At 39.6% G+C, this 263,384-nt stretch overlaps 6 protein-coding genes across 28 annotated transcripts; 2 read left to right on the top strand and 4 right to left on the bottom strand.

Moving 5' to 3' along the window:
- Positions 1 to 707: 707 nt before the first annotated feature.
- On the top strand, positions 708 to 21,006 carry CPB1 (carboxypeptidase B1). The gene is made up of 11 exons (XM_054835678.1): positions 708 to 856; positions 963 to 1,038; positions 2,706 to 2,830; positions 5,193 to 5,292; positions 6,754 to 6,855; positions 7,650 to 7,751; positions 10,088 to 10,198; positions 10,286 to 10,376; positions 11,100 to 11,302; positions 19,473 to 19,557; positions 20,779 to 21,006. Exons 1-11 carry the CDS (start codon positions 786 to 788, stop codon positions 20,964 to 20,966), a joined length of 1,254 nt encoding a protein of 417 aa, XP_054691653.1. The 5' UTR covers positions 708 to 785; the 3' UTR covers positions 20,967 to 21,006.
- Positions 21,007 to 34,808: 13,802 nt separating this feature from the next.
- NCBP2 (nuclear cap binding protein subunit 2) lies at positions 34,809 to 38,593 on the bottom strand. The gene is made up of 4 exons (XM_054835681.1): positions 38,415 to 38,593; positions 38,127 to 38,308; positions 37,181 to 37,319; positions 34,809 to 36,602 (listed from the first exon to the last, which is right to left on the bottom strand). Exons 1-4 carry the CDS (start codon positions 38,493 to 38,495, stop codon positions 36,531 to 36,533), a joined length of 474 nt encoding a protein of 157 aa, XP_054691656.1. The 5' UTR covers positions 38,496 to 38,593; the 3' UTR covers positions 34,809 to 36,530.
- Positions 38,594 to 38,651: 58 nt separating this feature from the next.
- Positions 38,652 to 39,684, top strand: NCBP2AS2 (NCBP2 antisense 2 (head to head)). Its single transcript, XM_054835682.1, has one exon. It carries the CDS (start codon positions 38,693 to 38,695, stop codon positions 38,972 to 38,974), a length of 282 nt encoding a protein of 93 aa, XP_054691657.1. The 5' UTR covers positions 38,652 to 38,692; the 3' UTR covers positions 38,975 to 39,684.
- Positions 39,685 to 41,263: 1,579 nt separating this feature from the next.
- Positions 41,264 to 44,390, bottom strand: PIGZ (phosphatidylinositol glycan anchor biosynthesis class Z). 2 transcript variants are annotated; one of them, XM_054835676.1, is made up of 2 exons: positions 44,267 to 44,390; positions 41,264 to 43,618 (listed from the first exon to the last, which is right to left on the bottom strand). In XM_054835676.1, exons 1-2 carry the CDS (start codon positions 44,382 to 44,384, stop codon positions 42,057 to 42,059), a joined length of 1,680 nt encoding a protein of 559 aa, XP_054691651.1. In that variant the 5' UTR covers positions 44,385 to 44,390; the 3' UTR covers positions 41,264 to 42,056. The 2 variants fall into 2 exon arrangements, with proteins under 2 accessions (XP_054691651.1, XP_054691652.1); XM_054835677.1 differs by having other exon boundaries at positions 41,264 to 43,408; positions 44,267 to 44,295.
- A 990-nt stretch (positions 44,391 to 45,380) lies between these two features.
- Positions 45,381 to 66,090, bottom strand: MELTF (melanotransferrin). Of its 2 annotated transcripts, XM_054835941.1 has the most exons (16): positions 65,801 to 66,087; positions 63,104 to 63,258; positions 59,470 to 59,569; positions 57,846 to 58,028; positions 57,370 to 57,526; positions 56,417 to 56,484; positions 55,486 to 55,673; positions 55,121 to 55,301; positions 54,021 to 54,172; positions 53,506 to 53,602; positions 52,439 to 52,633; positions 50,669 to 50,825; positions 47,926 to 47,993; positions 47,633 to 47,820; positions 46,619 to 46,817; positions 45,381 to 45,558 (listed from the first exon to the last, which is right to left on the bottom strand). In XM_054835941.1, the coding sequence occupies exons 1-16, from the start codon at positions 65,844 to 65,846 to the stop codon at positions 45,488 to 45,490; spliced, it is 2,205 nt and encodes a 734-aa protein (XP_054691916.1). In that variant the 5' UTR covers positions 65,847 to 66,087; the 3' UTR covers positions 45,381 to 45,487. The 2 variants fall into 2 exon arrangements, with proteins under 2 accessions (XP_054691916.1, XP_054691915.1); XM_054835940.1 differs by having other exon boundaries at positions 45,381 to 46,817; positions 65,801 to 66,090.
- A 1,495-nt stretch (positions 66,091 to 67,585) lies between these two features.
- DLG1 (discs large MAGUK scaffold protein 1) lies at positions 67,586 to 226,539 on the bottom strand. Of its 21 annotated transcripts, XM_054835172.1 has the most exons (26): positions 226,107 to 226,539; positions 225,661 to 225,792; positions 211,456 to 211,622; positions 169,682 to 169,846; positions 133,874 to 133,972; positions 129,787 to 129,840; positions 126,192 to 126,242; positions 125,073 to 125,197; positions 123,518 to 123,687; positions 122,726 to 122,862; positions 122,221 to 122,365; positions 115,395 to 115,521; positions 113,092 to 113,248; positions 111,874 to 111,976; positions 99,963 to 100,077; positions 92,906 to 93,082; positions 92,053 to 92,122; positions 86,766 to 86,865; positions 83,331 to 83,372; positions 81,761 to 81,796; positions 80,163 to 80,213; positions 77,809 to 77,910; positions 77,385 to 77,557; positions 73,756 to 73,865; positions 73,288 to 73,379; positions 67,588 to 70,491 (listed from the first exon to the last, which is right to left on the bottom strand). In XM_054835172.1, exons 1-26 carry the CDS (start codon positions 226,123 to 226,125, stop codon positions 70,385 to 70,387), a joined length of 2,826 nt encoding a protein of 941 aa, XP_054691147.1. In that variant the 5' UTR covers positions 226,126 to 226,539; the 3' UTR covers positions 67,588 to 70,384. The 21 variants fall into 21 exon arrangements, with proteins under 21 accessions (XP_054691149.1, XP_054691141.1, XP_054691150.1 ...); XM_054835173.1 differs by lacking the exons at positions 86,766 to 86,865; positions 133,874 to 133,972 and adding an exon at positions 86,013 to 86,046; XM_054835155.1 differs by lacking the exon at positions 81,761 to 81,796 and having other exon boundaries at positions 86,766 to 86,862; positions 226,107 to 226,533.
- Between the last annotated feature and the right edge of the window lie 36,845 nt (positions 226,540 to 263,384).

Genomic DNA, 263,384 nt, shown 5'->3' on the forward strand with positions numbered 1-263,384 from the left:
CTTTTGTATAACTGCATTTCATTTGATCTTCTTGGTCTACATGTAATGCCCACAGTAGTGCTTAACTTAAAAGATATTTTCCTCTGATCCTTACATGATTAAATGAGAGAATATGTAAGAATCGTGAATATATTATGTGGAGTATATGTACAACTTCAATGCAACTAGAGATTTCTACATCCTCAGTTCTGCAGACATCTGACTTAGAAGTTTCGGTGAAGTGACTGAGCAAAGAACAAGTTCAGCACTTTTCTTCTCTGTTGGGAAAAAAAAAAAAAAAAGATAATTGGTACGTCCCAACTGTGTTTCCTCTTCCTTTGTCAGAGCCAGCCCCATATTATCCAGGAAGAAGGACTATGCTCTGTGATTAAGACCAGTCACACTGCAGCAACATCTGATAGACATCTACCATTACATAAAGTAACAATAAAGTATTATAAAGTCTGTAATCCAGCAACCAAATAACTTTAAAAAAAAACAATCAAAATTCACCTACAACAGAAAAAAACAAAGTAAATGAAATTCACTTTCTGATATCAAGAGTTTAGCCAGCTCGAGCAGCAAGACTCTTTAGCCAGCCCCTCCTTGAGATTTTCAGCTGTTTTCACAGGTGCAGAGTAAAACACACATTATAGATAGTATGCAAATAAAACAAGGCCAAGGGAATAATCTATCAGTTGATCAGTGGGTTGTTCTGGTGTATAATTGATACACAGCAGGACAAAACAGGTTATAAAAGCAGCATAGAACTGAAAAACTGAGGGGTTTTTTCTTTAAAAAAAAAAATGTGGGCGCTCTTGGTTCTCATAGGTGCCGCAGCTGTTTCTGCTCACCTGCAGGATCTTGCCTTTGATGGGTAAGAACAGACATCAGGTTTCATACTTGCACAATTTCTTCTGTATGAACAAAAGCCTTTGAATTGACTTACCTGTTTCAAATCCAATCTTTTTCTCCCCTTTCAGGCAGAAGGTGTTTCGTGTGATTCCACAGAATGATGAGCAGGTGGAAATCATCAAGTCCCTTGCCAGCAACATGCAGGTAAAGGACCTGGGGAAGGGGCTATATTGCATTTTAAAGGAACATTTCTCCTTTTTTTCAACTAACATATATCTTTAAAAAACAAAACAAACAAACAAACATGCTACTGAATTAAAGACCTAATCTTGATTGCATTCAAGTCAGCTGGAGTATTTCTTCAGAAGGGACAGGACAAGGTGATAAAGCTAGAGCTGTACAAATACATTTCAATACCTTCCTAGAAAATCTGGTTAACCCAGTCTGAATATCAAAGTGCCCACCAGAATTTATTAATACGATAAATTAATCTGAAATGCTGTATTCAGTATGGGGTGCTTTCAAGAATGTATTAGATAAAACATGGAAGTTCCAACGAGCAGAACTCTTACCTTTATAGGCAAAACACTTTGCTCATGTAAATAATCTAAAATTCTATACTCCCAACAAACTGAACTTTTCTTTGGCCTCTAGTCTCTCATGTCATCTTCTCTGATTTTCCTTTAAAGCTTCCTTTCTCTCCAGCCAAGCTGCGTGTTTCTTACTGACCTTGATGTAGATATATGATGACACAATGACATGAGAAAAAACAATAAAGACAGCAAATGTGTTTTCAATATTTCTCTTCAGCTTTGATGTTGCAAAATAGCTGTTGGTGAAAAAGACACCATTATCTGTAGGATGAAAGGATGGTATTTTTAATGAAGTACAGATGTGGAGAACTATAATGAACAGGCTAGTATAGCATGCTGAACCAGTATTCCGTAGAAGAATATGCTGTTGGTATGGTGCTGCCAGTATTAAAAAAATTAATATACTATGCTTCCTTTTAAGTGTGTACTATAAAGGGATTGTTTGTTTTCTTTTAAGCAAAGAAAAAATCCCTGAACTACCATTGTTATACAACACAATCAATCAGGATTGATGAAGTAGTATATATATCCTGGAATAGTCATCTCACTTGAAGACACATAGTTGTCGGCTATGCCCACCAGCCCCGATTTCCTTACACTCATGAGATGAAAGGTTGAAATGGCATTAGGTTGGCAAACCAGCTTTGCTTTCACTGGCGCCTCTAACAGGGCGCTAAATCCAGAGGTCTGGAAGCTGACTGCAACAAAAACACGCGAAATAGTAATAGCACTATTGTTTGCCCATTCTGAACTAAACATCTTTTGAAGGCACAGGTTCCTCATACCAACTTTAGTGAACTGAGTCTTAAAAGCGCTCATACAGATAACAGTCTTTCCTAGCTGATTTATGTAAAGTATTCATGTAGCATCCCTCTGCTACCAAGTCAGGAGTCCTTTTCTGTCTAACACTTATAGGCAAAAACCTCCAGTGACGTGTGTGCAAAGAACGAAAGAAGTTGTAAACATAGTTATAATACTCACAAGTCTGTATGCACTCAGATGGCGTAGAATACCGGGCATTTGTGAAACTGTCCCCGCCATCTCCTGAATTCTGCCATGTGAATTGCAGGGCCTAATAAAATCTTCTTACTCAATTTTCAGTTAAAATTTAGGTTGATACTTCTCACAAGCAAGGTTGGGTCAGTGTAATAGGATAGGAATGAAATTCAGTATATTAATCACAATCAATATCATGATCATGCATACACTCACCCAAAAATCAGAGCCATATGCGTGTATTTATTTATTTATTTATTCATTCATTTGACCCTCTTTCAGGTTGACTTTTGGCAGCCAGACTCTGTCACACTGGTAAGGCCAAAAATGCAAGTTGATTTCCGAGTTGAAGCTGACAAGTCTTTTGAGGTTGAAGATCTTTTGAAAGAAAGTGGAGTGAAGTATAGGTAAGTTTGTTCTCACTACTGTATTTTGAATAGAAAGAGATTAAATATCAGGGAAAATATGTTTGATCTTTTCACATTGGTCAACTGGTCTTCCTGTCACAAACTTCATCCCTGCTGTGGATGCCTCTACCGGGCTCAGCTTTCCTACGGTAGTCCAAATGGACTGCAGCTGCTCTGCCTTACAGGGGCAAGGTGAAGTGTTGATAGAGGTAAGAGACAGGAAGCAAAGACTTACTAACAGGACCTTCTCAGAGGACAAAGCTCACTGCAGTACACAAAGGTGGAGTACAGAGGGGACAAGAAAGATTTCCCACTAAAGACAAAATGCAGCAAAGATCTAGAAAGAGCCAAAAAGTACACCAGACGGGTTTGCATGATTGTATCAGGGAACTGAAACCAGAAAATGGTGAGCCCCAAGGGCCACCATGAGGGGCTCCCCACTGAGTTCTCTAAGCTGCAGAACGATAGCCAGAGGGGCATAAACCCCCAACTGGTGACAAAGAGAAGACAGTTGCCAGGTGAAGGGACAAGGGAGTGGGGAGAACAGATTCCCAGGACAGTCTTGGGCTTACTCGAGTCACACAGCAGCTCCATTGCAAGGATTTCTCCAAAGAGAGAGCTCTTCATTGGCTTAAATATTTTGTATATTACCCAGAAGTAAAAAAGCCCTGAGTTTCCATGACTGAACACAACTGCAGCATAAGTGGAAGGAATAGACCACACTGCCACATTATGCATCCCTGAGAACAGAAGCACTGTAGTGAGTAGCACTAATGGGAGGGTAAGGAGGAAAGAGCAGGACCAGGCAACTGCTTATACTTCATATCTTCCAATCACTATGCAAGCATTAATCCAGGATGAGAAGTTGACTTTGGGCTGGAATGGAGTGGGGCTGTCTCTCTTCATTACTCCTTTAGCTCCACCTGAGCTTTGCAAATTGGCTCGGCCCAGCTTGATTGGACTTCTTTGATGTGTAATGGATATTTTGTCAACATTATGTACTCAGACACTGAAAGTGAGTGTTACTTGATCAAATTCTCATGACTTCATTTGGCTGAGTGGAGAGTTTTTGTCTCTCGGCCCCATTGTTGTTGCCACCAAAGTCCTGCATTGGACACCACACAGTTCTCATCAACTTTTATGATCTGCTAAATCCAAAGATAATCCATCCCTAACCTTACTGGCTTCATGTTAACCATGTCTGGTTTGGATGCCACTGGGGGAACAGAATCTAAAAAACATTCTAAAAGAAATAATTTTCAATAATGCCACAGCCCACATCGAGCACAGGAATCCAATTTCAGTGGAATTTCCTCTGTGGCAAAAGAAGAGTTATTCTATATATGTTAGTTTTTCCTATAATATTCATGCTCCCTCAGGTCCATGCACAAATCTTTTGATTTCAACAAAGGCCATAATGTCTGGAAGGCGTCCCTGACAAACTTGAGTGGAGTGTCCTTGTGACAACTCAAGCCGTTACAATTCTTTTGAAGTGCAGCTGCAAGTGCCATGACATCATGTCAATGTAGTTATTTACACCGTTCTGAAGGCTGATGCTGCCTCACAAACTGGCCTCCTGCTCTTCTATCCAAATCACAAATGATCAAGGACATATCCTGGATGTGTAAGATTTTTAAGAATGTTAAGACAAGCACTGGAAAAACAAGACGACTTCATTTTTTGATAGCCAAGGTTGAAATATAAGCAAAAGGTCCTCAACGATGAGCTGTGCCTTTGTGTCAGCCCCAGGGAAAGATGGACAGGAGACATCACACCAATCCAGACAGGATGCTGGGGTTTTCTTGCCATTGTGCGTTCTACTTTCATAGCCCACCTCACATGTAGCTTGGAGGATGGATAATGCCCCTGCAAAACCACACCCAAATTTTGGAAGCTTGGTTTGACACATAATTTCATCAGGCAAACATCTCTGCTGCATGTGAGTGTCCTCCAGTGCCTTAAATTCAAGAGCGCGCCCTTTTCCTGTTGAGGCAGAGGCGATCTGGCAACATGAGGTCAGCCCAGGGCTCATTTTCTACACAGACTCTGTCTCAGCACTGCCATTCTTCTAAAGCAAACTGTTGCCACCCTGCAGGTTTGTTAGGATGGGAGTAAGTAGGCAGGTGCTAATTAGGAGGAAGCTATTGCTCCCTGATCATTCTGGCAGCAAGGTTGAGGCAGGAAGTTGAAACTGGAACCTAACCTATGTTGTTTTCAAATTCATAAAGCAACCCCCCAAATTTCACTTCACGATCCATGTGGCTTTAATTCCAGGAAGATCCCGAAATGTCTACCTGGTGCTTACTTTCCTGCCACCAAATTGTATGTTTCTCTTTACACTTTTCATGGTGCCTTATTGCAGAGTTCTGATTGACAATCTGCAGGCTGCACTGGATGCCCAGTTTGACAGCAAAGTTCGCACAGCCGGACACAGCTATGAAAAGTACAACAACTGGGAAACGGTAAAGTCTAGAAATTTGCCACATTATCAGCTCTGTACCTTTGCTTCTATAGTCAAAATGGCTTCTGACATGCTTTCAGCCTTCTTCCCTTTTCCTCTTCTGTTCCACCCACTAATATAACTCCTCCAAACTCTCCTTCCTCTTCTCCTTCATTGCTCATTACTGAGTTAATCTTTATAACTCATCGCCCTACACCTATTTCTTCTACTTCTGCTCCCGGTGCTGCAAAGAAACTCTGGCATAAATCCAACGACCAGGCTGACATGCTTCACTACTAGCTTGCTCTTTCCTTTACACTCCTTCTCCCATCTCCTCTGCTAAAAACCTGCTTCTATTCCCTGCCCCAACTCTAGCTCTTCATCTTCCACCATAACGTCTCCCCTCCTCCCTCCTTTTTTCACAGCTATGCTCATTTTTCCTAACAGGTAATCTTGACCACGTCACTCTTCCTTTGCAGTGGTTCCTTACCATCCATTGCATCACAGTCCTCGTACTCAAATCTCCCTTTCATGTCTTTCCTTGCAAAAATCTTTCTTTTTTGTGCCAATCATTGCCTACTAAGCACCTGTTAAATCTTCAAGTAAGAAAAATTGTATATTTCCTCTCCAGGTGGTATCTATAAGCATTTATACAGAACTAATAAATTTTCTTCCACCAGAACTCTCCTAAAAAAAAAAAAAAGTCTCCTTTTACAAGGCTATTTAAAAATAAGCACAAAAGCTCCTCTGACTTTCATGCAAAACCCGCCAATATCCCTAATGTCAACCATTATGTCTAGTATTTCCTTGCCAGTTTGTCTAGATCTGTCTGCTGCCTCCTGTCTTTTTCTTAGTTCATAGTTATTTGGGCATGAAATGCTTTTCTGAGTGGATGTGACAAGTTTTTTGTGAGCTTCTGAAGGCACTTGTTACAAAGGGAATCTGCTTCAATATTAAGATGATAAAGGCTGTTATTACTTCCCTTAAATAATAAATACATTGACAGAGATTTTCTTTCTTTTGTATCTGGCATTGGTGGACTGTTCCTACAAGTCCCTGTCCAGCACTACTGTCTGTAATTCAAGAATGATGATGAATAAAAGAGCCATGAAACTGAAAAACTTTAGATGTAGAAGATTTAAGGCATTCAATCTACTTAGCTTAACAAGTAAAGCAGTTTTCTTTTGTTAAGAGAATTTAAGGGTTGACAAGGTCATAACTAGATAGAGTTAGCATTCAAAGGGTTTTGTAATCCACCAGCCATACTCGGATGATGGGTTTAGATAAATTCATACTAGAAAATCTTAATTCAGACATATAGCTCTAGTGTAAGTAGGAAATAATTCTTGGAAATCTACAAACTGTATTAAATATTAGGTCAAGTTAGATGCTCAGAAGGACCATTCTGGCTTGAAGTCTGTGAATTAATTACTCGGGACCTGAGGACAGAGACATCGGTAAATGTAACCTCCTTATTAAACAGATAGCTGCTTGGACTGCTGATATTGCTGCTCAGAACCCAGACCTGGTCTCTCGCAGTGTAATTGGGGAAACATATGAAGGACGGCCAATGTACCTTCTCAAAGTAAGTGCTTTGATTTCTTTGTGCCAGACTGTTTTCCTCTATTAACCTCCACAAGATTATGACGTCTATTAAACCACCAATGATGCCAAGATAGTAATATACATTTTGCAGAAAACCTAATACATTTTGTTCACTACTACTATGATTTTTTTCACCTTTTATGTTTGTGGTTTTCTTTTTTTTTAAAAAAAAGGGGCATAATGAATTATTAGAAGTTCAGACATACAAATTCAACCACACTCCTGAGAGCTATTTGAATGATCATCTACCTTTATGTTCTCTCCATCTGTTGTTTGTAAACCCATTTACTCTAAAAGGATCTATAAATGTCAGTGCCTCTATCAATAGACAACCAATTTGTTTGTATTTTCATCATATATAATTTTTTGGCATAACACTTATGAATAAATAAGATATGATGACTTAAATAAAGGTGAAAGGATAAAGATTACTTGCCCAAAATTGCATAAGCATTTACAATAATATATCATTCAAGGAAACAAGATCAACTGTTAGAGACACTACAAGAAATAAATCAACAGTGCAGAATAAACAAATAATTGGGGTGGAGGGAAGCTTATCTACATTAATAAAAATTAAATTATTAAGAGTCTATTGTTTTAGCTTGAATATCATGCTCAGCTACAGCTGAGAGCATTCCATAGATTTCCATTTAATCAAGGAATGCTATATTTGTATAAAGTTTGACTTTTTAGGTCAGCAAGCTGACTTGTTCTGCATACAAATTATTTTGTTCAAGACGTCAGTTTTTTGTTGTTTTTTTTTTTTCCTAGATGGGAAAAAGTGGTCCAAATAAGAAGGCCATCTTTATCGATTGCGGTTTCCATGCAAGAGAATGGATCTCCCCTGCTTTCTGCCAGTGGTTTGTGAAAGAAGTCAGTAAGCTTAATGATGAAAAAATATTTTACAAAATGCAACTATATATAAAAAATTCTTAAGTGACCAGCAAGAGCTGAGGCCACTGCAGATTGCCTTTTTACCTCTAAAAAACCTGTCTGCACAGCCCTTCTCTCACCTCAGATAGTTAGGGTGTACCTTAAACCAGATCTTAATGGTTGGACCTGTAATCTTTCAGCAGCTTAAGCCTACCTAAAAGTATGTGTAAAAGGTACTGACAACTACGAGGGTTACTTACACAGTCTATAAATTGCTTTTTGCACCTGTAGTCAGAGAAAGATGAGAGACAAGCAAATAGGTCTAGTAACACTATAAACACAGTCAAGTTCTTTACATAGTCATAAGAAGTAGGAACAAGGGAATTCAAGGGCATGTCGGAACAGCTGCCTTCCTACAGCCTCAGGTGCTGTATTCCCTGCAACCAGCTTTACTCAGTAAGGCAACAGAGAGGGTGGAAACCTACCCTCAGCTAAGCACAGACTGCACTGAGGAAATGTACCCAAGAGAGGAGGAAGACTACAGACGAAGCTCCCTAAACTCCCCTCAGGAAGAGGGAAATGCATATACATCGCTTTGAGCTGCCATTTAAAGTTGTACAGAATGGTTTCTAAAACACGAAACCATATTCAGGAAAGAGCTGCACAGGTGAAATTAGCTTCAGTTCAGGCTGGGATACTTCAGACCTTGAATTAAACAATTTTGTCTCCTTTGTCTTTTCCTTCTCCTCACCACCAATACAAAGCAGGTGGGAGTTATAAATGCTGCACAGTCTTCTCTACAGAGAAGAGGTCTATTGTGGGTTAGTGGGGGGGGGAGATCGATCAATTTAGCAGAACAACTCACTGACTGAATCTCAAATTTTGTAAGAATTCCTGCTTGAAGATCTAAAAAACAAACCAACCAACCAACCAAAAACCAAACAAAAAAACCCCACGACAAACCCAGAAGCAGCAGCTGGGATTTAAAACCCAGGTAAAAGAAAGCCAAAGTATGTGAGTGAGCCATGCTGGCAGAAACATTGGTGGCAAGTATAATCTCAATCTCATCAGCCAGCCATGCGGTTTTGTGTAGAGAACAGTGGAAATTGAAAGTGACATCTCAGTGGAGTCAATGGGAACGTGATTTCATTATATCCTAATAAGACTGCAGACAGTACGCGCTACCATTTTTCTCTTAGCAATTCACGTCACTACAGCTGTCATTTTCACTGTCTGGCCACTTAATTCATGGGTGTAGCTGACACCAGCAGTGGCTCTGCTCAGTGGATCCAAGCATGGATAGGCAGAAGTGCTTTAAAAGTGCAGTCCTCTAAGCGTCATCAGCGGTTCCCTTGAGATTGCTTCTAGACATAAAGAACCAAAAAACAACCTAGAGAAAAACATGAGCAAGGTGCATTTTTATATGTATCTCAAAAAAAAAAAAAAAAAGAGAAAAAAAAGCATTAAAACCCAACAAAACAGGAAAAAGTAAGTTCTAGTAATCCAAAACTGCTTGTCTAGATTCTACAACCAACCTTCCCACTAGCTAGTTACAGGACAATATATGCCTTTCTCCATTGCATTGCTCCCTGTGTGGTTCTTTAGGTCTGTGTAAAGGAAACATGGGTGCAACATAATTCTTAGAGCAAATTTCCGTGATCATTGCATGCTCTCTCAACACTGATACAAATCTGTGAACAAGCACACAAAGTGCCAGGCCATGAACAATCAGAACATACATGTTTATGGCAGAAGCTCTTATGTTTGTTATTCAATGTATGTGTCTGGAAAAGTGCAGGAGAAAATCTGCCTCCCTATGAATATGTGCATCCACAGCATTATGACTGAAAATGTGTAAGGATGTTCTTTGGAAATATTCTCTATAATTTTGGTTATTGATGAAATTTCTCTGCACAACAGATATAAAAATAGGAATAATAACTTTTCCTTCTCACATAAATTAAACTCAAACCCTTAAGGTCACAGGATGTAGGGAGAATATATGGACAGGAACTTTGATCTGTCTTTGAGCAAGAAACTATTAGATGGAAATCTCTTTCCAGTGATTTATTATCCTGTTCAAAATCAACATTTCTTTACCATATAATTTATCTACCAGAATGAGATGGCTTTCTAACAGCAACATGGTTTGAGTCAGTGAAAATCCTCTAAGTATATGTAAAATCACAGAGCTGCCACCTCACGTGGTGGAATGACCTGGATGACTTTGTCCACCACATTCATTAATTCCTGATCCAGAGCCAGGCCTTTAAATAGACGCAGGAGATACAGATCTATGAAGGCATCATCAGCTTTTTCTACTTTACTCCAACTAGGCTGTTGAGACCTATGGAAAAGATACTGTCATGACCACACTTCTCAACAGCTTGGACTTCTACGTTTTGCCTGTTCTTAATATTGATGGTTACGTTTACACTTGGACAAATGTAAGTACTCAAGAAGAGTGTTGGTGGAAAAGCCAACTGTTAGCACTTTCTCTTAGTTTTGATCTATGCGTCACCATTCTATTTCAGGACCGCATGTGGAGAAAAACACGCTCTAAAAATGCTGGTAGCCGTTGCATTGGTACAGATCCCAACAGGAATTTTGATGCTGGCTGGTGCAGTAAGTGTCTCCTAACAATAGCTGCAAGCAATCATACAGAGGTGCAATAGCCCAGATGCCAAATTATGGATTTTCCCTACCTGATGGTTGGTCCAGCTCAAGCTTGAATGAAGACCACCATTATAGCATTGTAAGGTAGCTTGTGTTCAATTTTGGGAGCAGTTTAGGGCAAAAAACAGACTTAGGCTACAAGCGTCAGCAGTATGGCTACTTCTATGAACATATATACACAAACAGATGTGTGCATATGTATACACACACACATACACACTTACACACATGTATACATATATACACACACAGCCTTCTGTGAGTTCAGAACAGAAACCGAAATAATTTATTTTGGTTGGTTTCCCTCAGTGGAGAGGAGTCTCTTTTGAGTGGCTTCCACCTGGCTGTTTCCTGGAAGCATCCTAGAAATGGGGGAGATATGCAAGGAGAGGGCTGTTCGCACTGAAGCAAATCAATATCCCAAATCACATAATGCAGGGCTTTACATCAATGCTCATGTTCTTCCAACCTTGCACACTGTACAGGGCATATTTATTTAATGCTATGTCATGTTGCCCAGTGTCTTAACTATGCAATATCATAGTCTCTCCTCTGGTATGGCACGTGTGTCAGTAGGATTTCCAAGGCTTATCTACAAAAGCGGTGTAACATGACTCTCCTAACAACCAACTTTTTTCAGTAAATACTCATTAAATTCACCTTTCTTCCCAGCTCTTGGGGCCTCAAAATCCCCCTGTGATTCCACGTACTGTGGCTCTGCACCCGAGTCTGAGAAGGAGACCAAGGCTTTGGCTGACTTTATTCGTGAACATCTTTCTACAATCAAGGCATACTTGACGATTCACTCCTATTCCCAGCTGCTGCTGTTTCCTTATTCGTATGCTTACAAATTACCATCGAATTACGAGGAACTGGTAAGTCTCTTTGTCATTTTGGCATAATGAAAAGAATCAGTAAAAGTCATCGCTTGCTGTTGAGGTCCATTTAACTTCAAGCAGTTTCTTTAACATCTGGAAAGAATCTGTACTGCCAGTTTTTGAAAATACTTCACTCTCATAGCAAGAACAAGGGAAACCATGATGGTTTCAAGATAGTTCAAGCACAGCATAAACTCAAGAGCCTTATTTAATTTCCACATACACAATGAATTTGCCACAAGGTCAGGTTTGTCTTCCAGTCATGCTATACAGAAATCTGTATAGCTGTGCAGCGCCACTTCGCCCTGACTCAAGAGGTTGCTGTGTATGGAGCTTTAACACACTACATAGAAACATTACGCCCCGTAAGTCAAGCTAACAGCTTGATAGATTGTAATAACTATGAAATGACTGAACTGGTGTCAGCACCAGACAAGGATCTCTGTCTGCCACTTCCTACCGACCCGTAGTTCTCCCTGAATAAAACGCTGAAACCCCTGTTGATACAGGTTCAGGACAACGAGGCAGTTTTTGTCAAAGGTATAATTAAAAGCAGTTAGCTATAAAACAGGTAAAAAGTTTCGGTTCTGAGGCCTTTCTAAACAGGCCTGGATTCCAACACACCTTTTATTTGGAAGAGGAGAGAATGAATGTGGTGTTTTAAAGGACAATGCCTCTTTTATTCATCCTAGAGAAAGGCCACACCCTAACACCATTTAAGTACGATAACAACAGTCTGGAACAGATATTTTTTTTTTTTAATCCTTAAAAACAGAGAGAGAGGTTAAATCTATTAAATGTGTATAAAATTTGTAAATGTTTTATAAGGCCAAAAATCAACTATCATGAATAACAAAATTACTTCAGTTCTCAGGCATATTAGCAATTAGAAGCTGTTGGCAGGGAAAACAACATAGAAAAACAAAACAAACCAATCTTGATTCCCCCTCTTTCCTGGATGCTGCCAAAAGTCCAAGGCAACAACAATGTGTGTTGCTCTGCTGTGAAGGTTTGACAGATTTATGAGTGCTCCCAAATAGATGTCATGATTCTGAAGCACAAATACAAACTGGGGCCAACAGTGAAGTTTCTTGTTAGGTTTTTTTATAGCTTAAAAAAGAGGATGAAATTTAGATGAAGATTTTGTTTTCCTAATTTGTATTCCAGAAATTTTAAATTGTAATTATTCCAGGAAACTGTAGTAATTTCTTGTCTTCAGTTTTCACAAAAGCTCCACATTTCACACACTGCAGTTCAGTCTAAAGTAATAACACAAAACCCTTGAAGCTGCTTTGTTGTCGAGATCACAAAGTTCCCATGTGTTAAAAGTTTGCATGACATTCTGCCCAATTTTTTGAATCAATAGCAAATGTGATGAAACATAACTAAAGTACAGCATGTTTCTCACAGTATTAAATAGAAAAAAATTTACATTGACAGCTCATTATTAAAACAGTCCTTAACAATAAGAAGAACCTATATGCTTTTCTAGGTTTTTTAATTCTTTTATTAAATTAAAAATTTATATTAGCAGAGTTCTATTCTAATACACAGTAAAATTTAATGAAGTGCCCATACTAAGGTTCTACAATTTTTATGAATAAAAACTCTTCTTTCCTGCCATAGAGGACAATTCTGCCATTACCATTCAGCATAAAAAATATTTAGCTCAGGAATGCAGGCTACATATTTCTCTTCAACCATTTGATTTCGCTTTGTAAGTTAGTCTTTCCAACATCACTTTATCCTATATTTTAAATCGGGCACACTGATCCCAGAGGGAGTTCCATTATTTTCCACTACAAAGCAATCACAAATCTCACCACCATGACAAGGTGACCTTATGAATGTTTTTCACGTCTTAATTAGGGGAAAATATTTCCTCTATTGGTGATCCCAACAAAAAGACAGCAGGATTCCAGAGGTGTTCAACTTGTGCAGGATCTGATTTTAACAAGGGAAGACTTCTTGCCAAAAATCCTTCTTTTGGAGAATGAGATCAGAGTATCACCCAATCAACATTGCCTCTAGTTGGGATAATTAAACAGAAAGGGCTTAATTCACTCCAATGTCAGTGAATTAAATAGAAAAACTGGTTTCAACAGGCTCTTGATCAGGTTCCAAAGTGCAGCTTTTCAGGTTACTTCAAATAACTAAAACACTGTGACTAAAGAAAATTTAAGATTTTCAATCAACAATTGTACTTACTTGAAATGAGGCAGCTACCAAAAGAGGTATTATTTTGTATGCCAATTGTGTTTCATGTCTAAAAGTTCTGTCTAGATTTAGAATTTAGAGAAATGCTGAAGAATAAGAATCTCGACTTTTAATAGAAATTGTTTAGGCAAATAAAAGGATCATAAATCATTTTGCAAATGAAGCAGCAAAATTTATAGTGCCATTATCTTATCTTAGATGTTATTTTTACTCTGACAGATTTAATAAATTAAAGGAAATATAGTTGCAATTTCTTATCTCTTTCAGTGAGCAACTGGACATGTGCTTAAACAAAACCTCACATGTCTGCTTGTCATTAACAGCATTTTTTTCTGTTGTATTTAATTAAAGGTAGCATAATACCATGGGGTTTATGCTGCATTCCAGTGTCTGAGATATAGGAGGACACAAAAATTGCATAATTTGAGATTGAAGACACTAAGCCTGCAGAAGAGAAAGATCTAGAGAACACTTGTACCTTCCTTTCCTGGAAGCGTACTGAACAGCGTGTCCTTGGGACTCAAAAGACCTTTTCTGTTCACAGCCTCAAGAAATCACCAGAAGGCATAAAACTGTTCTGGTTTTGGTTTCTCAGGTAGAACAGGGCACTCTGAGAATCCCAGACATCGTTTATGCTCCACTGCATTACTATAGCAAATCAGAACAACCTCAAAGTTACTGTAACTTACTTTGAGTCGGGGATTAGAACTATCCCTCAACCACCCTTTGTCCTGGGGTGTAAAACACGATGAAAGTCACGTATGTCCCTTCCCACAACTTCCCACTCTTCTCCTTAGATGCAAGAGGATCTCAACCCTACAGCTCACAAGGATTTTCCCAAAACTTTTCTCCCTTCATTCAGGGTTGTTGTTTTGTTCTCCCCCCTGCCCCCAGGGTGTTGCACAAAACTTTCACTGTAATCCAAACAATACTTGAACAACAAAAATAAAAACACCCAAGACAGGAAAATCTAGGTCAGGAATTTCTCAGAAGTTACACAATATTCTTGCGATGACACCCTGAAAGAAATATGTACTCCTTTTGGTGAATCACATTTTGCCTGCTTCATAATCCTCTCTTGACTCATTCTTCACAATACCCTGGAGTGTTCCCCTGCACACAGAACACACACTTGAATCCATCTCCTACAGAGAATAGGAGCATTAGCTTTTCACAATTAAAAAATGTGTTTGGCAAGATCAGTATCTCCCCACACCCCAAAAAGATTCTTTTCATCTTTATTTTACTATTCACATTTTTGTCCTCTTGCAATAAAGAATTCTGTATTTAATCACATTTTTCATAAATAGTTCAGCCTATATTTTTTAATCAGTTCATATTTTGGCCCATGCTTTCCTCATTTTCAGCAGACAAATCTAGCTTTATCAATTCTTGTTTGTAATTGAATTGGCTCTGAACTATGATTTGATAGAGCAGAGGAATGTGCATCATGCCCTTCCTTCCTTCCCAGATTCAATTCCATCTCTCACTTAAACAACAAACTCAGCGCCAAATACATGTCTGCAGCCAGCTCATACTCATCGTCAGATTACAGTTTGGCAGGCCGCAGTATACAATATTAATTTACAATCCAAGATAATTTTCTAGACACAGGATTTCAGTTCGTATTACTTGAAGGCATACTGGCCACATTGGTTATTGTTTAAGCTCACGGAAATTCACCTTGCATATTGGGTTGGTCTAGCATTTCATTTCCTCTTGAGTGCTGAAAATAGGATATAGTAGAAAGTGGAGATATGCCCAGAGTCTGTGCAGCTGCAAAAAGAGTGAATTTCAAATATATAGCATGACTTTGTGAATATCAGTCTGATTATTTAACCTGATGTCTGGGAGTGAAGTCTTTTCACTCCTGACTTTATTCCTGAAGGTTTTTAAGATATATGAAGACAAGAATTTTTGAACAGCAAAAATCCTATCATCTAAGAGACTTGGACATTGTTGTTGTATCCATGCTCTTGCAAATTCCTGTGATTGTACTACTTGTTACTACTTGTAAATATTGATAAAGTCAACTGGGAAGCACAACAAACAGGAAAGTGGGCAGAAAAGCAATATTTGGAATTGGCTTAACACTTCCTCTACCAAGTTTGCCACAACAGATGTCCCACAACAGAACTGCTCTGTACTGAGTCTTATAATTGTGAAAAGGATGGTTTTCATAGCAGCATCTTCACGATGAAGCTCCTGTATGAATCTGACTCAGAGTCTCCCACAGGTGTAGGGCACATTCACCTCAACCCAGTCACACTGGAAACCCTCTCACCAGGGATCGGTTTCTTAAATGCTCTGTGAGACTGCCACAGAGGAATAGGCTTGCAAAGAAAAAAAGAACCATCATACTAACATCCTCCACTTGGCTGGATTCCCTGGACTCTTGGGGGAGATTCTTAACTATGAGCAACAACTGAATAGTGAACTAAATTACACATCAGTCATGGACTCTTCTGAGGGGAGTCTGTTTTTATTGGCAAAACAAGAAGCCTCAGAAGTTTAGCTTCACTTGGCTAAAGCTAACTTTGCAAATACCACGTTTTCAGACTTTCATTACAAAGGAAGTTGAGGGTCACTTAAGTAGCACATGAGACCAAGGTGAAGTGAAAAATACAGTTTTCAGCCTTGGGCAAATCAGTTTGCAGTCCAGTGAGGGAAGAGAGCAAGAGGTCCAGTCAAAAGGCTTCTCCAGATCATTGTCAGACTGTGATGGCAAAGGGAGTTGTCCACATGCAGCAGCTGCATAATCATCATCCCTGAAGTGTTTCTAAACAGCCGCAATTGCTGGCAAATCTAGCTTGATGATACAAGAGTAAAATGAGGGAGATGCTCCCCAAAAAATTACCTATTAAGACACAGAAGATGCTTAGCCAGATAATTCATCTTGTTAGTTTAAACCTCCAGATGTGATGAGAATGAGAGGCCAGTAACATATCTTTCATTAAAAGCTAATAACTGAAAAAAATATGTTTAGAGGTTGTGAATTATGTAAGATAATGGCAACTGAGAACACAAGTCTGCTGCCTCACTGGCCCACGCACTCTATACACAAGATCAAGCAAAATATTAGTAATTGCTGTGTAAACACAGATGGGTGATCAGCACAGGGAATACTGCCTTCTGCTGAAATGACCAGCTCTGCGAGTTCAGCTGCAAGTCAGAAGCTCCTGGTTACAAGGTATTAATTTGGAGTTATTACTAGGACTTTAGGACACCAGTTGTTTCTCTGCTACTATAACTCTCAGCAAAATTTTCCTTGCAAGAGAGGGATTCTTAACACTAGGAAAAAACCAAGCAACCAACCAACCAACCTCCAAACAAACCACAACTGTTCAGGTGAGATAGTTGTGCAAAGGTATCTAGAAAACCACTCAACAGTAAAGAGTATCCTCAAAAATCAAAAAGATAGTGATGTTTCTCCTTGCAGCTGTATTCCAAATAACATACAGGCTTGAAAATCCAAACCACTTTTCAAAAGCTAAATATCACTTTCCCTTTTGGCAAATGTTGGGCATTGTTGATATACCTCTGCACAAATCTCCATGTTATTTCCTTTTTAAGGATGGTTTTGAGTAATTGTGCTATTTAAAATCCTCATATTTTGTATTTATACTTACAAGTATTTACTTAATTTTTATTATTCCTGCTGGTTTATATTACAATATTAAGAGGTGACTTTATAGGAACTAAAGTTGAATATATTTTTTTTACCTTTAGGTTTTGGACTATAAATCTATTAGGAAAGGAAATGGTAGAGAGTCCCTTAAAAGAAAAAAAATCAGATATAAAAACTTCTGATAAAGTTTCATTTCATAATGAAGTCATAAATGCTCATTCATGTTTTTGACTTAGAGAGGGTCATTTAAAATACTACCATGATCTCCAACCTGGAGAGCTTGAGGAAGTTGTTTATTTGGATTCCAGGCTCTTAACAGCTGGAAATCTCAACTGCTCTTTCTACAGATCTCTCTTTTTACAACTTCCTGGTCAATAATAAAAAAAAATCCCTCAGGTAAAAAGATTTCCTGACATACTTTTCCTGGTATCTGTTCTGGTATGATTTAAAGCCATCATTTGGCAGCTGAGTGAAAGGAATGCCCTATGCTTCCCAAAGAGCAGCTGGGCTGTTCTATTGTCCCTACCATGCAGTTTACTAAAGAGAGACCAAATACTAGCTACCAACAAGTCCACACATAGTATCAGACTATCTTTACAAATTTAATTTCCACATATTTGAAAAGAGGAAGAATCAGTTTACATTTAAAAATTTATTTACTATTACGAGAAGACTGACAGCTGCTCATTAAATTAATCTCAGCTGCTGATTAAAGGTATATATTATAAACAAAACATGACTGAAGAAACAAAGTATCACTTGCAGATTACAGTAGTCTCCAACCTCTACAATTCCCTCTACATGTGTTTAAAATTATTATGGATTTTAGAAAAATCAGCTTGTTAAGGGATTAAAAATCCAACCAAACAACAACAAAAAGACCCAACACTGGAGAGAGCACAGCTCCCCTAGTTGCTCTGAATCCGAGACTGTGAAATGCAAAGCAACAACATGCTCCCTACAATTGCTTGTGTTTGGACAATAGAGAGGCTGGAAACCAGACCCCATATTCAGGTACAGCCAATGTTTTAGGTGGAAGGACAAGCTTCAAATACTTTTTGCTCTGCCTTGTTTAACTAAACATGCTAAACGACCAAAAATTCCTACAGCAAACTCCCATAATTTTAGGATGTTCAAAATCCAGCATTTGGGAACGAGGAAACACTTGCAATTCTGCAATAAAGTAGGCTGCCAGTACTAATGCAAATGTATTTTGATGTTGTTTTGTAGACGTTTCTGAGAAAGCTCTCTCGCTTAACTAAGAGCTTCTAAACACATTGTCCAATATGCCTTTTCAAGTAATTCACAGGAACACTCGAAGCATAAGGATGACAGAGAATATTTTACAATATATTTTTCCACTGGGAAGTAAGCCAGAGTATAACCTACAGAGAAAGAAGGGGCTTGAGGAAATTCCTGGAATAGTACGGCATTCAGCTGCAAGCTGTAAAGAAAGATATGGCAACCCATTGCTTATCCTTATACTGAACATCTGCTTTCAAAAATCATTCATATTTATCATCTGTTAGTAATAGTTTCCATGGTTTATTACCAAGATGCTGTATAATGAAGAACTGGAAAAGCCACACGTTCCAGAGAAAAGTCTGTAATTTTCCTTAATGCAAACATACAAAGCTTCATAGTACTATCGATGGGCCTGATCCAGCCCTCGCTGAAATCAGTGGGAGTTGAATGAGTCCTTCTGTGCACAGGAAATGAATTGAAATTAATGAGACTACATATGGTTCCAAGGTAATTTATGCCTTTTTCTGGCTGTTAATATTTATAAGACTTTAATCTGCTTCCACTTGTATCAGTGTTCGACTCCACTGACTAAGCTGACTCTACTCTGAATTTATAGCTGCATGAATAGAAGGAAAAGAAAGCCTATTGTATGTTTGCAATTTACTGTACCAAGTTATTACTATTCTCTAAGATTCTCTTATCTCTAAATAAGATTCCTTATTTAGTTTTAATCTTGTACAAGTTTCTTCTAAGTACAGAAAATCCTGTTACCTATTGTCCCCTTACCTATCCAAACTGTACTGGACTATACAGCAGGCTGTACATCAACAGAGCAATACACGGACTGGACTATACTCCATTAAAGCTTAGAGAACGAGCTCTTTACTGATAAGCTCTTTTCACAACAACAGGACAAGCTGTGCCTGGTCAGCTACTGACATCTAGTCAGAGTGGTGAACAACAGTTTTCAAATAAAAACTTCTCAAGCATGGCTTTTCAGTTTGTTCAACAATGTATTTGCCTAGATTCATTCCGAAAGTTTCGGTAAATCTGCATTTATCATTCCTCTTCCTACAGAATTCCATTGCTCGTGCTGCATCCGAACAGCTGGCTAGCTTGTACAATACTGAATATACATACGGCCCAGGAGCTACAACAATCTGTAAGTACTGGCCTAAATATACTAGCCACCTATATTACGTGATACTAAGCCTATCAAATGCAGTTTTCTAGTAATTCTTGTTCCGCTTGCTAAGTAGTCCCCTTCTTTCTTCACATGCATATACTCAGAGGTATATATATGGAATCTATCATTTCTGAAATATGGGATGATATATTCCTTAAGGATCCTAGGGAGTGTGTGACCCCCTGGAAGGTAGAGTGATATGGTAAAGTGTTTAGGAATTCATGTGCATAGCATGAATTCCTAAATCACACAGCTTAGATTTAAACATAAAAATCCTGACCTGAGATTTTCTGCATTTCCAGTGTCTCCAAGTCAAAGTGAAAAGATGATGTGAATCCTAAAGAATGGCTTCAACCACAGCTTAGCAACACAGATAATTATTTCTATTACTTAGCATTACAGTCTGAGAAATGTACTAATTACAATTCCATCCTTCTACCCTTCTTGGGAACTCAGCTGTCAGGTTATGGCCTTTCCAGTGTCAAATGCTGAGCTGAGGTTGCCAAATCTAGATTTCTAGAACTTTAATATCTCCTATATTTAAGGCTTCTTAATTTACTTAAATATGGAACCTAATCTTTTTTTCCTCTCTTTCCTTAAATAATTAAAAAAAACCCTTTAAAAAACAGTTTCTCCCAATTTTTAGAATATTTATGGAGATTTTTCCTTTAAAAATGTTTTGGTAATGCTTAGCAATTCTGGAGGCTCTCCCTTTAGCTAAAGACTGCCTTCATTGTACCAAAGTACTGGAAAGGGAGGGTACTGTTTGTCAGGAAGACAAAGATGGAGCTGATATCTCAGATCTGCAGTTCTTTCAGATCTACACAAATCTCAAAAAGCTAGCCAGTGAGAGGGTATTGCTTCTGATATCAAATCTTTCTAAACAACGCCACGCAAGCATGCCATTCTCCTGTTCTTTAGACATTCCTCCCATGGTCTCCCTGCAATATTGACAAGGAGGGAGCGTTTTAGCTTGTTTACATTTGCTTGCACGCATCGGCTGGAACAAAACTCACAAATGGCCTAAAATGACAGAAGCTTTTCCATGAGCAGGGTAAATCAATCAATTCACTGAGTATGCCTTTTTATCTGTTCTTTCTACATTTCTGGCTATGTGACTTGACTCCAAAGTATATCACATTTCAATGTGCAGCCACACTTTTCCAGTTAACCTTTATTTTATTACTTTATCAACAGATCCTGCTGCAGGGGGCTCTGATGACTGGGCTTACGATGAAGGCATCAAATACTCTTTCACTTTTGAGCTCCGAGACACTGGTAGATATGGTTTCCTTCTTCCTGAATCTCAGATAAAGCCAACCTGTGAAGAGACTCTACTTGCTGTTAAATATATTGCAAATTATGTCCTTGAGCACTTGTATTAGAATGGAGTTCTAAAAACTATTAAAGAAGGCTTTATTCAAAGATGCCTTCCTTTTTATTCTTCCCTAAAAATAAGGGTTTATTTCTCTTAATGTTTTTAGTCATATCCTTAGTCCTTAGGTTAATAGAACTACAATTTGTCAACAGAAATTAAATCTTTTATTAAGGCAACTGATATAGTCAGGGGAGTCTAAAAAGAAAGAGCACAAGAAGCTAAATCATCTTAAGGTAAAGGTTGCCTTAATGATTAAAATTATCTTTACAGATAGCACATGGACAGAGCATTAGAACTTATACAGCCTGAATGTTAAACAGAATGAAAACAGCTAGGTGATTCATATAAATGCACTTTCATCCAACCATTCATTGCCTTAATGGCAACAGTAGCAAGGAAAAGTTCGCATCCCGTACTTTTAAAATGACGTTAGCTGTGATATGCTCTTGTGAATTTTCTCAAAACCCACCCTGGATCTGCCCCATCACTGACAACTAGTTTGGATCTGAGGTCACGGCTAGTCCAGTCTGGACTTGGTGCTGAAGCTTATAATTACTACTAGTTTTAATGATCAAGACTTGATACAAATCATGCTATGAACTACCCTGCATTTAAGGCTCTCACGCTCACTACAGTAGCATTTCTCAAAATATTCTCCAAGTCCTGGTACTTCCTGGGGCCCCACGTGTTCCTACTGTCATGAGCGGAAGAGTCGTAAACAGCCATCAAGACTAAGTCTGGTGATAAATGATTAACTGTTTCTTTCATGAGAAGCTGTAAAGAATTATCCCCTCCCGATCAATTTTCTGTACAGGTAATGTGGGTCTGATTGGGTCAGAGTGAATAAGAGTGATAAATAGCCACTCTGGGTAGCTTTCTCACACAGCAGCAGAAAATGTGTTTGGCATTTATTAATGCTGATTAGAGCTTGGCTAATATGGGACACACTCTGCAGAAAGATGGGGAAAAACCTTATGTCAACACAGAACCTGGCTGATCTCCCTGCCATTGCTGGAAGCTCTGAACAGAGACTTCTGCTGTCCGTTGATGCTCCTGGAATTAGCACTGTTTCTGGCAGGTCCCTGGCTGATGCACTCAAAACAGCCCATGAAATGCTTCTTACAGAGAAAACAGTTCTCCCAAGAAAATCACCAAATTCAGACCTGTCAAAAATGATGTGTTCTCCTTTTTTGCCTCTTCTCCGAGGAGGGAAACAGAAAGACAAGGTCCCATTTAAAATGACACACTCATTCACGTGCATAAGAAAAAGGAAGAAACACATCCACTAGTTCACTCCAATTAGCCCAGCAGCACTCAGATTAAACTAATCCTCACACACGACTGATCCATCTGGTTTTAATCACTGCTGAAACTGAAACCATGTGTGAAAGTAGCACGTACCAGTAAAAAGACATGTCATTCTGTTTTGCAACAGAAGTGGGGAGAAGGATAATCGACATTACTAAAAATAGCACAGGATGCAAGCAGAACATACCGGCCAGAGCCAAACATGTCACAAAGGGCAGGAAAATAAATTTCTCAGAATAGAAAATACTTCGGCTAATTTTAACTAAGTATTAACAACCACCCAGGGACTATCCTGACCATGAGTGTACTATTTGGGAAGATACCACAGGCCTTACACCGACAGCAAGGTGAATTGTTGATAGTCAGCACCATTCATTAGGTCTTTGTAGGACTGCGGGCAACCAAACGCAGAGTTACAAACACAGTTGAGGGGTAGGTCACAGCACCCAGCAGCTCCAGCACCATCAGGGTTACCCCAGTTAACTTAAAACTGCGACTCCGAGGCAGAATACAGCACACATTTGGTAGCTCTGACATTCACAAAGTCAAATCACAGCAAGGCAGTGATACACAGTTTTTCTGTGCCTTCTCCACATAAGGCACAGCAAATTACATTGATGCAAAGAAGAGCAATTAAACGTGCTATATCATCCATGCAACTTGGAACATAAACCAAAGAATATACAGGAGTAATTTAAGCAGGGAAGGACATTCTGCTAGCAGGTAAGCTGTTTGGGCAGAGACACTGAAAGAAAACAAGGAGAAGCAGCAAAGGTTCTTCAGCAACAAGTCACAATGCTTCAAATTTCAGCACTGCTTTCAAAAAAACATAGAAAATCCACATGCAAAACTGACTGATAACATATTTTCAAAGTTGCCATCATAGTTATTTGGAACCAATTCCTCAGTTATGAAATAGTTCTTACAGAGAACTGAGAAAGACACAGAAAAGAAATAAAAACATACTATATGGGTGATGGAGGTACACTTTGATATTTATAAAAGATGTGCTTTTTCAACAATTCTAAAGAAAAATTTCCAGTGTTTTCTTGCTTTCTAAAACCAAATAAATCCATAACAGAACTGTAAATATTTTACCAATGTTAAAATATAAATAGAATTCACCTCACAATCAATCTGTGGTTTTTTCTTTAATTGCACAGTTTAAGCTGAGCATTTACTGTGAACACCATAAGCCTACACTGCAGTTTTGTAGCATGTAAGAAAATTTTTAACCATAATCATGTTTATGGAGAAAAAAAAAAAGCCGTGGAAAAAACCCAAAGGAATAACTCTGCAGCCCTGACATCCCTGGGAATTTCGTCAAGAACAGAAGGTTCTATCAAAGAAATATCAGCAACGCGCGCTCAGAGCAAGGAAGGCCGGCGGTGTCCTGGGCTGCAGAGCAGTGCCAGCGCATCAAGGGAGGTGAGTGATCCTTCCTCTCCACTCAGCCCTGGTGAGGCCAGATCTGGAGTGCTGGGTCCAGTGCTGGGCTGCCCAGTGCAAGAGACAGGGACACACTTGAGTGAGTTCAATGAAGGGCCATAAAGATGATTGAGGGATTGGAGCATCTGTCATAGAAGGAGAGGCTGAGAGAGCTGGGACTGTTCACCCTGGAGAACTGAAGGCTCAGGGGGATCTTATCTATGTGTATAAATACCTGATGTAAGGGTGTAAAGAAGACAGAGTCAGACTCTCCTCAGTAGCGCTCAGTGACAGGACAAGAGGTAATGAGCACAAATTAAAGCACATGAAACTCCCTGTGAACACAAGAAAAGACTTTTTTATGTGCGGGTGCGCAAACACTGGAACAGGTTGCCCAGAGACGTTGTGGAGTCTCCACCCTTGGAGATGTTCAAAACTTGACTGGAAATGGCCCTGGGCAACCTGCTTTAGGTGACCCTGCTTTGAGCAGGGAGTTGAACTGGATGGTCCTGAGTTGTCCCATCTAACCTCAACTGTTCTGTGAAATTAATCTCTGCCTGATGCAGGTCAACCAAGGACTGAGATGAACAATTTCAGCTTTTCCTATTTGATTTATACTGCTCCTTCAATTAGATAAATAGAAAAGGAGCATTCTGTTTTCTTGGTTAAGAATCACATCAAAAAGCTGCCATCTTTCTCATATTAAGCTATTGTTTAGCTAAATACATTCAAACAGTCAATTCATTTCAGTGCTCCAAAACTCAAAAGGGATTAAGAACTGATGAAGTGTTTTAAAGACAATGTACTGTCCACGTGCCAGGCCTCACAGGAGTGATATTGGAGATACCAGGTCACTCACAGAGGAAATGTCCCTTCAGTACAGATCACAGTTGCAAAGAGCCAAAAAAAAGCAGCACTTACAAATTCTTGATTCTTTAACATATAAAGCAGGTAACACACACAAAAATGAAGTACAGTAAGTCCCGACAGTTGTGTGAGAGTTAAACGTGGGCTTCTGGGGAAGATATTTCCAAGTTTGCTCAAAGTTCTCAAGCAGCTGCTGACACATAGTGGTAATTCGGAGAAGGAAACTTTTGTTCTTAATGATCCAGACTCAACTGCCTCAAAAACTGTGCTAGAAATTAAACCTATGCCTGCAATGCAGCCTGTTCTGAACTCAGCTTTGCTGACATATGGCCTCAGCATGCTTCCTGTCACTTTGAATTTTTTCCAAGGACAGATGTGGGCTGTGCATTGAAGCAGGTTGCCTCTGTGCTCCCCACTGCACTCCGAACAGCTGCATTACAGCTGCATACAGTCTTTTACCACAAGAGGAGAGGAAACAGCCGAATGCCGCTTTCGAGAATGGGAGTGCCTCCGTCTCCTTTACAGGAAGGATGCTAGGCTACTTTCAGTAAACTTCATAGTCACAGAAAACAGGGAATTTGCTATCAATAAGTGAATATATACAGCTTAGCCAAGAAATAGGTAAAAATTGCAAAACATCTACATCTTTTCCTTCACATCATTTTAAACAAAGCACCTCAGTTTCTTGGCAAACATTGAAGTGCTTTCTTTCCGCATTTAACAGAAGACCTAAGATGCTTAACTCCGGAGTTTTGCAAGAAAAGTATGAATCACATTGATTTAATATAAAATCACCTCCTGATTTCCTGGCTTCATGACGAAAACCCAAATATTCATGTTTCTCTTTAATACATTGATACATTAGGCCGTAAGAACCAGCATAAAGACTGTAATGAATTAAAAAGGAAAACAGTTCAGGAGTAATGGTTGTCATCCCTGCAGATCCCTGTGCTGCTGCTGACATGAAAGATTAAGGCCACAGAGTACAGCCCAGTGCCACAACGATCAACCAGTTCATGCCCCGAAGCAACACAGCTCAGAGCGTCTCTGTTCCTACCAGAGTTAGTCCATAATCTGATCAACCTGCTACAAAAATCAAGAGATGCTAGTAAATTTTTAAAATGACAAACAGAACTCACAAGACAAATATGCTGTCATGCAGCACTGACATCATTGTTGGTATGTATGTTGCATCGTCATCATCACAGTCCCTTTTCCACCATTGCAAATGTGCAACATTCTCAGATTATGAAAATGTCAATACAGCAGTAGATGAAAAAGGCCTGCTTTTCACTGATATTTTCATGTCCCTGTTCATCATAGGATGTGCGTGCATAAAGATAACCACCTCATATAAGTAAAGTTTTAGAAGTTCAAGTGTTCCACACACTTAGCAGAAATATTCTAATGTCCAGGTTTATAGTACATTCAAATCCAGAAACCGAGATCCTTTGCTCTTAAAAAAATATCCCTCACATACAACAGCAGACACTCTGTTCACCCGTTCCCTTCCTAGGTCTATGCACAGTAATGTCACCAAGGTCTGTGAATTCACTCTTCACCCACCCTGGAGTAAATGAAAGGAAAAGCAGGTCCTCCTTGTGGTATATTCAACTAATGAGTTCAGGCCTATTGAAATCAACAGTTATTTCACTCAAAAACTAAACTGTGAATACTGAAAAAAACATTGGAATTTCACTGAGGGTTTTTTATGTTCTTTTTTCACATAGCTTGTATTAATTCTCCAATGATTTTTTCAATGTGCCCAGAAATTGAATGAAAAAAGAGTTCAAAAGGGAATGTTCATTTTATACAGGCTTTCAGAAAACTATTCTTACATTTTTGTCCACAAATGGAAATGCTGTTCATGACCCAAAGGCTTTCTTTAAGGATCATAAATAGAACATTTCCTATTCGAATTGAACTAGAATTCCTGACACAATGACGTTTTGTACTTTCCCTCTTTCGATATGTATCTTTGAATCACGTCTGAAAAGCAACAATATAATCCTTATAAACGTGGAATACCTTTCCTCCATTTAAAAGGAAGGCTGAATAGAAAATGATGCTTTATTTCTAGCTTTTGTCACCACCATTCCTTTGCAGTTTCAATCGTTCACACCTCTACTGTAAGTTACACCGTCACTGACAGCAGTTATGGCAACAACACATCTGGCAATAAAAAATGTTTAGAAATGTTTAGAATTATTTTAAAAGGTTCTTAACACAAAATGAATTTGTATTATACACTTTCTAAATTAAAAAATCTATTACACTTCAGAGCTGAAAAAATAAATTAAAACTTGCTTTCAAAAAAAGCCCTATTACACTATACTTACACTGCACTTTGTTCAGGTATCTGTGTATTTTGGAAATCACAAATTTCCTAGGATTGTAATGATATGCAGCTAAGAGAGGAGAACTTCATTGTTAAATTGCATAGCCCAGTATAAACTTCTGGCTAACAGTGAAAAAGTAATTGTTGAGAGGCAATTCTGCATTTTATATGCACTAAAATACTCACTTCAAATTTATTAAAACTTAAACTATCAAAAACTGAAATAAAGATTCCAATACCCTCGCATTAACTTCAGCCCAGACTAAATTGTGTGTGGTTGTATCTGTATACCCATAGAACATATTAAATTCCCCTAGACTTAACAGCTGTAATGAAACTCTCTTCCTGAACAGAGCAGGCACTCGCCATAACCATTAAAAAAGGAAAATCATGAGCTTTGTTACAGTGCCATGTGTGCAGGGAAAAGCGCCCTGGTCCTCTACACAGAAGGCAGTCACACTACAGCTGTCTGTATGCTCCAAAGCCTTTACCAGATGTAACACTGATCCTCCTTCCGTGGGTGGGATAGACACATCCTTCTGCAAATATCCAGTGAAAATATGCTCTCTCCAGTGCTGCCCATCAAACTCTACAGACTGAGAGTCCATCGCAATCCTGAACACCTTTAAAGCTTTGGTACTTCAGGCATACAGCTTTGTACGATATGTTTTCTCTCTTCTCAGGACAGCTCTGGGTCTGGGAATAGTTAATTACCTTCAGATTTGTCTGAAGTTGGACCCCTGGCTCATTCTTTCCTAGAAAGAAATTAAACTTATTTAGTTGTCAGTTCTATTCATCTCCATATTGACAACAACAAATGTGCTGTGCCTGCTGAGGCGTGCACCGCTCTCAGAGTACTCCAGCCTGTGAAGTTCTTGGCTCAACCGGGAAGACAATTCACAGAGCACAACGAGAAACAGCACCACTCGTTCATGTACATCAAAGTGATTTTGTTTTCTAATAGGGAATGAATCAATCATAAAACTGGCGTGAGACTGAGTTTGTTAGTTCAATAAAATATCTTTAGGGGAAAATACATGATCAAACACAGAATCAACACCGTATCTGGGGACTGTTGATGGACAATATGTATTTCTTTGGGCTATTGGGCCTCTTTTAATGTTTTATTAACTTTGCCTTGGTGACCATTTTGTGCCTAGAATCTGAATTACCGGATTAGTACAAATCAGTTGGAATCTTCCCTCGCTTCTCACATCCTGTCAGCCTTCTGCTCTCTCCTCTCTGACAAACTCTGTAGACCAAGTAATATTTGTTGGCCCTCATGGGCTTGGATTCTGAGAAAAATACTGTCCTGCAACTGATTTTGGACACTTACCCTGAGGGATTTTGAATCTCTCCTACCAAAAAGCTGTGGTTACTTTTTGTGACGCTGTTTTGCCCAGCTGCCCTGACTCACTTTGAGATACAACTCAGGAGTCAATACTGCTCCCACATGACCTTTCAAGAATTCTCCTGGCATGTTTCATAGTTAGTTTATGGAGAAATAAGTTCAATGAAGTTCATTTAAAGCACATTCAGTACGTTAGCACTTTGCACACAGACCTTACTGAACTCACGGAAGACAAAACTAAGTTCCTGACAAGACTGCACTCTATAAAACAATTCACCAAGAAGTCCACCATGACTCAAGGTTTGTGTGTGAGATCTGAGTAACTTACAACTGTCTTCCGAGTTTCCCTCCGGCAAGCTTAGACAACACCAAACGTCTTCTCCTCACAGTTGTGCAGGATGGAACATTACAAGGTTGCTGCTTGAAGGCTATTTCAAGCTCATACGTAGATTTCAAAGAGGAAATTCAGCTGGGAATTTAAAAGCATAAGCAAAAGTGCAGAGACTATGTGACATTCCTGGATTTAATGGGAAAAAGTCCTTTCTAGTTCCTGGAAACATTTCTCCTCTTACTGGAGTAAATTCAGAGGGGAAAAAAAAAAAAAGCCTACAAAAAACAAACCACAAACCAGTCCTTTGCCAGTGAGCACCATCCTGGTTACTACATACAGAACCTTTCAGTTCTACAGTGCTTGGTGTTACGAGGCATGCTACATCTCAGAAACCTTAAGGCACTTCTACCTCTGCTGCTTCAGGGTATGTTAGAAGATAGTTTAATCAGTCGCTAGTCACTTTTGTTTCAAGCAGAATCCTAATATCAAAGAGTTTCTTCAAGAAATTGAGACACTGCATTAGCTGCATGGTGAAATGAGATGCTTTCAGAACACAGCGTTCCACAACAACCACTTGACTTAGCTGACTGGGAGGACTTGCAAAGCACACTCATCGTGAACTGAGACACGGCTTCTCATGACATCTTGTGGCAGCGTGACAAGCTGACGGGGGCTTTGTTTTCACAAAAAGTAATTTAAGATGTTGCAAAACAGTGGTATTACCGAAAACCAAACACACAACAAAAAGCACCAACTTACAATCAAATTAAGCTGAACAGACTAGCAATACTTTTTAAAGTCAGAAAAATTCCCCATAAAAATATTTAAAGACACAAAGTATAAAATAGTAAGACCATTATTTTAAAGTAATAGAGTCAGAAAATTGTAACAAAAAGTTCAGTTTGAAGCAATTCAAACTGCATGTGAGCTACAGATCTAAAGACAAATATCTATTATTAATACTTAATATATTCTTACCTAACTAGAAAACCAGAATCTCCTTTTCAAATTGTGACTTGCAGGGAGAGACTGGCACAGAAGAGAAAAACTTCACTGTCCAGAAACTTAATTACAAGCTGAATGAATTAGGATAATATACACTGATATTTATGTTGCATGTAACTGGAAAAATATCAAAATAGCAAATTATATTTCCCCTTTTTTTTCTTCAGAACACAATTTGAAAACAAATGTCTTTTAACTATATCTGAAATAACACAAATTGTGGTTCAATACTGACCTAATTGAAAAAATCAGTCCCAGAGGAATCAATAAATGGCCCACCTTGAAAACGAAATCAGAGGTAGCTCTCATTAAATAAAATTAACACCAACAAAGTTACTTAAGATATAATCTTATTTTCAAAAACATATTCATCCTCAAGGCACTCAAGAAAGATGTTTTCCCAGTAATGCTTAATTCACACTATTTTTTGATGGAAGGTATTTCAGTTTCTCTCTATGCAACTTGGTGTCTGAAATCCTGACTCAGCCCTCACACAGCTTCTGGGACAGTGGTAGATTTTCCTGTCAGGGCAGAAGCAACTGGCTTTGTCTGGACTTTGTTGGAGGATAACAGAACAAAATACAAGCAGGTTTTACATAGCCAGAGACGAGCACTGGAGAACAGAGAAAGCTTCTGGGAGGAACACTCAACCAGAACTGCTGCTCTTGCTGAACACTCAAGAAAAGAGATTCAAAAGCAAGTGTCTGTTGTAGCACCTTCAAATCAATAAAATCTTACACCAGGAATAACTCATATTTGGCCTTCAAATGTGAAAAAAAAAAAATCTACATTTCATTCAGGTCATGCACTCTTAGATTACTGTTTCTGCCCAACTTAGCCACAGCACAAAGATGCAATGAACACCAAGACCCTCCATCCTGCTGAGGGATTCACACAAAAAGCCATGCAGTCTGTTCCCATTGAGAAGCACCCTCTAGAAATCCACACGAAGGTGCTTCTAGGAAGGCAATGAAAGAGTAAAGTTTTAAATACAGTCTTTACTCAACTGTTTCCTAGCTGTAAAATGGTACAGCAGTACTATCCAACTAGTGGAAGACAAGCAAAGATGCCTGTAACTGCTTTGGAAGGTATTAATATGAAGCAAGTAACGTCAGTCCTGCATGGAAAGGATTCATTCCACTTTGTTCTTAAGATATTTATGATTATTTTGTAAAAATGGATTAAAAGATCTGATCTATATCCAGCAAGTACTGCTGACCTTTTCCAAACCATGTGTGAGAGGTGTACTTGTGTGTCTTCCTTACACTCACGTTACTGTGTCATGAAATACCTTAGCACAGGTAGGAAAGACAGTCTTGTCAGAGCTAGGATTGAGGAGACCGAGAGGCTCAAATCCTTATCCACCACAGGCTTGTCACACACAGCATAAGCCCCCTATGCCTCAGATCAAAAATCTGTAAGATAAAAAAGGGCACTTTCCCACAGAGATACTCTGAAGCAGTAGATGTTAAAGCCTGCAAAGTGCCTGAAGGATAACTCCGCATAAACAAATTAGACATTTAAGACCCTGTCTACTGTCTTGTCAAGCTGCCCACATTTACTTTGTGTGTAATACAGAACTTTATTTCATATCCTGCTCATGACTGAAAAACAGATTTTTGGCACAAGGGGATTTGCTGGCACAGTTACACAAAATAAAATTAATGGGAGGTTGTGACGCATGGATTGAGCATCCAAGAGTCAAGCCCTCCTTCAATATCACAGGTGTACTTTTGGCAAAATCCAAAAAGAGTTGCTGGGGGCTGGGAGAGAAGCCACCACAGACAGCATATTGCAATATCCAGTATATAAGACAACTAAGCTGTTGCTAAACAGAGAAACAGCGATAAGCTACAAACCCACAAATCCTGATCTCTAGTTGCCTCCACTCTGAAAAATGGTCTACAGCTGAAAATTAGTTCTTTGTCCATTTTTACAACACAAACCAAAGCAAAATCTTGAGACAGTACAACATGCAGCATGCTGCACAAACCAGCTTTCAGCAACCATCTTCACTATGTCAGAATATAAGTTTACTAATTTTGTAGTCACTAGAGGGAGCCATCCGTCATTTTACTTGTACTGCTCCTCAGATGTTTGAAACTCAAATTTCACAGCTCTGCTAGAGGAAAAGATTATTTGTGTCAGATCTAAACATACTATTTAGTAAGCATTGCAAAGAAGAGTTTGGATACTTACTTCTCTTTTTTTTTCCCCCCTGTAAGAAACTCTAACAGACACTCAAATAATCTTCAAGTAGAAGCTAAAATAATCTTGGAGAATATTACCTCACTGAAGTAAAGTACATCTTTGTCTTGAAGAGCGGGTTGGGAAGCAGAATGGCAGGAAGGTAATCTTCATAAAATGTGGCACCCTGACACAAGAATGGATTTCTCCTGCTTTCAGAAAGCAGTTTCTGAAGGCCAGCAAACTTTCTTCTTCATGTAACTCTGTCTTCAACTGACAGGGCCGTAATATACCCTTTCTACCTTTGTGGTGCAGATATTGGGTGAAGTTATACGGCCTTAACATACAAATACTGTATTTTTATGGATTCTCCAGACCTAGATCATTTGCCCAGAAATTAGAATGGAACATAGAAGAGACTGCTCAATCCTGATCCACAGTGTGCTACAGAAAAAAAAATGTAACTGCGAAGCATTAAGAAAGTAGGACCTGGAAAAGAGCTCTCTGGGCCAAGCTTAGAGTAAATTATATATGCTGGTGATAATGTAAGTTTTTTGTGATCTATTATTCTCTCAAATTCTGTTTTCTACAATTGATCATGACTAGTTATAATGGGACACCATACTGGGAACTTCAGATGCCCGAAGTCCACAGTCCTAACTGTGCATGTACATACCTCTTATGGGCTGTACAAGGCTCTGGAATAGACAAGATGACAACCAATTTCCTCAATTTAAACTTCTGTGCTCTCCTCATGCAGTGCTGATGGCTGTCTGGATGTGGAAGAAAGAAGTAAGCTCTCTTATTCTCCAAAGTTCAATCAGTTTAAGGTCTGAAAATGAACCTTGAAGGAGTTTTATGCTAGAAGCCTTTTACTTCAGCATACAATTCATAAATTAATTCTTAAAAATTGAATAGATGACCCCCCAAAAAAACCTGTCCCTTTCCTTTACCGTGGCTTCCCATCCAGTCTGGATAGAGCACATTTCAGAGAAAGGAGCAAGGCCTGTTTTCAGTTTGCACCATTACTGAAACCTCGGGATACAAACACAGCCAACCTCGAATAACCTTCCTCTGTCTACGTGGGACAGAAAAAGAGATGAAGCAGTAATGGAGATAACATCTGCCAGTCACAAGCTGGGACTCAACACTGGTCAACAACAAGGGCAGAGAGGCTCCCCCATGCTATGAGAAACATTTATACCATCTAGTTATCCCAAAAGGGAGAGCAGAAGAGTTGTGTGCATTACTACAGAGCAGCTCCGAGTACATCCAATCCCTTGAGCAAAAGCTTGTTTAGATAGGAACAGGCAGGAGGCATATGAAAGATGATAGTTGATAAATTAGCCATTACTTCCCAAACATGGTAAGACGTTTTGAAGCCCAGGATGCTTCTCTCTGTGTCTTCACCAATTTTTTGGTACTTCACCTGTAGTCATATCATACTTACCTGAAAGTACCAAATACACTCAACTACGAGCAGAAATCCCAGAGACTGCAAAGAAAGTGCCCACTCTAATTCCCCTTCATTTATACGCTGTAGCGTAAGGTGCAATTTGTGCTTTAGAAACTCGAATAGACAAGTTTATTACATGTTCAGTCCCTGTGGACTTTCCTGTGACTAGTATTGTTTTTGACAAGTCATGTTGATTTTAGTAGAGTTCTTCATCAATTTTTACCTTCACAAGAAGCCTAATCAGACAAGATATGGAAGATGGATATTAGCTTAAATACTTCAATCATTTTGTCTTTCAGAATCATTTGTGCAGAAAGAACCATTACACTAATACCAGTGGTGGTTGCACTGGCACCAACCCAAGCAGGAACTTGGTTGCTGTACAGGGTAGTGAGTAACCTAATCAATATAAAAACCACCTTGAAACTCACCTGCAGGGGTACATTGGTAACAGGGATTATTTTGTCAGTCCTTGAAAATTAAGGCCATTAATGCTCCAATTTACACTTTACTGATTTTACACTGTAATACAAAGACTCAAATGCTGTGAATACAAGTCTTATTTGCGGATATTGGTGCCAAAGAGAGGGATGTAAATCAACCCACCATGAGCCTGCACGAGAGTCAGAGAGAGACTGAAGCTCTTGCTGCCTTAATTTGTAACAGCCGGTCTTCCATCAAGGCATATCTAACCTTCCACTCAGCTGCTGTATTCCTTTATGGATACTATTCCATAAAAGTACCTAATTATGAAGAACAAGTGTTTAGAAGAGCTAACATAGAACTTAAACTTCTGTGAAAGTGCATATAATCATAATGAACTGTCATGTCAAAAAAAATCGCAAGAGAACCTATACTTCCAAGAGAACCAAATCACAATGAACTGGCATGTTAAGAAAGTTAAAGACAATCTACAGTGAAGTTTTAAAGACTTAATTCATTTACTTTAGTTAAGCAATAGCTTCAGCAGAGCCACGCCTGATTTCAATTAGGGAAGGCAAAAATCAAACCATGTTCAAGCAATTTCTTCTGCGCTTTCGAGATACTAAGACTTCACGTGATATATCATGTGCTTTTAAATCCCATTTCGATGGAAACCTCTCTCAAAATGGAAAATCTCACTTTAAAACAGAAACTTTCCATACACATTGGACATATGCAGCAAAAGACAGTGATGTGTATGGCTGGTTTTGAGGTAAAAGCTTCCTATCACCGCCATTGCATTTGAGAATGATTGTCTTGCAGCACTTACAACGAAAAATAATTTTAAACCTGATTTTTATAAGGAAGCATACCTTGAAAACTACTTGTTACGCACCAAGGACTTTCACGTCCACTTCAATATCACTAAATAATTTAATTTCTCTTCTGCAATCCAAGAAGTACCTGAATGAAGTGCATTAATCAAACATCTTTCAGCATCCAGTTAGGAATGGAACAAGACTGAAAACCCAGTCAAAGGGAAGGAATATTCACTCTCTGCATCTTAAAAGATACTAGAATAAAGGATGTGGGCAAGAGTCTGAATATAGCTCCTTTCTCTCACTCATTCTGTTAAAAAAAATAAAAAACAATCCATTTTAATTTTGCAGCTTTATTTGAAAGTGACTTAAGAGTTTTGGTAACAGTTTTTTATACAAAATTAATACAATGGAAAATAAACTTCAGAGATTTCCTAGAGCAGATTACTGGCTGTAAACTCATAATCAAACGCACTATATAGAAAAAGGTAACTTTGTTCAAAGTCTTGTTTGCAAACCAGCACCAAGTGATCCTGAAAAATCTAGTTTCAGTCTACGTGCCAAAAAACCCCAAAGCTCACCCAAAACCTCACTTCCTAATTAAGCAGTGTCTCATTGCAGTTGTTCTACCTCACTGTATTTCCAATTTACAGTATCAGTTGTGACTAACTGTACACAAGAAACACATCAAGATTTCCAACAATATCTTCAGTGAGTAAAGATCAACTTTTACATACCTGGTATTTTAAAGGTTTTTAAGGAGTCATGTACAACAAGGTATTTGGAAAAAACTATGAATTACCATTTCCAAAGTACGCAGAAGTCCATTAAAAAAAAAATCCAAAGCCCTGCAACAGTTCCTTTTAAACTCTTTCATTTGAGCAGGTCAATTTCACAGATGTTGGGATCACTAATTAATTTCATTTCTATATCTGCAGTACATAGACATCCCATCATATAAACTAGCATTATTAATAAGATCCAGAGCAGGGGGGGGGGGGGGGAATAAATCTATACAGTCCTGCAATTGTTTTATCATTCTTACCCCATGCTCAGTAGAAAGTAAGGCTCCTCCCAAAACTCATCTTTTTTTATTTTTACCTTTGAAATAGTTTCTCAAAATCTATCTTGAGAACAAACTTTCTCATACACACAGTTCCTCAAACGTCCCATTTTTGGGGGTAACTGTACAACTTGGCTTCATGCCGCCCTTACAGGCACAGGAAAGATACTGTACCTCAAATATTAAGGCTGTAGAGAGCTACCAGACAGGACCAAAATACTACTACTCCAACCGTGAAAATAACCACTACTGCAATTCCTACACTTGCTGTTCTCTGTATCCCACAAAGCAAAACAGTTCTGAATCACGCAATGTTGTGCAATCAAATTATACTTTGTAGAAAACAAGAGTCTGTTTTCAGCTCTCTGCTAGGCTTGCTTCTCACTTTATGATTCCTGGGCTCACCAATCTGACTTGTTTTACTGTGGCAGTTCATGTAGGTGTGCTAGGAACAGCATCAGTGCAAAAGGATGCTAATCCAGTAACTCCAGAAAATCTGCAACTTTAAGTCTTCCCTAGAAATTGGAAAAGTTCCCTAGAAATTCCACTTCCTTTTCAGGCTCTCCGCTTTTCTTTCATCTCTGAAACACACATCAGTCCTCCTTTATTGCTGCTCTCCACCCTGTGATACCAATGTAAACAAAACCCAGTGATAGAATAATCAAGTTTTGCCAGTGAAAAAAGCACCACACCGTTAAGTTAAACCTTTGTTCCTTTTAGTAGAGTTACAGCAGCATTTAGAGACAAAAGCCTCACACATGCTATTGCTTAAAACCTTGCTCCCAGATCCTCTGTATTAATGTACTCTGCAATGCTTTGGATCCTGGTATTAAAACGAAAGAGATATTGAACATACTATGTCATCACAGGAACGTGGATAGTAGTTTCTGTGAATTTCTAACTACATAAATTTGTGTGCAACGGACCTACTTTGTGCCTGGTGACATTTACAATGCAAATTTAGTTCTCCTGTGAGGCTGATGAGTCATTCACTAATCACTGACATTGGACAGTTTTGCCATAGCCACCTCTTCCAGCATCATAGTCTTGCCGATATTCATCTCGGACCTTATGAAGGAGGGAAAAAAGGAAAGTCCAGTAAAGACAAAGCAAAACAGTTTCTCAAAACCTATTACACCATCAGAATACAGTCAAATTGAGTTCACATCATCTAAGTGGCCACAAGGAGCTGACTGGCAAAACAGAAGACAAAGTGCATCATGGAGAAGCCCAGAACACAGCATAAACTAACTTCCTTTTTAATAATGTCCAGGGACTCTCTCTAATCAAGGCAGGCACAGTGAGGATGCCTAGCTTCATGCTTCAGCAGTAAAAGCATCTGCTACCTGCTCAACTTTAGGTAAGCTAAGTGCTGTCCTTTGTGTTCTTGACCGCCTTACGTTCCCTGGGCTTATTTATAAGCATTATCTCCCCAAGTATTTTCTAGAAGTACTTTCAGTGAAATACATGAAAAAGTTATTCATTCTTAGTGAATCACTGATGTCTTACAGACTAATATATACAGCTATCTTAAACAATAATTCCTAAGTTGCTATTTCTGAAGTTGTTCTGAGTGTGTTCATTCAAAAAGCAATGATTTCGCAAAGCCACCAGTCCCTTAAAAACTAGGCAGTACAATAACCTACCTGGCCCCCTGATCTTCCACGACCATACTGTCTACCCTCCTTAAATCCTGCATCCCAGTCTGTCCTTATGATCCTATCATCAAGTCTAGTTCCATTGATGTATCGCATTGCGTTTTCAGCATCTCCTCTTGCATAATACCTTAGGTATAAGTTAACGAAAAAAAATGGGCTTTATTTTCAACACATGGAAAAAAGAACAACATGAAATAGGCTACAAAACCACATATTTGGTTGAATCAGGTTCCTGCTCAGTTACTTTTAAAAGCAACTGCTTTTATGAAGCTACATGGGCTGAGAAAACTGCTAGTGAAACACAGCAATGTGCAGGGATTCAAGCATATTAAAAATGCATATATTGAATCAAGTTCTTTAACCACGCTCACCCTTAAAAGCATAAGGCTCTATTACTAAAGAAAGAATGAGAAGCCCCATACACGCTCTGTTCATGCTGCAAACTTTCACCATTTCGGTGAATTCGCTGGAACTGGTAACAGAATGATCTTCAAAGAGACTTGCAGGTAATAAAGTCAACACATGACAGGGATGCAAGATACCAACAGAAACGTTATGCATATGCTTATATGAAAAGAAAGACCTCTTTACTCAGGCACTGAGGATACACTTTTACTGCAGAAGCCAACTACCTAGAAAGTATCTGGCTTAAAGTATCACAGTGCAAGCAACCTAATAACTCCCACTCGACGTGCAGTTATGCTTGCCCTCTCTCGCCCAGGACTCCCACAGACGCTGTAGCAACCTAACAACTGCGTCCTCGGCTAATTTTCCCGTGACTCAGAGCCTGCATTTCAGTTCACCCCCGCCCGGGCCGCTCCTGCCCACCGCCACGGCGGCCTGCGGGCGGCACCACCAGCCACCGTCCCAGCGCGGGGCCTCGTCCCCCTGCCCGCGGCCGCGGGGCAGCAGGGCCGGGCCCGCAGAAGGATACTCCACGAAGCAGAAGCCGCAGGCGGTTTTCTTCACTTTGTCCAGCCCCATGATGACCTTCTTGATGTCTCCGCTCTTGCCGAAGAGCTCGTGGATCTGCTCCTCCGTGGTGTAGAAGGAGAGGTTCCCCACGTACAGCGTGCAGCTCTTCCTCAGCAGCCGCTCCTGGTCGTACCGCGTCCCCTGAGCCGCAACGACAGCGTTACCCCACGGTGGGCCCGCAATCGGGCCCGGCCCAGGCGGACCGCGCGGCCCCCGCCCCCGGCAGCAGCGGTGGCGCCCCGCTCACCCGGAAGTGCTGGTCCCGGTACTGGCTGAGATCAGCGTAAGAGTCGCTGCGCAGGATGCTCAGCGTCCCCCCGGAGCACATGGCGGCACCGCCGCCCCCCAGCGGCACCGCCACCGCCCCTCAGCGCCTTCCCGCCCCGCGGCCCCCGCGCACGCGACCTGCGGCAGCCAGGCGGCCAGCCAATGGCGAGGCGAGCCCCGGCCCTCGCGAGAGCGGGCGGGGCGCCGTAGCGACGTCTCGCGAGAGCGGCGGGGCGGTTCTCGCGAGAGCGGCGCAGGATGGTGCTGCGGCGGGTGCTGTTCGCGCTCCTCAGCAACCCGCGGCTGATCGAGAAGCTCTCCGAGTCGCGGCCCATCCGCGCCGCCGCCCGCCTCACCGCCGCCGCCATCACCCGCGGGCAGCTCGGTGCCCGCCAGGCGGCGCGGGGCCTGGGCCCTCGCCTGTTCCGCCTGCGCGACGCCTTCCTCGGGGAGCTCAAGGACGGCGCTCGGGCGCGGGGCTGGCCGTGGCCCCCCGGGCGCGGGCCTGGCCGAGGCGGTCGCCCCGGAGCAGCGCCCTGACCGCCGCGCCGAGGGGGAAGGCAGCTGCGGAGCCGCGGCCGGTGCAGCATCCCGCCGGGGAGGAGAAGGAAACCGTGACCGCTTCCCCGCGCCAAGCGCAGGAGCACGAGTGCGTTAGAGCCGGCGGGTGAACGGGCCCCCGCGCCTCGGTGACGGCTCCTGGTGAGAGCCGGGGCCCAGCAGCCTCTCCTGAACCGGGCACGGCACACTGGCGTGCGGCGCCAGCCACGGAGGACCCCAGCGTTACCCCGGCCTGCGTGACGCGGAGCGCGAGGTGCGGACTGATGCCGCTTTTCCATAGCGTATAGCCATGAGCGGTTCCTGAGTCCAGGCATGAAAACGTGAAGCATGCTGCTTATTGGTACGATGGATTTTCATTTCAAAGTCAGTTTACACTTTCCACAGTACTCAGTAACAGGCAGAAGGCAGACTCACATTAAACATCATCCAGAATACTGTGAAGATTGTCACTTTAAATGCTTGATAAGAAACTTGAAATAAAAACATTTCTCACTGGAGTCCATTTAACGATTTCTGTCTATACAGCAGTAATACTCTACATTTATATTGCAACCTCAGTACAAAAAGACCTCTAACTGTCGATGGGGATGGATAGGATAATTGCCTATTTTACAGGTAGGTAAAAGATTCAGTTGCTATCCTAAAAGCACACCTCGAGCCTATGGTAGCAAGAAGGGTTTAGGGGGGGGGGGAAATGACCAATAGAGCCATCCTAACTATAAATATGGAAAAATATATCCAGCATATGCAATGCACTGGGCTGGTTTACTTAAGTTGCTGTATCTAACAACATACAAGACTGAAGCAGTTACCCTTCATAGTATGTTTCACTATTTAGTCCAGCTGACTAGATGCTTAGTTACCTGGGGAGGATGATTTCCATTCTGTGTATCACCCCAGGTGAAAAGAACCATGCAAATTATCTGAGATACACAGTTTCCAGCATTGCTGGTAAAATTAAACCTCCCACCAACAAAGACTTAGGTGTGCATAGATGGAAAAACTGAATCTATGGTGTAAATTATAAAGGTCTAGCTGGTGAGACAAACGCAGTGTATTTTCAGTCTGAATTAGTATTTGTAGTCCAGGTTCTCTTCCTGGCTCTATCACAGGTTACCTGTGCAGCAGTAGAGAAGTCATCGTGCCATGGGAATGGTGCTTCATCACATCCCTGAAGAGCTTCAAGATTGCCAAAGATCATAAGTTTTATGAAAATAATTTTCAAAATTTAAAAGAAGCTATTTAAGAAAGCTGAAAATAGTAAGCAGGACACGGAATACCGGCTGTGGCACACGGCTGTCATCACAATGTAAGAGAGCAAAAAGGAAATTAACTTGGAAAATACATTTGGTGTCATGATGCTTTCATAACTACTTCGTGAGTCATCAGTACAAACGTACATGCACCCCCTCTCCCCCTACCTCCCCCCAAAACATGCACCTTTGTTTACAGGCCTGTCAATAATGAGGGATGAAGGATGTGGGATGAACATGTAGGGGAGGCAACACAAAATGCTTTGCAAGAGAGCAAGAGCTATGTTCCTTCAAAATCTAGTTTGGAAGATAGAGGGAAATCCTTCACACAGGGATTTTTTCCCAGCTTACCTTTAGACCCTGCCATTTTTATCTCTTGCAAAGCTGGCTCATAAGACCTTAAGTGAAGCTGTGTGGATGAGGAACTGCAAAAAGCGTTACTGCTTTTGTGAGCTGGAAAAATTCAAGTGTCAGATTCATTTCATAGAGAGAGGCTTGACCTACAATGCATGTGCCAAATTAGTATCTCCCTCCATGTTGGGATGTTTTGGATCCAGAAGTTCATGCAGACAAAACGGAAAATTGTTAGTTGTGCTATACTACTAAGCATATACATCATTCTCAGCTGAAGCCTGGGTTATTTGTATCCCGCTTTAAAAACAGACTGCTCTCCAACAGAGAGCCAGGATGAGATCTGTCATTGTCACTAAGCTGATTTAATGGGGTGCTGTTACTGAAAGGGGAGGGGGCGCAGGGGATGCGGCTCCTCCCTCAGATCCTTACACACTCACCTACAACAGAACTGGTGGATCTCTCACCCCACCATAAGCTACTTCGGAGATCCATCTGGCCAAGTGCGTACAAAGGATCAAATCCCTGTAAGTTACCCATTTTCTGTCTGCGCAGCTCCTTGGACGTGCTCGCCGCAGGGCCTGCTCTGCACCATCGCCAGTGCTCGAGCCATGAGAGCCACGAAAGCCGTGAGACATGCAGCGGGAGCGTGCAAGGGAACGACTGCCCCGTTTGCACAGCTAAACAACGGACGAGCTTAATGCCATCAAAATGCAGCATTCTTAAGCTGCTGTATGTAATATGCATGTAGTGCATCCACAAGAATGGAACTGTGGCAAGAAACGCTAAACAGGCAAAATAAAGCTTGGATTTTAGGATTTAGCACAAGTACTTGGGCTGAAGTATCTTCTGTGTTCTAAATCAGATTCTGCCAGATCAACCCTGGGGATTTTTCAAGACAGCACGACCCAAGAGCCACATCTGGCAACATTACAGTGCTGGTGCCTATATTGTGACTGCAATCTGGTCTAATGACTGAGAGGAGGCTCTGAACTTTTAAGAGCATAAAAATAAAACCTTATTGAGTCAGAACAGCTTTTGTCTAGTCCTGTAACCTCTCTTCAGCAGCTGAGTTAATGCCTATTATCAGTAAAAAACACACAATCCACAAACTCTCTGTCACAGATTATAAGAACTTTGAAAAATAAATCTCACATGGAAAGAGCTCAGCTTGAATCACAGTTTTGGTGGGCTCTGATTTCATCCTCTCTCATCAGGAAAATCACACAAATTCATATGAAACACCACAGGGACTGAATAATTCAAATTTTAAGCAGGTTCTATCCAGAACTGGCTATACTGGTGAGTGTAAGAGCATGAAAGGGAATACAGAGACTCAGGGGAGCTCCCAGTGCCTCTAGTTGTGTTGAAGGTGGGGCTGTGAAGAGGAAGGTCTTGCAGCACCTTTGGGGAGCACCCAAGTGAAGTGAAAAACTAAAACATTGTTCTCCTAAAATCTAAACGCTCTGCTGATCTCTGTCTAGCTGAAGGATGTATAGTCCTAACTGACTTCTCCAATTTCCAGTGAACAGGAAGGGGATTTGTGGTGGATCTTCCATCGATAAGTGTGGAAATATCAACGTCTCATTCTTGAACGAGACGCCACATTTTGTAATTGTGGTTCTGACTGTACCAGGGATTATAACAAAAACGTGACAGTCATCGCAAATCAAATTGTTTGCTCGCTGCTTTACTGTTCGGCAGAGGGTTTCTTCTTCAGACCCAGCCATATCAATGACTTCTATATGGTTGTCTCTCTTCTTGATATTAAGCAGAGACCTAGGAGGCATGTACGTGTGAGCAAAGAGTAGAGTATAGTGTCTTGGATGGTTTGAGGACTCTGGGGAATGCGTGAGTTGCTCCAAGTGAAACAAACAAGGTATCAGTCCTCCCTGGTGTAAGCACCCAAAGAGAAAAGCCCCAAGAACATTGAAAATAATAATGATGTGTTTCCATTTCACAGCTCTATTCTGTGATGTGCTGAACAGGACTAATGGCAAGATGAGAGGAATGAGAAACCGAGGTTCTTGGTGACTGAATAGGGAGAGAAATGACAAAGGGACAAAATAAAACAGCAGTAATGTTGGACTGCCCTCAGAATGCACTAATAGCCCCGGTGAGCCATGGTAATGTGATTTGACCCATATTACTTGATGGATATATTTCTTTAACATTTTAAAACCGGCACCAATGGCCAGAATATGTAAGATCCCAAAGAGCATTATTCCATTGACTGTAAAATGCATAACTCGTGGGTGACTTCCATGCAGTGCAAGATTATGAGGATTAAGATTATAGCTGAGAAAATTGAAAGGAGTTACTATCATTTTCTCATTTAATTGACCTATTACATTAAATAGACTGCTCTTTTTAATGCTGTAGAGGTTATCTAAGCCCATGGAGGTAAAATAGAAGGTGTCGGCTGTTATGAAAACAATGGCAGTAAAACATGCACATAGGACAAGCTTCAAGAAGTGGTTTATGACAGTTTTAATGCTCTTTTGAGAGTCAACAATTAAACCTGCCCAGTAAAGCAGGGGCATTAGAGCAAATGCCAAAAAGGTTGGCCTGTTGAAAAACCCAGCAGTCGTTATAATACCTATGAGAGGGCTGCTTGTGGGCTCTGCTAAGCTGCCATCAGACTTCCTCGAGGAAACCAATACCATCAGAAGAGCAAAGAGAAGTCCTTCAAGTGTGTTGGTAAATGTTCTTGTATAAAAGACCAGAGTGACATACGATCCGGCAAGAAGTACCAGCGCTTTCCATGGATCCGCGTCCCAGAGAGGAGCTAATCGATAAATACTATAGTCTAGTATGAAAGAAAAGATTGTAAAGAGAAGGCGAGGTGATACAAGAAGGGTGTAGCTGTTGATGCAATTTGAACATATGTCCAGCTGCTGCAAAGACTTGATCACCCAGTAGGTAACTCCAGATGTCATTAATGGGAAAACAACTGTTCTGCAAGGAGAGCTGGAAAGGAACTCCCAAGGATAATAGACCTGTAGGTTTAAAATATCTCCTACAAAGGAAGAAAAAAAAGAGAAAAACCCCATACATACATACATAATATATTTTATTCAGCAATTCGGCATGAGGGATACAACTTAGAATAAGAGGATGCAGAGCATTCCCTAAACTTCTGAGACTGGTGCCAACCTCGACATTTTTAGGAGTATCCCATCATTTTTACAAAGCTCCGAGAAAAAAAAGCCGCCATGGCGGCGGTAGGGCTCGGGCCGCACGGAGCAGAATCCCAGCCCCCGGCACGGCAGATCCGCCCCTACCCTGCTCGCAGGAATCGCTTCTAACAAAACGGGAGCACGGAGCGGGCTGCTCAGCTGAGGTTGCTGCGCAAAGAGCGGACTGCAATTCCCAGCGCAGGACGAACGCCGTACCTCAGAACGGCAGCATATGACCCATACCTGCCTGTAGGCTGCGCGGCACGGCACAGCTTTACATCCCCCGCGAACCCACGCTGTAGGCTGCAAGGGGAAACGCACCCTCGGGGTCTCTCCAGCCCGGCGCACCAGGACCGGACCGGACCGGACCCTCCCTCTCGCTCCCGCCGAGGGGCGGTGGCCGGGGCCCAGCGCCCCGCCGGGTGTGTGGGCACCCCGGGGCCGGCCCACCCCAGCCCCGCCCCTCCCAGCAGCGCCCGCCGCCTTACCTGCCATCACCTCGGGCGACTGGAAGAACTCGTCGGGGTGCAGGTAGCCGGCCTGCGGCAGCAGGCACCAGCCCGCCCGCAGCGCGGCCAGCAGCGCCCACAACCCCCGGGCGCCCATGGCGGCGCCGCCTGCCACCCCCGCCCCGCCAGGGGGCGCGCGTCCGCCGGCCGAGGCGTCGCAGCGGGAACCCGGCGCGCATGCGCAGCGTCACCCGCCTCGCGGCTCTGCGGATCGCGCGGCTCCGCCGCCTCCGCCCGGCCCAGCGCAGCGTCCGACCGCGACGGTGACGGCCCCCGAAGCGTTAATCATTTCGTAACTGATCAGAACCCACGAGTGGCGCAGGGAGGAAGACATCTGCAGTCACCGACTGGGGGTGACAGGTTGCCAAGAAGAGATTTAGAACAGCGCGGGTATATCTATATCTATCCACGGAACTGCTCCGGGCTCCTAACAGGCAGTGCTACCCCTTCTTTGTTATACAGACGAGTTTGAAATAATTTGTTTGTTTGTTTTAAACTGCTTTTCTGTAGTGGTGTAGGAGGAAAATGTGAACATGAAATTATTGTGCAATTCATTCCCTGGAAGAAGAGAGGTGATGAATGCAAACATTCGCACAAGCGATGCAGAGAAGGGGAGGACGAAGGCTCCTCCAGGGGCTCTCTAAGGAATGGAGCAATGCCTGATAACAGTGGGTAACGACAACACTACAGCCTCGCAGGCTCAAAGGACGTGGAGATCTAGCCATACATCCTATTTAAAAAGCCACTCTGCAAGGTAGAAACGATCCAAACGTGGCAAAAATGCCCACAAACACGTGGAGCATGTATCTAATACATCCGCTGTGCATTGGGCAGATAAAACCTAACGCAGCACATTCAAAGGTATACAGACTGAAAGCCATGGCCAGAGGTGTCACGGATCCCTGGCTGACAGGAGCAGAGCTCAGCCCCAGGGACTTAAATCCTCTAAAATTGTGGGTCTGGGCACCAACACACTGTGTCACTACTCGCTATTGCAGACACAGCTCAAATTTAAAATGAAATAGCAGGAGGCCATATTTAATCTCTTTCCCTCTTAAACCCAGGTAGTTTAGCTATCAGGCCAAAGTCTGGATAAATTGTAATTACTTCTTCTGTTTATTTTTTTCATTTATTTACATTATTATTATAATCTAGTTTTACCAGGTTTTTTATTATGGTGAATGTCTTTTCATCCCAGGATCATGAGGTGGTAGGTGTAGTCAGGAGGATGCTGCCAGCCAGCAGCACAGCAACATTTGTTGTTATTGCAGCTATGGACAAAGATAAAAACCAAATGCTACAAGCCAGTAGATACAGAAATAGTTAATCAGAAGTGAACTACTTTGTTTCACTAACAGCAAATACAAGTTTCATGCACAGGCACTCAGTTAACCCCATCTAGAAGGACAGCCACAAGTTTCTTGATGGAGATTGCATCAAATTAAAGATGACAGGGCAGATGACATCTCTCAAGCAGCGAGCACACTGGTTGTGGAAAGTCAACAAGCTCAGTGGATGCACGCATCTGGCTTTGTTCTTTCCTCTGCCAACAGGTCATCCTTCCAAGTCCCTCTGGCCACCTTTTTCATCCAATGGCTTTGGAGATTCCCCCTATTTTCTTTTCTGCTGGAAGGTGGAGGACCTTGTCCATGGCAGAAGCTGTATTCTGGGCTGCAGGTTATCTCTGTCCACAGCCTGGCCGTCCCCTGTGCACTTACCTCTTCTGGCAGCAGAGCTCAGGAGAAAACGTTGCCCCCAGCTAGGGCAGGATGGGATTAGCAGGGATCCAAGAGTCTGAATGTAACCAGCCAGGAGGCCAGAGAGGATTCACTAGACAAGATTTTTGATACCGCCTTCCAAGATGCAGATATTCTTCTACAGGTCAGAAACCCAGTATCCATCTAGCAGCACCTGGGAATCCTCCAGCCCAGGGCAGTTCAACATCAGCAGCAATGGCAGAGATGCTCCAGTTTTGGACTGATCTTGTAAAACCATGCTGACGCTGTATTGCTGGCTTCTGCCCCCAATTCCACCCCATCCACATGGACAGGGGCAGCTTCCAGCCCCCACCCTGACACCCCCCACCCTGACACCCCCCACCCTTCCAATGAGCAAGTGCTGTTAAGCACTTGCCCAGCAAGAGGCAGGAAGAGGCACACAAACATTAGCATGACATGTTCTCCAAACAGCAGCTTATCTGAAGAGAAGGCGGTAGGGCAGAGGTGGCCTGGAAGTTGCCGTTTGGACCATGCTAGTCCAAGCCTTGTATCTGACATAAAATAAGAAGAGGAAGGACAGTAGTCATGAGTAGGTATTGTCTTATCTTATTACCTGCCCCAGAGCACTGTGGCGTTTGCATCCCTTCAAGGGACTCAATATATTCATTCCCCAGCCATTCTGCATATGTCCTCCTCTCTTCTACTGGCACAATCTCAACAGCAGAATCCTTAAAGATCAAGTTTTTTCCTTGAAAAGTTGAAGAATCGAACATTTTGAATCCATTTCCATTGCTGCTATTTCCAAAGTAGACCTGAAAACAATGCAAAATGTTCAGTATTTTGCAAGATTAAGTGCCTCATTCCTCTCATACAACATGAAAGATGATAGGAACTGTTCTGCAGATGAGAAGTTCATAATAGAGATTCTGCAATTGTGTATGAGTTTGCTTTTAGATGCTCCAGTAGATTAGATACAGAATTCTGCCATTGGCAATTACAAGAACACCACTTGTGATTTTGTTTTTGGTTTTAGTTACTATTTTCAAATTTTTAAAAAATTCTTCTGTCTAAATATTGTTGTGTAATTTAGGGTTTGGCTGCACAGGTGCTACAGAAATGACTGAAGCCTAGCGTGGAGACACCCAGTACTGCTTCTGAACTGGTAAACTTCAGTACGGACAGGAACCCAGCTGTGGCAGCCACGCACGCTCTGCCTGGATGGTTTACCATGTATGTGGCTGCAGCAGAAATAGACCCAGCAATGTTCTGTCACATTCCTAGGAAAATTCCAGGATGGGAAAAGCATTAGCATGTACTCTATTTCTTGTAGACTTCAAAGTCATGCAGTTTGGGAAAACACCTTAAGCTCCAGGAAAATTACTACTGAAACCAGTGGCTGGGCAAAAAGTTGAAATCCTTCGTGCAGCAGGGTGGTTTTACTAGGAGAATTACACAGGTTGTATTTTACCTTCTTCATCCCACTCCAACAACAGGGCTCTGCACCGTGCACATCTGCCCATCCCACGATGCAGGGGACATAATATGGCAGTGTGGTCCTGTTGTCTTTATCCTCAGTCTGCATTAGACCACACGTAACTCCCCTATAGAATAAATGGATTGTTAATACCTGGGCTTTGTCCAGCAGTCCATACAGAGCAAAACGGCTGATGTCTGGGTGAACCATAATGGCCTGAGCTGGCACCCGAGCCAGGTGACACTCAGCAAACTGGTTGACTTCAGCACGGGCACCATTTGGACACAGTAACTGGAAATCACTGGACTTCAAGTTTTGGGCCCAACTATCAGTATTCTTACCTGAAAAAAGGAAACTGGTCATTGTCACTCACTGAATGCTTTAGAGCAAAAACCTTCTCAAACAATTACTGAATTATAACAACGAGAAATGCAAAAACTCTTTACCATCTGTGTTCTCAAACACTGTCGAGTGCTTCACAAAGGCCACATCCCCAGAGTCCTGTGCCAGGCACCTTTAGGAAATGAGAGATAAAAATTCAATTCAAAGCATCTTTATGTGAACCACACTTTTTTCTAATAAACAATAGGTATTTTTCTTACATACATTCCTGCAAACAAATGCACCGGACCCTAAGATAATAAGCAAAACCAGAGAAATGAAGCATCTCGAGAGAAAACAAACATCTTTGCAAAGTATTAAAAAATATTCTGAATTAAGAATTTTAAGAGAGCAATACAGCAGAAAATTTTGATTTAATACAGTGTGAGAAACAACAGAAAAAGCCAACATTAGATGAGCAAAGAAACAGAAGATATGTTTGTGATACTCAATGCAGTATTCCCCATCTGCTAACACTTTCACTCCTTTCTAAATCATGTACAAAGTATATGTCATTAAGACTTTTTTGAATAAAATAATTTGAGCGCACAACCCAAGACTTTATCAGATTCTGCATATGTGCACACTCACTCGTATACTTTTTTCCCCCCTCTTTTCTTTCCAAGTTAGAGTGACCTTGGTGCTTGTACAGACACTGCTTTTACTGCCCTGTACACTGTCACAGGCTCTGACGGTACTGTTCCAGAACTGAGCTCAGTTTCCTCTCATTTTCTGAGTTAGAAGCAGCCCGACATGCCAAGGGCACCCTAAAATGTCCTCCTCTCCTACAACTGTGGTTTTCCATCACAGTGTTTCAGGGTGAAGGTGCAGAACAAGGCACCTTTACCAGCATTTGCTGTTTCCCATGTTATATTGTGGTGTTGTCTAGCACACAATACAACAGGCACCACAGACTGTTAGGAGATTTTTGCTAGGCCTGAAATAAAGAGTCAGCAGACAGAAGGAAAGCGTGGCACTCACTTCAGACAGCAAGGAACACATAACTAAAATCAACCTCAAAACAGTGAGCTGGGCGAGCTAGCAGAGAGATCTGACTTCCCAGGTATTTTGGGTAGTGTGTGCTGGCAGAGGATCGGTGGGTAACAGAGTTTAGTGGTGGTACCTCGTAGTTTATTCTACACGTGTTTTCAAGAAGTATTTCCAAAACCAAGATCATTAAACCCACCAATCAAGAAGACATAACGCTGTAACTAAGCATGGTTTAGGTAGTACAAAATGTGAGGGGAAATTATTATTTTTTTCAGTTACCAAAAATACACGTTTCACGTGTACCTGGTTTAACATAAGCAGTTGCAATCAAAGTTCTTGTCACCGCACAGCTGACGCTGTCATGCAGATAACAGAGGACGCGGGAGGTGCTGTTCAGTGCATTCCCCAGCAGAAAAGGCTGATCCCAATAGATTCTTCAGTACTCTGCACAGTTTGATTCACCCCAGGTAGTGGGATGTACACAAACTGAATGAGCTCTCCTACCTCTAGTCAGGTTAGTCTGAAGATATCCAGAGATGAAGGAATCTGGAAATCTGAGGCTGAACTTGAAGCTCACATCAGTCACTTTCCACAACTCATTCTTCTTTCAGAGAGGATCACCTGAGTATCACAGCCAGACCCATCCCTACCTTGCAGAAGATCGTGACTTTCAATTTTTCACCCAAATCCTAACCTTTTAATTCATCGAGTGATGTGGAAATTTTTAAGTATTTAAACATCTTCTCCATTAGAAAAAAGTGATCTCCATATAAAGTTTGGGCTGTCTGGGCAATATCAAATGCACAACCTTAGAATATCAGCAAGGCTCATACACCCTGTAACAGCATTTGTTGCTTATTCATTGGGTGACTGGTAGCTTGCTCTGATAATCTGTGAAGTACAGCAGAGGATCTGGAGTTTGCCTGCAAGGCATGTACCGCAGCAGAGCAGCTGGACACAACTAGATTTGTAAAAAGTAGTTCTCCCAATCTAGCACTTCCAATATTTACCAGGCAGCTGCTGTTGAAGCCTCCTCCCCTGAAGGAAAAAGACAGCTGACTGCCAGCTCTGTTACATGCACCATTACATCCAGAGGTGAAGGTCAGGAAAAGGAAGTGCTACTTCCAGAACTAAGAGTTTCACAGTCTCTGGGCATGGCCCTATATGTAGAAGTCTGCTGTTACACAAAGCATTTATTCCATTTTATGCTATTTTCCCTCTGTACCTTTAACACATCTTGTTTGGAAGAGGACTTGATATTTGAACATTGGCCGTAGTTGGTTGTGCTGTTCAGAAACTTGCCTTCACACACAGCCACCGATGAGTAAGGACTGTGAAGACCCACTCCTGGCTCCCCGCCACTAGCCTGTCCCTCTCGGCATGGACTTACAGCAGCCAGATTCTGGCTACTATTTGCCTGCTTCCCTGCTAAAGCTCTTTACGGATGACCTGACCACTCAGAGTGGCAGACTGTCACACTAGATGAAAGCAGGACTGGGGGGGACTGATGACAATCCACTTGGTCCTCACTAGGTGGGTGTCCATTGCTCTGTAAGCAGAGACGTGGATTTGGCTGTGGGTCATCTGGTTGGTTGCGTGCCAGGAAGCTGGCAAAAAGGCTTTGACGTGATCTAACGTAATGCCTTATGACATACCTGTATTGCTGAAGACATCTGGGGACACATCCCACTTCATTTACAGCACATGCCATCTAGCTGTACCAACAGTAACCACCGTTTGCTGACTGGGATGAAAAATAGTTCCTCCTTGCATTTTGACAAGCTGACAGACTAAGTAACAACCATATGCGTTAATTACCTGAAAGCTCCACTGTAGCTGTAATAACGTTCTTGGGTGCTTGCACTGCATTTATTGTTTCCACTATCATCTCCAATACAGAGTTGACAGAGTTTTGATGGGTAATTGTCCTGCTTAGCTGAAGGTACGCAACTGGCAGAGAAAAACTCACTCACCGCTGGGGAAAGACAGACAAACCAATGTAAGGACTGAAAAGTGTGAGCTCTTCACAAGAAAGGAGTTACACTGTCATCAAGTTAGAACCAATGCAGGTTTCAGTAGAACACTAGAAAGATGAGTTCAGCTGCCTTACTGGAATTCACAAACTACAACTTCTAAAATATTTTCAAAGCACCACTTAGCTGATTATTAATGAGACCAAAGAGCTTCCCGGGAGACAGGAAATAGGCAAACAAAATTCAAATCTGGAGTCCAATGATCATAGATTCTTTCCTTGTTGTGCTACATTGCTCCATTACTAAATACAGCTTGAATATAAATGCAATAAAATTCAGGACAGGGATGCATCATGTACTGCAATGATATCCCAGAGCTGGAAGTACTACCTAGGGGGGGATACGTCTGTATAGACAGCGTGAGTTTCCATGACTATCCTATTATTGATATCTGACTTGGGTCAATATCCTCAAGCAAGAGCCGAGACAGCAGGATTTTCAAGACCATATGTAAGCTTGAAATTGATAAAATACAAAAAGCAATGGACTCTTCAAATGCATTCCTGAAAACCAGAATAAACTTTGGCAGTTTGATACACTGGAGGCCAGGGCTGCCATTGAGATGGATCTGGACAGGCTGGAGAAACAGGCTGACAGGAACCTCAGAGTTCAAAGGCGAATGCAGAATCCTGCTTTTAGGATGGAGTAAGACCATGAAAGGCTGATGCTAGCAGGCTGAAAACCAGCTGTGGGGAAAAAAAAATAAAAAGGACCTGGGTATCCTTGTTGATCAAGAGTCAGCAGCCTACTTTTGTGCCAATGAAGGCTAATGGCTTACTGTGTTGTATTAGTGGAGCAGTCAGGGGAAGTGATTATTCTCCTCTGACATCTGTGCCAAGTTTTCAGCTCCCGGTGTTAGAAGGACATTGACATTCTAGAGCGAATACGGTGGAAGGAGAGTAGGATGCTCAGAGAGCTGGAGCACATGACATACCAGGCTGAGAGCTGGGTTTGGTCAGCCTAGAGATAAGACAACTAACAGTGTATTGCTGTCTTCATTGACATAGTGGGTTTTTCAAGACAACAGAGCCAGATCCTCCTCAGAGATGCAGAGCAAAAGGATGAGAAGCAACAGACCAAAGTTATGAGAAGGAAAATTCTAATTAGATACAAGAAAAAAAAATTCTTTATATCAAGGATGGTCAAACACTGGGACAGGGGTCCAGAGAGGTTGTGCGTAATCTCCATCCTAGGAGTTACTCAAAACCTGCGTGGACATGGCCCTGGGCAATCTGATCTAACTGGACCTATGAGCAGTTGGTTGGACCAAATGAGCTCCAAAGGTCCCTTCTAACCTAAATTAGCCAATGATTTTGTGATTAAAAAAGAGGGAAAGGAACACTTTTGTGTTAGATGTAACATTATCAGTATGACCCCTCCATTAGTCTACTCTGGTGCAAACTTAAAATTTCAAATCGTCACATTAAAAGCACAACATCCCTTCACAAACAGATAAGCTCTAATACAGAGCTATGAAATAACAAAATTACTTCCCTAATGAAAGTTTATAATTAGACTGTTACTGTATTTTTGATACATAATACTGTTGTCTTACCTTGAGGAATATTACAGTCTCTGGTCTTAATAATGCCCCTCTTAATTAGTATACCAACGGGGATATTCCACCCAGCGGTTCTCCCCAGTCCTGTGTGGCAGGACTTCTTCCCTTTCAGGTCACTGATGGTGAATGCGTTGGACGGATTTCGTTTCACTAATACCACAGCGTAGTATGCATTGCTGTTGTCATCAGCTTGCAGAAAAAACAAAACAAACAAAAAACCCCACATTGCAGCTTCCCTTAAGCATTCCCACTGCTTAACGATCATCTACAGATCTATTACACTTACATGGTGCCAACTTCAATTGCACCAACAATCGGCTAGCCAGGAAGTATGAACATACACTTAATTACTCTTCACTTCTACTACTTCACCATGTTGCATTCACTTACAGCCTGTATAGTGGTACTGCTACGCACTTGAACTGAACAATCTAGAGACAAACACGAAAGTGTTCTTGTTATCACCAGCTCTGACAAATACATCCCTCGGAAAAACAACTTTTGGGTCATTAGTGACTACGCAAAACTGCTTTAAGAAGTTATTTTCATGAGAAAACCTCAAACCTGTATTAAAATTTCCATGAGTTTTGCAGCATATTGAAATTCTGCCTTGGTGACACAGTGGACACAAGCCCTCTTTTCATCGGTGACTCTGACACAGCCACATTGACAGGAAGAATTTGTTTCTAACTACAATCTACTGTGTAATTTCTGTATTTTTGCTTCTGTTAAAAATACTTTGATTTTATGAGTACTAATTTTTTCCATTGTAAATATTTTTTTTTCAGAATTGAAAAGACACATAAAGAGGTACAAGACTCAAAATTGCCCAAGACTCAACCTGGTCCTGCAGCAGGACAGATAAAAGTTGCCACAAACTCACTGTAGGAACCCATCCCATGCTTATTTCCTCCTCTATCCATGATGTGAGGATAATAATTCTCATTTCCTTTGAAAACAGCTTTCCCAGCAGGGCTAGGGAACAGAGGCTGTGCATTGAGAGCTGTTTTCAAACAACCTGGAAAAATAAGGTCTATATTTATGTTTCCTGACCTTCTTACCAGAGTAACTTTCTCCAGCAGCTGGTACAAGGCCATATGTCTTCCCAGCTGTGTAAATATCAGCTCCACCCAGAACTACAACATCACTTTCCTTTTTCTGAAAAAATAAAATAAAATTTAGGATTTCTGTGAAAAAAACAGCAGATACCTTCTTTCTGTTACAATGATGACACCTCTAGCATCACAGCTGTTGCATCTCAAAGGGCAAGCCTGACAGTAGAAGAGCAATACACTCCTAAAAAGAACCCTCAAAACCTGCATAAAGCATTATCAGTGAAATGGGGACAGGAGATTTCAACATACAGGCTTGAGCTAGATGTGCAACAGTGCCCTCATCACAACTGAGGATCACCGGGGTTCAGGCCCGTCCATATCATGGGAGCTACAGATCACCTCCTTGAAATCCAGTATTCCTACCGGTCAGCTAAGCGTGCGTATCTCTGACCCTACCTACCCAGCAGAGCGCAGCTTGTTGTGTTAATTTGGTTTGTTGCACAAGGATTGTAGCAGCCTACCTGGATCAGCTCCATGCACTGTTCCTTTGTCTGGGCTGAAATACACTGAATTGCTGGTTTCAGATTCTTTTTCTTAAAGGCAACGGCCATTTCACCACATTTCCAAATCTCCTCGGTGGATACAACACACCAGTTCAGACTTTCTGGCAACGCTGCACAAAATTGGAGAGAAAATACTACAGTTCACTTTCTTTGTAATAGACAAGGAGGGATACACACTGCTCACTGCCACTTATGTACCATACATGTTATTAAAAATGTTTACATCTGTGCTTCTTTCCAGCTCAGACTTACACCTGATTAGGAACCACAGAGCTCTCCACATTAGCAGCATGTCCACACTGCAAATGTATCCACACCAGAGGAACAAGAACTCCTACGACTGCTGACCATTAAGTGCAGCCATAATGTGTTCGTTGAGTGCAGCAACAATCCACCCTGAACACAGGCTTCCTCATACCTGAGAGTCACTGAGCAACCCCCAGAAGAGACAAGTCTGGGAGGTGGGGGGCTCTGCCACAGCACAGAGCACGTCTGGGAGGCTCAGTTGCCATGACTATTAAGCGTCACAAGGCAGGGATTCCTACAACCTGTGTTTCTGACTTTGCCAGAATGCACATCAAGTAATTTCTACATTTTTCCAATAGTATAAAACACCATAACACTTCAATAAAGAGCAATTGAGGGTTTCTTCAGCTTCTGGAGAAAATTCTCTGCTAAGAACCCATTCATCCATTCTTTATGGACTACCTGAGGATTTACACAGCAACACATTACTATTTCCCCTTGCTAGCAGGTAAGAAATGGAGTACCAGGTAGCAGTAGCAGCTTACCACATTAATTTGTCTCACACACCAGAAAGGGTAGAAAATGCCTGCATTTTACAACACAAAGCGGGCCAGTTTGCACAGGAAAGTATTCTGCAATGTGCTACTGTTTCTAGGTCAAAAAGTGACCTTTCTCTTTCCATGCTCAAATATTAGACTCGCATCTTGCCATAACCCTCCAAGAGTCAGAAGTAAATAAAGCAGAATAAAGACGGTCTCTGTTATCAGCTATCTTTGTTCTTGGTTATGAATAGGAATCTAAAGACAACTTACTGTTGGGGTTGCAGCTCAGGGCTTCCATGGCATGAAGATACTCATCACCCAGCCATGCTTGGTAATTCTGCGCTGTGACTGCAACAAGCTCTGTGGTGGAGTCTCTGAACAGAAGATTCTGGGCATCGTAGGCTGCAGAGTCAAACATCTGAAATGTGGTGCCTACCCCATTAAATCTTTGCTGTAATGTTAAAGAAAGAAAAAAAGCACCTGTCACACATCCCTCTGCATGGGACATGTGACACCCCAAACCCGTTCAAACCCCCCAGAGTTGAAGGTGCCCAGATACCCTGTCTTCAGTTCAGCAAGACAGGTGGGAGAACCTCTCTAAAATGCAACGCACTGATGAAAAAATGGTGTCCTACTTGTCCCTGGTTCAGGAGCTGGAAGACAACTGTTCCATCTGTGTCAGGCCGCACGACCACAGCACGAGCTGGGATTCGGGCCAGGTGGCAGGTTCTCCACTCCGTCACATCAGCTGTGCTGCCGTTGCGGCACAGAAGCTGGAAGTCCTGGGAGCGAAGCTGCTGGGCCCACGAAGAAAGACTTCTTCCTGAAATCAGACAGAACATGCTTATGGAACAGACATCAGGTGGGGCTGATGCTTCTGGCTCCAAGTCCGCTCTAAGCATGACATGCGTTTGTGGAGCAGAACGCACATCTCCTGAGCATCTTTGAACTATTCCGAACTGCACAATATACCCCATGCTTCTGCTGGTCCTTTAACATCTCTGATAAAACAATAAACAGCTTAACACTCGTGATACTGCATTGAACTGTATTGGGGTCTGCAGCAGCATCAAAAGCACCCCTAAGTCTAGGATCACATGCAACATTTTTTGTTTTTTTCCCCTGTAAATGATGGTCAGACAGGCCCATGATATTAAAGGAATGTTATGCTCAAGGTACATTTCACAAAGTGCCAGACAGGGCAGGCCACGTCTTGTTAACTTTCTGCTAGTCTCTGCGGGAATCCCAGGGTAGGCAGGAGCAATGTAACAGCCCAGATCTGTATAAAACTAAGAGCTTAGTGGTGTTCAAGCTCTCCTTCCAGAAAAGGCCTAAGATTCCACCTCTAACCTTTACTATATAAAAAAACTATTTAAAAAAAAGGATCATATGGAGTCCTCTATCTCCTAGTGCACACATCTGTGGGTACATCTGTTTTTGCTATTAGATCATTTTTTGCTGACTCCTCAATTCAAAATAAATCAAACATTTGACATTGTACTGTCATTGCAGACACTGCACTACAGACCTTGCAGCCACTACTCAACAAGCCTCTGCATTACTCACCATCTGTATTTTCAGGCACTGTGTTGTGCTTCACAAAAGCGACTTCTCCAGCACTTTCAGCCAAACACCTAATAAATATAAACCCAACCACAAAGATACATTACAAAGCAGAGCTCCCATGTACTGGACAGTGCTGGCTGATGGCCAGAGGGCTGTATGCTACATTCCGTCAGCCACAGACACTGACCTATTTCCTTGTGCTGAGAGTTTTGCTCAAGGCAGAGACTAGTGGCTGTTAGAGCATGAAGTAAACTATCACTGTCGTTTGGTGAACATGGACAGCATGTTCAGTGCTGCCTGGGACAAACACGATGACATTCTTTGTCCAGGAGAGTTCTTTAAGGCAGTCGGACAATCCTTTGGGGAATACGCCGAAAGGAGCAAATGTTTCAGACGAGCAAATTCTGCCCTTGCTCAGTCAATGCTATTACTCAATGATGGGGAGCTGCAACATAGCACGCAGACAGCAAGAAGGAACATAAGGGAAAGGTTGGTGTGCAAAAATGGAGGGCAGAAGAACTCAGTAATTCAGTGCAACTGAGGTAGCATGACTGAAATAGCACAACTGAAATAGCTGAGTAGGGCGGCAGTTCAGCGCTCAGACTCCGAGGGTCATCAGGTTTTACTGGGAAGGATAGAGCCTGCCGAAACAAACAGGCTTGTCCAGCAGCTTTTGACACAAAGCAAGCAGCCATGGGATTTCCCCACCCAGTGTAAGTGCTAAATATCCATTTGGTTTTAATACTCAGGTATTAATACCTGAAATAGTGGTTTTAGAATTACTTTTGTTCAGTGTCAAGGTTTAAAGCATGGTTGTCCTAACGTAATAGCAGAATTCCTAACAAAATCAAACGGAAGTCCTCTGCCTTCAATTTCCTGTCAGTGAGGCCTGGACATGATGGCTATGGATAGAGCATAGCGATAAAAAAATCTGATAGAGCCATGATTTTTACCTGAAAGCCCCACTGTAGTCATAGTATCGCTCTTGGGAACTTTGTGCACATTTGTTCTGCCCAGCTGAGTCCCCTTTGCAGAGCTGACAGAGGGACGTTGGATAGTTTGCGCCATTTGCTCCAGGAACACAGCTTGCACTGAAATAATCACTTACAGCTAAATGTGAAATTAGAATGAGAACATTTTAGCTATGAATAAAAAAAGATCCGACAATCTCATTTTAAAAGATCTACACAGTACATCACTAAAAAACATTTAGAAGGGACAAGTCATTTTGTTCTTAAAATATAATTTCCAAGTTTAAAAAAAACCAAACAAACCCTGCAGTCTTCATCAGACCTACGTTAGGGCCATTCCATCTTACAAGGAGCAGCAAAGCCAAGGAACAAAACCACACATTTCTGTCCACGCACAGGGTCCCGAGACCAGATGGAAAGGCATTGCCAAAGAACAGATCTTTCCCCGTGACTCTTACCTTTCGGAAGGTCACATCCCATTGCTGCCAGGTGCCCGCTGTCAACTAGATAACCCACTGGCACATCCCAGCCTGCAGTTCTGTTGATGCCTGTGTGACATGAACTGACTCCCCTCAGGCTGTGGATGGTGATGTTGGAGCTCTTCCTTACCACAGCCACGGCGTAATAGGAAGTTCCAATCTCTGCAGCGTAGGAAGAAAGAGAAGCACAGTAGCCTCACAGCAGCATTACAGGGAGATACACTAACTTGTGGCCTCTTGCAGCTCCCCTACCCACAGGCGAGTTACATCGTTCACATCCTTGGTGAGAACCTGCTGACTGGGAGTGAATGTCCTCCATGACCTTTCCAGTGTGAAATGTCTCAGTTAAAGGCCACAGACAATCTGCTCTAACTTTGAAGGTCACCCTGCTTTGAAAGGGAGGTGGGATGAAAGACATCCAGAGGTTCCTTCCAAGAACGAGTTTTCTATGATTCTAAATATATTTTGATTGAATTGAAATCGATATAATTAATAGTGAAAAAAAATTATTCCCCAGTTGTCTACTATTTTCATCTTAATTTTGACACAACATAGCAAGCTGATGTTACTGGAGCAGTACAGCTGATTTCATTCTCTTTGTTTTACAGTTTGATGTAACTCCGAGTCAAGAGTTTAGTGTCTGAAGTGACCATAAGGTCATTCAATCTGACTTTACTTAGATCAGAAATAATTAAATTTAATTCACTTTTCTCTGATTTGAGCTCATAACCTGACATGACCTAGGCAGATCATGAGGCCCATTTGGTTTTGAGAAACTACAGTACAGTTCCCTCACCAGGGTCACGATGTGGTCAGCAGTGCAGGGGGCTGCTGCAGGTGACCCAGGTCCCTGGGCACTGAGCCCAATGGGCACTTCTAGGATGCCTTGGCCAGATCACACCAAGACCCAGCTGCAAACCACATCCAGCTCTGTCTCAATAGAGCAGTGGGACACCACTGCCTGCAGACTGCTTCCAGAGCTCTTCCTCCCCTTGGGTCTCTGAAGGTTGTGGGGGACATCTTCCAGCTCCGAACCACACAAACATGTTGATACTGAGCCCTTAGTCAGGATGACAAGTCACCACTAAATTACTGTCTCTCTCTTGAAAGGAACTCAAAGCTTAAGGACACCCAGATAAGGAGCAGAATCAATCACTTCCTTTCTTCCAGCACGTAATCATATACACAATTAAAAATAAAATCTATTTATCCTAATTCATGGGTTTGAGAGATAAACCTAATAACAATTTATGCTTTGCAATTCATTAATTTATCTGCAAAGTATGGAACAGAGAACAGTAAGCAATGAGACAGTAAAAAAAAAAACCCCAACAAAACAACCTAAACCAAAAAACAACCCACCAAACCTATCACAGGAATGGCTGTTCTGACCTAACTGTTTCAGGACAGACTCTGCCACAGCCCTGCATCTCCCGTTCCCCCCACACATTGTGTTATGGGTAGGACATCCAAGAGGGAACCTGACCATTACCTACTGTTTAAAGTCTTCAAGAGGCGGAGCCCAAAATAAAATGGAAACACTAAAAATGCACAAGAAAAAGCTCATATTAAGTAATCCAGAAGTTATTTAGTCAGAATATACCTTGATCATATACTTCCGCAGCCACAGGTTTCAGACCATGCTCCTTTCCAGCCTGGTAAATCAAACGACCATCCAGTGTCACTGCATCTGCCAAATCATCCTGTGTAGACACAAGGGCAGAATACAGGTCAAAGCTTAATAATCAGTATTTCTCAACAGCCAGAGGCGGAGTACCCATGAATTTAAGAGAAGAGGCCCCTTAATCTGCATTTCTTTTCTCCAAAATGTTCTTTTAAGGGCACACAAATTTCTGAAGAACAATTACCAAGAGGGATTTTAGAACTTCAAAACCACCTTACTTCAGAAATAACGCAGAAACCAGCCCTGGACCATGATGGCCTCATTAGTCTTCATAGTCCAAAGGAATCTTAGAAATGGATCCTGCAGCTCTGTGATGAATCTTAAGGCCCATCAATTTGGCGTTTCATTCACCTCTATAGCTAGCGCACCAAGGCTTGAAGATTTAAATAAATATATTTTTGAGGTCGTACACAGACAGCATGAAGTAATGTCTTCTGGGGCTGCAAAATCTGAATGCCAACATGTACTCAAAAGCAACCTTAAAGCATGCTGGCTTGTACCTCAGCAGGCTGGAATCCTGCTACAGAAGCAGGATTGTTTTGGACAGCACAGGACAGGACTTCCCACAGCAGCAAGGACCAGTGAACTCCTACGCACACTCTGATCACCTGAACCCAGCTCTCAGTGCACTGGACCTAGTGGAAGCCAGGAGAGGGCATCTCGTACAGACACAAGGTACTGTTGAGCAAATAATCAGCAGCTTGACATTTTCCATTTCTAAGCCGATTCTAAGTTTCTTATCAGTTTGCTTAACCTCTGGTTCAGCACTGGAGGGGGTAATTTAGTTTACCAATCCATTGGCAGTTTGCTGAGCATGGGTTAGGGTAGGGCTAGGACTGTGCTGCCTAGTATACCACAGCAATTTCCCACAGGCTGAGCCACATAAAAAGCTTGACAATTTTTTAAGGGATGATGTGAGAGCATAGGTAATACACTGATGTTGATACCTAAATCAGATCTGAAGTTGCCATGTAAATTGAAATATTTTATTTAGCTCAAAGGAAAAAAAAAAGATGATATTCATTAATTAGCTGAAACAATAGATGTCCTGAGAGTTGCTTCTCATGAATAAGAGCTGAACAGAGCTCCAAGGGAACCTAGAGAGTAGTTGGGGTTGGAAGATACTTGCATCTTAAAGAACAGACACAAACTTTCTGGAATAACCAGATCTGATATACCACCAGTGACAGTCAGAGCAGGGACGACAGTTTAGGAATCAACTATGTCCTATTGTTTCGAAGGGACACCTGACAGTGAGAGGAAGAAGAGAAGGTGGGAGTTAGAAGGACCTCACCCCCAGGGAGAACAAAATGAGCCTCTATAATTGGTGGCGGACAGGAAAGAGAGCAGATAAAATGGGAAGGGCCAGCCACAGAAGACAAGGACTGTACTGCATGGGCATATTTCCATGTGAGACAGCACTTTTCTGATTGAAAAGCTGAGTCTCCTATCAATAGCTTGCATGTGAATAACAGTGTGTAAATAACAGAACAAGACAGAAAAAATGCGTATTGTTTAATGTGAAGTAGCTTACAGGCTACTGACCTCTCCTTTAAATGCGTACTACCACTGCTGAGGTGGCTTATCAGCAACTGTACAGGCATTTTTTTTTCCTGTAGCAAGCATTCGCCAATACATTTAGCAAAAGCACGGAATTATTCCACATATGATTTTTTTGATAAGTACACGTACAATGGTAATACCCTGTTGTTTATTTTCAGAGGGGACTTCATTTCTGTGTGTCTCAACGTTTGAGAATTGCCTACAGAAGTGTTTGAAGTCCTGCTGAAGAATAGCTCTGGTCACATTAAATATTGCCAGGTTCCCTAGTTTAATATTCAGACATTTCTCAATTTTTAAACACCTTCAAAGAAAAAGGTTTTTTTACTTTATCCATGTGCTAACACATTCACAGGACTAAGTCCAAGTTATGTAGCGTTATAAAACAGCCTATCTCTGCCTCTTCAGCCATTGCGTCCCACTCCCGTTTTGCCCTCAAAGAGCAGAGTTCAGCGCAGATGTGGACTCAAGGGTTCCACGCAGTCCTACACAGCGTAGGCCAGCTTAAACATTTAGCAGATTGTTAGCACAAGAAAAAAAAAAGGAGGTCTCAAGGACAAAGCCTCGTCTGAAGCCTTACAGTGAGAATTCATTTTATCAGAAAGCCTCTCAAGCTATCCGCCTGCAGGTTTCTGAGTTTGGCTAATCAAGTTTTATAGGAATCCAAGGTTTTAGACAGGTGCCTGCTGCTTGCGATGGCTTACGAATGCAATTCTGTGTGCCCTGTACTTCAGAAGCAGACACTTATCAGCCCTTTTAATACCCTGCTTTGCACAGCCTCACAGGTCCCTCCGTGGAATGCAGCAATCGGCCAAATGGTTTTAGGGAGATCCGACATTACGTATCTCCTGTCTAATCCCGAGTTAAGATCCACATATGTATCGGTATCTGCTCCTAACATTCTTCACTACAGTCTTGGTTCCCTTGCTCAAGAACAGTATTTACGAAGAGGCAATGCGGTAGTTTTGGTAGTCAGACAACCCTTCTGCTTCTGTTAACAAAAAATTACAAGATACCAATTTCGGAAACTTGTTCCTTTTTTTCTGGCCACACAACCGCCTGCCTCATCTCCCTTCAAACTTCTGTGCTGGGCCTCGTTTCCTGGCTCCAAACCTCTCGGCCTTGACAGGCTGCATCTCCTCCACAAACCCCTGATTTTTGGGCATGCCCACACAGGATACATAAAGAATACTATTTATTGACACTGCCAGCCATGCTCCCTTTCCCCCACGCTCTGCCAGTGAAGACAACCATGATTACCTGCCTCCACATTTCCTCCAATATCCACTTGTTGCCTCCCACCCCCTCCTAAGGAGGGGATTATTTTCCATACATCATTTTGCAAAGCCATATGTTTACAGTCTTTAAAACCTTCCCCAGAGCTGTGCTCCTTTTGGAAACTGAACATGCTCTGGGCAGCTGAATTAACACAGCTGGGTTTGTGTGCCCTTTGCTCACCCTACTTGCTGCTTTGTCCCTCTCGTACTCCGTACTGGGAGTACACTCATCTCATCTGTATGTGCAGCAACTTCAACGATGGGACCCTGAAATGGGAGTTTGATCCAGAGTTTATCAAAATACAATCTACTTACAGGCTCAGCTGCACAGCTTTAACTACTGTCTGCATCTTACGGTTCCATCCCTTCTTAAATATCTGCTAAATAAATCTGACACAATTCCCAAATCAAAGATTAGCATTTGGGAGGAAATATTTAAGACCTTTGCTGTGTTCCTAATGACTGACCATATGTGTCTATTTGGCTAGTCAACACAGGGCCATTCTGACACTCAAGTTCGTATGTATACCTTTATGTATTTTTTTTTAAAAAAAGAAAGTATGCTTTCATTTTTCAGAGGCATGAATGCCAAGAGGCATATGGTCAGCTGCCTGGATCATCAGACACTCACCACAGAGCTGTGTGCATTGCCCCTGGATTATCATTAGGCACGTGGGCAAATTAAACCAATAACGCTGCTGTCACTCACAACTCACCTTTATCATCTGGGTACAGTTAGCAGCTGACCCCCCTTTTGTACACTCCAGAGGGGGACGGATGCCAGCCCCACCAAAGGCCTTACTCATGTCATTACACTTGGAAAGTTCTTGCTCAGAGACAGTGCACCAGCGGACACGTTCCAGGCTGAGAGCTGCAAACGCAACACCAAGAGAAAAATATTATAAAACACATTGGTGCCTTTGTAACACAGCTTACCATTTAAAGGTTTCCAAAGAGCCAACCTTTCATTCTGTTCCTCCTCCCAAACCAGAAATAAATCAGGGCTCTTTCAAAACTGAGTCTTTAGAGAGAGATGGTTCCCACTTTCATTCAGCCTAACACGAATACTGAAGGTTTCTGGACTGGGAACAGGACAGGCTCAGACACTGAAACCTGATGGCATTTGTTTGTGACATAAGAAATACGGGTACCGTGCAACAGGTCAGGGCATCCAGACTATTCTTAAAACCTTGCAGGATACATCATCTTTTGAGTCAAAAGTGTTTAAAATGATTATTTAAAATGATACGCTACAAAACCAGAGACTGTCCAAAGACAACTCTGTCTCGGGCATTGCTAGTTCGTACCTGGAGTCCTGCCCTTTTTGGTCCGAATAAAAAAAAGCAATCTTAAGTGCTCAAGAGCCTTGCCACTAGGATTATTATGAAAACTAGAAAAGTAAACTTGTCCATTCAAAACACTCTTTCATAAGAGGCCGTTTCCACAGTCAAGAAAAGGGGAGGGCGGTTCCATGAATGAAAAGACTCAAGTTTAGTAGTGGAGATTCCGTTAATCAGTGAAGAAAGGTGTCTTTCAGCAGGTCCAAACACTACCCCCTTCTAAGCGCCAAAGCTACAAACACTTTGTTGCTTTTGTAAGGATGTGTCATCATGCGCAAACGGTGCCGCCCTACATAAAATGCACAAGCAAGTATGGTTTATGGTGATCAACAGGCACAGATCATTTTTCTAAGCAGGAGGCACCACCTTCCATTGCTTTTCTACAATTTTGATTTTTAAGTTGGAGTCCATTAAGTTATTTGTCATGTGGTTTTCTAAAAACTCTGACTGGCCCTCTACTTCCCCACCACTGTCATGCAGTTGAGATACCACATCTAACTTTGCAAGGTAAAATTACTCCACTAGTGCTCGATAGCAGCCGCGCACATTTTCTGACTCGGTGGCTGCAGACTAAACAAGATCCTGGATGCCAGAAAGCTTGTTTTTCACCTGATACCGAAACAGAAGGTTTGGCTTGCTGTTCCACTGCAACTCAGAGCCAACTCTACTGCTGTCAAGAAACGTTAAGTCAGGCTTGGAAAGCTTACAGGAGGTTTTAATGGCAGCATGTGCTAGTAGAGGGAGAAACAACTGCCCACCTCTGAGTTGCAGGAATTCTGAGAACCAAGATGTTTAGCAGAAAGGCACAACAGAGTCATGGTAAAAAGGCACCTCGTGGAAACTGAACATCTGCCTCATCTGCCTGAGTGAAATTTTCACCGTTAATTTCCTGGGGTAGGAGGAAGAACCTAGGTTTTCACTAATAAAGGGGCTTGGGATTTTCTTCTGTTAAGCAAATGGAAATTAAACTGGGGTCTTGGCAACTCAGTATGTACGGCTAAGTGCCATTTTTCAGCCTCAGCAGTCTGGTTTTAGATATAAACACACAGGAGATAATGCACAAGTTGTATATAGAACTCATTAGCCGTATACACCTGAAACATGAAACAAAGCTCATTTGGCTCCGTATTTCAGCCAAAATAGTGAAACAGCATGAATCAGTTGCTTTTTTCTTCACTCATCTAAAAGAGGTAATTAATTTGTCCCTTTCCAAACTGCTGAACTTTGTTGTTACAGGAAAGCCAGATCCTGGGCAATTCCTGTTTCCTTCCTTACGAGTTAAGCCATCTGAAGCGGGCTCGAGCACAGACAAGGTCTGGAGTTACCTCTCTTCCTACTGCCAACCAAGAACATCTCAGAACAGTAGGTCAGTCTCTGAACCAAGTTTATTCGCAATTTTGGCCGTTCTGTGTATCCATAGATATACGTAAAGCATGAAATGCCAGGAGCTGGCAACTTCCATGTGAAATACACTCAAGGTCTTAAACACACACATAACAATCACTCATAAACATTCAATTAACTCCTCTGCTGAAATTAACAGTACTACATTCTGTAACATCTTATCAAATGGCTATTAATACAGCTATTAATACACTATCAAGAGCTTTCAACAGAAATAATGTAAAAACAGAATAAGCTAGGATAATTTCTTTTTGTGCTTCAGAAACACATCTGGTGAAATTAAAAGCATTTGCCATTAGAATTCAGGAGTGACAGGAGAAAGCCAACATGTCACACAGCATAATTGGAACAAGGCAATTATTTCTATTTTTGCTAAATAAGTGTCATAGAACTGTTCACACCTGTGAGAAACAGACACCATCAACCAGAAGCAGATTCAGTGCTGAGGAAATACAACATTTGACACCAATGAGTCAAGACATGTACAAGGTGTTCAATACAGCTTTTTCTACTCCTTTTCTATTTTTTCTATTCTCCCTTTCTATTTCTTTTCCTGGTCATATGACATTGGTTCTGAAATGGTTGTAGTTTCCCTCTGCGCTCTCACATCACATAGAGGTCAACCCCAAAGACACCATGCCACAGCAAAAGTTTTTGGAGGGCACTTACCAGCATGAAAGAAGAGAAGACAGAAGACATTTCTGGAGCTCTTCATGGTGAAAATTTTGGGATTTGTGCTTTTTCCAGCCTTCAGAACCTGCAGAGATCAATGCTTCTGCAAGCGTGCTTTCCCCAGCCTGCTCTTTGGTGAAAATCAGTAGCATTCAGTTGCAGGTGCACTTTGTTCAACAATTTATCTTGCTTACCTTGGCACACGTCACCTCATAGTGACTACAGGGAAAAAAGCCTACCTCTCTTCACACCGCCTCTACACTCGCAAAAAAAAAAAATCAGACTAGGAAATTGCAAAATATCTGAGGCACCAGTGAGGTTATTACTGCTTGAGCACCACCTACAGACTTGGATAAACAGCTACACACCGACTCACTGGGGTAAGGCAGGGCTGTGTAAAGAAATCCTCATTTTAGGTATGAGTTCTATGTATTCCCTATGTGTTGGGGCTCAGGAAGCAAAAGCAGATTCAAGCTAAGCACTTTATCTGACAGAGCTGATAATCACCTTTTTGCCACATTCTAAGCATTGTCATGAATTTCATAAAGCTGTGAGAAGAAACCCTGGCTTTTACAGTAGTGAGGCCTGAACACTCTACAGGTGGTACAGTGCGTGTGAAGTGAACATCTCCCAAAATTTAATAGCAAGTGCTATGAAATAGCTGAACTAGTTTGATTTTTTTTTAAGGTTTTAGAGAAGGCCCAGGAAGGCTTCTCTCTCGCAGAAAGAATAAAAACTCTGCTGGCAATAGCTCTGTTGAAAGCTGCTGTGACTTTTAGAGTAGCTTTCACAGAGCAACACTCATTTGCGCTGCCCCTCTCCATTTCTCATTAGCCAACGAACCGCAGCTGCCTGTAACACTTTGTTCAGATAAAAGCCATGTAATGCGGCTTTGCTCTGCTGCCTGCCATTTCTCAGCTCAGCACCCAGCTACCAGAAAAAGAACGGCTGTGATCCACCGTGAATCCCCATGCATGCATCTTTACCATCTTCTACGAGAGCACACACGAACAAGACACCTGTACGCATCCTTCGGACTGTCTATACATCCAGTCACGCTGCATGGATGCTTTCAGGAGGTAGTTACTTAGCTGCAATTTGGCCAGGCTGCTAGCTTTAACATCTACTAGCACCTGCAAGACAACAGCTGAGTAAGTTAATTATTATTTCAAGTTTAGAACTTAAAAAAAATAAAATAGATAATGATCCTTCCAGACCTTCTTAAACAAAACCTGATTCTTGGCTGCTTAGACCATCAGGAATGAGTTGTCCCTTTGCTGTCTAAAGTGCTTAAGAATGACCTGGCACCATTGGAGTCCTTCCAAATTTCTGGAAGGATCTGTTATTGGGATTTCTCCTCTGCCCTTCTCACTGGCCAGATTAACCTCTCAGGCCCTCAGACACAGCAAGGCTTACATACAATATATAGATGACAAGACTGATGAACAGCCCTAGCCCTAGTTGCTTAAGACTGCAAGGGCAAGATTAATAAATGAATTTGGTACCAGGCTTCTCCTGTGGTTCCTCTGATCCTCTGGAGGAAAGGTGCAGAAGGTAAAGGAGCAGCCTTTTTGTACAGGAGAATGCAACCCCCTCTAAACCATCACACAAGCACAGTTCATGATAATTTGGCTCATTTTCCTATTTTATTCATAACTCTATGAATATCTATGCTTTAAGAAGATACTAGATTTCTTAACCTATTTTTCAGCACAATTTAGCAAAAATGCCCACAAAGGAAATGATTAATATAATAACTTAAAATAGTAACAGAGAGCAGCAAATACTTCATCAAGCATGCTTCTGTATAGCAGTTACAAATAGCTGGGTTATCAGGTAGGGAAGGAAACCCATGGTGCCTTCACTGGGGCAGCAAACATAGGGTGCTAATGCATTAGTACGACACCATTTGGATTTCCTAATTACTCTAGTCATTAAATTGGAAGCCTTAAGAGAAGTACACATATTGTAAAACGCATCTTTAAAATACAAAAAAGTAAAGCATACCCAAGAATCAAAGACATATCAGTACCCAATACTGGCAAAATGAGATCCTGAAAAACACTAATTAATGCAAAATCCTAAAAATTACAAGATAAATAAGTCAACTAGGAGCATCAGGGACTGTCAGAATCTACTTTCTGCCAGGGCTCAAGGGCAACATCTGAAACAAGCAAAACCAAAACCACAAGAAGATACCCCAGAGTCCTTTGGCTTTTCTTGATCCCAGACTTGTTTTCACTCTAGCATGACAACCGTGCAAGGTGAGTACTGTGCACTTCAGTCTGAGCGTAGCATTTGGTGACACCTGGCTAGTACAGGACAAACGCCTGGGAGAAAAGTCCTGTGAAAAGTTATTCAGACACTCCAATATATGAAAGAGTAATTCCTCACATATCTACTCAGCTAATCATTTAAAAAAAAAAAAAGAGGTTAAAAAGTATGTACATTATAGAGATCTCAAATGTTATTATGGTTTGCAGATTTCATAGCTGAGATTTAGATTTTTTTTTTTAAAGTTGGTCTGTTTTAAGATGTCTCACTATACACCTCAGATAATCAATCACTTTCAAAGAGGCAGACTATCATACACTTTTAGCTCCTTTATAAATATATGACATTATTTATCAAAAGTTGCATCAATCTTACACACCTTGCACTTCCATAGACAGGAGTCTCAAAGACAGCATACCTACTTCACCAATCTATAAAACCAAAAATTACTCTGGGCCACACACCAGCAGCTTTGCAGTTACTCTAAGTCTTATAAGCATTCCACATAACACCAGCAGTAACTGTGTCCCAAGTTTAAACCTGCTTGTAAGGAAATAACTTCTTCAGCCCCAATCTGGTCACCAGTGTTCCTCTAACACATTATTTTCATTCACAGTTTGAGTCAGTTATTTTAAAATGGTACAACACCTGTATTTCTTTTGATTAAAAACACACTTGACAAATATATTGTACAATAAAGTTTATTAGCTGTTCTCCTCTTTCTAACAAATGGAATGGATAGTGTTGATAATTCTTTACAAACCAAAGCTAATTTGGTTGTGTGACTGCCATAAGTACATCCCTCTTATAAACAGTTTCAAACAAGCAATGGCAGGTACCAAAAAATACGGGAATTAGAGAATTTCATTACTGAAGGTAGTTCCATGTTTTGGTACAACGTATTTATAACATTCGGCACAGAAGTTTGTGCATTGCAAATGGAAGATCTTGTGCCTATGCAATCAGAGATGAACACATAAGAAAAATAAAATGCATTGCTGACTCTGAATTCTCCCTTTGGTTAAGACATGCATATTACAAGGGGGAGGGGAAAGGGAAGACAAACACCTGAAATTCCGTAGAAAAGAGGAGAACTTGCGTGTATTTTTTTTCTTGTAACTAATATTCCCTGGACTTTATGCCCAGCCACCATAGCCCATTTGATTTCTCATGATTAAGGAAGGTAAATTCTAATTTGTATTTTTATTCAAAACAAAAGCTAGGAGTAGGTGGTAAAAGAAAAATATATATTTTATATATATATATTTATACGTGTGCGCAACTATGTAAAGAAAATAATTCCCATAGTTACAGAGTTTAGTTAAAGAAAGTTTAATATATATATATTTATTATAACAAAATAGGCAGTTATCGTGGGTAAAATATTCATTAAAATCTGACCCCTAAGAACACACACATTTTTAGGCTACGAATCATTCTCTCATTGCCCTAATGACCATCTCTGCAGCTGTTTTCTGTATTACTGCCAATGGAAATTTGGCATTCCTCTGAAAAATACAAGGTTTCCTAGCACCTAAACATATTTTAGGCTCAAAAAGTGTGATGACCATTATCTATAAACAATTTCTGTAAGACACTATAAATAGTGTTTCACGAGGAAGATTAAAAACATTACACATCTTTGTCCCTAGCAATTTTATTGGCAAAAAAATGAAAAAATAGATTATACGAATATCCATGTGAAATTATGAAAATGAATACCCCTTGAGGAATAGTAATGGGAGTTAATGAAAATGTTAACTCAAAACTTGAAAGTTTCTCTCTAACTGCCTGGAAAGGAAAAAAAATAAAATACTGTGAGAATAGAATTTAACTCAGAAAATAAAACCTGAAATTGATTGCCCTGACCAAACCATGCTATTAAAGTTAAGCGTGCAAAGTTACTCATGATTTTCAACTTCCTTGAATACAACTTTTCTTTCAATTGTTATGAAATTTTAAAAGAATGTCTATAAAGCTTTTTTGAAAAATCTTTGAAAGTTACTTTCCCTTAAACATTAAGGAATTTTACCAAGCAATTCCCTCCCACCCCCACCCCAAACTAATAGCTGGTCAGGCCATTCCACTGTCATGTTTGAAAAATGGCAAACCAACAACACACAATAATACAAATTATTTAAACTAAGAGAGACACCAGATGTAGAGCATTATGGGAACTGCAGAATGTGAATGTTAGGGTATGAACCACGCTGGAAAGAACTAGAGGCAGGCTCCACTGGAAGGGCTTAAGAGTCGTCAGATGTAGTAGGTGATGTCAGTTAGAAAATGAAAAATAAAAATCTGTTTTCATAATTTTTCCTTTGCTGGAACCCAGATGTAAGGCCCAGACTGTTCCTCTATGATCTGTTTCACTTGGTTGTAGATTTCTTCCAGTGTGTCTCCTTGGACAATAGCTGCAAAACACAATGTGGCAATCAGCAATCGCCCTTCCTAGCTCCGTACAGAAACCAAGATGTTCCAAGCCAAGCCGTTCTTTTCTCTGAGTGGCAAGAGGATTTTAGATTGCTGAAGGAATGGACACCCACTGAGACTTCTGGTTTCTGTGCTGGAGTGAAGCACATTGTTGATGGCACTGTAGGACACACACAGCACCACCTCTCCCACTCAGAGGCTTGGGGTTAGGAAGTGGTTTTAACTTTACTACCAGTATACACATACAACTGAGGAGGTTTTTTTGCTTTTCTTAACCACGTTAAGAGTTTGCCTGAGCCAATTTGCATCCTCCAGTATTCTTTTTGGTCCAACTTTCATATGTGTTTCCAACACAAGGCAAGATAGAGTACAGGGCTGTGTCCTCATGCAGTCAGCCTGAGTCAGGCTTGGTGTAATGCAGACTGGTGAACTCCTCCGCTGGATCCTGACACTTCACAGCAAGGCTGGCTGACCTTGGGATTTCTACCTGCTAGCACTACCTTTGCTCTTGGTCAAAAAGAGGAGGAACTCATGGAGTTTGTTGCCCAGCCAACAGATTCAAGTTTTATAGAGAACAGGCTTCCTTATGAAGTTAAAAGTGCAATTTATATTCAGATGGTGTAAGTTAGATATATTTTCTCCAAGGCTAGAAAATAATTAGCAATATGGATGTGTTCTGACACATCAGAGTAAAGTATGGTCTGGTGAGAATGAAGGTCAAATTTGAGCTGTTCTTAATATGCTTCAGTCTGAAAAAGCAATCAAAGTGAGATAGCAACTTCTTTTTAATTAGGATCGCCACCTCAGAGTCGATAATCCAAGAAACAAAGTTTAGCATGAACGATAATTTTGGAGGCAGGCCAGACTCACTCTTTTGTGCATCAATACATTACTGCTGCTTCTGAGCTTTGCTTTCATGCAAATTACTTCCTTTTTATTCCTACTCCTCTTTGCCATCTCTTAGAAAACTTTCTGCCCATCTGCAGCCCATTGTCGCAGTGCCCGTGGGAGGAGGCTGTTCAATTATTCTAGGTCAAGTATAACGTTCACAGCACAACGGTGCATTAGAAAGATTTAGAAATGTCTTTGCAATGCAAATAGCCATAAGCTTCAGTATTTTATTTCTCTCCAGCTATGTTTAACCACACTTCTTTCAAAGCTCAATACCCTCAAAACAGAAGATGGACGCAGTCTTCGTGTGCTTCAGTGCAAAGTTTAAATCTGTTTAAACTTAACCTGCTCGTGAAGTTGATTTCAGTTACCCCACGCGATGTGATACTTTTTAACAGATTAAGGAATGCTCACGCATTCTGTTCTACCAGCTGACTCATATGGATGGGAGCCTCTAAATTGTAAGCATTAAGTGGGATTTGTGATGTCTTCAATTATCTCAAACAGATTCAGAGAAGCCTTTCTACCCTGAACTGGATTGTCAAGGACAGAAGTCTGACCATTGCTATCTTCCTTTGTCAACAAGCCTCATACTTCTGAGAAGAAACATGGCTCTGAGCACTAGGGCTCTTAAAAAGGCCCATAAGCTTTTGAAACATCTTGAATTATGTCCTTTAATTTCTTGAAAAAGTGCCCTATATAATGCCCTGAGACATCCTGGGGGAATACCAGCTACTAATATTTAATTAATATACATGAAAATAAACTCATTTGTTTTCTGAACAAACCTGACACATTTGCAGGTCATTTGGTAACAGACTCTATAATAGGAAGAATTTGCAATATACATTGAGAGTCCCATAACTTTCTGGGTACAGACAGCGCGCTATGGGAAGAGCGGGAAAGCTAGATGCAGCATTGGGATAAACTGACAGCTGCGAGGCTGCAGGGAGAGCAGGAGGCAACCAAAAAGGGATGGAATCGAGTTGTTCATAGTGTGGGTAGTACACAACATAGAGAACAAGTCAGCGGAAAGACTGGGGCAGGTAGTCTACTGATTCCTCTATCTTCCTCCCCTGTGAAGGCACCACCCCTTCCTGTGCCTCCGCCCAGGTGGGCCACACTGCTGCACTCACAGCTCTGCCCGTGTAAGATGTGGAAGGAGGACTGGGGCAAAGGAGTCATGTCAGAGAAAGGAGGTAAATGAGGCAGCAAACACTGAAATGCTGCAAAAGGGAACATAGTAGGAAGGAAAGGAGTGAGTGTCTATCTAGGACAGGAATAGGGAAGGCTCATTTCTGTCCTGAAAATCCTGACTTGATCAATCTCCTCCTGCAAGCCACAATGTAAACAACTAGCAGAGTGTGAGTGCTTGCTGCCCATCCCTTGCTGTTACACTTAGGTCCATGGCATATGCTAATTTGATTTGCTAAGTGCTATAATGCTGTAGTGCCCAGTTTCCAGAGGCTTAATTAATTACCAAACTTTACTGTCTGATTTAAAAAAAAGAAAGGAAATTAATCATTTTCTACAGGGAGCTTTACTGGGCAATCTCAGCTCTGCAAATTAAAAGCTTTAAGCATACAATATATCAAGAAAGCAAACATCTGCATTACGATATCTAGGAAAATGGTAGAAGTCTCACAGGTTTTAAAATCCAAATTAAGCTCCCAATAAATTTTTCTATATATTGAATTAATTTATCAAATTGAAATCAGTACTAAGCGCCATCTTAGAAGTACGAAGATGGCGCTATGCCTCAAAACAATCACCTATCAGCCGGAAAACAAAGTCCAGCCTTATCGCAGTGGTGAGGCAATTACTATTTTACAGCAAGCAATAAAATTTCAACTCTTGGCAAGGGAACAGTCCCAAGCAAAACACACCTGTGAAGTGTTCAGTAAATTCTTGCTCCAGTTTCATGGCTCTCTCAAATGTCTTCCTGGCTTGCTCTTCTGTTAGGCGTTTATTCATTTCCCTGAAATTGAAAACATTGTACATTTAAAAACTACTAGCAAATACTTGGGGTCTTTTGAAATAAGGTTTTAAACTGTTGTCTGAGTATTACCCCTAAGAAAAGGCAGTCTCCTAAACAACACACCTAAGCAAAGATTGTAGTGGGAATGAGATGTTCTTACACTATGTTGCATGGAATTTAGCACAGTGACGTTTGTTCTCAAGCACTTCAATTTGGATTAGAAACCTCATCTCAAAGTCCCTAGAAATTAAACTCAGGTAATTAAATACTGTTTAAAACAAATATTACAATTGTCTTCACATAACTTGCAACTGGCTTTTCAAATACAATGACAGTCTCAAAACAATTCAGCCGGAGGTACTTTACTTTTACTCACATGATATTTTCCACTGTTTTGGGTTTAATAAAAATGGAGATTGGGTACAGCTGGGCAATCTGCAACCTTTTGATTGCATTTCCAGAAACATCAAGAATGCAATGTTTACCCTAAAAAGTGAGAGAGAAGAGAAAATGCCACTAAGCAAAGTTTAAGTCACAGGTGTGCATAGCTAAGATTTTAGAAGAGAAAACACGTCTCCATTGACGATAACAAAATTAGAGTATATGCATCAATGATATTATGATTTCACCACTCTGGCCCAAGGTGCCACAGTGCTCCTCTGTTGGGATCATACATCAGTCGACATGCTCCTCACCCTTCTTCCCTCTTTTCTCCACCACAGGCTGCAGCCCAATCAACAGTGCACACTCATCCAGTGAACAGCCATACTTCAACCACACCTCCAAAATATTTTTTGTTGTTGTTAATAACTTGCTTAGGGAGGTGGCTGTGCCACAGCTGCAGTTTAGTAACCACCCCTGATGGCAGGGAAATATGCCACCATCAGAACCATTAGATGGAATTGAATACAAGCACTCTCCTCCTCCCAGGTATCACACACCAGAAGACCAAGTTTGACATGTTGAATACAATTTGAGCTAATTATTTTTTTGTCTCTTGAGAAACAAATATAACTTCACCATTCCTTGGGCAGCTAGAAGACAATGTGGTAGGGCTGCTTTTCTCCTCACCTCTATTTTCCCCCCTATAAACAATTCTCCAGCTCTTTGGTATATCTCATCTGAAAGGCTCTTCCTGTTCCTCAGCTCCTCTCATCTCCAATACGCTCATTTCCACCACGCGCATTTTTATTTCTTTCCTTTGAGTCGCATAGCAGTAATCTGGCATACCACCATTTTAGAAAGGGATGGGGGAGAGGAACAGAAAACCACTGTCAGGTGACCAAAATAAGAAAGGCTTTTTCTTTAGCAGGAGACCAACGTGAATGGCAAAATTCTGTGAGCCAGGATACAAAACCCACAAGCACCATAAAACCAAAGGTTACTTGAGTTACCTCCTGAACTCCTGGGAGATCATTCCCAGAGGGCACACTGAAGAACAAGAACTGACTGCAGTCTGAAATGACCGACACGTTTCTGCTTCCTGGCAGAAGAGATCGTTAGGATCTTTTACATTTGATCTGTTGCACAACACAATCACAGAATTTTATTTCAGGAATCCTTGAAGAGGATAGAAGTGTTCCTCTCACATGAACAATACGTATCAGCTTGTTGATGATAACTGTTTCCCACATCCAGTCCATGGATCTGGATGCTGAGCGGTATCATTTAAGAAAGGTGTTTGTATGTTTTAGCAGAGTATTTTACCACATGTGCGGACCTGTCCACATCTTTCAAATGGTTTCTCTTTAAACGTGGCACATGCTCTGGGAATTGAGAATTAAGAGCATTACCTGGTCCATTTCCCTTTTGTGAATAAAACATTTAGTATTTGCCGTGCTTGGCCCAACAACTTATGCCAGATGACAAAGGATTCTGGGCAAAGGGTGGAGGACTGAATTGCCAGCACAGCAGGTGTGCTGGACCTTATGGAATATAACTGTGACAGTTTATTCCAAATCGATAGTGAACATGCACTAACAGTGGCCTCAGACACAGAGATTTGCAAGCTGCTAACAATTCCAAAGAAGGTATGAAAAACTACTTTCAAGGGAAGATTTGGAAGACAAGGAAAAGAAATGCAAGCACTTCATGAAAAATTTATCATGTTTTCATCTAGGGAAGCTATTTTGCTCTTCGTATGGTGCATTTAAACAATATTTTACATATTTTTTAGTTCCTTACTTGCACTGCATCTGATTGAGAAACAGCACAGCACTCGGTGACTTTTACAAGAAATGTACAATGGCATCAGAAAGCACCTTTAGCTGTGTCCATTACAGGTAAGGAAATGAGACGGGTATCAGCTGGAAGCATGGGTGAATGAGCACAATTTAAAGTTATTGCAAGGATACTATTTCTGGTACTTTTGGGGTAGTAGCAGTCGCTTCTGTTGTGTCTGCCCCTAAATTCATCACACAAAACTTAGAACTATCATCTTTTGTACCCCAGTACTAAGACCCACTGAAGGGACTCATCTCTTAAACAAGACAAAGAGGAATACAAAGAGGGAGCAGCCCCAGATCAACCATTTTGCAGCCCCGTCACGATTCTGAATGTCAAGTTCTGAAGGACAGGCCATTGTTTCCCAGAAAAATAACATTAGCTGGAACTGAGAAATTGCTGCATCTCCCCAAAGTGCCACGGTGCCTGTGCAAGAGATTTAATACCATGGAGACATCTGGTAGTAATTTGTTCTTCATGTCAGTTTATAAAAGATTCAGAATCGGTTTGGACCTTACTAATCCACTAGATGGGCAAAAAGACAACAGCCAATTTCAGGTCTAGGATGGAACCGAAGGATTCTATCTGTGCTACCAGGTGAAGCAACTGCCGACAGGGTTATAAAGTTGAAGCTGTTCAATAAATAGTTTCATCATTTAACCACACAGGATAGTTTCACAACTTTGTTCAGTCTCCCATACAAAGCACCGTTCATTTACTTTAACAATTTTGTAATTAATTTTCTTTACTTTTCTTGCTATGTACCACAGGGCCATGTTCTATTCCACAGGGTGAGAAAGACAGCAGAAGAAAACTTCATCACATGAACCACAGAATCTCACCATGTTCTCCCTGTTTTTCACTCCAGTAAATGCCACTTGCCAGAAATAACAATACTCAGTCATTTGGCCAAAATGGTCTACGCTGTTTTCCAGAGGACTAACCACTAACTCCTGTGTCACACAGGTTACCCTCCACATGTCCACACTTTAAGTGCTCATGCTTGTGAGTTCCCACCTAGAAAATAGCTGTTTCTTCTGTCATACATATCAGATAACATTGTCTGCTGTAAATGCACCTTATGCGTAAGCAGAACACTACTCATACATTTTCACAGAATTTTCACCAAAAAAATTTTCTTTAAAACAAGCGTTGTACTCCAAGAAACACACTTCCTGCTTCCCACTTTCTCAGAGAACTCAACTAAACTTCACTTTGAATTTAGAGATATTTAGATTTTGCAAGAAATAATTAAAATCTGTTCAAGATAGAAATAGTAAAGTCAGTCTTCAAAATTTAATGGTAGTTATAGAAAATGTCTTCCTAAAATTGAGTTTATTCCACTCACTCTTTTCCCTCTGTCAGCTAAATCCATGAAGGGCACAAAGAATAACAATTTTACAAGTTTTCTTCTGCACTGGTCTATATCAAATGGATCATCATATTAATCAACTGCACCACCACTATTCTTAATTAATGATCTATGTATGTTAGCTAGGTTAATTAGCCGGTAATTCCAATTATTTCTTCTCTATTTTCTTTTTATAAGAGGGCACAAACTATGGTTGCTGTTTTCCCATAATTTAATCACGATGCTATTCATTATTCCAAATTATTATTTCCCTAAATGCATTTGTGACAATGCACTTTGTTTCTAGTTTTGTACAAATTTCTTTTAGAAGTCAGAGGGTTCCTAATGGCTTCTTGCCATTCTTCTCTTTTCCCCTGTCAGCAGAGTCAGATAATCACCTCAGTAAATGAAAGGAACTGACACTGACTTACCTTTTCTGCTACTTCTCGCACTGATTGGACACTTGTTCCATAAAGATGATTGTTGTACTGGCCAGCTTCAATGAATTTGTGATCCTGAATATCCTTCTCCATTTGCTCTCGAGAAGTGACAAAATGGTAATCACGTCCATCCACCTCATAATCTCGTTTTGGTCTAGTAGTATCTTTAAATATAAACCAGTAATTTTTAAAGCAAAATGAAAAGCAGTGACTTTTTCCCCTACAATATCCAAAAATAGTCTCCCATTTATACTGCAAAATTGTCACAAGCCAAGAAATGACTGACAACTAAGATAGCTCTATAAAGTTTAGACAATATATTAACTTTTTTTTAACTCAACATACAGAGGATGTCTATTAAGAAAATGAACACAAAAAATAATGTAGAATTGCTTTAGTATTTGCTGCAACTTACGTGGAACACATGAGCCAAATTTGTCTGGAAATTCTGAGATCAAATCATCATTTATTCTGTCTTTCATGGGTCCCAAAACAATCACGGGTCGAGTGTAACTGACTATTAAACATAAAGGAATAACATCAGTTACATTTCAGTATGATTGCTAACTTACACACTTCAGCAAAATAAGCTTTAACACATGGTAATGGTTTTAATACCTAAAAGAATATGTACTCCTGTAGAGGAGAAAAACACACTGAAGAATGCATATCAATTAACACCATAGTGATAGTTAAGATGTTAGATCTTCACTTTCAAATCCTTCTCCTGGGGAATCAAAGATGTCTTAAATGTCTTTGGAAAAAAAATAAAAAAAAAAATCTTTTCACAAAGTAACATCCTTCCTTCTAATGAAAACAGCAGAAGGAGGAAGTTTGAAAATCTTTTCACTTCATGGAGGTACCTAAGCAGTAGCAGAGTTTGTGACATTCTAGTGCTGGCTTGGGAGAAGCTGCTGCTCTTCCTCAAAGACCACAACTTAAATATTCATATAGGAAAAGACTCAACTACATATAGCTTCTGTAACTATTAACACCCTTATAAAATGAAGTATGGCATATTTTAAAAGCAGTTTAATTTTTTTATAAAGTTATAAAGTAGTTTTGGTTGTAAATTAAGCTCAAGCAGAAAATACCTGATTATACTGCAAGAACCATGAACAGAGTAATGTCTAACTATCCTAGCATTACCACATAAATTCAGATGTGTAAGTTTTAGTTCTAGGTTCAATCTGTCTTTATTGTGCAAATAAGTAAATTAAATAAAGTCTGACCTATAAAATGTATTTTAATTTGACTCTCAGAACTATTTCCTTTCAGAGGTATTAATATATTAATGAAAGGAATGTCTGGGATCCAGTAACTGTCAATCTGTTAATTTAACAATAAACATCTCTGCTTAAAGACTAAGGGTGGCCCACTAGTGTCTCAAATCCAAGCACCTTTAAATCTGTTTAGGTCACTACAGTTGCTTATTCCTCTGGGCTGCTTAAAAATAGATAAAAATACTGTGAAACTGAATTAGCAGACAAACGCAGATAACATATGTGGGGCATGTATTACTGCACCTAAGCAACTGTCTTTTTTGGTCTTCCCCATACACTATGTTAGACTCAAAGGGAATTACACTCGTATTTAAATGCCAAAGCACTTGGCTTTCTAAAATCTTTAGTTTTACAACATGGTAGTTACTAAACCATCGGCTTGTGCAAAGTCTCATTCACATCTTTTTCTCTTCAACCTTGAAACTAATTCATTTGATACTACTATCGCTCTCCCTTAAACCATTAAGTTGTCAGAATCTGGGAGGCTAATGCCAGCTAAAAAGATATTTCTCATTTTGTGAGACCCTCTGGTGTGCACACCTACAGAGCTGCTCCTTTGAAGGTAACAAACCTCCAGATCCCTCGCTTTAAGCTATGCTTACCTAGCTATTAAAAGCAACTGGGTCCTGCCTCTCAATGCATGAAACCAAAAATGAAATCTTGATACTCAAAATTCATGTAAATACATGATGTGTATTTACTTCAACTGATGCTTTATTTGCTAGGTAATAGATACCAAGTATTCCCAAAACACATCCCTTTTACAGATTAACTTACAAATGTAAGTCAACCATTAGCACCTGTGGTGGTGAATGGGAACACTAAAAATTCTTTATTGTACACAGTGAAGCAAGATCAGGACCAAGGTGAAAAAGAAATGATAGCATCCCATTGGAAATCAGTGAAAAGCATTTTATTTTAAATGCAATCATGAGAAAATATTTTCTCCTCTCAATTTCCATTTAATTCAATTTCATTTTTTTTCCTAAAAAAAATTTCTGGCAATAGCTAACCAAATTAGCCATATAAGAAGCCCGTACAGAAATGGGAGACTCCCATACAGAAATGGGAGACTGCCATGTTTTAGAGACTTTTCAATTAAAGCTTGCTAAAATAGACACATGATCTATTGGCACACTGATAGAAAAAAGGAACTGCAAGGGTAAGAATGCTAAAGCAATATGAAACAGAAGAAAATTATAATTCCTGGGCTCATGCTGATGAATCTGTTAAACATACCATATTTTCTTTATGCAATGTAAACCACACATAATAAGTTATTTTAAGTAGCACACTTTTGGATTGTACACTAAATAATTTAGCAATTACATTTAATAATTTATGCCTTCATGGTTTATTCATTTGAATAATGGTAACAAGTTCAAAACAGTGAAGAAGTTTATCATGGTGTTCAGTACAAAAGGGCACATGAAGCATTCTGATAATTCAGATGATATTTATTTTATACTGAGTGAGATCTACAAACCTTCTTGTTGATTGACTGGTTCATATGACAAGACATACTCCTCTTGGCCACCTAAAATGTAAATGCAAATACATATCTATATATTTTTTTCTAAACCAACATATTTAAATTGAGTCATTAAATGAACTATAATGATACAGACATTCCTCAATAATAAGCATTACAATGATACTGATGAAGGACATTTTTCAAGAGTGATGAATTATAAAAATCACAAAGATAAGCCAAACACAAAATTTTAAAGCATAAGACACATACAGTATAAATAATTTCCTGGTTTATGTTTGCATGTCAAACTGACATCAAGCACAAGAAGAATTTTAAAGCATTACTGAAATGCTCTTACACACATTTCCCTGAATGAAATGCATGCATGCTATCATTCACTGCTAGAGGCAATGCCACCTTCATCATGAACATTCTCCATACTTTGAAGCCAGCAATTACAATAACATTTTTCTATATTTATACAGGGCTGACAATTATGTACATCAAGGTGTACACCTCTTCCATTAACTTTATCATGAAGTGGCATTTATATAAGCACCATTAACCACTCTAATTCTACAGAATAAAAAATTATGATTGTATATACTAAATAACTATTACTTTATTAATGAATTTTTGAGGATGAACTTGAAAACAAAGAATGCTTTGTACTGTTCTCAGCTCCAGAAAGCACATCAGCAGTGAATGAAACTAAAATAACTGAATTTTGACCTTTGACAGCTGCAAGCTTTTTAAATGTTAGTGAAAGCATCTGAAATATACCTCAGTTGCCATCTCTCTAAAAGATTATTTCCAGCCTAGCAAGATGTCTCTGAGTAAGATTTCTTGCAACGGAATCACTAAAAATTAACTCCATGACAGCAGAGACTTTATAATTCTGAAGATACAAGCTCAAATTATATGACATTCCTATGAACTTAGAATAAAATACAGTCCTTCAACGACTCACTTGTGTAATTTTAGAATGTTCTTTGGAGTTCATAAGCCATACTTATAACAGGCAAAGGAACATACCAATGCTATACCACAGTTGTATAGAAACAGATGGCAGATAAAGGCTTTTATAAATTCATATATTGCTTCTATATATCTATTCTTTATTTCACAGCAAATACCATTGACCTTTTAAATCTAAAATTTACAATTTCATTAAGAGAAATATTTCTCTTATTTGCAATAAATTTGCATTCAAACTGTACTACAGCAATACATGAATGAACATTTATAAATTTTTAAGTTATTGCAAGTGAGGAATATGTTAAGACAGACACAAACCCATGCAACCTGTATATTTTAATGTCTTAAAAAGTTACTCATGCAAATGGATTTTAGAAGGACAGTATATACTTTCAGAACCCTTTTTTAGGCTTGGGAGAGGAAGAGCTATCAACTTATCTACTTATCTATGAAAGATCCAGCTCACACAATTAGATACTTTGGAGAAGTCGCATTGCTCTAAGGTCAAAAATTAATTAAGCAAACTACTAAAGAGATAACAACAAGTAAAAGCATCCCCTGACTGAGGGCAAAAAGTATATATTGTCACTGCTTTTCAATACTTTGGAAAAATGAATATTAATAGAATGAACCTTTTGAACAACCGTACTCATCTGTAATCAAGATAACTTTCATATTAGACAGCAGTAAGAAGAAATTAAAAAATAATTTTAATAAAAAGTGCTTGGAATTACACATTCAGATAAGCAAATCCACGCCATTCATAATAAAATCAGGGCTTCTCAAGTAACAACGGAGTAAAAAACTAACTAGTAGTACCAATAATGAGCTTTAAACATAAATAAAGCAAGGTCTGAAAAAAACCTTGGGGTGTAGGGGAAGAGAGGAAAGCAGCAAACTCGTGTCATTAAATTGTCATTAAAAATGGTTAATAAGTTTGTCATATATGCAAAGGCAACTTCCATACATGCTCAGTTTTGTGTTATTCTCGGGGAACACAAACGCTTCCCCCAATTGGTTTCTTTTCAATTACAGTCTACGACACTGTTAGTATTTTATATACATGTATAAATTCTCTCCTTGAGTGTAATCATCTGGAAGAAAAAAAACGTGGATCACTACCTCTGAGAAGATCTACAGCTTCTAAAGAAATATATCTGTTAATGAACCATCTTCCTTATTACCCTAACATAAATAATATCTGTTTCTGAAGTGCCCATTACACAGTTTGCAGGCAACCAGGAGCTGATGAGAGAGCCACTCAGTGTCACACTGCATAACTTTTACTGTTCCTTCTTTTTGTTTTCCTCTTCAAATCCTCAACTTTTCCATCTTCCTGCTCTGCTCTATCCTGGGTTCCAGGTCTGGACACCGCAAGCTTACTGAGGAGTTGTTCCATGGAAATGACCAGTGGGACTGAAGTTCTGGCTCTGGCTTAAGACATTTTAAAGCACTGTAGAGCAGCATATTCCCACTGTGAACAGGCAGTACTACTGTACCTTGGGTAACAGTAAATAGCACTGTAGCCTGGGCTAGTAAAAAAGCTAACTCAGTCTAGTATTTAAAGGATATTATATCTTCAGAGAGAGAACGTGCATGCGTGCCTAGCGTGCCAATTTATCATAACTGACTCCAGCACTGAACGTGTGTCGTATGCTTTTGAGACAATTCATACTAAGCACCCACACTTGACAAAATAGATAAATGAAAGCTGAAAGCCAGGGTAAATACATGTTTGCTTATCTTTACTTTCATTACAAACCTATACGTGTTAAATCTGAGTATCGGTTGTGAAAAATTGTAGATAGTTACTGCACTATTTAGTTTAGTTATGCTTCCAGTATTAAGCTCAACTACATATATTTGTCAGCATTAAATTTACATTTAGGTTTTAATAAGTCTATCTAGCTCACATAATTAAAAAGAATTGGAATTGATTAAAATTAAGCTGAACTAACAAAGTCACAGATCACAATAAAAACGTCCATAAAGGAGGTTTGCAATGATTCTCTCTAGTCAGTTTTATAAAAACAAAGACACAGCAGAATTTGCAGTACCCCACCAAATACATGAATACGGATTTCACCTGAAGGTGACTGGAAGTTCTATTTAACATGTAAATACCCAGAAAAGACAAACAAAACCAAAGAAAAAGCTACTAAACAAAGATTCTAAATAAATAAAGAACTTAAAAACACTTACGGTAACTACTTTCACTATCGCTGGCATTAGAGGTTACATGCTCTGAAATTGCAACACAATGGGAAAAAAAATAAGGAACATACACTAATGGCATGAGTCCAAAAGAAAGCAAATCGACACAAAATAATCCAGATGAAAGACAATACTGATATCAAAATGCTGAAATCAATACATACTGCATATAAAAGTTTTAAGGTACTTCTCATAGCTCTCAGGATCAAGCTTAATTTCATACGAAAGGAATGGATGTTAATAAAAGGAAAAACATTAAATAGCACATCAAAATAAGATTACGACAAGTACACTAATTCATAGTTCACATGTAACCCTGCAATGTTTAGGTTTTCACTTCAAGATGAATTTTGTTGTGCAATAACTATGGGATTACGCATTTCAACTTTTATGCAGGCAACTGATTGATAATATTCAGAGTCTAGAAGCAGAAAATACTAGACCATATTGAAGGAAATATAGTGTAGCACATTCAGTAATAGACACTTTCCTATGGTCTATTAAATAGTTTACTTGAAGTGCAATGCAGAATTAAGATTTTAATTTCCGCCCCCCCCCGTAATGCTTTAGTTTTCAAAAGCCTCTGACTTTTATTCTGAACTACCTATTTAATGCCTTTTGCATAGTAATCAAAATACTTCAGTAGCTACAAGGTGTTTATAGTTACTATTTTAGGCTATGTAACTGTGTTAAATATGTTTGTGATAAAAATCAATGCAATTGAAGAATTTCAGGTATCAATCTATTCTGTCACTTGAAAATTCTACAAATCTGTTGAACAAATATGAACTTTGATATTGCTGAACTTTATTGTACAGAATCAATTTTCATGCCACCCAATAAGTGTGTCTATTTGTAATGAAAAACACTAACATTCACAGGTTAAGACTGCATAAAGAAGTTAGTGTTTGACCTATACAAATTAAATACAATTACCTTGACATTATGTACCTAACTGTGTGCATACGATAATGCACACTGTTGTCATGAGGAGCCTTTATAATACATTAAATTCAGTGAGGTTCCTCCCCTACAAGATTAAAGAGAAGGAACCAAGGGGACTCTAGAGGTAAGAATACAGTTCTAAAGCAAGTTTGCTTCTAGTGATTAATAAACATTAAAAAAGCTGTCATTGTACACAAACTAATTAATCTTTTACAATATTTTTGGATTAAGTGAACTAATATCTTTAAACCACAAATCTCTGGCTAGACTGAACTCCCTCATTTCATTTCTGTGCAGGAAAAACAGACAAATATTTCCTCAAGTCTGCGAGTACCAGCAATTTGGATCTACTTCCATTTCGTTTTCTTGGACAAAGAATGTCCCCATTGGCGTGGAAGAGGCAAATAGTGATGTTTAAAAGCCTCGTGGTAGAACATGAAAGGGAGATACTGTCAATTGAGAATACGAGTGTTGCAGTAGTCTGATAATGGGCACAACTGGTGAAGAGGTGAAACCTAAAATGCCAGACAGAGCAGCAGTCTTGCAGAGCCCCGGTAACACAGCTTGCATTAAGTGTGGTAAGGCAGTTTCAAAAAGTCTGACTGTGCTGACTAACAGGCCAGAAGCCATTTGTTTTTTTAACAGAATCACTTAGTGCCAGTTCTGGACCATAGCACAGTTTGAACTAGGTATGATCATGAGGCCATAAAGGCTGCTTTTGATCTGCTCTAAACCATACAGCCATAATGGTTGCTGAGGTCTTCTGCTCTAGATCAAGAATTTCCTTGAAACTAGCCATTACAGAAATGGACAACTAATGTTACAGCTACTAGAATTTTTATTTCATGATTGAGGCTGAGTATAGAAGTACGCTGCTTCTTAGGTGTCATTTTGGGAACATCGTGCATAAGTTAAGCCCTGGGAAGAAAAGTTATCTTTAATGAGCTTTAGTCACTTATCGTTAGTGACTAATTCTGCTATTCCATAAACACATAACAATGTATGTGTTTAATATCTGTGATGAAAGCAAGGTCTTGACTATTTATTTGTCATTTTAGTACAGTGGTGGTGTCTGTGTACACAAACAGGTCTGTTAAGAGTACTCAGCATCTTTTGAATCTTACTGTATTCAAGTAGTTAACGTTTCTGCAGGAAATACAACAAATGCTAATGTGTCTCCTATTAGCTACCCCTCTACCTGCTCTAAAAGCATCCTAAGAGTTCAAGTCAGGCAGAAAAACTCTCATGGCATTTCTTAATCAAAGGCTTTTGTTTGTTTTAAGTAGCTGTAAACGTCAGTCACCTAGAGAGAGGATTGAAAACTGTAACTAGTTAAAGTATTATGGCAATGGTTGTACTATTGCTGTAAAAAGCCATAGGTTATTTTTGAATAAATAAAACCACAAAGACAAGATAAAAGTAACATAAAAAAATCACCAAATTTAAAAACATAGTACTATTAAGGACAAACAAGGAAGCGCTGGTAAGCTTCTGAACAACAGCAACAAAAACATCTATTGTGATAGTCACATGAATTAAAGTAACACGTTCCTGAAAGCAAAAACCTCCGAAACATTACAAACTAGAAAAAGCTTTGAAACATTTTTAGAATCAACCTCCTTATGCCAGTAGAGCACCAGTCTCAAAGAGACCTGTTAAAGAAAAAAAAAGTAGTAATTTTTCAGATGGAGGTTAAAATAACTTGGGAGTATTTTGATCACTTACTCAGGCCTTTTGATCCCATGTCGTCAGGGACCTCCTGCAGAGTAGTCCCCAGAGGGCAAGCAATAAAAAGACAATCACAAAGAAAATAATTGTCAGTAATATATAAAATTGGCGCTACGACAGGAGACAGTTCCCAGAACATCACAGGGGAAGATGAGTCTGTAAGATTTGACCTGACTGGCACATGAAGTGTAATCAGTGATGCAAATGGCAGAGAACACAGTTTTTAGCAGACCTGGTCTGAATTAGCAAACTTATGCAATTGCTTTTTGAGAAGACACTTTTTTTTTTTTTTTTTTTAGTGCTGGCAACAATGATGAAAATCAAAGCATTCATTAGGAAAATCTCTTCATTAGAAAACCCAAATTAGAATGGAATGACTTTGAAGCAACCAGTCTAAAGGGACTGATTCCAGAAGCTGGTAAGCTTTCTTGGTTGCTGTGTGCTCTCCTCCAAGTCAGAAGTGAGGAACCATCACTGACAGCGCTGGAAGGCTGGTATCTCCTCCAGTTATACACACGCTGTTACTCAACAGTATTACCCAGTTTATTCCAAACTGGGATACTCTTGGGTTAAATTTTACTTTGACAGCAAACAAACGGTTTTATTGATTGTGTAGATTGGTTTGTCATCGGCACCTCAAGCTCAATAGCCTGTTGCAGCTCATGAAACTGTCTCCATGGTAACACCCTACTGCAATCTAGCAGGCCCTTCTACGTGTGCTTCGCTCTCCATCAAATGCCACATACTTACGGTCAATATCACTGGTTTCCTGCTCACTCTGGTCCTTGTTCTTGTAGAAGGGAAATTTTCGGGAAAAGAGGTTCTTTTTACGCTTGTCATTGAATGACTGCTGAAGAAGAGAAGGAGGGGCAAAACAAAGGATGTCTAATGTCTGTGTGAACAAAGGCCCAGACCAGCAGCTTTGTGGAAGCTGACTCCTGTAACCACATTATGCAGTGCATATTTCAGTTTAACGCTATCTTCTTAGCTCATTAAAAACAGAAATCGGGATCACGGCTTTGCTCACACCCTCCGTATTTCACATGTTCACTACTGAGAGAACCGGCAGGCTGGTTCATCTTATGTGGCCCGACCTATATTTCACAACTTTAGGCTTCCTGGGAGTGTAAAAAGATGTGAAAAACTAGGCTGCTATAAGATAGCCAAACCATAATGAACTTAAAGTCAAATAAACCACTGATATTATCTAATATAGGGGTTACAGTATTTTAATGAACTGCTGAGGCTTTACACATGCTTTTGCAAACAGCTGACATCATAACAGCACACCAGAAGTATTTGCCATTGTTACCCATTTGCAAAGGCAACACTGTAAATACTTTGGTGACAACTGCTAAATATCATATCATACAGTAAAATGGAAGCTAAAAGCTGGTATTGTACAAAATGCTTATACGATAAAACTAAGAGTGAAATAGGAAAAAAGGAAAAAAGAAAAAAAGAAACGTGTCTAGCTAAAATATCCAAACAATAAAAAAATAAAACCCAAAAGCTGTATTTGTTTCAGTCTTTCACAATTGCAATTCATTGCAAGTTCACTGAAAGAAATTACTTTGCTCTAAGTAAGTCTGCATCCAAATACTAAGATTAACTTTGCAAAGATACACATTAATTTCATTTGTTTACTGTGGCAATTATGTTTTCAAGGGTGCATTTACAGAGAATTACCACAGAAAAATCCCTGTATATCCAAGGATGTTCTTCAGCAACTTTTAACATTAACTGCTTGTATTGCTGAAGAATTTCTGCATCTCAGTTGCGATGAAAATTTCTAGAGCTACCTATACAGACATATACATATCTACCACACAAACTATTATTGTGCTCATTGTCTAAGTGATGGAGAGCATCAATGTATTTTCATTCAAATATAGGTATGTCTACAGATGTAACAGAATTTGGTTAATATCTGTCACATCTTCTGCTGAAGACATTATGTGACTACAGCACCTTTAATTTACTGTTCTAAGTCAATAAAGGAACTGAATATCTAAACAAATCAGTAACATTTTTATTGCAGTTACACCCAGAACTAGAACTAATACAGCTAACTTGAAGCCAGCTGAAATTTCTTTTCATCTTTAGGCATAATTGAATCATCTAACCAGTTTTGCCAAGACGTGAAATTTGCCACGTTTTTGTCATTTGGTTTGCAGAAACTCTATTATGGGAAGGATGGCAAAACTAAGAAAATGCTCAACTTGGTTTTGAGACCCTATGCTGCAGGGGAACTGTTTATTTCTAAGCCAAGCAGAGCCCATGTGCTGCAGGAAGTAATAAAACTTCATCAGAACCAATTTTTAAAAGCTACTTTAAAAAACCCCAAAAATATTTTCAATTCATACATTAAAGACTCTATTAACAGCTATTTCTAAAATCTGGAGCATGTTAACTTTCAAGTAATCGTCTTCAGCCAGGGTGAGCTCATCTTCTTCTATGATATGCAATACAGTTGCAAAAAGGTGTATTGTCTTTTCTACCAGCATGAAGTATAGAATGAAATGTAGTCACAACTGGGGCTCAAAAGGACAAAGTTTTGGTTTGTTTGGGTTTTTGTTGGGGTTTTTTTTGTTGTTTTTGTTTTTGTTTTTTTTTTTTCTCCAAACAGTGGGCCACCTTCTTTGGTACAATTACCAAACTAACATTTGGCCTTCCTAAAGAGAATGCCTATAGTGCAACACACAAGCTGCATCCTGCTACAGTATTAACAATCCTTCTGGCCATCTGTTTTAATACAGACTTGCTTGGCAATATCAGATACTGAAACATCCAGTGATATTTTCATTACCATTGTTTTTTTTTTTAAAAAATTACTTAAAATTACCAGATATTAAAGAGGCACATGGTAGCATGGGAACACAATCAGTGACATTGAGCTCTGGAAGTAGCAATACCATGTTAAACAAGAGCTCCAGAAAACCTTTAATGGGCTGGCATCTGTGTTCAACTAAAACTGTCATTCCACTGTAGGAATTTGTAAATTATCAACCTGGCTTACGGACAAAAGAACTGGTTTCAAGCCAATCATATGCTTGCAGGAGCCATAGCTGGCACGGGCAAGGTTTTAGACTATAGTCCTCCTGACCTTCTTTATCTGAAGTCAACAAGTCATTCCAATTGATTTCTCATAACCAGAAAGATTAATGTAATCTACAGAACAAGGGCAACAAAGAAATACACCCAGAGGAGTAGATCTTTGCTGAGTATACTGAAAAATACTGTAACATGAATTTCAAAAAGTGGAAGTCTCACATCTATATAATTGTTCCATTTGAACAAGTCCCTCAGTTTGGGCAAAAGAGTAGGGAGATAAATGTAACTAAGCTAAAATGGTGCAGTTTAACTGAGGTGGTGAGACTATTTTACATAGTCAAAATAAAAGGAGTGTCTGATTTATTGTACTTCATAACACATGATCAGGTTCTTCACTTTAGTTTTGAAAATATTTCATAATAATTATTTTAACTGTACTGTAAATCTTACTGAACTAATATTAAATTTTAATATACTGCATGTATAATGGTCAGAGTCAGTTCCATTGCCAAAAAATAAGCGAAAATAAAAGTAATATTATACTGATTTTGTATAAAAGATTAGCAAAAGGATTATTTTTCAAAGATACCATGATTATAAAAAGCTAGAGAGAATTGCTTATTAGTTGAAAATGCATAGTAATTGTATTAAATTTTTCATAAGCCCACTGCAAATCATAAACAGGCATCATAAGCAAGAATATATTAAAACAGAAGCAGCACAGAGAGTGAGATAAATGTTTATATGAAAGGAACAAACAAAAAAATGTAACCATTTCTGCTCCAGATGTTTTAGCTTTCCTTAAAATGAAAGGAACATGGATTTTAATATTTGCCATCACTAGGGTTATTCTTTAAGGGTTTAATGCAGAAATTTTGAAGAATTGTACAAAGCTGGTATTTCAACCTGTCCATGGAGTATTACCGTATACAGACACAGGAAGGCACACAGTCTGTGAGGACATACATGGTGCAGACAGCTTACTGGGAAAAACATCACCATGACAAATACAGGAAGAATATTTTAAGGAGAAACCGTAATGTTAAAACGTTTACAGCTGAAGCAAAAGATTGTGAACAGTGTAAGCGTGTTTGCAAAATGAAATGTTACTAAAGAAAAAGAACTGCAGTTCTGTATCAATGGCAAGCGTAGTTGCTTTTCCACTCAGTATTCCATGCATGTCTTTGGTGCTATGCTAGTGCACAGTGACCGTGCACTAACTCTGCTATTGTCAAAATGCTACTTCAAATACATCATTAATTAACTGTTTGCAGTTTATTGGTAGACAAACTACAAAACCATGCAATTATCTGTCAAAGAACATAACATTTGAAAAATTACTTAACGTAATGAAAATCATTTAAAGTATTTAAGCCATTTTCTTTATGTGACTTCTAAAAGTGAACCCAAATTATAAAAACGATCAGGTTAAAAATTACCACATCAGTTGATAATGTTTTATTCCAATACCAAAATATGACTGTACCAAAACAGAAAACACCTGCAAATAATCCAGTGAATCCTCAAGGCAGTAGTGTAATTGTTCATCAGAAAATAACTAGAGATATTGATTTCCTTTTAAGCAAATACTTAAAGAAAGAACCAAGACTTTTTCTTCATTAATAAACTAAACTGGAAACTTTGCCATGTAGCAGAGAGATGTATGTATGGATTTGACAGTCTTGAAAGCATGAAGTCCTACACTATCAGCATAAAGTATTGAAGCTTTAATACTTCATATATGTGGTTTTTGAAGTTATAAAAACATTGTAACTGAAATAAATGACTCAAAGGAATCTTTGGGATCCAGAATAATGACTAATGTTACAGCATTAGCGCTATTAAAAAAATAACCATTATTTAAGAAATGGCTTCCACAGAAGCTTAAAGCATGTTTCAGATTTTAAAAAATGGTAATATATTATTGCTTTAGAAGGCTCTTACATCCAAAATGCATATATCTAAGTCTTGAAATTACTAGTTATATTTTATTGGTAGAAATTGCAAGGTTGTAAAATTGTTTCTCATATTTCAAAACAACCAAAACATTGCAAAAAAGCCTCACCCTCAAAATAAAACAAAATTGGCTGCTTTACCATTATGAAATAGCTATAATTTTGGCTACAAACATTCCTATTACTACTTAAGTAGCTATCCTGGTTTCTCACCACTCGTTCCCATCACGTGTACTGGGACAGAGATTGCATATGATACAGAGAACTGCACCAAGGGATTGACTAAAATTAAAACCAGGATTTCTTTTGGACTGCGTTATTTTTCATCTGCGTTTGTTATTTTATATGATTTGAGTACAGCCACATCAGTATTTGTACCAATAGAGTGTGGTGGTGAGATAAACCAGCTGTGAGATGGGGACTGATTCTGGTCAGCCATTGTGCTAGCCTCGAGTTTTTGTTGGCCTACCCCCTTGCATGAAATTCTTTAAAGCTTCTGCATCCATAATCGTAACAAAGAAGTTACTTTATGCTGTCTGCGTAACTGTGTACATCATAAAATCTCATTATATCATAGGGACCCTGCTGAGTTCTACTTCCTTGCTTTCTATATAAATTTAAAAACTTTAAAGAAAATAACATATTACGACTTTTTCTGAAAATTGGTAGTAAGCCCCTCCCCAGAAAAGGGAGTCCCGGAGCACAATCCATACTAAAGGACTAAATTGCTTTATAAACAGCACTTGCAGAGCTGTTAGAAATGGCATTGCTCAATACTTGATTAGTACCTATAATTCCTATTACATTACAGCATTAATGACAATATATATTTCTAAGCTCATTCTTCATACAACTGACAGTTTTGGCAATGGTTTACTACCAAAGTTAGCTTTGGTGCTCAGAATTATTTCTATTTGACAGAATTTAATTTTCTCACCAAAAAAACTGAAGCTGAATCTGCATAGATAAACCACTGAAAAATGCTACTATTCACAATGTCAGGTGTAATTAGTACTTCATGAACTCACCCCTTTATCTCCTCTTGCTTTGGAATTGAATTTCACTGTCTTTAAACGGGCTCGTTCTTTTTTCTCAACTCTACCACAAAAATATACACAAAAAAGTTAAATCAGCAAAATTCCAGGACTTCCAGTTAGTACTTGTTACAATGTAAGCATATAGGTGTACTTTTTGTAGTACAGATTTTTGTTGCTGATGACACCTTCAAAAAATGGCAGCCTGCTAGTGGCAGACTGTATTGGAAAAGTAGGGTATTATTTCTCAAGTGATGACCTTTGAGAGTATTGGAGTATTTTGTGATTATATATAGGTTCAGCAAAGGCGGGGGGAGGGCAAGAAAAAGCATGTCCCACTAAGTGAGCAGCCTCAATTACCAGTCAACAGCAGATATCAAGATTCAGAGCACCCAATCTCTTATTTGGGTCTCCGATATGCCAGTGAACACCCTGTTTCCGTTTACTCTGGCCACCAAAGACAGACCTTTTGGTTTCCCAGGTTTTGGGTAGAAAGAATTCACGACAGTGTCATGATTTGAACAAAATTTACTTTGCACCTTTTCATACGTAAATGGTGTAATGTTATTAAACCCGCAACTTGCTTACAGTGAGAACAGAGAAATGGACTTGGACTACCTTTATCAACTTCAGCACACAACTCCTAAGGCTAAATAGGATTTTAACAAACTTCTCACTGAGTTAGTCAGAATCCCACTGCAGATTATTTTAAAAAACCCAAACAAAACTAAGAGGCTGATGTGGTACAGAATTAACAACAAAGAGAAAAGCATATGCAATATTTGTATTAATTGTATCAGATATTTAATAGCAGACACCTCAAAGTCAATAAAATATCATGACATACCTGCGTTTGCTTGGGATAACTCCAATTTCATCGCTTTCTCCATCTGGAGTTACCTGCCGTGCTTGCCACCATTCATCATCAGAAGCATTAATGACATGGAGAATATCGCCAAATTTGAAGTTCAATCCTTGACTTGGAAGGCCACTATCTTTAGTCTTGTCATAATCAAAAAGAGCTCTATGTTGAAAAGAAAAAAAATAAACATAGAAAAAGCAATAAAAAAACAAGGGAGTATGAATAGCACAAAATATGAAGCTGCCTGTGCTGCTAACAACCAACTACATCATTCTGACAGTTGCTTAAAATAAGAACACTGATTGCATTCTTGCTCTGTCATATACACACACACACACAGAGAATATATAGTATAGTACTGTATTCACGCACACAGAAGTTTTAATGAATGAGAACTCCAGCACTTTGCAAAAGGTCCATAAAAGATGCCTCCTGCAATCCAATAAGTACTTTGCACAGAGCAAGTTACATGTCAGCCTAGGGAAGAAAAGGCAAGTATTTGAAGCATACAGCACTGTCAAAAGTTCTGTAACATACATTGTTTTATACCAAGCTACAAATTGGAATTATTTTATTAAAAATTACTGTCTTTAAAGTAAAAGTTGATATCCTGCTCACAGGGTGGCAGAAAAAAAAAAGCTTAGAAATATGAGCTGAACACAACTACGCTGCTACAGCACCTGAAGGCAAAGAACTTTATGTGCATTCTTTTGGAAAATTTCCAACCATTTCAAGAAAATCTCATCTTTTTTCTAAAGTAAGCCTGTTTTCAACAATAGGCACTAGCAATACCTGAACACCAGCTGCACGGCTACAGTTTTATTAACATTCCCTTTGCCAGCAAGGTTGGTTTATGCAAGTTCACTATTATCCAGACCCACATCCATGCCTGCTTTGTACTGATTCTGTCTCCCTTCTCACTTAGGAAAGCACAATTGTCTGGAAAGGCAGGCAGTGCACCATACTGTGGAACTGATTGGGGTTAAAATTAATTTCTTTTCACCCTGTTGGATCATTTTATATCTGGATCGCTTCCCTGAGGAACTGAAGAGACTTGCAGAATGTTTCTCCCAGCACAATCACGGGTTTAGCGAAGACATGGAAATGAATGATGACAGCAGCCTCTTACCAAACTGTAAGAGATATTCTTAAGATTATGCCTTAGAAAGGACTCAAATTTTACATTTGAAAAAAAGTGTATGAGCCTCACCTATGTACAGTGAGAAGTGCCTGCATGACACAGGACAAAAAATCCTCAACCTTGTTTCATCCGCAAGCTCATAAGTTTGTCAGTGATGCATTTTCGAAGTGACACGCTATCTTGATTTAGAGACTTGATACCAAATCCATCTCAGCCTTAGGAAAGTAGCAACAATAGATGACAACATCATGATTTAAAATGGTGTCCTTTGCCTTGTTCAAATTCAGTTAGTTTCTTCTTCCTGAACACTAGTTTTAAGTACCTTTTTCTGTGAGATTTTTAATGTCTCAGTCTTTTTAACCCATGTAAGTACCTGTAAAGTTGTAACTATTTGCTCCAAAATGTATTTTAGCTTTGTGAATTTTGCCCTTCTAAAGCACAGAGTGTATTTCTTCGGGTTTGAACTGTATGTGCTCATAACCAAATGTCAAATTGCGTACAGGGAAAAAATTCAGCATTTTCTGTCAGATCAATTCATCTTCAGCATAAGGTCTACTGCAAAATCAGAGCTGGTAAGACACCATGCCTTTTTAGGGCCATAAAAAGTATCAAAACTTTTCATAATGAGATAAAGGTTTTAATAAATATTTTCTAAAAAGTCTAGACCAAGACAGACATTTTTAAATGGCTTTGAAATATTTACTCTCATTATACACAAAAGCCTTATACTTTAACGTGCAATACTTTGCATAACATTGCTTGTGTGTAAGACTTGTACTTTAATCTCTGTTCAGAGCAAATACAAATGTTTGTTCAATTTTGCTTCTGCAAACAAGGTAATAAGTATTGGCAATAGTTGAGATATCCAGATTCTTAAAAAAAAAAAAAAAAAAAACAGAATTCTTATTTTCTTTGAAATAGTCCAAATACTGCAGATAAGGAAATGATACACATACTAGTTATTCCTCCAGATTTATTCTGCACGTGTTTGTTCAAGCAGCACTGTGGACAAACATCATTCCATGTTTCAAAATAAATTGCACATAATCCATTATGTATTTTTAATGCAGATTCAAGTTGTTTACATTTTCACTGAATTAATTAAATGCATCATGAAATTTATTTTTTGAGAATTCTTGTTTGCATTCAAGCAATGATTTCTACCAACACTACTTTTAACTTTCAAGTTTTAGTTTGCATATAAACTTATATGAGCAGTGAGCTCGGCCTAACAGCATTAATAAATATTGACTGCATGAGAAAAAAAAATACAAGAGTGAAATGGAAGCAAAAATGGATAAAAACATATATTATCAACATACGCTCTTCAAACTAGATAAATGGTTACACTGAATAGTTTTTGCACAATGAAAGGCAGTTTCATCAAATACTTTTCCTCTGGTGAGGTCACGTCAATATAAATAATTTTATTGGGGGGGGGAAGTAAAAGCTGGCAAAGACAGTTTTATAATAAGATGAACTAGGGTGTCACACAGTAGTGATAAAATTATGCAGCTAAAATTTATAGGAACACCAGGAACTGGTAACGATCAAATAAATGAGCCAAAAAGCAAACAGAATAAACAAAAATCTCTTTTGATTCCAACTGATAAACATGGCTTTTCCTGTATGCCTGGCAAGTCATCAAATGAGAACTCACTTCACAGCCAAGATGACATATTTATCTACAGACTAGTATATAAAAAATATCTCTTATTAACTCCCTGTACAGAGTCTTCTAATACAGATTAACAGTACCATGTATACATTTATTTAGTGTAAGTTATAAATGTTAACTTACTTAAAAAGAAATTTGGTATTCCTGATCAACTACTGCTCTGAATGCAGTCCCACAGTATTTACTCTAAAGTTCTACTTAAATTCACATAAGCCATAAAAATTATTTTACAGAGAAAGCATCAAGTCCTTCCTTTCATTTCACCTTGTATTGCTCAGCAACTAGCAGCACTAAAAAAGGTAACTTGGTTCCTTCACTTACAAGAAGGACATTGAGGTGCTGTAGGGCATCCAAAGAAGGGCAACAAAGCTGGTGAAGGGTCTAGAGCACAAGTTCTGTGACAAGCAGCTGAGGGAACTGGGGTTGAGAAAAGGCCTGGAGAAAAGGAGGCTGAGGGGAGATCTTCTCACTCTCTACAACTACCTGAAAGGAGGTTGTAGCAAGGGGAGGTTTAGATTGGATATTAGAAAAAAATTATTGACCAAAAGGGTTGTCAAACATTGGAACAGGCTGCCCTGCGAAGTCACCATCCCTGGAGGTATTTAAAAGCCATGTAGATGTGGTGCTCCGGGACATAGTTTAGCGGTGGACTTGGCTGTGTTAGGTTAATGGTTGGATTTGATGATCTTAAAGGTCTTTTCCAACCTAAACAATTCTATAATTCTAAGTCTACAGAAACTGAAGTTGCATGTTTCATGAGTGTTTATGCTTCGAAGCCAAAAATTTAATGGCTGTGTTAACAGTGCCAAATTTTCCAGAATGTCTTTTTACCTGGCCACACTCATTACTTGCAGTATCATAAGCTGCTGATCAAGTTTACTGAAGAATACCCTAAAAGAAGAAATGCTTGCTGAACAAAGCAATCAGGAATTCCTACAGCAAAAGCATCTCCATACATTAATCTTACCACTTCAGAATGAATGAAGGTTCTTTTTCTCCCTGAGTTTTTGGGAAAGCTGTTTGAAGTCACGTTTGAACTACCAGAATAACCTAGGGATGCCCAATCAAGCTCCTCCTGTAGGCAAGTAAACTTTTCAGGCCTGGTGCTAGTGCCAGATCTTATTTTTCAATGCATTTAGTTAAAATTTCTTAATGATTTCAAAACTGTAAAGTTTCTTCCACTTGGAGATGTAACTATTTTCTGCTCTAATCCAAGCAGGAATCAGCATTGTTGTTTGAATTTATAAATGTATCATGCTGGTCAGAAAAATACACAGAGTTAAGAGTAATTTTCAATTTTGAATTCTACAGACATTGCACAGAGTGAGATTTGGCATACAAGATAAGATAAATATGGAACAAATTTACTCCCTGTCAACATATTATCATAGAAACTTGATACCATGGAAGTATCTCACTTTTTCACATATGCTTTTTGAATCTGCAGATGAAGGAGGAGAGGGTATAAATGTAGTTCAGATGCAAAACCAAAAACACTGTATGAGAGAATCTCTCTCATCTTAGAATAAAGATCAAAAGAAATATAAAGCAAAAATAAGAGAAGGCCATTAAATCAGTACATCTTAATTAGGGGGGGGGGGCGGGGGGGGGGGGAGAGAGAGAGACAATTAGATGTGCAAAGAGTTAGCTGCTGCTGAATTGCTACATTTTTATTGCCCTCAAGGATTGTTTGTTATATTGCTATTCATCATTATTGATACACCTATGATTAAGAAGAAAAATCTGCCATTTTATCTCAAATTGTATTTTCAGGCAAACACAATTACAGGGCCACAATGATGTATCTGGTTTCATTTGCTATTTTGTTACCATGATTTTGAGAAATCACCAGTGATTATTATTTTTAGAGTATTTTTATTTGATAGATTTTCTACAATTGTGCTTGAATGCCTATAAACATTTTACTGTTGGATTTGCCATTCAATTCAGCATTACATTATATAACTGGAATCCTTTAAGGCATATCCAAAACTGAATATTACAGAAAAGAAAAAAAAAAAAAAGACGGCTTCGGTTACTAAAATTGCCTTTGAATTGGTACAATTATAAGTACAGAACGATCATACCAGAGTGGCTTATAATAAGAAATAAGCTGGATAACTAACAAGTTCTGTCAGTATCTAGCAGTATGTGGAAAAAAAAAAAATCATAAAACTTACTTCAGTGAGGTCAAAATTACATCAGAAACTAGACAGAACAGATGTGAACCCATCCTGTGTATATCAAGTTGCCTACCAGTCTTTGGCATCTCTTGGTGTGGTGACAAGAGTGGATCTCAAAAGCCCTAGCAGCACTCTCTGTTAAGAGATGTGGGTGGAAGACTACTTTTTCTGAAGAATATTTGCATTTTAGATTTTTGTTCTGACTTAGTAATAAGTTGATTCCAATAAAGGTTTTTGGGACTTGGTAAAGGAAATCACGTCTCCACAAGGCTGCTGCCAACAACCTGGAGAAGGCTGCATTTTCTGCAGCGGCTGGCAAAATCAGAAGTTCAACCTCAATCATTTACAGATAACAACTTCATGGTGGAATAAAAGCTACATAAACACAAAATGCTTGTCAGTGGCTTAAAATACCAGACCAATGTGTGAACATAAGCGGTTTAGAACCTAATCAGGCTATAGCTAACCAAGCAAAATAAAAGCATTTAGAATTGTTTAGGCTTAGTTATACGATGAGGGCTAAAGCGATAAATCTTGGGATTATGCAAAGGAAGATCTCAACACAATATCCATATGTACAGCTAGCTACCTGTGGAAATTCTCAGACATGGATAACCGTTATTCAAGCACTTATCCTTAGTATTTAAGGCATTTATCCTTAGATATTTAAAATCTGACTCCCCAAAATATTTAAGGCAGACATAGTAAAAGAAAACCCAAAAAAAGACACCCCCCCGCCCCCCAAAAAAACCCCCACAACAAAAAAACAAAACCCCAACCAAGAACAGCTCTGCAAAACCAGAATCCAGATAAAGCTACTAAAATAATAGGTCAGAACATATGGGCTACATGTTATAGTCAATCTAAACAGAAACCCTGTACAAGTAATTTGCCACGTTTGTTTCAAAGCCTTCGGAAATAGCTTGCAAAGGACAGACTTTTCTGAGCATAGATATGCAATTACTCAAGTAACTGCCTTGTTTAAGACTTGCTTTCTTTCCCATAGCTCAATAGATACAGCACCACGAACAAAACAGTATCTGCTTCGGATGGGAAAAGTCAATAGCGCCTAAGCCTTGCATTTTAGCTGGTAAGCCAGTGAGGCCCTACAACATTTTAAACCAAGTTTAAACCAAGCACCAGCACTACTGAAGTCTTACCTGCTCTACTAAAATGTTCTGGCCCTTGCCAGCCCTTATTCAGTCCAGAGATGATCTCCATCAGGGAGCTCAAAAAACAATTTATTTTTAAAAATGCAATCCTTTTACTCACATTCCATACTTGAAACTTCATGCTTTATCAGTATATGATAACTGATGTAGGAGTTAGTTGGCACATTAATGAGCTGCACCTTGCCACAGTTTCCCCGTGAAACCACCTATTTTCTTAACTGCTTCATGCTCTTTTATATTTCCATTTTCTTTTAGCCTCCTTTATGTTTAATTCCATATGCATAAATTAATGAAGAATATTCAGTTAATTTACTGTGAGGCATTTGCTCTCTTGGTTACCATGAAAAGTGTTCTATAACAAAACGCTATTGGACATAGAAATAAGATTTCTTAATGCAAGCTGAGAATACAAGTAAAGTAAGTTGAAGGAAATAAGATTGAAATCTGTCAAAGCTTAAATAAAGGGAGACTATAAATCTGAACGCAAGAACTGAACAAGGGAGAACATGAAGAATACTGTCACAAAAACCACAAACTGAATTAAGTCAAGGCTTCACATACCCTGTATGAACTTTAGACTGGTGCTATTACTTACTTTTTGTCCCGCCTGTCAGTGAGACAATAATCCTTCAGCAAAAACATGTATTTATTCTTTAAGTCAGTGTATCTCAGGGCTAGTACATCTTTTTCAGCTATATTACATTAATTCATCTAAATTAAGCTTTATTTTTAATGTATTTTGCATATAAATATCAATTTGTTAAGTTTAATAATGAGTAAATAATTGTATAAAAATGCAAATACGGAAATACTAAGTCTACAAAAAAGCAGAAAAACACACTAGAAATACCGTGAAAAAGACGATTACCTCACATATAGGGATCTCTTCTGACTGGTTCGCAAAGATCCTGATCCTGAACTAATGCTACTGTTCATCATCTGTTCCCGTAAATCATGTATTTTAGCTTCAAAACGACTGTATTCTGTAAGAAAGAGAGGCACAGCAATTAATATCCTCTGAACTTCAGTAATTACATTACTCACAAGAATGCTGAAAATCTCAGAGAATAAGCATTTGTTACAGCTTTTTTAACACAAGAAAAAAACAACTCTCATACTCAACATTTTTATTAAGCACTATGTTTTGTAATTAAAAGCTGTGTGAAGTTTTACATTTATCAATATTAACTGAAATAAAATTTAAAATAATTGTGATTAAGCAGAGCAAATAAGCAGAAACAAATATCCATATCCATACTTTAAAATTTCATGTTTTTACTCTATAGTTCGCAGTAACTATTTTTTCACTAATTAAAACAAGCATTTCTACTAACAATTATAATTTTTATAGTAATAAAGAAACTGATACAAATAAGTTTTAAACCATGACAAAAAGAAAACTTCAGAACATACATCTGATATACATATGTTTATAATCAAGCACTATGTATTTTAAATTTTAAGAAATGGGAATTAGAAGTGTCTGAAAAAACAGTATTGAACAGATACTTTAACATTACTGGACTTGAATTAGATAAACAATTTAGCACAAGGTGGAAATACACAAAACATTTTCTGAATAAGACAATGTTCCCAGGGGAGCTCAGGAAAGGGGGGAAAAAAAAAAAATCCAGAATTCTGGCATGAATCTCAATCCACTTGTAAACAGCATTAGAGATTCAAACTCCCTCTATAGAATTATGTACAATGTTAATCCTGGAAAAACGGATTGTGTTCTTAAGCAACACTGTGTACTAATAAAACTAAGCTAAATGCATTTGATTTTAGCTACAAAGGCAGGCAGTAAAATAGTAATAGCTTCTTCAAGACAAACATTTCCTGAAGTGAGGTACTTACATGCTGTCAGCATAAAACATGAACTCAAAACAAGTTTTGCCTTCAGTTGAATAGTTTAGACTTCAGGATCAACAGATCCACTTGTAAAACCTTTCAGTTAAAGGAAAGGTTCTGCAGCCACCACCTTCACCAGAAGACCACGTGATGCCAGATTAGAACAAGTCAACACTGGGAGAGCCAGGGTGTGTGCAGCAAGCAGCTGCTGAACTGGGTAATGTGTTGCTCTCCTTAGCTGCACCCTTGTTCCCCGCAGGCACCAAATTTACTCAAGAAATGCAAGACTGATAAAGAGGGCTCTAAAACGCAAAAATCTTCAGGAAATCTCTAAACTAAGGTTCCTTCAACAGTCATCTAAATACCATGAACAATTTATCATATTACATTCCGCAGCACTTTCTCCCCACACGTTCATCAGATAGTGAACATCAAGGCTTACAGACTAACCAGAGAAGAAAAAAAAAAAGTAAAATTAAGTTACAGTAAATATTCTGTGAACCAGTTTCTAGTATATCACTTCATTCATCAAGGTAACTATAAATCTCTACCAATAGCAACTATAATTAACCCTATCCAGATTATGACAATATGAACAGTCTCTTAAATAACCCTGACTTTTGTCTTTTAAAACCAAAAGCTAGTAGTTTTTAAGATAGTATCTTAGTTTTTAAAACAGCAAAGTGCCTTTTTACAACTAAAGTCCAGATCAAATAATTTATAAGCACTAAATCAGATTGATGAGGTTTGAAAAGAGAAACAAAAACATCATTTCCACCACTACCAATGCTATCACTAATAGCAAAAGAATTTTAGATGACAGGATGGTAACTTAAGAGGAACGTAATGAAAGGACATTTTTTAGAAAGCAATATCCCTTAGGGGAAGGGCCCAGATGCAGAGAAAGAATAGTCGTCTTCTGCCGTGCTACTGCTGCACTGCATGGCCTTAGGTAAGTCACCTCATTTTACTCATTTAGACTTGAGAAATGATCTTGTAAGCCTCTTACCAGTTTCTTGGGTGTTTTGGAAGAATAAAGCTCTAAACTTCAAACATACGAAAATGGCAGCCGAGACATCTCACATAAGAGATTTTTTTATGCCCCGTGTGAAAGGAAAGTAAGCATGGAAAAGACCAGACAATCCAACCATTTTCTTGTGCTACAGCCTGTTCAGTCCTGAAAATACCTGCAGTTCTTTGCAATAGCTACTGGAAAAGACTACAAATTTCTGTTAAGAAAGTATCATGTGCCATCTGTTAGCAGAATCAGATTTCCTCCTATGTAGCATGTAGTATGTAAGAGAGTTAACAGGGGAGGCTATTCTATACTATTGCTTCACTCTATCCTATATTTTATCTTTAGGTTGCTGGTCTTGCAGTTTTCTGGAGTAATTTAATTTTTCTCATCAGAACTCCTGGGAAGTGAGTGATGAATGAGTGACAGGGACATCTGTGGGAGTAAGAAGAAGAATATTTTCTACTGTGAGGCTCTTGCCATACTGATAAAGCAAAAAAGGAAACTAATGGGCTGGGACTGAGAAGGCTCTATGTTCAAAAAGAAGGGGTGCCAAGAGATGTCATATTTAGGAAAAGCTTAAATGCTCTGTGCAGATGGAATCTGGTGAGCTCCTCTGATCTAAGCTAAAAATTTGAGTTATACTCCTCTTACAGAAGGTTTAAGGAGGAACAGGATGGATGGAAATCTCAATCATCGCATTTGGAGCTGAAAAGTAGACAGGATCTTGGTTTTTAAAAAAGAAAGCTTGGTATTAGATACAGTGGTAATGAAATCTGGTGACAGAAAATAAGACAACAACAGGACTCTTGATAGCATCGGAAAAGCAGTATCAGTTTGGTACCCACAGGATCAGCACCCATCCTCTGTTGACTAATTAGGCTTGGTTCAACTTTGGCATTATAAAGCAAAGTGTGAACTCTGCTAATCTGTCTAGGAGTGATTACTTTTCTATCTCTATGATTAAGAAGAGTTGGACATCAACTGTCCTTAGCACCTTCAATCTTTTATTAAATTGAGGACTACTGATACAGTCTGGTCGTTTACAAAATGTAGAAAAGTGGTTGCAGGACAGCAGTCAGAAGACTGTCCATCACTGCTCCATCTTACGTGCTCTAAAAGAGGGGAACATCAATAGCCAACATGTGGTAGCAAGACTAGAGACTCATATCCAAAATGCATGTGTATCAAATGCAATTGATACAAAATGCAATTTTATTTGATTACAGAAAACTACCTACACACCTGTTTTTAATCAATCCCTGCAGTAATACTTTAGTACTTATGAAATGCGGAAAAAAAAAAGGCAAACAAATTAGAGAAATGGCATCACATTTACACTAATGAAAGACTTCATATAATGGGTATACCAGACATAGGTGACTTTGTAAGAAACCCCTTAGCTAAAAATAACATAAAAGCAGAAGTACTGTATAAAACTAAAACCACAATCTTAGCTTAATACTTGCACTGCTGAGATAACAAGTATTTAGGGAGGAGAACTAGGCAAGCACAGAGTGATACCTTTCCTTCAAGTATTCTCCCATCCTCCAGTATTTTCAATGTACAGAATTTCATTTTGTTTAAATTACCTTTTTCATTCAGCTTATCATCACTAAATTCTCCCAAATGCCAGAGAACTGTTTTCTTTGCAATTCCAGTCTTTCTTAGTGGGGGGTGGGTGTTTATGCATAATATTACATATAGAGTATGTGACAAAATTGATCATATTTTTTCCCCTAAATCACAGTGAACAGCACAATAAACTTCCATATGGTTGTGACAAAGCCATACAATGCACATATAAATACAAAACTTATTTTAAAAAGTTTTATTTTGCCACTTCAACATTCCAGAAATTTGGAGCTGGAAGAGGCACAGTGAACAAGACAAAAAGGACACACTGCTTTCTTGGTTAAGGGGAAATGAAGAGCTTGGCTGAGAAGGAATATGACTGATCTCTGGTCAAGTGTGATCAGGGTAACCAAACAGAAAGGACATCAGCTATTTAAATGAAAAAGCAAAACTGACTTTAATGCAAATGGAGTATGCTGGTCATAGGAACTCTATCTACAACATGCTTCCAATTTCCACAGCCATCAAAATATTGAAATTCTGAAATAGTATTTTAATAAGAACTATGGTGGCACAAGAACAGCCCCCCCACCCCCACATGAAATTAAAAACCAAAGCCAAAGCACACAATCCAAACTCTTAAACTTTTCAGGTAGGAATTTGACCAGGATCTGAAACCTGATGTATATACAATGGCAGTGAATGGGACTTAACTCAGGATCTCTTCTAATGTTTTGAAATTTAGGAAAGCTGCTGATGCTATACATCAAATAAAGGGTAATAGGCAGCATGACTAACATGAAATGCAATCAAATAAGTTCATAAGAATAATGGTATCTTTTCTTGGCTAGAATTTTCTCAAAGTTTCCAATAAGTTTAAGGGCAGTGAGGGAGTAGTACCTTGCTATCATAACACAGAGCCTGAGAAAGAGCAAGCATCTGCTGCTTCGATTCATGGCATTTATCCAACAGTACCCCACCATCACCAAAGGAAAAAAAACCCACCAAACCCAAAGCCTACTCTGGTTTACACATAATCAGTTGTTAAGAACATTGGATGGATACATCTGGGCTCAAGTTTAAACTTCAAAATTACACTGGATAAGCAGATAGTGTAAAACTAGAATAAATCTGCTCTACTGCATGTCTGCACAGATTGCACGGCAACGAACAAAAAGGAGTGGGGGCTGGCAGGGAAGATTAGGAAATCCTGAAAGATTCCTCTGCTCCTGAGCTCCTAAACTGATTTTACCTAGAAAACTGTAATGTTTGTAATGTTTTCAATCTCAATGTTTATTTTAACAGAAATCAAAACTTCAGAGAAAGGGTCTGAGCAGTGAAACTCTCCTGGACTGCCTATCTAGAGGGCAACAAGAGAACAGCGATAAACACAGATACATGGTGAATAGTCTATACAGATAGGGGAAGAGAAAAAAAAGAGGCTGCAATGAAAATTAATTTGGTCTGGAACACACGTTCTAGCAAGTGGGGCAAAAGAGCAGAAGACTATGAAAAATTCAGCAAACACGGCAGAAGGAAAAGCCACTCATGGAAGCATGGATGTGTGTACAGGGAACAGATGGCAGCACAGCACTGAGAAGCAGAGAGTCTTGCATATACTGAACCCACAAAGAGCTGAAAAAGTTCACTTTAAAAAAGTACACCCCTTGCTTCCCTCTTCCCATCTGTCTGTGGAAAGCCCTCCTTTAGCAGTACCCGTTGGATCTGTTAAAGCAGGACTCTTGTGCTGAAAATTTTATAAAACTACTGATTTATACTCTTTTCTCCACTCTCAAATTACTCAATTTTCCTTTTTATGGTGCCTCCAAACAAACAAACTGAGAAACGGAGCCTGGCAGTAAGTTCAGATGGCCACCACTACATTGATCTTCCACTGACCTTCCATTTGTTTTCAGTTTTAAGCTTGAGAAGCAGGACTGCCACAGCTGAAGTTGTATTTATAAGTTCTGGTCATGTACTACTACCATCCCTTGATTTTCTGTACTGGTATCTGATAAATTCATAGGTACCATTCATGCTTCACACATCTTTTCTTGTTACAGACTGTAGCATAAATTGCAGTTGGTGGAGGAGGCTGTGGAGTATAGCCTGTTTAGTACAACCACTCAAAAACACTAGCAAAGAGGTTACCTATTAAAATGTATGGACCAAAATAAAAACATCATAAATCATTTTTGAGGAGATATTACTTTGCTTCAATGCTTGTTGTTTTATTTTAACAGGACCTGAGAGAGACCACACGCTATTGGTGGCTCTCATGCACTCTAACGTGTAATGAGCTTGTACCTCATTAATCACTTGAAAGACTAGGCCGTGGAATTTCAAAACAGATTAGAAAAATTGCATTTGTATTTAGTTAAGAACACATCCCGCAGAGCCTGCAAAACTCTGAAAGAGACTGGGTCCAGTCATTGCTCAAGTGAATTCACCAAAAATGTTGTTGAAGGTTTACCACGCATTCACAACTTGTAAAAGGCTGAACTGTTCTCAAAGACAGACAAACAATTTTATTTATTATATTAAAGGGCAGGAGTGAGGTTTTAAAGGATTAAAACATGTGTAAGCCGCTTTATACCATCTATCAGGACTATATATAGCAGAACCCTTCTTCTAATCTTAACGGGCCTGATTTTAAAGATACTTTAATTGACTAATCTGGATTACTTGCAGATGAGTAGAACAAGGTATAAAACAAGCAGGAACAAAAATTTGGAAGATTAGAGATCACATACCCCAAAACAGGATAAACTTTTTTTGTGTGTGTAAAGAATTTTTCATCTTAAGAAATTGGGATGTACTGATCTTTTAAACTGCCTTTAAGACAATCCACGTTCTCAGCTAGAAAGCAAGGGAAAGTTCATCTTCCTGATACAAAATAAATACTAAAAACTACATTTTGCAAAAGCAGTATTGGCTTTCTGCTACTCCAGCTGGACTTCTACAAACAGAAGACTTACAATATATTTCAAGACAAATGCTCAGAAAATAGTCTTAGCTTATACACATGAAAGTGCTACTATTTCAGAGCTTAGTTATTCTGTTTCAAATTCCACTAGAAAACACTGCATAGATGAAGTGTCACAAACAGAAAAATTAGCCAAATGCTGGCCGTTGAAAGGTAAGCTCTAACAAAACTTCTACCCTCATCCTTCCCCCCCGCCCTTGACTCATTTGTTTTAAAGACAAGAGAGAATGAAAAATACAAAGTTGTCATACTTGGATCTTATTTTCAGTAGAGGAATATGTTTCTTTAAAACAAAACAAAAAAATCCATGAAAATTCATCTGAAAATCTGGCTAACAAAGTATGAGGAGTTTTGATTGAACCATACATCTTGAATACATTTTACAATGGAGAATCACTTGGTTCCTTTAATAAAGATGAAAGAAAAATGTGTGTTAACTACCTACATGAACAATGTAAGTTCAGAAGCAGAGGTTTTACAAATAATACCTTAAAAATCTTCTCTTGAGTTTTTGGCTCCACTTTCTCCTAATCTTACACTGATCCACCCAATCATCTAAGTACATGGAGCTACTCTGATCACTTAAACATCTTACTACTCTTCCAGAAAAGAAGTGGATATATAGAGATGGACTAGATCAGCTGAATTACAAAGAGAAGATTGATGCAGATTCTAAATTCTAAATAACAGGCAGCTGATAACTCATGAAAAGAGACTGCTGTGCTAGTTAAAATTATGGGGGGTTTCGTATGTCAGGTGGGTCCTTGAGAAACAAAAATAATTTAATCCACAAAATTATTTTCTATCCAATTTCAATCAAATATATTTTCATATTTTTAGTGTATTTTTTGGCTATCTTTCTTATTTTCAAACACTTAAATGCACTCAAGCTATAAAACAATTATGGTAGTCTACTGGCACCTCATACCTTTTCAAAATGGCAAAATCTCACCTTTCAGAAATTTTGAATTTTGAGGTAACACTATTATTATGTCATCCTCAATACACATAAGCATGTTTTGGATGATCTGTTAATTTGAATGGACACAACAATGGAAATATCAATGTGAAATGAGGGGAGAGCTCTCCAACAGCTGTGCACCTCTGGACAGTCCTATACTTCCCCCTTGCTGCTCCTCACTACATTCCCTTCAAGCACCAAGACTCTCACGCTCCTGTATCCCTGCTACGTAGCATGGATACAATTCCAACCACCTCCGAATCCCCACTCCCAGGAGATACATATATATCCAAATTGCCTAGAGCCTCCTCTCATTCTTCTGCACTAATACGACAATTTTTCCTTGCCACTCTACATCTGCAGAAAACCCAAAGGAGGGAGACGGCAGCGTGGCATGGAGGTGTGTCTGCAGAGTCAGGGAACAACAGGAAAATGAAATGGCTCAGAAACGTCTACAAATGAAAATGCTTTTGTGTACTGGAGCAACATCACTTTCTTTAAAACTGCTGCAGGTCATGGTACTTCATTTCCAGTGGAACTCATGGCAAAGCAAATTAATATCTCAAAAGGAGATAGAAATTTGTAGTACAGGTGGGGGAATAAGGAACAGCTTCCAAACAAAGAGGAAAACAAGAATGACATCCTGACTTCCCCACCACACTTCTACAGGATAATTCCCATTTCCCAAACTTCTGCTCTTCTCCTCCTACCATGGACCTCTCCTCTGCAGCATCCAGCCTCAGCAGGTTCAAACCCAGTGTCCTCTGTAACTAGGGAGATTTTGTATACACACGTGTCTGTGTACATACCACAAAAGTATGTACAAGTAGAGCCTGCTGAGGTGACTCAACAGGTTACAACTACATCTCCTAGATAAGTTGCAAGATAAAGCATGGAATCTACAAGGAGAAAGCAGAAGCCAATTGACTACAACTGTGGCAGTACAAAAGTGGTGCCTGATGTGCAAGTCCCTTTTGTTAACAGCAGAATACCTTCACATTTCTTATTTGGCTTTCAGTTATCTCAAAGAGCACTGGTAAGCTGCTGAAACCTGATTCAGTATAGCAGGAGAATTTTGTAAGGCATCTCTCAAATTTACTGAACATTGCTGGAAACTAAATGAATGCTCAGAAGGATATTTTTAGGAATGAGATCACATCTGTTTTCACCCAGTTTTATAACCGAGAAACATTTTGGAGATTTGGGGGGGGGGGGGAAGTCAGCAGTTATGTAATTTGAGCCTGGATATAAGAAAAGCAGTATCATATTAGTCTGCCCCGTATGTTCAGTAACTAGTGTTTGATAAACCATGTTGTCTAATGGGATTTGAAGTGACAGATACAGAAAATTCAACCCTTTCCATGATAAAGGGTTTCCAAAGATTAATTTTTTTGTACAGCCTACTCAGGCTTTTCTGTTTCTGCTTGAAAGAATCCTCTTTTCCCAGAAATCTGAGAAGACAGACAAATGGGGAATTTCTGATAGAGTTAATGTGGTAGGATGTAAAAAACATAAATTAGCATTCCCCGTCACACCTATGAACATACAAACTGTCATATACAATTACAGAGAGTGAAGTGAGCTAGTCCCAAGTGTCTTCCAAATGCTCCTATCATACCAAATCTATTTACCCAGTTATAATGAGCCCTGATGGATGTCTAGAGTCTCCTTGATCTGTCCTAGCTGTCAGCATCTTTTACAAAATCCTGCTGGATTTATAAATATAATACATATGCAATACAAGCAGTTATAACTGATGCTCTTCATCTTTATCAAGACATTTGAGAAACACCAATGATGAACAATAATTTTATGAACTCTTCATTTTAATACTGGTTAACCTTTTTTTGAATGGCATAAACGAAAAGTAGAGATAATTATATATACATATATATACACATATATATAAAAATGAAATTCGCCAGCTTAAATGAATCAAGTGAGGGGAAACCACGACCATCCACAGCTATAACAGGAAATCTGAAGATGATCAAAGAACATACGCACTTTTATCAAGTACACTCAATCACATGGATGATATTTTCTATTTGAAAAGTCAAATTTCAAACAGACTGCTTTCCTACGATAATAAACAGTAATCTTCAAGGAAATATTCTCTTTACTAATCTCTAAGATATGAACAGTGAGTATCTGATTCAACTTACCTTCCACACCAGACCTGAAAGAAGCTGACAGCTGGAGTTCTATTCAACCTCTTTTTACGAGGAGTAAGAAAAAGGCAAGCAGAGATGTGAAACAAAGTCTGACCGTAGTAACTTGAGCTTTCTGAGGTAGGTTGGCCATGTGTCAATTCATACTTTGCCTCCAAACAAGACTGGATCTCTATCTCCTAGTTAGAGTTTTTCTTCATGGCATACTTCAAAAGGGGAGAGTAAACCCTAACGTGGTTCCAACTTCTTCACTCTAAATGGAGATTTTAAGCACTATTTCTGAAAGACAGATGGTCATGCAGACCAAAATATAATACAAACCTTCCTTTGAATAATGTGTCAGATGTCTGCCCATAATCTGGGATAATTCACGTAACATCTCCTACATGCAGTCTCTCAAATGGGCCCTATAATTGTTTGAGAACCACACTCTCAATACAGCTCAACTGCATGCAGTCTTGTTCTGAATGCTTCAGTAGTCATGAAAGAATGAGTACAGCTCTAGGTTTGAAGTCTACAAGTGACAGTCGTTGAGAAATTTGTAAGAGGCAGTGTATGTTGCTCTGGGCAAATCTCTGGGCAATGACTCAAAATCCAATCAGTCAGTCAAGCACCTCCATACATGTTTCAAGAAAATAAGTTATCTACTTGGACAAGCGGTAGTGAAGAAAGCCGTTATTTCCAGTGCAGAAAGAGGAGGAACCATCCAAAATGCCTAGGAAAAGAGAGCTCCGACTTTCAGAGTATGACTGGATTCTTTTCTTTTTAAAGCCTGAATCCCAAGAAGAGAGGATTGAAAAACTGCTGCTTTTGCATGAAGTCTGGATACATTTTTTGGCAACAGGGGAGAGGGAAGAAGGAAAAAAAAAAAAAAAAAAAGCACTTCTGTTCTGGGATATATTCTCCCAGAGAAACATTTGATCTGCTACCAGCAGCCACATCGCAACATACCTTCCTGGCAAAAGAAAGAGCCATCAAGAATGCCTCTTTGAACAAAAAAGTGGCCAGATGCTCAAAGGACAACTTACGGGCAAATAAAAACACAAGTTTTATTTCTCACTAAAGTAAGGGATCCCTATGCAAGGAGCAAGAAGGTGTAACAGGCTGACCCACCTGTTACAACACTGAAGAGCTAAGCAGAGGATAGGCCAAATGTGCATCAACAGAAATATTTGACAATTCTAACACAAAGCCAAAGGAAATATTCCAGACCCAATGCTGACCTTACTCTTCTTCCTAAAAGGAATTCTCACAGTGAGCATTCCTAGAACACAAATCCTGGCACAGAGCAATCTACAGATTCAACGTGTGATCAGGATGCACACCCTCTCAAGACAATACAGGCATTGAGAACACTGGCTGGCTTCAGGGATTTGACCATGAACTAGACACAAACAAATCAATTGGCCTTATTACTGACAGAGTTCCTAGGTCAGTGGAGATACATGATGTTGATGCGAGTGGAGAGGGAGGGGAATGTGAAAGCTAGCATTTCAAAGACTTGGGGAGGACAGGATAAGAGAAAGATGATAGAAGAGAAGAAATAAATGAAGAAAAGTGTGCCACAGTCAGTTACCTAAGAAATTTCAGATGAAGGCAGCAGTCCTGCTCAATATCCAGTCTATCAAACACCTACACTTACCCTTGCCAGTACTGTTAAAGGAAAGGTTTAAGCAGACAAGTCACTGCAAGGAAGATTTAGTGATGGGCCATCCAAATTAGCAAAATCAGAGAAAGCTGTTGATCATCACAGTTCATAGTAAGAGACCAAAAATGTCTTATTATATATAAACACAATAATATATGGGTTTACAGACTGAAGGTAAGCATATAATTTTATACTATTGAATTTTTAAAATCTCAAATAGACAAAGGCATTTCAAATGTGCTGTAGAAACACAAGAGAACAAATGTGTGTCTTGTGATGATGCAGTATTATTTGGTTTCTGCAGAACACATAAGGATGGTTAATAGGCATCAGCTGCAGTCTAATCTGGACCAGAAGAAATTGCTGGATAAACAGAAATACCAGCTCAGTATAAAACAGAGAAATGAAAACCTGATGGTCTCCTTAGGTCATCTGAATCAATACAACAGAGAAGGAATTAGTCTTTTGTCCTCCTACCACTAAGGAAAATAAAACCACCAAATAAAAGGGTGAAGACAAAAGTAACAACATGGTATTTCTACCAAGTTCTGAATGTATAAGGCAACCCTTACCTTCTGGACGGTACTGAGCTACGATAGTTACTGCTTGACCTGCATTCTTCAGTGCTGCTGCTGCCTGTTCATGGGTTGCTGCTTTTAGATCTACTCCATTTACCTACAAGAGATACAAAAAAATTCTTTATCAAAATGTTTGTGCTTGTGTTTATCATCACAGAACAGTTTTGGTGCCATGTGAGTTTTCCCTGTTTCCAACATTACACACTAGTTAATACAAAGATTACTGATCCTCACTGAAATCCAAAGTCAATAAATCCTCTCTCATATATACCCCTCTGTTAAGAAATACTGTAATTGTCATAGTGTATGACTTAATGAATTTGTATTTGCTAGGTCAATTTTCCTCTTAAGATCTTTTTTTTTTTTTAAGGAGACACAGAGAATGTTACTGTCTGTGATGATTCACCTCACCTTTCTACACCAGGGCTTCAGGGACCTCCTTAGCCAAAGGATGCCTACAGACCATTATGTTTAACACCTGGTGCCAGAGCACACTCTCCATGAAATTGTCTAGCCTTGTTTTCAGTGCTTCATTTTTTTTCTGACACCATTTTAAAATCTGCAAAAACGTGTGTCACATTTTAGACCAAAAGTGGTTTTTGTAGTTTAAATTAAAATAAAGGTGCACTTCAATATCAGCATTTTAGTAATAGCCAAGCCAAAATTATTTTTCCCTCTTAAATAACTACCAAATTACAATGTAATTGTCCAAAGAAATGATTCTCCATAAATTATTTTACAAAACCACACAAAATCTTATGACCTTCAGTACTAAATAGAAAAAGCCCTTAGGCAGGTAATGAGATGAATCTGTTTAACACAACAGGAAGTTTAATACTTACTCCAGGAAGTAAAGCACCCAGTTTTAGACACTACTGCCAAGTGTCTCCATCTCATTAAAAGCTTATTTCTGAAGCCTGCATTCTTTCAATTTATACGTGCACACCTCAGCTACCAGACTACAGTAAGTTAATGTCTTCACTGAAAAAAAAATATATCTGAGACAGCAAAGCGCTATTGTAATCAGATTACAGATAAGAAACTGAGGCAAGACTGAAGTCCTCAAAGATACTTTGGAAGTATCTTGGAATCTGTTCCACTGACTCAAATTTAGTTAATGATATTCTTTGCATATAAATCATACTAGCTAGCATGAATATCCAGGGAGGGGAAAACTTTTGTTGTTTAAATAAAAGAATCAAGGAATCCTACAGAAATTATACGATCTCCTTTCCTAAGCTCTCCACTCAGGTCAGCTGGCCCTCCTGCAAGTATGAAAGAGATGAAAATTCCTTCTCCATCTTCTCCTCCAACAATGTTGAAGCCAAGACCTGTTGATCCTCGATGCAGGACGACCTTTCTAGGCTCCCTGAATGAAAGGAATATGAGATCTTGGTCACTAGTCATGAGTAAAAGTAAAATAAACAATTAGAAAACTAAGTTTTTTGAGAGAGGTAGTGTTGAAAATTTAGGTAAAGTTATGCATTTCTTAAGGCAACAATGCTGTGTGTCCTACCCTCTGCCCCCAGTCCTCCCTGCCAAAGCTTAGACTATGAAAATAATAGCTTCTATTATTTGTACGCTTTCAATTCTGCTTGTTGTTAGGTGAACTCAAAAATTCATAAGTGTGTATATACTATAAATTCCTATTATGTTACAATGTTATTCAGCACTAAATGTCATTACTTAACACTTCCCGTATTGTTCAAGAGTCTCAGTGTAGCTCACAGTCTTATTTTACCTAACAGTAATAGCAAGCAACAAAGTACTATTTTCCCTTTCTGAAACTTAAAGAACAAATTCTAATAGAAACACCAATAGTGAAAAATATGTCCTTGCTGCTTTAATTTCAGTTGGTCAAACAATAAATATAGCAAAGAACAATTTAAGAAGTATGCATAAGCGTTTTCGGGAAAAAACCCAAACCCAACAGAATTTATGGTATTCTCAAATAGACGTGCAATTTATTGACAGCAATTGAAAAAGTTAAACAAACCAAGTTGTTACATTCTTTTTACAGGATCCCCTCCTGGCTTGGATGAGGAGAGGAAAAAAGAAACACTGATCAAGTTAAGACAAGGCCAGTCTGCTTCTAATGCAAAAAACACTCTTTCCAAAAATCTACCAGTCTGCTACTTGATCCAATACAAGAAAGGCATAAATTATTTCAGAAACAGATCTTTCTAATAAAGCAGAGCAACTGTGCACTGCATTTGAAAAATCACTAGAGAGCACTAAAGAACAATTAATGGCTGTTCTTAATATTTGGAGATATTAATTATTAATTTATAGGGAAAACCTAAGTAGCTGCATTTTTCCAAAACAAACAAAAATATCTAGTCCAATCTTTAAAAATCACTCCATTTTTGCATTAGCTCTTAAATCAACTTAGTGTCAAATTCTTACATTTCATCCCCTATCAACTGTTATACCCGTCCTTTCAGAGTACTATTTTATTACAAATAAATGACATTGTGAAAATCTATGTATATTGCTGCGGCTCACACTAATGCATTAACAAAAATGCTACAGTTAGAGAATATAATACACAGTATCTTAAAATATTACTCAAAATTTCTAAACCTCTTTGAGATGGGGAGAGTGGAAAATGGGAAGGTAATTTAAAGAAAATCACCTAAAGCCTTCTCTGAATAGCCCTTGCGTTTCAGAAGAAATCCAAAAACCTCCCTTTACAGTAATTTTAAAGGAAAGCTATAAAACCGTAAGTTCAGCAATGCTATCAGCAGGACAGAATCATTTTGGCTTATATGTTCACCTAAGTTAAAAATAACCGAAAACATATCCAAGGCTCTCTTACCTTCTCATACACTAAAATAAATTCTACAATTTATTATACCACTTATGTTTCAGTCCTGGGTGGACCCTGCCTCAGAAACTGAGTGACATTATCCATATCACATGATGCTCTGACACAGAATTCAGTAACAACATTCTGAAAATGCAGTATAACATCCCCATATTTGCAGAGCAGAAGGGTAACAAAATTACAAGAGCTTTCCTTTATCAGTGATTATGAACAAAAGATTAATACAATCCACTGAATCAATGAAGGAATGAATGGTCTGTTAATGCAAAAGGATTAAGAGCTCTCTAGCCTTTCTGGATATACTAATCCATCAAAACAAACCCTTGGGGTGGGGGGGAGAGAGAAAAAAGATTGCTGGCTTCACAATAAGAAATAATCTCTAGTCCGCTCATACTACCCTCCTAAAAAGCTCTGTCAGCTCTCGGAGCACTTTGGCAGGGCATTCAGATTTTAATACTATTCCTGGGCTGATAAATGCTCTGTGTGTGTATATATATGTATGCGTGTCTGTATATATATAAAAATTTTTAGTTTTCTCCTTACATAAGTGTTCACAAGTGTTAAGAAACTAATGATTTGCTTTTATTTCTTGAAATAAAATATTCTAGTCACCAGTATTTTGCCCACAAACACATCTTATAAGCCTCCCTGTTAACTGATTTGCCATGTAGCTTTGGTTATTCATTACCTGGTAATCTCATCATCTCCAAGCATTCCCTTGGGAATTGGTGAGTATCGGCCCGGTGATGCTGGGGGCAGAGTCTGTCCCAAGTAGGCAGATGGAGTGATATGGTTATCTACTGGCTGAGAATAAGCTTCAAAGAGTGGGAAGAAAGAAAGAAAAAAAAAAGCATTAAGTCAATAACAAAAAAATAGCTGGAGAAACTGAATTTAACAAAGTACTATAAGGGGTGACCTCTTCTAAAACCGAAATATAACAGTTCAAATGATACACTGTAAATATCATAGTTCTAAAATACTGTGTCACATCTACACATTCCCCAGTTTCCTCACACTAAGTCAGTAAGCAAATTTTTCAGTTTGACTGTCTCTCAAAAAACTCTCCCTTTTTTAGAAACAGACACTGTGGATAGCTGAAGCCCATGTGGACAGTCTGGAGATTTATCTGTTTTTAAAGTTGACTTTAGAATCATAGAGTCATTGAGGTTGCAAAATACCATCACCCAGTCCAACCATTAACCTAACACAACCAAGTCCACCACTAAACCACGTCCCTAAGCACCACATCTACACAGCTTTTAAATACCTCCAGGGATGGTGCCTCAGCCACTTCCCTGGGCAGCCTGTTCCAATGACTGACAACCCTTTGGATGAAGAAATTTTTCCTAATACCCAATCTAAAGCTCCCCTGGTGCAATTTGAGGGCATATCCTCTTGTTTTATCACTTGTTACTTGGGAGAAGAGACCACACCTACCTCACTACAACCTCCTTTCAGGTAGTTGTAGAGAGCGATAAGGTCTCCCCTCAGCCTCCTTTTCTCTTGGGCTAAACAACCCCAATTCCCTCAGCCGCTCCTCATGCGACTTGTGCTCTAGACCCTTCACCAGCTTCGCTGCCCTCTTTGGATGCCCTACGCTCAATGTCCTTCTTGTAGTGAGGGGCCCAAAACTGAACACTGTACTCAAGGTGTGGCCTCATCAGTGCCAAGTAGAGGGGGATGATCCCTCCCCTAGTCCTGCTGGCCACGGTATTTCTGATACGAGCCAGGATGCTGTTGGCCGCCTTGGCACAACACAGACAAAAGGAAGCTTTCTCAAGGTAGCTTCACGAGGTCTACAGCAAGGAGAACGCTGCTTTTGTTAAAACCAAATGATCAACAACAGCATTCATATTTAAGGATTCCCTAATAATTAGGAGTTGTTCAAGACACGTGACTCTTGAAAGCATTTTTTAGAACAGCTGTAACATATACATTGCACCTTCATCCTTCTGCTCCCTGCAAGGATTCAGAGACTATAGATACCACTACTTTATTCTCTCTGTCTGCCCCATGGCACAAAATGCAGCTTCTATGCCCTGGTAACAGATTTGGACAGTTTACTGCCAATTTCAAAACTTGTCTTTTAGCCACGTAGGAGTTTTGGCAATAGATTTTCACCATTATTACCAAACCACACAGCAATATTTACATTTCAATTTAAAATAATATATGTATTTTTAATACACAAGTATATTTCCATGTCACTGTACACACTTGTTTAAAGCAAGTGATACTTTAAAAAATGACTACTGTACATAAATACAGTTATTCTGCTTTTCCTCAGAAAATTTTACAGCTAAAGCACAAAAAAATGGAATGCAGACTTTATGAGCTCTTTTCCAATTAGTGGAAAATGGTTTTGATTAAAAAAATTTCAAACAACTGTAGCTCAGTATAGCAGCTCTGTACATTCTGCTCATGCATTAAATCTTCTCATTTCACAAAATGAATTTATAATTGCTTTTAACAAGTCAGTGGTAGCAATAACGATGCATATTTTGTAGGAGGTAATTAGGTTTTCCATTACAAATTCTATGTTCATTGACTTACAGTGCTTTTCATTTGATTGTTTTTAAGGTTCCTAAAGCTTTTAACTGGATCACATTCAGAAACATACATATCATCTAATACTGTTATGTATTCTTACTCTTTAAAATTTTGTATCCTTTCACCATGTAGCTAAAACTCAGCTCTCAAAGAACATAACAGTTTATTATTGCAGACCTGTGGACTGTTCCACATCAGCACTGGCTACATCATTTATAAACTTCTATGTATGGTATGTGCTTATAAAAGTCAGGTCCTTTTTCAAGGCTGGTATTCTCTGCACTAGGGAAGCAAATCTACAAGGCATAAAAAGGCTCTCTATGGAGTTCCTGCAAAAAAACATGCCTGTGCCTTTCCTAAAACTTTTTGCTGGAGATTATACTTGAAGAATATTCATGAGGAACATGATAGAAATAAAAAGCAAGCCATCACTTTCTGAATTCTAAATCAGGTCTAAACTTCTACTTTCAAGTAAATATTACTACTGATGTAACTGATAAAGGACCTGTGTTTTGGATGAACAGAAAATTACATGCCTAAAATGAACTTGCTTTGACAGGAAAAGTCAAAGACTCCTAAGGAGAAACTCCATTTCCAAATCCACCCCCCTTAACACAGTTCTACACAAAAAGAAAATGGAAGATTTCTTATTATTTCCTTATTGTCTGCAAACTGAGGACACCAATCACAAGTACAATCTCTACAATGGGAAATGAAATTAAAACTCTATTGTAATTTACTGTTATCAACATATTCTTCTCTTCCCGTATTTATGCCATTTAAGGAACAATAAGGCATTTATATGTCTAGTGAGGAAACTGATTGTTCCCTACCTTGCAGAATTTTATTTCTCAATGCAGGGTAAAAATACGCTAGCAATGCGTGCACACACACAAAGGACAAATACTTTAAAAGTGGCTAGGAGTCAAAAATGCATCATTAATAATGTCTTCAAAAGGAGGCCTGTTTAGGAAGCAAGTCCTCTGCCTCTTAAAAACTCTGTAGATACTTTTCTGACTCTGATATTCTACAGTATGCACTGTACAGGTAGTGTTGGTGGTTTTGAATAACAAGTTCTAGACCTTCTTAGTAATATTTTAACTGACTAACTTTAAAGCTTTTATACCAACAAGTTACTGGACATTTGTTCCAGGAAACACTTAATGACCGACATTTACATATAGATTACCGAGGTAATTTACATTCCCTACTGCCATATGACCCACCACAGAAGCCTGATAGCTATGATTATTAGAGCCACAAATCAGATTAGCTGTCAACGGTGCTAGCCAGCTGGGTGGCATCAGTCCACAGGACCACCCGATCTACAGTGCTGCTGTTCCTCTGCATACAATGAGCATATGGGTTTGTGGTTTGTTTTGGGTTTTTTTTTTTTTAATTTCCATGTTTCCCACACATGGAAATTCTTGTCCTTCAGTGTCTCACACACAGGAGAACAGTACTCAAATGGCAATGTGCTCAGAAAGAACAATCTTTCATAATTGCATTCTTCTTGAGTCAGAAAATAGAGAGCACTGTAAAGTAACTGTTTAGCAATCTCCACCTCAAGGGTTAAAAGAAAAATCTCACAGAAGCCATAGAAACAGGCATAGCAATCAACTATTCCAGACTGTTGATGGCTGTGGTCAAGCTTTCATTGCTCACAGTACCAGTCTCTAGAGCTACAGCACATAACCATGAGCTATTTTTTCCACATTCATTCCCTGCTAAATGCTCTGGTCTCAGACAGGCCCAACTCTTTTTTAACAAGATTTTCAACATTAATTTCCCCTACGGGCAGCCAGAAGGTATTCACTCACTCTGATAAATATCATATGATGGAGGTCAACTTTCAGCCCCAGTTGCACAAAGAATTATGTTGGCAGGATCTGTACTCTTGTCAATAAATACTCCCATAAATCAGAATCTCAGAAACCTCTTGATCAAACGTTCCTCGATTCAAAACTCTAATCCCAAAGAAATATCAAATAGCAAATGATTTAATTATCTATATGGATGCTGCCTTACTTTGTCCCATCTTTTGCGCCATCAGACCACCTGACAAGACTGTACTATTGTGTAGCTAGTACTCTTACTACAGGAGTTTCAAAAGAAATGAGATTTTGCAGAAAACCTAGATACCAAAATTTGTGAACCTGGTTCTCATACAGTTTTTCAGTATCCTTAGCGCTGCATTTGAAATCCCCATCACCAGAGAAAGTGAGGCAGCCTTATAATTAAACTAGACCAGTTCCAGAGAAAAAGTCTTAGACAACCAAACTCTGAATTTGGTGTTTTGTGGACTTTTTAATGAACTACCATGTCCACAAGAGTTAGCATAATGAGCAACCTATGGCATGTTCTGCAGACAGTACAGATAGTAAGCTGGTAAGTACTGCATTCGGTGCTTTTAGATGTTTCTGATAAAATGTGTGTTTAAAAAAACCACACACGTTAAAAAAAAAGAACAACCAAGGGGAGATCTGGGCAGTGAGCAGTCTACATATATACTCAGGTAGTAGACAAAGTTTCTACTACCTTAAAATCATTTGTAATGGGCATGTCCATAGGAATCTCTGTGTGAATTTAAGAGAGTCAGCAGTGAAAGGAATACGTTACTCCTCCTGCGTGATGGGCCTGAACTCCTAATAACGTGTAGAAGAGGATTCTGATGGACAGAAATCCAAAGGATTGCAAATACATGTCTCAAAAGAGCTGCAGGTGAGTAGGTAAAGAAGGAAGACTAGTAACTGTTTCAACACTCACTTACAATGACTAAGTACCTGAGCCAGGTACTGCTCTGCCAAACGCAGCATCACTTTTGAAGGCCTCATCTGAGATGAGAATGAAAGTGCAAACCAACCTTGAAATGTTGGCCCTGAAAACATCAGTTTTTAAAATAGTATGTACAGGAGCCACTATTTTTTGGTATGAGTTCTATTTAATTGAGCAGCTCCTTACATAAAGTGGAGGCTTTCTAGTTGTAAGGTTATAGTACTCCTTTATAAAGGAGCGATAGCCTTCTAGGAGATTGGTATCTCCCTTTAAAAATTCCATTGTAAATGTGAAAATATTGAGGAGTCCTGAAAAAGCTTTTGTTCTGCCCTGAATTAGAAAAATAGCATCTAGCATCTTAGCCATATGCAGTTGTTTGTGGTAGGTGAAAGATTTAGGAAAAGGTTAAACTGATTTCCTTGAATTAAACACCTCAGGCAAGACCTATGGATCTTTTCTGTGTGCAAAATTCAGGCAGTAGATCCAGTGTCTCCACATCAGCTGCACTAGGGTGTGAAGCTTTGGGTAGGAAGGGCTTTCCTGTTGTAAGGAAAACAGACTCAAGTCTCATCAAAGGACTCAGCACTTTGCAGAAGAATGTTCTTTGGTTAACTGTTGACAAAAAGTCTATCAGGAACAGTGTAAAACAACACAGTAACTTCAGAAAGAGAAGTTAAAACTACAGCTAAATGAAACAAAACCCAGAAGATCTTCTCAAAAGTACAGACAGCACTTCAGCCCACATCACCATCCACAGCAGTGTAATTGCATTACTGCAACACTACCAGGAACACTACGTACAAATCAGGTTACCTCTGTTCCGGAAAATCCAAATTCAAGGTGAAACATATGTCAGTTATGATGGGGAGAAAAAAAGTAGTCTGTCTTCTAAGGAAACAGTGGGAAAGGTTGAATTATTGGACAAACTAGATACCCTAAGGAAAAATGGCTGCTCTCTAACCATATATATGAGTATATAAGTGGAGATGAATAAGTGAAGGCTGAAAATTAGTTTTATGTCAAAGAATGGAGCCTTCAAGAACACCCTTCTAGTAAGACAGTGAAGACATAAAACCTAATTAGCTCCAAACTGTAATTCAATAAGCTTACGAATAAAGATACTGTAGCTACCACCAATAAATGATGGGTTATAAGGTACTTCAATCCTTTATTGTGCTGCATTTTTGTTGATGTTCTTCACATACTGTTTCAGATTACATCAGTGGCTTTTCAGTCCAAAAGTGTTCCTTTTTTCATATGAAGTACTCTCTGATCAGTGTTACATATCAATTACTTGTATCTAACAGCAGGAAATAAAACAACCCAAAATAACTCTTCCCCCAGAACCATTTTATGCAATGAGATAAGTAAAACTGGTCATCTTGGAAAGACACAGTTATATCATTCTCATCCCTTTCTCCAAATACTAAATGGTAATAATATCTTGAAGAAACTGTACATTAATTTTTTGGGGTTTTTTTTGCATTGTAGTTCAGCCCTGAACCTTCCCGATTTGGATGTTCGATTTCAAAAAGACTCCTGTAAGTGGTACCCTTATGTCAAGAAGAAATTCTTGTAACTATTTTCAATACAGCCTTCAATTTCCACTTGCATTATCAACAATTATGTCAAAACTGAAGTCAGATTTCAAGTAAGTTAACATGAAATTTTGCAATACATTCACAGGCAGGTACCAGAAGTCAAGACCTTCCCCCTCCTCCCTGTCCAGTTTATTCAAATACGTGCAGCTCATGAAAAAGGAGGAAAACAGAAAAAAAAGACAGAACATCACTAACCTCTACCTGAAACAGTATTGTCTTTTGCTCAGTTCACAGGACACTGAACGTCTGTGCAGTGCGTTGCTGGTTACTCCTTGCAGCCTCCAGGAGAACAAGGCACATGTTCTCCTTGTACTCATCACCAAGTGATAAGAAACATCGAGTCACTAGGACTAGGCCACAGCACTGTCAGAAACACACTGAGAGCCCCATTGTGTACTGAAAAAACAGCAACAAGCTATAGGATGTTGTTCTGTTAAGCACAATTTCCCTGATTAATCAACTCTGTCATATCAGATTTTCACACTGTCTTAATTGTAAAAAGCTTGAAACTGTTAAAATACTAAAAATGGGGTATGTTAAAGCCTTAAAGGGAAAAAAAATTAAATTTCAAAGATAAGCTGAACTTACAGTTTGTGATGTCAGGAGGGGCATAACTGTCATTCATGAACATGCTGGTGGGTTTTGCAACTCTCAGATAGACAAAGTCAGATGTGTTCTTTAAGGCAGTCACTGCTTCTTCATGAGTAACTTCTTCTAAGCAAACACTGTTCACCTAAAGATAAAAAAATAAATTCTCAACACACAGAAATGCACGTTTTCACAGGACATTCACTGAAAGCTGCAATGGCATTGAGAGTCTTTACTAGGATTCATGTGCCACAAGCATAAATGGTTATATAAAAGTTACACAGGAGATGCATTGTAGTGTTGTTAAACAGATTTCAGATTTCCTCATGTGTTGAACACTGCAGATTTAATTTTCATCATTGATTTCCTGGCAATATCAATTTTTTTACCCATTTCTATGAAATAACAGTCTACCGGCAGACAGCTTAACCACAAAGTGAATCATGCCCTTACTGGGCCTAAAAGTGAAGAACCATTAAAAAAAAAAAATGCAGCTCCTACTTACAGCTAAAAGTTTGTCCCCAATCTGAAGTTTGCCATCTTTATGTGCTGCCCCGCCTTCAATGATTTTGGTTACATAGATGCTGTTGTCTCCAGGTATATGCTGATTTCCTACACCACCAGCAATACTGAAACCAAGACCTGCTTGAAGACAACATCATTACTCAAGAAACCTCTTTGCATTCATTAGATTCAAATTATTATATAAATAACAATGATATTTGTATCGCACATACACAAAAATATTAGGCTCTGGCTGAAGCAATACTGGATGCCTTTCCAAGTGAACCACATAATTTTCCAGAAAGTTCTGGAAAAGACTTAACATTTACAGAAGTTCTGAAAGTCAAAAGCTAAATCATTGTTTCATGCCTTGTGAAAGATGCACACAGCAGAGCTACTGCATAACCAATGATATTTAAAGAAACACTGTCCAACATTTATGCACACAGAAACAAAATAATACTTTCTCTGTTTTTTAGTCTCTCAAAGATCCTTTCTAGGTAATTCAATGAAATATTTTACTCTCATTCGTAATGTACTTAAAAAATACTAAATAATATTAGAAACACATTTTTATCATTTAAAACAAAAATATGCATTCTACAAGAACAGTTTCAAGACATACAGATAAAAATTCAGAAGCATTTGAGATGCCTTTATCTTATTTTTCATTAGTCTGCATTTCCTAGAACTTCATATGCAAAGTACTATTTAATTTCAAAAAATAAATGCAAAAAATCTATTGTCAACTCTATCCTTCTTGTGAAACAGAAGCTTTATACTTCCTACGTACCTTTAGGACCTTTTACAAGTTTGATTTCCACTATTTTTTCTGTAACTGGTTTTCTTCTTTTGACATACAATCGTACAATTGATCCCGCTTCTTTCAATGCTTCAACTGCTTTGCTGTGTGTCACATCACGAACATCCACCTCATTTACTCGTAGAATACAATCGTTAACCCTAGAGACAGCAACATTCATGTTCAGCTGTAGTGTTATACAGAGTACACGCATTAGGAGCCTAGTATTTTATCGACAATACACTAACATACGTGTAAACACATTAATATACACAGATTTTCCTTCAAAATTATATTGATTCAAGACAATGCTCTAAAATTCATTATTAATGCTTAAAAATAAACCAAGGATCATTAGAAAACATTTAAAGGGAGTATTTTGTTTACAGCTGAAGAGGATACCATCTTTACACGTGTTTAATTTAAACACTATTTTGAACAGAGCTTTGTACAAACTACCTTTTGTTTAGGCTGTAAGAAAGAATTAAAAAATTCAGAAACTAGGAGGCACACAATAAGAACACGCTAGTTTTAAGCCATGATGTGAACAAGTCAACCTCCATTCCTGCTTTTCACAAGCTGTTTAATCACTGGCCTTCCACTCCGTTTAACATGTTGCTGTAGTAACACCAAGCTCTCATTACACTAAGTACAATGCCTGACCCACCTGTCACCACGTTCTGCCAGATGTACCTCTGACAATGGCCAACAAGCTAAAATAAAGCTTTGAAATAAGCTTATTAGGACTAAAAACCATAACGCATCAGGCATTTGCGCCAGAAGTGATAGGGTAAGTTCTTGACAACACAAGAGAAAAAAAGCTGGTCCTACAGTCGGATGTGGGTTTTTTCCCCAAACAGTGATACAGGAGTATACTTATAGACTGTTCTGGATTAGAAAAATAATTCATTAATGCAATTTGTTATTAACTTCTAACAGTAGTCTTCAAAGTAAGTTGCAAATATCACCTGCTACCATCTAGTAATATGCCAACATTTCCTCAGTAGGAGTCAAGTAGTGGTAGCAGTCCACAATTAAATAAGAAAATAGGGTATACTGGAGGAGGAGTACTCTATTAATGTAAACAAAAAAATACGGCTTTTGAACACGAGTAGCATTTTTGAAAAATTAAAACACAGAATTATACCAAGCACAAAAGAGGGCCGCTGTTAAGCTCAACTGTCTCACAGATCAGAAAATATGCACATGGATAACCAAGAGTTACCTCTCCTACCTGTCTAAGCTTTTCCTTTGTATATTGAATTAAGGACTACAGAACATATGGCATAAGCAATTTATACCACCAAACAGAAAAGGTAAAGTTCACTTAATTTCACTTAACTGCAGATTTTATTGGGTGGGGGAAAAAATAAAATTGGTCCACTCAAACATTTCTCATTATTTACAAAATACTGTTGTAAGACAAAACTTATTTAAAATGTAATGTAGCATGATAAAACTACTGAAAGTCACAGGAAGTGTTCTATCCACTGTTTGAAAATATAATAATAAACATTTAGCAACCCAACACAGAAAGTCATCATACCGTAATCTTCCATCCTGTGCAGCTGCGCCCCCGGCTATAATTTTTGTAATGAAAATACTTGAATCATCCCCAATGTGTGGGTTGTCTGTACCACCTGCAATGCTAAAGCCAAGTCCTGAATTTCCCTAAAGGTAGAGGGGAAAAAAATTTACACATCTTTTTGGGGGTAAAAATATTCTAGTATATCTATATAGAACCAAATCTATATAATTTTCCCTGATAAAAAATATTAAAAGATACTTTAAGCAGTGTACGACATAACCATATGTGCAATATAATTATACTTATTTTCATAGAAGTAAGGAGACCATAAAGTCATTGTGTAACTGTGAGATACAGTTCCAACCCCATAGTTTTCTCATTGACGTGAGCTTCATGAACGAGATAAAAACTTCCCTCTCTAGTGGGAATCTTTGAGATTATTCAGATGAATACTTGTTCCTCATTAAATTATTAGTGACAATTTATTCTTCCCAGAGAAGCCCCCAAGTAATTTGTGTCACAGAGGTAATATATCCTCACAGATGCAGAGACTCAGACTGACATTTTCTCTTCAAAGGCTGCCTGCCCTTACTATCAACTGAAAGACCTCTTCACCCTCTCAGTAACCACCAAGAACTGCACAGGTATCAAATATAACCATTTCTGGCTTTCTTTTTGTTAACAGTGCAGCTCAAGAAAAGAGAGCCGAGACAGATCTCTACATCGCAAACCTAACAAAGCAATGCATATGACAAGGTGCCACACTTGTAATCTCAACAGGAAGCCTGATTCTAAATATAAAACTTAATGGTGTAAATAAAAGTCTATCATAAATGTCAATATAGGAAACAAAATAATAATTTGTGTTACTACTTTCTACAAGCCTAGATAATAACATAAAATGCAGTATGTCTCAGGGAGATCCTTCCCCCGTTTCACTCTTAGTGGTCAAGGATATTAATAAAAACTTCTATTCCTGCTCCAGAAACTGGGTGTATTTTTTTTTCTTTAGATTATATAATCTACCTAAGAATTGTTTTGGATTGCCATTTAGCAGTATCAAGAGATTAATTTTTCATATTAAAGTTTCATAAATCCCATCTAAAACAGAGTACAGAAAGACATTTATCGTGTTACCCTTTCAAGAGTAATTTCTTCATACTCATAATCTGCATCCGTGCCATTCACCTATAAAGAAAGCAAAGTGAGACTTAGAGGATTTTACACTTTACACGACACAGTTTGCTTGGCTGGCGGTTCATGCCCATCAAATCTCAGCTGATTCACACTGATCACTGAGCTCAGAGGGGATGTGTGATTTTCACGCTGCTCTGTATGTGAATCAGACACTCTTTTTGTTTGAGTTTAAAAGTTAAAATTTCAGAGAGCAGACTGTTCTACACAGTCCTTGGAGGCTTCTCAGGCAATACAGCAAGTTGGAACTAAAAAAAAAAAAGAAGGGGTCGTGGGGTAGAGAAGAAATTGCATAGAAGAATTGAGCAGTATTTTCAAACTGTTGTCCCTCATGGGGCAGGGCAAATCAAAACCTGATGCTTCATACCATTTGTCACTAGAAATGGGTAAGACCCTTCTAAAGCAACATTTAACAATGGTTTATATTACTACTTATCATGTTACATACATGCTAAAGATCAACAAATTAAAACAGAACCAAAACCAGAACAAGAGTTTAGAAGAAAGTTTTATAAAGCTAGATGGAAAACCCCAAATACTAGAACTAGCCCTGTCATTCTTAAGTTAGAAAGGATACCCACATTCTTTGCTGTCTACAGAACTAGGACAGAATCAAATAACAAAAGTAACATATCTAAACTAAGTGAAAACTATTAAATATCAAATTCTTAACCATATTTAATATCAAAGTAACATTTGAGGGTTTTCCCCCCCCCCCAATTACTAAGATATCTTGGAACTCAAATTCTGCCTTTCACAGATACCTACAACATGCAGCTGCAGGCAGTTCCCTATTTCAAGCCTTTTAGGATGAAATATTTAACAAGAAATAGCATTTATACTTTATCTTACAAAGCACCTTGTCTATTCTTGATATATTCTATTTCTGGTAATCTTCTGTACTCTTAACATACTATTCAAGATTTTATAAAGATACAAATATATACGTATAGAAGAAAGTATTTTAAAATCTGTACAGTTTTCTAGCAGAGAATTAAAAAAGGGACTTTAATTCACCCCAAACAAAATTAAGATCACATCTACATCATTCGTCATATGTTTATTTAACATATTTAAAAGCTCCAAAAGCTGAAGATGCCACAACTTTCACAGAGTGTCTAATATCAAGCTCATTTATCCCTCACTACAGTTTTTCCTCAATCTCTAATTATATCTCCCCTTAATACAATAGAAGCCATGTCCATTCCAGACATAAAAGATTATTATCTTCTTCATTGCACAGTACCGCAAAAATGATACGTCCTTAGTAGTTTGTTCAGTGGAAAAGATACTGTGGTTTTAACACATGATATTTCTCCATTAAAAAGGGAAGAGGTCTTGACCTTCTGAATACATGACACTGTATCTATTACTACACTAACACAACAGAAGCCACTGTGATCAAGAAGTTTTTGTGTTATCTCAGTCCTTGAGCTATTATCTACAAGAATGACAACATGTGCTAACTGAACCAGTCATCTAGTATTACAGTACCTGGGAAATGGTTCATGGTGACTGATCAGTATGTGGCTTTTTTTTTTTTTTAAAATAACCAGCACAAGAATCATTCCCCTATTCCCATTAGGCAAAGCAAAGTCAATCTTAATATACTTAAGCAATCTCTTTTTTATTTCCATGTACAAAACCACTTTAAAAATATCATCTAGATAAACAGGAACAAAAAAGAATCGCCATATTTTTTATCACAATTCCATAGTGCCCTCCCCCTTTTTTTTTATTTACCATTGCATTGATTTTATCTAACAAACCAAACATTAGCAGAGACAGGAGCAAGCATAAGTGAAATGATAAAAATCGCTGTCCTATTCTACCTTTTGCAAGTTTTGAAGTAATCTCAGATCCACTGAGCCAAGCTTTATTTGCAGGGACTTCCCCTGGATGAAGGAAGTTCTGTACAAATGCTGTAATTATGCCACAGCAATCTTCTTTGAATGTGAAAACCTATTAGTAGTTCAGCAGAATTTAGTTAGAGCCTTTTGACTGTACTGAAGTTAATTTTGTTGGTACATTGAATCTTTTCATGTGCCACCAACTTGAGCTTTGTTCTTTGCTTTTTTCTTCTTTCAACACAAAAAGCTTTAATAGGTAACATTTTTGTAGATTCATGATGCAGTTACTTCACCAGTATGATTTTACATTATTTAACAATTCTATTAGCTACTTGGGAACCTAGAAGCATATTTCTTTACTCAACCTCCTGTGCTTAAGGAGTACCTTAGATTACAGATAGTTATGGGCTTGTTTGTTTCACATTCACTGCAAACTGGTAATTTAGCTTAAAACTTTGAGCACCAATTTGTTCTGTTAATGCTATTTTCCCTTCCTGTTTCTACTACCTACTGTGCTCCATCTGCCTCTATCAGATGGGGCCTTTCTGAAACATGAATATGTATTTATTAATCACTTTTTTTCTTGGTGTGTGCACGAAGACACCCCACCTTCGGTATGCTTTTCTAAACCATATCTGCATCAAATCAATAAAAGAAGCTTTCAAGGCCAGGTTGGATGAGGCTTTGGGCAACCTGGTCTAGTGAAGGGTGTCCCTGCCCATGGCAGGGGGGTTGGAACTGGATGATCTTTGAGGTCCCTTCCAACCCAAACCATTCTATGATTCTATGAGAAGGGCCACACACACTGCATGCTACTGCTGTGATCTTTTAGTCAGATTCATCATTATTTCATGCAGGACTCATCTATGTCACTCAATTATGTCACTACACTAATCTTTTGTCTTCTGCTTAAACTTAATTCACACTTTTGTCTGCATTGAGCTATCACAGCTTCTTTCTAGAATGTTGTTAAGTTACAAATGCTTTTGACAAGGACAAGATTTACTCTTTGCTTGGTAATACCAGCACCTAGAATAAACATAACAAAGCAACTAGTACAGGCATTAACACTGCTCAGGAAAACAACAAGCAAGCGCGATCTAAGTAACTGTAGGAGGAAGATGCAGGAGGAAAACTCAGCCCTGAAACCTATGCCAGACTAACTTACATGATAAAGCCTCTGATGCCTCTATTTGCCAGTGGTATTCCTCTCACAAAAAACACAGTAACAAACACAAATTTTAGCCTCCACATAACTACACCTATTACCTTAATGTTTCAAACAGAACAAACACATTTTTATGAACTTTTGGAGCACTAACATCCTAAGTACAGCCACTGCATTACGAAGTGTTTTTATGACAAGTGCAATAATAATGGCACAATAAATACTAAAGCATCTGCCTGCACAGTTGAGGAAAGAGATTGTTCTCTGAACACTGAACCTCTGCAACCTCAACAGTGTTTTTCACTGTCACACACTGGTACTCACACAGAAGCTTCCACCTGCAATCTACGGGGTTTTTTTTTCATGAAACAGTTATTTAATCACTTCAAGTAACCATCACGACAGCTGACAAAATCAAGCCCCAGAGAGATGAAAGAGGTTTTATTAAACAGTAACAGACAAACAACTACATACATAAAACATTATCTAATGTTATAATTGAAAGCAAATGTAGGCTTACATATGTTGGAGTCTCCAAAGAATCTGTATTCACCAGCACTGGAGGGGGATTTGCCTTTAACAAAAAAATAAATTATACAGCATAAGAGAAAGCAATACTAGTGATAATTATACAACATTTAATTTGCTGTATTTCTCAAAGTTCTGTTAAAAGGTAGCTTCAGCTTGAGAATCTCAAAAATTCACCTTCTGAAACACTTGTTTCTACCCTGAACAAATTGTTTTCATTCCACGAAATCACATTCTTCCAAAACTTTGAGCTCATGTTTTATATACAAGTTCTGTCATTTATTATCTTGTTTTTCAGAAGAAAAACTGAGTCATGCTATCATTTGACATGATGTCAGTTACTCTGGTACTTGTGGTATGACATTCAGAAGTTGCTTTACCAGCCAATACCTTAAAACCAAATTTTGGTGGATTTGATTCCTCTTTCTCCCTACCAGGAACACTTCCTTCCCCCCCTTCAATTTGCAAAATGGAAACTTAGAGAAAAGCAAACTTATGAAGGATCTACAAAACTCACCGGTGAAAGCAAATCTACAGCAGACATTCATCTACTGCACAGCAGCATGTGCTTCCATCACAAAATTGCTATAGATTCACAAGCCATCAGCAGTCAGAGATTATTGCTACAGAAATATAAATTAGTATAGCATTCTTGCTAGCCAGGAACTGGGAGAATAAGCTAACACTTCTAGTCTGTGATGTTACTGAGAATTCTTCTGTGAAAAATGTGGGTTTAACTGAAAGAAAATTCATACAGACTGGTGGCATTTATCTGAAACATTTCCAAATAAACAGGTTTCCTATTTTTGCATCAATTACCTGCCTTTAAAATAGGTAGCATCTAGCGTGCTCTAAGAACAACAACAAAAAAATGGGTGCAGATGTATTCCTGACTCCAAATACTGTTGATGCATTAAGTTCAGTGGGAACTGCAAACTCAGTGGCATAAAGCAATGTTAATCTCTTCACTGCTTTAATGAAGATCAGGTTTTTTTTAAACAGGTATGAAAATCCATTATGTTTAAAATTAAGATTATTTTTTTTTTAAATCTCTTATGTGTGTGTGTGGAAATGAATTTAGGGACAGATTAACAGGCTGCAATAGAAGCTAGCATTAAACTCATTTAAAAATAAACTTAAGACCTACAAAAACATGGCAATTACATTAACCTATTCATATTCTGCATTTTAGTTCCATTGCCATGACAACAACATACTTCTGAAGAATTCATGACTTAAAAGCTCCCAAAAGCTAGGAGTAAGCGATGACTCAGAAGTTCCTTACAAAAAACTGAGATGAATAATCTACCATCACTAGACAGGAGTCATCAATTTGCTATCAGGTTGCTGTGTCAGAAATTAGGCCTGTATCATTTAAAAAGTACTAAAATCAGGTGGTATCAATGCAAGTTAACACAATAGACTATTACAAAAGGGAAACAAAAAGGATGACACTTCTGACTGTCAAGATGCCAGGAAGCACCTTTCTCACCGAGCAATTCTAGCAGTAGATGCCTAGGCAAGCTTTACACAGTACAGAAATCAAATACTAGTATCACAATAAAAATATCTGTCAGAACAATGCTATCCCTCACAACCATTTTCTGCCATTAACTTTCATTCCAACTTCTGCTTATTTAAGTGCAAGTTCTTTTAATGTAAGATTTAATTAAAAATAAGACCCTGTATTAAAAATACCAGTCAATTAAATTACGCATCACCATCCCTGTAAGAGTTTTACAATTAACATGATTTTAACAAAACAAAACATTGTATTAAAAAGAACCTGGCTGAATGTGAGGCATTAGGAGTCTAACTCTCACTAGATCTACAAAAGAACAACATACATACATTTGTTTTATATTTGTGTATCAACTATGAAAAGATTTTTTAATTTATAAATAGGAAACAAAACAAGGATTAATTTTGAAAGTTCAGTCATGTTCTTTGCATTTCACTCAATTTTGGAATTTATTTTTATTTAATGTTACGATTCTGTAATATCCAAGTATATTCAACAAAACCAGTGCCAGTGAAGCTGGTTTCCCATCAATCCTTTTCTTGACGCTGGTAAGTGTTCTTTAATGTCTTACAAGAAGAAGAGGAAGACTAGCTAAAAGCAAATTGCTATTAGTAGGTAAGGTTCCTATGTGAACAGTATGTTTGCGACAAACTAGCCAACCGATGCAAAACAGCTTCCATAAGTTAAGTGATTGCTCCTAACACTCCTGCATTTATCTGAATTCTCCATCAAGAAGCAATAATTTACCATCATTTCCAAGTGGGAAGGAGAAAAGCTTTGTGCCAGGCATTCCAAAGGTATGCCTGGACACTGCAGAGACACGGGGCAACATCCAACTCAACACATCAAATGTTTTTGGAAGGAAGATCTGGTATTTTGGTCTGTTATGCAAGAGCTCTCCACATTACCTAACACTTCCAAGCTTCTGCGCCAGGGCTTGTTCAAATATTTAAAAAACATTTGTCAAGTTTGTTTACAAGCAGACTAAGGGCTTGCCTAAAGGGTAAAGCGACTAACAAAACAGAAAGATGTATCTATTGCACAAAAAAGCATCTGTCAAATCCAAAGTTGATTATAACTTTCTATGGTATTTTCTAACTGCTTGGAATCACGTATGATGCAGAATTGTATCACTAGCTCCTGCAGACATTGATATGCGCTCAGAAGTCAGAGGCGCAGACCACTCAATTCTTACTCTTCTGCTTGTAATTCAGCATCATCAATGGACATTAACACTACCACAGCAACGGCAGTCAAAGAAAATATAAATACATATAGTGCTAATTATTTTATTTTAAATTAAGTTTAGCCTACTGGCAATTCCTGGAAAGTAAATGCTACCAGAGACTCAGTTATCTTTATCCATCAAGGCTGACAAAAAAGTCCACTGGTTGCACTAGTCTGTCTCAAGTCCTGATGTGGGCAGAATCCCTCTATAAGGAATAAATAGTTCTGAAACGAATCAGATCTCTGGACTGCCTGTTGGGAAAAGTACGGGTGACTGATTGTGTAAATACACATCCACTAGAAACTGCACTGTAAAACAGCCAACTGTAAGAATGGTTGATAATTATTGGATCATGTAAAATTTAACAATGTAGCAGAGATTAAAAAAAGATTACCACTCATTGCAAGTTTAGCAGTATAGCGTGAAAGCGGACATGAAGAAAAAAATACTGATGTGTATACTAGAAAAATATCCCAGTAATATTCCGGATAGCTGAATTCCCTTTTAAAGTTAATAAATATCTGACATCAAATGATTCCACAAAGTGACCCATCTTTTCAGAAGACATGCACCCATCTTTTGAGATTTTGCACTGAAAGTTACAGTAAAGTTACAAAAAATAAAAGCAGAATGCCATTCTATATGAAAAAAAAAAAAAAAAAAACCAACTGCTACCTATTATAAATTATTCCATAGCTTGCCATGCTGTGGTCACAAATTTCAAGTTACATGCAAGATATTAATGTTAACTCATGTTTACTGCTTTTACTTGTCTTGATGGGTTGGGTTTTGTGTGTTGGCATTATGTGACCTAAAGGATGAAGATCCAGAAGGGAAGCACAATCTATGAGTCAAATATGTTAAGAATGGAGGGGTAAAAAAAACAAACCAAAAAACTAAAATCTTTTATGTTCTAAATGCCCCCAAATACATTAATACCAACAAATGGCTGGAGAACAGAAGAAACGTCATGCAAGTGCAATCGATCAAAGACATATATTAAGTATTTGTATATGAGACAATTGTCTATAAATAAATAAAGCAATAACACTTTAGTAAGGGTGAAATGGCTCTAAAATTATTAAGTGAGAACACAAAATATCCTATTTCTTCTTTCCATTCTTTTAGGTTTTTTTTCTTTAGTTATTTTAGTTACTAATACACTTCCATATGAAAATATACATGTTTTAAATGGACTAAGAGCTGCTACAAAACAAACAAAAATTAGAATGAAACTTTAGTGTACCAAAACATGAATTTAAGCAAAACAATGAAATAAATTGAATAAATAAAAGTTGAACAAATTTAAAAAAAAAAAGGAATAAAAACCTGTGGTATGGTGGATGGGATGACAGTGGTCTCAGCAGGGACTGGTGGGACAGGGATCACAGGGACAATGGGAGAAGAGGAAGGAACAGCTTCTGTGGGCTAAAAATCACCAACAAAATGTCAAAAATAATGAAAACTAGAAAAGCATTTTAAAACAAACAAGATTCAAATCTAACAGCTTAAAAAAATTCTGAAATAGCATATGGATTTGGAGACCATAACCACCACTGAAGACAACCAACCATCTTTAACCGTGCTGTATCTGGCAGTACATCCCCAGCAACATGCTGATGTCAGAGAACCCGAAGCAGTGACTCTCATTGCTTATTCATACCAAGTTAATCACCTTCCAGTAGAGTAACAAGGCTTTGGGTCCAACAGAAAACCTGTTCACATCAGTGGACGAACTCAGGCTTTTTGTTGGCTGGTTTCACAACAGAAGCCCTTCACCATTATACAACAGTGGGCAAAAGCAGGGAAACAGTGGCTAAAATTGGTAGCACTAAACAAAGTTAACAGTCTTTTTTGGTAAAGGGGAAAAAATCAGAAGTACATTAAGGTTTCCAAACCAGCCAAAAAAATCAAAGAAAATCTTTTAGTCAAATGGGCAGGATGATCCTAAACAGATTCGATCTACCTCTCAAAGATCTTCATACAGGTTTACCATAAACCTTCAAACAGAATAATTTTGGTCCTATGAATTTTCATTAAAACACTAACCAGGAAAACTACTGACACTTCAGCTGCAAGAGAACAAGACTACAAATAGCATTTTGAGCAAAACATTGACTCAAATCATTTTGAGATGTTAACATACTAATTGTTAACAAGTTGTCAGGAACATAAACTACTAGCAGCTATCATCAAAATTACAAGCTGAACAGCAGATCAAAGCTCTTGCAACATAGTTCTTCCAAGACATTCTTGTGATCTTTTAGTATAATGAAGCATAATGGCAAAAGAAAACACTAAATCCTGAAAGTGAACCCAAAACCCAGAACATTAAAGTATTAAGCATATTTTAAAAGTTTGAGATCCTTTAAAACACAAAGCAACATAGACCAAGAGCATATACCAAATTAAGTAGTAAAAGCAAATATTAAAAAAACCCCTGAAACAGCCCTAGAGTAGCAACCCCTATTAAATGTACATATGGTATTCCTACAGGGTTTTTTCAGCTCAATCTACCCAAAATGAACAGCTCGTGAAAAAATGTTCAAGTTATTGAAAGATGTAAGAACAAGATATATTTGATATCTTGAAAGATTATTACTACTGTTATTTAAACATCCTTGCCTCTGTGGAAACGGCACAATCTTTCAAGTGTTAAAAAGGGAGGGTGGGGGAGAATTGGTCTAGAAAATGATAATACACATTTTGCAAAAGATGCAGGAAACGCTCAGTGCAACAAACCTCCAGTTACTGGAAGAACAATGCAGCCTTTAGAGGACAGATCAAATTAAACTGCTGGAGCAATCACTCAGCCCTATATATGCAAAAAAAAATAAGCCACCCCTTCCAGTCTGCCCTGTTCCAAAGTAAGCAGCTTCCCATGTGTGCACACAGTAAAAAAATTCTGTTAACCAAAGTTTCAGATATCCACATATTACATATCAAATACAACACACCATTAAGGCTGACAAGCTACCTGCTCACAGCTCAGAAAAATTCCAGCTTTACAGTTACAACACCTGCAATAAAAGGTTGAAACCAAATCAAAGTTATTCTTAGATACTGACCACACTCCCTTGCCCTTTGACTTAGCAAAATAACTGACACAATCATAGTTGATTTTCTTATGGGCCAAACAATCCGCACCCTTCTCCCTGCACCAAACGGCAGCTTGCTTTTCCTGTTTCCTTCCTTTTCTCAATTCTTAACTCCCATCTCCCTCTGGGCTTCTCGTTCCCAAATGCTTCAAGAACTCTTCCAACCTGTTGCAATTTTTATCCTTATTGTTTTAAACCTGACATGTTCAAAGTCCTTTTATTCTTTCAGGTTCCAGTCTCATAAGCTGTTAGTACTGTCATTGCATTTTCCCCTTGTGCTGTTGGTTTAGTATCCGGTGACTCTTAAAAGCCGTTCCCTGCTCCTCCTGGCAATGTTCCTTTTGGGTCTCCTCCACTACCAGGTGGGCCAGGAAAGAGGTGACACCACTGGCAACCACTTTCAAAGGATGTGCAAATCGAAATGAAGGCACAACTGTCTTCACTTAAACATTTCATGGAATACAGCATTGATGTGGGCACTAAGGCTACCACAGGCAAGAACAATACCAGAAATTAAGGATTTCGAACCAGCAGAGCAAGATGACCTGGAACATCATTATAACAGAAGAATGCTGATTTTATTTTAGTATGGCATGTAATCAGTCTGGAAATTATTATATGGTACAGGCATCTGTGAGATCAGCTCAGGGTATCGCTTTCACTGCTCTGCTTCCCAGGAATCTTCAAGAAACATTTGTAATTTTTAGGAATATTCCAAATTAAGATGCTAAAGTATTCTGAAAAACAAAAGCTTGTCCTCAAAATAGTTTTAAATAAAGGTATCTCTGACTGCATTTAATAATTTAATAGGAATGCATGACTTGAACAATAACTCACTTTAACAGAGTCTGTCAGCCTAAATAAATGTGCTAACACCTACAATGAAAAGGCATTCTGTTACAACAGTACAATAAATCTCGAGTAATTCTTTTTTAAAGTGTAAGGATTGTCTTTCTAATATTTATAAACAAAAAATGATAATTTAAGTGATATGTTTAAAAAAGCTAAGATAATAATATCTTTTAGTGATCAATTAAAAGGAGTGCCTCCAAATGTAACACTAAGTCCAGACGTTGTGAAAAGGAAGAATACATCCATTTTCTCGTCACAAATAATTCCCTTCTGTGAGGAAATACTGACTAATCTGAAATTATCATAGCACCATACACATTCCAAAGCAGGTCAACTAAATCAGCAAATTCCATAATGCTGCTATTTGTCAAGTACTAAAAGACATATTTTGGAGAACAAAAATCAAGCAAACCAGACTTTCCTCATTTTCAAGAAATTACTGTAAAAACTCTAGACTGTATACAGTGCAACAATATTAATAAGAAAACACTGAACAGAAGTATTTCTTTACCAGACCAATTTCAATTACTACTACTTTGATTTCTAGTGATTAAAATACAAAAGAAAATTAAATAACATTAAGTCTCTAGAAATAGCAGGGATAAAACTACAGAAAGACAAAGTGACATACTTTCTACAGTTTGCACCAAAAATGCACATTTATAAATACCTAGCACAATACATACCTTTTCTAAAGAACAATTAGAACACGAGCCATCAGACACCCAACCACTAGCAGCTTTTACTTTTGCTGTGCTTTTTGTAGGACTCTTTTTTACACTGTCACGTAGGTTTATAAATTTTCCTCTGTGTTTGGAGGACACCGGCAACGTGGATGAACTAAAAGATGTATGAATGCTCAGCGCCTGCTGCTGATGCTGGAAAGGCTGCTTTGGCAGCATAGGAAAATTTTGATGTATTTCCATTCTCGGGCTCCTTGCTAAATCGGTGAGCTTGAGCATTCCCATTTCACCATCATCTGTAGTACCACAGTATTTGTAGTCATGACAGTGAGCAGTCATGAAACTAGCAACACAAATAGGTTTTTTGCAAAAAATTAAAAAAAAAAAAGGGGGGGGGGAGGGGAAAATATTGCTTCCTGAGAAAGTTCAAAATATGTTTGTTTTCTAGATGATGGTCATAGGAAGAAACACTAAATGAAGTACTGCATGTTGTGCACTCTCTCACTCTATTTAAAGAGCACCATTGAACCACCACACGACAGTCAATTTGCTGGGAATAAATAATCAATACAATGCACAAACTATTGAATAGATGGCAAAAGTCATCTGACTTTATTAAAAAGAAGCTATGAAAGGTTACAGTAATTTTCTTTCTTCCATAAGCTCCTACTATCCCTAAAACAACCTCAAAACTTCTCCAAGGTTTACATCTAGAAAGTTTTAATATACCAATTCCTCTACTTTTCTGAATACTTTATAGGGGCTGAAAAATAATGAATTTAAAGGAGTTTACGATGAAGAGTATATGATTTGTGACTGGGTAGATACATTGCACAAGATTGCAACAGTAAACTTTCATCAAAGAAAACAAATTTGTTCAGACCATAACAAGAATTACTTTGTTTTAGTAATTTTAAGAGTTGCATTTCCATGAAATACAGTAGGACTGTGAGACCACAATTTTAAAGTGCAAATTATTTAAATTAAAAGCTAAAAAAAGGAAAAGAAAAAAGACATTCAAATGAACCCAAGTTCTTTATTATTTTATTCATTCAGTTTTTAATGCTATGGATGCATGATCTCTATATTACATTTTTACCCCAATTTTCAAAACAAAAAAGCTCCAAAACAACTCCTACCCCCCCAAAAAAACCCCCCCACCAACCACACAATGAGGAGCTATTTTGATTTAATCATGCTGTTGAATATTTAACTTTACTAGCCAATTCTGAATTAATCATTCTAAAAAGAGGTAAGGATCAGAAGTTAATTTCCCTCAGTCTACATGAAAATTGACATCTAAATAGACACCCCTGTAATTCCTAGCCTCACAGAAGGCAGAAGCAGGCTCAAGTCAGCCGTCATGCAGTCTTCTCGACAGCGGGGACACAACCAGCATTTGCACAGCTCTGGACCAGCCACAGCACACACCATCTACCTCTTGCCCTATGGGTCTGTTCTATGAATATGCTGTGAATCTGAATATCTGGCACTGGGTATGATAGGAATGAAGGACACCAGCCCATAGGAACCAAAGCTTGATTAGATCAGCTGTACTGGATAAAAATGGAGAGATTTCATCAGTTCATAGCACTAAAACATGGTTCTTCTCCCTCTCACTGTACACTTTACTACAGCAAATCTGAATATTTAAATAATATGAGTCAGCATAATTTTGACACGCAGAACAAAAAACTAGAAATACAGACCTAAGTACAAACATTTCCGGTTATTTATAGCATGGATATTAAGAGATAAATAGGAACTGACAGATGCTCCTCTAATCACCAAGAGCTGCCGTGTCTCATCTTCTACCCAGAATGGATGTAATCAAGAGCTGCATAACATATCATTAATGCAATATTCATAAATGCAGAGACAGAAAGGTTTCTGGCCAGTGACAGGAAGTTGGAAATGTGTTGGTCATACAAACATTTGCAGACTTGTGCATGTTTATGGTAGGTATGTCTTTTGCCTTTGAAGCACTGGGGAGCTGGAAGACTGTGTCCCACCAATACCTATGGGCAGAGGCACCCAGGTTGTCCTGTGCTAGACAACCCAAGAATCTCTAGATTTTGTTATTGAAGGGCAAAGGCAGAGAGGAAGATAAGCACGTTGTCAGTGTGCAGATAGGTAAAAAGTTCAAAACCAGCAAATCACAACTTCTCCTCTGAGAAATTTCCACAGATGTGTTAATACTGAGCAACTGAGGCACCTCAGCCTGCAGGGATTATGCAGGCAGAGGCTGGGTCTTCTGTCAAAGCCTCCCTATCAGCATCTGTATCAGCATCCTCTTTGGCAACAGTGTGCCAAATGGCTGCTTTTGTAGATCATGAACTTTTTTTTTTTCCAGAAATGTTATCAAGATTGCTTGAGGTTTAGCAGGCATTCATACCACCCATTTTACCTGCATATCAATATTCTATTTTCTACCCAGCATGCCATTGTCTAATTACTAAAATGAAGAAAGGAAGAAGCAAGGGGGTTTGGGTATAAGGCTTTTGTCTTGCGTACATAACAAATCCCAAAATAGGTGATATTCCTATGTCAGAAAGAACATCTTATTCCTGGAGGCATCAACTTTGTTGAAAACACATAGACCAAGTAGCCTCTTGATTAAAAAGAAAATCGTCTTTGAAGTGCACTAAGTGAGAAAGTGAGGACAAGGGGAGGGGATGCTGGATACCATGTTCTTGGAGACCCAGTTGTCTTGCTTCCTATATTCTCCTCCAAACAAGAAAGAGGAAGACACAAGGCAAAAGATGAGACAAAGGAATTCACATCTCTCCAGTGTACTTTCAGACATGCTGACTTCAGTGGCAAAAGAATGAAGATGATGTAGCAGATAAGTGGTAACAGCACAAGGTTTTTTTCTGGAAGCCCTCATGCCTTTGGTCCTTGAGATGGTATCAGTAAGATATCAATAATTAAAAGAAAACAAAAACTTGAAGACACTTGTATTTCCAAAAGCAACAGTCCAAGCACCAAAACACAGCCAAGGAACAGGAGGTACAAGCAGAACACCTAACTCACCCAGGGCTGCACGGTCTGTCAGGGCAATCTCCAGTAAAAAAGCTTAGGTTGCATCGAAATTTAGTGTTATGCAAGTATGGAAAGTGAATATAACATCTTGGTTAAAAATACATAGGAAGAGGAAAGGAATATATAATCAAAGCATAGTAAGGCTTATCTAGAGCAATCATGGTGTAAACAAAATGAAAACAGACAACAGCAAAAAAAAAACAAGGGAAAAAAAGTAGAGAAGGCAAGAAGAATTATATTACAAGAGATTAATCATATATTTGACAGTCATTCTGCCCAATTACACACATGTGAGGTAAGGCAGCGCCTGCCTTGCAGTTGTACTGGTAGAAAAAAAAAATCTCTGCCGAAGCAGTGGGACATATGCATAATTCAAGGCAAGAAAAAGCAGTTATGTAACTAAAGCTGAACAGGTTTGGCAGATCATCTTTTGACTGCAGAAAGCCTCAACCCACAAGTGTTCTCTGCAGACTGTATTAATTACTTGTATGAACTGCTCCACTCTAATATCAAGCACTAAGTGATTTTTTTTATAACCAGAGGGGGTTCAGGATCAGGTTGTCCTTTTGTATTACATACTAACTCTGAACAATTTGTTGCTAACACAAAGCTGAATCATCAATATTTCATTCTTTTAAATTACTACACCAAATGTACAGTGCACACTTCTTTGCAGCAATCTGTTAAAGTGCCAGTCATCTTTCACAAGTAATATTTCTTCAAGAATCATTTCTTTCCACATCCTGTAACACCCACTCAATAGCTGGATAACAACAATACCTGCGGAAAAGGAAAACAGCACTAATATTTGACCAGCAATGTCTACTGCAAAGGTCTGTTTTTAAAGCTTCAATAACCAACTTCCATGACTTCAAAAAGCAATTCTAATAGCTGGAAAAATCCTCCAGAAATAATTCTGCAGTTCACCCCTTCCATTGCCTTCAAGCAGATACCACAAAATCAGCAACTTCTGTTAATATGATTCAACTGATGAAAACAAGCCTGTATTTTATTTCGTACTTTCAAGAAGAGGTAATGCATATCTTCCAAATTGAACACAACTTTAAAAGTGGTACAAAAAACCAATTTTGATTCAATACCCAGTGACAAAGCTGAATATAAAAGCCTTGTTTTCTTTCTAGAAATACATAATTTAAGGTCTGGCAGTATAGTTTTATATCTTTTCTCTGCACTACATCTTAGAATGCCACAGGACATTTCACTAGCAAAGCTGCTATTTTAACAACTTTGCATCCATCTTTCTCAAAAATCACGAAAGTCGATACTCATCTAAACATACCTTCAGAGATTTACAGGCTGTTTGGTGGAGTCTAATGGTCATAAGCCCAAAGCACAATTGCCATCCGTCCTCATTCATAATCAATGTTCGCTGTATGCTGCCCAGAGCACCTAAACCTGAGGACACAGCTAGCTTTAACGCTGATGTACCGTGTTTGCCATATTCCTCCCTAAGTCAGTGCCAGCCTGTGGCCCAGGCAGGTCCTTAGTACCATGATGGCAGTGACTTGAGTTGTTAAGCAATAAGTTTAAGACATCCATGTTTTTCCTAAGTGTATTTCTCCAGGACTTTAAACTAAATGTAGCACCAAGGAGATTTGGAAATAAAACATACCACAAGTATTTCCCTACTGCCAAAACAGCATTTCACAGAAATGAAATAAAAAATTACCACGTTTCACAAGAGCTAAAAAGTATAGAACTATCTGAACATAAGCAATCATTTAAACATTGGCTTGAAATTCCAAACAACATTCATATATCAAAACAGCATATAACATAATCAGACACACTAACATGCTGCATGCACCTGAATTTTGAGAACTGCAAAGACACAAGACCCAATTCTACCCAGGAATGAGTACTGCCATTGCTGATAAGCTACTCTAGAGGGTAAAATATGCTGAATACAGAGGACAGGAAGCAGAACCACCAAAAAAAAAAAAGAGTACCAGTAATATAAGCATGACTCAAGATTTTCCCCTCTCTAAAGGTTTGTTATTTCTTTCCTGTGAGAACAGTTCTCTCTCATCAACAGATCATTACTTTGCTTTAAAAATGCACTTCCCACTCAATGAACTCAAACTCACTTGCCCACATTGCTCAGTGTGTTAGTACAGTAACTCTCCAGTTTTGATATGGATACCATATCTGTTTCATACACAGTGACTAAACCCCAAATTATTTAAAATACATGCACTTTTTCAGCTAACCACTCATGCTTATAAATTTATGACAGCATTTGTATCATGTGTACTTCAAGGAGGTGGGGGTAGTGTTCCGATTCTCCTATCCAAGTCAGCATACTCCATACTGGTTTTCAACAGTAACTTGATTTACCATAAACAAAACCTTAGGAGAGACTGGCTAGGGTGAATGATAAGCTTAATTATGATGGTCTCAACCCATGGGTTGTTACAATGAAGCCTGCTTATCATTCTGCACGGATGTAAGGATGAAGAACTTTTGGCTTCAGACCCTCCTACCCCTCTCAAGGGATCCCCCTGTTCCTTGCCATGATTGAGCAAAGACTATTCCCATGGTCTCACAAGAATGAAGGAATAAAACCACCTAGATCTCCACCTGGATGCTATCCAGGTGTCTCCAAGGCGAGTGTGGACAAAAAGCACAGAAACAAAGAAGCTGAGCCTGAAGCCTGTCAGGGTGTGTAGACATGAAGATGAGTGGGTCAGTACATAATGGTTTTACTAAGAGATTTTGAAGACAGGCAAGCCATCTTGGAGCTTTAACATCAATTCAGATAAGTATAAGAAAGATATGAAAGTTCTTCTGGATCCCAGTAAGGAAACGGTTTACCCACCCAGCCCTTGTAGATTAAAAAGACTAGGCTGAAAGCCTGTGACTTTACTTTAGATCTCACTTTTTTCAGAGTAAACCATTGCTCTTGAAAATCATATCTATGTGAGCACTGTATTTTAAAGACACACAGCTAATAACCCCTACAGTTTAATCATATCTAGTGCATCTGTTTGGTTGCTGGTTGCTTTTTTTTTTAACTCAGTCAACAAATTGATTCTCTAACCTAGTTTCCTCCTCAGACCCCACAGCATTTTACAATGAACTCAAATGAACTTAAAACTCTGAACTTAAAACAGAAAGAAATAGCTTTGAAGGGGAAAACCAACAAAAGCAGTATACCAGTAAAATCACAGATGGTGACTGTAACCTGAACTGATTTAAAGACAAATAAGCAATTTATTTACTGTCGATTCTTTATTGCAATCTTCCTCTACGAAAACAATTCAGTGAGGAAGAGTTTGCACCATGATTACCCAAGCAGAAGTAAAGCAGCAAAGGCAGTGGCAGAAAGACTCTCACTTGCTGAGGTCTAGTAAGCAAATTTTTAGTGCAGAAAAAAATAATAATAATAAAAAAATGCCTCAACCATAAGCAACAATATAGGACAAGACCGACTATCCAGTGGTTTGTGGGATGAAGTTCTACTGGGTAGCAAAAGTAGAGGTTTGTGTACGAGATAAATGGACACCCACAGAGCACAAATGGGGAATCTGGAACTACAAAACTCTCACCAGAGCTTTCACACAGTATCCAGTGGTTGTTTGATGAGTAGAACTTTCAAGTGCTAAGAATCTTATGCAAATAAAAACAATAGTCTCAACAGAACAATAGTTTCAGCAACCAACCTCTCCTCTGTCTGTCAGGATCTAAAAATGGACCCTCATAGAGTTGACTTAATTTCACAGGCAAGGTTTCATAGAAAGGAGTCTACCGCTGTTCACTTCTTACGTCTGGTATTCAGAAAGATGTACTTCACTCAAACTAATTTGTCCTGCCAAATATCTCCAGGACTGCTTAAATGGTTCAATCTCAGTCATATTTCAAATTCATAATATACAAAATGTGCAAAAACAGTTAACGTTAGTTCTAACAAAGGTAATTTGTGACTTCTGTTTTTCAAATACGAAGCAAATGTCTAGCACTAAACCCTATGCAGCAGGTTAGTCATCTGTATTCACCAAGCATTTCAGCACCCTAAGCTCAAAACAGAATTACGAGGCTCCTCATTTAGGTTCATAAGTGCTATTGAGAATGAATTTAATGCATTTAATTTGCAACTTAAAGCAAGGGCTAGAAAGCTCCATTTAAATAACGTCAGCCTTAAAAATAGTAGCTTTCATTATAATGCTAAAGAACCCACAAATAAGCTCAAGCAGGGTTTCAGCATCAGAAAGAGACCAGGCAGAGAAAATGTGTTTTAAGACTTTATTATAGAAAAATAATGGCAGCTCTAGGGTGTCAATATTTTAGTTTTTTAAATTCACAGTAGAAAGAGTATGCTGTGGTAGGAACCTGACCTGCAATAGACTCTGTTCACTCCTGAAAACACTATTAAATCAAAATACAACAATAAAGGCTGGTTACTGTTTACATGCTTTAATAGATATCACACTACTTATAAGCTCTCGGAACACATAATTTCTAATCATCCCTAAATTATTCAGGGAATAATTAAATCCTCCTCATGTTTATTTTGTTCTTTATAATTCAGTCAAATAGCAAAGATGAACTATATCTAGCTAGCTTCAATACTAGTACGCGGTCTCTCTCAATACTAGAAAGGCATCTGGTAACTCTCAAAACTATCCCACTACTCTGCTCCAAAGTCTTTTCTTTGTTGGGGATTTTTTTTTAATTGAGTAAATCTGTAAGAAACATTATTCATAAAATATGAAAATGATGCATATTAACCTCATCTTATCTAAAGCACAGTAAGTTTTTTTCTTTAGGATAAGAAACATTCAGGTTCGCTTACTTATAGTGCCCCACTGCCCTCGAAGTACTTAAGGATATAGTCTTAAAACAATGAGTAATGAAGTGATTTGAAGAAATTCAGTGAATCCAAACTAGAGCTTTCCATTTTAAGACAAGTACTTATTATTTTATTGACAATTGTATTATTCTGTGAGCAATCTATTATCTGTCCTAAAAATCTCTTTATAAAAATAAAGAAATTTGCCCTAAACCACTGGGCATGAGCAGAAAGTCATTTATCTCACATTAATGAACAGCAAACAGAAAACCACACAAGAAAAACCATCTACAGCAACCCATTCATTAAAATCCATTAGCTTTTTCAGGATGTAAATGTCAAAAAAATTTGGAAAATTAGTAACTTGATTTAGGCATCAAGTAGCTTTACAGTAAAGCCACTCCTTACTTCATTGACAAAAGGCTTCACACACACATTAGCATTTTGTCTTTACACATGCTGAATTCTTCCCAAACATAGACTATTACTTTCACTACAGTTCTGATAGCTTTATATTGCTATCCACATGCTTTGCCTTTTCATTGCTCAGAGCTAAGGCTAAAGTCTTCACCATGCAATTACTAGCTAGGTACCTCATCTGATTTTATTCATTCTTACACCATGGAAACACTGGAAGCTCCTCAGACTTGCTTCCATGACAACATGCAGTTATAACACAATCTCAAAATAAGTGCCATTATACAACACATCCAGGCTCTAGAATGAGTCATAGGAGCCCTGCAACATTTCAGCAAAATAGGCACCTTTTCTGTAGCGTCAAACACTCATTGGCATCAGCAAATTAAAATACTATAAAAGTTATAACAGGTTTAATGCCTAGTATTACCTGAGCAAAGGTTCACTCCACAAGTAAATAAAGACTGATATTTTTCTTACAATGCTGTTTGCTAAAAATTTCTAAAGATTCTACGACGTTTCAGTATAACTTCAGAAAGAATATAGCCTTATGCAACCTTGCAATGGGAAAGCAAACATATATGCATAATTTTAAGTTTACAGTGTTGACTAAAACCAACATGTTTTTAAAAAACAAGGTTTACAGATAAACTGACTTATGGTCTGTAATTATCCATAGGCATTTTATCTGGATTTTAGGTTAATTGCACCAGAGAAACACAGGTCGGATTTGATCAATTTATTTTTAGCAATTCTGAACATACACACACACACACACACACACACAATTACAGTGCACCCATACCTAGCCAGCGCAGAAGCTGCTTAACTGCTCAAGCAGAGCTGGAAACCTGAGCCAGTCAATCCGGGGTTCCATATAAAAACAGCCAGTCCGTCCCATGAACTGGAACTAGGATTTCTGAATTTACAATTCAGGAAAAGCAAACCAGGATTCATCAAAATTACAAGCTATTTAAAGAAAATTTTGCAGTTTCATTTTATGATTCCAACAACACTATAACACAATTCTACTAAAGATTGAACACCGAGAAACTAAGATATCAAAAAAAATCTTTGGATACTCAACAGTTTAAAGGAAAAAAGAAGGGAGGTCACAGACTGCGTTTATTTACCTCCCTTGTTTATTTACAAGTACTCAAAAAAGACTTTTGTTCATTCTTATGTTGTCAGAATGACAACATACCAAGCTAAATGTACCTCTAGCCACACTTTTGGAACAGTGGTCAGGTCCTGAGAAGGTTATTTCCTTAAAAACAACCTGAATACTGTTTCTAGTACTGTTTTGCATAAAAAAAAAATCTTTGAACAAAATGCACAAGAACAGGTGCCGTAGCCCCAGCTCTCCTCCCCTCATCAGGCTACAAACAAGCTGAAGCTATTCTTTCACTGTTGAATCCTTGCCACTACAAAAAGGCTGGCCAAGTCCATGAAAACGCATTGATTCAGGGTTATTAAACACACGAGTCATCTCAAGCTCTTGGAATCCCTAAACTGGAACAGGCAGAAGCTCTGAAAGCCCTCAGAGGAAGCATCATACCTATTTGTCCTGGGTTTATACTCTTCCCTAGCTCTCCACTCTGGCCACTGCTGGAAGGACAGCACCAGATTGACAGACATCCCAATATTTTTCTTTTCCAGCAAGCAAAAATGTAAGTAGAAAACCGTATTTTACAGTATGTTCTACTCCATCTGATTACTTTGCTGAAGTTGAAGGACAAAAATTGATAAAACTTGAGCAGTGCAACACAGGTAAAAATGAGCAGGTAAAGAAACAGGGGTGAAACAAATGAAAGATTATCACTGAAAACTATGAAAGAAGGAAGGGGACTCATGGATATGTAAAAACAAATTAGGTGGCAATGCTATAAATAGAAACTTTGCTTTAAATTTCAAGAACCAGAAAACAAAATGTGTCTTTTATGCTGGTTACTGAGGGTTAAACCCAAATTAGCAGCTGTCAAATAAATTTTCTAAGTCCTGCATTACAAGAAAGTAGGTGAAAGTAATAACGTATGGTATAGAAATTAACACCAGAAAAAAAGCAAACTGCCAACACTCCTGCCATTTCCCAATTACATTACGAGAAGATTCTATAAGATGCACAGCAATATACCTACTGTCCTTAGAAGGCGGCATAGCAAGATAACTAGAATGTTTCTAATTTAGTCATACCTAAGGACAACAGTAGGGAATTCACTTGTTACTTGTTTCCTTAATCATGTTCTCTGAAACTATGAATCTCACCACTAGTCCTTCCCAGATATGTTTCAAGATTAATTCCTGCCACTCTGATCATCTCATGACTGATACATCACTCGGGATGAATCTATCAGATGACATTTTCTTAGCAGACTTGGAGATCTCTAGGTCAGATGATCATGATCACCAAGTGACACACTGAGATTCGATTCCCTGCATATAATTTACATTATCATCAAGCTTCATAACATCCTCTAGAAATTTATCCAGGGTTTGGTTTTTTTCCTAGTGTAATTTATTCAGAGATATCAAATAACACAGTGAACTACAGACACAGAAAAATTATTCTGATAGTTCACGTCCCTCTCCACTAAAAAAAAAAATGCACTCCACACAAACAGCAAAAACTGCCATACTAGAGGAGAATCAAGGCTGAACTGGTCAAGAATCTTACTAACAGCCAAAACTGACAGATAGGCAGCTAGGCATTAGACATATGCCAAGTAATTTTCCTAGAAAACCAACCCAGAACCTGACAGTCAAGGTCTTCCTGAACCACTGTCTGTAATAGCTACCTGCCACCTGCCCTTTGCAAACCCACTTAATTCCATTTTGAAGTCATTCTCTTTTTGAACCTTTCTTCTCCACTGCATTTTGTGGCAGGGACCATCATAATTTCAGCAGAAGTTTTACAGGACAGTTGTGACAGATTTAGAATTGGAGGGCTAATATATTATTTGAATCGAGAACCTTCTTAATTTCATTCTTTATTTTAAAAGTCTCTATTGTGTTCTCCCTCAGGGATGTTTTTTGCTTATTTTTAAATTAACTGTCCCTATAGATAACTAGATTATTTCTCTTAATGCTTTAGTACTCTTTTCCTTTTTTACTTGTGCTATATCCTTTCTAAGACATGGCAAATGGAACCCCACACAAAATTCAAAATACAGATACACAAGAAATACACTCAGTGTCATGTTCTGTATTTTTCTCTACTTCTTTAGTAATATCTGACATTTCATTCACCTTTTTCACTACTGTAAAGTACTAAGGTGACATTTTCAGAGAACCATCAGTGACAAGTCCAAAATCTCTTTTGGGAATAGAAATACTTCATTTATAGCCTATCACTATATACACACACACAGGATTATCCTTCTAAGTCTGTTCCTCATTCATGACTGTACAACGCTTGTCACCAGCTATTTTTGTGCCCAGTTGGCTGTGATAGTTCACGTTCTTCATAGTAGCTAGTGTATGAGGCTAGGTTTCGGATTTGTGCTGAAAACAGTGTTGATAATACAGAGATGTTTTCATTCTTGCTGAGCAGTGTTTACACAGAGTCAAGGCCTCTTCTGCTCCTCACACCACCCCACCAGCGAGTTGGCTGGGGGTGCACAAAGAGTTGGGAGGGATATTCCATACCATATCACATCATGCTCCATATATAACCAGGGAAGCTAGCTGGGAGGCGAGATCACTGCTCCAAAACAGACTGGGCATCAGGTGGGTTTTTTTTCTCCACAGGTGGTAAGCAATTGCACTTGTGCATCACTTGGTTTTTATATAATTATATATATATATATATATATAAAAAATCTTTTTTTATCCTATTAAACTGTCTTTATCTCATCCTATGAGTGTGGGGTTGTTTTTTTTCTTTCCATTCTCCTCCCCATCCCAGTGGGGCAGGGGGAGATCAGGGGCAAGCAAGCAGCTGCATGATACTTAGTTACCTGCTGGAGCTAAACCACACCACCATTCATTCACTTTTGTCTGCTATTTTCTGCAGATAGTTTAGTTAACCTGAATATAAAAATAATTTAAAAAAAAAAATCAATCTCTGCCTCACAGCTTCCCGTACTGCACACCCTCCCCCCCCCATCCCCATCCCGCAGATCAGTCACGAATACGACCTTCAGGGAATCCAGCCCCAGTTGAAGGGATCTGTTTTAATCAATTGAAAAATCTACAGAACACCCTTCCCCTTTATCTCATGGCATCATTTACTTTAACAGCCTTTGATCCAAGAACCATTATAACAACCTTCTGATGACCACATGTTCCCACGTAGCTTTTTATCTACGTGTTTCAAAGAAGCCTGCAGAATCTGTGTGTCCTTACAAAGACAAGCTGACTTCTCTTCAGAATATCTGTTTATCCAGCCACCTGTTAATTCTTTTTTAATAATAAAGAATTTCTCAAAGTTTGTACAATAAGGAAATCAGACCTGCTCAGCTGTAGTCTCAGACAGTACAGCTTAGCTCCTTCTAAAAAGGGCATCATATTTGCCTTTTTTAAAAATTTTTATTCTAGGAATACCCAGACAGTTTAAACAAAAAGGTCACACACAACACAACAGACAGTTCAGCCATATTAAGCACAAGGTCCTTAACAAATCCTGAATAAATGTCATCTCCTATTGATCACCTATGCCTCGTACCACATTACTTTAAACTCTCTTCTATTGACACCTGAATCTTATTATTTTAAATACAGTAAAATGAGTCATAGGAACTACTCCAAGCTCAAAGGTGGGACAGCCCTCACTGTTTTTTTGCTCAATGACAGGCATCTACTTTGGCATTCCCCACTTACCTAGGAACAGAGTCGTAGGTCTGTACTATCACCATCCTGATGAGCAGTATTTCACAGTCAATTTGCATACCACTTGATTTAGCATCTAACTAAAGTACTCCTCTGTAATGAGGCTTAATGTGCTCAAATTCTAAAAAGCTGTACACAGAATTTTCCCCAATGCTGTTCATCTTTTAAAAAGAGTAACAAAAATTATAGTCAAAATAAAAATTAAAAGCAGTAGTAAAGGGATGCAATAAGACAGTTTTTAAGAAATATAAACTACTTTCCAGCATTTTACAGCTTCCAAATAGCAGTTTAAAATCATTATGTTAGACGTTGAATCAGAGATTCTGTGATGTATTTTGACATTTTCAAGTACATACTTTATTTGTCATTATGCTTTTTACAAAGGAAATACTAATTTATTACCCTGACTTGGCAGTTACATCATGTCCAACTAAGCTTTTAGAATTATTGTATTAATATTCTTCTTTAAAATTAAGTTTTCTGTATAAATTTGCCTATCTTCAGTTCCCTAACTTGCAATACAGATGCCCTTTTCTAATAAATAAACAAGCTTTGTAGTTTCCCAAATCCATCCCTATCTGCTTATAGTCTGTGATTAAATCATCTCCTGACTTTCCTTTGGTTGAACTAAGCAGAGGTTCTTAAGTTATAAACTGTTTTCTGAACACTCCTAATTTATCAGGATCCCTTTTCAGGCCAGGATTTCAGACTGGAGACCGTACATGCTACAGACAGAATCCGAACTTCCCTCTCTCCCCTTCTCCAAAGGGAAAACTGAGTCCCTTCTCACCGGCTACATCACACAGTATAGTCAGATACAGTTAGTTAGTTAAGAAAAACAACTACATTTTACTTACTAAATTAAATTTTCTTTGAAGTAGAACTGCACACAAGAAGCACAAGCAATCTTTACTCTGCTCCCCACTCTGTTATGAAAAACAAATGCTACTACCTGGGAGATACATAATACAGGCTGCTCAACTAACTTCTACAGGCATGAGTCTTAGACAAACCATTTTAAATAAGCAAACATACACACTGTGAGGAAGCACCGATAAAGAAAATGAAGGAGAAGAGGCTAGAAGACTCATCCAAAACATTGCCACAGTACAACAGTTTCCAGTAAATACCACACAAAGCTGTGGGAAGAGACAGAAGATTCCATGGTCAAAACAAAATCCTGTACTATACCTAGATCCCATACAATATCTCAAGTCATTAGAAGAATGGCACAACTACATAGATACTAGTCTCCAATAACAATAATACCAACTTCCACATGCTTTAAAAACCAATGGCAACTTAAAAAAAAAAGAGTACTCTTAACCTGACTACAAGAACATGAAATAGATGAATAAGCATTTCTATTTTACCAGTTTCCTGGTAAAATTTAAATTGTGTCCTGACCCTTTCTTCTTTTCTATGAAAAATATGGATAAGGTCATCTGGTTTTATTTAAATCATTCTGGTTTTATTTAAATCATTGCCTAGATGTATCATTTCACAAAGGAGACTGTTGCAAGGGACTAGGATATGCACTGGAAACAGTTTAATGGAGCAAAAGACTGAAAATTCATAAATGCCAAGATCAGCTTACAAGGGAGAGAAAACGAGTCATAAATGCCTGTTATCTGTCTGGAGAACACATAAGCTCAACTACATCCTAATGTGCAGCTAAATACCGCACAAAAAAAAAAAAAAAAAAAAGAAAAAAGAGCAGCAGCAAATACACAACAGAAACAAGCTGTAGAGCAAGGCTGATATGTTAGAGAAGTGGGTTACAGGCAGCGAGATGAGATTCAATACTGACAACCAAAGTCACATGCAATAGCAATAACAGCACAGAGACACCCTGAGGAATACCAAACTGGAAAACAAGCCCAGAAGTGCTTTGGTTGGTGGCAAAGACTTTTTACAATTATAAAAGATAGACACTGAAGGAAATTCTCGCTTCACATTGACTGCAGTACTTGAGTGCTTTTTTTGATATTGAGCCTTGTGTGTGCACAAAAACCTGGTACATGGAAAGGAGCCTTAAGTCTTTCAAAATGCAAGTGACAGAACTGTAGAAGTTTTGGTATTCCTGACATTTTTTTAGGGGATAAAACCACCATATGGTCATGATACACCAGAGGATCTTAAAAAAAGGCAAGAAAAGAGGATCACAGTCCACTGAAACAAGAGCCTCCTCCTACCCCACCTCCGTCTAAGTTTTCTTAAACGCATGTCAGATTTGGAACAGGTGGCTTCTACCCACCAGAAGAATCAGCCATGTTGGTCAAGTGGAAATTAGAACATTATTTTAACAACTTTAGCATCTATTCTAGCAGCAGCTACCAGTAGGTAACATTTGTAAAACATGAATGAGGTACAGAGAACATATGCTGCTCAGGAGAGTCAGGAAGCACTATTGGGCTTATTGTCTTGGAGTCCAAGCAGCTCCTGGAAGTAACTCAAGCTAATAGCAAGAGGTGACTGCTTGAAGTGGTCAGTGATGATCCCAAGTAAACAAAGGTTTAGTTTAAAAGAGACTGCAGCTTTCTATCAAAGACAGGATAATATTTTATTTCATTTTGGTCATGACAGGCTGCTTTCAGAGAGAATATTGACCCAATTAATTTTGACTGGTATAGAAATGACTGTTGCTAATGCTACCTTGGGCAAAACCAGAAAAGGCAGGTCCTTAAAAGGCACATGCAGAATTCAGGGAAGACTTGCTAGGTGGTGGTGGTGTTAACAAGAAGTCAGGTCTCAGTACTGAATTTGACCTCTGTAGTAGTTTTCTGAGCCTCCTTGATAGACGGCACAAGGTTATCAGTCTTTGATGTGAAACAGGAATGTTCCTATCCATTTTGTAAGGAAAAAAAATGGAGGGATTGAGAGTGCTGGCTTAATATGAACATAACGTCTGACAGGGTGGTTACATCTTTCTCAAAGTCTACTGATGTATTTGATACTATTGTTGTTGTTGCCCATGTCCAAGACCAGCATTGCAACTACATTGCCCTGTTAGACTTATATCTGCTAGAATTTCATTACAGCGCTTGGTTAGCAAAGGGTCTGTTGCAGCAACAGTCCCAACTGATCAGAAGGATTTCTCCTGTTTTCTAACTGGAGAAACCTTTAATGCTCCTGAAATCATATACAGAACTATGCAGTCTTCACCTAAATCAAATTTGGGAATGCACATCAGAAACAGCATTAAAGGAAGTATCCTTTCTCAAGGGAGGAAAGCATCCACTGGGACTCATCTTACAGAGCATTACATGATAAGCAAAGTGTGAATGATGTGGTTATACTAATAAACAAGGATGAGGCACTTCATTTCAATTGCACACGAGATGCCACACATGGAGAGGTGGAAGTTTTCCTGACGTTTTCATCTTTTATGGATTGCCAAAGTAATGCAAAAAAAATGAACTGCGCTGGAAATGCTTCACAATGTGCTTGAAGTTTGGCAAACAGTGGCATATCAAACATTAATTTGAACTCACTCCCAGGGAGAGTAGTGAAAGACACATTCTTCAATCAGACTGTCATGCCCTTGTGATGGCAAAAGTTGTGTGCGTAGCCCAAACAGGTAGGCTTAGGCAAAAAGAGTTCATGCCTTACAAAGGCATCTTCTATAAAGGGATCTACAGATATGCACATCTGGCATTTTCCAACAGCTCCAGAACACGTATTTGCTTCCGTGCACTGAAATACTTGGGAGGTCGACTCAGTGTAAAGGTGTAAGCAACAACAATACACAGTACTATGGAGGTCTCAAAATGTATCAGTAGAATAAAGAAAACTGGTCTCAAGAGATGGCAGAATAAGACATATGAAACAGGAATCACTGGTTATTACGTGACAATAAAAATCACACTACGAAACTCAGATGAGGCTAAGGAAGGAACAGAGAAATACAAATTACCCATCAGGGACTAGGAGTTTACTTAACACTGAGTAGTTTTTACACAGGGTAGAAACACTTCTGAGAACTAGGGAAAAAAATTCTGTCAAAAAGATAAAATTATTCAATGATTCAGAAAACTGAACTATATAACATGCTTTTCAGGAAAGAAAAAAAGATAAAAAACAGAGAGCTCAAGAGCCTTCCTGCTTCACTGAAAATTTTACGAAGTAATTGTTATTCATAAAGACAAATTCAAGTACCTCCTCTGTTTTGGAGTATTGGGGAAAACACTGGCCCCAACAGAGGTTCTAGAAAAGAGAACCACTTTCTTCTCAAAAGAGACTGCATAGCTAGTGTGCACATAAAGACTTCAGTTTCTCCTGTTTAACAAGACAACAGTTTCTCTCCTTAAGTTACTCTAAATCCCAGAAAGGCTGTGGACACAAAGTCTTCCAAGACTCTGAGCCAGGTATAAACTAAAAGTCTTAAGTTACACAACACATGATAGCATGTCAGCTCTCAAACATGGATGCAGATAATTCTAAAAGGCAAATTCATGTTTTCTAAAAACATCTGACATTTCTGTTGCATTAGCTTCTTCAAAGTAAAAGAAACATCCTGCATATCCTTAATCATAATTGAGAGAGCTCTTGATGTTGTAGACCAAAATAGAACAGGAAGAAGATGGTGTTCAGTTTACATGCAGTGGTTCTGTCACAGTCATTTACTTCATAATTGTATTAACTGAAACATATACAGCAGCTTTGGCAGCAAAACAGAAATGGTATACCACAGGAGCCATGCTAGAGCTGTTCAGTAAGCTGACAGCTGGTGAAAGACACACTGGCCTGTATTTGACTTTCAAAACACTTTGTCAATCAATACAAGCCTCAACTGAGAGGGCAACTATCACAATATAAAATAAATTAGCAAAGTTATATAACAGACCTAAAGAGTCCTACTTCTTTCACAGGCTTCCATGCACTTGGCTTCATGTGGCAAGACCCTGTTAGTCCACCCGAGTTATGAGTTGAAGACAATGGGTTAAAAGGGGATCCAGTGCCTGCCTTGCCTGAAGGTTCAGGGTCCTGGGCACAATGTAGACGGAAAGCCCCTGCAGTAGCAGTAGTACTCCAAAAGCAAAACATTCTGTGCCACCTTCTCCTTTGCTTACCTGAACTCTGACTCAGTCTGGAAAAATGTAAATTTTCTTGAAATACAATGGAACAGGAATATGAAAGAATTCTGTTACCAACTCTGAGTGAGAGAGAATAACAGCTGTGAGAGAACAGGTGAGAGAAAGCAGAACCTAACATCCCCTGGCAGCAAGCAGTACCTGCAGGTAGCCGGAGCACTGGTTCAGTTCTTATCACCAGCGCCGTGCTGCAAGTGATTAATTGAACTAACACACAGCACATGCCACCATTACAGCCACACGCATGGGTTTGGGGAGGAAGCAGCACATTTACTCATTACTCCAAAAGCCTACTGGTTGACTCTGTAAGAGTAAAGAATGCATATTAATACATTCCTCTACAGAACAAATTCATACGATTTTTATCTCTGCTATAATGCCCTCAGACTTTGGGGGAAAGAACTGCCCTGGAGAGTTATCTCTGTTGATGCAACATGCATATTTCTTGTTAGGACAGCACTTGAAGTTGCCCAGTATTTTTCAATTGCATAACCATATATTTACTAAGCTCACAGCTTAGTTATTTACCCTTCTGACAGCATCAATTTGTCATATGCTTGTTTTTATCCTTATCTTTCATTTTATGCCACAGATTTGGCTTTTATTAAAAACATTAATAAATTTGCTGACAAAAACTGAAGGACCCACTAACTGAATAACTAACTCATCACAGGGAATGCAGAAGGAAGAAACAGTAAAGGCCTCAAAAGCCTGAGAATGTTAAATTGGCTTCCCCAGACTCGTAAAGCAGACAGGTGAGGTTAGCAGGGCAGGAAGGCATTGCTACCCCTACAGCAGTTCACCTCTGCACATGGAACAGGTATTAACCCAATGGGATGTACAACTGCACTACAAACTGACTGCAGCATCTGATCACTGAACTCTTTTTAAGTAACACAAAGTCTACAAATCACTACAACCACCTCAAGTTCTATGCAGAGCACCCCGGAGACCTTGGCTAGGGCAGGACACCAGCAGAGATTCAGAATGACCACTTATCTGTTCACACCATCTGTTTCCACTGCTCACTTTTTCTGATGAGAGAAGGGTGATTTGAATTTTCTAACAACATTTAAAAGGGACAATACTAGTAAATAAGGCACCTTTAATGTTTGAAAATGGATTGCTAGTCTTCAGGGTGCTGTGGCTTTTTACAGTAGCCTTTCACTCCTGACTACTACTCCATGCCACAATGCATTTGTGCACAAATGTATTCTTTTGGGCAAAAACCTAGCGGTAACTACAACAAAAAGCAGCGCTACTGTATCCATCACCAACTTCTTCCTTGCTTCTTTAGGGTACCAGATCCCCTACTCAGAAAATACCTTACCCTGGAATGCAAAGTCCCTTCCTCGGCAAAAGTCCTCTTGCTGCCTTGCTGGGCAGGAGCCCCAGAGCAGGATATGGGCAGGCAGCCCTGCCTCCAGGAGTCATTTCCCCTTTCATTGCTAATGGGGGGAACTAAGCAAGTATCACCATTCCATGCTGTGCCATCCCACCCCATCCAAGAAAGCCAAGCAAATGAAGGGATAGCTAAACATGGGTGCTGTGTAGCAGATTCACAAGGGAAGCATGAGACCAGTACTTTAAAAACCATTTTGATTTTGTATGTCTTAAAAATCATGATGCCACTAGAATAAGACTATATAAAGCCCACCATCACAATTAGAACTTCAACAGACAAGGTTAGAGGAGTACATAACATCTAATTATTTATTTGGACTCTGGAAATGTGATTACTTTCAAGTGATGGGGCTGTATCTTAAATGAACAAATAAAAGTCATCAAGAATTTTCAGAATACTACATCACAGAGACAAAACTGAAGAGAACTGAAAAACAAAATTGCACCACAGTGAGCAATCTCTAAATGTCTTTTTCCCTCCCTGAGGCTAGAACAGTTGCAATGGGTGGATAAGGTATGAGGATAGTGCAGCATCTTTCCAGAGGAAGAGGCTTCAACAAGCTCTAATGTTTTCAGTGCATTACTAAATATGCTCATTAAAGTGGTTTTTTTTACATCCACTTGAAAATATTTGATGTTTTTTTTCCCTCCTCCTGGCCATGAACATGCATAAGCAGTTCCTTTTAACAGAAGAACTGTCACGCACTCAAAAAAAAAAAAAATTGGCAGGCTTTCACAGAGGTAAGCTATCTTTTTCATAGCAGAAAAATAGAACAAACACTGGGATATTCACAGAATCACAGCTTTGGTTTGAAGGGATCTTAGGATCTTTATCTGGTCCAATCCACACTCAAAGCAGAGGCTACTCAGTATTTTATTTATCAGCAAATTTCTAGTCCTGACTAGTCAGCCCAACTGCAAGTTTCATGCATCCCAACATTATTTGTTCAAGCATTAAACAAATAAGAGCAACCATAGTATTTATTCAAAAGGTTAATACTGTATGTTTTGACTTTTAAAAAAAATAACAGTACTTAAAAGCTATTATGTCTACCTAATGCATCACTTAGAGTTGTATAATGGTCCATTACAGAAACTACAGGATCCTGCCTCGACATTCATGTACATTTGCAACAAGGAAGTGAAACCCCCCCCCTAAGATCTCCTATTCATTGTTTACTCCAAATTCACAAGCAAAAAAAAAGGTAACAATAAGCAGACTTCAGAGGAAGTGCCAGTTTATCAACTTTGAAACAATTACCAACAGATACAAATTATCTTAATAATATTACAGTGGCTGAGGGTAACAATTTTTTTCTGGTTTTTCCAAGTTTTTGTAGTACTTCAGGTTAAATGACATCTTGACTAAAGCTGAATTTAGTTTGACAGTAAGCAAAACAAATCTCATCTCACATTTTTAAATAATGCTGACATCTCAACCTTAGATCTTTCTTTGTCCTATTATCCAAAGAGATACTCTTTTGCTAACGCAAATAAGTTTAAACTTCTCTCAATATCAACCTTAAGAACTCACCCCAAATTCACACGCTTAAAATTTGACTTGCCTCCTTTTACCTGACTTTCTATGATGATTAAGAAAAACATCACTTAGAGCAGATTGACAGTTAAGTTGAAAAAATGTCATTTTTTTAATCTTACAGACTGGACTATTAAAAGTATATTCTGTATGTGAGGAAGGCATTCCTTAATCTTATTTATGGATTATTAGCAGCCAAAAAACCCAGAAAACTGATACAGACTAAAATTTGTTGTGCTACATATAATTAAGACTTTAAATTATTTAATCCTTTAAATACAATTCCTTAACCAGGAAATACGCAGTCTTTATTTGACTTGTTATCTTACTACAGCTATGGCTTTGGCATTTCTTAACTACATTATTCTCCTCCAGAGCTAGGCAGTAGAATGCAAGCTACATTTTTCAGTATTTCACTATTTCATTAAAATGCCTCATATTTAAATTTGTTGGAGGCTCATCACTTGCAAAATAACTTAAAAATCAGACCTCATTTAGTGTTCCCATTTTCATGCTTTAATGCTAAAAATTATACAATGCTCTGTAAAATATGAAAGTGAAAGCAGACAGAAAACACCATTCATAAATCAGATATGATATGAAAGCATGCACATAGAAATAATTGCTATTTCTGACTAGCAAGCAACCAGAAAACATGCAGACACAATAATTTCAACAAGTGGCATATTACCTGGGTGGAGCTGGCAGCGACAGAAATGCAGTCAATGAAACCATGTCTCCGAGTGAAAAATGCAACTATCTGCTGCCAACGGGAAGGCTCATTCCGTAACTCATCTGTCGAGCCTTTCTTTGCCCACTGCTTGTGCTTTGGGCCTACAGAACTGTGGCTTGAGCTAGTGTTGCCTCGATTGGCGCGAGAATAGAGGAGTGTGTTATTTCCGAAAATGTAATTCATCTCTGCAGCTCTGCAGGTGGTTGCCAGGCAGTCTTACTTCCCTACCAGCTGCTGAGTGGTGAATGAGCACGGGAAAAAAAAAATGCAGATAGAATTACAGCAGCAGCATTTACCAACCAGGAAAACAAAATTCTTGATAGCTGATGCTATTTTTCTTCTGAGCTTTTCCACTCCCTACATCCCTTCTGTACCTGTGATTACAGTAATGAGCATAATCTTGAGCAATTTAAAAAAAAAAAGCAAGTAAATGTTTTCCTTATTTTTCCTTTCTCAGAACCTACAGGATCAAAAGCTTGTTTTCTCTTCCTAGCTGACAACAGCTATTTAAGAGAAACTGGGTAGCAGGTACAGTACTATGTTACAAATTTGCAGCTATGAGGATGGTGGTGCATGATAACAGCTACTGGGTGGAGAAAGCATGGATCAAAAATAACCAAGTTTCAATCACTGCCTGTAGTAAGATCCAATAGCATCTTTTCACTTCCTTGCTTGCATAAATTATAAACCTGAACCGAACAAAACAGGGAGCAGGCAGTATAATGGCACTTGTTCGCTGATTTTGTCTTTCTGAAAATGTTTCACAGAGTAAAAAGACCATAACAACATGTTCAGAAAAAATATTCAAGACAGAAGTGTTTGCTGGTTTCTTCTCCTCCCCCCCGCATAAAACAACTATAGAGGGAAGATACTGTGCCACAAAACAGTCATTTTGTGCTCGTACCAATGAGTACCTAGTGGGGCTGTGGTGTTGGGGTTTTTTTAATCAGCAAGAAGATTAGGGATATTAAGATTAAACACCAGAAGTCAACACTGTTATTCTATGATTAATGTGTCATGATCATAACATCTATTTCCAAAATTCTATGAATACTGTAAGCATAATACAAAATCAGTAAATATGAAAACATTACTTCTCCAAAGTACAAGAATTGGCAAAAAAATGAAAAATTCTTACTGAAATTCTACTGAACTTTCAATAAAATTTATTTCAATGCAAATCACAAGAGTATCACTGCTGTAAGCGTGCATTTTCTCTGCTCTCTCTACAGTAAAAAAAGGGTAAGTCACACAGTAACTAAAGATCATAAGAATTCAATTTACCTTACAGAGTTCACCATTCAAATTTTTATAGTCAGTTCTCTTACAAAAAATCCTCCAGCTCACATGTAAGAGATTACTTGGAAAATCAGTTAAGTATCAAGGCTAAGTATCAAGGCTTTCACTACAAACTTGCCTCCAAAAATCCAGCAGAGAGTTATCAAAACTGTTTGTGGTATATTTTTTTTATACAAAATGCTCTCTCAGTCACAATCATAACACTAGGGCCAAGATTTTCAAAACAAAAGGAAATTCTCAACATGATGAACAAAGGTATAAGAGTTCCTTACAAAGCTGCCACAAGTTACAATACAATGATTCTACAAATCTACTGCATGATGTGCATTTTACTGGGGATTACCAAATTCCCCCATATACTTCTTTTTGGTGCAATATACTCTTCTGCTTAAATTCTTACTGACAGCAATCCTATTCTGTGTAACAAATTTTTCCTGACAGCTTACATTACAAGCAGAAATAATAAGTACAGTAATTTAAAACTGTGGTAATAAGATCAATGCACCATTTACTTCTAGTCACTAGTACAGCTCAATAACGTATCACATACAAATATTCTGAGTACATCTTTCAGACTTTATTAATATTCATAAAATACAATGGCTTATCAGTTTAAGTTATATGAAACTCAGTCTGATTTGTGCAGTGTTCTCAAAGATCATAAGTTCAAAGATCATGTTCATAAGATAAATAATGGAGATAAGAAATGCCTGAGACATAGTAGATGCAATGATCTTTTTAACTGCACAAGCTTTTTATAATGTGAATTCTTTTCATGGGAAGACTGCAGCCCTACCTGCGCCCTGCCTTTTTCCAGACTTGAAGAAAATACCTAGTCTGAAAAATGCCTATGAATTTATTACTGGAGAAATTTCTTAATCCCTATGGCTATGATTGAAGATGTTTGGAACAAACTACAAACCACATGCTTTGAATTCTGAGTCTTTTTATAAAGAGTCAAAGTGAAAATATTTTTTACTTTTTTCTTCATACGGCCTTGTACGTCAACACTGCTGTACATTTTTAAAAGATCTGAGAGCACAAGAATATTAGTATAACTTTCAAAAAAATCTTTAAGAAATTTTTACACATATATATCTCTCTCTCTCCATATGGTCCAAACTGAGGCTCACTTAGGGGAGTATTGTTTAAAATTCTGAAAGTAAACAACGCAATACACAGATAAGCAATCCACCAAGTACCTATTTTTCTTGCTGTTATATCAATCCGTCTGAAGATGAGACAGGTTTGCTGCATTTTAAGGCAGCTTCTTTCAGGGATTATTCCCACCCAGCCAACGATCAACCGTGGCATCACGGACAAAGAGACTTTAGAAATCAGCACTTCAGGAAAGGCTCATATGGAAAAAAAAAAAATCCTGAAAGTGAAGCTACGATGATTTAATTTCAAAGGAGACAGAAATCCAAAAAGTACTTCAGGAAGAGGTTATGCAATCACGCTGGTGATACAAGACAGCAATCTGTGTCACCTACACTCCATATGGATGTCAGTGATATTGAGCAAGATTTGCTGATGCCTAAGAAGATACAGTTGCAGTTATTTGTAGAAGGAGCCTGTACTGTGGTGATGAGACAAATCCTGATTTTTACAAGTTACAAAGCAACCTGAAGATGAAGGCATAACTCTAGAGATGGTACAACATCAGCATAGTGCGATGGAGTCCAGACTAGAAGAATGGTTGCCTGTGCAGTTAGAAAAAGCAATGGGTGGGAGTAAAAACAAGGGTGAACTTAAAAATTAACATCAAATACTTGGAATAAAGTTCCTCTGACTTCGTACCTGAGACAATTCTTATTATCAGCTTGCTGGGACAAGTTAAAACATGACATACTGCCATATTTTAATCTCAAAGATAAAGTTTTCCTGGACATACCTTTACAAGCAGCACACATACCTTGAAATTAAAAATGCACAGCAACAAAAACTGTGGATGCAAACAGCAGTTATATCTCAATTACCCTTTCTAAACAATAACAACAAAACCCCTGAAGCATTTGAAAAGTCTTGTATTAGTTTTATTACCATCCTGCTAACCATAATATTGGCTAAAATAAGAACAGATCCTAAAGAAATGAACTGATATACTTAATAAAGAAAATTCAAGAACCACCTAAAACAATGGCAGGGACTTATTTTATTTTCAGTATCATTTAGGTTTTTACCAGAAAAAGAGACAAAAGAAATGCGCAGAACTCAATTTAAATACTCAAATACAAACCTTACAACTTTAACTCTCCAGGCAGGGGAACAAAAAACACCACTGAAAATGCAGATATAAATTCATGTTTACTTTTTACACTTTTCAGAATTCTGTATTTAACAAATTTTTACTGGCATAACAAATTTAACTCTTATTAACAAGCATATGCAATATTCTAAGCCAAAGCCTAGGAGTACACTAGTCAAATTGGACACTGTGGAAAAAGAAATTGTTAACCCTTTCTGCTAAGATACATTAGAAAGCCAATCTTAGCTCTTAGTTGAGAGACAGGACAGAAAGGATAGCCCTTGATCAAGCGTGATTTGCATGGTCAGTAAAAAAAAGTAGATATTTTACTGCTGAAACTACCTTATACGTAAACACCCCAGGACGATTATTCTATAATGACACATTTTAGTATAAATATTGAATATAAAAGATTATTACATTATTACTCATACTACACCTCAGACAACCTACCAATCTGAGCAGATTAAATTGCCTGGTCTTCCGTACCCTGTTCATGAATCTCCTGCCCATCTTTCTGGCACGCCAGACTGATAAAAACATCCTGTGTTTAATGCAAGTTTCTTTGGCCTTTCTTCAGTCATGAAAATGAACCCAACTGCACTGAGAGCTCAAGGAAAATCTCAGGCGAACAGAGTATAACCAGTTATTAAGAAGACTTTATGTTGATTACTGTATCTTAGGTTGTTCTAATGTTTGGATTAATCCACGGTCCATCTGTTACAGTTTTTCTTTCTTGTCTGTTGACAAGAATTTGTTGAGCAGATCCATACTGAGAAAGGGGCAGATTTGGTCAACTGCTTCTTACTATAGGACACAAACTGACACCTTTGCAGATATTTGTATATTCTTCAGTTACAGGAAGTTCAAGAGTAGTAACCTGTGAAGAACTTGGCAAGGCATTTTAATTAAAGATTATAGTGCTCCTCTCAAAAGTGACCACCAAAGTATGATGCTAGTCTAAAAATGAGTATTTCTAAGGGTATGTTCAACTTCTTCTTTATAATTTCCATTATGCTAGGTATGTTCCTAACTCCAGAGGCACTGCCTTCCTGCTGAAGATTTCATAAATCTTTAGAAAGGTCTCCATTTAGAAAAAAGTAACTTTCTTACAGTCATAACCAATCTTGCAAATTACATGTCAACTGATCTTTAATTTCTAAATGGAAATAGCATCTTCATCTTCAGGGTAATTTCACCTAACCTGAGTTGGAGGGAAAACACACCAGGAGATAAAGAGAAGGGAACCTATTAAGCTTATTACACAAGACTCAGGTTCACAGGGAAAGGAGGTTGTCCTGCATTAAAGGAAGCATGTGTCTATATGCCCATTTATACAAGCAGTTATTTCCCACACAGATTAATGGGAAGCAGTTAAATAAAGGTGCTTGCTTCCAGTTGAATAACAAGGGTAGAAGAGACAAGCAATATATGCTGTAATACCTTTATTGGCCTAGCTAAAAACCAAAAGACTATCAGTAGCTGAAAGATTATTCTAAAGTCAGAAGCTGACTGTAAATCACTATGTTTAGGGGCTATAAAACAGCTATCACCTGCTAGTTTATATTTCTGAACATAAATTTATATTTCTGAAATAACCATTCCCTAGTTATTTTCATGATTTTAGTGACTCAACCTTAGTGACTGTAGTTTTATTGATATCTCCTGACTCAGCTCTTTCCCAAATTGAGGAGCCAAACTGATTGATCTTTCATTGTACAGAGGCTGCCCCTGCCTCTGACCACTTACTCCTTCTCTTATGAACCATTTGTAGATTGATATGCTTTCTTCATCAAGATAACACTGAACAGATTTCTAGAGTGATAAAATAATGCAGTTTTATTCCCATTTGCTTCTCCAGATATTCCTCGTATTCCATTTGCCTTTTTGACTGTAACTTGACTACTGAGATGGTTATTCCATTAATCTATTATAACCCCGAACTCTCATTCCTCTGAGATGATGCAATGAGAACACAAGTTCTTCTGAGATGCTTCTGGTAACCTCCATCCATCATGATTATTGATCTTCCTTCTTATCCTTTACTTTCTTTTTGTTGGTGGTTTTTTTAAAACAATTATATCCCAAGTGGTGGGTTTTTTTTTTTCTTATTCCATGGCAGCTTAAATTTCTCTGTAAGCTTTTTTTGAGGAATTCTGTTATGTGCATCTAAGAAAACCTAGAAACCTCCATCAACAAGATGATCTTTATGCACATTTGTGCCACAGAACTTCTCTTTACAATGCTTTCATTGCTTGCTCATCTCTACTTTCTCCACATACTCATTGATTCCGCTCTTTAGAATAGTTTCACTGTGCTTTGCCAGTACAGAAATGAGAGTGAGCTCTCATTTCTCCTCTCCCTTCTGGATGCTATTTTTAAGAACAAGTACCACCTTGCTATATTTTAGTCCTGTGATACCACAGTCAGTTTAAGTAGACTGTTACACAGCATTGCAGCACTAATAGATAAGTAGTTTCATATCAGAGTTAATTTAAAACCATTCAGCTTAAATACCATTAGGTTCTGGAAATACTTTTCCAAAGATGTCTAAAAACATGAAAAAAAGCAGGCATACACTAAGTGGGCACAAGACATTTATTTCACAGAGTAAAACTACAGTGCATGTAGTCAACTGGACTGCTGTACTAGGATTACAAAACCAGTCATGTAGAAGGTTTGGGTACCACTGATACATACTTTCAGCAACTGTTTTGAAACAATGAATACACTACACTAAGTATGGGGTGTCTGGCACAGAAACAGGGACTGCTACTTCTAAGCAAAAGGAAAGGTAAGGCTGAAAGAGCTTACTTCCTACCCAACAAGCACATGATCACAGCACTAGGTCAAATAAAATGCCCACCTAACCCATTGCCTGTCTCAGTAGCTAACAGTGTATGCATAGAGTAATCCTTCCCACTACACCATCCCAAGCTCCAACAGTTCAGAGATTCATAAAGTCAAAGAAGGTAAACTCCACTTTACTGTTTTTATTTTAATAAAGGACTGCTTTCACTCTAATGCAAACTGAGCCTGAATAAGTTTAATTTCTCCCAGATCTGACTGCAGGGTAAGCACAGATAAAGCAGAGAGGTACTCACATGGGGCAAAGCTATTGGTTCAAAGGTATTCAACGTATTATGAGATTAGTTTCAAACCCAGCACCAGATGCTTCACCTGGGCAAAAAGATTCTTGTGGTTAAAATTTGGGGGTAAAACTTTCATCTTTTTTGAATGGGGAACAGTATTTCGTCTTAGTTTGAAGTACTTCACTGTTCAAAGATAGGAAAACAGTAACTAATTTGCATTTAAAGACACAGTATTATGAATTCATAGTTTTCTTCACTGAAATAAGTTTATATAACCACAAAAGACTTCACCACTGTGCTTTAAATAGGCAAGCAGCATTAATCTACATGTCTAAAACATTTTTTAAAAGATCTTTGATATAAGGAAGTAGGGATTTTTAATGCGTTATCTGAAGCCTGACCTGCTCTGTATTGTCTTTCCCCAGCACCATCTGTACAAAGTTCATCATTTCTGAACATGGGAGAACAGTAAAGTAGCCGGCTGTGTTGAATGAAATATGTTCAAGAGCCCATAATTATGTAACTCTAAGTTAAAGATTAACATACTTCCCCCCCAAGCCTGTTTCTCACAATTCCTGGATTGTTCTACTACTTCATTGATGATTGCACAAAGCTATTCTAAAGATGCCCAATATCTAACCAGTAGAATACCCATTAAATTAAAATCTTACTGTATAGCATGAATAAGCAATTTTAGATACCTTACTAGACTAATAAAGCTAGTACAATGTTCCAACCAAAACATTTGTGGTCTGCTGTTCAATGTTGGCTATGTGTGTAAGGAACAAACCAAGTGCAAGTGCTTCTCACACCTGCTGAAGATTGGTGTTATGGTGAAAATCTCCAGAGATAGATCAGCAAAAGAGATTTGGTTAATGAAAAAGAGAACTGAACAGATTTTTCTAAATCAGTAAGTCTAGCTTCCTGTTACTGCAGGCAGCCACACCATATTATTTATAAACTTATCAAATACTTGGAAAACTCTCTAAGAACAGCCTCATACAAATTTTGAATGGGAATTGTGGATATAAACGGAACTGCGGTGAATACTGTAATATTAAGAATTTATTACAGAGCAGGATAAAGATTAACATTTATCAAACTAGTCATGGTGTATCTTTCCTGTACAAGACACATTTAGTAGTTTACAAATTATTGCATGTTTTCTTTGGAGTTTCTGTATTACCAGTGAATTAATAGCCCCAAATACCAACATATAATACACAAACATAATACAGAAATATATACAAGCCCCAACTGGGATCTATACTTCAATACTGAAATGCCATGCTATATCATAAATATAGAACTATAAATATTTTTTCATGCACAGATTACTTAAATTGCAGTATTCTTCATTTAAAGATAGATTTTTTTATTATTATTATATCATGAGCCATTATTTTAAAGCCTTGTAATAATCTATTACTCAAAGCTTTTTTTCCTTGACAGAAAACTCCAACTTACACCCCATATTTTAAAAATTTGTTTGGTATCATATCTATGACAGATTTCACTTGGTTGGAGCTATTTAACAAAAACAAGTGTTACACTAAAAAAATCAATCTGAAGATACAATAGAGAAGCTAAAATCAGTTTAACAATTGAAATAAATCCTTTTGTAGCATCACCACCTAGTGGTCAATCTTGGTAGCAATGTATTGCTTCAATTACATCAAAGTCAGTTCAACTCAATCACATTTTATTTCATAACTCAAGGAACCTCACACTGTAATCACAAGTTTCTATAGGGAATCTGGAAACCTCATACTGAAGAAATGCTAGTAGTAGCTGCCCACATACCCAAAAATATTATTTAAATGTCTGGGACACAATGTTTGTGAAGGATTTGAAGTTTGACTATTTTCACAATCTGTTCATGATTCTCTACCATTCAACATTCAAAAAAGCTGTTTTACAGAATCGACAAGAGTTCCACTTCACACAGTAATAAATAGGGAACTGGGGACACAAAATCTCCCGGGTCAAGTTCACTGCTTTGATGCTTGAGATGTACAAAGTACACATTTCTTCCTAAACTGACAAAACTCCACCCTAACCAGACAAAACCTCTAAGCCCTGTCTCAAGTTTAAACTTTAAATCAGTACAGCTAGTATCAGTTATTTCACGCTAATTGCAAACATGCAATATCTCACCTCAACCTGAATCTGGGGCAGCCCACCCCTCTGTCAAGAAGGTGAACCACCTTGAGTTACTACAGTAGTTAATGTGGAACATTTGATATAGTCACATGCTCATCCTGCAAAAATTTGGGATCCACATTTTTTTTTCTGGTCACTGAAAGTGGCTCTTTGAAAACCATCCACCTGTCCAAGCAGTTGTAAAAGCTGCTTGAAGTCCTAGAAAATTTGAAAGCTTCTCAAGAACAAAAAGTAAACTAGTTAAAACCAGGCATCTCCCTTCTTCACTATCTTCTATTCATGTTCCGTATTATCGTTCTGGATTGCAGAGGGCTTGCTATAAAAGAAGGTATTCCTCAAAATCTCATTGTACTGCCCTCTGCAGCATTTCTTAAAGAGCAGCATATGATCATAAAACCACTGTTTACAGTTGTTCTTCAAACTAATAACTCTGTATTTGAAATTTCAAGTGTACTTAACATTTCTATTTTTAAAAAAACTTCTCTTATTATTTTATGTAATAAACACAACATCCTCTATTACATTTACTTTCCTTAAGTAAATGTACTACTGAACAAAGCTAATCAAGATCTTGTATATTAGCCAAGACCTGGTCCCTACACAGTGCATCAAGCCAACATACCAAATAAATTACACAAAGAGCTCTTAACTCAAAGCTGTTGTTGCTAAACTGATCTTCATCATGAGATAGGCCAAAACTATGAACATCTTGCAGATCATCAGGACAAAAGAAGAAAGGACCAGCTATGCTAATAACACAGTAGCAACCCTGGTTTTCTCCTGACATACTCAAGTTCAAGTTTCAACAGTATTTATTCCAATGTCTTTAGCAAATCATCGTCTGATTGAAAAGAAATTTTATGAGCTCAAAAGGATTTTACTCTAAAAGGTCCCATTAGGATTCCCAGGGCCTGTGAAACCAGGGATGCACCCCTCTCTCCAAATACCTAAAGACCTCAGATTCTGCTTATAAATGATTTATGCAAAGTTGTTAACTTCTTCAGGAGAGAATCAAGCCAGCGGCCAACTTAGCATCAGAATTCAAAGTTCCACAAAATGATGGTAAAAAACTGAAACCTGGAGCACCCACCCCAGTTTTCACATGAAAAAAAAAAAAATCAGAAAAATTTCAGTTCTACCATGTATTGCTTTGAAATTAATAGTCACTTGAAAACAATTAGATGTATGGTATAAATAGTAACGAATTGTATGATGATATTTCTCTTACACACATTCTTTACTATCAAATCGTGATTTCCCAGCACGTACCAATTTGTGAAAGATAATAGTAATCCTCCTCAGAGACTTAAGATACACAGTATTTTGAAAAGGCCTCACCACATTTTGTAGTTATACTTACACACTGCTTAACTCTATTTCCAGAATAGTTTAAATGAGATGTGGTTTCTTTCTTGCAGAACCATGCAGTAGAGTTTTATATTCAACACACCACAAGAAAACTAAAACTTGTTCAGCTTAGATCACATCTGAGCAGAGGAAGGCAGAGTAAAGTCATTCATATCTATTTCTGTAATGCTGTTCTGGGTTTTGCATCAGTGTCTTTACAGAAAGTCACCATAGTTGGATAAAGCTCAATTAAAACAGATAATTAGAGGTCCCATATAACACTCTAAACACGAGTCTCACTTGTTTGCAGAGACTGCCTGGCACTATCATGCAATGCCTTAACATCTACAAAGTGAATTTTACAAATAAGCAGTTCCATAAAAACACAGGAGCAGGTGTATCTCATGTATTTCTCCCCCACCCCCCCCAAATTATATCCCTAGATAGGAGATCAAAACAGTTCATTCTTATTATAACTTTAAAAATGCCTACCTTTACAGGTGAAATATGAGAATGGGAAACAAATCCATGGACATTCTCAATCTGTGACAGATTCTTCTCTGATACATGAACCAGCTCTGGACCTGTCACCTCATTTGTAATGTGTGGAGAACTGTGCTCCTGTGGAGGTGTATCTTCATCCTGGTAGCGGTATTTCTGAAGCAAACAATTATAGAAAAAGATCAGTCCACCACAGAAATGTGAAAAAGATTATCCAGAAAACCTAAGTCAGAAAAATAACTATTTCTATCTGACCTTGCTGACTTCAAGACAATAAAATCTAGAAATAAAAGTTTAATTAGTATTTTCAGTTTAAAGAGTGATGCTGTCTAAAAATGTTTCAAGACTTTTTAGTCCCATCTAGAACTACTATAAAGCTACCTAATTTTCTTTTGCCTATTTGCATACAGTAATATGTCCCCAAACTCTTTTCCAAAGAACTTTTCCCTTTACTTTTTTTTCTTACAAACACTTTTAACACTACATCATTCACTAATAGCAGAAACTCTCAATATCAACTGGATTTATCAACCTTGACCTGCCTTTAAAAACTATCAGTCTCAAAAGATTTTTTTCCATACTTCCGATTTAGCACATCTGCCAAAAGTGGGTTTTGTCAGCTACAGTGTTTCAGCTTTTATACTGGGGTATCAATATAGCAATTCACTATTGCTAGCTTCATTATGAAAAAATAAAGTGTGGCTTTGTTACTAGAGAGATTAAGCTTCCTCAGCAAATAAGTCTTCAAACAGAAACACAAGACATTATTCAGTCTTATTCATTTGTATTCCATTTAAAAAACCAGAACCTATTACTTCACCACCAGGGATGCGTTCTAGTCAGACTGTGCTGTATCCACACCTGCAGATCCCTACCAAAAGGTATTAATGAAATCAGGAGCGTACATAGTATTGATGCGTTCTCTGGACTGCAGAGTTACCTGCTCATGCAGCACCTCCAAACTCCAGAGCTAACATGGGCTCACATTACCAAAAAACTTAAATATAAGCTTCACCCCAGTTTCACCTTGGTATTCTCAGCCAGTTCTGAGGCACTTTAGGCAGTCCGTGCAGTTTATTGCTAGTTAAAACTAAAGTTGAAAGCTGAAGTCATGTAACCTTATTCCAGCAGGGTTTATTGTGTCCATAAGATGCACCTCAACATTTTATAACCACATTCACTTTCACAGACTACTACTATACTCCAGAGTACACACCTAGTTGTTACTAGTTTATATGGAAAGCATGTTATGTCATTAAAGGAACAGAAAAACCTTCTAAATATGTAATCATTTTCAACTTGGAAAAAGCTATTCCTATTATTAAAGTACACTTAGGATAGAAAACATTTATGGCGGGGCGGGGGGAGAAGGTGCATAAAGAATTCTAAGATCTACGTACTACAGTTTAAGTCAAAAATAGTCATCATCTTGGTAAGTCATTTATACTCCATAATTCAGTAGATGACTGCAAGTAACCCATTTGTCTATAAGCACAGGAACACTACACCAAGGCAGTACCTGATAAACAGTGTATGACAACTAACCCCGTTAACAGTTACATGCAAGTACAATTTCAGGCTACCACAAAGATCCCTGCCCTTCACAGAAAAGCCCTGCAATATCACAAAGTTATAAAGTTGACAGGATAAACTAGAAAGAAATTGCCTGAAATGATCCATCAGTTACCTGTAACGCTTAACCCGTTCATTTTCTGCTCACACACCACTGTGTGCCTGTCTTATATGAAGACTTATTTTTTTGTTTAAGGAACAGTGTTGGCCAAAAATACAAGTGAACATCATCAATGCATAAATAACAATCACATTGGAAATTACAAAAAATAAACATTAGAGCTACAAGAAGCACAGAAAATATCTTCTAATACAGCAGAGAAAGCAGAAATTCTGTTAGCTTAAAGGAGCCTGCTCCACTGGTGAAGGCAGTATTTGGCTGGACCTGTGATCCAAGATGTCCCTGCCAGATCTCAAGCTTCGATTTGCCTAGGAAATACAGGAAAGTGAGACCTGAAAGTGGATTAAGTTCCCAGTTCATCTCAGACAAGAATCTGTGGAAAGCTAGAAGTGGATCATTCCAGTTTGGATTTCTTTTTTTTTTTAATAATAAAATAGTCACAGGACAATCAAAATTAAACTTCCTTTACAGAACAGTCCACACCTTTAGGCAAAGCACAGAATTACCTTGATTTTTTTCCTGAAACCAGAAACATTTATTAGAAACAGGCATTTGGACGTGCCTCAGTGTAAGCAGGCTCTAGATTTCACTAAGAAACATGCATTTACATTATACAATGTATCAGCACTTATAACAACATAGTACATATGAAGTTTTAATAGATCAGTATGTCATTATAATTTAGATCAAACATTACAAATATTGCAGTAAAGGATGCTCTCTCACACAAGGCACTGATAAGGGCTACAAGCTTCTAAAAAAAAATCTTAAACGTGAAGTGCTAATTGGATTTTGATGCAATATACAAGACTGACTTTACTATTATTTGCAAAATATTTCCCAACTTGAAACAAAACAACACCCCCCCCCCCCCCCCAACAAAAACAGAATTCATGTTTAAAATACACTAACTGAAATACAGGATAACGTTTCAAACTGCAAATAGATGACAAGGACAAGTAGTGCATGAAAACAGAACATCCATAACACTTCTTATTCTGAAAGGTACCGCACTATGCTCAGAAGTAATTTCTGCAAAGGGCAAGGAAAGTGCTTCAAGTAAAGCAAATTACTGTATCTTATAACAGCCAATTCTCCATAGAAGTGGAAGTGTTTTGCAGTACTTTACTATGGATCATCACCTCTGAAATACCATGCCTCTTGACTGAGGTAGTGTATTCCAGTGATCTGGCATGGTCCAACAGCCACCATCCAAAATTACCTATTCCTTTCCTCTGCCAGGAGCTGTCATCCCTTGAACAAGGATTCAGTCAACTGTTTCAGCCACACCAAGTTAATTCTGCTGCTACATATGAAGCAAAATCCCATGCAAGTTACCCCCCATGGGAGTCTAAAGAGATACTGTTTCACAACGCAGCCTAGCTCACTCCAAGGGCAGCTACTGTCCAAAGGACCCATCCAATCCCTCTTGGTCAAGCTGTAAGCCCCTTGCTGCTAGCACACATCTGATGGTGAGCAAGCTCAGCAAGCTAATCCAGCGGAATGTTTGTTCCCTCTTCCAGCAATATTAGATTTTCTTTAATTCCCTAAAGTGGCTCACAACAAGATGAGACATGCAGCAGTGCTGGCATAATAGGGAGAAAAGCAGGTAGAGAATAGGATCAGCCCATCTCCATTTCTCTGCCTACAACCAAGAGAATCCAATCCTGCACCCAAATCCAAGCTCCAAGGAGACCCCAGATTAGAAGAGACAGCCCAGCACTGGGCAAGACAGATCAAAGACAAGAAAGAGAGGCAAGTGTGGCAAAGCAGCTCTGAACTTGCAGATGGAGTGCCTCAGCTGCACATCTCAGAAGTTTCCCAGCACTCAGGTAGTAGCCAAACAATTTAACTATTTTTACGAAGCTTTAAGGACTGCTGTATACTTTATAATCATAATTTATAGTCCAAAGCAACCAAGAGCTAACACAGACTTCTGACAGATACTACCCTGAAGGATTCAGTTGCAGGTATACAACTGATGCAACATAGTTAACAAGATTTCTTCAGGCTAGATTATACTTTCAACGAGTGTTGAACTGTCACCAAACACTATGGACTAAATTATTTACTCAAACTACTGAAAAATCCATTTACTTTAATAAACTAATGCCAGTTTACATCAGACAAGAAGATGGTCCAAAATCACCGTAGTGAAATCATTGTGTTAATTGTTCAGGCCCATGGCCTCTCTGCTCCTGTTCCCAGGCCAGGCAGAGTTCGACAAAAATAAGGATGAACAGACTATCTGCAACAATCTGCAGGACAAACAAAGATTTTCTGGACATTTTATAGCACCATTTTTCAGATTATAGATCACCTGTTCACACAAAAAGCAAAGAAAAGCTTTAGGAAACTCATCCTTAAGAAGGTTCACTTTAGTCTGCCTCTTACCTACATTTTAAAAAGAAGATATTTCAAACAGATTGATACATAATCTACCCCCTAGAGATAATTAAGTTGTGGTTTTATAGGTTTTTTTAAAGATCCTCTAATGAGAAATCTTACTGAAACAGAAGTGAAAGGAAATTATTTAAAGAACACTTAATCCCCAGCCCTAAACTGGTGACCCATATCCACAATAGCATGCAATGCTGTTATTCCAGAGTTTCAAGCCATACAGAATGCCATGTTCATGGACAGAAAATTACTCATGCAAGAATGTCCTTAACTACCAGATAATTTAACGACAAAATGCAAGGCAGCAGTAACTACAGTTCTTTTCAAAATGGGATGTGTATCAAAATCCAATTCATATCAGACATACACATCAATCAGCTGTCTCATGTGAAAAGAAATTTGAAAGCACAGTAATGTATCTTCTCTATACACAAAGAAAAAAAAAATCAGTGCTAAACCAGCTTTAATATAACAGAGTTAAAGGACACTTAAAAAACAATAGAAGTTCCTAAATTGACCTTCTCGTTTCCCTTCTCCAGATTTTAACCCTCCCAACCCACACAGCAATACTACTCCCAAGTTACTGCGCACCTCAAACAACAACAATTACAAACAAAACCCAGGAAGACACGCAGCCTGGCTTATACAGTCTGTCCCCAGATAAATTTTAATCTTCACTGTGCAAGTTTCAACCCATGTTTTGAAAGAGGTTAAGAATGAGGACTTTAGAAAGTAAATTTAATCTGAATTTGACAAATATACAGAAGCTCACAGGGTCAGACCCCCTCTGATGCGGTATGAGCAGGCAGTATGATAAAACAAAGTGGCTTTAGACCATTTGCACCTGGCTCCCCAAGTTTCAATACTTGTCCTTGTTCAGTCACTGCTCCACTTTCAGAAGATCTGAAATGACCCTTCAAGAGATAATTCCAGCAACTGAAGTTGTTGGGAAACACTGTTTGACATTCAACGCCTCCACTTGTGCATAAAAGGACTAAGATACAACACGTCAAAAGCAGATGAGTAGAAAAATCTAAATCTAAACCTCACATCTCCCCCCAAACCAACCTTCACAACTCTGACATGAAGATACCATTCAGCAGAAAATAAGCTCCAACAGCTCTAACAACAAAAGCAACAATGTAGCCAATCTTGCTAAAACAAAACTAATCCAAAATGAATAGCATACTAAGATGCTAATACATTTTGTACAAGTCTTCCCTGTTGTCTAGAAGTGCTAAACCAGAAACTAGCACTTAGGAAATTAATAGTGCCTTCCAAATGGAGGAAAAGGACACAAAAGGTATGCTCCACTATCGCAGAAGTTAATTTGAAAACTTTTCATTTGTAAGAATCAGGCAGATTACAAGAGCCAAATAAAGTCTCTTTGCAGGTGAACACCAATTCACACTGAAAAGCTCATAGCCTGTGGCTAACAAAGGAAACTTCAATCATGTAAGAAAAGAGGACATGTGTTTGTGTATTATCAGAACTTCTTCACTTACCATAGAATAGGACATAGGGTATTATTTTCAGCTTAGGCCTCAACATATGTTAAACTGAATGACTTGAAATACTAGAGCAAGTTTTTTATCTTTGGGGTTTTTAAAACACAAGCTCAGTACTCTGAGTAACTAACTGCTTCATTCTCAAAAACAGTTTTCTTTTAATAATTACAGCTAAGACAAAAACATAAGGCATTTCACCCCCCTTGGACAGTTTCAGTTTGACATTGTATCTTGAATGAAACTGCATAGAACATGTTTATTTAGGTCGCAGTGTTCCGTCAAATGTCAAAATGCCCAGCTAGTTTTAAATATAAGTATTTATGTAATGCTTCATACCATGGATATCCAGAACTGATACCACAACTTAAGATAAGTATATATAAATTCACAAAAAGACCAGAAATATTTGTAGTGAAGAAGTTCGCCTGTTCCAGAATGCCAAGGAAAAGATACCAAAGACAGAACAGTCAAATTGTGAATATTCTTTTCATATGTGGTCAAAACACAGCAGGAAAATGTAAATTTCATAGGATTACTTGTGTGAGATTGTTTCTTTATGTAAAGGACTGAAGAGGTTATCCTGAATTACTGTTTAACAGTCATTTAAATATTGACTCAGTATTCAAAGGCTATCTTCTCAGAGAACAAGAGTATTTTATTTTTAATGAAATACAATCCTCTAACTTTTCTTCAAAAAAGGGAAAGTGCCTAGTGCAAAATCTCTCTGCATTACCAGCGGGTCACAACTATTTAAACCTAAATCCTTCAGTTCATTGGGAATGTAGATAGCGTAGAGTACCCACACTGTCTTAACAGCAATACATGTTTATTTGAAGATAATTAAAGTCTGTGCATAAATAGTCCTAAGATATTTTAAAACACAACACTGCTAAATTAATTGGGCTCAAGAAACTATTGGTCTGCAAGATACACCACCGCTTAGCATGCTGCCAGATGACGTTAATAACGAATTCTGCCGACTGTGATTTGTACGAAGCGCTTGACCTCCCCTCCTCCCAGGCCCGGCCGCTCCGGCAGAGAGGCAGGTGCCGGCGGCAGAGCTCCCTGCGGCCGCGGGTCTCCCAGGCCGGGCCGCGGAGCTCCCAGTCGGCCCAGCAGCGCGCCCTCCGGCGGGCGGGCCCCGCGCCCTGCCCCGCTGCTGGCCCCCGAGAGCCACACCGCGTACGCTGCCGCCTCCGCGGGGCAGGTTGCGCCCGGGGGCCGGGGTGAGCCGAATCGGAGCAAGGTAAGGAGTCGTTAATGCGTTCCGACAGACAGAAAGAGCCGCTGACGCGCGTGTACAGGGGAAAATGCCGCCATCGCTCAGATCCGACACAAAATGCCTAAAGTGGATTCTGGATATTTGCTGGGTTTTTTTAGTTTGGTCTTAAAGCGAACAGCATCTCTCCTCTGCAGTTCAACTGGCAAAATGAAAATCAAGATAGTATTTGCGTGCCATAGCTTTCTTCCCAAGTTTATTATTTAAACATGAGAATATCTTAAAAATAAGAGGGACATGCAGTTCCACAAAAAGGAAAGAAATCTTAATTTTATAGCAAAAAGTTTCCAAATTGCATCAATAAATATATACATATTTTCAGCTGAAAAAACACTTTGGACACATGAAAGATAAGTGGATTCAAAACAAGGCAAATTCTTCCCTCCTGGAAATAAATCATTCAACTTTAAGTTTCATAATAAGTCATTCACACTACCAAAAGATCCATAAAATTCAGACTCCTCTCTCCCAACCTAGGTGACATTTATTCAACATCAACATTTTGTGATATATATCTAAAAATGCATCACACACAACACACACATATGTATGTATATGTGTACACACACACAAAACTGTTCCCAATTTATAAAATAAAATCTAATTCAAGTATTTTTTGTTAAAAACAAACACTGACCTGGAAACACCAAATATGCAAAATAAGTTTTGAAGAGAGATTTCTGAGTCTCTGTCTCACAAGTAACTTCACACCCGTATCCCTTAAAAATTAAAGGTGCTTCCCAGTACTTAGTGTTCTCATCATATCCTTCACACTGGGCATTAATTTTACTGGAAAAAACATTTGACAAGACATTGAATATATTCTGTTTACTTTTCTGAGGATTACCAAATTATATATGTTTTATTACTCTGAAACCTAAACAGTTGATGTAGTCCTAAAATGACTAAATGCCCGAGGGCACTGTTAAACCCAAACCTGCCACTAACAATTGCTTCCATCCATATGATGTCAGGAGGCATTTCCAGCCCTGCATCTCAGTGCAAGTCTCCTGTGTATTTAATTCTCTACAGCTGAAGAAAATGAAAGCCAAGTGCAATAAACTGATTACATGATGATTAATGCTGATTAATGGAGAATGATGACATTTTACATGCGGCATTCAGTAAATTCAAAATGTTGTTCAAAGGGATCTTTAAACAGTAGGCATGATAATTCATTACTTCTGTCATAATCACCAAGAGCTCTGATAATAGAGTAAGGCATGGAACAAAATACACACTATTTAATCAGAAATTTAAGGTACAGTTACATTAGACATAATGGCAATCATTCACTAAATGCAGCTTACATTTCCAGGAAAGTCCTTTTATAGACCCACCTTACATCCAAACATTAAAGATATTGTGTTGTTGGTACATGCTACTTTACAGTGGCATAGCATCGGAGAAAAACAATCCAAGTTTTTTATGCTAGGAGACATTTTTTCAGACCCTGTGCACTTCAATCGATCCGTGACTGAGATTCCAGAAAAATGCCTCTGTAAGCGCTGCTTGCTGCCTGTATTTGACATTTAATCTAGGTCCATAGTGTTCAAAAATAAACCTTTATATAAATAGCTTGAATCCTTCAGAAAAAAAAAATTTGCTTCAAGTTAGAAACCAGATTGTAAAAAAAGCAAAGAAAAAATCCTGTGTCCATTTTTAAATCTTTTGAGTCAGCTTTATATTTAATTACATTAGCGTCAGCTTGACGTGACAACTGTCTCACGGCCCCAAAGTACTTTTCGGATCCTCTCAGCCAGAACCCAGGGTTAGATCCACCAAGGCAGCTCCACCTGCTGCAGTGCGAGGTCTGCTATCTCCTCCATGAAAACAGAAGCAACTCTAGCAGAGCCACTATGCTCAGTGGATGCTGGTTGCTTAGGGGAGGGGCAAGATGTTGCAGCAAGGGACTCGTTACACGGCCGGATAGATAAACCCAACACTTCCTGCAAGGTGCTTTCGCACTGCACCAATGAGCATGTGAAAACCTGTTTTAAAATCAGCTGTGCATAATTATAAAACCAGGGAAGTTGTAAGCTTAACAGCAGGGAATTTGCTGATCTGCAGTTTACGCTAGCTTTTTCAAGGAAATGTCAGCAGACCACAAAATGAATGGCTATGCGATATTTAATCCTCATTTTCAAACATTAAAAATTCAAGGTTATTTGACACATGTAAAAAAATTTTCTTTAACTGCTGAGTACAACTCCTAATGGTCTACCAAAAGCAATAAAAAACCAGTTACAGAAATACATGAATATTCTCCAACTTCAGCACACAATGAAATCAGAAGCTGCTATTTTTTCCCCAGTTGTCTCTAGAAGTCATTTATAATCTGGACTACACATCAATTTGGTTATGCGGAGCTCTCGGTAAAGTATGTCATTTCAAGCAACTGTACATGTGAACACTTAAACAAAACCACTTGAACAAAAAAGCTTTTTTTTTCTTCCTTAGAACTGAAGTAAATACGGTCACAGCCTCCTTAAGATTTGTTAGACTTGTTAGCACACAACAAAGAACAAAACACAAAATTCTTTCTAAAATGGTTTGCTTGGAGTTTTTTTTGTTTTTAATCAAGTCCTATAAGGATTCAAACTATTTCCTTTTTTAAAAGTATAAGTGTCCCTGCAGGCTTTTAATGTATTTATATATTTTAACAAATTGCATTACAGAATTTGATCAAAAACAAATCTTCTGTGATTTCTCTGCTCTTGTACCATAAGCTAACAAACCTTTGCAAAAAGCTTCAATGAAATAATGTTAGCCATCACTTCTATTTGTAATTGTACTGAGCAGCATTGTAAAAAAGCATAAGACCTCCAGTTAGATTCCCCCCTCTTTAGGAAGTGACCGTTCACTTAAATTTACACCTGTAGCAGCCTTCTCTCATCTCTCTTTTACTTCATTTGGTTTACCTGATAAGCACCCTCTGAGACAGAAAGTTTAATGTAGTGTAAAACTGGCATCCACATAGCTCAGAAATGAATAACTTCATGAATTATACCGAGACAGTCATCTTTATATACATGTGCAGATTGATGAAACCAAAACTAAGGCAAGATGTCTGGAGAGAAATGTGTAACTCAGCCCACAGTAAGCCTCAAAATAAACTTCATTTGCATGAGGACCTCTTTCCTGGTAGAATATCCAAGGACTACAGATGACAGAATTTCCATACTAATAAGCATAGTTTTCTTTCCACCATGTGCTATGACCTACAATTTTTCACTAGATAGTCTTAGACAATTTCCCACAGTAGGTCATCTTCTGCATGCAAGTACAGGGATAGCAGCAGGACTAAAGAAAAATCTCTAACACTCTGCTTAATCATCAGGGGAAAAGAAACAGTCTATTAAAAACCCAACAAAAAAAAAATATCTTCTTTGTTTAGCCAAGTTAGGTTCATTTTTTTCTTGCAAGAATATTCAAATCCAAGGGTAGCCCTAAGTATAATAGAATGATAGAACCACCTAAAACCCCCTTTATTTTCCTTCAGCTGGCTGTGGGGGTCATAGTACACAGTCTCTTGTCTGAAGAAACAGGGCAGAGCACAACCAAACACATACTCAAACACCACACATAAAGGAAAAAAAGCGCAAGGAAAACAGTCAGAGAGTACTGTCTCTTGACAAACACAATAATGTTCCTATCCCACAAAACAACCTTTTCTATGCACCACAGATCGACAATCCATCTGACTTCTACGCCTCTAATCACACTGCAAAAATATAATTTCTCACCAAAATAATACAGCCAAATGTATGGCAATTTCATGACAACAAATAAAGTCAAAGAGCCAAAAGCAGTTCTTGAATGTTGCAGAAATAGCTTTTTGCTATGCAGAAAATATAAGCTCTAATGTGCCACGGGCATAGAAGAATCAATAAAAGGAAGGTATAGTCTACACATCTACAAAGGATTCCATCAGTAAGATACAATAAAGAAGAGAAAGCCTAAGTAACTTCAGGCAATTACATCTACATTGTTGATGAAGACTACATAAAACATCCCAATCTTTCAGCCATATATTCACAGCTGTAAACAAATAAATTGGTTACATTACAAAATTGTCTTGATCTCTATAAAAGATGAAAAAATACAATATTAAACTTGTGAAATTAAAATATATTCTTAAATATTTTACTGACTAAATCCAGAGATTTAACTGTAATGAAGGTCTCACTTGTTCAAAACAATTATTTATACTCGAGGGCTTTTTAAATACACAGTTGTGAACATAAAGCTTTCTGAAATATGAACATATAGTGTGTTATCATATAGAGAAACTTTTGGAACAGAGAATATTTGGAAATCTACTTTTGAGCTCTAAAGAGACCCAGAATCACAGAAAGGTCTGCGTTGGAAGGGACCTCAAAGATCATCCAGTTCCGACCCCCCTGCTGCGGGTAGGGACACCCTCCACTAGACCAGGTCGCCCAAAGCCCCATCCAACCTGGCCTTGAACACTTCCAGGGAGCCAGGGGCATCCACGGCTTCTCTGGGCAACCTGTTCCAGTGCCTCACCACCCTCATCATAAAAAACTTCTTCCTTATATCTAATCCAAATCTACTCTCCTTCACTTTAAAACCACTACTCCTTGTCCTATCACTATATACATATCCCCACTTATTTAACTATTGCTCTGATTCAAATTGAAGGTTGTATTAACATTTCAAATCACAAAAAAAATTTACACAATGACTAAGCCATTGATAAGAAGAATATGGCCTTAACTATCTATCGATACTCCCTCCCAATTTATGAGTTTTTATTTTGTGTTATCACATACAAGCTTGAGCTCTTACAGTCAGAGCCCACTGTTTCCATGCTGATTATACAAAAGCAACAATTTTTAAACTGGGAGACTGCAAGGTACAGTGCCAGGATTTCATCCAATGCTGACACATAGACAGTCAACAACACATCAGCATTCACTGAATACAGAAAACCAAAAACTTAAATTTTCTTCTTGCACAGGATGCTTCCACTTGACATTATATAAATATTAAAACAACAGTTTTAAACAGAACAATCTAAAGAAACCAATTCACAACTTTTAAAACCTCATATTTCTCAAAATTATTACCAGTAAAATTGATTGGTTTCATTCTTATGTAAACACTACATAAAATGAATTGCCTTTATTTCAAGTTTTGTTTAAATGTTTACTTGGCAATAACACATCTTTATGCATGATTCCCATGTGCACAATAAAAATATCAACATCATTAAGATCTTTAATTAGCGAGCAAGACTAATTTTGTTATTATCATAAAATAAGAAAGCTTCTACTTCCAAGTCTCCTCAAACAGTAGAACTTAAGATAGAGAGAAACAAGAGTTATGCGGCATCAAAAAGCCACACTACAACACTTTCAGAAACTTAATGCTTCTGTTCAGCACTTGCCAACTATTCTTGATTGAACACACAGAGTACCCATTTCATCGATCTGTGTGTTCCACCCATATCCTCAGTACAACACAGGATAGGAAACAGCCATCTCATAAACAGTAAGACCTGGAGCTTTTAATGAAATGAGTAAGTCGAGGTTTAAGTTGACAAATATACCAACTGTTCAGACTGCCAAACTGAAGGGGAAAAGGCTATACTAACCTTCACAGTTCTTCAGACAGAACACGTCCCTCAAGTATCACTGCACACACCTGTCAAGCTGGTGGGACTCCAGTTTAGGTCCCTCTTCCCCAAAGCCTGAACTGGTTTAATTCCAGGATACTTAATACAATCCAATCAGAAAAGAAAAGGGGAGGAAAAAAAAAGAAAAAAGCATTTCAGCAGAATTGTTTAAATCTAATAAACCTATTTTAACCTCTACTCAGCATAATCTTAGTCTGTGTGGTCTTGACAGAACACTTGGAATTCCAAAACTAGTCTCTGTAAAGCAGCTTGGATACTGGATTAAGATTACCTCATACTAACGGAGAGCTCTAATGTCATGGTTGTAACAATTCCTTACTCAAGGAGTAGTAATTTTATAAGCATTTTCTATAAGGTAAATGAAATTTGAACACTAGTTTCATAACAATCGATGTCTGGTGCAAACTGCATCCATCAGCACCTATAAAGGTCTCTGACTTTACAGCTCTTGCTCCCTGAAGTATCAGATGAGCATCCAAACCAATTTTGAGAAAGCAACCAAAAACATACTGCTTGTTCCTGCACGCTCCTAAGTTGCCAGAAAAATAATTTGCACAGTACTTTCAGACAAACAGGTTTATTTACTGAAAACTCTGAGCCAAAAATTCCCCTTCTAAAGGGTATCTTTAACAGGTATCCCTGCCTTAGAAGCACTTTTTTGGGAGCTTGACAGGTAAACACATCTGCAGGAGTTAAACTGGCAGCCACTGTCATACCTCCAGTTCAGAATGCTGATGTGCCCTTCTTAAGGAGCTTAATACTCTTGTATACAAAATTTGCAGTGCCCACTCAATCTGACCCATATGTCCTGAAAATAATCATCACCAAACTCAAAAATTGAGAGAATCCTTTCTATTGTTTTGACACCAACAACAGAAAGATGCTTTCTGGGACAATTAGGAGATTGTAAATACATCTGTCTGTGTCTTAAGTTTCCAAAATCTTGAAGAATACCACAGTCCCATTAACTTCAGAAGGAAGGTGAAATGTTACTTTGGAAAGGGAAACTTGATTAATAGTTGTATTTTTTTAAAACTTGTCCTGCAATGGCATTTAAGCCCAGAACATGTCCTATGAATAGAAACTTTTCAGTGGGTGTTTGTGATTTTTCTCCCAGTTTATTCCAAGTCTTAAATTGTTAAGTAGAAGACAGATCTGGGACATCACTCCGATAAGGTCCTTCCTTCATAAGCCTTGATAAGTCAAGCCAAAACCAGACAAGAATACTTTCCTTCCCAACTGAGTGACCATCGCTATGGGCATTTTTATAGACTTGCTTTTGGAGTTCTCTTCAGTCCAAAACAGAGGAGGAAAATATAATGCCATATTAGAGAAAAAACCCAGAGGTGTCTGTGTTATTATGTCCTCTATATGCAAAAATAATCGGGCTTCAAAATAAGAGCATTCAGATGCAAAACTTTAAAAAAATAAACCCAAAACCAGACCTTCCTGACAATTACCACTGGATAGAGGTCCTATGTACTTAAAGTGTGATTACAAAGATATTTAATGATATAATTCAGGTGTCAGCCCTTGTCTCTCAGTAATTCTAACACTATAGGTTATTTTCAGCTAAATTTACTGGAGGGATAGACGTGTCTGAGGGTATCAATCATTTGCAAGTTTCTTAAAAGTAGGTAGCAGGCAAAGGAATAAGTATCAAAAAATCCCCACCTAAGGAAGGGAGAGCAAGGAGGGGGGAAGGCTGCCTAAGCAACAACAGGCAGAATTTATATAAAAAGATATTAAGAATATCAAAGAGAAGGAAGTATAGTAAAATGCTATATAGTAGCTTATATTAAAATGGTAGCACACCCTGACAAGAAGTTATAGAAAGTCATGCTTTGTAAGCCATTTCATGTTCTGGAATTAAAAAGGCCCAGAGTAGAATGTCTTCCCCTTCTTCTGATGTTTTGAAAGTACTTTAGCACTAGTGGAAGACACCTTTACAGCTTTAGTGTCCACACAAGAAGTTGCTGATAATTAGTGAGAGGTTACAGAAATGGCTAGTATGACTACTATGAAATCCAAAAATCTAACATTACTTTTCACTACCTAGAAACCACCAAAATCCAAAGAACATCTTCAAAACAGCCTAGGAAAGGACTAAAAATAAATGGTTCCTGTTGCAAGTTTGGCATAATAAAGAGGATGTAAATGCAGCAGATAACAGAGGAGGTCAGGTAGGCTTCAGTTTAAATTCACTGCAGAAAATTAATTTCATTATATTGGTAACATCTGTGAGGAAAAAGAAAAGAGTGACTGTATTCTGAATAGACTGTGCTGTGATTAGAATATAACTAGGAAATCCCTAAAATCAAAGAGTACTGCATTACTTCGAACATATTTAACATGCCTAGAAACAGTCTGTGATGGGTTGACCCTGGATTGCAGGTAAGTGGCCACTCAGTCACTCGCTCACTCCCTGCCAGAGAGAGGAGGGAGAGAATCAGAAGGGCAAAAGCAAAGGGTCGAGATAGGTCAAGATAAATAAGGGGGAAAAAAAAACCCTAACCACACATACAAGTGATGCAAGCCAAATGATCACCCACCTCCCACCAACAGACCAATGGCCAACCTGAGCAACAGCTACTTTGGAAAGACTTCCCCCCAGTTTTATTGCTGAGCATGATGTTAAAAAATATGGAGTATCTTTTCGGTCAGTTTGGGTCAGATGGTCCAGCTGTGTCCCCTCACAACCTCTTGCCCACCCCCAGCTTACTTGCTGGAGCAGCAGAGTGAGAAACAGAGGAGGCCTTAACACTATGTGAGCACTATTCAGCAACAGCTAAAACATTGGAATGTTAATCAACAGTTTGTCACAATCTAAAACACAGCACCATATGGGCTGCTGTGAAGAAAATTAACTCTATCCCAGCCAAACCCAGTGCCAGTCTGACCTGAAAAGTCCTTTAAAATTAAGAACTACAAGATCCTTGCATTCAAAAACATTGCCGAAACCACTCTTAGAATAAACATAGGTAATTATTCTAAAGTTGCCTTTGATGTGTTGCTCCCATCTGTCCACTGAGGAGGAAAAAAGTATATGTATTTAACCCTAGATAGTTCCACCCAACCCTGAAAAAGATTTCTAGTGAAGGACAGACCCAAAGATAAAGCTGATAAACTATAAAAGCCCATTAAGTAACAGACCTTCTGAAAGACCCCAAAGCTTTACACCCTTGTCTCATCCCTTCCCCACACTGTCAGTGAAACTTCTACCCAGTTTGTATCTCAAGTGGATGGACTCTAAACTCAAGTGATAAAGATTATTAGCCAAACAAGGTTACACTTTAAAGGCTATTCTCAGTGGGAAAGATTGAATCCAGCAGGGTGTGATTAGTTGGGACTACTCTCCTGTCCTGGTTTCAGCTGAGAGGGTTCATTTTCTTCACAGTAGCTAGTATGGGGCTATGTTTTGGATTTGTGCTGGAAACAGCATTGATAATACAGAGATGTTTTTGTTATGTGGACCTGTTGTTGAGCAGTGCTTACACAGAGCCAAGGCCTTTTCTGCTTCTCACACCACCTTGCCAGTGGGACAGCTGGGGGTGCACAAGGAGTTGGGAGGGGACACAGACAGGACAGGTGACCCAAACTAGCCAAAGGGGGTATTCCATACCATATGACATCATGCTCAGCATAAAAGGGGGGCTAGCCGGGGAGGGGGGTAGCAGCTCCAGGACGTGTGGCTTGGGGACAGTCCGGTTTCAGGACAGGTCTGAGCGTGCGGTCTGAGTTGTACGGTCCTTGGGTGAGAAACTGCATTGTGTATTACCAGTTTCGTATACTCTGTTAAGTACTGTTTTGTTTTGTTCTGTTTTGTCTTCCCTTCTCCCTTTGCTATCCCAGTAAACTGTCCTTATACCAACCCACCAGGTCTTGCCTTTTCCTTCCCATTCTCCTCCCCATCCCACTGCGGGGGGGGGGGGGGGGGGGGGGGGGAGTGAGTGAGTGGCTGCATGGTGCTCGGCTGCTGGCTGGGGCTAAACCACGACATCTCCCCAGTACGAAGACTAGGCTGGAGCAAGTATCTAATTTATCACTTTGGATTGTTCTCTGTAGTACCCAGGCTGACTAGGCTAAGCATATCCTCCAAAACATCATTTTCCTTAAGCATCTATTGGGCTGATTTAGAAGGCTAGTTTGATTCAGACTATCATGTAGAAACTATTGGGGGGAAGGGGGGGGTGCATGTAGATGGGAGGAAAGGTAGGCAACATCTTCAAGGTTTATTCCAAAATGGATAACATACGAAGATACTTCAGCTATTGAAGGATTGCTAAGAATCTGAGTCATCCCACCCTATCTTTTTGAAAAAGCTTCTTTTGGAGCAGTAGTTTTCAATAGTGGAATACCTTTTAAACAGTCTATGCAATGTAGTCAAAAATGTAGCTCTGCTGCTGAGTAACTCTTAAAGCATTAATCAAACATCTGTGCCTCCACTGGAAAAATAAGGGCACACAGGTAAAAAACCAAGTGAAAATGAGGGAGAGGAACTATACTAATAATAAATGCCTTTTATCTGGTGAAGGCTCATACTACTCCAGATTCATTTCAATAGCCGTTCATGCTTCCTTAACACAACATCAAGAAAAGACTGCAATTTGACATGTTTCTGCTCTACTGCTTTGATGTAGCAGCAACAGAGTAGAGGCTAAGAGCCTCTCATAGCCAGTGGAAATGAAGTGCTTGCACAATACTAATAACTGTGTTTCTTTTTTCCTCTGCTGCAGACAGTGAGCTGGTTGTTCCCACAGACAAACACAAATCAGTCCTTCAGTCCCACTGCTTAAAACACAGTTGAAAACAGATCACATCTCAATTATAAAATAGTTTACCGAGAGCAGGACAGCATCTAGGCAGCAAAACTCCTCTGCTGATGCTCAAGTATCTGCCATACATTTCTGAGAACACAGAGGGCTGTCACTAGGTTCTATAAGAAACAACTGTTTTCAAAAAGACCTTTTCATACCAAGTTGGTACAATGCTTAAAAGGGAAATTCCCATCGTATATTTCTTCTGTCATTCTGAATAGATTTGACCATTTCAAAACCAGAAATGATTCCTTCCTCTAAAAGGTAAAATATCCATAATGCTACTAACTCCACTCCAACAGATAAAAGAATTTCCTAGCCTACAGTTTCAATTCATTGCAATTCCATCACTTTCTCCATCTTAAAATGCAAATCCTCTTACAGGAAAGGACTAGGATTGCCATCTCAGTCCAGATGGGAAGGATACCGGCGATTTACACTTTGCTATTACCTGAGAACAGATAAGAAAGACTGCTACTGGAGCTGAAGACAACAAGGTCCCTGCAGGCCACCAGCCCTCCCACCATTTTCTTGGTAAAAGGTAAAGGGGAGAGTTGCAAGAAGGCACAGTAAAGACAGGCAGAGATCAAGGCTTTGAAAGGCTTCTGACAGAGCCTCTTTAAGCCTTCTCATCTAAAAGATAAGGACTCCCAGGCTGGACAGCCTGTTACATGGGTTGAAAATTTGCTGGACCACCAGGCTCCAGAAGTGACCGATAGCGTGATACCTGGCTAGCAGCTGTAACAAGCGCAGGATCTGAAGGATAGATACTGGGGCCCATATGGCTCAACATTTTCACTAGTTGCTGGCATGATGACATACAGCACACCCCAAGTAAACTGACAGCTGACACTGGTAGTTAAAGTGGCTAACACAAAAAATTGCAGGACGTTAACACAGACCTCTGACCTGGAGAACTGGGTCAGAAGGCAGTTCACGAAGCTCGACAAGGACAGAACAAACCCATGCACTGGTACTGGGAATAACAGCGGTACCAAAAACTAGCTAATAGTTATGAGGGACAGCAGGCTGAGTAAGCAGTTTAGGGTAGAGCTAATATTGCTAAAAAGTGAGTGTCAATTCTCTCCAGTTTTTAAAAAGTATTTTTCCAAGTATTTCTGTTGTTATTAGATGCATTCTCTTATGCAGTGCTCATGACTATGGTAGCCAGTGCAGTAACACTCTCAGAGCTTGCAAATAAGGAGGAAATAAGTAATTAACAAGCTGAAAAAGGTTGAGGGGTGAGGGTGGTGTTATGCCTTTTAAAAACTGAACACACAACTTACAACTTAATCACCGTGACAGAACAGCTTACGTGAGAAGTGTGAGGACTGCTACTTGAACTGAACTTGAGCTCCACAAAGGAATCTCAAATTGCATTTTCTTATAGCAGGCTGAACTGTCTTAATGCTAGCTAACACAAAACACTTCTCACAGTAAAAATCGCTGTCAAATTAAAGCCAAACTTTGCCAAGAATTCAAATAGTGATGCTTTACATATTTTATTATTACCAAGTGCCATGACCCTGACCACAAGCTTACTCCAGTCTAGTTTGGTTATATTTCACTTACTAATATTTTCAAATTCTACTTCTCCCCTCCTCCAAAAACATCATTATTTGAGAGAAGGCACAAGGAACAAAACAGCAAAAACATAACTGTAGGTACTTTGACTGACAATGAGGTCTGAATCTGCTGAAAGTAATCTTCAGAAACAGGTAACAAGTATTTGTTTATTATTAACTCACAACTATTAAAGCATATGAATATTAAAATCATTGTTTTTAAGCTTACTAAAACATTTGTAATGTTGGCAGCTTAAATTGAACTTAACTTTGGTTTAGATTTGTATCCACAGTTTATGAAGCAAACTTTCAAAATATTGATCCTAGACTCAATCCTAGTTTTCAACCCTAGAGCCTCTGCATATAAAACATGTTTCTAAACCACAATACTTCAGCAGGAATCTAGGGCAACGCATACATCAGTCCTTAAGAAACACCAGCAGCTGCTGACAAACTAATTGCACAACTCTTCAAAACTGAATATTCTTTCTTAGTACACTTTAGCAAGATGCAATACCTTGCTGCAGAAAATAGTGCGCTATTTCAGCTTTGAAATTACTTCAGAGTTAGGACCCAAATACCTGAGTTAATGTGACAGTATGTTACAGCAAATGTAGGTCATTCTCCCCTTCCCTCTCACCTTTGTTGCCTTTAAAACACCTAGAAAATAGTATCTTAACTAAAAAGATAGAGGAGTTTTTAAACCGTCAAGTGGAGAAAATTATTAGCTCAGAAGAACAGAGTTCTAATTTTCAAGAAACAAACTTCGAGAAAGCCAGAAAGTATTATTTCTCTGTATAATTTTTGAGGTGTTCACAAATCTTGCCTATTGAAAACATTTCTGGTCATCTCCTCTGAGAAAAGTAGCAATAAAAATCAAAAAAGTACAGAGACTAACAGCAAGGATAAAAATACTCAGTGGTGTCCATTTGAGAATAAACTGACACGGCTCTCCACCTTATAAAGCAAGCAGCTGAGTATGGGAACACGATAGCAGATCTTCAAAAAGATGAATGGTATAGAAAAGGCAAATAACAAGCAATTATTAACTATTTAAGACAACACAGGCATTAGCAGACAATTAAATTATCCAGCAGATGTTTTAAAGCAAACAAAAGAAACTACTGTAGAACTCATTGCCAAGGACATCGAATGTTCAAAAAGGAGCTACAAAACAGTAAGTCAAATGTAGACCAAAGTCTAATAAAAATGTACAAGTGCAATCACTATCTCAGGAAATTTTTAAGAAGCTGCCTACTGGAGTAGGACAGCAGCTGAAGTGGGCACTTGTCCTTTACTACGATATTTTCCTTAAAATCAATTACCAGCCACACTCAGAAACAGAATCCTAGGCTACCTGAAGTTGTTGGTCTCATCCTATACATGTTTTTCCATACATTATGCTCTCCTCAGTTTCCATGAACCAACCGTTCAGAGGAAATGAAGAATTTTGCGCTATTGTTATTTTGTCAAAAGAACTCCTTTTTAGTCATTTACCAGAGGTTTTATATATCTGAAGGGGACTTCAGGTAGTACATAAGAATCACATCTCACACTAACCTAACGGAAAAGGTACTTTTGATAGGAGTGCGGGCACTCCAGAAGCAGAAGAGCACTTTTCTTCTCTCCCCACAGCATCACAATCTGATCCATCAGTGAAGCAGTCAGGTCACAACAAAGCAAACCTCAGTTCCCTTCATTTCAGTTTTTATGCCATTTCCACCACTGAAAAGAGGCTGTGAGGCAATCAAGGAATTCAAAGATACTATCCTTATTTCAGGTAAGAGTTTTTGGGGAGTTTGGGTGGGGGGTGGGGTGTTTTTTTGTTTGTGTGTGGGTTGGTTTTTTTTAAAAAAATAAGAAGAGAAAAATCTTTAAAGAGCAACTCTGAACCTGAAAAACTCATGTCCAGTACAGTCCTATAATTTCCTTTCCAAATTATATTTCCAACTCTGGTCAAAGTGGTGGTCTTAATGCTTGGCACTTGAGCAAAAGCATGAAAACCAAAATGTGAGAAGGACTTCTGTCAACTAAACCAGTGCTAAGAGATTAACTCTTAGAAAAAAATAAAAGTATTTTGCTTGAAGCATATTTTAAACCTGTACAAGCTATCTGTTGTGAAATCAGCTAAGATTTCATTTCTGCAAATTCTGTTACACATTGCCCAGTACGAATACAGGGGACAACTGAACTAAACCAACAGAAAGCAGTAAAGAGGAAGAAAAGTGTTGCCGCACATGAGAGAGATGGGATATATCAGTGGTTTCCGGAGAACATTCAAGCACAAAGAAAAGCAGAAAGAGTTAACCAAGGCATAATTATTGCTACTTACATTATGGGCAACAGCACACTCAGCTCCTTTAGCAATACCAAATCAGCTGGAGAGTAGGAAGTTCAAGATGGGAAAGACCCTTGCTATCTGAACTCATGCTTAATTTTTAAAGAGTATTTGTACTCTGAAGGACTGAATTTGCATCACCTACTACTGGCAGAACATCAGAGACTCAGATCAACTCAAGGCTTCCACTGAGCCTCTTGAATATTGGTTAAAGAGATGCTAATACAATGACAAACAGGAACAATGAAAAGGGAGAAGGGAAAGAAAATTACTAAAGGTTTAACACACTTGTGCACTGTAGTGTCCACATAAGCCATACAGTACAAAAGGCAGGTCAAAGTGTTCACATTTCTAGTATATTTATTTGATGTTATAAGGGAATTCATTACAGAGTTGAAGACACTTTCATAGTACTTAGATTGCTGAGGACACACAAGTTTAAATTAAGGAAAAGGATACAAACAGTACACGTCAAAGTTTGCAAAAGCCCTTTAAAACACTTCCTAGAAAAAAAAAAAAAACAGACATCACCAAAACAAAAATGGTTTAGTATTGCCAGTTCTGATATTACAGGAAATCATTACCTAGGCTAATGAGGGCTGGGATAATCCAATTTTAACAAAAATTACAACATGCATATTTTTGTAGCAGATTTGGAAAGATATTAACTCTATAAAAGAATTCCGAAAATAATACAGGAATATTAAAAAAATACAGTAAGATCAACCAAGATTTTACAGCTTTGCAATCAGCAAACCAACAACTGAATTCTAGCTCTGTAATCTGAAAGCTAATACCACAATTCTGTGATCTTCCCTACCTTTCAAAAGTACCTCCTCCCATATTTCAGATCTCGGAGGGCTGAGAGCGCCTTGCCAAGTTCTCGGCAGCATAGATCCCCGCACTGTCCTGCTTTTGCTAACCCGAGACCGGCACTCTGCGAGCAGCAGAGGGCAGCGTTTCTTCAGGTCTGCTCCAAAGCGTCTCTGGTTGCTAACAGCAGCATTGCAACAGAAAAGCAATTCTACTCCTCTTTCCAAAGTCTTCATTTTACAGAAATACACTTCACAGCCTACAAAGACAAGCTAAAAAAAATCCACTACGATATCCAAGCATCAGAACCGAAGCAAAGACAAAACCAGAAAAAGTACGAGTCGATTCTGCCAGGAAGTTTTTAATTTCTTGCATTATAGTCGCAATCCGCTACCGAAGTTGTTCCAACATGCTGTTTCTAAATTGCTGTGCGCTGGTGAACTGATGCACAAAACCTCATTTTTATTTTATTCTCTGAATGAATACATGAAGAAACATTTTAATTAATGGGAGAAAAAGTAAAGGGGTTTAGATTGCCAGTGAGTACTTAGGAAGTTCAATCAATCCTATTTTGAAATTAACTTTCCTGTTTAACATTATCAGATATGTACTTTCACAATCCTTTTGACAGAAAAGTTACATTAGAATAAGCTATAAACAGTGCTTACATTATTTTAGAAGACTAGCAATCCTCATTTTTGGATGCAACCCAATCTGATGCTTTTCCTTCAAAATTACGTAAGGTGAGACAGATTTTTCTGCTAGGTCTCTCAAACAACCTAAGCCCTTAATAAACAACTTAGTATGATCTTTAAAGTCATCCAGCTACATCATAATGAGCTTGTGTTACCTACATTGCTGTTATAAAAGGCTTTTATTGAACCAATTACTTTAGCAGCAAGGAACCTTTTGATTTCCAGCTTTAATTTATTTTGGCTTAACTCTTATTGTTCCCATTTCAACATCTTCTCATTTGAAAAGTTATTGCTATCTTTTGGTTTTGGAAATATATTCCCTACGTCATTCAAGACAAGCTCTTCCAGCTTCCCCCCCCCCAACAGCACTTCCCTCACCGCTCTGATAGTGCTTCCAGCTGCATACGCACACTTTGGAGTGGCACTTATGTAACACTGTAGAAAACAGTACTTTTCCATCTCCTCAGAATACCCTGATGGTCTCCAAAGAATATTTCACAATCAATCAAAATAAGATCAGGAACAGAGTTATAAAGACCATGCTGCTTCTAGCGCAACCTCAAGCTTCTCTCCAGTCACCTGAATTCCAGTTACTTGCATAAAACCAGTTGTGTACATCTGATCTATAAACAACCTATTAGAAGTGACGAAATAGAAAAATTGATGCATTTCTTGCCACACAAGAAGTGATGCTTATTTCCAGGAAATTTTCTACAAACAGCTTTTAAGATGCATTTACTAATAACAGGTCACTAAGTCAACCACTCCTCCTCATCTTAACTAGGATTTTTATAGCATATAAAGAGTCAAGCTTCAATTAAAAAAACCCAGTGGCTAGCTAAAGCATTCCCTAGCCATTTTCTTAGACTGAACGAAAATGAAAGCAGCATGTAAAAAAAGTTTCATGTAATAAAATGGTCCTACTTTTGCCTTCTTGAGTAAGAGTTAAGTTATTATCGATCTTAATTACAAGTAGCAGCAGAAAGGTGGTTTGGTTTTGTGGTTGGTTTTTCTTTTCTTTTTTTTTTTTTCCAAATAAACTGCAGGATTATAACAGACATTTCTTCTCATTTTGGGCTGGGTTTTTGTTTGGGGGGTTGTTTGTTTTGGTTTTTGAAAACTGTACATGATTTAACTATTATTGCACTTTTCTAAACTAACGCAATCAAAGTAGATTTTCAGACTCAGTCATGTAATAAATAGTTGCTTTTTACCACATGTGAATGAATTTTAATTTTTTTTCCCCAAACAGAAAAATAGCAAATTGCAGAGTAAGAAAGAAGTCTCCTTCTGGGTAAAACATTTAGAAAGAGATACAGGAATATACTATATGAGTCAAACATGCACAATTTTGAATTACCATGTGTTTTCAAGGAGGTAAGGAGTGTAAAAAAGTGAAAGGCCATCTTTTAATTATAATGATGAACTTGGTCCATTTTTCTTTTGTAACAGTCCAAGGATCTCAAGAGTTACTACAAAGATAAATAAAAACCAAGTGCAAGAATGCAAGAAGCATGGCTGCTCAGTTCCATGTTCACTGCTTCCACATCTGGCCAACCCACCACCCCAGAGCTGAGAGCCCAGGAGAACCTTTATGAGTCTGCTTAAGGTAAAAGCTCTGGAGCCTGAGCTACATCACTTGCACATCATCTATCACATACACAACATGAGAACAAAGCATTCCTCAGCGGTGGTGTCTCACCAGGTAATAAAGGCACCCCAAATGTGGGTGGCTAAATGCGACAATCGCATTGACTATTCTTCCAATAGGAAAGAAAGAATAAACCACAGAGCAATGAAAATTCACTGCAATGGAGTGCTCCATCTCAATGGCACATTTGAGATAAACTGAATGGTGGCTGGCACACTCGGCCCCGCCAAGATAAGGAAGGAGCAAAAATGTCCTCAACACATATGTGGGCACAAGTAAATGCACTGTTAAGAGTACACACAAAGACTGAAAGAAGGAAGTAATTATCATTCTTGTGTTTTTACACAATGGAGGGGAGGGAATCATTCTTCCAAGCAATATGGGTTTGCCACTAGAACACCCCAAGGACTGTTCATTCTCTGTTGGGCATTTACATTAGTTCAGAAAATGCTGATGATTCCTGCCCACACTGACCTTTAAGACAGCAGCCCTCAGTTACACTTTTAGTATATATTAGAATTTCATTAAAGTGTGTCCTTCCCTCCTCCAAACCCAAGATGTGGCAGGGTACAGTCTTCAAAGAACCACCTCTTCAAAAAGAAAAAAAAAAAACTTACAAGGCTGAGTATCACTTAAACAGTCACAGTCTTTACCTGAATAGGTCTTCAATGTTTTACTTTTCCTGTTCTGGTAAATACCAGTCCTAGGAATAAGATTCAAGTAATGTTATCACCACTTATGAAAGTATGAGTAATGCCCACTGACAATAAATCAGGCTATGATTAAGCCTTGAATAAAGTGCAAAAAAAAAAAACCAAAAAAACCACACCTCATGTTAACAAAGCCCCGGTGCAACTTCCTATGTTCACAAGAGAAGTGATCAAGCACAGTGCCAGCTAGTAAAACCAAACTGACTAGTGCCATACCAGATAATCAGCCAGTGAGCTCAGCCATCCTGAAATCTCACTTGAAGTAAGAGAAGAAGCCTTTTGGGTTTTTGCCATCAAGAAATCTAAATACCTCTGCCTACTGAAGGAATCGTGTTGGAGACCATATGTCCAACTACGAACAACCCTACGTTTATTCACCCACTGGTTTCTCCCACTGTTTTCATTACAACAGGAAACTATGCCAAAGCTGTTCATTCTGAGGGTCCAGTTTCATGCGGAGCAGCCAAACAGAGCAAACACTTTGATTCCACTGCAGAGAGAATCACTACTCTCTTCCCCTTCTCCTTCCAAAAGTGTTGAGCTGTTAAGTCTTACCATTTTACCTACCTTTTCACAGGCAGCTGAGTCAATGTAAGTGCTCAATACTTTCCAACTCTCCATCCCAGCAGCTACCTTTTAATAGCTCTAGCACTCATTAGATTTTTCCATGAGCTGCTTTCACCCATTAGCCAGCAGAAAAGCACACCAGGTTCTACTAGGTTCCTAGTAGGTGAGTAGTGAAGGAGGTAGAAGCACTCTCAGTAGCAGCAACCTGACAGATCAGTTCACTGACACTCATGAAGCCACAGACTGAATTTTTCTCCCATAGTAAACAAGGACAAAAAAGCAAAACTGATCAGGAATGAATGCTTCGCTGCTCTGCTCCCATTAATCCTACCTGGAAAATTACTCAGGTTATGATCATCAGCTCCTCTGAAATAAACCCACACAGTTCCAGGCAGGCAAATGGAGTTGTGAAAATGCTTTGAAGGGATCTTATTTTTAGGATTCAGAGAGTTATTCTCCTTTTTCACTGTTGTATTCAGCATCTCCAACCTAAACATATTCCATACCATATTCTCAGAATCGGTCCACAAGTTGTACAATTCAACTGCTGGAAATATTGATACTTTACAGGCATTTGTTTTATCTGCTCTTCAATCAATTTCTAACCAAACATGCCCAGAACTGGTGCAATAACCAAATACAACTCATTTGTCACTTATTTCTAGCATTAATTAGCAGGTTTTACTTTTAAAACAGGAGGGGAAATAAGTACAAACTTAAGCACAAAGACTCAAGAGCTTCATGTAAGATTCATCACCCTCATATAAACACCTCAGGTATGCGGTATCCAGTTTCTTTGAGCACACAAACTCAAACAAATATAAACTTCACTGATGTTTCTACCTGAAAAACTACACAATTCTAATAGCTTTTAGTTTACCAATTAAATTACCCTGCATACTTGCAGTCATTTAGAAAGAGCAAACACATGTAAACAAAGATTATAGCTGGAGATGCTCTGTATATGAAGCACGTGCCACAAATTTATACCTTTGTTTTGTATTTTACATGCATTTTGGTGAGACTAGACAATCCATGTAAGAGAGCCAAAGATTACTACAGGAAGTCCTTGAGTCCTAAACTGTTGGTGGTTGGGAGAGTACCAAACAAGACGTTAAGAGAAACATAACTCTGAATTCAAGAGAACCCCCTTAAAGAAGTTAAATTCAGAAAGCTCATTATATCGTTGTAACCAATATAGAGTAAGAACATAAACTTTTACTAATTATATTTTCTCATGCTTTCTTAATACAGCTTTTCAGATTTTGCATATCAGGTCCCTTTATCATTTCCACTGTCACTCTCTACCACCTTTAATTTCTTCGTCACTCGGTGTCCTTGCTCATCACTTTCAGGCTTATTCATCTTCAAAATTCAGACAAGCCACCTTCAGTTCCATCCATGAAACCCAAAATCTAGTATTTCTTAAGTTCTTTAGCTACAACCTCTAGATTTAACCACTCTCATGCTATCTTGTGTTGCACTGGCTTCTTTATTTGCCACGTAGGGGGTAGAAGCATCACCCCTGCCAAGGTCCATTCTGTGTATTAAAACGTGAAACTTTTTAAAGGCTTGTTCACAACCACAAATACACACAGTTGGGACATTGTTTCTCCTGGCATGACCACAAGATCAGTATTCTCTGCTTGTACTCCTCATTGGTTTTGTCAAATACCCTTTAAATCCATCTATAGCACACGTTACTCACATACTTGGTCTCCTATTCCAAATGAAAGTTAGCCAATCCTTTAGTCTGCAGACAACCACCCTTGATTTTGACACTTACCAACTATCTAGTAGGCAGCTTTCTCTTTGGCATTGCATTATACTTCAGGATTATACACAAGAGCAACGTCATACCATCTGCTGATACTGCCAATGTTAGTAATGCACCATTTTTTTTTCTTCACTTTTTTTAATCATGACTGATTCTGCACGCATTTCTTCAACACTATAACCAGATGGTGTATCAAAGCCAAGTGGTGTATTATTAGCACAACTCAATTGGCTCACCAGATAACTATGATTTTATGCAATCCAATCAAATATGTTTGGAAAGCAATTTGCTTTTTAGTGAGGATGTGGAATGTTGGCAAAATGAAGTTCCTTGCCAAAACCCATCATGACACATCATTCACATGTGCCAACTTGGAAGGGCTGTTTTGGACTATTTAGCACTCATGGTATTTCTTAAGCTTTTAATGTAATAATTTCCAATATAACTGTGTTTTCATCTCTTCTAGAATTTTAAATTCACAAAATTCTATATTTTGTTCCTCCACTTTAAGAAAGCACCCTTCTTTGGGCCCACCAAGTAATTTCTGCATCAAGTTTATACGTAAAAGCTTAAGTTTTAATTGTTTCCATTTTCACACAATTGCCTGTATCACATTTTATTTCCTACCAATATCAGGGGGTTTAGGTTTTTTTACGCACACAGTACCTCCAGAAGGTTACAACTTGAATTGTAACCTCTCCTTATGCTTTTTCAAGCACTTGTTAGATCATATCTGGAATATAGGAACAAGTACAGTGGAGAGTCACCAATATGGGTCAAGTGGCTGAAGCCCAATGAGGTTCAGGGAACTAGCCTTGTTCAACCTGGACAAAAGATGGCTTTGCAAGAGCTAGTAGAAGCCTTCTAATGTCTAAGAGGAGGTTACCAAGAAAACAAAGTTTGACCCTTGTTGTGCACAGCAGGAAGAGAGACAACCTTAAACTGAGACAGGGTGAGGTGGTTTACAAAACCTCATCAAAGCCTTAGGTAACATGGTCTGAAGTTGATGCTGAGCCTGCTTTAAGCAGGTAGTTGGACTAGCTCGATTCCAATGCAAAAAACTGTCACCCCCTTTTGCACTTGCAACTGGTAGGCAAGGAGGCACAATTCACTTAAGTTGAGGGAAATTCTTAAAACTGACAATAACAATGGGACTCTGAGCACTGAGTACACTGCACAACCAAGTGAGGAAATGTGCAGGAATCACTCAAACTTGGTGTCATCTTTCCAATTTCAGCCATGCTGGCTGTAGTTGTGCTCCTGTGTTCAGGCACCATGCAGCCTCCCAACCTTGCACAGCCACATCACTGTGCTTGCCCAGAACAGAGGTGACCCACAATCTATGGGGACTCATGACTTAAGTTTAACAATTCGGAAAAAACCTTCATCTTTCTCCCTTGGTAGCAGGCTGATGCATCATACATGCTTCCCCTCTCCCAAGATACCTTAGGCTGTCAGAAACACAAGGTATTGGACTAGACCGATACTGCTCTGATATAGTCCAAGCAGTGTGCTTCTTAGTATTTTGAAATAAAAATGGTATAAAATAATCATTCTTTTGCACTAGTCTTACTAGAAATATTTTTTGAAGAAATTTGATATCACTTAAACTGTTTTACTGGAAGTATACTACTGAACAAGGAAAGTAAGAGTGTCTGCTCAAAAATTCCTTTTCTGGAAAAATTAATGATTTTTCATATTCTATATTTTTAAGTGCCATGAACTCATTTAAAACTGTTACTTAAATAAAAATCATTACTGTAAGCTCAGCCCACGTGCCTGCTCTTAATAGTATCCATGGTTGCAGTGATGCAAATTTGCCTACCTACATCAAACCAAATGTGCCCACATAAGGAGAAAAAAAAATACTGTATTAATCAGTATTCTTTGCACTAGATTAGGGTAAAGTAAACCAGTTAGACCTCAGAAGACAGGACAATGTAGTTTAAGGACCTGTTCACCCATCATGACTAGATCTTAATTCTGAATTAACTAAAACAGAATTATCAAAGATCGAATTATAAAAGATTTCTCAAATTCAAGAAAAAATTAATTTGCATGACCAAACTCTTCTCTATTCAGAAATAAAGAGCAACAATGAATTGTTTCATATGCTCCTCAACTCAAAGTGGAGAAAGGTGAAGCATTTAACACTATTACTAATCACATCATACATTTCTTTAACACTGATTTCAAAATTGCCTTATATGCATTCATTTTCCTTTACATTTGAGAAATGGGTTTACACACAAAACCGATGAATGTATTTTTCATTATACAACAACTTTCAAGTCATCAGATGCACACATGTTCACAGGGAAGCAAACAGTTATTTTATGAGACCCACTTTAAATAAACAGCTTCTGTTGAAGCTGCAAGGTACTACAGCAGCATTTAGTTAAATGAGGCCAAAACTTCCCATGAAACAGGCAGGAAGGATTAAGTGCTGATAACTCCAGCTGGAAATGCATGATCAGTCTAAGCCCACCTAAGACTATGCTATGCAGAGAGGAAGATCTTTTCCTCTCCCGTGCAGCATTTCTGTGAGCAGTCTTACTTGCTTAGCACTCAGAGCTAGGCTAATCATACTAGAAAACAATACTTCTCCCCCCCACCCCGAGTATGTTTTCTGTTGGCTTAACTTGCCACAAGTTGTCTTTTTTCTCTTAGACAAGTAGATATAGGAAGGTAAACAAATGCACAAGAAAACCCTAAAGCTGAACAGTTTAACTATAAAAATGACAGCACTGCCCCTCCCTTTTTTAAAAAAATTCGTACAACAAAATTAAGATTCATATATAACCGAAGTCAAGGAATTAATATCCAATCCAAATCTCACAGTATAAAAGAGAATAATCTAAAAGAAATAAAGCAGAAATGCCACAAATTAATGTTGTTAATCAAACATGATTTAAAAGGGTATGTTTCACTTCCAAAAAACAACCCTGACAGTTCAGACACCAGAAAGACTCATTTGCCGGTGTGAGACAAGGTAACTTCACCCATTCCAATCAGCCTATGCTTCCTTGTGTCAAACAGACCAATAAGCATCTTGACCTTTTGTTTTATAAAAGCTATCACTAAACCTACATAATATTCTCAAAGATATTCAATTTTATTATACTTCTTGAGAAGGATATTTGTATGAACAAGTTTTATGGTTTCAAATTATCCAGAAGAATGCTAGAAGTCAAAGTAGCTTTATTAATAAAAATTAAACCTGCAACTATTTGATCATCCAGGGAAAAGGTAGCAATACAGAACAACAGTTTGCCACTTGCAGGAAAATAAAAAGCTTCCAAAAACCAAACTCACCAAGTCAGTATTTCACAAGTACACTACTAATACATTCTGTTTATGCATCAGATTTTATCTTCAGCAGTTAAAAGTGGACTGTATTAAAAATAATCAGACATAAAACTTTATCTAGCACAGAAATAATGACACTAAGCTATCTGGGTGTCTTCACCTCAAAGCAGCAAGATGTCAAAATAACAAAGCATCTTGAAACATATCCATCCCCAACAGGACTTCCCAGATTCATCATCTTCTCTTTGATGATTATTTTAAACATGTCCTGATAAAGGTTATGTAAAACATCACTTGGAATTCCTCATTCTGGAATAAAGAGCAAACTATTATTTTATTTAAGAGAGTGAATTTTTATAGAAAAGAGTCTTAATACAGAATTACAAGAAAAAGTCATCATTCTGCTACACTTGAGTTTTTCCAATATGTGCATAATCAGCTCCTAGAAGAATTAACATCTATGATTGTTCTTAGCAACAACTACAGAATTTATTTTGGCAATCTGTGCAGTTAAAGTTAAAAAAAAAAATCAACACTAGAAAACCATCAAGGCATTTTCATTACCATCAAGACATTTTCATTACCGGTAGACAAAAACTGGAAGAAAGATTCAACAAGAACTTCCAAGATTGTAGGCATTAATCAAAAGCTTTATCATCTTACCTTTGTTGTTACAATGCATAAGCAATCCATCGTTTCAGCATAGCAGGTACTTTCCAAACATTTAAAAGGTTTATTTTCAATCACAGCTAAACACCATCTCAACAGAATGAGAAAAAGCACACTTATTTAATAGTCAAAACAGTAGAATGCATGCCAGGTTTCCCTTTGGATTCATTCAGAGGTAGAAACACCATGGAGAAAAAAAAAAAAAGCAGGCTAAAATACAAACGCTTTAAGTTTCATGAAAGATTCTTAACCTATTTTGATTATCTATGTCTGAAAAACTTAAACTTATCCTTGAAAATATCCTACAAAAGATGCCAAATCCTATTCCATACCAGTTAAGTACCTCCTCGTATTCTATTTCATATACTCCTCTTTCAGGATTACCTAACACATGAGCATCACAGGGAATCATTTGATGAAATGCAATACAAAATTATTTTACAGCAAAAAAAAAAATCTCAATTCAGCTTTTCTTAGCTGGTTACAATTTCTAAAAAGAAGCGTTTGTTCAAAAATAGTTTTGGTTGCAAGCAAGTATTCCTCCTCTAACGTCATTTCAGCATTTGCAGACTGCAAAATAACTGATTTCTTAGGCTGTAATGAATGGAATATTCCATGTAGAACAGGGAGAGAAGAAAGTGGCAAGGAAAGAGTAATGCATATTACAAGAGAAACGCTATTTTGAGCCTTGAATTAACCTAGAATTTCATTTCCTTTTGTAAGGCTGTAATGCAGTCACAAGGCAAAGTTTGTATGCACAGGCATTGTCTTCTCAGCCTAATTAGCACAGCTGGGAAAAGTCAAACACTTGGGCACAAAAAAACCTGCTACGTACTATGAAACACTAAATTGACAGTTTCATACATTGGTAAGAACCTTATTACATTCATTTCCCACAAGAGGCATTGAAAGCAACTAGTTAACTCAGTTTCCACTATCTTGTCCTATTAGGTCTCCCACTAACACCTTCACTACAAACACAATGAAGTATACTGAAAAAATTCAATACATAATTTCAAAACTATTAAATCTCATCTGCATCATTTTGCTTTTAGCCCGAGATGTACAACTAATCAAACTGATTATGTTTTGCATCAGCAAACAACTCTAGAGTATACTAAGTATGTATCTACAGCATTTTTACCCTTTAGGTTTTCTGCCACTTTACTCCACTTGATTCCCTGGCTCTACCATATATACAGTAGAGGGGTGGGGGTAGAGGCCAGAAAAGAAAGAGTTAAGAAATAAGGAAACTATTCTTATCCACTTTATTTTGTGGGCAGGTGGTACCTTTGCAGGATAAGGAGGAAAAACGAGAACATTACAAAATCCTTCTCCAATTTAAAAAAAAACAAACCCAAACCCACAGCCAAAACCAAACCACACACCAAAAAACCCCAACCATTAAAGAAGAAAAGTTTGATTGCATGCTATTAAAAACAATTTTGTTCAGCTTGAATGGATATTCAAGCTAAATCTTGCACGGATATTCAAGCTAAATCTTGCACCATTCAGCCATCAAGACCAGGATTTTTACCTTGTATGTCAAGTCACGTCAGATACTTTTCCCTTTTACATTGTCCATACAGTCTGTGAAGAATTTCTATTATGAACACCTAGGTGAAGTTTTCACTGCTGCAAAGCATCAGTGGGAAAAATATGCATCTTTTAGATTGATAACGCTCAACTCAGAAGTCTAAAAGTTCTGACTTCAGAAAGCAGAAAAGCACCACTTAAGCTGATGGAATTTTCCTCTTGGTCAGAAAAGGGGAAGAAAAAAATATTACTCTCATAGCTGAATGCTACCCCACATACAAATTATCCTTGAATTTCCCAAGTGTTCTGTAGGGAAGACTGTAAAGTTCAGAGAAATCAACAAAGTGCAAGCATCCAAAACGTAAGGGAAACTGAGGAAATGCATTTTTAGGTGACTTGACACATGTTCAGTGTCTCACCCAGAAACATCTTCAATGACTAGTCCAAGACACACAGTTAGTCTGCACATGTTTCTTGCACAAACTTTGCTTTAGGAGCCCCAATAGCACACACGAACTCTGTCTGTCCCTCACACTCTGTGAAGGGCAAAGATCAGTGATACTTTCTCATCACTCAAATTTCTCTCAGGCACCTTGGTTCAAGATTAAGCTTCTTCAGACTAATCCTGGCTACAACTGCTTACGTTCAGAATCAATCACTTTCTTCTTTTCCCTCAATTTTTTATTCTCTTGCCTTCTTTAGGATTCTTTCAGAACTAAGGATGATCATTACATAATTTTCTTCCCCCTCCTACTCACTATCATCCCTTTAACAAGACCTGAGGCCTGTTACTCTTATCATAGAAAGCACACAATTTCTTTCAAGCTGCCAATGCAGACTATGAGATAAGGAAAAGCAACCAATCCAGAGAGGTGGGGAAGAGGCATTTCTTAGTTGAGGATTCATGGGTCTGACTGCTCACCATGAACAGGCACACTAACCACTTCAAAGCAGAGGGCACAGAGAGAAAGTCTCAACAAGCATGCTTGAAAAGTAGTAACACATCCACTGCACAAGTCAGAATAGCATGTACAACCAAGCTACATTAGAGTCCTTCACCCACCAGTGCACCATCATGATGGATTAAAAGCCCTTCCTGGTAACTGCCTGCATAGCTCTTTCAAGACTCTCCTTCAGCTAAGCACAAACAACAGTTTCTCCACACAGGAAAGAAAAAATGAGCGAAAAAAGAGACACACCAATCACACATCACACTGATAGAGCAAAAAAATTTGTAGCAAATACCAATACACATTTTCATACATATAGTAAACAGATGGATAAGCAGTCAAAGAAGAGAGCACTATACATAAAGAAGTATTTCCTAGCCCAAAAGCAGTTTCTGCAAACTTTTCATAGGAAATACTGCACATAGAATAAATAGATCCGAAAGAAATTGACCAAGACTCAAACATTCATGAGGTTTAGCTTTGTCATAAGAAACAATAATATAGCTTCTTGAAGACAAACTTTAAAACTCCTTGAATGAGCAAGCATGTGTTAAATTTTGGAGATCAGAAGAAACAGGGTTTTTTCAAGATGAGAAGTAGGTAAGAAAACCAGAACTAAAACTACTGCCATTAAACAATTTAATAAAATAACTTAGGACCTTCTTTTCTTTAAATTGTATTGTGAGGAGCAAAAGGAAGATATTAAAGGACACACCAGAACTAGAATCAAAATAATGAAACACATGAAAAGCCTCATTTTTAATGCACTAAAGAATATGATATTTCCACACAGTACTGTTAGCCATTAAAATCACTATTATTCTACTGAATTTGTGAGAAGCATTGTAATCTGTTCATGTCATTCATACTTACTGAAAATAAACCTTTCTGTCCTGTCAGCTTCAAGTGTTCTCAGTAACAACCAGCAACAGCCATTCTATACAGTCTAGCAAGAATGAAAAAGTGTGTTTTCATTCACCATTATTTGTGGCATTAAGAAACAAAGGATGATTTTCATGTGAGAAACACAAAGACTTTTTCTTGCCTTAAATGATCTACCAATTCTTTCAAGTTATGTTTGGCAGTCACTTTCTGTGCCTTCACAGGCTTATTATTTTTCCAGTGTGAGAGATTCTATCTACAAAGTCACCAGATAACTCAAGGAAAATTCAGGCACAGATAAACCATACATAGAAATAAATCATGCAAATGAAAGCAATGCTTTGGAAAATACTGATTTTACAGATAAATAATTTCTTCATCTATCCACAAATTTAAAAGTATATATTGTTATTTAAATGCTAATTTGCTCTCAGATTTTATGAGAAAAACCTGCATAACACAGAGCTGTCACAGGTGTAACCAGAGAAGCAAGCTCAGCTCAGCTGTACGAGGGTATGTCAATTGCCCAACCTTGGCATATTTGAGGAGACTTTTCAAAGACTCAGTAAAGATCAAGCACTATCATCACTGCAAGCATTTTCTCAGCTCCTTTAGTAAAGAAAGCATTAAAGTTGTAAGACGTTGTAACCTAATTTATCTAGCTGCCTTTGAACCTGGCTGCAAGATGTAATTATTACAAGTAATGAAAAAACATAATTAGATACCAAATTCACATAGTTTTTTTGTAAATTCTCTATTTACTTCTGAATTGAGAAAGATAACTTTTTAGAAATAGCAGGTTTTTATTGCTTCTGTATGCATTCTGAACTGAGTAGAATGGGGCAGGTTGGTTGGTTTACTTTTGCATTCAGTTTGACCAGAAGCCTGCCCTGAAAGACTTTCTTAGCTTTGGTTCAAGACTTATACTCTTCTATTTGTACAAACAGCCTAGATTTCAAGAATTGAAGACAAAATACATAGCAAGGTGAATATAATTATCCCACTGTAAAATTAACACAGAGAAAGCAACTGGGGTCTGAGTGACCCAAGACTATATACTATTAGGTACTCAGATAAAACAAGCACACCATTTTTGCAGAAAAGGCACCAATATAAATAATGGGCGATACACACATACAGATACAAGCATAAAGGAACAGTATGGTAACAGGGAGTACAACAAGCAGACACAGCATATCATCAAGCTAGCCAGTACTGAATCTTTATAAATATTAAGGCAAAGAAGGTATTTGAAGACAGTGCAACAGGTCTGGGATTTTCCCATGAACATCTCGTTATTACGACAGATATGATTGACTGTAGTTGTTAAGGTCAAGTGAGGATACTGCAGTTAAAATTCAGAAACAGAAAAACAGAACTAGAGCATCATGCTGCTTTAATAATGCACTCTACATTTGCGGGTATCTCTTTCTAAGATCCCGATTAACTGCTAGACACACCATTCCATTTTGAATACAAACTGCTACTGATTAAACACAGATTTTTTCATTCCACTAGAAACCATACATCCAAAGTTCTGTCCTATAGACTATGTCAGCTCATCTTAATAAGAAGTTACACAAAACTACCAAAATCTTGCAAAGGTTAAAATGACATTACTGCTTGCTTTGCAAACAAAACCAATTCCCATATTGTAGGTGAAACAGATTAGCTTAACTCAAACACAAGTTGTCCCACCTACAGATGGCACTACAGATCACAGCAAACAGCTTAAAAGACTGCTCCCTCGTGCACACATACTTCTCCCACACGACTACTAGTGTTAAGAGAACTTGCTTTAGATCTGTTAGCTGCTTTGCCAACGCACACTTAAAACTCAGTATTTAATGCACATGAGAAAAAGGTATGCACCTTCTGTCCTTTTCAAATTGAATCTTTTTTTTTTTTTGCTAGTCCCTAGTACTGAAAGGATTAACATTCCTTTCATGCTTATCACTGCCTTGAATATCTTTTTTTTTTTTCCTCATCATCTTGTACTGGAGATTAAAACAAATAAAACTGTCAAATAAGGTTCCAGAAAATACAAAGCATGGAAAAGAAAACAGATTGCTGTGAACAGTAAAACTGCAATCTGCTGCTCTAACTTTCTCTAATACAATACCTATGGGGATTACAAACTCCAGTCTTTTGATCCAGAAGTAGGAAGGCAAAAGCAGAACTAGGCTACATCCCGTTAAAAGTCCTCAGGCAACCAAAGCTTGTATACCACTATTCTATGTATATACACAAGCACACATTGCTAAAAAGTCATTCCCAAAGTCAGCTGTGCAGAAAGTTCTTGTAATACAATCCTTAATCACTTCAGGGGAGCATTATATTCTCAGTCTCAAGCAACTCTCACATATACCATCAAAGTGTCAGCTAGAAGAATACTCATTTGGCCCAGAGTAACTACAGCAAAAAATATATCATTAAGGTAAAAGAAACAGGGTTGAAAGGCATTACTTGCAAGGCTAACAATATGCAAGCAAGAAAAAACCTGTCCCCATTCTTATCACCTACAGTCCTACCAGCCTGGCAAGCAATAGAGTGAAAATAACCTCAAAGTGCATCTGGTATGCAGATCAAGTTATATCTGGTTAATGAACTAATATTGAATTGGGCAGCAGCACTTTAAGTCTAAAAAGTGACAGTTTCTGTTAAAAAAAAAAAAAAGCTGGCAGTGAACAAAATAAGATATATTAAATTCAAGTTCCCTCCAATTTCTAGTAAGTTTCAGCAAGCAAAAAACAAATCATTAGATAAAACATAGGCTGTACTAGAATTGTTATGCCCTTGGGTTGATTAAAACCAAATATAAAAACCCCACCCCTAAGTATCTTAAAAAAATAAGCATATTATTGAAACCAAAATGCATTAGGTTTTACAGGATACAACCATCATTTTTCCTGTACATAAGCAAGTATGTGGAATATAAACTGTCAATACATAAGAATTTCTCCTCAATTTGTATTCAATTTCAAAACATTGAGGGAAAGGTATTGCCCTACAGGTATATGAAGAAAAAAACCCCAGCCACTGAAGAAAGAATTAAGGACAATAATACGTACAAGATTATATGTTTACTGTAACAATTTTTGTATATATTTGAAAGCTAAACTAAGACACTAAAAAAAAGCTAATGAAACCAACATTGAACTTCAACGTTTCAAAACTGTCCACCTTTACAATCATAATGTGGAAGCAGCATTCTAACTAATTAAATATAAGGTAACATTTACTGTAGGTGACAGAGACTGTGAGAAAAGTTTGGGTTCGGTTTCACATAAACTAGCAACAACACCAATATATGCAATTATGCTTTTAAATACTAACAGTAAATATAACATCTGACCTTCACATACTGAAGGTCAAACAACTGTATTTCACATGATACTTGAGACAAAAAAATCTGAAGGAAGACAGGTGGATTTGTCATAAATGTTCAAATCTGGGCCACTTAGGAAAATAACAAAGTAATCCACACTATATCAGGTTCTGTTAGGTAACACTATATACCATGACCACCAGACTGTGCTGGAGAAGCAGTTGCATCACCAAGCCAACAGTTCAGCTGAGAACATACACTTATGTCTATGGTGAGATTTCCCAAATTAGGCCATTCTTCAACACATTTGTGATCTTGCCACCATCATGTGCCTGTTGTCATGTACAAGTCCCTGTACAAGTCCCTGTACTCCTGGCAGTCTACTAGCACATGAAAATAAAAACTAAAGATGCACCTTCATAATTAAATTACACCTTCATGTGCATCTTTATGTAAAATTTAGAACAACACAGGACAACACTACCCTTTAGCTGATAAGTTAGTCTTTCTTATTGTGGACTTCTTGGTAGTAAAAATAAGCAAACTTCTATAGGACAAACTTCCCAGTTTCTGGAGGGGGCCAGGGGGAGAATAATCACAAAGCCTGGATTTAACAGTATGTCCTATCCTGTATGTCAGATTTCAGCAGGTTTCCCCTGTAGGGGAAGCACAAATTGTGTGCTGCAGTTGGAATGCTAACACAAATCTCACAGCAGCAGATATTTGCTTCACAATCCTAGCTGCTGGAATTAGGACCACATTTAAAAACAACAAAATAGTTTGGTAGGGACATAAATCCTCAAATCCATTACACTGTTCCAAGGTGTATTAGGGGGAAGGAAAGAAAAAAACACATTTAAGCCATTTTAGACAGTTATGCTGCCTTTAAAGACCTTCAATAAGGGAGACTGCCCACGTGCAGCTATTTAAAACATTTTTCCTAAGCCTATTACTATAGTGTAAGTCTAATACATACTGTACAGACACAGAATATTATCTTCCTTTTTTACATTTGCCTACAAACACAGGAAAATTCTGTTTCCCAATGAAGTCTTCAATTCTTTTAAGCAGCACGAAATCCTTTCACCAGTCACCATTTCTTTTCAAGATTCAGATCTTCCTTGTCAATCTCTTCCAAGCATTTAAATTCTTCTAGATCTTTTTTTTTTTTTTTGCACTGTACTACCTTAAATTTGATAATATCTCCAGCAAACCCTTATGCAGACCAAGTGGAACAGAATAGTTTTACACCACACTCTTAAGTCAATAAAGTGTTTCTTTTCATGTATTAACACGACATGGTTGACTCACCTTGAGATTGAAAAATGACCCAGATCTTTTCTGAGAAACCACTTCTTAACTATTCAACTTCTATGGGCACTACTGAAGTACAACCAAAGCGCAGGACACTGTACTTCATCCTGCTGAACTAGAGCCTGCCCTTTAATTAGTTCAACTGCTCAAGGCTTCATTCCAGTTCTAGCTTCTGAAGCAGCAACACACCATGCTCCTCCCATGGTTTGATTTATAATTTGATCAGCATATTTTCACTAATAACTCAAACTAGGATGCATTTTTTAGAAACTTTAACAGATATATCAAGAGATAAACTTTTGGCATAGTTTAACAGACTAACTGAAGTCAGAATTTACCACATTTACTGTTTCTTTCTACCACAAGATTTAGCACCACATTAGAAAGAAACTTAGTTGTTGATAACAGTTTTGTTGAAACTATGATAATAGCTATTATCTGGCTCCTTTATTGCTCTCAAGGAGCTACAAAAAGCCTGAAGAATCATTCCCTGTACCTGTTAAATTTGGATCCTCCCTTCCTGCCTTGCTCCTATATACACCCTTTTTAAAAGTGTTTGCCCATCTGCAATTTTTTGGAACTTTGTCCATCCTCTGTGACTAAGGGCAACTGTAATGACTCTTAAATTGCCTCATTAAGTTCTTTGCACATGCAAACAAGAAATGTATTAGAACCAGCTTCTTTCAAAACACCTCAGCAGACAAAATAAACTTTGTCTATCCTTGCCTACCCTATTGTCTAGTCCATTTTGCTTCTGCTTCTAAGAGACTCCGTTTTCACCATGTGTTCAAAAAGAGAGTTCTACAGCTCTAAGCCTAAGATTTAGGTGATGGCATACAAATAAATAGCACAATGGTGTTTTCCATTTCCCATTTACCCTGCATTACTCCATTTTGTCCAGAGATAACAATTCTTAGAGAAAATTTTCCTTAAGGTGACTATGATGACAGTGGCCTTCTTAATGCAATCTCAGGTAACTAAGATTCCAAAGAGACATATAATTTAAGTTTTCCAGTGTATAATCAAGATTCACACAAGTCAAAGGAAAATAATCCATTCCTACACTGCAAGTTCAACTAGACTTTTAATCTCTTAGTATTCAATTACCTACAAACCTGAAAAATATAGTATACCTAGGCTGCTCAGCTTTTTTCATGTAAAGACATCTTAATGAGTGCTCTTGGCAATATATAACTGTTGTCCCTGGCTAGACTAAAAAGCTGATCTTTTACCTACTAGCCATCTTCTACTTTCTGAGCGAACACAGCACAACTCTTGGACTTCCTCTATAGTTTCCTTTAAGGCATTTCTGACATATTTCATACTAGCTTCAATATAACAAATTTCAGAAAAGCTACAATAAGCCCAAGAACTTTTTTTTTTTTTAACTGCACAAACTCACTAGCATGGCACACTATTGTTTATGTTCTGCAGCTAAGCAGACTTTCTTACACAGTCCAAACAGCCTCTGATAAAGTTCACTCAGTAAGGCATCCTAACCACTTTATCTTGCTGCGTAGTACAAGCTTCCCTACAGGCTGCAGCCCTAGTCCTTTGGCTGGTCTCCCCCAGTGCTCTTCCTGAGCTCTATTACCGTTTCATCAAAATGTGTCATCACAGCACAGTGCCTTCAGTTATTACTGAGAAGTTCATACACCTTTTCCAATGCTGTCAGTATTGAGGGCACAATTGAAACAAAGTTCACCTCTTTGCAGACAAATAATAGTCCTGATGCAAAAAAAAATAATCATCAAGCAACATTGTAACTTGAACTTGGGCAGGGAGATGTTGATTTAGTGAAAATATACATTAATGTGAATTTCCCTGCTCAGCTTTCTCACCACTCACTAGTGACAACTGGATTCGTGTAGTTTTCAAAAAAAAAAAAAGTCCTTCCAAAACACACCTAACTAGCAGAGAATTTCTTATGAACAGATTTAAAAGTTTACTATCAGAAAGATACAGCTTCACATTTCCCAAACTATTAATGAAGTGATGACTGAAGAGTCATCAGTATGGATGAGAATAGGCATACTAAGTCTGTCAGGAAGGTTCCAAATTCAGAGCATAAATCCAATTTAATTGTCACTTAATGGTATATTTGACAAACAAGTTTATAAATTTTTGACTAAGCAAAATGCACACATCTTATTAAACATTTCAATTAAATCCCCTATGATTATTGATCTTAATGTGAGTTTTCTATGGAAATAAATATTTTATAAAATGAAGGAAATGTAGAAAACAATGTTGAGCTAATAATTTCAACAAGAAAAATAAAACAGAGATTTCTATATCATACCTCTACACTTGGGCTAAGGCTGCTCGGCAGTGTTTCTGATGTCACTGTTGTGCTTGGAAGGCTGGAGAAGTCCCAGGTATTCACAGGCTGTATTGGTTCAGATGGCTGAGCGCGATCAATACATTTTGGATTGTCCAATAAGGTCACTTCATAAAATTCTTGAATATCTAAACATATGAAAAAAAATGAGCAGTCAGGCTTTATAGTTACTATAACATTCTGATTTTAATATCATCTTCCTCCTGCAAAATAAATTAGATATCTACTATTCTACCGATTACAGATGAAGCTGTATCACCTACATCACATGAACCTCCTCACAGGATACACAACTCTCTATGCCCTATATCTCAGAGTCTACGTGTCCCCACTCACTTTGGGCTTCTGCAGCAGGAACAGCAGAAGCATATGGAATAACTGCAGTGGAATACTGGAAGGGAGGGGTGTCTATGCTTCAAGTTATGGTATGCATAATTTTAGCCAATATAGCCTTTGGTTATCTGAAATCTAATGTTCAAAGGCAATATTAGGTGGCCATGTTTGTGGTGTATATATTTTTTGTGGAAAATATAACTATACTGATGAAATCAGCAAGAGAGAAGTTGCAAGAAGTTAGGGAAAAGGAGATTGATCGGGATGGGTCATCATCTGCAAATAGGATGAAGCTTTAACAGTATGAATTACAAGTCATACTTATGAACTAATAAACAGCTTTTTCTATAACTCTGAAGACTCAACTGGAAACTTCTGGGGAACGAGAATCTGACTGCGATAGTTTTTTTTCTTGACATCCTATCCACTACATGAAGCACCAATAAAAATAACAGTCTAAAGAAGCATCAAAGGCTTTTCTATGGAAGTATAAGCCTATGAAACTTGCTGCCACAGCTGTAATCACATCTGTAAACACTCACACTAAAAAAAAAAAAAATCTGTAAAGGTATAAGGTAAGGGAAGAGCAGACAAATGAAGAAGCTGTCTTATAAACCTTTTAGTCTCTAATTCAAAGTAAAAATCTGCTGAACAGGAGTTGTAAACTCATGTTTTTAATTATACCAACTTCATAGAAGACAAACATACAGATACTGTTAGCTCAAGAAGTAAATAGGACCCAGCCGTGAATAAGAAGGACTCTAATCTGCAGAATCTTGTAGCTTTTCAGCAGCTGCCCACAGTCAGTAACAGAGGCACAATAATTCCTTTATAGAGCTGCACCACAAAAGAAAGATCACGTAAATAAGATAAGTCTTACTGTTGCTGGTGTTCCAGTCTTAGATTTTTTTTTTAATGCAGACATTGCACTCCTGCTCTCTACCTGTTCAGAAAACTGCAATTCTCAAATTCCATTTGTATCTTTTCTCTGAGCAAGAGTCAAATTCCTATCAACTGCTTACATTAATTTTTAAAGTTATACTTGCTTTTAGCACTGCTGATTGGAAGAAATAGCAGTGAGGGTTGCAGATGTTAAGTGACCTAGATATACAGGAGCAAAGCAGCCTAAGAGATACAAATTGCCTTTAAATCTATTTTTCACATTAGCTCCCTCAGTCGCAAATTTGTTTTGTAGCTGCATTAACATTAATACATCAATCAAGTACAGCAAGTAAAGATTCCCCCCCAATAGAGAGTACTTTGTGTATTAAAATAGGCAGTGGTTTAAGTTGATTCTATAGCTGCAATCCACAGCAACCAAGCCAGGAAGAGTACTACATTATTTATGGGAAGGGGTTATTTGTGCAACTGTTTTGCAACAGAAATCTAGGGCACAGATTCTCAATTCTGCTACTGTTCTTTTAAGTCCCTGCCAGTGGAGGTAGCCATTCATTCATACTGCAGAATGACTTGTTTCAAAAAGCACATTATTTCCCATACATCTTCTCCACTTCTCTATGAAGAACACCACAATAGACTTACTATTGAAAGAGGTCAGAAATATATACACCACTTCATATGGGGATTGGTTTCTGTTTATCCTGAACTTGCTCCAAATCCACAGAAACAGTTCCTATGAACTTAGTGTCTAAATGATATCTACCTATTTAAAAAAAAAAATTTACATTTTTACTATTCAGAATGCAAACATTAAGTACTTATGAGTACAGGCAAGCAAGTCTATGCACCCTGAATGTGATAGCTCCACAAGGAATGAATGCTGGACATTTACATTTTTTTACAGCCAGAAACTCAGGTCATACTAAATTCAACCTAAAAAGTTTCTTCTTCTGGTCTACTGCTACCTATCAGCTCACAAAAATATTTCATCACATGAACACACTTAAATATCTACTGAAGTCATATTAAACTGGGAATGCATTATTAGCATATGAAAAGTTCTAACATTTTCCTAATTCTTACAAACACCAAGTGATAAAATACTATTTTTTTTTTAGTTTACATTTATGTTTAGATTCCCTCTTCAACCTAGATGTTTTTTCATGTCCCAGCCCCTTCCTCCCATATTAATTCCAAGACAGATTATCTCTCACTGAGTTATAGAAAATTAAGTTACAGAAAAGTAGCTCAAATCAGCTATCACACAACAGTAAAAGAAAACATAGAAGGGGAACATTTCTAACTAGAGGGGAACTTTAAAAGAACAGCTGACTGACACTCAAAAAACAGGAGCACAAAATTTCAGGAAAGCCAAAGTGATAAAAAATGATGAACGGTAGGCAACACAGAAAATCATGCTGGAATTATGTCAGCTTAGAAGTAAAACCACATTAAGAAGCCAAATCAGCAATATGTTTGATGGCAACAAGAATAAAAGTCTATACAAACCAAGTGACAGACTCCCAGTTCTGAAACGAACACTTAAGAGATGAAAAAGAAAATTATTTTTCTTATTAGTAATGTGAAAAACTAAGCAGTGTTGACAAACATGGCATTTTTTTCCGTATTCATTACAGGAGAAGTTGACCAACTATAAGAAGTTTGCTGGTGTGTATTTTTTCCCCCCTTCTCATATTCTCCACTCAGTTTTTGAACAGGCTCATTCACCAGTAATGCGATACACTAGAAGCTAAAACCGTTCACTCTTAAAGCAAACAAGACTTATCTACTGAACATAAATTGAAACCCAAATCAACTTCACAAGGGAGTTTCAGGTTCCCTAAAAACCACAACACAGTAATTAAAACAACAGCAGAAGCAAACAAATTCTTACAACATCTCCTAAATTAAGTATATTTGATGGCACTTCAGGAGCCTACATCAATCCTGACTAGAGTATCTGTCTCCGAGGACAAGGATTCCAACTAGCAACATGACACCATTCCTTCAGATAGATTTCTTTCCTGCTCCTTAGAAATCAGACATAAGGCCTCTGCTTGCCATTTCTACTGGTATGTGGAGCATCTGATACTTTCTGCTATATACTCAACAGAGTACACTTGTAATCAGGATAACTTAAGATCAGCGCACGTCCTAAAAATCTCATTGTCAAGCCAAGCTTTCCACCTATACCTTTCCTGCAGAAAGGAATATGTAATTCTAGTATAGTCAGCTAGTTATTAATAAAGCTGAGCAGAATTATTCTCTGCATTCACTTATGCATGAACCTTCTGACAACTGTAACTTTGCAAGTCAAAGATGGGATATCTATAATTGCATTTTCTTAAGAGAATGGTGTAACCCCATAAACAAGATGTTGGCTTTGCTTGCAACAGGCCACAAGCCTCGAGCTAAGCTAATAACCAGACCTCTGGACTTGTCCTGACCTGCCTGGAGCTTTGTTTTAGATAATTGCTGTTAGAGTTGGACAAGCTAAAGACCAGGTGACTTATCTAATTTGCATACCTTTTACGTAGCTTCAGACAATTGTGTAATGTAACACCTATTTTTATAAATATAAAATACACATAGCTTATACATAATATTTGAATATATAAATTTGAATATAAATTATATATATTACACAAATATATGTAAAACAATAGGTGTTATATCACACAATTGTTTGAAGCTAAGTAAAAACTATACATAAGTACACACACACAGATTGTATATACAAATAAGAGTGTCTGTGTATTTCTGTAACTAATAGATACCAATAACAAGTAGTTATTCTGTAGGGAATGAATCACCTATGACCTCAGAATAAAAAGCAGCATGGAGGAGCACAAGCATAGAATGACAGCAGAGGCCTTGAAAATAAAGGCAAAGGGTGATATCAGAGGCCTCAAGGCTATAAACAACTCACCAACTGCTAATTACTGGTCAAAGGCAACAAACCTTGAGAACTAGGCAAAAACAGTTTGTGGGATAACAGAACAAGCATCCAGCATATGTAACACACACACTATATACAAGAAATTCAAATTTAACACAGAACTGCAAAGTAATGAAGAAAGAATGAAGCACAGAGTATGTTAGCAAACAAAAATAACCTCAAGAAAACATAGCAGTGAGGAGCAAGAAACCATCAACACCATACATCTCCACAGGAAGGATTCCCTGTGCCACTCAATCCGCTGTTCTCCGCTCTTCCCTACCCATATTTTAATATGGTTTGGCTTTCTAATAACTATTAAGCCACTCACTTCGATTTTTACATTCTGTTGTTCTTTAGGTTTCTGATATTGGACCTTTAATGTTATAGTATAAAGAGAACCACTAAAGTTCCACTGGCATTTACTACTTATTAAAAGTATTTTTAAAAAAAAAGTTAAAAGCAGTCCTTTGATGATCACAGTAACTTACTAGTTTTAGGCTTTGCATTTTTATGCTTTAGGCATCTTGACCGTTCATGAGTTATAGGTGTTTTTTCTTAAATAAATGCCAGGAAATTCCACACAAGCTTAACATTTCATGGACTAAAACACTGACACGTTTACTACAACAAACTGCACTGGACACTGTGCATATAAAACAGTGAACTGTTGCCTGTACATCATACGCTGCATGAAGTTGTAAAGTGCTACTGCAAAATACACGAAGTTAACAACCACATTTCTATATGCTGTATTAACTGTACCCTCATCTGAAGATTTTCAGTTTTAATGTATTTAACATCTTTGTGCATGACCAAGTTTAGGAAGTCTGTGTTTGTTTCCTGTTTATTCATTTTTTTATAAACTCTAAATCCATATTTTGCATTCTAAAAAGCAAATGGGAAGGGTCGCCTCCCTCAACCTGCTGGCAATACTTTGTCTAATGCAGCCCAGGATACTACTCATCGTCTTTGCCACAAGGGCACACTGCTTGCTCATGTTCAGCTTGGTGTCCATCAGGACCCCCAGGTCCTTTTCTGCAAAGCTGCCTTCCAGCTGGGTGGCACACAGCATATTTGGTACGTGTGCTGGACTTTGCAGTTCTCCTTGTTGAAGTCCATGAGGTTTCTGTCAGCCTATTTCTCCAGCCTGTCGAGGTCCCTCTGCACGGCAGCATGACCAGGATTTATGTGCTCCAGCTATATAAATTCTGCACTAGCATCAATGAGGTATTCCTTTGATAGATGTTCAACAGCAAAACAAACCAATTTCAGCAAAACAGAAAAACATTAGATACATTTGCATCAACATACAGACTTTACAGCACAAAGCATTTCAATATCAGCTTTGCTCAGGAGAATGTTTCAGTGTAACCATGCTCCCTCTGGCTTGCAAGCAATCAATGAGCTTATGAATTCTTTCAGAAATTGATTTATTTCAGTTTAGTATTTCACTTGAAGATCCATCCATGCAAGCAATCCCTTTGTCATCTCTCATTGGTTTGCCTCTTCTCAGACACTTGCTTATCCAAATATGGCATGTCCAAGTGCCTGGTTTTTTTCAAATATGGGTAACTTCATAAACAAACAGGTCTGTTAAGAATTTGACTATCTGTGCATTGTCCAGGAAGAGGTGTCATCCCATTACAAATTAAGTACTTCTCTAATTCTAAGGGGGTGGGAAAGACATCTGTCTGTCTTAGAGCTTCCTGCCAAAGCACCTGAAGTGCCAAAAACTTAAGTCTTAACACTGGTAGAAAGGAAAACAAAGGTCGACATGTTATTTCAGTTCAGGGCAATCTGAGATCTACCAAAATTCTTAGCAGCCTTACATAATGACTGCATAGACAAAATGTAAGTAGAATTATGATCACTGTCAGAACAGGCAACAGAGTCTGCCAATGCTACAGACTTTCACTCTTCAGTTGTAAAGCAACTTCTATTAATTCTAAGGAATTCTCAATCCTGCATGCTTACTTCACCTGCTATATCAAGCTAAGAATATCCATTTAACACAAGACTTGAAATGTATATGATTAGCAATCAACAAGAAAATAATACAAACACAAAGAAAAGCTTCATATCCATCTACCAAGCCAACGATTAGAGTCAATTAAGTATTCTCTTTGTGTATTCATTGGTTGTGTCGTGTGATGGAGTATGCGTGTATGCAGTCCAAGTAAGTGTTTGCATTCATACTATGAGAAGTGAAAAACAGCCTCATCACAACTCACGTAAAGCCCCTTTCAGGGTAGATTTTTCTTCTGTAAAAACCTAAACCAACTCTGCTGTGTACAATCAAGACTTCTTAAAAATGAAAGTCGCAAGTTGCAGTGCAACTTTCTCACCACGTGTGTTCTGTTCTACAAGATCCTTTGCTACAAGCTGCAGCGTCCAACTACTCATCCTCAGCCCTTCGACTCATTTCAGTAATTGTGTCCTACCCTTTAAGTGTCCCTTCTGCACACACTTCTTAGCTTAGCTCAAATTCCAGAAGATGCCATTTTCCACTTCTAACACAAATGCTCCTGAAACCACCCTCAGCTAACCTCGGATCTAGTTGTTTGCTCTTATTCCTCTGGCTGCTTTTTACAATGAGACATTCAACTCCTTGCCAGCCTGTCCGCTTGTGCTTTCCAGGCTATTCATTCATATTTTCCTCTTTGCTTACTAATCACTCCTTCACCGTATCTTTACATGGTCTCCTTCCAATTTTCCTTCAGAAACCCACAGTGTCTTCTCCTCTATGTTCAGAGCTGAGGTAGGAAAAACTTAAAGTTGTCATCACACAGCCAGAAATTGGCACAATGATCTTCTGCTCTTTTCCATTTAATACCACCTTATGTGTGCTTAGTCATCAACCTAAGTGTAAAAAACAAACCCAAACTAAAAGTGAACTCCCAGTTATCCAGCCTCTCCAAATATCTCAATCCCAGTTGCAAATCAGCAGCCAGTATAACAATGTACTTTTTTTTCTTAAAAGGATGTTTTTACTACTGTCTTTAGTGGTAACAAAAACCCATCAGGGACAAAGGAAGTGTTACTAGTAAATCTTATTTGTAGGATGTCCCCTAAATAGTGCCAGTACAGGACTGTGGAGGTTTCTCTCCAGATGAATGCATTAAAAGAAATTCAAACTATTTTTGGGATGAGTTCACTCAACGGTCCAAGTTGGGCTTTCATACAGGTGCATAGCTCTGCTTAAAGGAGACAGCACAATCACTGGTTTCTTCTGCCACCATTAAGCTCATAGATGCCAAGATAATTATCTGACATTGGTGGCAACACAAGGGTGGCATCTCCACCAGCAGTAACACTTGTACATTTCCTGCAGCCAAATTCTAACACGTTTCTGAAAACAGGACTCCAATTTGCAATGCTTTTACAATTTGTCCACAAGTTTTCCTTACTGCACCTCTGTCTTAGGCTGACCTTTTAATTCCAAGCCAAAATAACTCAGGGTTTTTTTGAGGACATGGCTGGGAAGATACTCACACATGACAAGATTCCTATTAAAACCTTTACCAAAGAGCTCTAGAAACTCCTCTAATTTGGAGCAGGAACATAAATGTAAGGAGGTTATTCTAGTGTCAGCCCTACACTTTCTGCTGTCTCTTAACATTCTTGCAAATTTGGCCCAATTATAATCGAGGAAGCCATCTGTGCAAGGAGACTACTAGTCAGCTGCTAGAGTTCAGTTTCTTTGAAGATTCATTCCACCTGCACCAAAACAAACACCATCCCTCAAAACACAGGCAGCCAGACAGATGCACAGGAGGCACATGGCATTCCAGCTGCAGAGCTGAACAAGATGTTCCGCCCTTGCTGCTGAGATCACCATGGAAGCAGGCCTGAGATTAAGACTAAATATCCTCTCTTGAGCTTTCCCCCCTTCCTCTACACTGTACCCAAGCACCAAAGCAAACATTGAGGGAGATTAGGAGCAAAGCCAGGTACGCAGCAGCATGGGAAAAGACAGGCATCAGAACTAGGGAACACAGGTGAAAGAACATAGGAAAGAAAGGGAAGCAAGAACAGGACAGAAGATAAACTTGCCCAGAACCTGGAAACGATACCAATTATTCCCAACTTCAACTTTCTTTTCAGCCCCTTGATGAACAGCAGATATATTGACAAAGTTTTCTAGTCAATAGCCCCTTTTAATGGTAACCCTATGAAGAGAATAATACTGTAATTGATAAATTCTACAGTGCAGCTATTCAACACTAAATACACAGTCAGTATAATAACCACAAGGATAATCTGTTGCCACTATACCATTTATCTGCATACCAGTAGCTACTCAACTTACACTAGTCTTACTTGCTATTTTAGGCTACCAAAAGCAGCACCTAATCCCAAAAATTCAATACATTACACTGTCACAGGCACACACATATACTGCATGAGAAACACTTAAAGCAAGCACACAACCACCCCAGAACTTACAACGCTATCAAACTGCATTGCATACATACAAAACAGTAAGTAATGCTTTAAAATGGAAGAGCAATGAGGTTGTTTCACTATTAGGTTCCTTGAAGAAGTAGTGAAGTTCTTCCAAAAACTGGGACATTCTGAAGCAACAACAAACTACATGCAGAAGCACACTAACAATGACTGAGTTAACACTCCAATCATCTAGACACCAACTAAAATGCTTTATCCTCCTCTTCATCTGGATAAAGAAAAATACATTAAAATCATCAAGTACTTAACTACCTTTGAAGACACAACCCCTGGTCAAATCTCTCTAAAACTGACCAACTTTTGCCTAAGTTTCAGAAGACAAGAGTAAGCATAACCATAGTATATCCTTAGGTAAATTGTCTGAAAAGCAAACACCTCAAAGTTGCAAGAATTATATCCATGGATGTTTCAGCCTCAAATATTAGCAAAGATATGGTATTACAGAAGTTGCAATCTGAGGAAAAAGTCACAAAAATGCAACGAGGTAAGATTTCAATGGGAAAACACCCTATTTAGCAAGTACAACAGTTTCAGTAGTATCCAATATAACAGAAGATCCAATTCTCTCTGAACTTTCATCTAATAAAAGAAAAAAAACAAAAAACAATATTCACTTACTAACCAGATCCTCAACTTACTGTCAAGAATTTCTGGATTCTTAATGTAAATATTATTCAACTGAGTCTGAAAGAACTTGTACTAGGGCCTCAGTAACATTTAGAAAATGGGAAGCAGTCCGCAAAGTGGCCTTCCTCAAGTTAACTGAAGAGCTGACTTGCAGCAACACATACTCACAACTGAAATTGAGGCCTGAGCTGATTTTAAAAGTTAACTGTGTCATCATGCCATATGCTCTATTAGCTAACTATATCACTGAAATAAAAACTGATACTGAAGTTTCCCCCAGAGCAAGTACTTTTGGTTTCTGTTATGAAGACAAGCTTCTGCTTTAACTGTTTTTTATTTTAATTTAGCTAGCAAGAATAAAAAAAATTTCCACACTGGATAACTGAGAGGGAGCTAAGAAAGCAAGAATGTCTACAGAGATGCCACACAGTGCAGAGAACCAGGGCCACATGCCATCTCGTAGAAATGTGGCCAACCCACTCCAAAGGGTACTAACTTTGAGGAGTGCTGACCCAATCCAGTCTACTTCAGACTAAAATCTAGGGTTGTTTCCCTAATTCAGCTCAGAAAGCCGGGGTGGACAGAGCTGAGAAAGATGAACAATATGTTTTATATTCCTAGAAGTTTCAGTCCCAGTCAGACTGCTGATAAATCTGAGCAAGAGTTTATCTTACTGCAACCATCAATTTTACAAAAATTTCAGAGACAGGACCTCTTTCTTTGGAATGTAAAAACATATTAACAGCATTTTTAATACATTCTGTCCAATTCATAAAGGTCATGAATTCAAGTTATGGTTAAAAAACCTTAATGATTACCAGGGGAGAGCTGGTTTTTTGTTCAGTAAGGATTACCGAAACCACTACATTTTTTTCTTCAAAATTTCCCACACTGGATATTTAGTATTATGAATAGCCAGCATGTAAGCACGATTCTTGAGGCAATCTTCATGCAAAAGCACTCCAAGTGAAATAAATTAGACTGCTTACATATATGAAATTCTACACATTCAACCTTCTCTAGCCAAATTGCCATTTTATACCAAAAAGTCTTTATATAGATAGCTATAAAATAATATATAAAAAACCACCCAACCAAAAAACCCACACTTAAGACAGACAAGGCAAGAAAGGCAGCACAGCCAACTCCATTGCCAGAGTCTGTAGAGACTCTTTTAGAATTCCCTTTTTCTGACACCTGTGCAAATGGACTTCGTTATTGCCAGGAAAAGGAGTATCTTTGAAGTAGTAAACTACTTCATGTTTCTAGCTATAACTAGTAATATTTTTAATTTTAGAACACTATTTCAATATTGTCAACTGCAGCACACAACCCATTAAAAACAGGTTTTAAATGCACAAAAAGATTATGTGTATAAACAGAAGTCTGCTTCATTTTTTTCCCTCAGAAGTGTTAGACTTACGCATGCAAGTGTTCCTCCTCTTATACTTTTAAAAAGATAAACACATCATATATCTGTACCTTTACAAGAACTGTACCTTTTCAAGAAGGTAATGAAGTGCCTAAATTAGAAGCAGAACTTATATGCAGAATTATTACCACACTATTTGAAGATAAATATCAAATTCTTTACCAAAGTGAAATTAAGTCTATCCCATGTCTCCGTATGCGGATATCTTTCTTTGGTCTCTTAATAAACTGACTCACCTTACCAATTATCAGAATACCAATAACAAGGTATTTTAACTACAACCAAGAAATCACAAGCACAAAACATACTACACAATGCTGAGACTGTACAGGAGGAAATTTACTTAAAACTGTCACTAGTCTCAAGCTGATTTTAATTACAGGCCACTGCTATCCATTTAAAGTACTAGGCATCATTACACTTGGCTGGTTGAAGCAACGGCAACGGGAAATACCACATTACAGAAGACATAGAAAATAAAAAAACCCAGCTTTTTCACAGACTGTTTTAAGGAGGTCACATTTGGTTACCAATTTTGTTACTAATTTGAAGTTCTTACAGTTATTTCACTTAAAATCTAACACTGTTGTAATAATGTCAATTTCATAACACTGGATGTTCACACTGACTAGTTACTGCTCTAAGTCAAATCATTTAAAGCCATAATTATATATTTAAGAACCAGGTCAAGTTTGTAGATAGCTGAACTAAAGTTTTATTGATAGAATTACAAAGGAGAGGACAACATTAAAAAGGCTCAAATAAGAAAACAGCACCATTCATTCTTCCGCATCCGAATAGAAAGTCACCAAAAAACCCAAAACCTTTAATTCCTTCATACGTATCTAAATATGCAAAATATCGATAAAATGCATAGTTTTCAGGAATATTTAATTTCCCCCATTTTAAACCTAAAGATACATTTCTTTGCATAAAGTAATGTCTATTTTTTTCCTCGAAAGAACAGCATTTGATTGCCAAGTTAAAAATTCTACTAAAAAGATACACAAAGTTGACAGCAGATCCTGACTGCAGCCTTCACAAACATTCTCACCTATCATGGACAGGCAGGTCTTGGATATAGTGCAGTAACTTGGCAGAAAAAGCAGAAAATAAATGTATGAAGCTTTTTTTCTTTTTTAGTATTATTAAAAAAACCAAACAAACTAAAAGTAGCACGCTTTTTGGAAGAAATATCTATATGAGAAATAACTTGCAAGTTGAGCTTGAAACTTTCTGTCGGAACATTATCGGCTATTTAAGTTGGGGACACATCACAACTCCTCTAAAAGGCACACTTAAAAATCTGCTATGAAGTAATATGAACCTGCAGCACAACTGAATATGTCATCCAGTCTGCTCCCAAATCTTCATGGAAAGAGGACAGGCAGGAGCAGACTGAAGGTCTTCCCAGTAACTCCAGCCGTCCTCCAAAGCATCTTTCCCAAGGAATCCCCTCACTCTTTACCCCCATCATGCAGTGGTCACACCATAAAAAGATGTTTCCAGGAAAACAACAGCCAGGAGCAGCCTGCCATGAACAAGAACTCCCCTGACATATTTCTGCGGAAAGGAGCAGGTTAAAAATTAGAGACTCCAGTTGACAGCATAAATTGCTTGCAAAGTACTAGCCTTCTGCGTTATCACCTTTCAGACAAACAGTTTGGGAACATACACATACACTCTGTAATAAACAATCACTCAGTGAACTAGTAAATGCAAAGTTAATGCAACACACCCAAGAAGCATGACACCTATTATGCACACACAGATGAACTGAATTCAACACAAAATAGGGTCATATGGTCGCAACATAAAACTTCTTACAAGACCAGGAAACAGGCCACGTGGCCCACCTAGGCAACACCACATTCCCTTTTTCTGCTCTTGCAAAATGAAGCCAGCACACATCAAGTTGTCTGCTGTTTCAAGTTTACTACTACTAGGTGTGGAGTTATTAAAACAATGAAAATCTGTATGTGGATATGAGAAGAAACTATGCCTTGCAGGTTAGAATATCAAAGGCTAATAGATCAGTATCTAATTCAATGACAGGGAGAAAACGGAGTACTGCATAGATCTTCAAGACAGTTTAAAAAAAACAACAAAACAAACACACACCCAGAATAAGAAAAATTGTAGTCAACACTGAAATTTACCAGGTAAAAATAAAAAGCACAACTGCAGTATATTAAGCTTCTGATATAAGACTTCAACATTCTGATCCACCAAAGAATGAATCCTGTTCATACATGTCCCACAAATATTATGTCTAGGTTTTCATCATGGAGTTGGTTAGCATCAACTGAGTATTGAAGGGAAACACAGAGTTCCTGTAAGTAAAAGACTTCTGTAACTGACCTATTTTCACAACTACCTTTTGTGAACTTACACAATAAAAAAAAACCCATAGCAAGAGTACTATCTTCTGAAAACCTACATAAGGAGATGAAATAAATGCTGCAGAAGAAAACACTCCACACACAGCAATGCAGATTTATGTTTTGCCTGTACCTGTGTTTCCACTACAACATAAATTCAAAGCAGTTTTGGTACTATGAAGGAAGAAGTACATCTGTATGACACTAACTATGCAGTAAGCCAAATAAATTTGGCTACAGTGTTTGTTATTAGTACAATTCAGACACAGGTTACTTTGTCAAAAGACAAGAATGCAGAACTTTACAAATTTTACTCCTAAAGGTAAACTAACAAACTACTTTCAGCCATTAGTAGATCCTGACAATCAATCAAGGAGAAACCACTCTCACTGCTTCCCTGCAGAAGTTTCCAAATGAAGTCAGGATTCTGTATTTAAGCTCAGGTTTTTTTCCAGACAGCCATGCAGGAAATTCAAAATTATATGTAAGTAGTTCAACAAGACTTATGGGAACATTTTAAGTGAAGCATTACAAATACTCTAAACTAAGAATTAGCAGTGTTTTACTACACTTTAATATGCAACAAACAAAGGAGAAAAAGATCACTGTAGCATTAGAGCTTTCTTATTTACTTTAAGTTAACTTTGCACTTTAGATATACACTTTGTGATGTTTTAGAGATTTTTCAGCAGGAACATTTGCCTGAGTCCTACCTTAGATTAAAACCATTCAAACTCATTCATTAACCTGTTACAAATGGACTAAAAAAATACTCCTCAGAAATTGTTCAAGTGAATAAAGATACATGGAAAGACAGTCTACATAAAGTAATCTACAACAACAAATCACAGAAGAAAAAATTGTTTTAAGCAGTTAGGGCCAGTCAAAAGCCTCAAAGTATGTGAAACAAGTCAACTGTTGATTTGTAACAGCACGTGTGTTACTATGCAAAACAAAAACACAATGACAAAAAGCACATGGCTTCTAACGTAAAGGCAAAATACCTTTCCTTCTTAACACTGCATGTAGCAGCAAAAGCAAGAACCGATCGGCTTGAGCACAAAGTGAGAGAAGTCAGCCTTTACCTATCAAAGCCTGGAAAAGGTTACTTTGGAAGATGCTGATGACACGCTCTATGGAGTTTCGCAGCTGCCGGTCCTCCGCCTGGCTCAGCTTGGAGCGGTACTCCTCCAGGAGGCGCAGGGCTCGCTGGGTATCTGCAAGCGGAGACCAGACACACCGGTGACCCCGGCGCACCAGGTAGGAGGACCGGGGATGCACGCGCCGGGGAAGCAACAAGCCTCCGCGCTCAGGACCGCCCCAGCCCAGCCCGGCCCGGCCGCTCCTTTGTTCGCAGCTGGGAGAGAGCGGGCGGGACCGTGCCTCTCGGCGGGCTCGCACCGCCCGCGGACCGGCGACTCCCGGCAGCCGCCCCTCCTCGCCCGTCCCGCCGCCGCCGCCGCCGCAGCAGCAGCAGCTGTCAGGCAGCGACTCCGACAGCTGCCGGGGCCCCTCGGCGTGCGGCGCTCACCTTGTTTCCTGACGGGCATGGCGCTCCAGAGCCGCGGCGCTCCGCCGACAGCCGGTGCTCCGCCTCACAAACTTTGAGCCCGACTTGGGGCGGCGCGGCGGGGGCGGCGGCGCGGCTCCCCCTGCCGGCTGGGCGCGGGGAGGGGGCGGCGGCCGCCCCGCCTAACCGACCGACCGACCCACCGACCGACCCGCACAGCCGCCGGCCGGCGAACAAGCAGCTCCGCTCGGGGCTCCCACCGGCGCCCGCCGCAGCGCCTCCGCGAAGGACGGACCGGACCGAGCCGGGCCGGACGATGCAGCGGGACAGGCTGGGCCGGCACCGGAGCGGGCAGGGCTGGGGCACTCGCGCCGCCCGCCACCTCCCGCTCGCACCGCTCGGAAATTCCAAACTTTCCAGCCAAAATGGCGGCCTGGAGGCTGTGGGGAGCGCGCCCCCCCCCCACGTGACCGGGCCCAGCAGCTGCCCAATCAGGGCTCGGCTCGGCTCGGGGCCGGTACCTAGTCGACGGGGCGGGGGGGGGGGGGGGGGGGGGAGGAGGCAAGGTGAGCGCTCGCCGCCCGCCTTAAAGGAGCCGGCGCGCGGCGCCTGGCTCCGCCCAGCCCCACGGGAAGGGGCGGTGGCCCCCGAGACCCGCCCTGCCAGCCAGGCCCCTCGGCGGGCCTGGAGCTCCCGCTGCGCACCGGCGGGGTCAGGGGAGCGGGGCGTCCGCTACCCAGCGCTGAGGCCCCCCGCTCCGGCCAGCCCCTCAGCGGCGGGCAGACCGCGGCCGCCGGCGGCGAGGTTCCTCCCTCCCTCCCGCCGGCACAGATGGTGCGGCCTCCCCGGCGGGAACGGGACCGGCACGGTCCCGCCAACGAATCCCACCCTCGAGCGTCCCCGGCGCTGATAGCCGCCGCCCCGCTGCGGGCGTGAGGCGCTCGCGGGTGCTCCGGGCGGGCGGGACAGCTCCAGGTGTGCCACCAAAGTTACCTGGCAGTACCGGTTATCCCCCTTTAAGTGCCGTTTACCAGATGCCCCTAGTAGGAGTTAATGGGCAAAATAAATAACCGCGTTGGCACTGACCCCGGCAGAGTCCCAGGCGGGGATCAGCTCCCGTTGTGCTGCCGACTGCAGAGCACACAGACGGAGGTGTTCCTCCCTCCAGGGAGCTGACAGCCTCCTCACATGGCGTGAGGCGATGGGACAGGCAGGATCGCAGGTACCTCACGGACGGTACCGGCCCACGCGATAAGCAATACACGGAGCGTGGGCATCCACCTGTGGCTGGTCTTTTCCTTTGGTCATCCTGGCGAAGAACAGCATGAGAAGGAGAGGAAGGCCTTATCTGAAGGAAGATAAATAGCTTTGCTGTAGAGGACATAAGGTTAACATGAGGATGTCATGGGAGAAAGCGTGAAAAACCTTGCTTATCTGAAAATTTAAGAAATGGTCTGTGTAGGCTAACATAACGGACTGATCATGAAATCATGAAAGCTACTTTCTCAAAACTGGCATGGAAATGGTAACGAGGTGCCTCCAAAGGCAATACAAACAGCTTAGATTTTTACATGATAGCAAAGAGGAGACAGAGTGCAGAAATGGGTGACTTGGATAGAAACATGCACGAGGTAAATGATCTTTGCAGCATATTCTAGATGCCCATTAAAGGGAAAATGTATATTAAAACTGTTGAATTTAGGGGTAACTCAAATGCTTGTACTGAGGGGAATGTTACTTATTTCTCAATCAGATCAATGATCAGCCAGAACCTCAGATCTGAAACACTTCAAACTCTGTATGTATGTGCATATGAGAGGCAGAGAGAGACTTGAAAGTTCAAAGCAAATCCTGCTGATGTGATTTTTTTGATCCATGTTTGCATCTCCATTTACACTTTTTTGATTTAGACACAACTAAAAATGTACAAGAGCTTACCCCAGGTACCTTAAAAGAATCTTCTGGGCAACTCTTGCAAATTTGAAGTCTAAAAATCAGGACTAGATTTGGCTGTGGCAAAGTCCTGATCTTAAAGAAAACTTACACTGCAACAAATCTAACCCAGATCTAGAAAAGGACCCTCTTCTCCCCCTCTCCCCCCCCCCCCCCAGACTCCCATGTTTTGTACTTAGATTTGCACCAGGAGTTTCTCCTCCTCCCACAGCTATGTACTGCAAAATTGTTCTCATACCTCATTGAGGAAAACAGAATATACATTTAGTGCTGACTGACACACATTTCCCATTTTCTCCTTTCTCGTTGTATTTTCATACTTTCAGCATTTTGGCACTAACTGGTACCAGTTCATATATTTTGAAATGGAAGCATGCTAAGAAAGAACATTGGCAGAAGCCTCCATCATCTGGCCTCATCAGTTCTCACTGTTTACAACAGCAATAAATGCACTCTAAAGGGGCCATAGTCCTCTTGATGTCAGAGAAATATATATACAGAAGAAGAGGAAGAACAGCCTAAATTTAGCTAGCAGAAAGGAGACATCTGCAGCAGTTAGGTTGGTTTTGCTGACTGACAAAAAGGTATTATTACAAAGCAAAAAAAAAGAAATTTGTTTGCAATTAAAGGAACCACCATAAAGAAACTACTTTTTCCTAAACAGGATTTGATGTTTCCAAGGCTTTTTATTTTAAATAAGAGATAATCCCATTACATATGGTCATTGTGCTGAGGATAGAGAAATAATCCCATATATAACACCCTGAGACAGCATTTCTCACTTGTTACTAATGCTCCAGGAAAGAAAAAAAAGAAAACATCAAAGAGGGGGTCAGGATGATGGATCAGCAAGCCAGGAAGCAATTAGGTGAGCCTTATTGTACCTCAGAGAGCGGTGTTAGTTCCCGGCACTTCTGTTTCAGTTCTAGGAGTATATTTGTTGATTGAAAGTGGTTGAACCAGAAAGCACAGTGTTAAACTTCAGTATATAAAGTGGTTTTGAAATTCCAGTGCATATAGAAAATATGCCATGAGTAGAAAATGGCATTTTTACTAGCACATTGCAGTAAGAGTCAGCGTTGCAAAACAGTCATTTACTACACATTGTCTTTTCAGGCTCCAGTTTTCAAGAAATTGTGTAGTTCCCTTGGAGGCGGGGGGGAAACTGGGTATGAACCAGAACATCATTTATGCCACAGCTTAAGCAGTATCATTTAAATCAAACCGTTATAGGCAGCACACAGAAAGGCTTGTACTTAAATTGACCACTGGTGTGGTCAGCATACAAGTCAGCGTTACGCTGTGCTCAACACGTCCTGGCTGTGCTCCAGAAAGACCCTTGGCATAGGAACTCCACAACAATTATACCGAGAAGCAGCCTGTCACCGTTGTAGCCCTCTTGGCTCCAGAAGCAGACGAGGATCTGACCGGCAGCCCCCTCTCTCACCGTTAAAACCCTTCTTTTGTGACCCCTGCCAGCAGCCTGTGTGACACCCTCAGTCTGGGACCATACCTCTGGCAGGAGCAGGCAGCTTGCTACAACGCAGTGTTGCTCTGCCTCTCCAAGGAGAGGGTGCTTAGGGGGCATTGCGATATGGGAACAGGCAGCTGTTGACAGCAAGGAGGCCAGCACAGTGCATGTCACCCAGATGTGGAAGAACTTCCATAACAGCCACCTGATCCTAGCCCATGCCATTCATGCACACAGGGAAGAGCAGGCCCCGTGCAAGAGGCTAATAAACCCAGTTTACAAACCCACAGTAAAACAGAGACAGTGCTTTCCCATTTTGAGAAACTACATCAGGGCTCGTTGGCAGCTGCCTGCTCTGAAAATGATCACAGTAGTGACCCCTGCCAGGGATTTTTACCTGATTGTACACCAGCTCCCACTTTGAAAATGGCTCTTTATGGTCTAGAAATGTCACCTTTATGGCTGGCACCCCACCGCAAGGAACGGGAATGCTGTCAGGCTCTTGCGTCTTGCAGCAGTCATGCTTTGGCAGAGCAATACAACGTGGAGGGGTCTGACTTCACACCAGCTCCCTGGTGGACCCCTTGGGTCCCACTGGAACAAGTTGACAACCACGTGGACTGCTCAAAATGACAATGTAAGAAGATGTGTTGTAGCTGGCACCCCACACAGTAACTGGAGAAGTATGATGAACTCACATCAGGAGACTTCAAGAAACATACACTAGATTCACGCATAACACACCGATCAACACAGCAACAACCATTTGAAAGTCAAGACAAAAAGGACATCAGACATCAGCACATTGCAAGAGGTTACAGTTACCAGTATGGCCAAGAAAATACAATAGTAACGAGCTCAGACAAACTGTTACAGCAGAAGGCGGGTAGACTAAATCATTAAGTACTGGTACACGTATTCATATTCAAGCTGGACACTGGTGTATAAGGTGGCATTTTGCTAGAATCAATAATATGAACTTTAGCAAAAAGAATTGCTGCCAGTTGAAGAATAATGAGTAAAACTCAAGAGCTTTTTTATATTGGGCTTACTAATAAAACACAAGAAAATTGATCCTTTCTATCTTATGTTTGTCATCTGTTTCATGCCCAAAGTCACTACATAGTATACAGAGCAGACGATTTCCCTTTTTCATACAGAACCAGGAATTGTTACTCATAAAAGGATCTCTGACAGCTGCAGAAAAGCTTTCACTTCACTTCCCCTGCAGACTCAATGCAATGCTTCACAGCTAACTGGGGAAGCAATAAAACTAATGAAGCCTAATTTCCCCTGGCTAATAAGGAATGAAGCCTGAGTGAAGTTGGCTTGTTCATTATGCTTCCACTCATCTGGATTGTCTGATAAGACTGGATCATGTGCTACAGCCTTACCTTCCCGGAGCTGTTTCAGGAGAGTGACTTTCCTTTATCATCCGTAATTTTGTGGGTTATAAGAAATGCAAAAAACTTCTTATAGAAGCATTCTGCTTGAATGAAAGCATGGAAGCATATGTCTTTTTTCTGCAAGAGCTACTACATATAGCTAATTTTCATGAGGCTACTAAAGATTAAAGCTAGTCTTTTCATTACATTGTGCAGTTATTGTGTCACACAACCCAATGAGTCGTGTGCCTGTCATACACACTGTTAATAGTCAAAATATGAGCTCACTCTTTTCTGTCATCTTTGTTCTTGTGGGTAAAATAAGTTGCTGCTATCACACACAGAAAGATCCAATCTTATTCCAGTTGTTAAAATCAAAGTTTTATTAAAAATCATAGTTTAATTTATTTAATTAAACCTACTCAACAGAATTCTTATGGGATCATCTTACACATCTCTGTTAGATTTTAATCTTTCTTATACAGAGCAGATCGTTTCCCCAGTAATACAAGCGTCATATTTTTTAATTTGTGAACTCTATATTCAGTGTTTGTCCTCATAACTGAAACTTGTCTTAGGTTAATTCGATCTGGATCAGAATACAAAGATGCCTTTATTCGTAGGGTTAGAGAGTCCAGCTGAGTATGACTAGTAGGATGAACGTGTTCCTGTTTACAGAGAAAATAAGAGAGAACTGGTCTTTTTTTTTTTAAATAAAAAAAAATTCTTTTTCCTATCATTGTGCAGTTTGTGTGCTCTTGTTTGAGCTCTTGTTCAAATAGGGATTGTATGCCTTGTGTATAAAGACATCTCATCTTTCTTTTGCTCTTCTAATAAGGTGTATGTATTCAGTTTGGGACAGTTCACAATTCTACAAAAGAGTGAGTTTTGTTATTCCAGTAACCTCAGGAACTAGAGCATTATAGAAAATTATGTGTGAGTTCTATTTCATTATTTAGAATGTTTTATTTAAATATATTTACCTAATGTATAGAATAGTGTAATTGGAATTTCTATAAACAATTACAATTCAGTGCCTGGCTGCTAATGCTCCAACGCCTTCTGGAAAGCCACAAAACATCAAAACCAAAAGTGTACAGAACAATATTAATTATAACCATTAACAATTACTGCCAATATGACATGCATCAACTTAGATCATCTTCTTCCACACTTTCTATAATCAGGGCTGTGTTATATAATATCAGCTTAACAGCTTCTTAGTTGACTTCCTGATGTAAAGATAAACATCATTATATAACCTGCCTACTTTAACTTTCCCAGGCAAATTAAGCAGAGAGGTTGGTGTATTGTATGGACTGAGTTTGTCTGTGTGAAAACCCGACCCAAGAAGTAAACCCTCAAAGAGCGGGTTAGAAGCTCTTCAGCAGCGTTTTCCTGTCAGGAGTGCAGCGGTTGCGTTGGGTTTTGCCTGATGAAATGCTAAGATGTGTGTTTAGAAAGTTAATTTGGGAATTTTTCTATGGTCAAGTGTTACCCAATTCAACCAAAATCTATTCAAAATATCATATAACAAATCCACCCCAAAGAGCAAGATTATCTAATTCAGACAAAACACGAGAAAGTGCTGATAAACCTCACTGTAGGAATCAGACACAGGCTATGCAAAGCACCACCACCTCCCAGAATGCACAGAAGCCCCTTTTACTCTAGCGCCTTTTCTTTATTTCTGTGGCACGGTCCCCAGCATGCCTTGAAGTGGAGCCGCTACCCACAGCTCTGTTTACTCTGTGCTAATTTCCAGGCAGCTGCTCTCAGGAGGAGCCACCTCGGCCGGAGTCCTTCCACTGTCTTAGTGCCAGCTCAGACCCTTAGGTACAAGCCTAACCCCCCCGGAGTACAGAAAGTGGTGCGCCTGAACCACGCGATCCAGTAGCACACAGCAAAATGACATCACAGCATATCACATCAAGATACCTTTGTTTTCCCAACCCAAACAATGTAGTATTTGTAGCAGAGAGCATGGGATTGTGCCCAGTCTTATGCCTCTTACTCAAGGGTAAGATCTACATACGGCTGCTGCCACCACATTGTCCATCACATGCACCTGAAGAAACAAATATTCTTTGTATTTTGGGATTACAGGTACACATAGCTAGATTACGTGAGTGGAAAAACTAGAAATGGAGTTTGACACTGATTTTTATAGTCATCAAGATCATACTTGTCAGAAAGTACCTTCTTTTAACAACTAAGAATCTGTCTCCAAATAAACAGAGTTGTCTTGCAAGGTATTAAGACATTCTCATTCACACCAAACATTATTTCCAAACACTGCAGGAACACACTGAGCATATGGAGCTCTTACAGTAACTGCTCTCTCTCTCTCTCCTGGGATGACAGACAGCTTATCTAAAGTTCCCTCTTCCTATGGCAACACCTACCTCTTGAGTTCACCAGCTAATTGGAGAAATACATATTTGTGAGCTGTTAGCAAGAGCACAGCAGACAAACTGTAGCTTCACAAACTATAGCTTCTTCTGTAGCACCCTGCCTGCTACAGGCTATGGGTACCCAAGTCACAAGCTTCCTCTCTCCTGTCCCTCCTTACACCCTGCTGCTCAAGATTGTAGAAGTTTTCTGCAAAGAGATCAGTTGAGAGGAGTTGTTGCTGGAGCCAGCATGCTCAGCTGGCCCTCAGGGTTACCAATGGTCTTGAGCAGGTAATTGAATTATCAGGCACACCTTCCCTTTAATGGGTTTTCTTCCTCCCTGTTTGTGTAGAAGCTTTGGGAGGATAAAGGTGAGTATGTTTCACAGCTATATGAAAGAAAAGAGTAGTGCTAAAAGGGAATGCAGCTAGAGAATTCAAGAAAAGTTTTGTCTTGCTTGGAATTTAATGAATAATTTACATCGTAGGAGGGAGAGGCTGCCAGTGACTGTAGCTGAGGGGTGAGTCCTCCAGTGAACAACTGCAGAGCTGGAGCAACTCTGGATGAAGTGAGGAAACCAGGAAAACTGTATCCAGCTATGCAGGGATCTACTGATAAAGAGGACCTAGGGGCTGCAGAAATTGTCCACAGTTAATGCATCCTGCCCTTCGCTCCAGGTGAAGTGAGCAGTCAGGGGTGCTGAGCTCCTGTTAACAGCAAGCATCCTGCAGCACCTACACAGCTTGTCTGTTATATTTTTCTATGTGTTTAGGTGTAGAAAGTCCTTGCAAACGTGCTCTGTTTCCAAGAAAGGACTTTGCAGAGAGCCCTCGTGAATTTTGTAAAAACCACCCTTTAAATCCTACTGGTATTGTGTATACTCTTACTGAATAGAAAAGAGGTTGCCAGAGTCCAAAGGAACCTGTTACTGATTCATGCGCAGATTCCAGATTGTCCTTTCCGTAAATCCTCTATGATACATAGCTCATTTAAGCTTTGTAACTTGCGTATGACTTATCTTGTCCCAATTCCCTGATCAAATAAAATTGCAAGTTGAGGTCAATGGAAGTTTTAACAGTTTCTGATGATAAGTTCCCAGGGAGTTTATATTAGACTCTCAGAATCAGAACTACTTCTGAACACACTGACCTACGCGTTTTGCTGCTGCTGGCAAAGGCTGACATGGACAGCTAACTTCTCCGGGTGGGTCCAAGGATCCAGGATTTCTGTGTGCTACAGAAAGCTACAGGGAAGCTGGCTGCAATAATCAAACATACACACTCAGAGAGCTTCTATTCCTTCCGTTTGATTTGCTCCTCAAAATACAGCATCTTTTGAAATAATATATCAATCTTTCTTATTTTCAGATTTTCATTTGGCGGGGGGAGGAATCTTCCACTAACCACAACTGTGGTTTTTGCAAAGTAAAAAGTGATATCACCAGAGGCCGTACCACATTCCTTCTCAGATCTACACTATTGCAACAGCAGAGCGCATTGAGTAACTAGTTTGTCTGATACCAAGACTGACTCATAAGGACAAGAAAAGTTGAAAGACAGGTGTATGCTTGCAGTTCTCATCCCATTCCCTTGATAATTTATAAACATGGCAGAAGAAAACATTAACTTGGTGATGTGCAGGCCCCTCTTCTGGAACGGTTTACATTTATCTATTTGCTTAATGCCAACAGCAGCAAATTTCCTTTATTTATTGCAGAGTCCATGTGGACTAGGACTTAGAGGTAAAATATTTTCCCTTTTCTTTCATCAGTAAATACTTTACACTCTGCAGAGACAGATTTATAGAAGAAACGTGGGGTGACATGAAGAGCTATTGGAAAAGAAATGCTGTGAAGTTGAATAGTGTAGAGATCAAAGTCGTACCAGGCAGGCGGGAAGGCAAGAAATGCGGGTATTCAACACAGGATGACTGTGAGCCCTTACCGAGATGTGACCATGAAAGGGGAGATGACTGATGCAGGCTTCAGGAGAGAAATTTTCAGCAGGTAGCATTATCCTGATGGCCCTGTACAAAACACTAGTGAGATCTCACCCAGAGTAACATATAGCCATAGCCATCTATGTTCAACAAAGGTGAATTCACACGAGAAGGCAGAGGCAAGCTCCTGGGATAATGACCAGAGTGGAGTGCCTTAGAGGATGGCCTAAGGTTGGCTGGGCTATTGAGGAAAAAGAACAAGGCTCCCCCAGAAAGCAGAAGGCTTCCTGGGACAAGAGCAGTGAGGTTTGGAGCTGCTTCCTAACTAGAAGAGTGCAGACAAGTCACTGAGCTGATTTCAGGGTGGGACTTGAAGCCCCATATCACAGTGTCCTTTCAGTTCCATGTCCTACAGGCTTGGTGCCTTTTGCTTTGGATGCTCAAAGACTGCATCATGAAGTTAACAAGAAAAGCAGATTTCACAGCCAGATTCACGCTGCATCTGCATTGAAATTGCTCTGTATTGAGGGGAAACAGGGTACAAAGATGTAGATTTTGGTTTTGCTTTATTCCAGTAAATTCTCTCACACACACATCAAAACTGCACTGCATTTATGTTTTTGCTCTAGAATTGCTATGAACTTCCAGGCCTGTGCACTAAGGGTAGACTTGAGAGAAGAGCTCAGTCCACCATCGTTGGTCTGGATTCAAGGACTCCTACTTACTTTCCTCATCAGAAACAGCTCAGTAGTCTCACAGATCTCCTGGCATCGTGCAGATGCAGAGCATGCCTCACATTTCAGAAACTCACTAAGGATTTACTCAATTATTAATTAAAATCTCATTTGATTATGATTCTATCACATGCTGGAGGAAGTATCCAGTTTTATTGCGAACAGTTAATTTAGACTCTCTGAAGGCGTTCCGTCATTTAAAATAAAACCAGCAGTCCAAAGAAAGAAAACTATATCGTTATTTATGGCATTACATTACAATTCAGATGGGATTAACTAACTCTGTTTCTAATATTTTTAACAATATAATATGATGAAACATGCTGGCTGTGTTAATTACCGTTTGTTAAGGCTACTTAAGCAGGGTACATCTTTGGCATAGTTCCAGTGAATTTCTGATGCATCTCTGCCTCTGCAGATTTCATTTTTCTCTGCTTTGGCTTAATGTAACTAAAAATGATAATTTTGTGGGTAGTCCCTGCACAGTGAGCCACATGCTCATATTTATATCAGAAACAGCTCATACCTTCAAGCAATTAGCAACTGAAGTGTGCTACTTTCTATCTGTGGCCAGAATTCGCTGCTAGATACCCATCGTGGCTGGTTTTTATACAGGCCCGCAGAACTGCAAGCGTCAAAGGGACGTTGCATGAGAATAAAGTGGTCCCCTCAGATCTCAGTTGCTTGATTCCTTGCTTGTGGACTTCATTTGTGTTTCTGCAGTCAGTCAGGAAGCATTTGATTCTGCTGCTACCCTGCTCCCTGCTGCCCCAGCACAAAGGGCACTGTGCTCTCCACACCGGGCCACGGCATCTTGCTGGCCAGCCGCACCGACGAGGGGACCGAAGGAGACTCGGCTGCCTTTCAGCCCTTATTGACTCACGGCGCTTCAGAAATTTCACTACCCATGCAGTAAGCGCTAGTAAGTAAACTATGTGGTCTAGCCCCAGTAAGTTTAAATTAACATTTCCACACAATACAAACACTTGCTGCTTTTTACATTTTTGTGGCAAGCTATTTCTGTAAACTCTTTGGATGGATGAAAAGTACTTTTGAAAATGTGGAAAACACATAAAACTCCTCCAAATACCCTGCAGGTCTTAACAGCCCACACGTGGACCAACTCCATTTCATTGCTGGTGTCCGCAATGGAAAGCAGACCGCCAGCCCCAGGCAGCCGGAGTCCGATCCCTCACTCACAACAGTGTCACTATTAAAGCCGAGGAAATCACTCCACAATCACCACAGTCAGAATTAAATCATCAGCCTTGTATCACGCCAGTTTCAGCAATGTATATATTGAAAGCAGAACGCAGCTTTTCATTTTACAGACCCCTAAAAGCTTTTCAATGTCCGCGGAGACCTGGGGAGTCACTTTTAGCCTCATTAAACAATAGCCTTAATTTCTTGGTTCACTTTTACAATACCTTTAAAAGCAGCCCAGGACTTCCACAGACCATTTTAGGAAAACCACTCAGCCAGAAGGAAAGATGAGGTGGCACGTGGGAAGTGCAAAATAAGTCCCTGCTAGTTTGTGTTGATGGAGCAGCACAAGCTGGCAGGGATCTGGGGCACCCAGGCTTAGCACGCACGGTGTACCAGGCTTGCTGCTCCTGGTGGCCTCTTCATCCTGGAAGGCTGCAGGGGAACACCAGCTTTTCTTAGAAGTTATGGGGAGGCACAGCTGGGGACCAAGTTCCCCTGACCGGCTGAGATGACTTAAGCTTTGTCAGCTTGACCCAGAGACAGTTTCAGAAATGCCCCTCGGGAATGGGAACAGCCGCGGTGCCTGGGCTGCCCAGTAAGTGCAGTGTGCTCTCACACAGCGGGGACCCTCAGGGACGGCCAGAAGGCTTCCTGGGACACGGGCACTCCACCACAGCATTTATTTTTCTCTAAGTGGTCACGGACTCTGCCAGAAACAACCTGTAAACTTTCTTCTTACTAAGGAGCTACGTTACGTGGACTCAGATCCGTTACGCCGATCCCTCCAGCAGCACTGGTGGAACAACTCTTCCTAAAAGCGACCATTTAAATTTCTGTTGCTCGTGCAAAAGCAGATAGGGTATTTCATCTCTGCTTACACTTCAACATCTTATTCCTCTTCTTACTGGCTAGCATGTTATTGCCAGTATTTCAAGAAGCTGTACGTTTGGTGGTGATGTACCATTTGCAGGCAGAACGGTTCCCCTGGCAGTGCTGTACCAGGGGTTCAGCACCCCCTGCACCAAAGCAGTTTCAGTGAAGCTTTCTCTTGAAGCTCTCCTGTCATCTCATGCACCCATGGTCCTTATAACTATTTGTACATAGTATACCTTGCAGCTCACTGCAATAATATTAAAACTGATTTTTAAATATAAATAAAAATGCCTTTAAAGTTTTTGAAAGACTCTGTATTGCCATTCCTGAACTCAGTAATCTCCAACAACAGATGCTGTGCAGGCAGCCAAAATAAAGCTTTCTTCAAGCTCTTTTACAAAGCACCTGAACATTGCCATAGAAGGGTGCGAACACTTCCTCTTCAGTGTCTCAGATAAGATTATTGATAAGAAATACCAAAACTGCCTACCCTCATTCCACCTGCCCTCTGGGAAATGGGCTGAAACAAACTTCTTCCAGAGCAGCCATCAGGCTGTAACTCCTGGCAGTCACTACCAATTATCAATCTTGTTTGATTAAATACTATATTGCAAGTTGTCCAGGTTTACAAGCACACTCTTTCAAAACATCTATAGGTTTGTCTGGGTTTTTTTAATTCCACAGAGTGAATTTTTTGAACCAGTACCAATCTGAGCAGAGGGTGGGAAGGGTCTAAATTAGCAATGGTTTTGTGTGCCCGTGTGCGGCTTTCCAGGTCAGACACACTTCACAACAGTACAGTAACACTAGGAAAGTCCCTGCCTCCACTGAGCAACATTTTGGGCAGATGAGAAAAATAACATATTTTCTCACAGTGGGGGAGGCAGCTAGATTGTTTGCCCTAATGAATATTTCTGGCAATTTTACTACGCTAAATTACAGCAAGAAGTTCTCTACAATCTCACATTGCTTCTTCCAGCTCTTCAAAACGCTTACATGGGGCCTCTGCCACTTTTTCTGACTGTATTAGACCACAGAATTATCATTAAGTTGGGGTACACTTACAAGGGGACATGGATAGTTTTAATGTAAACAGCCAACTCACGTGCTCTGCAGCAGAACAACGTATCTACACATTCCTTTCCCTTAGATTAGTTGTGAAATTTTTCTGCTTAACACCTAATGCTGCTAACATTTGGGGTACAGCTGCAAAAATAGCTCCATTTCTGGCAGGCTCATGACATCATTCATAACTGCTGCAGCAAACCTCGGGGCTGCTGTTCTTAATTTGGGCTATAATGCATCTCCAGTGCTGGCCCTTTGCAGAGGAAGATGGAAGATCTCTCTCTCCTCTACTTTCATCAGCAAAAAGCAACAGGCAAAGTTTACAGGTTGCCTACACTGTGCTGAGGAGGGAAAATTACCACGTAATGAGACTGATAAGGGGCAGATAGACTTGTCTGAGGCTGGAGTCCATGCAATTGAGGAGCTGAGAGCATGAAGATAGACACCTGCCCTTCTGGCCTGGGTAAGTCCCCGGGATGTGCCGGAGCACTCCGAGTGTGTCCCGTCCGTTCCAGGCTTCAGCGGAGCAGCAGCAAAGGCTCTGGGGTGCCCGCTTCCCACCCAAGGCAGCGCAGCGGCTGCCTTCGGACACAGAAACCCACCAAGCAAGGTGGGGAATCTGACCCTGTTCGTGGGTTTTTGCGTTGGACTTTCTGCTCCTAAAGCCCCCCCGCACACACACATTTTCAAAAGGCTCTTGCTTTAGCAGTTTGATCCCATAGCCAGCTGCAGTCAGTGCTCTGCAATCTTCTAGATTTGATTTTCTTCAAAATAGGAAGTGCCGTTGCATTTCTACCCATGAAACTAAGAGCAGAATGGGAAAAACCATGCATATGCAAATGGTTATGCATAACTGTCTAAAGTTCTTAAAAGATTGCTTGGAAAGTAGATGTGGAAATTTCACAGATTTTCAGCATGACTCAGGGAGCATCCAAACAGTAAGCGTGACTCATGGACTGCGTAGGCATGTACAGGTATGTGGGTAGGATGCTGGAAGCCATATGGTTTCCTGCAGGAGCTGAATATCAGCACAAGTGGTAGTGGTGGGGAGAAGAAATGTGATGTTTTATCACACAACCAGCTACTCAAGCACTGCCTGTCCAAGAACTGCTAATGGAGCAGAGCCTGGCGAGGGCTGCCTTCCATCAGCACTGCAGAATAACGTGACTCCTCTAAAGAATGGGATCTATTTACAGGAAACTCTTCGGAGCACAATGAAATTTAAGGGGGTGAGAGGCAATTATATTCCAAAATAATTTAGTTTTGTTGAAACTGGTCTTTGAAGAACTCTCTATAGGAGGCCACAGTCTGGCAGAAAAGGGACATCATGTGGGACCCTGGCAATATTTGGGCTTTGTGAAAGCAGCTGGAAGCAATTTCATCTGAACTCTAATGTTTAAAAATGAACAGCCAAGCTTGGATCCAGAGCAAGACACCTACCCCACAGAGCCAAAGGAGTTGTACCTGCTTAGCCCCGTCTAAATGCGTTATGAAATACTGTAATTAAATATTCAGGTGAACTTCTCCAGTCAAAGAACAGGTGTGCTGCAGTTGTCAGTTCCTGGCGCTGAACAGCGCACAGACCCACCGTTGCTGAGGACGAGGCAAGTCTGAAAAGCGGCTGCACCACCAGGGAATTCAATGATCCCCCTTTTCCCCCCCCACAAGAGCCACAAGAATTTACAGGGTTGTTTTCCCTCAGGGGGAAGAAACAAGGGGGTAAAAGAGACGTGGATTTTGTGACTTCACACGAGTAGCATGAGCCAGGGCAGACACTATCGATCAAAGGGGATCTACACATGATAAATAGACACTGCCCCTTCTTATCTGACAGCTGCAGCCTGTCATTTATTTCCTGCAAGACAAAAGTAAATTGAAGGAGAAGAGTGGATATTTTTCCCCCCATTATTCTTCCTGCAGCAAATTCTTCCCCCACTTCAAAGCCCATAAAGAAACTGAAAATAAGGGGGTAAATAGCAGTTACAGGACTCAAATGGAGATTTTTTTTAGTTAAAAGTCAGTATCAATGCAACATCGCATGTGTGGACATGGTGCATTTGCAGCTTCAGTCTCAAGTCTGACACAAGCAGGAGACACGTGAGGAAATCAGAATGAATTCACGTTTCTTTTTGTCAGCCAAAGGTACCCAAGGACAGGAGGCACAGATCCTGCTTTGGGTTTGGATCTCACAGGTGCTGGGTGTCTGGAGATGGGACTGAGCTGATCTTACCCATGCTCACAGCAAACCTGATCTCCTGCAGAGCTGGGGTAACACTTCCTTTGCACAGTGCAAGTGCTACTTGGAGTTCCTCTCCAAAGAAAATTTCCACCAAAAATGGGGACTGTTTTGCCTGAAAGCATCAAAATCCTGGAGAAAGCCTGTGCAGTGGGATGCAAATCTCTTTTTGAGATCTGTAAAGACAGAATTACTCTGGGGCATTTGACCTACGTCACGTCCTGCGGTGCGTGGCTTTCACAGCGATGGAAAACCCTGTTCTCATCGCAGTGGAGACACCCACAGATAGCAGAGTGTTACTCTGCTTTTGGGGTAAGTGAAAATTTTGCTGATAAATACTTACAGATGAGGTAATACCCTTCTGTCAGTGTCGCTTTTACATTATAGCGGATTCAGTGAAGGAAAAGAGACAGCCAGCCATCTTGATCTAACAATACATGAGAAAAACCGGAATGGCAGAAATAAAACACTAGCCTCTGAGCTGTCAGAACATCTATGCTGATATGGGAACAGGCAGGAAGACAGCAGAGGGAGAGCAGGTTACAAAAACAGTGATCAACCATGAAAGTTTCCTTCCAAAAGCCATTTGAAAAGCATGGGCACTGAATAGTCATGTTCAGAAGCTGATTAGGGTGTTTGTCCATTATCTCCTGTTGGCCTCTGCAGGAGCAACATTATCTGCTTTCAAACGTATTGCTGGTACAATTTTAGCTAGAGTCTTCGGGTGCAGTGCTGCTCCATCTTTTGTAGTTAGTGGGTGTAGAGAACATAGATTAGAGACTCTCTTTCAGCTCCCTGGACAGCTATGACACCTGAGCCAGTTTATATCGAGGACAGTTCAGGCACAGCAGCAAAAGTGAAGCAGGCAACTACCGGCAATGCGTGAAGTGAGTACAAACTCCTGTGCAGGTCCTACATCCACTCCACTTGTGGTTGATGCACTTCGTGTTTCATTCTTGACTTCACAAGATCAAGTCTTTACAAACAAATGAAGCACTACTAAACAGACAAGCCCTGTTAAGTCTTACACAGCTTTTAGATGTTAATCTTTCCCCAGAATCAGTGATTTAATTAATTAATTTTAATTTAACATAATAAAGATGTCTCTGTAAGGACTTGAACATAACTGATCATGAAATAATTGCAATATCAGTGACATATAATTAAGTTATGTTTATCTGCACAAGCAGCTGGCTGGGCGGCTGGGTCCCTGCTGTCAGAGGGGTAGAGCGCCAAGCCCTGCTCCAGGGATGGCACGTTCCCGAAGCAACAAAACTAACAAGTTCCTTCAAGCCAGGGGGTAGAGACCTCCTTGATCCAGTGTGGAGCTAATGGAGGCATGGCCCAGGAAGGGCAGGATCAGAGGGGCAGAAGGGATGTCAAACCTTTTTAAAAGGAAACTCAGCACAAGTTCAGTAGGTCCCTGGATGGAAGCTCAGGTGCAGGGTGCATTTCTAGTTGCTTTTTCCATCACAAGGAAAAGAGAAGTGCCAGGTTAGGGTAAGAAGGCAATGGGCATGCTGTGATCCTCCCTGTGGGATCTGCAGGGAGTTCGGGCTTGTCTGCAGCTCACTGCTACCGGCAGCACCCCAGGAGCCACTCATCCTCCCACCGGTGAGGGGAGGTGGGAGCCAAGTCTGCATGCAAAGGTTGCAGGGGGCAGAGAGGGTTTCTGTGGGACTCAACTCCAGGCTATTCCTGTTGGCTCGGGGGACGGAGCCCTGCAGACACCTCGTGGTTCTGTAGAGAAAAAAAGCTGCGCGAGTGCTTCTGTGCCAGGCAGTGGCAGCTGCGGCTTTCTGCGCTGTGAAAAGGATCAGGAGAGCCTGTGATGTGGGCTGAAGATTTCTCTTGCAATCTCTGTGGCAAATTAATTGTTGTTGATTACAAACCCAGTGCAATCTTGTTAATTTGCAACACAGAACAACAGTCATTTAAGAGAGCAGCCCTGCATCCAGCTCCTCAAGCGTGAAATTCTCGTGTTATTTAACAGCATGGTACGAGGCTGTTTAGGAAACAAATTGCACATAGATCTGGTAAGGGCCAGAAGGGATTGAGAAGCAGATAATAGCTACCTGATTTGTGACATGAGGTGTTACACTCCATCACCTCTGTTGTGGTGGCAGCCTGCTCTTGTGAAGATCAGGGCTCTGCTGCACTAGACGACACAGGCAGAAGAGTCGCTGTACGATGCCTCGGTCTTGTGCTCTCTTTCTGCTCTCGTTGGTACCTGCCGAGGAGCCCACAGGGCCAGCTGAACCTCTGGGCTGTCTCACCTCTGTACTGCCGAGCAGCCCTGTCCCTGCACGCTAGCAGGGCAAGGAGCAGGAAAGAGGCGACGCAAGAGGCAAAGTGACTTGACCAAGGCCACCCAGCAGACCACCAGCATGCAAAACTCCACTGAAATGAGTGACCGTGGTCTGGGCATGGTGCCCTGAGCTCGCCGTGGTGCAGGGACAGCACGTTTGTAGCTGGACACAGAAGTTGCTAGGCTGTCTGCACAACAGCCCTTCAGGTAACACCCTTCAAAACTCTGGCAGAACAAGAGAAAGCTGCGATTTGTCACTTAGAGCCTCCATCGGCCCTGCCAGAAGGCGACAGAAGGGGAATGGGATGAGGTCAAGCTCCGCCAAAGGAAGAGGCAGGAGACGTACATTGTCTGTGTCCTGTACCCTGGACTTATGCTCAGGCAAGCTCTGCAGGACACTTTCACATCATCTCATGAATAAAGTAATTTCCTATTGCTAAGAGAAGAACCACTTCTGTACATGACGCTTGGCTTAATTTTTTTTATTCTAACAGAGGAGCAAATAATTGCTTTATATAACATATCCAAAAGCAGGGTTTGTAACAAATCTGTGTTTTACATTATTTTCTTTCATCCAAACGTCACAATGTTGCATATGGAACTCTGCAGCGTGCCTGCCATCTCACTAAGCTTGTATTACCCCTTCCCAGAAGAACGGGAGCAAGAGCAGCTCTGCTGAGCTGCAGATTTCTTTGTGGCTGTCCCTGATGGATGATGGTGACATAAGCTGGCTGTCTTGGGGATTTCACATAAGCTGAAGCTTGCAAGGCTGAGCTACATAGAGGAAGCGTCAAAGCACACCCAGGAGCCCAGAATAGGAAGGAGAAGGAGGTGCATGGACTGAAGTGGCTCAGAAGCACTAGATCTGGACAGCAGATTAAATATAAATTGCTGTGAATGTGGGGTTAGTCTGAACCAGCTCCAGCAAGACAGGGATGAGATGTCCTGCAGCGCACCGCAGGCACAGAGTGCTCCTAAGTAAAAATTCTCCTTGCAACCAAAGCAAGGAATCCCAAATCAAAACTTAGTTTGGTTAGAAGCTATCAGTACCAAAAATATTTTTTGGGCAAGTGGAATAGTTTGAAGCAGCAAAAGGCAGACGACAAAGGAAAGAACTAGGTACACAGGGTCCCCGTGCAGTCTGAGAACGCTGGTTGTTACCTTCTGCGCTGGGACTCGGAAACATGACGCTGAGCGTCCCACAGCGCTGGAGGGATCTGGAGCGACATCCAGATGCAAACAAGGCTTGCACAGACCACTTGGGAATTAAAGTACAGTTTAAGCCTCGGTTACACTAACGTTAACATTACTGCAACCGGGAGCTAAGGCGCGCGGCTGCAGAGTCCCCTTTCGGGAGGGATCGCCAGCGTGTGCAGGGGCAGGCAGACAGACTAACTGCAGGTCTTCTTTTCCCATACACTCCTCAAAACAACTTTGGCCACTTCCTCCTTTCGTGTTACCAGGTAACAATGCAAACAACCAGCCTACTGACTACATCTTCTAAGTGACATTCAGAAAAATAAAAACACCTGTATATGAAAATTCATAGCTTTGACTTGCTAATATATCTTCACATAGCACGAAGCTAGGACAACAGCATCCAGGTGTGTTGTACAGATGCCTGTGAAGAGGGCAGAGACTTAATCACTGAACTGCTTTTGTCACGTTCACGGCTGACTGGCAGGTTTCAGGAAGAGGAAGTGTTCATCTTCCCTGACAAGCCATATGTGAACAGCGATGCGAAATGCTGTCACTTCATTGCTAAATCCAAAACAACACATTCACCTTTAATCTACTGCATTTTAAAAAGCATTAGTCAGACTAGGCATGTGACGCTGGTTACCCCAGAAGGAACGGTAAGTAAAGCTTAGAGTCTCCTAAGCAGTTTATAGGCTATACGTTATGCTCGAGTGCTTCCTCTAAGTAAAGCAAAAACCCACAAAATCCCTCATCTCCAACACCTTTGGGAGCAACAGAACTGATAACCAGCCACACAAGAAGCTGAAGTACCGCTTTGTCCCAGCGCAGCAAAGCAAATGGCCCTGCAAGATGGTCCCACCACCAGCACAAGCACCGAGGCACCTTAACCTCTTCCTTGCTGCACCTGTTTCTACATCAGCATGTGATACCTCCCAGGGCTCCAGGACTACACATCCGTCCCTATTCTACGCACCACAGTCGCTCTGGACTCTGTGGTTCAGTGTCTCTGAGATCAAGGGAACTTATATCTGGATTAGATCGTGCAAAACTGGGCAGAAACACATGGTCATGAAAGCAGGGTAGGGAAAATTATCCTAGTAGGAACTGGGGGAGCAGTCCCAGCAAGGAACCAGTTCCTGCCTGGCGCCTCTGTTGGGCATGGCTGGACACAATTCCCTTTGCAGATCAACGTTATTCATATGTAAATCAAAAGCTGGTTCAAAGGCTTCTGTTGAATTCTTGATTCCCCCTGACTCTGGCTTTCAGTTTTCCCCCTCTATGCCAACAGCTTAGAAGTCTTTTAAATCACTGGAAACATCTCAATTAAATAATTAACCAGAATGTGAATATCTGCAAAGTGCAACAAGGGAAGGCTTTGGCTGCCCAAGTTTGAGGGTACAGTGCGAGCTCGTATGCTATTAATTTTTAGCTAAAGCTGAGAGATAGGAAGCTAAAACCAGCTGTGAACCTCTCTGCCAGTTCCTCCAAAGATGTGGCAGCCGCAAACATGTCACTGTGCCTACATAATCACATGCACCCCATGGCTACATGGGGAGGTTCGAATCCCCTCTGTTAAGGGAAGGAATTGCACAGGAGGTGGTTCTTGCAGCCTTAGAGGCAACTTGGCAAGCCCCAAAAATGCTTTGTTCTCCAAGCCAGGCTTTGCAGGAGTGCCCCATCACCTGATCCATGTGAATAAGCCTTTTCCTTTCTAAGCTTCACTCTCAGCTGATGGACCATGAACTGCTGAGCCCTAAATGAAAGGGCAGGGCTGGTGCAGGCAGGAGAGTAAAGGAGTTAAGCAGTCACCAGCCGAGGGCAGTGAACAGGAGAGCAGGGATTTATCTGCCTGGGAAGCAGAGACAAAGATGAGGACAGTTCTGAAGGCAGCGCGAAGGGAATGCAAAGAACTGCAAAGACAGGAGACTGCAATGCCACAAGGTATACGTAACCCGTGAGAGGGACACGTGGTGACAGTTGCTCTAGCAATAATGCCAGTGACAGAACTTGTGAAAAGGGAATGGATAAAAATAAGCTATTATCAATTGAGCACATATTATTTTAGACCAAACCTCTAAGAAACATAGGTCTGAATCCAAATTCCCAATTCCAAAAGGCAAATTGATCAGCTCTAGAAAATGAGAAATCAGCTAGGCTGAGGCATTCAGGGACCAAAAAGTGGAAGCAAAGCTTTTGAACTGCTCTGGAACTTGCATCTCATGGAAAAAGGGGTAAGGTCTGGAGCAGCACTGCAAGCCCACGTCCCCACTCCACCACCTCAGAAGAGCAGCTGGAGCATGCACAGACTCGAAGTGGAATGGAACAGGGAATAAAAGCAAAGGTACCAATACACGGCAGGTCAAAAACATTTGGTTATCACCTCTGGCAATCCTCAGATCAAACGACACCTCACAGTAGGTATTAAACAAACAGAAAAGTTCAGTCAGCTAGAAGAGGAAAAAGTAGATCAAAGAAAGGAGAAGGGAGAGTCTTTTTACAGAGAAAACAGGGTAAATACTGATCTCAGGATGACCCCAAGCTAGGTTAACTCTTTGCTTACGTTCAACATTATTGTCTTCCTATTGAAAAGTGAGGTAAAAAGCAAGATGGACAATAGGACGCATGTGATAAATAATGTAATTGGCTTTTTTTTTTCAGCCCAGATATGAGGAAAAAAGCAGTTTCACACAGTGAACTGGAGTGGACTGACACATGAAGCTGAAGAATATTTGAGTATGTCTGGGACATTACCATATGGCTAGGGAAATGCAAAACAATACCTATACTTAAGAAGGGAGAAGTGATGAGGTAAGCTTGAGGCCCACTAGTCTAACTGCAGCAGAAAGCTAGGTCTTAAACCAAAGTTTGAAATAGTGCAAGATAATGAAAAAGACGGTAACATTAAACGTGGACTTTGCAAAGAGAAATTTTGTCAGACTTTGTTCTTTCTTCCTTTGAAGGCCGAAGGAAGCCCCATAAAGTTCATCTCTCTGGACTTCAGAGAAGCAGCCGCTGACACGGCATCAAAGGGAGATTAGCAAACTGAAGATGCTTCTGCTAAAAGACAACGTACAAAGTAGGAAGGAGCTGGCTACAAGGGAGGCAATGAAAAACAGCGTTGGCAGAGACAGGATGAGCCTGAAGAGGAATTACTACCACAGGTCCTTAAGGGTCTGCCATTGAGTTTGATATTTCCTTTGTATCCCTGGCACAGTAAGTGAAGTCTGCTCTTGCCGCCTACATTCAAGAGAGCTGGATTAATTTCAACAGACAGAGGGTACCACCAGGAACCCAGCCTGCTTCAGCAAGGACTAAATGGCTGGGTAGTTCAGGCTACAAAAGAAAAACAGAGGAGACCTCGTTCCCCTCTAAAACGGACAAGGAAAAATGCACAGGAGAGGAAACATTTATTTCAGCCACCGACAGCAGCAGCACAGGCTGGCGGGGGTACGCCTGGCGCGCATCAGCAGCCCGCTCACCGCAGGGGCAAGAAGCCAAACTGACCAAAAGGGATTCATTTGCGAAGAGCAGGGGTGGGTAGTGGGTACAGTGCCACAGAGACACCCACAAAGTCATCCCATTCCCTAGAAACACGCCGCTCTTCTCTTCCTGCCTGCTTCTTTCCACCTGCATTTGGGCAGGGTTTCACTTCAATCTGTGCCAAAGCACCGGTACGGCCGTGGCACCTGCAGCGCTGCCAGGAAAAGGCTGGGAGTGGCAGAGGTGCTCCGCTGCCCGGTGCTGCCGGCACAGACCCCTTGGTGACAGTGGGTGCTCCAGGAGTGGCTGCTCCTGAGTAATTTGGGAGCATTTCTATAGCAGCATTAGTCACCGCCCTTGTCCTGACACATTCTGGACTGTCTAGCCAAGTTAATGACACAGACCTTGCTTCATGGTGGTCAAATCTCTTGGCTCAAAGTAGTAGCTTGAGTTTCCTGCCTTTCATAAAAGCCAGGAGCCCTTCAGTATCCAGCTCATTCATGGAAGATAAAAATCTCTTGGCACAGGCTCTTTCCTCATTTGTAGGTTAATTTCATTGTTCAGACTCTGCAGAGCACTTAATACATCTCTCCCCTGCTAATCTCCAGCAAAGTTTTTGACTGATGTGGCTGGGTATCAGCCAGGCACCACCAGTTAAGGTGTAGGGGTGTTCCTTACCAGTATGTTATTTTTTGTCTCCCATCTCCACAACCAGCAACACGCTGTGGGGTCACACAACCCCAGCCTGCCGTGCCACCCCTTGCGTCTCTAATCTGGCTCATCCACCGCTGAAGACATGTCAAGTGTCTTGCGGCACCGAGGAAGTTAATGACTTGTGGGTGAGAAGCAGCAAAGGGACCCAAAGGTGCAGTGGCTGGGTGCAGGAGGTGGCACCAGTCATGTAGCAGGAACATGCTCCCACAAACAGCATGTGCATGGGCCTTCTGGCTCTCCTTAGGGACCGCCCACAGCAATGGTTAGAGCCAGCATCAGGTGTGTCCTGTTCCACGAGATAATGGCACCACTCCAGTGAAGTCAGTACAGTTCAAAGAAATTAAGCAGCACAATTTTAATTAAAATTATAAACTAATGAACCAGGTTCCCAAGGGACATGGTAAAATATCCATCCCTGAGCTTTTGCAGCAAGGCTAATTGCATAGCCAGAAAATTAATCCTTGGTCTGGAACAAGCGTGGGAACTGTGCAGAGACCTCTGCGTCTCCTTCAGAGACTGAACTTCCCAACATCTTTGACCACCTAGTCCTTCCCTCACGGCTTGCTGTGGATATTTGCCAGTTGCTTGCCATATTGAGTTAACTAATGTGGTCATACAGACTGTCCACGCCTTATCCCAAAGCTATATCCCCTTTGTAACCATCTTTTTATCTCCATGAGTCTGCAAAGCTCATTTAAGCCTTCTGCTGCCTGCTAGTGGTGCAGTGTTTTGTGTCAGGCTAGTAACTTAAAAGCCTTTTACTATCACAATTTAGCCCTAAGTAGAAATGTAGTTAGTCATGAATGCGCCTTGGCAATTCAGAATTACAGAACTGAGCCTAAAAAAAGCACAGTCCTACAAAGGACATTAATATGCAGAAAGGGGTTTGAGCTAAATGGGGCCATTTTTTGTGTCCCCACGTGGTCCTGCACCCATCCCTGCAGTGCCACAGCAATGGTGAGAGCAGGAGCACTCCCGTGGTTTTTTGCTCCACCAGCACTAGTGCTTTTAGAGACTGAGCATAATAATGTAGTGCTAAATAATAACAATTTAAAAAAACAGCACTTGTGCTCTATTAGGCAGCTACCAGGACACCTAGCACTGCTCAACCAGTTTGGTTTCGGTGAAGGCAGCATAGAGCTCTTGCACTGCTCCTGCAACTACAGGCTAGCAGCGTCCAGAGCTCAGGAACCTCAGTGCAAGGCTTTGCTAGTAATACCAGCACCACTGCCACACCCAGGAAGGAGACCTGAGCTTTCCTCAGCCTTTCCTGGTGTTGCCCACACCAGGTCTCTTCAGGTCTTGATCGCGCAAGGTAGCAATGGAGAGGCTGCATTCAGTTTATGAAGCTGATGAGACTATGTCCTCAGGGTCTGAGCAGCAGGTCCTTTTGCTGCTGCAGTGAAGCAGCTCACTGTGGGAAGCTCTGGTCACCAAGCTGTGTGTGCCTGTAGGACTTGCCCCTCAGTTATTCCCTGCCTTCAAGCCCTTCAATCCAAACATCAGTCCCAAGCTGTGTCCCCCAAGGCACCCCCACATCTGGCAGAGCTGGCTTTGCCTGTGATACCATACATAGCTTTAGCTCTCCCAGGCAAAAGAATGAAGTGACAATGAAATACATACATTGATTCTTCTAATCTATAAAACCAGCAATCTGGGACAAGTTTTCCACCTCCTGAGCCCCATCTCTTGGCAATGCCTCCGTTCCTGCTGGTTAACAGCCTCCATCCCTCGTGGTCACAGCGAAACTGCCAAACAGCTGGGGAAACAACAGTTTTGGAAATGATACAGCAATGATCAGAAGTACACAAGCTTCCACTGTGACACTACATCCAGACTTGACAAAGCACAAGCTAGACAGCTAGGGAAGTATCGGAGCAGAGATTTTGCTTCCCCAGCCATTGGTGCAGAGCAGCACCCACCCTTCAGGAGGCCTGGAATGCGAACACAGGGAGGAGCTCAAGAGTGCCAAAAGGCTTCAACAGGGAAAAATAACACAAGGAAACTCAGCAGGTATCACCTCTCTGTGTTTCTGTAATGCACTTGTTGCAGCCTGCCATGGGACAGGGGATGAGGGTCCCATCTGCTCTGGCCGGGCTCCCTGAGGACAGGACACATCAGGGGAAGATTTCTGCAGCAACAGCAAGCGCCAGAAACCAAAGCGCACTGCCCCCTCCTCCCCAAACAGGCCTGAACCTTTCTCAGAGCGCTAGGGGGAAATGGGAATTGCAGGTTTTTCTAAATTGGTGACAAGCTTTTTTTCCCTTAGAGCAGCAGTTACATAAACACTTCTTGGAAGAGAAACGTTTGCTTCTTTTTCAGGAGCCAGTAGGCAGATGCACATGCAGCATGTGGGGCAGAGCAAGGGTTTGTCCAGGGTAATTGCGTTTCCCTGCAAGCACCACAGCATTTTTCTGTTCTGCTGCCCATTAATTCCTTGCATCACTTGTCTTGCACTCAGCAGGAATGACCTTGGCAGAGGCCTGTGGAAACATCTGGATAACAAAAACTGATATGTGTTGGTTTTGGTAAAAGAACAATCTTGCAAAATAAGAAAAATCTACTTAATAGAGAAATTTAGTTTTATATTGGTCTCCTCTAGTAATTGTATTCACAGAATTGCATATGTCATCAAGGCATCTTCATTCTTTTATTTCCCTTCTTGCGTGCTTACTTCAACAACGTGTAACGCACTGCAGTGCCAGCTGAATTAATGTCAAAATATTTTACAATGTCAAACTACTAAGTCTCCCAGAGAACCAGAAAAATATTCAAATAGGTGATTTCATCAAGTGACCTATTTCTCCAGTGAGAAATTTTTGTGATGTGGAAAGTTATTAAAAACAAGTTTTCATATGTAAATTCACATTAATAACTTCAAGTCCTAGCCCCAGTTCTCCTTTTAATTTTTGTCTGAAGAAGCAACTCCTTGGCAAGATCAGTGCAACTTGACTCTGGTCTGTAGTAGACACGAGAAGGTAGCAGGTAGAGAAACAGCTTTGAGTTGAATCACCAAGGGCTTCCTACTAGAATCACCATTTACTTCCCACTAGAAACACAAACTGAAGATGAGGGCCTCATAAGTGCACGCAACAGCTTTTCTATCAGTTGACTTTAAAAAGCAGAACAGGATCATACCAGTTCAGTGGGATAAACATTAAAAGTAGCACCTTGAAAGTCCACTTCATTAAGTATGCAATAACAATACCTGAAACATGAAGTCCAGTGTCCCTGCCATAAAAAAGTAAGCCCCCAAACCCCACACAGCCACTAAAGCTAACAGGAGCTGAGGGGTTCATCACATCTGAAGAGGGATGCTTCTAGAGACCACCGAGTGGGTGTGCAAAGCCAGCTGTGTGCAACTGGCCCAGTCTCCAAACAGACAAATTTGAGTCAAGTCCTGGCTTCACTCCATAGTCCAGTCGGTCTTTTCACACCAAAACATCATCTCCCCCATCCAAGCATGGCTCTTTGGGGACAACAGCAGCAGTGCAGGTTGTACACCTGGATTCCTACAGCAATATCATTTGTTGCTTGCCTGCTTCCCACCTCGGTCCCCTTCCCATCTGACTTTCCAGCTAGAGGAGTTTCTTCTGAAGTTAGAGCATCTGTGAACAAGGGTCTCCTTTAGTCTAAGTCCAGAAGCATCACACCTCTTCTCTGGAAGCAAAGAGGTAGACACAGCTCTTCCAACCAACTGCCCTGGTACAGGACCATCAGCATCTTGCTCCTTGAATTTGGCCTGACCATACTGTATCTTAAGATTGTTTCCCAGGTGACATGCATTTTCTGAACTGCTGTACATAGATAAAACAGGCTTACTCAGCTGTTCTGAGCACAGGAAGTAGCTGCAGAATGATCCGTTAGAAATGCTCTGACATGGCTTTTTCATGGAACGTGCCTCTGTGCAATCCACAGTGAAGGCTTTTTCTGGTTTGTCCAAGCCATAGGCTATATTTTTTGACCAGAGGCGTATACTAAAGTCAGCAAAAATTCACATGTACAGAAGTATATGAATCTTATTCCTATTGAAATTTGTTTGCTGCTGTATCTGTGCATATTTGTACAGATACCAACACACTCCTCCAGCTATTGGTTCAGAGGAGCGATGCACTGAGGTGTTTTAAAGAATTTTCACAAAAAGAAGTCTTTACTGGAAGGATTAGTTTTGAACAGAATCCATAAAATAAGGCTTTCTCCAGGGCTGCTAGTCAATTAACTTTTTTTTTTGCCAGTTTTGCCTGTCTAGGGCAATACAGCTGTGCTGCCTGCACAGCACCCCCGGCAGCGCCCTGGGCACAGCAGGAATTGCTGTGCTGCTGGATGGATAGACCTTGCAGGTGGTCAGTGCCTGTGGTCACGCAGCAGATCAGCACAGCTGCTAGGTTATGGGCCACGCTCACCAGCTGCCCAGCACACAGGGCTGCTTCCATCAACCACGGCAGGAAACTGATGTCAGAGAATATTTTGAGCCTGACACTGTGAATGGAGGTAATAACTAGTATCATCACGCAGGAGTTAGAAGTAGGTAGAAAGAGAAGCTTTGTGTGGGTGGTGAGAGAGAAAAGAGGCAGATTAAGGAGACAAGGATCAGAATCTGCAAATCACGCAAAACCAGTTCTGTGTCAGGCAGGGAATAATTAACTTGCTCTTTTTTTCTAGACGAGCAGCACTGGTATTGACTTAGCAACTCCCTTTCTGACACCAGGTGAAACTGGACACCCTTGAGGATGTTTTGCTTTGGATTTTCAGTTGTTTTAGTGCATAGTTTTGCCATTCACTGCATATTAATATGGCACTAGAGATGCATGGTATACTGCATATCCAAACCTGCCGGCAAAGACGCAGGACCTTGCTGAGGGTCAGTGCCTGGGGAAACAGTTCAAGACAGTTCTAGTGATAAACATCAGCCCCGAATCCAGTCAGGGGCCTTCTCCTGTGAGTTTAAACAAAAGAAGGAGGAGTTACCCCCTAGAAAAGTTTTCATATCAAGATGTAGTGGAATTCCTGTTGATTTATTCATTCCTTGGAGTTTTCTTCCACATCAGGGTTTTGCACTATTACACCCGTGCAACTTTGAGGATGGGCTCCAGGTACCTGACGTGCTGGAGGGAGGATCAGGAGCAAACAGCTGCCATGGCAAAGCACAAACCAAAGCAGCCTGCGGGGAGGTGAGCTGCCCTTCCCTGGATCAATACGGGCCTGTTATTTCTGCATTACTGCCTAGGGTTTTGCCTTGTTGGAATGAGAGATTTCCTGAAGATATAGTTACATCCCACATATTAAGAAAATTGCCAGTGCAGGCTGTAGCGTTATGCAAACCATATCTTGGCCATCATCTGGCCATGATCAGGGTTTACTCATCTATTTTCTGCTGGCTACAGCACTGAGTGTAGTTAGTTCTGTTCATCAAGTTATAAAATAAAAGCTCAGTATTGAAAGCTAGACCTACACCTTAGAAGGATGACACACATCGCCAGCATCAGATCTGAACGCACACCGCTCTGCTGCCGCACGCGACGCCATCCCTCGCAGGCACTGCGCTGTTCCCAGACTAGCGCAACCAGAAAGCGGCAGCCGTTTGCTCTTTATACCTTCAGCACAAGCATCCCAATTTCTGCTGTGCTTATTTTCAGGACATGTGGGAAGTAGGTAAGTGTCCCAGGCATAAATAGAGGCACAAAAAGGATTGGAGGGCTTGACTACCTGACCTCTGCAGAAGTCAGCTGAAAACAAAATCCAGGAGCCTTTATGCTTTGTCCTGTGTGCTAAGAGCAGAGGTGGAAAGACTCATTGCATGTTTTCACACATCAGAGAGGACAGAATCATCCTGTATTTAGAAAAAACAGACATTCAAAGCCTGCTGTTTTGAGAAAGAAATTGTTCCAACTCAGAAAAAAAAAAAGACACAGGCAGCTATTATTCTGTCTGTACAGGACTTATTAAATAACCCAGTGTCTGCAAAACATAACTTGAAAATTTTCCCTGTCATACAATGTGCCAGACCACAGCTGCATAAAATAGAGAAAACCCGTTATAAGTGACCAGAGCCATTGGAAAACCGTGGAAATATTGCCTCAGGCTGCAAGGCCCTTTCCTGTGGAAAGAATATTTTGCAATTGTCTATTAATACAGTTCCTTGCTGACAACTAGTACTCATACATTCTGGGTTTCATCAAAAAGGCTTACGTATAGCCTGTTCAAAACTCTGAATGCAGATAGAACAAATTTTCTTCCTCATTATTCTGATTTATTCATTTCTCCCCCTTCTCTCCTACCTCACACATCAGACATTGAAGAGAATGAGAACTCAAAAGCATGCAAATAATGAATGCACAGGAACAGGATGCCACATGGCAGAGGCACCATCACTGGATTCTCCATGTAATAAGAGACATTTCTGGACATATGTAAAATGATGCTAGAGGAATGCTTTAAAACAATTTTGTCACTATTACATGAAAACTTAGTATTATTCTTTAAGCAAAGCAGCACTCTACATAATCAGTTTTTTTGCAATACCTTCTAAGACATCAAGTGAACGAGCAGAAATCGCTGGCTGTCTGAATATCAGAGCTGCAAAATTCTACAAAAACCTGCAAAGTTTTAGACTCTGCGCAGTGCTCCCCCACCCAGGCTGCTCCCTTCAGGGTTCTAACTCAGTGAAAGCTGCCCCCCTCCTGCCTCACAGCCCCATCTGTAATGCATTGTGACTCCCCAGGTCTTTGCTCTGATTGTGCATTGATGTTTGTCAGCACACATTGCTTTTGAATGAGAATGAGCCAAGGCCTTTGAGCTGAATAATTCACATCCTGATTTTTGCACTATTTTTTCTGAGCAATGTACAACTGCAAGCTAACAGATCTGAAGTAGTGTGGAAGCAGTTAAATCTGGGGTTCAGGCTAAACTCAAAGCTGATAAAGGGGACAGTTAAAGATTTAATATGGGTAAAGGTTATTCTAAATTTTAAGGATGCTGGTTTGGGCTCCTCCATTGCATTCTTGAGAACACAAGCTCAGTTTGCCTATGACACCGACACCAGCCTTGTCAGATAGTCCTCACTTTTAATAAGCTTCTCTAGGTTCAAACAGCCAATAGACCCTGCCAGGAAACTCTCCACAGAGCTGAAATTATATTGTTAACTTTTCCTGCCAAAACTGAGTTTGCCAGCAGTCCCCTTGCTGGAGCAACACTCATTCAAAGGGGCGCAAGCCAGAAGGGTCACAAAAAAACTCCAGCCCAGACTGCGAGCCCTCAAATGGAAGAAGGTAAAAACAACTCAGTGCCTACAACTGGTAAAGCCACTTGCAGTCCTTTGCCACCCCACATCCACAGGACACCCCCCAGCCTGTTTTCTGGTTGCACACCTGCCAGCAAGCATGCTGAGGAGCTCGGACACACACAGTAGGTAATTCCTCCCTTCAGTTTGACTGCAATCAGCATAGATGTACTTTAACCTTGTGTTCCTAACTTATACAGCGTGGAAGATACAGGCACTAATGGTTTTAATGGGGAGGTTTCTGGCAGCAGGTTGAAGTAGTCAGTATACTGGGAAGACTGTGGTCTCAACTAGACTTTAGCAGAAGTTCTGGGGAATGACCAAAGAGACGAGAATTACCAAAGGTTTAAAAGGGAAGCATTATTTCTGGAGCGTACCCTGGTCACTGTTTCAATGTGCTTTGCTTGTTAGCTCAGAACAGCAGAGTGGGGAAAAAAGTAGCAGGGGACAGGAGCTAATGAGGGTCTGACTCACTGAGCTGGGAGGTGATGGGCAGCCTGGAAATAACACGGCATTTTGAAGGGTGAGAGCTGTAGCAAAGCCCAAACAGTGCCAGGAAACACAAGGCTCTTCACCAGGGCAGTGAAGAGAGCAAAATCAAAAGCTGTGCAGAAGGCAACACCTGTGCCATCTCACAGTGGTTGCACAACAAGCCACCCACTACAATATACACCCCAGACAGCTCTCGTGCTGCCATCAGGGACAGGTTCTCCTGCCTGCAGGACAGCATCTACAGCAATGCAGGAGTGCAAAGCCAAAAAGACATTTGACAGCAACAGATGTCAGCAAAGTCTGAGTAAAGTTTCTGTTTTCACAAGTCTATTGCAGAAATACTATGTAGATTTGCAGATTTCTTCAATTTGTCATTATTTTGAACCCCAGTTCTGCCCTCCAGCACGCATGCTGTCAGCCCAGCATGCTCCACACCATCCCCTGCGAGCCAGGTTTCTCATGGAGCCACAGCAGAGGACCAGACCTCGGACAGTCCTCCCCACTTGCTTCACACCTGGGCAGCAGGAGCATTTGCAACATCTCAAAGCTTTCAAATGCTTCAGCAAAAAACAGCTTTATACCACTCATCAGAAACTGAAGTGCAAGTCCACACAGTACTAAGAAATCAAAGACCTGGAGATGTTGATGAAGAAGGTTCAAGAAGGGAATACTAATAATAGTACAGGCTGCCAGGGGTGAGCTCCTGCCCCAGGTTGGAAGCTGCTGGAACCAGCTCGACTGCTACCCATCGAGAAACCATACCACAGCTCAGACCCCTTCCAACAGCTCCTCACCTATCTCCTCCTGGCAAACATCCACCCACAGACCTGCCCACGCTCAGCTAGTTCACAGGTCACCGACAGCACGTGCCCCAAGCCAGGTCCAGCAGAGAGCAGGGTCACCGATGCCCTGCCACGTCCTACTTCCTGGGACAAGACGGGATCCTCTTGGTTTCTCAAGCAAGGCAGGCTTTTGGCAAAGTAACAGGAGCAGGGAAAAGTCAGAGTAACACGGATGTGAGGAAACCTCTTACACAGCAGAATTGCAGGCGGCTCCAGACCACAGGGGCTGTTTGCAGCACCGACAGCAGCCAAGCAGCTCTGTGCTGCACAGCCTAGAGAAAACTGAACCCAAAATAAAGAGGCAAACGCACTTGCTGGTAGCACAAAAAATTCCACGCAGCCACTTCCAACTAGTGGGGGAGGGAGCCCTGCAAAGCTGCACAGCCCAGGGCCAGATGGAGAGGTGGAGCAGTGGGCAGCGCTGGGTTTGCAGCGAGAGTTAATCAGTAAATAACACTGGGGTTTTTGGCCATGAGAGCACAAAGAAAGAAGCAAGGCTGTACCACAGTGATGCTGGGATAGAACTAAAGGTCTTCCAGGTCCACAAGAAAGAAGCAGTTTTAATTTCTCTAGAACAACAATGCTGGGTGTGGGAAAAGGCACGGCTGAACAGTTAAGCAAGTGGAGGCAGAAGGAAAATTCTGAAGTGCAGCATACGAGACCAGGGGAGGCCAGGCAATGACTATCCTGGAAAGCTGGAAGCCAACATATTGAATCGCAAGTCTGACAGCAAGGGTTCCCAGCAGAGCCATGAACTCACATCATGTCAGATGGCTAGGAGAACAGTTTTCCGGGCTAAACACAGGTAGATTCATCTTGAAAATCAAGGCTATGGTGTATGAGTAGCTTCCAACAAATGGTTTGTCTTATCCTGAAGTTTTCAAGATTTGGGGCTATATGGCTGGGGATGAGGGTCTTGTTTTCTACCCCCTTAACTCCTCTGCTCCCCCAGCAGGAACGGAGCAGAGCTGTGACATAGGCAGCACCCAGCACAGGGTGCTGAAGGATGAACAGGGGCAAGCAGGGTTGGATGGGACCCAGCTGGTCCAGGGAGGTGCACAAGAGGCTCAGGCAAAGGGACACTGCAATACAGCTCTGCCCACAAACTCCAGCTTTGCATACTGCAAAGACACACATAAGTAACGTGGGTGCTGGCCGAGGAGGAGCTCTATACCTGGTGCTTCCCTCTCCAGGAGGGAGAGGGGCTTTACCAGCACTGCTGTGCTCCCGCTCCCTGTGGTCCTCTCTGGAGAGGCAGCCCTTTCCCAGGAAAGGGCTGAACCCATCAGGCTCAGAAAGTTTTTGGGGTGCAACATGGGACAGGCAGAGTCAGAGATGCACCAAGCATCTCCAGGCTCATGGCTTGGGACACCCTGAGGGAGCAGGCAACACCCACAGCACAAAACAGGCCCAAGCCCAGCCCCAGAGATGGGGCAGGGGACAGACTTCCTAGAGACCCAAAGGGCTCATTTCCAAGTTTCTTGCAACTCAGGAGTTACTGAGATCTGCTGAAATTGAAAGCAAAATTGGAGTTAAATGCCTTCTATCACTCCACAGAATGTAGCAAGGGGACATAAACAACAACATCTAAAACCAATTCACTCACATGGGAGATCTGTACTTGCACTGTTCAAAGGGCAACCTTGCTCTAGTTACAGCAAAGCACTGTTTTAGGGGTCAGACACCTTTTTCTGCCTCCCTATTAGACAACAATGGGGCAGTTCCACTTCTGGCTGTTGCAGAGCCCTCTGCTACCTGCCATGGCACTTACAGCACCATATGATGCTGCTGTCACCCCATCACGTACTCACCCAGACAGCAAACTGGTAACCCAGATAAGCTCCCACCAGTCTCACACCTTCACTTATAGAAACAAAACTGCGAGCAGGGGTGGTTATATACTCACGGGTACCTGAGCAGCTGGGAGTGAGAGGGGCTGTCTAGGCTGGTGTTGCCACAGGAACAAATTGACATCATCTGGCCACAATTAAAACTCAGGCTTTTATTTTTTTTTCCTAAAACAAGGTTTCTATCCATCAGTGCAGGCCAAGCCCCGCTGTTTATGAAAGGGATTACTTCATCTGGTTGCTTGAGATAGTAAGCGATCAGGTTTGAGGATCCATTAATTTCCTCCTGACTTATTTTCTGTGATCCAAGGAGAGGGTGTTTTTGCCTTCACGTTCAGAGCTGACTAATTTAGAGAACACCTGTGAAGAGACCAAAGCGATCTCCCCATCCGCACAGGCACTCATGCAGGCTCCCAGACCGTAACAAGGACGTTGTGCAAAAAGGGTGCAGAAAGTCCTGAGCAGCACCTGGCAGGTGTCAGGTACGTAGAAGGGAGAGTTCCATCCTTCCTATGGTTTCTGCGTGTGGAAAGCACAAAACCCCCATGCCCGGCGTGAGTCATTTATTACCGGTGCTGCAAAGCCTTAGACAAAACAAATTAAATCAGCTGGCAGTGGGCAGGCCGACAAAACATCTGCTTGTACCCATGTGGCGTGCAAAAATGGGGCTGCCGTGTTCTAACATCGGAATGGTATGAAATTAGAGCAAAACCACATGGCAAACAGTTAAATGGTGTTTTATGGAGAAATTAAAGTGTATCTTTGGCTCTTGTTGTGTACAAGATGAATCTCTTTGTAAGTCACTAGCAATTAAGGAAAACACACTTGAATTAAAGAGCCATGTTGGTTTTAATTTTGAGATTTTATTATTAGATTACAGGTTTAATTGAGAGATAAGTGCTGGCCGCCTGCACCCTCTGCATCTCACTGTGCCTGTTGGATCTGAGGATGAGCCCAAAGCTTTATGTCACGCTCACACAAAGCCACGGCCGAGGCGATCCCAGCCTGGGCTCTGGGGTGCTGCTGTCACTGAGCTGAACCAGGCGGTCGGGAGGGGAGAAAGTTCCCTGGTGGGATCTCGGCACTGCCCGAACGAGCTCACCTCTGCTCTCCGCCCCGAAACACGGACTGCCCTCCTCGTGGTTGTTTTGATACGATCAGGCAACAAATGATCTTTATTCCACCAAAATGAAACCTATTCCTCGAAGCTATTACAAGGGCAGCTGCGATCAAAGGCGACCGGGAAAGCGCTGGCGGAAACAGCCGTCAGCAGTTTGCGTGACCCAGGGACGGTGTAGACTAGGGAGAAGATGAAGAAGGTCCCATAGCACCTCCTGTGGTCTATTGTTCAGGGCTTCAAAGAGCCCAGGGAACTGTAGTCACCGCTAATAGCTGTTATCTTCCCGCAGCAGTAATTATGAACTGAAGGAGACTCAGACAGTGACTGTGAAGGGCCAATAAAGCTACACCTTTTCTGCTTCATTTACTTGATTGCCCCCACTTCCATTATATCCACCCCTCTAGGATGCGTCTTTTAATCCTCCAAGCTGATCTATCCCTATGAATATTCACCATCAATAATACACTTATTACTGCTGCCTGAATATCCTGAAGCTGCTATCAATCATGCATTAATCTTACACGCAGCTCCTAGGACTTCATCTAAAATGCAAATGCAAAATATGTAAAATGCAAAGAACCAGGAGAAGAAAAAGCTAAAGTCAATAAATGCTGATTTAAGCTTGCCCAGTTCAGCTTCATATTCGTTTTGCCATTCTGCATTCTGGAGTGGTAACTGATCAGACAGTGTTTTTTTGAAAGCCCACATATTACATATGCATATGTAACTATATGAATAACCTATAAACGTCACACATATGTTGGGCAAAGGGACGTGGAAACAGTCACAGTGAGTCAGACCAGTGGTGCGTCGCCCCAGCACATGCCAAGGGAAGAGTTAGTGTCCAGGGGAGCTTGCAAAACTGACCCCTGGACGTCCTCCCCACATCTGCTGGCACTTGATTCAGGCACTTCATAGTGGAATTGTATTAGAATTAGTGACCACCGGGTATTTTCTTCCATGAATCCAATTAATAATTTTTTGAATCTTTGTAAAATTTTAGTAGCCTTTATGCCACACAGCAAAAGGTTTTACAGGTTTTGTAAAAGACTCTCTCCTCATTTGTTGTTGTGAACAGGCTGCTGCTAGTTTCACCTGATGCCTCCAAACCTCACATGAGAAGAGGCAGAGGACAGTCATTCCCTGTTTGTCACAGCACTCAGTATTTAGTAGACTTCTATAATATTCACCCTGGGTCATTAATTTTTGCAGTCTGTAGAACCATCCTAAGCTACTGACCATCCCTCGTGGGGAAGCCGTCCAAACCCCAGAACATCTTCGCAGTGCACGACTGCGCCATGTCCCTAATAAACCACTCCGTTGAGGTGATGCTGGGTGACATACAGATGCAGGAATGTGCTGATGCCGTCTGCACGAGCAGCTGGTGTGGCACTCCTAGGCTGCCACAGCAGAACGCTCCTCCGTCTGCAGGCGCTGAGCTAACTCCTGTCCCTCGTGGGCACGGAGCTGCTGCCTGGACCCGCAGTGCAGCAGCAGCAGCAGCAGCAGCCCTGGGCAAGAGAGGGGCTGGCTGTTTGCACTGCAAGCTGCCCTGGCATTCAGGGGAGACTGAGAGCCGGGGGGGTTCCCTGGACCAGGGACTTCACTCATCACTATTTTACACATCACTCTGTTGTATTTCTTCTTCTACAATGAAATGTCATAAGAGGGGCAGGAACGCTTTTGTCATCAGCTGATGGGGAGAAACAATAGCTCTGCTCACTCTGTCACCACCCCGCAGAGGCTGAATCACCATCACAAGGCAAATTATCCTCTTGCCTGTTGCTCAGCTCCTTCATCCTGGTGACTCATCCTGGAACAAGGACGGGAGTGAAAGGCGGACGCTACAACCTCCTCCCCCTCCTCCGAAACGTGAACCAAATCGTAACCTGTGGTTGGGATCGTCTCATGGCAGGGGACAGCGAGCAGAGCTGGAGAGGAGAGCCCGGGGGGCAGCGGCGGGGCTCAGAGGCTGGGGATGCTGCACGGCCGGAGGCAGCGCTGGCACAGGGTGTGAGGAGCACAGGCAGCTTCTGCCCAGCAGCTCCGGGCGAGCGGCGGTTTTGCTGGTTCTGCAGCCTCTCTTGGGGGTTGGCTTTCCTGATACAATGCATAAAAGCTTGTCTTTCCTTCTCAGCAAAGGTTTCCCATAAGCAATAATATTTCGTCTGCCTGCCTTTGGTGAAGAAATGACGACTGTTTGGTTTTCTGTACGTGGGGCCGGCAGAGCACTGGCTGCTTTGTAGGTAGCACGGAGAGATGCGCCTCTCTGCAGACTAGTTTAAATAGATTTAAATCGGCTGTTGGTGCCCACGAGGAGAAATGAAGCCTGTCCTGGTCTAACATGGCTCTTGTGGCTCATTCTGGAGGGCAGACATGTCAATGAGTCTCTGACCGTGGGCTGAAGGCTTTCCTGAAGTGCGCCAAGCCCTGCACGTACCCCCAGGCTGTGGGCAGCCAGGGCTGGACCCCGAGCTCAGCCTGGCACAGCGTCCCCAGGGCACGTCCACCAGCTACAGAGCCAGAGAGGCGGCATCTCACGCAGCGCGTGATGCGTTGTAAAACAAGGGCTGGTGATTTCAGGTTAAAGAAGCTCAAAACAGCCTGACGGGGGAAAATATGTCTCCAGAAAAAGGGTACCATATGTGCCTGCCAAGCCGGGCTGCTCTCGCTGTCACAGTGAGGTTTCTCTCGTTACTCATCAGCAGTGAAACGTGCTGCCAGGCTCTTGGTGAAGAGACATTGCGTTACCAAGATTAGACA

Source organism: Grus americana, chromosome 9 (genome assembly GCF_028858705.1).
Source record: "Grus americana isolate bGruAme1 chromosome 9, bGruAme1.mat, whole genome shotgun sequence".
Classification (NCBI taxonomy): domain Eukaryota; kingdom Metazoa; phylum Chordata; class Aves; order Gruiformes; family Gruidae; genus Grus; species Grus americana.

Coding starts and splice junctions, on each gene's coding strand:
- CPB1 (XM_054835678.1), top strand. CDS start 786: ATGTGGGCGCTCTTGGTTCTCATAGGTGCCGCAGCTGTTTCTGCTCAC. Junction 2,831..5,192: donor GAAAGTGGAGTGAAGTATAG/GTAAGTTTGTTC, acceptor GCCTTATTGCAG/AGTTCTGATTGACAATCTGC. Junction 7,752..10,087: donor GCCAGTGGTTTGTGAAAGAA/GTCAGTAAGCTT, acceptor TACTCCAACTAG/GCTGTTGAGACCTATGGAAA.
- NCBP2 (XM_054835681.1), bottom strand. CDS start 38,495: ATGTGCTCCGGGGGGACGCTGAGCATCCTGCGCAGCGACTCTTACGCT. Junction 38,309..38,414: donor ACCGGGACCAGCACTTCCGG/GTGAGCGGGGCG, acceptor GTTGCGGCTCAG/GGGACGCGGTACGACCAGGA. Junction 36,603..37,180: donor GTGGAAGATCAGGGGGCCAG/GTAGGTTATTGT, acceptor CTCCTTCATAAG/GTCCGAGATGAATATCGGCA.
- NCBP2AS2 (XM_054835682.1), top strand. CDS start 38,693: ATGGTGCTGCGGCGGGTGCTGTTCGCGCTCCTCAGCAACCCGCGGCTG.
- PIGZ (XM_054835676.1), bottom strand. CDS start 44,384: ATGGGCGCCCGGGGGTTGTGGGCGCTGCTGGCCGCGCTGCGGGCGGGC. Junction 43,619..44,266: donor GTCGCCCGAGGTGATGGCAG/GTAAGGCGGCGG, acceptor CTTCCTTTGTAG/GAGATATTTTAAACCTACAG.
- MELTF (XM_054835940.1), bottom strand. CDS start 65,846: ATGAAGAGCTCCAGAAATGTCTTCTGTCTTCTCTTCTTTCATGCTG. Junction 50,826..52,438: donor AGACTGTAATATTCCTCAAG/GTAAGACAACAG, acceptor GTCTTTCCCCAG/CGGTGAGTGAGTTTTTCTCT. Junction 47,821..47,925: donor AGTGTTTGAGAACACAGATG/GTAAAGAGTTTT, acceptor TCCTTTTTTCAG/GTAAGAATACTGATAGTTGG.
- DLG1 (XM_054835172.1), bottom strand. Junction 133,973..169,681: donor CTCATATTTCACCTGTAAAG/GTAGGCATTTTT, acceptor GGTGATTTTTAG/CCCACAGAAGCTGTTCCTTC. Junction 73,380..73,755: donor AAAACAGTGGAAAATATCAT/GTGAGTAAAAGT, acceptor TTTCAATTTCAG/GGAAATGAATAAACGCCTAA.